Consider the following 219441-nt stretch of genomic DNA (forward strand, 5'->3'; position numbering starts at 1 on the left):
AGATCCTAACATTATAATAGACATTAAATTATTAAAAAAGATATATATTTTTATTTTTTTATATATAAATTTAATGGGTGGATGGATGGGTCGGATGATGGATCGGGTGATGGGTTGGATGAATCATCATCTGAATCCGACACGATCCGTCTCCCGACACATTCGATCATCATCCATCCGTCACCCGCTTAACTTTGGATTTTCATCCATATATTTGGATCGGGTGGATGGTTATCCATCGGATTTGGATGATATTGTCACCCTTATGGTTGATTAGGTTGTTGTGGCAGACTATTGATAACAGTACCTAAGAGACCGCCTATTATATTTAGGCGGTCTCTTTTTGTATCAGTTTTTTTTTTTCACGGAATGGCTGGGGGTATAGCTGTACCAAGACTTCGAAAATGGGTTGTTCGGGTCAGTCAATTTCGGGTCGGTCAATTTCAGGTCAATCAATATTCGGGTCAAATTCGGGTTGGGTTGGGTCAATTCAGGTCAATGGTAATTCGGGTCGGGTCGGGTATCGGGTCAATCCTTCGGGTCGGGGCGAGTTCGGCTCGGGTCAATTCGAGTCGGGTTAGTCTTCGGGGATAATTAACGGGTCAAGTTCGGCTTGGGTCAAATTCAGGTCGGGTTGAGTCCGGGTCAGGTCAATTTTCGTCTATGTTAATGTAGAAATTTGACCAATAATATATTATAATTATTAATATGTATAAACTATAATAGTTGAATATTAATAATATATTCATTAGACAATTCCAACAGTACTATATACACAAGACGATATTGTTTCATGTGTATGATCACTATCATTAATTGGTCAAAAATTCAAATTAGACAAAGTGAATAGTAGAAAAAAAATCAATTTAACACTTAAAAGAAGAAGCTAAGAGTAAAAGTAGTAATAATAACAATAACAAAAACTAGTGTTCCTAATCAAATGGAACTCTTTATGAATTACGAGTAATAAAATACATACACAGTTTTATAGTATTATTATTATTATACACATAATACTATCCTATTTAATTTGGGTTATTTTTTATAAGTGTTTATTTAGGTAAAGTAACTAAGCCCTAAATCAGTTAGGTCATTTTTGAGTGTATATTAATTTTGGGTCAGGTCATTTTAGATATAGTCCGGGTCGCTTTGAGTTTCGGGTATGTTCCGGACAATCAATTCGGGTCAAAATAGGGTCGGGTCACTTCAGTTTCGTGTCACTACGGGTATCGGGTCAATTTCAGGTCAGGTCAAATCGGGTATCGGCTTTAGTTCGGGTCAACTCCACTTCTGGTCGGGCATGGGTCGGGTCGGGTCAGCTTTATGTTTGTGTCAATTTCGAGTTTACGTATTCGAGTTAACTTTGGGTCACGGATCAGGTCATTTGGGTTGGGTGTGAATTGTCAGCTCTACGCATGTACCTTACTCTGTGTACGTACCCCCTAGATCTGCCACTGTCGTACTTACATTGTACATGTATTCATTAATAAAAAAGATCAGTTTTTTTCAACATTAGGAACCCTAATGATACATGTTATGTTATTATGTATATGTATCCTTGTAATTTATCATGTCTAGATAATTTTTAAAGCAAAAGTAATCTATAGTACTAATCAATCATCATATAGCTAACATAAGTTGTGAGGGTTTACAAGGAAGCATCTCAATCCATGATTTGGACCCTAGGGTTGATAAATCTCAAGATTGTAGGAAATGCATATTAAGATCATATAATATGAACACTAGACAGTCATATAAATTCCCATGACAGCCTTGAGTTGATGGTGGAGGCGTATGCTGTAGAATAAAATTTTGATAGTTAAAACTTAAAAGCAAAGTGGTCTAAATTTTTATAGTTAAAAGCAAAGTGTTCAAACCACCGAGATGGACTCTCAAAGCTGTCGTTGGGGTGTAAGATTGTTTTATTTGTCTTGCACTATATATACTCAGTTTTTGTCACTGTAAAGGAGAGGAAACCGATGAAGAGAAAAGGTGCCTCAATGTGAACCCAAACACTTAGGGTTTGAGCTTATGAGAGGCATAGAGGGTGAGTTTGGGGTAGGAGATTTCATGGTGAATTGAAAGCTTTTAATCTACATTTTTCTTTATCAAAGTATATTCCGTAGTGGGTTGGTGGGTTTTTCTCCCGGTTCTCGGGTTTCTCACGATAAATTCTCCTTGTCTCGTTTATTTTTTGTTTTTCCGTATTCATTGTTGTTGATTGTATGAATCACAAACTAGCTAGTACATTCGTTAATCCTTTTTATTGGTATGCTTTGTTGGCGGTTTTTTAGGGTTAGATTGTGTGGTATGCTTGTTGTTTGTGATTGGAAAGTCCAAAAATTGAAATTTTGGTATTAATTTTCAATTTTGGTGTTGTGGGTGTTTAAAGTTTGAATCTTTGGTATAGATTTTAATTGGATATAATTGGAATTGAAAAGTCTTGAATTTTGAGTTTAATTAACAAAGGAAGACGGAGTAAGAGATTGAAATTTATTGAGTGTTGATGTTGGAGTTAAAGGATTTCAAGAATTATGTTGTGTGTGAAGGAGGGCCATTGAGAAATTGTTAAAGGAACTCGGTTTGAAGTTCATGGGACAAATGAGTAGTGTCTTGAAACCTTGATAAACACATAGGTAGTCATAAGGGGTGTGTTCTTTGCGGAGGCATAGCTTGGTCGGATTGCTATTGAAGGAGAGTTGTGGTTTTGCTTTCAATGGTAGAAGATGGCCGAGAAAAGCATGTCAAGCGAAGGGGTCTCACATAGGTTTGTGAGGTGATGTGAATCTTTACGGTAGGCATTGCTGGTTGGATTCTCATTAAAGAAAAGTCGTTTTGTTCGGTGTTTCAATGATAGAAGAAGACCGAGAAAGACGTTCCAAGTGAAGATGTATCATGAGGACTCACATAGTGGTTGTGACTAGTGAGTGGTGGAGGTACACATGGTTTTGTATGAATGAAAGGCAAGTATTGGTGCCTGTTGAGGTGGGAAGCATGGTAGGAGTGTTCCATGAACAAAGAAAAAAGCCCAAAGGCTTGTGTTTGTCATGGAGGTGAGTTTGTATGGTGTGCAATTAGAGTGCTCAGAGCCTCGAAGAACTAGAAAAAATTCCCTTGAATAACGTGATGTTTATCAAAGTTGGTGGAGACTTTGATGTTTGCTTACTTGGTTGAGAGGAGGTGTTGGTGTAGAGGAAATGGGTGTGTTGTTTTAAATCTTGATGTTTGTATTGCCTTCTTGGTGTGTAGAAGGTGATGTGCTGGAGTTGGTGTATACTTTGGGTTTTGCTTCCTTGGTGTAGAGGAAGTGATGCTTTCTTGGTGGAAAGAAAGTGGTTTATCAAGATTAGTGTTGATCTTGATGCTTAGTCTCCTACGTGAAGAGGAGATAGTATTTCCTTAGTAAAGAGGAAATGGTTGTGTCAAAGTTGGTGTAGACTTCGACAGTGTTCCTTGGTGAAGAGGACACGTTTTGTACACATGGGCATAGTGAGTGGAAAACAAGTGGAGCAAAGGATGTTTTGTTCGGGTGGGAGCATGGTGAATTGTTTCAAGAGCATTGTTAGATTCCTTTGGCTTGTGTGTAGTTTAGAGGGTGTGTTCGGTTTAGAGCATGGTGAAAATGCTTGGAAAACAAGATAAAGTCCCTCGGTCATGTATTATAAGTTTGTCATTAGTGAACACCTTGATCACTTCTAGAAAAAAGCCCATTTCTGACGGAAAAATTCTGTCGGAAACACCATGAAATCCGTCGGAAAAGGTTGTAGGAAAAGCAGTTGTAGGAAAAACGAACTTTTCGTCAGTCATGAGAAAATTTTCGGCACCGACAAAATCCGTCGAAAATTTTCGATGGAATTTAGAATTCGGTCGGAAAATTCCGACGGAATATCCGTCGGAAAACAATTTCAAGAAATTAAAAAAAAATACGCCGCGCCACCACCGGCACGGCGTATCACCACCTCCAACCACCAAAAACGCTCCCGTCAACCCCAACCAAACCCACTTCCTAACCCTAACCTATCCACATCACCACCCCCACCCCCACCTGTCCACAACACCACCACCACCACCTTACCCACACCTTGATGTAGAGAAAACGAGTCTTTGCTATGGTGATTAGCAAAAATGTTGATGATGATGGTTGACTCATTGTGTTGGTGTAATTGTAATTCCCCGTATTTTTAAATATTTTATAAATAAAATATTATTTTATTTATAATATTTATTTGTATTTTCTAGAATTTAATTTCAAAAGTTTTAAATTATTAATTTGGGTTGAAAATTATTTTAGTTCAAACTATTTATAAACCTTCATTTTATAATTCATGTCAATACAAATAAAGCCTAGTGTATTTCATTCATTTGACCCATTATTTTATAAGGCCCAATACTTACCCAGTTACCCTACAGCTCTCTTTCCTATACATACCCCATTAATCTCCAAAATTTTCCCACACAAAAAGTTAGTCTTATTTTCTCTTCTCTTTATTTTATTTCTTTATTTTTCCTTTATTTTTTTCCTTTTCAAGTGAGCATAACTCACTGCTTCCCATTGTTGCCGCCTGCTGGCCACTATCGCCGGTCGCCGGTCACCGCCCGGACCGCCAGCGACCCACCAAACGGCACAACCGTTGCCAACGTGGCTGCCCCTTCTTCCTCCTCCTTTGTTTTCTTTTTATTTTTGTCTAAAATTGTTTAATTGTTTTGGGTTTTGGTTTTATTGTTTGAAATTAATTTAATTAGTTTGAAAATTTATATTTTGATGATTAAAAGTTATAATTTCAGATTATATAATGGTTTTAAATTTTCAAATTTTATGAGTTTTAAAACCTGGAGTTTTAATTTGGCATTTTAGGGTTCTTATGCTCAATTAATTTAGGGCTTTTGTTCCTATTCAATTTCTATTCATTATTTAAGCATAAAAACATGTTTTAAAGGAAGTTTCAAGGAGTTTTAATCAAATTTATATTACTGGAAATTTGTTTAGGTATTAATTTATGATTATTGGTTGTTTTCTAGGAAGTGATTATTCCCTAGGAGACTTTTAAGTGATTTAAAGTGGCACAAAGGATTGTGTACGTACATGTCTACTTCGTTGTAAGTAGTATCATGTTTACGTACCAAAAGGAAATAACTTAGTTTCATGTTTAGAAAACACTTGGATGGAAATTGTTTGGTTATACATTTAATTAATTCATCTGCTTATGTTTATGAGACATGTTTTGATGAATTGATTATGTTTGTATGGAATTATGGATGCAAGCCTGTTGAATTATATTGAATTAATTGTTTGTATGGAATGTTGATACAAGCATGTTTTTATTGGATTGGTTTGTTAACCATATTTTGATTATTGAAGGATTGAAATTAAATGGTTTAAGGGAATGAATTTATTAATTATTCCACAAGGTTATTATTATTTTATTTATTACTCAAGCATGACTTGTTACTTGTTAGTATGTTGAGTAAAAGTGAATTAATCCGAAATGGCTAGGTGGGTTGACTATGTTCAACAATTTTGGATGATTGAAAGTTTAAAGGAATTAAAGGTCAATTTGTGATGTGATCACCATTGTCCTAAATAAGATTAAAAGTGAATTATTGATGTATGATTGTTATGAATGGTCTACTTGAATGAGTCGACTATTAATTAAATTTGTAGTCACGTAAAGTGAAACATGGATGAGCAATAAAACTCTTGAAAGCGTACACTTTTGGATAATTGGCAATTATGGGGGTACACGGTGGTAGTCTGTGGCTTTATGAGGCTTAGCTTGTTTGATCAACATGTCCTCTTCTCTTTTGGTATTTACATTTTATTTTATAATGAAAGTTAGATGGGATCCTAGACTAACTTTGTGAGAATGGAGTCGCGCCCATTCTTACATTGCGCTAAACTTTTATCTTAAGCGGTCATTTGGGACCAAAATGATTTGGTGAGTTGGACAACCTCGCCTATTGCTTACTTTAAATTAAATTGATCAAATTAAATATAAAGAGTCAAGTGTTTGGAATTGGTTAGTAAGTATGTTGAGTCAATTGAGTCAAGTGTTGTATGTTTATTGTTCTTTAATTAACTGAGCATGCTAGGTTTTGTACGTTGTAGCTTGTATGTACTCAACTTTGCTGATTGCGTTCTTTTGTGTGTGTTTCTTTTGGTCATGACCTTCGCCTTTGTGATGATCCAATTATTGCACTTGTATTATTGGGGAACAGTATTGCATAGGTAAACTTGATGATGTGAAGTTCGGGAATTTGACATACGCATTGTCAAGGGATTGGTGTGATTGAGAGTATCCGTTCTTTGTGTTGAACTTATTTATGTTTTACTATTTCAATTATGTTTTGGTATTTTGAATATTGATTTGGTATTTAATAAGGGCCTTTATGGTTCTAATTTGTAAGCTTTGACTTATTGGTTTTCTAAATTATATTATTTTAAGAATTAAGTTAGATTTCCGCTGCGATACTTTGATAAAGCCTTAACATTTTAACACGTGGCGGTAACATGCCAATGGTTCTCCTCTATTAAAGTAGTTTGGAAAAGGGAGAATTATTGGGGTGTTACAGATATCTCGTGATGAAAACCGATTTTCGAGTTGGGAGATTGTAAGTCTTAGGTAAAGATCATTTTGGAGCACAATGGAGAAGCCATAAGAGTATATTTGTAATGTGTTTGTTCTCACACTTGAACCGATCTTTGGTCTCACACTTGAACCGATCTCCAAGCGGGAGATTATTAGGTTAGAGAAGTGTGGAGAACAAATTAAGGCAAAGGGGTGCATAGCTTTACAGTAAAGCTATGGATTGTTTCAAAGCAACAATGAAAGGCAAGAACTAACTTCAAGTGAGCATATCTCAAGATCTAGAAATGATATTGAGATGAGTCAAGTTGGAGGTGATACCTCGTCTCAAGGGCTTTCAACGATTGGTCATAAGCTCGCTCGATTTGTTCAAAAATCGAGGGAGTTATGGCTGTTTTAGAAGAGTTGTCTGCAAAGTGCATGAGTTAGAGCTTATGAAGAATTAGAGATTTTTCCACTGCCTTGTTCGACCGAACATTTAGTCAATTCGACTGAATCTCCCATAGTTCGGTCGATTAAGGGGTAGGTTCGGTCGAACCTCTTGCGGAGTCTACGGCTTTGCAACTTAAGCGACGTTGCTTATTTAAGACCATAAAATTGTTTTTATTTATCTTGCACTATATATACTCATGTTTTGTCATTCGTAAAAGAAAAAAATGATAAAGGGAAAGATGTACAGAGAGAGATTGAGAGGTTGAGTTTGGGGTGGGAGCTTTCATGGTGAATTGAAAGTTTGTAATATACATTTTTCTTCATCTAAGTATTACTCCATAGTGAATTAGTGGGTTTTCTCCTGGTTATCGGGTTTCCCACGGTAAATTCTCCTTGTTTCATTTATTATTTTTTTTTTTTTATCTTCGTTGGTAATTTTATAAATCACAAACTAGGTAGCACATTTGTTAATCCATTCATCACAATTATATTCCAACTTCGAAGGCTTAATTTACAATATTAGTAGACAAAATGCTAGTAGCATAACTGAAATTCGTAAGCTGGAAGTTAATTGAATGCAATGAAAGTGCTCGATAAAACTAAATAAACGAGCTAAAGTATAGTGAATGCCACAAATGGTGTAAATGGATACGCTTGCATAACTAAAAGGCTACATGATGCATAATTTTTTATACATGAAGGGGATGAACTATATTTAACACTAGTTTACCGTTTTTTCACCATATACTCCTTACTAATTTATTTATTCACCATATACCCATGAAACTTTTCAAATTTATCATATACCCTAGAGTTTTATGAAAATATCACCAAATACCCTTAATGGCTAACGATGGATAACACCGTCAGCCATAAGTGTTAATTATGCTACATGGCGGCATTCGATAGGTTGATGTTTAAATAATTTGTTTATTATCAACTAAAAAAAATTAGAAAAAAAAAAACTAAAAAAGAAAACCCACCACTCCTCCTTCCACTAGCCTCACTAGTGATCCTAACCCTTCCTCGCCGGTCGCCGACGATCCTAACCCTTCCTCGTTGGTCGCAGGCGATCCTAACCCTCCCTTTCCCCCCACCCACCCACGACACCTCCTTCCCACTCAAAACCCTAGATCGAAAACCTCTCTCTCCTATCCAAAACTCCCAACCACCCTACTCACCATCTTATCAATCATCATCGCCACCATCAACCTTCCTTTATAAAAAATGATGGAATTTCTGGATCAGCTTCACCTTCCTCTTATCAACAATGGCAGAATTCCTGGATCTTGAATATCACGCCGCGACCTTCCTTTATCAACATTGGCGGAATTCTTGAACCTCCACTTGAATTGCATGCCCAAAATCATACCTCCTTAAGTTTATTTTATGTTGTTGATAATTACTTGATTGTGGAAGAAATGGAGTGTTTGAAATTTGCTTTCTCTTTGGCGTTGGATTTATAGGGATGATATGGCGCCTTCCGTTAGGAAGGGAATGGGCTAGATAAGGGTGGTGCCGGCGCCAGAGCGCGGAAGAGGTTGATTCGTGCAGGAGGAGATCGAGAGGGTCTCAGGTGGGGGTGGGTGAGTGTTTGAGTGGTTGTCGTCGGCGTATGGGAGGCTTAGCACCGATGAGAAGGAGAATGTCGAGCGCCAACGAGGGGAGGTGGTTGGTAATAGGTGGGGGCACGGCAGAGTGGAGGCGGGGAGATTAGCAATGATATTTTTTTAAGTTTTTTTTAAGAAAAAATTTGTAATCTATTAACCTATACTAAAAGCGAATCCTTGCATGACACTTGTCATTACCTTGTAAAAAAATTTCCGGTCTTTTTTGCCTTTTTTTTCAGAATCTTTAAGTAAACCAATTATATCTTATGATATTTTCTTTCCATTTGAAAATCATATACTACCTCCGCTTCGCATTACTCGCAACAAAGGGGTATTATTTGTGAGATATTAAATATTCGTTTGTTGCGAGTAATGCGAAGCAGAGGTAGTATATACCCAAATGAAATATTTGGGAATATCTTTACTATACTTTATATATTGTAATATTATTGTCAAAAATATTTAACAACCGTGCATTGCACGGAATTTAAACCTAGTTAAATAGCTCATTTTAAAGAGAGCCAAGCAGAAGCTGCCACGTGACGTAATTAACCTTATCGACTAACAAAGTTGATGTCTGTTAGGGCCTGTTCTCTTACGTTGAAATTCAGCTCAGTTCAGTTCAGTTCAGTTCAGCTCGGCTCCTAATTTTCTTCTCTTATAAAATATTCATTTCAGTTCAATTCAGTTCAGCTCAGCTCAGCTCAGTCAATGAGAACAGGCCCTTAGTCATTTGGGTAGATGGTCAGGTGTTCATGGGTATATATGATGAATAAACAAATTACTTAGGGTTATAAGGTGAAAAAATCGTAGTTTATATTTCCTCCGTTTTTCACATTTATAATACTTCGCTTTTCACGTTTGTCAAGTCATTATTTCAATCGTGAATATTTTTAAGGAAAATTTGTTTGGAGGGACTAATATATTGACTATTTTGTCTGGTAGGACCTTTTAAGTTAAAAGTTGTCTAAAAGGACCTTTTAAGTATGTTTTGTTGTTTATAAGGACCTTAACATCGAAATCCAGCGTTTAATTTAACTTTTATTCTCCGGCATTGACCCCGGCCCACGTGTATGTCACGTGACATAAAAAAAAAATTACCCTCTCCCTTCCCCCCCCCCCCCCCCCCTTTTTTTCCCTCCAACCCTAGCCTTCAAAACACTAGCAAAGTCAAACGCCGGATTCCAGTGTTAAGGGGAAAAAAAGGGAGAGGGTATTTTTTTTAATCCCATGTGACATGCACGTGGGGGGTCAATGCCGGAAAATCAAAGTCAAACACCGAATTCCGATGTCAAGGTTCTTCCAAACAACAAAACATACTTATAATGTCCTTGTAGACAACTTTCAGCATATAAGGTATAAGGTCCTTTCAGACAAAATAGTGAACATAAAAGTCCCTTGAAGACAAATTTTCCTATTTTTAATTACCAACGTGTAAAAATTATAAATATTAGATATGATGAAAGTATAAATTATGACGAGTCTATTAAAATCCCACGTGACTATAATTTTCCTAACCTATAATTCTATAAATCGCTAAAGCCAGCAAATATGAGAGATGTAATTAGTGTAAAATTCACATTGTTGTAACTATAAAGAAACGGAGGAAGTATATCTTTACAAATTATTGAAATAGTTTTGCATTTTAGCTCGATTAATTTTAACCCAAACACTTTCAAAGTATGCAAATTTCTCATCTCATGTCTCAACTAAGTTGAAATGCCTTGTAAAACAATGTTCAAGTCTCTAACCACTAAAGTACTAAACTATACTCCCAAGTCCCAAGTCCCAACATTCAAAGGTCATCTAAATATAATCAATCAGTACAATTCAAGACCTCACTGATACATATACTAACTACATAAGTATAACTAAATTTCAATCATAAAGATCAAATCTTTCAATTACAATTCCACAGTCTAATTTTCTATAACTACACTTCAATCAAACAAGACTAAGGGCTTCTTCTCATTGACTGACTGAGCTGAACTGAAATGAAATAAATATTTTATAAGAGAAGGAAATTAGGAACTGAACTGAATTGAATTAAATTAAATTAACGTATGAGAACAGGCGCTAAATCCAAATAAAATATCAGCTTACCCTTATAAGTAGCTTACTTAATTATACGGAGTAGTAGTGAATATACGGGTGGAACTGTGGAAGTCATGACACCTAACCTCAACATCCGAGATCAAATCACGTCTACATCACTCACACTTAATTAGTAATTGCGGAGTAATAATTATCTAAAATTGAGTGGACAGTTAATTACCTGTGGCTGTGGGGGCAACGATCTTCGTAGCACCTAAGGTCACCGGAAGCATCACGAAACAGAACAAGCTGTTTAAGTATGAAAAACAGTAAGACCCAAATGAGCATCTTCTGGAATGTTCTTCGTTAAGTAACGTGGGTACCATTCTTCCGTCCAATCATTATCTGCCACCTATCTCTCTCCTCTTGAATGCTGCTTGACTGCTGGGACCCACAAACACTTCATCTTCTTCTCCTCAAGCTGATGACCCAACTGCAACATCTGATGCAATTGCATGTAATTTATTGAATGATAATTTGGGTTTTTGATTTGAGTTCTTGTGAAGTTTTAGGTGGGAATCTGATGGGTTTTGTGAGAAACAGAGTATTGGGGTATTTGAGAGAGGAGTACATGGAAGAATTGCTTGCAAAATTGCCATTTTTTTTGGGAACTTTTAATTTAAGTAAGCTAAATATGTCCAAAATTATTTGGGTATTTATTACATTGAGTGAAAGAGAAATAGAAAAAAAAAATGGGAATTTTTGGTTGCTTGGTACGTTGAGGCATCTTGGCGACATTTAGAGGTGTCAAAAGCACATCTAATCCGACCCGATTCAAAATCGACCTGAAAAATATCCAATTCAGATTTGAATTTACGTGGACATAATAATTTAGTATAACTCAACTTTAAAAATTTACTTGATCCGACCCGGCCTTATCAGACCCGAATTTTTCCGAACTGACACCACTACACACATTGCTAATAAGTGAAGGTGTTGTATTCATAGTTGATTGTTGACCATATATTTTGAATTAATTTTAGGCTTTTTCTCTAGAAATCGAATAAAAATAGACTTCTTCTTCTTTTTTTTTTTCTTTTTTGAAAAGAACAATTATACGACTTATGTGAATAATACTTACTCCCTCGTCTCTAATTTTTTGCCCCATTAGACTATGCACAGTTCTCAAGACGCGTCTTAAAACGCTATTTTTATTTCATAAATGTAAAAATTATAAAAACGTGATATTAATAATGATTAGGGGATTTTTATCCACCAAGCACCGTTTGACAAGTGGACCAACCAGGTTCCGCCACGCGTCCTCCACGGACCACTTAAGACACGCCACGTGTCCACCCATGCCAAATGGGACAACCGGCCATCAAGGCCCATTTCAGTCTAGAAGCCCGTTCGGCCCTAGGTTTACCTTAAACCTAGAGAGTTGCACGCTTCCCAAGGCTATAAATACTCGATTAATCCTCATTAATCAAGGGACCGAATAATTTACGGAACACACTAATAACCGGCTGATCTCGCTAGCAAAGCAGATTACCTACATTAAATACTCTCACCTAGAGAGATCTTGTTACCTTAATTTCTGTATTAATTACTCCTTAATCAGGTACTAACTTGACCGTTGGAGGCGGAGCTCTCAGGAGTCTCCGTTATTTTGCAGGTACAGGCGTCCGGTTCCAGTCTCGGAATTGTAACTCTCCCGCAGGACATCAGAAAACCCCGAAACAAATAATATATAAAACGAATCTAACAAAATCACTCATAACTGTATTATTTTTTATAGATTAATGGTGATTTGTGGACAAAGTTTTCAAAATTTGACCCAAAAAATAACAACGGGACAAAATTAAAGAGACGGAGGAATAAAATTTGTGGCAACAAAATTGGGCAACTTGATTAATATTGGTTGTCAGTTTGGATGAATTAGGTTAGAGTTGGGCGTGAACTAGGCATGTAGGCCATTTAGGGCCAATACAAAATTAGTTCCACCACACAAAATCTTCTCATAAGCTTGACTAGACATGAAAGTCATATATGGTAAACATCATTTTCGAAAGTCAATCAAATGACAAGCTAACTCGTATTTGATATAATCTGCAATTTTAACCGATTAACAAAAATATCTGAAAATTATTAAGGTGGCCAATCAACACTTCTTAAAATGTGATTTTGGCCATGCATGAGCCCAACTTTTACATGGTCTGTTTAATCACAAGGTCTACTATCTACAATTTTGTTTGTGCTCAATTTTAAACGGGTTTCGAGTTATGTGGCCTAGTCAATCTATAGTAGGCCAATCGAGTTAAAATTTGTGAATTTGATTTTCTTAAGTTGTGTAAATACCATTTACATATACTCCTAACAATTATCAAGTCTATAATGAGTGTCAAAGTTTTTTATAGTCAATATAAATTTGGATATCGAATGCTCAAATCAATTGGAGCAAATCATAGTTTTTTTTTTTTTTTTTTTTTTTGACAAGAGCCAAATCATAGTTACATTGTTAACAAATATGTGTTTTTTTTACTTAATTTAAAGAGATACAACTGATATTGTTAATTGATTGCATGATGTAATTAATTTTTGTAAGGCTTACAAGTGATTCAATTTTTTTAGTATTATATGTAATTTTAATGGGTAATCTTAATGCACATTCCTAATTTTAATAAACCTTTTAATCCAACTCAAAAGCGACTATTTGGGATGGTTAACATGGATTGACTTTTAAAAAACAAGGTTTAAATTCCTAATGATCTTAAGTATCAATAGTATGTGTCAAAAAAAGAGTATCAATAGTAATGGTTTTATGGAAATGTAAGGCTATACAACTTGTGATAAACCAAAAGATCAATCTTAAATCTAGAATCCTTGAAACAACTTATATAGTTATATCTTATATGCATGAAGTTGTCTAGCTACATGTCTTCTTGATAGAGCTAGCTTGAGTTGAGAAACTTGAGATATCAAGCACGAATTACTAAGATTAGGAGTGTATAGGCTTCGAATTTACTCACCCAAAGAGCTTAATTATTAGCTAATAGTTAGAGATCACACTTTTCGAGTATGAAGTGGCTAAAGTCCAAACCAAGACGAGTAAGAAGTGGCTAAAGCCAGAATCAAGACCTATAAAATTCCAGTTATGAATCTTATGATCCTAGCTAGACTCATTTTCTCTAGCCAATTAGCCATAAAGCCAAGAGCTTACCTGAGGAGCAAGTTGGCCATTAAGGTTCATGTCAGATTGTCAGGAACTGTTTATGTCAAATGGTTCAAATCAAGTGAAGTGGTTTGGTCTCAAAATACTCGCCAAAATAAACTTCCCCTGTTCATTTTTACTTAATCTGTTTCAATTATCATGTTTGGTGATGCATAAATTTAACCATATTACTAAGACCAATATACACTAACAATAACCCACATGAATATGCTTTCCTTGTGTATATACAATGAAAGATAGTCAACGGACAATATGTAAATAATGCAAAAGCCCAAAAAAAAAAAGGTTTTATAGAAGTCCGGTGCTGTACGCCTGTGTTTGGACCAAACAATAGAATACATACTTGACGAGTTCTATTATCTTTGAATCACATTGCTCTTCAGCTCTTGTTATCACATACAAGAGAAACCTGATCGCCAGCTCTAACAAGTTCAATCTGATCAATTTCGGCTCCTTGTATGGACAATAGTATTTTTTGCTACCAATTTCGAGTATTTCCTCAATTGTGTCGGGCAACATGACGAGCTTCACAATTTCACTTTTTTCTGGGCATCTAAGTGTTATTCTAGCAGGTTGCTTTCCAGTCCTAACGGATTTGTTAACAAGAGCAGATGTTTCACCTGAAAAATAAGAGTTTTGTAATTTGGAACTCGCATAAAACCAAGTATGCATGCTACTTTTTGAAAGGGGTTAGGTTTCATTATTATTGTAAGACAAATTTGTGTACGGCCTACAATACCATGCGGTATGGTTCAGGCCGACATAAGGCCCCTACACCTTCCTGTAATAACCATCAAAGGAGAGTAACTAACAAGCATCCATGATAGCGGTCTAACATACAGTCTAACTCTTATTGGTGGTGATTGAGAATATACACATACATAATTGTAAGGATAATTACAAAAACACTCATTATATTCTGCTTATATTCTCTACCATGCGGCCTCAGGATTGGTTCTTTCCCGTACCATTTTAAATTATCAATAAGTAGATAGGAATATGAACCTTCAACCTAGCTCATCTATATACAAGCTATGCTATCATAAAGGCTATGTCCAAAAAGTCCATGCAATTCATGTTTGAGAAATGGAGTAGAGATAAGAATAGCAAGAAAAGATTATGCAGCAATAATACTCACCTCTAGCAGAAGTAGATACAACTCCGAGCAGTTTGTTATGAAGTACATTACCACGATCTCTAGGGTGCTTGTGAACGTTAGACATCTCATGCGCACTAGGAATTGGAGTAGCATCAAATAATGCTTTAATTTCTTTATTCCCAGAAAGATCTACCATTATTCTTGGTGTCCCATTTTCATCATCTTTGTCAATGTCAGCCCCTAGCTCCAACAAGAACCTAACAATAGCAGGGTTTCCTCTGGAAACTGCGGCATGAAGTGGTGTAGTTCCATTTACAGGCAGCGTTACATTTCCACCATACCGCACAATATCTTGTAGTAGCATTAGATTGTTTTGTTTAATAGCATAGAAAGCATATCGAGGTGCATCACAAGAAGCTAGAGTAGCGCCATGGTCTAAGAGTAACTTGATCAAGGACTCTGGATGCTTCTCCATTATTGCATACCATAATGGAACGTTCCCTTTCGAGTCTATGCAAATACAATACAGACAACAACAATCAGAGCCATAATCTCAAAGATGAGGCTGGCTAAATATGTAAATACAATCATAAATTACAAATAATCTATAATTGAAAGATCTTTAAATGAATACAACTAAAATTTGTCTTCATATAATGTAACACTCTTTCATTGGTGTCAAGTTTGACTCATCAATACCTTGATAACATTTTTTTTTTAAAAAAAGAAGCGTGTACTTGGAAAATTTCTGGATCTGTTACTGCACGTAAGTTTAGTGCATAAAATATCATGACTGTTGTAATAGCACCTAAAAGAGCTTTGTAATTAATAACAAAATACCTTTAATGTTCCGAAAGCCAACAGGATAGCAACACAATTTTCATTTCCATTTGCAACTGCAATGTGCTGGAGAAGGAACAACAGAAAAGGAATGCAGAAAAGATTGAATATCAACATTCTACTTTCACAACCAATTCAATATCCAAAGATATATATAGGAAATATTTTCAAAGAGTATACAAGAGGTCAAGTTCTCAATAATGGGTAGCATTATGTACATACTAGAGCAATGCGGTCTTCTGTGCCTCTTTCATTTGGATTGAAGCCTCGTTCTAACAGAAGTTGCAACAACCGCTTGTTTCCTCTTGCAGTTGCAAACAATAAACCAAGGGGCCAATCGATTTGACTTTGAGCTAACATTCTTTCAATGTCAATATGTAGAGATTACATCACTGGATGATCCTGTATATTCAAATGCTGTGCCAACAAGAAAATTGGTGTTAGTACTCTTACACATGCATGCTAAAGTACCAGTTATATGTTATGAAACATGCAAGAGAAAGATTAATGAAAAAATCAAGCAAGAATACAAATTTTACTTGGTTCACCAAAGATGAGTTAAATCGTCTACATGACTGCGAGATAAGAGTTTTATCGATCATATTACATATTACAAAGCAATGTAAAACCTACCTACCTATTGGAGTTTATGTAGTACTACCTTTTAAAAAAAAAAGCAAACCCATGGGAGTCTTCAAACTTTTTGATGGGGACTAATTATTTCAAGGCATATTCTAACACAGTATTTGCTAATTACACAGTGTAATATACGAATAATATAAAACCCATGTCATGATGATTATCTTGTTTTGTAATGTAATCAACATATAAAACCCATAACCCCATAATTCTGTACAAACCTCAAGGAAATTATTCATGATAATTTGTCCATCTCCGGCATTTTCTTGAACAAGATTCATAAGGACAGTACGATTTAAACGCAGCAGCTGGCACATTCTCTTGGTGTGAACAGTAAAGGGTTGTGATCTGAAACAAATAACACCTAGCTCTCCACATACATCTCCTGATTTAAGCTCTTTAACAACCTGTCGATTATATAAAATGAGGGCTTAAAAATATATAGAATTCGCAAATCAAACCCATTTATAAGTACAAAAAAAATCTTGCCTCGTAGACTCCTTGTCTGCAAACAATTAAATTCTGCAAGGAATACAAGCAAGTTAAAAGCCAAAAATAATGTACGTGTTTAAATGTTATATGTTCTTTGAGGCAAAAATATGCAAGAATAACGATAACAATAATATGGGTAGTTCTCACCATTGCACCAGCGACTACCACATAAAGATCTGTAGGTGATTCATCCTGCAAAATTACATCTTCATTGGGAGGGAAGTACTCCACTTTCACCTCCGAAACCTTGTATTATGAGATGGTATTATTATAATACAGTTCTAATCTATGTTAGTAAAGAGGCAACAACAAAACAAGAATACAAGGTGCATGTTGGAGGAATGGCTGATCAATCTTGTTCTTGATGCGCAGATGATTAAAGCTTGTCATTAGTCCATCTAGCTAACTCCTTATAACCCCTCTGGAAGATGGCCTCTTAGGCTCTATTTTCTTCAGCTAATTTTGTGTGATTTTATCTTCAGTACTCAAACTATTCTGGACTTATATTATTTGAACTTGTTGGAGCAGAAGTTATTAGTAAGTGACTGAATTTGTTTTTGTTGCATCATATGGAGTAAATTTTTTATGTCCAAACTCATCTGAATTTACTTCTTTTTTTTTTTTTTCTTAACCTCAATATTGACTTATTTAGACTTATTTGTATGATAAAACAAGAAAAATTTTTAACTACATGGTGGTTTAGGTAACAACGTTATATGCAATTTGTCTTATAACTTCTCATCACCACTTTATATTTCCTCTTAATAAATGGAAACACATGACGTTAGATAATTACTACCTCCATTACAAGTTATGTGCAACGATTAGACATTTTCCCTCTCTGCTTTATGTCAAATCGTTGCACATAACCTGTAACGCAGGTAGTAAAAATGATTAAAATGTTTCAAGATAAATCTGCATTAGCATAGACATCAGCATGAAGTTTCTTAATAAAATTACTTATAATCTCATTAGCATTGCCTACCAAACAAGCCGTGAGAGATTAAAAGTGATGATCCAGGAAACATACCAGTTGGCAAAATACGTCATTTGATATCCCGCGAAACAAGTATACCTTATCAAGTAGTGAGTAGAAGAGAAAATGTGAAATACTTGATTTAATTGCCTTAGGAAAGGATTCAAGAACCTCTTGTTTTTGTAGCCCTTCTGAATCAACTCTGTATTTCAAGCACAAGTGACTAACTATTTGAGCTTGGAGGTAAACGGGAAGCCTATTCCTTTTAGCAAATTTCGAAGCAGCTTGAAGTTTGTTCCTCTGGCATTCAAGAAACACATATATATGTAAGTCATGAATATCATTTTAACTCTAGCTATTTTGTTTAAATATAAGAATTCAATTTTTTGAACTAACTAGGATATAATAAATCAGTTAAGACCAGGAAACTTTTGCTAAAAAATAAAATGTATACTTACGAAGTTCATGTTTACGCTGATCTGATGACTGACTAAGCTTGTCATAATTGCTACCCAATATATAAACAATCCAACACTAAATATCATGTAGAAGATGACAAAGATCTTCTCCCTTGTATTTCACAGGATGAATATCACCATAGCCAACTTTTGTTAGTGTACTCATTGACCAGTACATGGATACCACATACATATGACACACATTCTCAGTCTCGAAATTCTTCATTGAAAGAGCAATCCAAGTCTTTGTCGGATCATGGTAGGTGATAGCCAGGATGTAATACACACATGCAGCACAATGTACCACAAAAATTGTAACCTACAAAAATGATAACATAAAATCTTGTTCAGGTTGGATTGTTATTTGTTATAACAGATGGTGGAGAGGCAAGGGGGAGAAACCCACTAACAATGCCACCTAAAGTAAGCTTTTATACTAATATCAACTATCTATTGCCCCTATTGGAGGACTGGAGGAGTAGCCTTCTTGAGTTATAGAGTGAAAGGTTTTTACTTTATCTTTCAGCGTGGGACACCTAAGACTCACTTCAATTAACAGTGTATTAAATGATTTAAGAGAATACTGGCACTGAAAACTTCCAATACCACTTACGAAAATCGCTTTGCAGATTCGAATGAAACTGTAATTAAACATTCAGTCTTTCTCCAACCTGTAAATGAACTTCCTCTGTTTTCTTTTGTGCGCAACATACACTTTTGCACACTTCAAGGAGGAGTGAGCAGTAGCACAAGTGTTTATTGTACACACTTCAGTCAATAATTAGCCTTAGTCGAAAAAAAGAGTACCTGGAAAATATTTTACTAACTTTACTAAGACGCCAAAGACGAAGCATAGTGTTAAGTCCATAGGCATGGACATTGTCAGGAAGTATCGTCACCACAAGGTCTGAAGGGATTATCGATATAAAATCGAAAATAAACCAGGTTCTTATGTATCGCCAAGCAATCTTCTTTCGCTCATTCACTGTAATATAGGAGTATCTATCGATGTAGATGTAGGCGATAGAGTTTAAAAAGATATCAATGGCAAAAATTCCATTTACAATGTTATCGGCGATAGCAAGGCCTCTAATTCGAACAGAGATGTCCATGCTGTGTACAAAACCAACATTGCCAAAAACATTTCCCATGCTCTACATGCATTGGAAAAAAAAAAAAAAAAAGTGTTAGATCATGCCATTTCACTACATGTAGTTGCCAAATGATTGCTAATGGTCTCTTGCACAGGAAAGATCAAAAGCTGATAAAATATAATGAATAATTCTCTCTATATTGAATACAAAACGATAAAGTGTGCTCGGAATTAATATTTTCTCATTAGATATGATTAGAACTTATATTTTTAGTTTAAAATCCTTTAATAAGGTGAATTAAATAAGGCCTAAGTTTTAGTTAAGTAAATTGGTGAGAGAGTCAATGGTGGACTTAAAGTTACTTTTTCGACAGTAAAGCACTGGTCTTAAATAAGGAGTATTAATAGTGGGGAGAATTTTAAACGAGGGTTCTTAATCTCTCTCCTATTCCACGTCATTAACAACTCTTAATAAGAGTCACCCTTCATATAAGTATATAACCAAGTGAATACACTAGCTCCTACTTAAGAGTTACTTTGGCTAGTTTTGTACAGATTTTTATGTTTTTTACTTATATAAAATCGCATGCAAAATACAACAATAGTAGTAATAGTCATTTTTTGCTTAGTCAACATATCTCTTATTTACAAAAGTTGTGCCTTCATCAATTGTAAACTCCAAACTAGAAACTCCCATTTCATTACCTCTTAAACTAGAAACTTGAAATTACTTTGTGATTACTTTGGGTCTGAAATAAGGGTTTCATAAGGGGGAAATTGAGGGAAAAAGAGGGGAAATGAGGGAAAAAGAAAAACAAAGGTAACTCAAGTTGTCATTTTTTTTAAAATGTCCTTTCTCACAAGGTCGACCACTTAAAAGGACTTTTCTCGTAAATTTTCCTAAATGTAATCCCTCATCAAAGTCCAAACTAACTAAAATAATTTACTATCTATGTATTTTTTTAATTCATGAAAGCATTTTTTTTTTTAATATAGGCAGGGGTCGGGTTATAACATATGGAGGAACAAATTGTTAGAGATTACCTTTCAAGCAACACAAATAGTTGCTTCGTATAAGAGACTTAAACACTTTATAAGATTAATTAAGAGGTACTATTTATATTATCATATATTTTGAAATTTAAACTCCTCAAACTTATAAAGCGGACTATTTTGATGCCACAACTGCGCAACCTATAGTTAGCTAATTTTTTCGTTTTTATATTCAAGATTAATGGCGTTGAATGTTTCAGTATGCTCCAAAGAGATTTCTATTGTCAAATACTTAAAAACCAATCGCCTACTTTTCATTTGATTAGTGCCAGTTTAGTATGGTTGCATTATACAAGTAGCTATTAAAATTCGAGGTTTGCGTTTTAAAGTAACTTAGGTCAATACGACAAAACAGATTAATTTTATATTAGGAAATGTATACAATGTTTGTTTATGACCTTGAAATTAGGGATGTGGGCAAAATATTCTAATCCGATCCCTCCATCCCTAAATAATTTTTTCATTTGTACCGTGTATGTTTGTCGAAGAAAACCTTTGACAATAAATATCGTTAATTATCCATTATATAACAATTAAATATTAATAAATTATTCATTAAGACGAATCAAATAAGACCCAACATGACTATGTTATATTTTAAATATGAAGAGTAATTTAAAAGATTCTCTCACCTTATAAATAGTGTCAAAAATTACAAATGAGAAAAACAAAAAGAGACAGAGAGCGTAAAACCGAAATCTGACCCAAAAAAAAAACCAAACAGAAAAAACAGGCAACCAAACCAAAATAATAGGGCATGTGTGGGTTGTTTTTCTTTAAAAGTTTAAAGTTAAAACGTGTCAATCACCATGTAAAAAAGAACTAGGAAACTCGCCATCTTTGCAAAACTTTAAACTTCTTATGTCGCACACTATTCCAATTTTGTACAAGATAATATGGTTCACAATCTTCACACCATAAAAAGAGAAAGCTTGAAGAAATTCTGAGAATGTACACGAGTAATTTCTCCTTCAAAAAGATGTTTTACATACCATGTATGTAAGTATGATAATATATGTGAGCAGTTTCATAATCACTAAGTTCATTCCACAAGTATTTTTGCTCATGTACGAACTTTGGACTCAATCAACAAAGACGAATACAAGACTCAAGCCTGGACTGGCTTTTGCTAGCTTAGCTTACATTATTAGTCTTGTCGTCGCATACTAGATTAAGATGATCACCATCTCTAATGAGTTCGATCTCATCAATCTCAGCTCCGAGTGCAGAGACTATTTTAGTGCAATGGCATCCGAATTTTGTGCTACCAATTTCGAGTAGTTCTTGAATTGTTTCGGGCAGCCTAACGAGCTTTGAAGTCTCACTCTTTGCTGGGCATTTGAGTATCACTCTGGCAGATGGATTTCTCAACGTCGTAGTGCTTGTAAAATTGTTTATACTAGTAGATGTTTCACCTGCAATACGTAGGAAGTTTGTGATTTAGATGTAGCAACAATCAATAATATGAATTCGTTTTGTGTCATATTCTAGTGTTGAGTCACTTAGCAATTAGGTCACTTTTGAGTCTATTGGATTAATATTAGAAAAAGTATATTAACTAGCCATATTAATTTTCAAGTGCAGTGTTCACATGGGCCGGGTCAAATAAACTTCGTCTAGTTGAGACAGTTTTTTTCCAAGTCTATTTGTTATGGGCTAGGCCGCTAGAGTGTGTTATATTAACCTGATTTTCCCTTATTAGAACTTATTAAAATTTATTTTAGTTGTAATTTGTACTTAGATAACCTTATCAAAACTTATTTTTCCCGAATTTAAATTATCTGAACTTATTAGATTTGAAATAAGTGAAAATAAGGTGAACAGAACATTATGAACCTAGCATTTTCTAGAATGATTTAATGCTTCATTTTGAAGGCATGTATATATGATCTTATTGAAAAAAAAATGGATGATCAATTGTTTGAAATGGAGTAAAGAATAGGAAAACATGTAATATGAAATGCTTGTTGTGCACACTCATGCTCACCTCTAGTAGCAGCAGACACAACTCCAAATAGCGAATTTTGAAAGACATTAGGCCGACCTCTCGTGTGAGTGTGAGTTTCAGGCATCTCATCATGAACACTAGGAACCAAATTAACCTTCTCCAATAATGTGCCAGTACTTGGGAACTTTACTAGGGAAGTAGTAGAACCAACGTTTTTATCAATGATCACTTCATGATCTGATTTGAGGCTAACCCTCTTTGTAGTAGTAGTACCAAATAATGCTTTAATCTCTGCGTTTCCATGAAGATGAGCCAATATCCTTGGTGTCACCCCTTCTTTATCATGCTTGTCAATGTCCGCGCCATGCTCCAAAAGGAACCTTACAATAGCTACGTTTCCATTTGTAACCGCGGCATGAAGTGGTGTAGTCCCATCGCTCTTAGGCAACGTTACATCTCCCCCATGTCGTACAATGTTTTGTAGTAGCTCTAGGTTGTCTTGCTCTACAGCATAGCAAGCATAATGAGGTACATCACCGGATGCTAGAGTTGCGCCGTGGTCAACTAGTAACTTAATCAAGGATTCAGGGTGCTTTCCCATTATTGCATCCCATAATGGAACATATCCTTCTGAGTCTGTGTATATGAAAAAATAAGTTAATCATCAATCACTCATCAAGTCATCAGGAAAGCCCGTGCTCTTTTTGTCATGCTGACTCTTAATACCATGTTAAATGAGTAATTCCACTAAAAGTTTAAGCTGATGCGTGGTTGATGCCTAGAAATAAGTTTTTATACTACTTATCATATAGCACATTGATTTCAAAATATACCTCGGATATTTGGATCAGCCCCATATGCTAGGAGGTGAGTCACACAATTTTCGTTTCCATTGGCAGCTGCAATATGCTGGAGAAGGCATTTTATAGATTCACAACTAATATTAGTCAAGATTACCTCTATGATAAAATGTCTATGAAAATACTATTAGAAATTGTTTGATGGCTCGACGTAGAGTCAGAGTAATCTCAACATACCAGAGCAGTGCGGTCTTTGAGGCCTCGTTCATTTGGATTGGAGCCTTGTTTCAACAAACGCTGCAACAATGGTTCTTCTCCTCTTCCAGCAGCAAAACACAAATCAAGAGGCAAATCTGTTTGACCTTGAGCTACCATTTTTTCGACATCATTGACAACAGATTGCATTAATTCATCATCCTGTGCAGTTGTTTTCAGACGCTGTAACAGCAAGAAAAATGATGTTAGCAGTTAAAGAATGCAGGGGTAAGTATCTGCAATGGTCGACAATATATAAGATTAACATCAGCACTAGATGAATTTGAGCATAAATCTTGTAGTATATATTGCACAACAAATCATGGCAACTACAGAGTTACAGATTTACTACTTTGTTCAAAAGTCACTACTTTTTAACGTGTGTAAATAAATTAGTGTGAGATGATCTCGCCTAAAACAAGCTCCAGCAATTTACAAACCTCTAGGAGATTACTCATAATAATTGCTCCATCTCCAACATTTGCCTGGATAAGATTCAGAAGCGAAGTACGATTCAAACGCAGCAGCTGACACAGTCTCTTGGTACGGACAGTAAAGAGCTGTGGTCTGTAACAAAGAACACCAATCTCTCCACACACCTCACCAGATCTAACCTCTCTAACAACCTGTAAAAAAAAAAAAACTTCCGACAATAAACCAAGATCTTGAAGAATGATTTTTTGAGTAATATGCAATTATATCTTTAACAAAGTCTTACCTCTTCATATCCATTTTTATTGATAATCAACTCCTGCAAGGAATAAGCGCGTAAATCAGATGCCAAAATTAATCTTGTTTCTATAAGCTATCAATATCTTATAATGATTGAACTCGGATAAAATAAATGTCTGTAAGAGAATGTAAAATAAGGTTTTCGTCTTACCATTGAACCAGTGACTAGCACATACAGATCTGTAGGTGCTTCATTCTGTAAAATTACATCTTCCTTGGGTGGGAAGTACTCTGCTTTCATCTCCGAAACCTAACAACACCAAAAATAATGTCATAAGTAATTAACAAGGACTTATTACACAATGTGCCTGTCAAAATGTCGTTAACAAGATAACAACAACAACAACGAAGCCTTAATAAGTTATGATTCAAGAGACTAACCAGCTGAAAAAGCAAGTCATTGGACACTTCGCGAAATAGGTACACCTTATCAAGCAGTGAGTAGAAGAGGTAATGTGAAATACTTGATTTGATTGCCTTAGGAAGAGATTCAAGAACCTCTTGTTGTTGTAACCCTTCTGAATCCGCTCTGTACTTCAAACACAAGTGACTAACCATTTGATCTTGGAGACGAACCGGAATCTTATTTCTTTGTCCAAAACTAGAAGCAGCTTGAAGTTTATCCCTCTATTGTTGGTACAAGATATATACATATTTAGTCGTACTAATTGGAGACGCATGAAAATATTACTCGGACTCTTCATTTTACTTCAAGTGCCCAACTCATATCTGTGACACGAGTATGAGCACTTGACACTATACCAAATCAAATTAATAAATAAATTAACCGAGTCTGACACTTGAACACGTGCCTAGTAAATAAATTAGCAGACTTACAAAGTTTCTGGTACGGCTAGTTCGATGAACCACTAAGTTAGTCATATTTCCTATCAAATATGCAGTCAGTCCAAGATTAAAGAGCATGTAGAATATGACAAAGATCATCTCCCTTAAATTCACAGGATGTAAATCACCATATCCGACTGTCGTGACAGTGGTTATCGAAAAGTAAATCGATGTAACATACAATAACCATAGATTCTGAGTCTCAAAGTTCTCGACTGTAAGACCAATCCATGTATTTTTCGGGTCAGGGTAACTGGCAGCTAGGAGATAGTAAAAGCAGGCCGCCGAATGAACCGTGAAAAGAGTTGTCTACAATGAAGCAAGTATATCATACAAATTTAGATACACAAACACATAAAATTTTAATCCGAAAGAAAAATAATAAGGCGTCATTGAGTTCTAATTACTCACACAAATTAGCTTGCAGCTTCGAATGAAAAAATAGTTGATTTTTGGATCTTTCTCTAATCTGTGAATGAATGATCAAAAAAATTTCAATGAGATTACTATCGTGCACCATATATACTTATTTCACGACCTCTTTAGCAGGCAGTAATAAAAAGCAGTAAAGAAAATGAATATGTGTGAATTACATTGACATAAATTCTTTTATATCACGTTAATGAACCAACTCAACTAAATATTTAAATTTATGGTTGAAATTCGTGATTAATTTATATACTGTATCAGATCTACTAAATGAGTCGTAAGCGTAATACACAAAACTTACCTCGAAATCATTTTACTGACTCTACGAAGACGCCAAAGACGTAGCATACTAAACAATCCATAGACTCGAACGTTGTGAGGGAGGATTTTTAGAACAAGTTCAGAAGGAATCGTCGATATAGTATCGAAAACAAACCATGTTCTAAGGTACCTCCAAGCAATCTTCTTTTTGTCATCGACTAGAAGGTATGTTTTCTTATCGAGGTACGCGACGAAGAAGCTCAAAAATATATCGACAGCAAAAAATCCATTGACAATGTTATCGGCGATAGCAATGGCCTTAATTGATGGGTTTTGTAGGAAGCCGAATTCGAATGGAGATGCCCATGCCGTATAGAAAACCAACAATACCAGAAACATTTCCCATGATCTGTATACATACAATTGTTGAGATTAAATTTAAATAATTGATCATAAGAGTATTTGATTTGTCCCAAAATACCATAATAATGCTTGTTTTGTTGTGTGCATACATGTTGAGCTTCGAGTTTGTTGACTACTCTTGTGTTGAACCTGACTCGAATTGACCTGACCTTAGCGTGCTTAATCAAATGGTTAACTCCTTAAGACTTTAGCTAGAAACTAAAGTTAGTTAGTTACCTTACATTACTCCTTCCACTTCATAATGATCGATTGATTATCTAGTTGACTTTTCTTTAAATTTTATTGAAAACAAAATTAATTTAAATTTCATTGAAAAATGGATTTGTAATCATATATACCAGGTAGAAATAATACAATCATCTAACTCTAAAAATAATCATCATTAATGTGTTAATTATCAAATACTACATATAATATTTAAACATACCTGTAATTTTTTTTTTCATTGAAACAAATTTAAACATACTTGTATAATTTCAAAATGTTCCGTATATATTTCCCCTAGGAAAATACGTATAACAACCAAGATGATGAAGCCAATTAAAGTCGAAGTCAAAGTCTACGAACATAGGAAAAAGGCTCAATTTGAAAATTCATACAATTCTTTTTAGCCATTTGTAATTTGTAATATCCTTGTGACTCATTTGGACCAAAAAATTAAAAATAAAACATACATGAAAGAAATGTTACCTATAACGGGGATCACGGGGGGCGATGATGAAGCGACGGAGGGCGATGCCTCGGTTGCTTTGAGCACCCAAAGAGGGCAAGATGCCATTGGTGAGACTAAACTGAGTGGTTGTACCACCAGTTGAAGATCGGTCTCCCTCGTTCAAATTTTTCCCACACACTGAACTCTTTACCCAACTATTCATCGTTTTTAAAACAAAAATAAAAATACAATTATTTCCCTCCTTTTTTTTGCCACATCTTTTATCACAAACTACAATTTCATTTTCTTTATATTGGTATCTTTTTATGTGAACTTGAAAGAGACTAAAAAGAATTTTTGAAATAGTCAACTTGTATAGTTGTACACTTGTACTTCATTATTTAGAAAGATTAAAAAGATGCCTTAACATTATTTTATTTTATTTTTTTTTATAAAAAAAATCTCTATGTAATGTTGATTTTGATGGGTTATAGTTGACTTAATTTGATCTGTTAAATATTTACTAAACTCTTTTGGGGACGGCTTATTTCGTGTCAATTACGTGTATGTAATTAGGATGAATGATCTAAGAGTTAGTAAGTGTTCCATACAAAGTGTAGAAGTTTAATTTATAATCTTATACTTGAATACTTAACTAAGTAATGTATGTTTGTGTGAAATGAAAATTATATATGAAAATTATATAGTAGTCGTTTGAAGTATGAATACCATAATGTTTTAATGAATATGCAGTCAATTTAATTGACTTATTTTTCTCAAATTATAAAGTATATTTCTTTATTTTTGGTATAAAATAGTATCATCAACAATTTTTATTTATCTAATTTTTAGTTTCATTTATATAATTTTGTCCATATTTTATAATTTTTAAAATATAATTTATTTTGTGTTAGATTAAAATTTTAAAAAATTATATTTGCATTGTATATATAATGTGTTCATATTATATTGTAAAAAAAGAGACCTATTATGATAGTCATATGTTAAAAGACCAACTCAACCAAAAGCTTAATCTGATGGTTGAGGCCCAAGACTATGTTTTATACTCTATTGGTATCAGAGCTAGGTTTAAATGGTTGAGACCCATGAATATGTTTTATTTATTTGTTCTCTGTTATAACCTCTATTGGTAGTAGACGTAATAGTAGAAAACAGATTAATGAATTCCTTCTTATATATTTTTCTCTGGTTTGGTTGGTTATTTGAAGCTTTAATTGCTAAAAGTTGATGTATTAGCTAGATGTCGGTGGTATCAGAACCAAGTTGGGTTGTGTTGTGATCTGAGCTAGTATTATGGACAACTCACATGTGGGGGGGGAGGGGGGAGTGTTGAGCCTATGAAAAAAACCACATGTGAGTGAAAGTATTGTCCCACATTGAAAGAATATAAAAGTGAAGAAAAATATTGGGATGTGTATCCCACATTGAAGAAAAGAGAAAGTCGTGTCCACTTTATAAGGCTAAGGGGCTACTCCTCTAATTGTCATATGGTTTTGAGGTGGAACCTCCTTGGTCGTATAAAGTGGACAGTTGTAATGGGTGTGGCCCAGACCTGTTTATCATCATATCATATTTCAAATACACGAGACTTGATTCTATATACACCAGCACTTAATTAAAAAAAAAAGTATTGAATCCTTAGTTTAAACCAGTTTCGGGACTTATGCTTGAATACTTAACTAGGGACTCCTACCCTCTTTCAATCTTACTCCATAAATTTTTTTCCCAATTATCATTACCGCCATTTATTTTCAAGCGTTATCTTGTGTAGTTAGACAACTTAGACGGATTGGTTATGATAAAGTAAAGAACAGGTAATTTAAATTATAGAAAGAGAATTAGAAATACAATACTAGTAAGGACGGGCTTCTTGTTTAGAATAGACATAAAGTTCATAAGAAACTTGCTAATATATTTTGTATTAATGTATGAATGTGCGTATGAGAGTATTACAATGCTTTGTAAATTAGCTATTTATACCTAAGGATTTCTAGTTTATGGGAAAATACAAGTTAATCTGCCACATAAACGAATTTTTGTTAATCTGATGACATTTTTGTAAATATATCGAAAAAGTAGGGTCATTTATTCAGTATTTTTGGTGAGCTGTTCAATTACTGTTTGCTTTATGCTTTTACTATTTGGTGAGGAAATTACACATGTACCCCTCAACTAGTATATGAAAAGACGCATATACCCCTCCACTGCTATTTGAAAAGAAAATTATACCCCCAAATAAACAAAAATTTATTTATCTGGAAAATTGACGGGGTATCCCTCCTAGTTTACATGGATATTGGAATAATACTGGTTGACTTTGGCTTGCTTTCTTAAATTCTTTGAGTGTGCCCTACAACTTCTAGGCTTCTTAGCAGTCTGGGCCCAACACTGACTAACCTGTAAAAATTACTTCCTCTGTTACACATTATGTGCAACAAATTAAAGAGGTGTGCACATTTCCCAAGACAAAAAATTAAAAGGCATGATTAACAAAGTGGGGGCATGTAATTAGAGTAAAGTGGATGGCTATTTAATTCATCCCACAAACCACCCATCAGGCCACTAAACCGCCCACACCACCACCCAGCAAGCCACCTGACGCCCACCCCACCGAATAAAACCACCTTAGCCACCACCAAGATCCCAACATCCGCCCCGGTCACCTCGTAAACCACCAAGAAATCACCCATAACCAAATAAACACATCCAAAGAACCTCACCCATCATCTCGAAATCGTCGTACCCGCCTCGAAATACCCACCTTCCCTCCTCGAAGGTGGTGGTTGAACTTGAGGGGAGATGAACAAAAAGAGGGGAGATCGGTGCGGTGGTAGTGGTAGTGGTGGTGGCGGTTGAGTGGTGATAGTGGACTGGTGGTGGTGGTGGTGATGTTAGCCACTGAAGGTGATGGTTGAAGAAGATGGTTGAACGAAGGAGGTGCTGAGAAATAAGTGAGAATAAAACTACAGGGGGTTGATTGGTTGAATATGATTAGTTTAGGGATGAATTAGGTAAAAATCATTAGATTAATTTGAGTTATTAATAACTTAATAATATTTGCTTTAATGTATACCCTAATAGTCTAAAATAGCCGCCTCCCTCTTCTCTCTTTTCTCTCTTCTCTCTCCTCTCTTTAGGGTTTCAATTTTCTTGGCCGTTTAGGCCGGAAATAGTCTAGCTAATTTCTTCGGAAATTAGACTATTTCCGACCCTTTTCTTCAATTTAATTTGCTTTTTTGTTATTTGATTTGTTTTGCTTTGATTTGTTCTCTCTGTTTGTGAGAGTATGTCCCAATTTTTTTGGGTTTTTTCTAATTTTTTGGGATTTTGATTCTCATCTATGGATGAGAATTTTATTTTTAGGGTTTTAATAATAATTGAGAAGGTGATTTGGATTCATATGGGTTTAGGGTTCGTCATTAACTCTACGATCAAAACATCAGCGCAGATTGCGAAGGTCTCTACTTGGAAAGATGCAAAGACATCGAAAATCACTACTCGCGTCAAGTTTGAAGCGGTGGAGTGTGAGTTATGCCCGATATGCAAAATAGTTATGATTTTGATTGTAAAAGTTATGTTATTTTCTCTAGATTTGTGGTTTACAAATCTTTATTATTGTTGTAGATGTCGTATGGCTATTTATTAATGATAATATTCTTCTTCTTGTAAAAAAAAAATAAAATATTTGCTTTAATGTGTTAATTGAATTTTAGTAAGGGCATGTGGGTAATTTTATTTTAAAAAGTTTACTAAAATAGAAAAGTTTCAGTTTGTTGCACATAATGTATAACTTCCGTTTTTAGAAAATGTTGCACATAATACGTAACGGAGGAAGTATTTCGATACTAATATTAGAGTACTCCGTATAAATAAAACGTTGTAAATTTCTTACTCCGTACTATGAATTAGCTAGTATGGTCAACATTTAACCAAAGATAGGGGTGGACAAAGTAATTTCTCGGTCATTGTCTCTGCTTGTGTTTATGGGGCAGCGACCCCAAACTAAGAATGAGTTAATGATGGCTATATTAGTACTGTACTATTTAGTATGATTAAGTCATAAATATGGCCTCCCAGATTGAGGAGGGCCAAATTAGACTGTTATGGACTATGGATATATTTGAAATATAGAATTGTATGATAAACAATTGGTCAAAGTTAGCAATTTAGCAGAAATCCAAACAATTGTTTGGTGCAATGCTGTGATCAATGCTTGCAAGTTCTCCCAGTATACCAGATTGTGTTTTAATTTTGAGACATTGTTAGATTCGTCTTAATGTGTGATGTATATCAAAGTACAATATTACGTCAAATCTAGCTTTGAGATGCAACTGGATATGTGGTAGTCCGGTAGAGGTAAAAGTCACCATTACTAAGTACTTACTATCAAGTATATTGTTTTCTTCACGTAGAGGCAAATTATAGTTGATCACTATATCTAATTAGCTCGGTCTCAATGACATCAGCTCTGTCTAAAGTACGAGTAATAAATTTTAATTTGATCACAATGGAATGGACAAAAAGAAACAAAAATATTATCATTATATTTTGACATTTAAATTATTACATCTCTAAATAATAATAATAATAATAATAATAATAATAATAATAATAATAATAATAATAATAATAATAATAATATAAAATAAATAAATAAATAAATAAATAAATAAATAAAAAAAAAAACTACTTTCCTAAAGCTAAGTCCACAACTTTATCTAACATCTAGTAAAATTTTGACTATACAAAATGCCATTTTACATGAAAAGCTCTTCCGAAACTTGCCATTAAAACACTTGGTAACATACTTGTACATACATTATAGACGAGTAATCACAAATTGTTTATTTGTGTAATCTTATAACCTCATGATTAATTTTACATTCCCTAGTAATTTTTTCAATATACAAGAAGTATGGATCATTTAGAGATTGAATCGCGGTAACAAGGCAAACTTACCCAATTTAAATTGGACCACCAATCCCTATATTGGTGATAATATACACTAATCCTACAAAACTTGTACCAAATAATATTGGTGATAAACATTATCATTGCTAGCTTTCGGGCATATTGATTTCTTCACATACGAGGCAAAGTTGATCACCATCTCTAATTAGCTCAATCTCGTCGATTTCAGCTCCGTCTAAAGTTGTTACTTTAGTACAATGCCGTCCAAATTTTTTGATACCAAAATCAAGAAGTTCTTGGATGGTCTCAGGCAAAATAACAAGCTTGGTTGCATCGCCCGTTCCAGGGCACCGGAGTATCACTCTAGCCGGTTGGCTTCCAGAGAACGGGGTGCTTAAGTAATTACCCCCATCATTTTGTGATTCAACTGAAAATACAAAGCATTTCACAAAAATTTACACATCATGCACAATTCTCGTCTTATATAAAAATGTACTTATTTCTGGACTTTAACTAAAAGCTTACTCGGACTGTTTTTATATTACCTCTAGAGGCAGCAGACATGAACCCAAACAGGGAATTCCGAAACGAGTTAACCCTACGACGAGGCTGCTTGTCAGCCCAAGTCACTTCTCGTGTACGTGGAGTGACATCCATAGACAAATCAGTACTATTAATCTTCTTCAAAGTAGGACTTGCTTCCTTCTCAGATCCCTTAACATTAGATTGTACACTACTCTCTTCTTTGGAACAAACTACCGCCTTTATATCTTCATTCTTAGCATCATTAGCCAAATCCCTTGGCGTCGTACCTTGAATGTCCTGCCTGTCCATATCCGCCCCGTGTTTTAAAAGAAACTTAACCATTGTAGAGTTTCCATTATGAACCGCGGCATGAAGTGCAGTGCAACCATTGCTCAAAGGCAAGGTTACGTCTCCACCATATCGAACAACATCCTTTAGTAGCTCAAAATTGTCTTGCTCTACTGCATAGTAGGCATATTGAGCCGTATCGCCTGATGCTAGTGTAGCACCCTGGTCTACTAGAAGCTTGATCAAGGCCTCTTGCCTCCCTACTATTGCATCCCATAGTGGAACATTCCCTTCTCTATCTGTGTAGCGAAAACTATGTAAATGGCATGGCTTTTATAATTAAGCATAATCTACACAGAAAAACATCTTAGGACTCGAAACACAAACAAAAAAAAAAAAAAAAAAAATTTGGTAAACCCAGAAATGTTGATTTATTTACGAAAATATCATACTAACTGAGATTTTTTGATAATTTATTTACAAAAATGTCACTAGATAACCGATTTTTGTTTATCATGATAGTAAACTGGGGCTTCCTCCACTGAATATGTACGTCTAACAGGTTGTTAACGTACCTTTAAGGTTTGGATCGGCCCCATATGCAAGAAGGACAAGGGCACAATTTTCGCTTCCATTAGCAGCTGCAGTGTGCTGGTCATATGCATAACCAGAAAAGAGGCAACATTCAGAGTCAGTTAAGTAACAACATGATATGTATTTCGTAAAATGCAGACTTGGAGATGAGTAAATTCTACATACCAGAGCAGTACGCCCATTAGTATCTGGCTCATTTGGATCAGACCCTCGTCTCAGCAAATGTTGCAACAACGGTTCATCTCCTCTTGCAGCTGCAAAAGATAAACTGAGTGGCAAATCCATTCGGCCTTGAGCTAGCATGTTCTCTATATCTCTGAGAACAGATTGCATCAGGGGATCTTCCTGCGCTTTTAAATGCTGCACCAGCCATCGAATAGGAATGTCAAAGATCAGTAACTATAATATGTTTTCATTTATACTATTAATCAACCACTGAATTGAAAGCAGCTAAATATAAGTGCAAGCATACAAACCGCTAGAAGATTGTTCATGATAATTGCCCCATCCCCAACATTAGCCTGAACAAGATTCAGAAGAGCAGTACGATTCAGACGCAACAGCTGACACAATCTCTTGGTACGAACAGTAAAGAGCTGTGGCCTATAACAAAGAACACCTATCTCCCCGCATACACCTCCTGAGAAAACCTCGTGACCAACAGACTGCAAGATATATCTTCTATCAGAAAAGTAGCCCTATCAGCTCGAAAAAAAAATTACAAAAAGAAAGGTCTAAAGACATGCCTGGTGAATTCCATTTTTTTCGACGATAGATTCCTGCAAGGGTTGCTTAAATCAGAGGCCAGAGATATGATAAAACTAGTAATAGGCATAACAGGATTGTAAAATATTAGATTAAAAACATTAGTATCACTCCAATAGTGATTGTGTTCAAAAGTACTGAGATGATGAATTCGTCTGTTTAATTATATGCATAGGTTCGGAGAGAAACTTTACTCACCATGGCACCAGAGACAAGTACATATAGATCAGTAGGTGCTTCATTCTGCAAGATCACGTCTTCTTTGGGAGGGTAGTACTCGGCTTTCATCTCTGAAACCTTAAATAGATTAAATAAAATCATCATTCAAGCAAATGTATTTAAGAAATAAGCACAAGATTGAGATTTATACGCTTTACTCGAATAAAAAGCACATAGTTTACAGTCAAAACATTCCAGTAAACTTTCAATTATAGTTTTGATTAAATCGGAGACATACCAGCTGGAAAAGCAAGTCATCTGATACTCCGCGAAACAGATAAACTTGATAAAGCAGCGAATAGAAGAGATGATGTGAAATACTTGACTTGATTGCCTTTGGAAGAGAATCAAGAATCTCTTGCTGTTGCAAACCTTCTGAATCAGTTCTGTGTTTTAAACACAAGTGAGCAACCATTTGCTCTTGTAAGCGAACAGGAAGCCTATTCCTCAGTGCAAAACTGGAAGCAGCTTGAATTGTGTCCCTCTAACTCAAACAAAAACCCGAAAAACAAATGACAAGTTAGCATCAGAACAAACTACAGATAAAAAATTGACAGTCCTTAAATATTCTGTTTCTGAAATCAATTATTTTTTGCAGCATTTGTGTCCCTGTAACTCAAACAAAAACCGGAAAACAAATGACAAGTTAGCATCAGAACAAACTACAGATAAAAATTGACAGTGCCTTGAATATTCTGTTTCTGAAATCAATTATTTTTTGCAGCAATTCTCAAACAAAAACCCGAAAATGAATGACAAGTTAGCATCAGAACAAACTACAGATTAAAATTGACAGTCCTTGAATATTCTGTTTCTGCAATCAATGATTTTTTGCTGCATTTAGTTGAATTTAAGCATTTGATAGGGCAGTTAAGATAATTGCATTCAACTTTGCAACAATTTGTTTTTTAATTCATACAAAGTGTCATATTTGAACAACAAACAAAGGGAATGTTTTAAGGAAAAATATTGAAAACAGCAAAAAGGAACCAAAAACAGAAGTAATGCAAGGACTGCCATACAATACATAGTATGTGTGCTGTAATAAAGAGGAAGAACAACGAGCATACTCACGAATTTTCTAGTTCGGCTAGTCCCATGAACAACTAAGTTTGTCATATTTCCTATCAAATACGCGGTCAGTCCAAGATTGAAGAGCATATAAAAAATATCAAACACCATCTCCCACGTATTCACAGGATGCAAGTCACCATAACCAGTTGTTGTGAGTGTTGTGATTGACCAGTAGATTGATGTCACGTAACGCAACCACAGATCTGCGTTGTGGAAGTTGTCCATTTCAAGACCAATCCATGTTTTTTTGGGGTCAGGATAATGGGCTGCAATGTAATAATAGAAGCAGGCAGCACAATGAACCGCGAAAAGAGTTACCTATAAGGACACATACAGCAGTAAGCTAAATGAGAAAATTCCCGGTACTAGAGAATTCTTCTCCTAACAAGAATCAATGTAGAGTTTCTGAAATGTACTCACAGAAACTAACTTCAAACATCGAATCCAAAAATAGTTATAATTTTTATCCTTCTCTAATCTGTCAAAAAATGAAGCAAAAATGTTTCAAATTTTCTAACACATTCACATGTTCACCATCATATATATTGTCAAATAAAGCATTAGTTTCCGCTTTATAACAAGGCTAAGAAGATTACTTGGAGAACATCTTACTAACTCTGCGAAGCCTCCAAAGGCGTAGCATGTTGAATAGTCCATAGGCCTGGACACTGTCAGGGAGAATCTTCTCCACAACTTCAGAAGGGACTGTTGACACGAAATCAAACACGAACCAGGATTTCACATATCTCCAAGCAATCATCTTATGATCATCAACAAGGTTGAAAGTTTGTGGATCTTGATATGCAACAAAAAAGGTCAAAATAATATCAATAGCAAAAAATCCATTCACAATGTTATCTGCAATAGCAAGGCCTTCAATTGGTCTTTGTAGGAATCCGAATTCGTATGGAGACACCCATGATGTATACACCACCAAACATACCAGAAATGACTCCCAAATTCTGCATAAAAATATAATTCAAAAAAAAAAATTAGTCCAATAATATGCAAACTCAATAAACTAGTACATAAAAATTGTAAGAATCTAATTAGAATTAACATTATTATAGTATTAATCATGAACACAACATTAAAACCCTATAATAAAAATGATCAAATTAGATCAAACAAAAGATTTACAAATCAAGATAACAAGAAACCATTATGAATACCCAATATTTCAACATTCTAAGATTTTTCCTTTTTTTTTTTTTCTACATACCCAATAAATCAAACAAAAACCCAATCATCATAGCAAAAAAAAATGATATTAACACCAATAAAATGAGGTCAGCTACATGAACCAAGAATTTATCTCGTGTCAACTCGTTTACAAACATTCTATTACACCATAAGGATCAATCATTCAAACATGTCAATCTCCATGCAATCAAAACAAAAACATAAACAAAAACAAAAAAAATTCCCAAGAACAAAAAAGAACACCACCATACCTATATTCGTGAAGAAAAGGGGAGACAATGTAGGATCGAAGTGCAATACGACGGTGGCTTCGAGCACCAAGCGAAGGAAGAACACCATTAGAGAAACTATATGTGCTACTTCCATCAATGGAGGTTAACTCAACACTTTCATCTATGCCTTTCTTTTCTCTTCCTTCACCCCCACATATAAATGTTGAACTTAACCAATTTTTCATCATTTTTTTTTTCTTGTAATAATTTTCTTCTCTCAAAATTTGTGATTTTATTTCTCTAATTCTCTTTCTTTTTTTTTTCTCAAACCTTAGATCCCCTGTTTCTGTTTTCCCTCCATCTTACACGCTTAGTCTCTCTTTAAGAGTCACTATTTTGTGGTAAGATCACGGGAAATAAAATCTTGGTTTATGTTACTGACTTACCAATTCTAATTTTATGGTTCGTTTGGCATTGTTGTGGTTTTCTGTTTTTTGGTTTTTTGTTCTCTAAAAGTATATGATATGAGTCCCATGATGAATAAAAAATTATATAAACTTATTAAAATTATGATAATTATGAAAACTGACAACAGAAAAGTGGAAACTCCTTTTCTTGTTTCCTGTTTTTGGTTTTTGATTTTCAAAAAAAACAGAAAACTGAAAACCAAAACTGATGCCAAACAAGCCCTTAATTTTACGATTTAAGTTTAATTTATTTGTGTATTGTTGTTACAATAATTCTCGAATTTTTCTTGGTTTATATAACTAATTAAAACCGACCCTTTATTCTTCGATTAATGATTTGAAATTGTTGATGCTATTCTCGATATTTTCTTAAGACATGATGAAAATTGGACCAAAAAATAAAAGGAGAAATTATGTGTAGTTGGAATCTCTTTTTGATTTTTTTTAAAGGGTGGACGATGATTTCCGTGAGTCTATTCTAATTCTATATGTATGTGATGATTCTTGCTTGTTTGATTTTGATGGTTGTGATATTTTTGGTTATTTGTTAATTTAATGTTATCACCTGATATTAGTGATTTGTTAGCTACTACGTACGAATTTTGTAAAGTTGGCCAATGATTATGGCAAAAAGTAAGGGTACACGGGTGATCAATGATCAAAAGCAATGGGAAAGTTACCAATTTAGTGTTTTGGTGCTTTGGAAAGAAATGAGTTATGCCATTCTAACGCAAAGGCACTATACTATTTTGGTGAGCCGTGAGGTCCGCTTGACCGTGCCAACTCTAAATTTCATGTTTGGATTTTGGTTCACCTCGTTATTATGAAAATAATTCACATACAATGATACAAATTTGAACCAATTATCTTTTATATAAAAGAAAAAAAAATTTAAGGATATAATTGTCCAAACACTAATCATACACAGATATTTCAAACTTTTTAAAAGGCGGAAATTAATTTTTATGCTTCAATCAGTCAATTTACATATCGAGTGCATTATATTGAAAGTTTGTAACCAATAATAAGTAAGAAGGAATAATATAGCTTTGAGACAAAGTTGGAAAACTTTTTATTTGGCTTGTTGGACAAAAAAAAAGTTGATCTTTTTTAGATAAAGTTTGAACGACTTTTGAAACATTGGGGTATGGCCAACTCACAAAAACTATCACTAAACTGAGCATATAACATAAGACTAGAGGTGGTATGCACTATGCACGACAACAAATATCAATCGTCCAACTTCAACATCTGCCACTTGTTAATTGTCCATTGTCTTAACGAACAACTATCTGAATTTGACCTCACTCGGTTATATGGGTGTTCAACAGCCAATTATTTAATAGAACATAAAAGAGCAGAATGAGTGATCTTGTGATGATAAAACGGTTTTATTTTAAAATTTACTTCATATTTATTGGTAAGATAACATGTAAATTAGTAATTTGACTATGGGCATGTATGTAGTCACCTAGGCAATAAAGATGATGCAAGGGGAGGCTAAAAAACCCTACATTTTCAAGTAGCTTTGGTTTTGTGAAAACAAAGATTTCAACCATGTTAGTAGATGCAAGATGCTCCACAAATAACCCTACATTTAAGTATGTACCAAATATTTACATCACATACGTTCCGTTCAAAAAAAAATTACATCACATAACAGAAACTCAAATGTCCTAAATCCATATTCAACTATTATCTTAATTTTAGGATATAGATCATTACTAACTTAAACAAATGTTAAGAAAACATCTCATCTTTTTACATTTTGAAAAGTAATTATATTGTCTTAGCTAAGGGTGTCCATAATTCGGATAAAATCCGAAATCCAATCCAATCCAAACCGAATTATCAATTCGGATCGGATCCGAACTTTAAATCGGATCGGATCGAATTGAGATTTTTTGGAAATTTGGATTTTCAGATTGGATTGGATTGACCCTAATTGGATCCAATCCAAACCGAAAACCGAATTGTAAAATTAAGCTTGTATAAATATGGATTTCTATATATTTTGAAGTTTAGCTCAAATACTTACTAATACATAAAATAAATTAGAGAGACTTTGTATTAATTAATTAATGACTTGACGTTGAACTATTTATTTTAATCATGATTTTGAAGACTTTTATTTATAGTAAAGGTTTATTTTTATAATTGTATTAGGCACTAAAAAATAATTTATTATAATTCGGATTTTCGGATCGGATCCAAATAACCGAATTTTAATTCGGATTGGATCAAGAGAGAAATTCGGATCGGATCGGATTGAAAATTGAAAACCGAATTATGTTTCAGATTGGATCGGATTTGGACTAAATCCAAACGAAAACCGAACGGACACCCCTAGTCTTAGCAAACTAAAGTTGGAAACCTTTAAATGCATGTGACTTTAGTGAGTTTGTAATAGTGGTTTAAGACTAAGTAAAGTTGGGATGCTCTTAAAATCTTAAATATTATTCTCTCTTTGACTAGAAGAAGGAATATGTTGGGGCATTCTAAAAGAAGAAGAAATATGTTGGGCCAGAAATTACCCTAAAGTCACAAAATAATAGATGCAAACCATGAGGCCATAATATTTAATAACAACATGGAACCTATTGACAATGGTTTTTTTTTTTTAATATCTTATTACTCTATAAAAGTATTTTATGTTTTAACTATTTTGTAATACAATAATTGCCCAAACATGAATAACTTAGGGTCTGTTCTCTTCAAATTATTTTCAGTTCAATTCTAATAAGTTCAATTCAATTCGTTCATTTCAGTTCTAAATTTCCTTCTCTCATAAAATATTAAGTTCAATTCAGCTCTAATAAGTTCAATTCAATTCAATTCAGTTCAGTCAATCAGAACAGACCCTTATAGAGGTAAAAGAGAATACACATTCGTGCCTACATTATAAAGACTTATTATGGTAGCCATTACGGAATACTTCATTATTTAAACTTATTTTTACTAAAATAAATACAAGTAAAAAATAAGGTAAACAAATTTAAGCCTATATAAAAATTGATTATTTTCCGTATAATTATAAGACCGTCTCATACAGGATTTTCAATTCATAGTTTTCATCCCTTATTTCCTAGGGCTTTACCTTGTACCATCATATGGACCAAGCCCAACCAATGCAACAACAACAAAACACAAAAAGGGCCGTATTAAACTTAGCCAGAAAAATCCGATAATTTCCAGAAACTCCTGTCAAATTAGGGAAGAACATCGAAAATCCCTCATTTTTAGAGAGAGAAAGAGAGGTAATTAGCTTAGCAAACCTACAAAAATGGCGATTGCTACTGGTTCATCTTCATTGTTGAAGGCTCTTCTCAATCCTAAGAAGAATGTATTGGCTGCTATGCACAAGATTTCCGTCGACCACCGTCTTCGCAAATATGGTTTGATTTTTTTTTTCTCTCTCCTCTTTTTTTTTGGCTGATTTTGACCTAATTTTTGTGATTGATTTTGTGTTTTTTTGATTTGATTGATTTTAGGCTTGAGATTTGATGATTGTTATGATCCAATGGAAGATCATGATATCAAAGAAGCCCTAGATCGGCTTCCTCGTGAGATTGTTGATGCTCGTAATCAGCGTCTTTTGCGTGCTATGGACCTTTCGATGAAGCACGAGTACCTTCCTGAAGATCTTCAGGTTTTTTCTCTTGCTTTTTTGATAAGCTGATTTGTATTTTGTGATTTTTGGCTTCAAATGCGTTTTGATTTAGGGTTATAGCTTTGATTATTGCGGAAACAAGTATATATTGGATTAGTAATTACTTCTATTGACGGTTTTATGGATTAGTGAATTGCATTGTTGGATAATTCTGTAGATTGTGAAGTTGATTTTGCAAATGAAACGATTTTGTTGTTATAGAATGAGAAACATGAATCAATGTTTGCTTGAAATGCTTTGTAGGTTATTATACACTGATGGAAGTATATAGTGATAATTACATTTAAACTTAATTATTGTTATAATTTACTTGCTAGTTGCTACTTGTGTTTCATTTGGAAGACATTTCTGAAAAATAGTGAATAGTTTGTTAATGAAAATGTGGAAATGGATAAAGCAACATTTTTTGGGGGGTTCTAGACCTCACCGATTGATTGATACTGAATAATCATTCTGCTTGTATGTGAGCTGATTATACTTTGTCTGTTAAAGTGTCCAACAAACAACTAAAAAGTTAGAATTTCCAATGGCTTCAATTGGTTGTTGATAGGAACAGGAACTATAGTTTGTATTTTGGACATAAAATTGTAGGTCCCTCTTAGTTCATAATTATTACTGCCTATTGATTCTTAAAGGATATATTCTGGCTGTTGTATCAAGAACTTATTTTGCAAGTTGGAATGCGGTATTTAGGATATGCTAACCATCTAAGACCCCTTGGTGACTGCGTGGGAGGATTAGAAGTTGAGAGCTTTGGTGAAATTGGGAGAGATGGGGATAGAACTCATAAGAGGTTAAAGCTCAAGTATGCTAATAATTTATGTACGCTTGTCGTTGGATTTGGAAATTCTGATATAGTTATGGCCTTGTGGCGTTCTTTATGGAATGAAGGGAGTAGTTGATAATGAACTTGATTGACCAATGAGTCGATAAAAAAAAAAATGTAAGCTGTCATTTTATACCTTCTTTAAACTTAATTTCTTGAGATAAATGAGGAATTGTGTTTCTCCTTAATCAGTAGTATATCTATGTTGGATGAATAAGATTCATGAGTCACGTCTAAGGTGTTGACACCTAGGCTGAATGTTACGTACTGAGATTAAGTTATTCCATTGTTGGTTATTTTGGAGTCTTTCAGCAATTTGGTAAGTAAGACAGTTAGACAACTATTTATAGTTAAATAGATGGTTTCCAAGTTGGAAAATTCCTCACTCGGATCATTTATTGTTTCTGACATGCTCATTTTGGGTTGGTGCTTTTATCATCTCCAAGCCAATGAGAATAATTAGCGCTTCTTTCTGTGTTCTCGCTTACCTAATGATGAGTGGTTTGAGGATTAATTTTGGATAGTGTATATTTGAGTTGGCGATGTCAAATTGGCAGACTGGTTGTGGAAATTTTTTTTTTTATCTGAGATTACCTCTCCACACTTTGTACTTGGGATCTTCCATGCAATTTTCCTTTTACAACAAAGGTTTTGGTGGGTACCTGTAATTTGTAATTTTTGGCGAAGGCTGGCAAGATTCTTAAAGAGATAGGTGACTTTGTTGAAGTGCATTGTATTATTTGTATACAACCTCCTGTGTTATCTATGTTTAGAATACATCCCTATTAGTCTTGTAAATAAGATGGAAAAGAGTGAGGGATTTATCTTGGGAAACAATGTGCTTGATGAGGGGGTTTCATTTGGTGATTATCCTTACACTTGGCATAAGGGCTATATCTCTTATAGTGAAGCTCTCAAACGGTAATTTGTTTTGAAGATTTGCTGATGATGATTGTGCTCTTTGACAAAAAGTCATTGAGGCCGAACTTGATATCATAGGAGGTGGAATTGAAGGAGGACACTCACACTCTCATGGTGGTGTTGTCTGGAGCATTTAAAATATTTGGGGAAGTTGGATTGTTATAGTGGTTTATTGGTGTGCTTTTGGCATAGTGCTTGTGGTGAATGACACTTAATTTTCCTTTCCCTAACCTTCTGAAGGGTGTCATCGCTTAAATCAAGTTTCAATGGGTGAGGGTTGTTTCGTGTTGTGGCACCCAAATAGATCTCCTCAATTTCTGAAAATGTAAATTTTGCCTATATGTTGGTCTATGTCGAAGAAATTGTATCGGAATTTTTTTTCTATAGAGAATAGGATAGGAAGAGGAAATTTAAGATAAAAAAAGATGCTGCATACATGTAAGCTGATATCTTTAGCTATATGGTGGTGTATTTGGAAGAAAATGATCAGTGGGTTTTTGAGAGAATAGGTGTGAGTTCATTACATGAGAATCTTTCAAGTTAAGGTGAAGTGGTTCAATATTAATATAATATGTCACTCAATGATTCAATGGTAGAATTTGTGTTATTATGTAGATTGATGCTTGAATATTTGTGTATAGGTTTGGTCTGTGAGGTTATTTAAAGTGATTCTTTCATCCTATTCCTCCATCAATTTGACATTCCTTGGTGTCTTGAATATATATATTTTTTAAAATACTTTTTTCTTCAGTCTATAGTCCTAGAGATTATTAGTCAAATACTTGTCTTCTTTAATAGATTTGTGTGATGTGCTTCATTTTAGTATCTTCACAACATTGCATTATGAATATTATGAGTAGAAACATAGCTGGTATTGTGAAGGTAACCATCAGGATGTAAGATCATTCTACAAGTTAGTCTTTGGAGATAATTGCCCTTTAATTTTGATTGCTGTTTAAATAGAGTTAGGTTCATTTCCATAATGTAGTTTTTTTTGCTCTCATTTAAAACTTGCAAAAACTTAACATATATAGATGCATTTATATTAGCAGGTTGTCATACATGTTCCAAACATTGTCATATAACTCTTTAACTAGAGCCTAGAGGACCTCCATAATGGAAAAAATTACAGTGGGGGTGGGGGTGTTGGACATTATGGTTTTGGCCATGAGAAGAAAAACCATAGGAGATAGAGTTGTGATGAATGTTTAATTTGAAAGATAAACTGCTCCTCTTAAGACTTTGAATTGCTGTGGAAGGCATCTGATAATTATTTATTTGGAGGGGAGGGGTAAATTGTAGCTTCTTAGAATATTAGTTCGGTGCTTTATCACTGCTTCTTGTGACTTGGACCTAGGAAGTCCATGCAATATTTCTTGTTCGTTCCAAATTCTATCAAGGCAATATCTTTCAGGTATTAGGACTCTACTCAGGATTATATGTGAATGAGTGAAGACGGAATATTTATGCTGGTTTATGAGCAACCTAAAGTTAATTTTTGGTTATCATAATGTTCTTTTTCACGGAGTATCTGTTATAAACTGACATAACTTGACAGATTTTGTGAGGTGATATAATGTGGTACAATGGTGATCATGATTGTTAAACCGGAAATGTGTATAAGTAATCAATAAACACAAGCAATTGAGAGGCTTGAACTTTCCCGGCAAAATAAAACTTATAGAGAACTCTCATCAACTTTCATCTAGTGATCTCTCTCTTAATCTTCTGTTATTTATAGTGCAAACTCACTGCTCGTTTTCTCTCCAATCCAATCCTAACAAACTCAATATGCACTACCTTTAAAACCCCTCCCCTTTGATCGGTTCATTGCAGTGTTTGAGTTTTTAGCTGGGCCTTGTGATAGAACTTTGCTAATGTTTGCAACATTTAAACTTATTGATGTTTTTGGAAATTTTTAATCTTCTTATAATCCTGAATTTGGTGTTCGGAATTGCTAGCTGGGCATAGTAATAATTTTCTGTATAAGTGTGCATCTCTTTCTTTGTGTCAGATTCCTGAGTAAAATATATTTTTGGGCTTCATTTGATCTTATAACATTTGTGTGCTTTGCAGGCAATGCAAACACCCTTCAGGAGCTACCTTCAAGATATGTTGGCTCTTGTAAGTATTTTTTATTTTTTATTTTTAATTTTCACATTATTGCCATGTTATTTGGGTTAAATAGATTATTAGATGTTTGCTTTCCCTTTGTTATGATGTATTGTTATGTATTAAACCTGCCAGTGGGGATCCCAATCTCTCAAGTACATGATGATGTTGAGTGAACATAGGTTGACGAAGGTTGTTTTACCTAATGTTGATGACAAGTCTCACAAATAAATGTTAAAATGTGATTGGGATTCTTGCCACCACTTGAATTTGTTTTATGGCAAGAAGGTTTTACAGGGATGTGCATGTGTGATAAGTTTGAGTAATACATGCAATTTAGAGCCGAAATGATGGAGGTATATTAGTACTTAGCAAGTTTGTAGGTTGAATGGACTTAAGTCAGGTGCTCTGATAGCCAAATGGCATTAGATGTGTTCGATGCTTGTGATTGGGAACTGGTACAATATATACAAATACTTGGATTGCATCTACCTTTCCTTTTCTTCATCTTCATCTCTAGTTAAATGCTTTCTAAATGTTTCTGTATCTTCAATTGTGGTAATTGCTCATCCGTTGGCTGTTAAATGTTGATGCAAGAATGAAATTATCCATTTATTTTCATTAGATCAAAATTTTCATTTTCAAACTTACTACTCTAGTTAAACTTTGGCAATCCACGGGGTGCGACAATAAGGAGACTAGAACATTGTCTTTTCCTTTGCTGTATACTTTCTGGCATAAGAAGTTGTTTGACAGTGTTGTTGCTGGTGGTTGCAGGTGAAGCGTGAGAGAGAAGAACGTGAAGCTTTGGGAGCTTTGCCTCTGTACCAGCGATCAATTCCGTAAGCATGTCACTGCCTGTTGCAGCTGTGGCTGACTTTTGAACTGTATTTCATATGGTGTTTTTGAGGGTAATATGTTTTTTTCTAAAAAAAAGGGCATTCAGTGTTTCAATGAGAGACTTTTGCCTGTTTCTCTCCTTGTGAACAATTCATCTTGCTTTAAAACTTGCTCATTTAGAAGGCATTATTTCGGATTAAATGAATACTTCAAATGCTAAATAATATACAGAGTACTGAAATCATGCTTCAAAACTTGGGAGTTCAGTCTATGTTGAGTTTATTTTGACATTCTCATTTATGAACCTCATCATCAAAGCTAGTATGCTGCCTTTTATAGTATGATGTGCTGATGTTTTTTTGTTGCTATTTTCCCGCTTCTTATGTGCCCTTCACAATAATAAATATGGAAATACGGGTGACTGTAGTTAAAATTCCAATCTATTCTGAATCGAATATTTGTATCTAGAACTTCAGTTAAAACCTGTTCTAAAGTGGATCTGGAATACATGGTTTACATAAAGTGCTAATAGCAATGTGAAGGGAAGATAATTACCTTAAGGAGCTCATGTGATGAGTTACAACTTACAAGAGAAAAAAAGAGACCTAAACTTGCAACAAAACATTGTGAATTGGGCGAAAGATGCTTAATTCTAACTAGAGTGCATAATTTCTCTTAAAAAAACAAACTGATTGTTGGAAGCAGAATTGGGTGGCGTGCGATCCAAACTTACCATTGCTGATTTGCTGTATTGTGTTGTGATCTCGTTGGTTTAATCTGTTCATACTCTCTTGTCAAAGATCTCTGAAATAATAGTTTTACTCTATAAACATAATCAACACCGATAATATGATAGACTTTGTGTTGATATTGTAAAAACATCATCTATGAGGTTCAACAAAAGAGATGCATTTGTCAATGTAGTGACAAATCTAAAATAACTCAAGGGATAGACTATTCATAATTTGGCAACAAAAAAAATAAACTAAACAATTAAATTTATCAAATAACGTATAAATGTGACCAATCAATTTCAAAAAACTAAACGATTTGGGGAATGGGTTTCGAGTTTTGTTGTCATGTCCCTCGCTGCCTATGTCACTATTTTTAAAAAAAAAAATTATTTTAATTGGTTAGATTTACAACCCTAACTTCATGTTACTCAACAAACTTCATGTGAATATCTTTATTCAACAAATTTCATGTTACTCGCAAAAAAAATTGTAAAATGAAACATACGAGTATAAGAAAGTGAGCCTGTGTGCCCATTTTTCTTACTTTCCATCCTCTTCTCTCAACTTTCTCTCTCTCTCTTCTCAATCTAAATTATTTTACATTTCTGTAATAAATATGCTTTTTTCTTCAATAATTATCTGAAAGCCATTAACAATTTGTTCAAACTTCACTTCCTTTTTCGGCAACATTACAGTATAGTACTCCTTCCGATCCTTTTTGTTCTTTAAACCCAAGTAATAAAATGGGAGAATCAAAAGACACCCACGTAGTAGAAATCCCAGTAAACCAAGATCAAAACCTGAAAACAGCAATCATGATTCAACAATACCCAATGAATGGAAATCTCAAAAAGTCCAGGCCATATACTCCATCTTAAACTCTGGCAAAGAGAATAACACCTCTTCGCCCGTCGAATCAACGTTAACAATCCAATTTAGAAGTTAACATATGAAGCAAGGTGGTTTTCCCGGCATTATTTAAACCTAAGAAGAAGATCTTTGCTTCTTTCGGCCATAATCCAAGTAACGCAAGAACATTGTTTTCCGAGGCTGAAATAAGGAAACCAAGAACAAACCTTGGGATTTCAGAAGTAATTGAAGAAATCAAACAACAATCCAATTAGACCAATTTTTAATACTACCTCCGTTTTTTATTATGTGCAACAAAGGGTATTATTTGTGAGACATAAAATATTTTTTTGTTGCACATAATAGTTAGGGTTAGGTCTACAAACCTTAAGAATTGAGCATGATCAACAACAGCTTCAAGATGGCTAAGATTAAAAAAAATATAAGAGAGAAAGTGAAGGAGAAGTAAGAGATAACCGTAGATAAGCTACAGTAGCACTATTGCTTCTGATTTGGGTAATTTGTTAGAGTGCTTCAATTGGGTTTTGCTGTGAGGGTAATTATTCATCAATTGCATTTGGGTTATTCAATCTGGAATATTGCTCTTTGATAATTACTAAGTATAGTACGCCGACGAAAATCAGATCAAAACACGGACGACGACCCCAACAGCCAATCTAAACAACCGAAACCCAATTTTTCAATTTTCAAGTGATCAAAGAAATAATACCGGATGTGATCTGCATACGATTTCAAGCAGCAAGAAGGCTTGAGATTGAAGTTCCGATAAGTAATACGGAGTACAATGGTGAATAACAGTTAAATTCAATGAAGTTCACTGATTGCGAAGACAATAACGGGTAGGACCACTATGGTTAAAGGGCTTTTGCTCTAACGTTGTTCTGTGGTAGTAACTTTGCAAAATTGTCTGTCATGAGCTATTTACGTAAATAAGCCCGGTTTATCTAGGAGATGAACTGGGGCCTGCTCTTTTTATTAATGGTTGTAGATTAAGGATTGTAGATAAGGTTTGTAGATAAGGGAAAGTAAAGTTATAATGTCCTTATTTTGCTACTGAACTGCTAATATTTCTCCTACTCCTAATTTATCAGTAAATCAATCAGTGAGGTTTGAGTGAAAATGGCAATCGGTGAGATATTTCTCTCAGCGTTTATTCAGGTACTCTTTGAGAAGCTGGCTAACCTGGCTTCTGCTGGGATAAGCCCTTATCTGAAAAAAACGAAGCAAAGACAACACAAAAGCATCGGAAGATGGCAGCAAGATCTGAGATTGATAGAAGCAGTGCTAAGTGATGCTGAGCAACAACAACTCCACAGCAATGCTGTGAAAGTTTGGCTTCAGGATCTCCAAGACTTGGCCTTCGACTTGGAAGACGTCTTAGATGAGTTTGTAACTGAAGCTCGAATTCACGAGTTGGGGAATGATGCTTTACAGGAACATGACTCGAGATTTGGTTGTTCACCCTTCTGTAAGGTACCTTGTACAATCCACATCTTTTTCTATCTCAGTATGATGTACACAATTACTTGTCTAGTTAATATTGGAAAAAAATTCAGAGCTCAAAGTCGCAACTAACAGATCTTGAACAAATATGCAAAATTTAATACTTCCGTGTCTTGTTTTCGTTGGTACTAAATCCTCCTGTATAAATGCAAAACATATTTGATTTACAGAATATATGTAACTAGATTGTTTAGATAATGACCGAGCCATGCTTGGGTTTTAAAACTAATACGAAGTACTCCCTCCGTCCCTAAATTACATTCCTTTTTCTCTCTATTATGTGAGGAATTAATGCTAGAAAGAGGAATGTAATTTAAGGACGGAGGGAGTAGTAATTGATTATTTTAAATACATAAATGTAAATCAATTTATAAATCCATAAATTAATAAATAAATGTAGATTAATTTATATCAAGTGGGTAGAAAAATGTGCATAACAATAAATAGTTAGATAAAAATGCTCTTAGGAAAATTGATAATTATGTAAAGATCTTTAAAAAAGATGATAAAGCAGAGTAATATTCTGCTTAGTATAAAGTAATACGTAGTAGATTAACTACACAATAATCATGTACTTTTTTTTTTTTTTTTTTTGAACAAACACAATAATAATCATATACTCTATTACCTTAATTAACTTTTTGGCGGAACTAATTTCCTATGTCAGGTTCAGGTACCAAGCTTTCTAGCCAGTTCTTCTAAAGCTTCAAAATTAAAGAGTGCAAATTATTCAGATACCATTGAACAGATTAGCAGCCGCTTGCAAGATATTCTGACCCAGTCAGGAAGTTTAGGTCTCTCACCCCAGACACAGTCGAGAGAAGAGCAGCGAGGGCAGATATCAACAGACTCAACATCTTTAGTACGCGAGCCACAAGTGTATGGAAGAGGTGATGAGAAAGATGAGATAATCCGGCGGTTATTAGAGGATGACCCATGTTGGGAGAACTACGTTGTAGTTCCTGTTGTCGGAAAAGGAGGCATTGGAAAGACCACCCTTGCTCAATGTGTTTACAATGATGAGCAGGTTAAGAATCACTTCAATTTTAAAGCATGGGTGTGCGTATCAGATGTGTTTGACGTCAAACAGATAACCACAACAATAATCAATTCAGATAGTTCTACTACACATAATTTCATTGATCTTAACGAGGCACATGTAAAGTTGAAGAATCTGCTAGCAGATAAAAGATTCTTGATTGTTCTTGATGATGTTTGGAGTGATGAATATGATCCTTGGGACAAACTTCAGATCCCATTTCAAACAGCGGCAAAGGGAAGCAGAGTCTTAGTCACAACAAGATTAGAGAGGGTAGCAAAGAACATGCTTAAAAGACCAACTCAAAGCCCAATCATTTACTTAAAGGGTCTGTCAGACGATGATTGTTGGCTTCTGTTTCAGCAGCATGCACTTGTAGATGACAACCTGATTGAGATGCGGGATGAAGTTGTGAAGTTGTTCAAAGGATTGCCTTTGGCTGCTAAAGCTCTAGGAGGTCTTCTAAGAAAAGAAGATAAGAGCAAGTGGTCAAAGATATTACAGAGCAACGTATGGAGTGAGGAAAGTGGTGTTTTGCCATCTCTAAGGTTGAGTTATCATCATCTCCCGCAGCATTTAAAACGTATTTTGCTTATTGCTCGATATTTCCTAAAGATCATACATACATAGAGAAGGATATTGTTTTGATGTGGATGGCTGAAGGTTTTCTGCATGAGGATGCGGAGGAAAGCATGGAGGACAAAGGTCATAGTTATTTCCTTGATTTGGTACAAAGATCATTAATGGAACCAATTCCATATTTTAACGGAGAGTGGTTCATTATGCATGACCTCATCCATGACTTGGCTCAATGGGCTGTAGGTGATGTTGGCTCTACAATGGATATCAAAAATATTTGTTCTAGAACTCGTTATTTTTCCTTCACTAAAGAAGTCATAAAAGACCAACCCTGGACTCAAGAGAAAATTGGTCAATTGCGAACATTTGCTTATTTTGGCAGTCAGGTTCCTACAATACATTTGTCAGATTCCAGCTTCCAAAGATTTCATTACTTACGCTTGCTGTCTATGGCTCACATGGGGATCACAGAGTTGCCAAATTGTATTGGTGATCTGAAGCTCTTACGATTTCTTGACCTCTCATTTAATCCTGAACTGAAGGAGTTACCAGAATCAACCAGCAAACTTTGCAATCTCCAGACACTGCTATTGAGAGGCTGTAAATCTCTCAGGAAGTTAGTCACTAACATGGCACACCTAACTGATCTTCGTCACCTGTACATTGATGAAGGTAGTGCTTTGATGGAAATTCCCCTGGGGATTGGGAGATTAACAAACCTGCGGACGTTGAAAAGATTCTTCTTGACACCAACGTCTGGGTTCAGGATCAGTGAGTTGAAGAACTTGAAAAGTCTCAGTGGCTCACTGGATATCTTTGGCCTCCGAAATGTGGTCAGGAGTAAAGATGCAGAAGAAGCCAAGCTGTATGAAAAATCGAGCCTTGAAGTGTTGAGATTGTTTTGGGGAACTTCTACTTGTGCAGTTGGTCAGAACATTGAAAGAGACGTACTTGACCAATTGCAACCTCAGAAATCCATCAAAGAATTACAGTTGAAAGGGTACAAGGGCTTGGCGTTTCCTACTTGGTTGAGGAATCCCTCTTTCCCTCAGATGGTTGACATACGATTGGAGGACTGTAATATATGTGACTGCTTACCACCACTAGGGAGTCTTCCGTCATTGAAGGAGCTTTTGGTAAAAGGGATGGATGGCGTTAAAACTGTAGGTCCTGAATTTTATGGTATTGGTTGTTCAAATCCATTTCCTGCATTAAAAACTTTACATTTTGTTCATATGGAGTCTTGGGAGGAGTGGTCGCATCCATCAATTGACAATAGCAAGGCATTTCCCCATCTTGCAAACCTTAAAATATTACAGTGTCCATTGTTGCAGGGTAATTTTCCTTCCTGTCTTCCATCTCTAAAAATACTGAATGTTATTCGCTGCCATAAGCTAAGAATCTCACTTCCAAGCTTGCCTTTGCTCCAGAAATTGGAGATAGATGGATGTGAAGAGTTATCTAGTAGTGAAAATGTCGTATGCTGTGCAAACAGGATAGCGCTCACAAGTGTTTCACGATTTACAGGGATTCAGGGCTTTTGGGTACCAGGAATTAACCGTCTTCAGGTTTATAACTCCGGTGACAAATGGTACAGGTTTCAAGATAAACGCTTAAGCTTAATATTGGTGGACTGTCCAACCTTGAGTCACAATGCCTATGGGGATTTAGACAAGCTCACTTATGTCGACTTAAGAGGCTGCAAAGACCTGACTATGTTCTTGGAACATAGTTGTCCATCGAGTATAATAGAGCTTATAATCTACGATGACAACTCTTCGAAGCAGCTATCCATGTTAACCAACCGAATCACTTGTCTTCAAGTGCTTCATATTGAAAGGTGTTCATCTCTGATTACTATTGGCTGTTTGCCCCTAACACTTGTCGAACTAGTGATCAAAGATGTCAATATAGAGCAGCCAGCTGAAGAGTGGGGACTTCACCTCCTTACTTCTCTAAGATATCTTGAACTCGTGGACATGGGAAGCGGCATAGATTCAGTAGAGTCGGTCCCAGGTTCGAATTTTGTTCTCCCCTCTTGCTTGGAGGTCTTAATCATCCGCGGCTTTCCAAATTTGAAATCTTTGTCATGCCATAACCTCCCCAACCTTATTAAGGTTGACATTGAGAAATGTCCTCTGTTTAGCCAAGGAAGCATACAGTTTCCTGATAGATCAGTATATAGTAGCCATGACCCCCATCAACACTTCTACCTCGAGGATGAACTGTATACTGATAGAAAATGGTTTTTCCGGAGTAGAGTTTTAGGGAGTTAAACTTTCAGCTAAGGTTGTAGTTGTGAAAAGACATTTGGTACGAGTATGTTTTATTGGAACAAGGTCATGAAACCTTAAAACGTATCAAGATTTGGCAAATGTATGTTCACTAGCTTCAATAGTGTATGCATTTAACCTGAAATGTTTCTAAGAGAAACTCTATACCTATAATAATTGGAAAATAATATAATAAAATTAGCTTATACTCAGCATTAAGCTGTGTTTATATAGTACTTCCTCTGGTTTTTTTTTAGTTGGCACCGTTTGACTTTTACACTATTCACACAACATGCTTTGACTCGTTCTTATGGTTTATAGATACGATAAAACATATTCATGTGAAATTTTGTTTGAATCGTTTCAATGTATATTTTATTAATATTTACTTTTTATAATTTTACAATGTTGATAATTAGATATATTAATCGTTAAAAACATGCGTTGGCAAACGAGATAAGAGAAAAGTGTCAACTAAAAAAAGGGGGAAGTATAATTTAAGTACTATATTGATACGAACAAACAAAAAATTCTTGTTTATACTAATGATGAAGTATTTTGGTACAAGATGGTACTATCTAAACACAATTTATTGATTTAGTACCAAACTACCAACAAATATTGTGAGTGTGAGGGATATCTCAAGTGGTTAGAACTTCATTCTCACCCCCGCCCTTATGGCTCTCTAAACACCAAAAAAAAAAACCAACCGAGATTGTTATAGTCATTAATTCCTTGGTACTATTTGTCATTGCTCTTAATATTTCTAGACTTTGACTTTTGCACTATTATATACTCCTCTCTAATATTTACTAGTTCTTTTTTATATAAAATTATACAAAGTATATTACTCCCTTCAATCCAAATTAGTCTTATTAAGTTGGTTTAAATTAATTATAGGACATTCCCAAAAAAAAATAAAAAAAATAAATAAAAAAAAAAGAAGAAGAAGAAGAAGATTATAGCACATTCATAAATAATAATAATAATAATAATAATAATAATATTAATAATATTAATAATAATAATAATAATAAGGAAATTTTACATTAAACCACCTTTTATAACACTTTAATTGCAAGAAACCACCTTATAAAAAAATTTCGCAAAAACACACCTTAATCGTAAATTTTTTTGCAATCACACACCTTTTCCCGGAAAATACCCATTGACTTGGTTTTCAGGGGTTGACTCGACCATGAGACGCCCTAAAACCGCTAACCCTCCCTTTTCCCCAGCCACCCACTTCCAGTGGCCGGCGACCACCTCCCTCCTTCGTCGCCGACGACCTCATCCCCTCCCTTTCCCAATTCCCGTCCTTAAACCCAACCCTCAAGCCCTAAACCCAATTCTCGTACCTTCATGAAGTGCAACATCCATGGCGGTTGACGAACAACGGAGTTTGGGTCTGGGCAATAAATCGAACGACGACGCTTTAGGAGGAAGAGGAAGAGAGAGAATTTGTGGGCGGCGCTTAAGGAAAGTGGGTAGTGGTGGTGGTGGATCTTGGGTTCGGGTGGTGAGAGTGAAGGAAGTGATGGTGGTTAGGTGGAACAGGAGGAGAGAGAATTCGTGGGTTGGGGGAAAGGGAAGGGAGCAAGAACACCGTCGCTACGGTAGGGAGGTGGTCGCCTTCGCCGGCAGTAGGGTGGGGAATTTGGTTGGCCGCCGGAAAAGGGAGGGTTAGTGGTTTTAGGGTGTCACGTGCGAGGCACGTGGTCGAGTCAACCCCGGAATACAAGGTCAATGGGTATTTTCCGGGAAAAGGTGTGTGAATGCAAAAAATTTTACGATTAAGGTGTGTTTTTGCGAAAAAAAATTTATAAGGTGGTTTTTTGCAATTAAAAGGTTATAAAAGATGATTTAATGCAAAATTTTCTAATAATAATAATAATAAGAAGAAGAATAAGAATAATAATAAGAATAATAACAACAACAACTTGTTTTAGTAATTGTTTTTTTCTAACTTTTCTCCAAAGATGGTGCACACTCATTTCCTCCACCTTTATTATCTTGAAATTTGCAACAATTTGGGTTGTAGCCAATAATATGGGGCAATAGGATTAGAGCATCCACAATAGATCATAAGCTATTGTAGTTTTGGTTAATCACATTGTTAATTTAAATTAAGGCTATAAACTTCACAATAGCAAGCTGCATGTACAACCTCAATTATAACTTCTAAATATACGAGGTGCAATATACTTTAGCTTTGGTAAAGGCTCGTGATTTTTTGTTGAATCAAAACTTTAACTATAAATCTCAGGTTAAAAGGATTAGAGATGGTGATAAAAATACCACCTACTTTCAATTAAGTACATATAGCATTGGAGGAACAAAATTTCAGCAATTAATTCTCAGGTTAATGGAGAATGGTTGCATATATAGCAAGGATGAGGTCCAAGCAAACACTGGTAATTATTTTAATAACTTGTTCAACAATGAAGACGTGCAAAATTATGATGAGCTCCCAAGTGATATTTTTCGGAATTTACTTCAAGGGATTGTCTTAGTTTTTCTCCTTGACCTTTCACAAGATGTTAAATTGAATTGGTGGTTAAGAATATGGGATGGTTAAGAATATGGGAGCGGTATAAAGAGTAACTACCCATAATTTGACAAAAAAAAAATTAAAATCAATGATAAAATCATACGATTAAAAATGCGTAAATATGGCAATTTTTATTTAATAAAAAATAAAAAATAAAAAAAATGAAACATATAAGAAAGGAAGAGTGTATGTTCTTTATTTCTTTTAATTGTAGAGACAGGTGTACATGTCCCTCGCTGGCTCCGCCACTATATATTTTAAATCTGTATTTTAATTGGTAAGATTTGCGATCTTAAACTTAAAAAAAACAATGCCACAAATACCATTGTGAATATCCATTAAACAAATTTCATGTTACAGAAAAATTGATTAAAATGTATAAAATGAAACATACAAGAAAGTAAAAGCCTCTCATAATTCATGCGCATAGCGGTTACAGAGCGGGAAAAAAATATGACCGTTGTCACAACTCTCATAAAATGTGACCGTTAACAAATTCTATCCGTTATCTCCCCCATTTCAAATATCAGGTAATCTCCCCTGTTTCTCTTACTTTCCATTCTCTTCTCCCTTAAACTTTCTCTTCCTCACTCTTCTCAATCTAAATTATTTCCCATTTCTGTAATTTATTTCCTTTTTTCTTCAATAATTATCTGAAATTCATCAACAATTTGTTCCAATTCCAAATTCAGTTCCTTTTTCGGAATCTTTATTGTATAATACTCCCTCCGATCCTTTTTGTTCTTCAAACTCGAGTAATAAAATGGGAGAGTCAAATGACACCCACATAGTAGAAATCCCAGTAAACCAAGATCAAAATCTGAAAACAGCAACAATGATTCAACAACACCCAATGATGGAAATCTCGAAAAGTCCAGGCCATTTACTCCTCCTTAAACTCTGGCAAAGAGAAGAACACCTCTTCGCTCGTCGAATCGATGTTAACGAATCCAAATTAGACAATCTCCGCCGTGAGATCTTCCACCTTTGTCTCTCCTTTCTTGTATTCCATGCCTTTGTGACAACCCTCCTTTTCACCTCCTCCTGCTCAGCGTCGATCCAAGGGGCTCATTCGGGTTTAACCCGGTGTCAGAAATGGTGGGTGCCGTCCTTTCTTGGGGCGGCAACCTCGGTGGCAATAGCGGTGTTGGTTCAGGTGAAATTGTGGAGGTATTGGAAGGTGACTGAGAAGTTGAGGAGAGAAAAAACCGATAGCCGGGCGCTCGGCCGGGCGGTCCAAGAGCTGAGGATGAAAGGGGCTAGCTTTGATTTGGCTAAAGAAATGAGTTTTTGTAACATCAACTATAAGATTAAGAAAAGCTCAAGTGTTGAGATTAAATGGAAGCCTAAGATTTGGTGTTCTAATAATTTGGTTACTTTTTGCTTAGTTTTATTTGCAGGTCTTGCTTTTCCTGCTCCTAAATTGTTTCTTTGCATAATTTGATGGGGTTATTAAGAGCTAATTACAGCAATTGGTATGAAATTAATTAATTAAGAAAATATTACTGATCTTAATTTTTTCTTCATATTTTATTTTATAGATTTTGATTTTTGTTTCTTAATTTTTTATTTTGATTTTTTTTTTTCAGGGAAATGTTGGACTAACTTGGAAAAAATTGAGATTTGAGGGATGAAGCAATGTGGTCCGGTTGATTTTTTTTTTTATTTTTTATTTTTTTTTTGAAAGTAAAAAGATTGAATTTGATGTACAAACAAAGCAAGTGACCACTACTTGTGTGCTTGAGAGATTAATTTATCAATTTTTTGATTCATATAATTTGATAGAAAATAATGAGGAATATATCAATGATATTTGATTCTTAATTACATGGTGGATTTTTCTTTATTTGTAATGTTACTCTTATTTTTTGGTGGTACTCGTATGTCCAAAGTTAATTCACTCAATTTAATATGATTGTTATACATATACCATGAGTCAATTTATTAAATGACGTAGACAAACACTTAAAACTCTTTAAAACAATATATATAAATTCTTCATTACCGTTTATACGAGTACATTTTCCATAACATGGAAAAGTATGCCAACACTACATTTCATTGTTCAATCAATTTTACCTAATAAAACTATTCTTATTTATTTTATATTCAAGATTAATCAAAAACCTGTACTACCTATGAAAAAAAATTCATAAACTGTTGATAACAAAACACATTTAATGATTTGACATCAAGGGTGTACATAATTTGCTAAAACAAAACATTCTTTATTAGATGAAACTCATATAAAACTTCTTTCATCTAAAGTGTCAAAATCTTACTAAGTAACCCAACTCAAATGATTAATTGATAGATTTATGTTACATGAAGCATTAGGGTTATCATCACTAAATAATTGAGTGTATTTCTCATGAGGACCATCATTATTATTACCAGCATATGCTTGAGGTGCATTCTTAACATAGCCAGAAGGTGCTTTCTTGTCATAAGCTTGAGCTGCATAAGGGTATGCTACCATAGTGTATGGGACATATGGCCAAAACTCGGCTCGCTTTCCTGTTCTCTTCACTTTGTTTAACACCCTATTAGGCTCTACGTTTCCGGTTACTGTTACTTTGCTAAGCTTCCGGTTCACATCCACGGATTTCACTCCTATATATATATAAGCATACGCGGACATATTAGTAAATTGATATTTTGGCAATGTAAAGTATAACAAAGCTCGATCTCTAAAAGCACTTTAAATATTCGATGTCACAACTTAGAATGCACAAAGGAAATGATACAATCAATTAAGCCAACTACACTCTTCAACACGCATATTTATTATTAATAGTAAATTGGTCAAAAAGTGTACAACTCTAGTCCTTAACACGTTCATTACTATGTTTTAGGATTTATACATACTACATGCTTAAAATTAAGATATTTATAACTTTCTAATAAAAAGTCTCAAAAATTACTTTTTAATTTAGCAACTCTTTAAGACAAATTATGACAAATTTTCTGATATCTTTTGATACATGAGAGAATTAGTGTATGCAAGTGATCAAATTAGTGAAATTAGGGAATGTTTAGTGTATGTACATTTGTAGTTTTCTTACAAATATAAATTCACAAACCAAGTGGTAAATAAAATTAGAACATATTAAATGTATTTACCTTTGATATGAATAACAGAGTTTCTGACTCTTCTTTCACAACCATCGCAGTCCATTTTCACCTTGATCTCAACAGTCTGTTGTCACATAAATGGAGACTACGCTTAGTTAGTACAATTTTCGCGGTTCTCATTATATGATTCATATACAACTCTAGTCCTTAGACATCAAAATAATTACTTCAAACCAAGTAAAGAAATAAAAGAATAGAGGGACTAAACAAAAACATGAACAAGAGATCATAAAATTATGTACATTGTACAAAAAAAAAATGAGAAAGGTCACCTGCATTGGCTTACGTTTCTTATGCCTAGGGATCGAAGCATCGAAAAAGTCCAAGATATGATTCAAGAACCCCATGTCTTTCTTTCAATCTGTCGCGCTTCTCTTACTGATGTCAATGCAGATACAGAGAAAAATACAATCAGAGAACTAGCAAGTAGTTTGCAAGTTGTAATTCTGTTTTGACTTGTTTTTTGGATGTGATCTAAGTAGCAGCCTAGCATAATAACCCCTTAAAAAAGCTAATTTTTGGGTGGGCTAAAGATGGTAGAAAAAAGCAAGTTGTGGTCTCATTATAAAATCTTATGGTAGAAAGTAAAGCTAAGCAACCATGTATGGAGGGTTTGGAATAAGTTGATATCCATGGTCCCATTATAAAATCTTATGGTAAGTTGCATATATAATTCGACGTCTATTATTATAGAACACAAGTATAATTGTAGTATTTTTGACAGCTAAAATCGATAATATACATGTGTATGATTCAACTAACTAATATGCCAATGAAAATGTCAAAAAGTATTGAGAATGTTACAAAAGTTAAGTGATGTAGCCATAACAGATCAGAACAGAATCTGATGAAGAGACTAGAAAACGCTTACTTATTTTGATCTTAGTCAGAACACTCATGAGAGATCAGAATCTGAAGATTGAGACAGTCATCATCGCGATCAGCTGAAGTTAGCTTCTGTCATTCTGATCTCAAGCTGACTAATATTGATACTAGTATGTATACATGTACATGTAGTCTATATCCTCTGCTAGATTATTGTTATGTATGACTCCGATTTATTGGGTTTCGCCGAAGCTTTAAAGAACATGGCATCCTTATGATCATTGGCAGCTTTGATCATCCAAGTTAGCTATGTTTGAGTTAGTACTTGAAGCTAAGGATTAAATGAGCAAATTGCTAAATGATGCATGGAAATTTTGTTAGCTATAAATGAGAAAAGTTGTTAATAATCAATAGCATGTGTAACCAAGTTGCTAAAGATTAAATGAGCAAATTGTTAGATGAGTCAATAGCATGTGTGACCAAATTGCTAAATGATGCTGTAGGCACGAAAAATTTATATAAATGCCACATTAGATATTATATGGGTCAAAAGTCAATTTGTTGACTTAATGGTTTGACTATTTATTTAAAATTAATTATTTTGGGTGAAATAATATAAATTAGCCCATTTTAATTATTTTGATTAAATTTGTTTATTTAATTGTAAAAACCTATTTAAATGGGTTAAGCTACATAAATGAGTCAAGATTACCAAGTCAAAGGCCCAATTCCAATGTACATTTAACCCTAACCCTAGGTGTCATACACTCTATAAATAGAGCTCTCTTCATATCATTTGGGGGGAAGAGGAGGAAAAACCAAAAAGAGAAGAGAACAACCAAGAGAAGGAAAAATTGAGAGGAAAACCTAGAGAGAGAGAAAACTAGAGAGAATTAAAATATAGAGAAAACGTCTCAAATACTCTAAACCTCTTCAGAGAAAAACTCTCATCAAATACTCTAAATTTCTCCAAAAGAATCCTCTCAAAACCTAAAAGAAGAACAACAAGCATTCGACGTGTCATTCTACTCTAGAAGATAACTCATGGAAGAGATCAAGCCTCAACGGCCCTCAACACAAAGGAAAGAAGGACTTCAAATCATCAAAATCTCTATATAAAATAGTCATTGATCGAGATCAAGCCTCGTGGGCCCTCAATCAAGAATTCAAGTCAAAGATCTACATCAACAACAAGTTAAAGGTCTACATCAACAACAAGTCAAAGGTCTGCATCAAATCTTCGATCGAGTTCAAGCCTCGACGGCCCTCGTTCGAGAATCAATTCAATTCGTGAATTACGTCAAAGTCAAAGTGGAGATCGAATCAGAGGAGCAAATTAGAGATTGTACCCCAAAATTATCAGATTAATAAAATTAACACTTTGTTGCATTTATTTTGAATCCATATTTTGCAGATTTAAAATTTGTGTTTACAGATGCATGGAAATTTTGTTGTTGTAACATTAAAACCTCAAGAAAAATTAGGGTACCTAAATAAAGTTGGAACTAAAGTGATGAGATTCTGTAAAATAAGTTCAGCTAAAGGAAGGGCTTAAACTAACCAAAAGCACATATGAATGTAGTTATGTACATGTAATCAAATTCACTTGTGGTAAAATATAGAGAATTCGATTAGTTATCATGTGGGATCTGTTATTTAAACTACAATGTCATGTAGTAACTTATATTGTCTTTTAAAAGTCTTTTTTTCTATTAAGTTGGAATCCACGCTCATCTATCCATTTTTCAACTCTACTTTTTCACTTGCATAAATTAATGTGCGTATAAATGGATATAGGCAAGTGAATCTCAAAGTACTTGTGCATTGAAGCATTTATCGCATACTATACACAATTTTATGAGAACTACTGTACAAGTGTACTAGTTGATCACATGCATTAATGGTTTAATGTGGAACATTATCATGTGTTCGGCGTTAAATTGCCACAAAAACTTTTCATGATCTTTTAATGTGGATAATACTTAATAGTATTATTAGTATGCTATATTAAAATAATACTTGAAATTATCATAAATGTGAGCATGTGAGCATGTCCATATCCATCAACTAATAAATGGTCATGGAAAATTATACACACGCCTTTTATAATCTTCAAAATCCAAAGATTTACATACACCGTTGTACATAGATACGGTATAGACATACTTGTATTCATACGCGTAACAAAGCTCATATGACATGCACATTGGTTGTCCATGTAAAGACTCTAGTTTAATCTTTTTCATCGCGCATATAAATTTTGAGGTAGGAAGTTTTATCGACTGAGTCAAGTCTTGCATGCTATATGTAAATACCCATACTATAGTACATATAATATAATTATGTTTCATAAATATATATTAATTCATCATGCATGCACATTGATTGTTCCATGTACTTAGTCGATTATACATAAATTCAAGTTAAGTCAATTAGACAAGGTTAGCCCCTAAATTCAAGTTAAGTCAATTAGGTTAATTAGCCCCTGATACGTATGTTAATTATGACAAGACATGGATGCAAATCACTATAGTCATCAATCTCATTATTGCCGATATCTTCAATTATTAAAAAGAATAGTTTTTTAAATCAATCAACAATGTGTATGTTGTTGTATAGGTGCCAATTAAAGACAATGGTTAGCTTCTAATAAGGTCTAGCCGTCTAGTTGGAACTGATAGATTATTTTTTATCTTCACGTAAATCAAATCTTGGATCAAGTCACTTCAGATTAGGTCGGGATATTTTAAATTGGGTTAGTACTTGACACCTCTAAGATTATAGCGGATCCCATAAGAGCTTGAACAATTTGGAAGAATCTAAGGACTACCACAAGAGGTGGTGGTTCATCACGTTGAAGAGGTACTAATTATCACATGAAAGTGCTCCCTTAACCCCCAAATAAATGGTACGTGCTAGTTAAAGCTTGACCACCATCTACTTGATTGCTTGAATATAAAAATTTATGACACTAGACATATCAAATCAATGGTGAAATTCTCTATTAATTATCTGAAAGTAGGGTAAACCTAAATATTAATTGGAACGTCTTCTAATTCACTTTCTAACAAAATGTATTCTACCAATATAGTTCAATGAGAAATTTGGGACATTATCATCTAATGTGAGCGTAATATGATGAACTATATTATTCCTGTATCACAAACAAACAATAGAACACAATTTATCTACTCTTACTATTATCAATTGATTTTAGTATGAAACCTCATTAGTTCTTGTTTGACCGAGCACTCCTCTTTATATATATTGTCCATATTCGTTTCATATTGTCTTAATATTCGTTAAAAAAATCTAAATAAATAAATAAAAATCTTATTGTCTTAACATTTAACATGACTTTCTCCATCACAAATAAAAAATAGAACATGGGTTTACCATGGTCCATATATACTTAATTATCACTAATTCAATCATTTTAAGACAAAAGGACTTAGAAAAGGAAGAAGAACAATTACTAAGAACAATTACTAAGAGTGAGGGATAGCTCAAGTGGTTAGAGCTTCTCTCCCGATTTCAAGAGATTTTGGGATTGATTCTCACCTCTACCCTTGTGTTAACCATTGGGCCTTGATGCTTGGTAACTCACAGAGAGATTTTGGTGGGCCTTGTGTTCTATTTACTACCTCCGTTACAGAGGTAGTATAACATTTTTACAATGCTGAGTATTTTTATTTTTAAGTTGCTAGTACTTCCTCTATTTTATTCACTTCATTTTTAACTTTTTTTCTTTTATAACTACTATATGTGGAGTATAATAAAATATACAAAATAACTGTGACGCATCTTATTGGATTCATCTCAATATATACATTTTAAGAAAATATAATAATTTCAATTTTATAATTACAAATTGGTAAAAATATGAAATCTTAATGAAACAACTAAAATATGAGTGATGTAAATCTTGTTTTTCACTGATTTACTTTACAAATACTACCTATATATCAAACATTCAAAAATAAAAAAATAATTGTGTCAATTTGTCAATATTAGGCATTCTACACAATCAAGTAGCTACTAACAACAACAGTAGCACAAAATAAATACCAACTCTTTTTTTTGTTTTGTTTTTTTTTTTTTACGGAAGCCAAGCGGAAAATTATATTAAATTAAGTTCTGCCCAAAATTGGAGGTTTTAGGGAAAGGAGTTCATACAAATTCATTCCCCATACGTATTAGTATCCCACCTAGCTAAAGATGGCTCTAGGCCGTGCCGGATTGTGCCTCATGCCAGACTGCCAGGCCCATGTACTTTGGGGTTAGTTAGGCCCGGCTCATGGCTCGGCCCATGAGTTTCGTGTCGTGTTGTGTCGGGCCGAAGTTTTCTAAATGTTGGCTCATGCACTACCCAGGCCCAAGTGCCATTGTATCGGTCGTGTTGTGCTTGTGTGCCTAAGCAAAATTACATTGATTTTAGCGTGCTTTGTCATGTCGAGCCCAGCCGTGCCGTGCCTTATCGTGCTTCTCTCTAATAAAGGTGGCTCACGGCCCACACGCACAGTACCGTGTCGTGTCGTGCATTTTTTCTCGTGCCGTGCCTGCTTTTTCCATGTCGGGCTTTGGATCGGGTCGGCCCGACCGAGTGCCATCTTTACACTTAGCCAAAGTATGATGAGTAACAAACAATGAAACAACTAATACAAATCGTACGTAATTCTAATGAGTAACTGTGTATTAGAATTAGAAAACTGATAACAACAACGTTCATAATAATAACTACTTCGTATAGTTAATTATCAAACAGGGTCATAATCTTACCAAGCCACTAGCTAGTTTGCTACCTTATCATGAGACATCTTTATTCGACCCAAGGCCATACCCAAAAATGATGTAGGAAGATAAAACAAAAGCCATTTAAATTACTACTAGTATTATTTTTGTATATAAAAAATAAAAATAAAAAAAAAACCTCCCTAAAGTTTTTTAATAGAAAAAAAGTGAAAAGTAATAGATAATTTTAACACGTGTATGGCCATCATAGGTACAACACCTAGGTTAAATATAATTGGACCCACTAATTTTTGTAATGCAATGTGGATTGAAAACCAGAAGGCCCAACTTAAAGACAATTAATAATTGACGTCATGATTAATTTGGCTTGATTAGCGAAAAGCCGACTCTCAGTATTTTGTGCATAATCTTTCGGCCCAATGTCTATTTGCTAAGTGCAAACTTAGCATGTGGTTGCTTCTTTATCCTATAATAATCCTATGTCATCTATTTCAACTACCTTTCCAAATCCATTATGTGTGCAAAACTTAGATTATTTAATGTTGATGATGCGTTATATTCACTTGATTTTAATTATTTAAGGTAATAAGTGGGTTTTTTGGAATTTTGAGTTATGTTCATTTCAACTTACTTATATATTATCGTAATTAGTCATTTCGTTTGATTTCAAATTGATTCAGATTTGCAAAATACAATTTGAAATGGACTTGAAGGTTAAGTTACTTATGAACTTTTCATAGTAATTGACTCATATTATACGGAATACATTAGTATTTCAAAACATAGTGTGAAGAAGAAATAATAAAAAATCTTACATATACATTACTACATTAGTGTACTTATAATAAAGATGATCCGTAGTCAATTAATCTATCTTACATATTTCGTAAAAATATTACTCTTAGATACACATAACTCTTTATGTACCCGTATGCTTAATAGAGGTTCCGAGAAAGAAACAAAGAGAGCCATGATATACTCATATACGGCCTTAAGATGAGAGCATGAATCCACAATTCCACATGCACTTCCTTAGAAATGGATGAGGCTGTAGTTTAAAATTGGCCCACCCCCTCAGATTTTACTCATTTATCATACATACCCTAAATTAGTATCATACACAAGTTTACAAATTTCTAAAGGACTTCATTTGTATAATTTCTTATTAATGAAAGCCCAACCAAAAATTAAAAAAATGGACTCAATTCTCAGTATCACTCCATATATTATTTTCTGTCGGTCTATTTCTTTGGCCCACAAATCTTCATGACACGTTCGATGTTCCCCCTCTCATTAAGAATTTAAGATTACTAGAGGAGTTATTTTTAAAAATAAAAAATAAAAAATTCAACTCATAGTAATAGCTTTTGTCACTTCTATTTGTCCATTTCTATTTCATAATTTACTATTACACACATGTAGTCTCACAAGTTTGATAAATAGTACGAGTAGTAATAACATTTGTCAAAAAAAACATTTGCCAAAGTACTCCATTTGCCTATAAAAAATTACTCGTAGCAAAAAGCTAATCTATTCAATTCCTATGTAAGATATTTAATTAAAATAGGAAAGTATGTTTATCTCCTCAATTCCCGTGCTTTTTCTTCAAAAGTGACTATCAATCGGAGACGGAGGAAGTATTATAAATTGAATTTATCTTGATAATTAATATCTTGAGATGCATTTAACAAAAAATAAATCACACAAATTAAGAAGCAAGAACACGATTATATTGTACATTTAGATACAAGAAATGAACATCATGTCACATGTGTATTATATGTGTTTAACATGTGCTATGCACATCTTAACATAAATTTTGCTTTTGAGAGATTTTTATAATTGTTTGGCAGTCGATGCAAAACCAAAAATACAAGTTTTTATTTTACTTTAAGGTACTCCTTCAAATGTATTGATTCGTACGACTGTCTTTTATTTTGCAATGGACCAATCTCCTCCTGCGATTCCTATTTCTGCTATGTTTTTAAATTTACTCTTTTTAAATTCTATTTTACTTATGCCAAGTAGTAAATGCATTAAAAAAATTCAAACTAGTACTGTAATTGTGAGCTTTATGTAACGTTATAAATTAATAGCATAACAGTAATTTAAACAAGCAAAAGAATTACTGACACAGTGACACTGTATAAAGTGTAAAAAGTGTTGTGACAAGGACGAGACAGTAATTGACAATTTAAGTAGCGACAACCCAATTAAATTTTCTACATTATTATAGATTCATAAAATCTACTAAAGTGGATTTGATTAGTGACTAATCCTATATGATCAAGTTTTAGTCAATGACATCGACTCACATATTGGACTTACACTTTGCAATTTTATTTTTTAAGAAAAATAAACATTAGAAAACACTCCTAACGATGGGAATTTCTATGATATTATTAAGGATAGGGTCTATTTTCTTCAACTTATTTTCTGTGCATTGCAGTTTCTAATTTTCTTCTCTCATAAAATATTCAATTTAGTTTAATTCATTTCACTTTAGTTCAGTTCAGTAAATCAGAACGGACCATTGTTACAAACTAGAGTTTATTATCTGCTGCAAACTAGAGTTATTACAAACATCAATATCCATACCATTACGTACTAAACGACCCACATTATCCAATCTGCTGCACAATTTGACTATCGGTAGACGTGCTGGATATCCTCCAATTGCAAAACTAAGGAGAGAATGTCTTCGATAATATGCGCGATCTGCCAACGTAATACCCAAATGCCTTTTTATCGAGGGCATGTTCACATTTACTGAACTGAACTGAACGGAATTGAACTGAGCTAAAATGAATATTTTATGAGAGAGGGAAATTAAGAGCTGAACTGAACTGATTGGAGCTAAACTGAACTGAAATCAAGTAATTGTGAACATGCCCTGATTTGAATAGGTTATCACTTTCAATATCAATGTTCTGAATGCCACATTGAAGAGCTAGTTGGATTCCTTTGTAAATAGTCGTAGCTTCCGCTATAAATACTTTGGCGTTGCTGAGAATAAACGTAAATGCCTAATAAGTTATAATAAGAGTTATTGAATTTTAATAATATTATAAGCTCAAACAAATTTTTATAAGTAGAAATAAGTTTGGATTAATTCAATCGAAAATCAAATGAATAAATCAAAAAACTCTTGGCGCATAGTCTCTATGTATTAAGGATGCAAATAGGATGACATTTTTGTAAATAATAGGAACCTAAGGCTGGAAAATATGATGACAAAAATAATCACTACATACATAATATAGTACATAAAAAGTACTATTCAAACAACTATATTTTAATAGTACATTATACATGTATAGTAGTTTACAAAAATGTACCACTATACTAAAACAAGAGAGAACATGTATTGCCGTACCCCAGATTATCTTCCCATATACATGTCAAATACATAGGTCCAATACGCATAGATATACTCGAATAAAAACCGCAACCTCAAACCATATACTTGTACTATAGGGCTTATTTTAAATAATGCAAAAAGACAAGAAAGCCCTCCTTAGAAAAGCACACTATCCCTAACCATAACCCAAGAATTGTATGTAAAGCTTAGCCTTTTGCATAAACTTTCAAAAAACAAAAAAGAAGGTTGATGTTATGATGCAAGAAAGCATGTGAGCTTTGGGAACATCTGTTTCTTTACATACGGAGTACTCGTAACATACGAAAGAATAAAAGATGCCCATATATTGCCCAAAAACAAGGCTATTTATCAAAAGTCTTTAATTAAATGATATTCGAAGTAGACAATATCTCCAATTTCATAAACTTCAGTAGAAAACAACAACATTAATCAATGCTTTAATATTAATCTGTTTTTAATATACATATTATATCAATGTGACACTTCAAAGCACCTCAACATGCTTAATATTATACCAAACATAATAACATTGTCATTTTCTATTTTCATCAACATGAATGCAAAACTAGAATCATGGATTTCCACCTCCTTCTCTTAAAAATTGTCTCATCCATCAACTACAGTCGCTTAGGGTTCGTTTGGTATCACTGTGCTTTTCTGTTTTTGGGTTTTTTGTTTTTTAAAGTCATATGATTTGTATCATATAATGAATAAAAAATTAGTCAAACTTATTAAAATCATGATAATTTTAAAAACTGACAACTGAAAAGTGAAAACACCTTTTTCTTGTTTCCTGTTTTTAGTTTTCAAAAAAACTGAAAACTTAAAACAAAAAACAATGCCAAACAAGCCCTTAATTAATGGTTTTATAAAATGAGCAAGTAGTTTTGTAATTAGCATGTTGATTGACTACAAAATAAATGAGACAAACCCAAAGTTGTCAAAGAGATGAAAAATAATGGAAGCAAATTGAAGAGATTATCTTCCCAGGTGCGGAACTGTCACGAGATAAGCACAAATTGCCTATGTGACGTCTAAATCCCAATGTTTAAGCCAACATTTCTCATATGCATGACAAGTATCGTATACTCCGTACAATTGAGTGAGGAAATTAACACGCAATGAGAATACTAAATTATACCAAGATACAACTCATACAAGTATCAATTTGGATACCATATATGTAGAGTTGTGTCAAAACATTGAGAAAAATGTCAGCATATGAATATATAATGCTCTTTAAATCTATTATGTTCACCTTATTTTCACTTATTTTTAATCTAATAGATGACTAAAATAAGTTTAGATAAGTAAAAATCATGCGAATATTACACACTTTTATATGACCTAGTGAAGGATATTTTTTGTGCTTAAAACTAAAACAATTGAATTTATGTTATTTGTACCATAATGTCAAATATTTGAATAATTTGATCGACAATGTTATGAACATCATCTTACCCTTCAAGTCACTAGTGATAAAATCTCATAATAATAATAATAAAAAAAAATAAAAAAATAATAGTTTAATAAATAGTAAGTCCAAAAGCACCATGGTAACCCCACATCCCCTGCCTCCACATTCCACGTGAAGATCGTCAGACATAAACATAATGGCAATTTCTGTAAATTTGGACCATTTCTAAGGGCTTCTTTGGGTATATCCATGCATATAAGCACACCTCTTCTCACTTCTTCTTTGCCACTCTCTCTCCATTTTCATTCCCCTGTTTTCTCTCTCTAAAACTACCTTCACTTCATTTTCTCTCTCCTAATTTGGATATTATTAAGTGGCATTTTCAGTATGGTTAATCTTATTTTCCTGTCGGTGCTTCTAGCTCTTGCCACGTGCCCCTTTGTCTCTGCCTTTACTGATGGTAAAATCTCTCATTTTTTCTTATCCATTTAAATTATTGTATGTTGTTTGTAATTGTATACTTCTATGAAATTTCATTGGAGTTTTGTTGTTGCATAATTCAACACACTAATATGGAAACAATTAGTTTATAAGGTCGTGTTTTCTTCAAGTTTAATAGCGTGCTTATGCTATTATAAGGAAACATAATTAAGAGTATACATGTTTTAAGTTTTTAAGGTTGTGTTTTCTTCAACTTATATTATTACGATAAAGTATAATTAAGGGAATAACTCAATGTCACATTTTCCTATACTATCCAAAGGTTGTTATCAAACTAATGTCAGAGTTATGAAGGTTAGTTAGGTAGTCATTTATTTCTTTATGTAACAGAGATTCTAATAATATCTAAGGCTTGCCTTCTATATATAATGGCTATGTTATAATAATGGTGTTAGTGAATCCTTACCAATTTGAAGTACAAGTCATTTTCAATATTTAAAAGTTACTACTATGTGCTTTTATTATGGAGTACTTAATTTTACCAAATTTGTTCCAACACTTCAATGCTTTATTAGCTTGTACTAATGAGTATTGTACTCCTTGCAACAATTCTTGAACACTCTTACAATCTTACGTACTCATCTTGTTCGAATATATGTTGTCGCGAAACTAATTTTAATCTTGTTGCTATGAAACTGATTCAAATCATATCTATTATTACGATAGCATGACTATTAATTTCAAATTGAGGAAACAATTTTATCTTTTTGTTATTTTTAATTTTTTTTTTTTTTTACTATAAAGTTTCATTTATTCTTGCACATCTAGTATGAAACACACATAAAAGGCAAAATGGGACTACATTGATGTGGAGTGTGGACAATCATTAGAGTTGGGTATTTAATACCACTAGCCATGTCGCAAATGTCACGTGGTGGCCCTAGTAAGGCAATTCTAAGATAGATTAATCAAAATTTTACGACGTTGATGTATACACAGATAATTTATATATTATCTGTCTACATAACTAATTTGTTTTATTTATATAATCCGTTACTCAATGTTGAAGAGGTGTAGTTTAGTTAGTATCTTAAATTTCGTGACTTTATCCTCGAGTTTGGGGTGTATTCTCTTGAAATACGGGTATCTTTATCTAACTACAGTATATAATTTGTTTGGATTTTATTTAGAAATATTTAAAATTTGAATTTTAATGTCCTATATAAACAATAATGCGTACATGCTTGAAATTGAGCTCATACAATTTCATTACCCTACCAAAAAAATCTTGTACATAAGCCAAAGACTAGAATATAATGAGATCGACAAAAAAGAAATTACAAGAAAAAATTAAAGTTTTGTAGCAGAAAAACATAAAGGCCGACAAATATTTGTCATTATTTCTAAGTAAAAAACAAACTTTAAAGTATATCTTGATCTTATAACAGCCGAAATCTAGCATATTAAAATTATTAAAATAAAAAAAATATATCTTCATATTCTAACTGCAAAATACAGTAGTTATGGATGCAATATGTATACTTATCCTATATATACTCATACTGTCATACATATCCCTAGTTTTTTTTTTAGCTAGATACGGAGTAGCTGTTCTAGAAACTACTAGCTTCTACTTTTTGGCTGAATACGCTCTGAAATTTGTGTTCAAAGTTTAAACATTGAACATCACTTTTGAATAATTGTTGTTTTAGACTATTATAGGGTGAGATCTTATTATATTTATCTCAAATCTCAACATATATTAATTAACTAAGTTAAAGTTTAAAGGAAAGAATATGTCTGTGTTTTTAAGAAATACGTATAAGGAATGAAACTAGGGTATGTTTTCGTACGTTTATTTTCAATTCAATTCAGCTCTAATAAGTTAGTTCAGTTCAGTTCAGCTTCTAATTTTCTTCTCTTATAAATACGGAGTATTCATTTCAGTCCAGTTCAGTCAATGAGAATAGGCTCTTTATCCTTAGTAATTAACTACTTTGAAGAATTAAAATTATTAGAGATCATGCTCTCAAATTACATGCATGAGGTGGCTAATTAAAATTGAAAACCATAATTATACAATGCATCACTAATTTTTTTGGATTGCAATTATTTTTTTCATCACAACATACAGTGGCGGAGCCAGGATTTGTAATCCGGGGGGACAATTTTTAGATGTTTAATAATCGACAATAATTATAAGAAAAAAGAAATTGATCACATAAATTGTTTAATATATATTTGAAATCGCTTATGAGATATGACAATTACTCATATATGGTGAAAGAGGAGTTGTTAAAAAATTAATTGCATATTAAGAAATTTATTAACCAAATTTTTTTTTTATGCTGGTAAACCCCAATTTTAAGGTATGTAATCCTTAATAATCGATAAATATGATTTATCAAATGATAAGCATTTACACAAATTGATAGTAGATGTAAAGGGATTTGGGTTACATTTAAAAAAAAAATAATAATAAATAAATAAACTTTCTTTGACTAAAAATAAAATTGGAAACTTAGTTCCAAACAAGCTATAAAAAAAAATAGAATTTAGGCACACATAATTAGAGAGATAAAAAAATACGGAGACATGTGTTCATTACAAATAGTTTAATAACACATTAGTAATCACTATCAACAAGGCGATACTTGATTAAACAGTTAAATGAGAGTAATTAGAGGTTTGAAGACTTATAATACTTTGTATATATAAATTACATACTATATAATGAAATTTAAAAACCAGTAAAAAAAAAATGGCAAAATCCAAAAACAAGAAAAAGAAGTTAAATAGGAGCACTTTGTATAAACTATAAAATGAAATAAAAATAAAGTCCAAAAATAGCAAAAAGAAACAAAAAAAATGATCGGGTAAAGAATCGAACCTAGGATCAAAGAGAAATACAAGCTTTACTCAAGCCCATCAACCACCAGACCAAATATTGTCTTTGTTATATAAGGTATACATGTAAGGTATTTATTCTTATTTACAGCATTTATTTAAGCTAACATAAATTAAATTTTTTTTTGGAAAAATGGGGGGACAACCGTCCCCCCTTGTTCCTACATGGCTCCGCCCCTGACAACATAGACCTACACAGTATGTATACGACAATTATTTGTTTCTGATATGTGACAATTATTTCCGAACATTCTAAAAATAGTATGTATACGAACAGGGTATAACATAGTCACTCTCATATGATTTCAGGATTACTACCAAATGGTGACTTTGAGAAAGGCCCTAGGCGATCGGACATGAAGGGCACGGTGGTAGTGAACAGGCATTCCATACCAAACTGGGAAATCTCCGGTTTCGTCGAGTACATAAAATCCGGCCAAAAACAAGGGGACATGTTGCTAGTAGTCCCGGAGGGAGCCTACGCCGTGAGGCTCGGAAACGAGGCCTCGATCAAGCAAAGGGTGAGTGTAACAAAGGGAATGAACTATGCCATAACATTTTGTGCAGCAAGAACTTGTGCACAAGAAGAGCAACTCAACATATCTGTTTCCCCTGAATTTGGTGTACTTCCTATGCAAACTTTGTATAGTAGTAGTGGTTGGGATTGCTATGCTTGGGGTTTTGTAGCACTTTCGAACCTTGCTGAGCTTGTTATCCATAACCCTGGTGTTGAGGAAGATCCTGCTTGTGGTCCCCTTATCGACTCCGTCGCTATGCGAGTTCTTTACCCTCCTAAGAGGACTAACTGTAAGTTTTCTCATTGTTGCTCCTTTACTGCTTTGTTCGAAAGATTTCATATACAACAGTTTCATAATATGATTTGTTTTAGTGATACAATTTTCTCACAATCATGACCTATGTTACTCTGATATGTATGGGCTAGACACTTCGTTACTTGTTGAAGAATAAAGCTATAGAAAACCTACACTATATTTTGTCATGGGATCGGATGAAATTAATATGAGGCTTCGATTAGAATAGACACCTATGTTGATATACCACATGGTTGTGCCTAGTATTGTACATACCTAACTAATTTGTGGGCATATATAAATTATGAAAAAGCCGCTATATTAATGAGCTTCATTATCCTTCATAAATTTCAATGTTCACACACATGGTGATTGGGACATTTATATTTTGTAACATGTCATGATTTTAAATTTGTCATTGAGTAATCAATACACCACATGACCCTCCATTTAGCTATGTTGGTTGTTACATATATTGTGTAAAATGTCTACATCATTATGAAAAATTACAAAGTTAAGAGTAGATTTGTCGATGCTAAATTACAATTTTCTATCACATCTTTCGCTTAATTGACAACTCCGTATATGTTTCCTTATTTAGTTTGTACTCCGTATAATATGTCATGTCATAATCTAGTAAAATGGACTAATTACGTGATTGAATACCATGCCCGTATACTTTGCTTTAGCGCGAATTTTTTTTAAGTAAAGCCTAATGTGATGGACCAAAGCGAGTTTATTTTAGACTCGTCCTGGTCCATGATTAGTTCTTTTTCTATGTATGCGGATGCACAATAAGTGTAGTGGTCATTGAGACTACACTTGGTTGGGAGAACCTGTGTTTGATCCTTCACAACAACAATTGGGAAGAGATTGGAGCCTAATCACCCAAGGCTGATCCCCAAATCCAGATTAGCTCAAATGGTGAACCGAGTGGAACACCAAAAAACATACCGAAGTAGCGAAGGACGGGAGTAAGAATCAATCCCAATATATTTAGTAGCTGAAAAGAAAACTCTAACCACTTAAGCTATCCCTCATTGTTGTGATTTATTTTAGCCATGTTGGCTTTTTTTTAAAAAAAAAATTCTAACTTTATCTATAACAAATGCAGTGAACCTAATGAAGAATGGTAACTTTGAAGAAGGTCCATACATCTTCCGCAACACAACATGGGGAACCCTAATCCCACCAAACATCGAAGATGCACATTCACCACTCCCTGGTTGGATGGTCGAGTCCTTGAAGGCGGTCAAGTACGTAGACTCGAATCACTTCTTTGTGCCCTCAGGCCGACGAGCAATAGAGCTCGTCGCAGGGAAAGAAAGTGCAATTGCACAAGTTGTACGTACCATCCCCGGTAAACGTTACACTCTAAGTTTCTCCGTTGGTGATGCCAATGATGCTTGTGCCGGCCCCATGGTCGTCGAGGCCTTTGCAGGCAAAGACACTATCAAAGTACCCTACCAGTCTAAGGGGAAGGGAGGGTTTAAACGAGCCGTGCTTCGCTTTGTTGCTACCCAAGCTAGGACTCGAATCATGTTCTATAGTACCTTCTACTCGATGAGGAGTGACGACTTCTCTTCACTTTGCGGCCCTGTGATTGATGATGTTCGACTCCTTAGCATTCGCGGTAGGCCATGAAGGTTGAAGAGTTAACAAAAGGGTGTATGAAAATCAAGATTTTAATTACTACTACTAAAGAAAATATGAAGAATTGTTAATTTGATTGGAAAAAAGAGTGGTAAAACTTAGGTTTTTTCTCTTATATGCGGAGGTAATTATATGTATAATGCAAAGCAATGTATTTTTGTGTTGCGGAGAAGCATTTAGCAGAGATAATTCTATCTTATGCATGTTTTAAGTTTTATATTTAGGGAAGTATTTTCGAAATAAGGAGATATCTAAGTATACTAATGTAAAATAATTGTATGTTGGTCATGAAATTTGGGGTTTTCTTGTATGTTTATTTGGATCTTGTTATGCCAATTTTAATTATTAATGAAAAGCATATGTATTTAGCTTGATATTATCTAAACATTTTGATCCATAAGTTCATAATATATTGATTGGTCTCACATTTCTAGTGATGTTTTTAATTAAGTTTTACTTTCTTTTTTTCACGCAAACACTTTGTTAGAACTTTGAGAATGATAATTACTTAATAAGTTAATATTAGTATAGTTTATGCATTATTGAACCAAATAATGGTGTGATAGAGCTAGTTTTATACAAGTAACAATTTTGAAGGGTTCATTGATGTATAATTTCGATTGTACGAGCTAGTTGTGTATATGCTGTTTAACTGTCTTTGCATTTATCAATTTTGATTCAGCTCATTTTATTTCGACAACAATTCACATCTTGTACTTTTATAAGCTAAATCTTCTCGCAAAATATTGTATGCACTCAAAAGCATGGAATGTTTTATGCATCCAAATCACAATGTTTGAAGACAGTTTTGTTTTATTGATACATACTTCGTTAGTTGAAAATTAACACACAAAACTAACATCTTCATCGATACATATATATGATGATCAACAAAGAAAACTTGAACAATTAACAAAAACTTTTGATATAGAGAAAACACAATTAAAACATATCAACAATCAAATAGATATTTAATCTACTTAGTCAAAGATGAACATGTGAATAATGTAAAAGTCAATACGGTGAAATATTTGTAATTAGAGCAAAATAATAAAACAATTACAATATGCTCTGCACGAAGTAAATAAGTAGGTAACGACTTGGAGGAATTTTTATATACACCCAAATGCATAGTACATCCAAGAGTTGTTATTTTACTCATCAAATATGCAACTGAAATTATAAAAGTATATTAGAATTTTCAGCGACTTGCAATCGCATAGACATTATTACAAATTTTCAAAAATTAGAATTCATGGCTCACAAAGTAGACGTCAATTCCTAACCCGACCCAACCTGAACTGATTTCAAATCAAATTACTAAGAGAGAACCTCAATCTGACCCAAATGACCCAAAAAATTGATCCGATTTGGCCTATTTTCTTTTGTAGGAAAACAACTTACCTCTTTATCATAACTGTAGTCATCCAAACAATTCAAATCACTTTAACCAAACGACCCAAACAACTCAAAGTTTAACCCGAACCCGACCTGTTGACTCGAATTGACATGTCTACTCACAAAGTCACAAGCATGCCTCTCATGCCCTGCCAAGCTCGCAAACGGACTTATGTTGTATCAAGCCCAACTCAACACAACTAACACAAGCAACCCAATCTATCTAATTTTCACTAATTTTCTCAAATAAGCCCCATAATTAACTTTTCTAATGTCCATATTAAATTTGTGGGCTGGATCAAACTTATTTCATATGATGACCAAATCCAGCCAACCTGCATGTTATTCTGGAGAATTCTAGAACAACAACCAACTCTCACGTATCACACACACGTGTCACACTGATTCAAAAATAATTAAAAAGAAAAAAAAAAGAAAGATCTAAACGGAACAAAATTCCCCTAAATCCAACGGTGCAGAATCTCGCGTTGGGCAAACGCCACCCCCTTCTTTTCCTCTTCAAAAATTCAAATTCTATTTTTACAATTCCATAAACCCTTCATATATAACCCCCTTCTCTAACCCTAGTAGTCTTCCATCCCCCAATTTCTCCTTCTCTCTCTATTTTTCTCTCTCTTCTGTTTTTCCAGCTCAAATTCGTAATAATGGTCAGTTTTTCTTTTTGATCTTTTTGAATTTTTTATTTGATTAAATGGTTTTTGATTTAATGTTGTTTAAATTTGATGTAATTGGCTGGATTTTTCTTCTTAATTTCTGATTTTGATTTTTGATTTTCTGGGTTTAGGCTTTGCCGAATCAGCAAACTGTTGATTACCCAAGCTTCAAGCTTGTTCTCGTTGGTGACGGTGGTACAGGTAATTTTATTTTAGATTTTAACAAATTTCTGGGAATTTAGGATTGATTTATGCAGAAATTGATGATTTTGTGATCTTGTTTTTGAATTTTTTGGGTGTGATTTGGGTTAGATCTATGTGGGTAATTTGTCCGGGTTAAATTTTCGAATTGGGTTTTTTTGGGTTGATTTTTTTTATTTGTTGCGAGTGTGAAAACGAAATTTGGAAAATTTGTTGATTTGGGATGTGATTGGATGTGCAGGAAAGACTACATTTGTTAAAAGGCATCTTTCTGGTGAATTTGAGAAGAAATATGAACGTAAGTTTTGTTAATTGTTGATTATTATTGCTGATTATTTGATTAGAGAGGTGAATAATTTGATGAGTGAGGGTATTTTGATTGTACAGCTACTATTGGTGTCGAAGTTCATCCATTGGATTTCCACACTAACTGTGGGAAAATCAGATTTTACTGCTGGGATACCGCTGGCCAAGAGAAGTTTGGTGGTCTCAGAGATGGATACTAGTGAGTCATCTTTATGATTACTTTTGAATTGTTCAATTATATGTGTTTCAATTTGTATGATGTCTCGTGATTTCGATGAATTCGTCTTCAAATTGTGATGGATACTAATAATTGCCTTTGAAATGATCAATTATTTGTGTTTCAATTCTATCTCATGTTTTCGTTGCAATGTATTCAAATTGTAGTCCGAAGATTGTAAATTTGATGTAAATGATAGAAATAGGATTAAGGAAGTGTAATATGTAATGTGAACTCTTCTATTAGTGTTCACTGTTGGCTTCATGTTCGAGTTATATGTGTGAATACTGATTGTATGTTTGTTTGATAACCATTAGCTTGAATGTTGTTTACTTTGCGTGGTAATGATAAGCTTGATCAAATTTTGATTGAATTTTACATTATTTGCTAGGTTTATAATCAAAAGTGTATACCTAAATGTTTTTGTGCTTTCTTTGTGTCATTGAGAATGGTGATTAGTTCCAACTGTTGTTGGATTGGTCATTAGGAATGCTGTCTTGTTTGTAGAATGTTAATGCTCAATTTTTTATGCAACTATTTTCAATTTGGTATATTTTGAATATTTGTTCTCATAGGTTTGTAATAATCATTGTTTTTGTTTTACAGCATTCATGGTCAATGTGCCATTATCATGTTTGATGTGACTGCTCGATTGACATACAAGAACGTTCCAACCTGGCATCGGGACCTTTGCAGGTGATTTACATTAATTTCCGTTAATTTGGTTGTTTTGTGCTGAGTGTCTAATCTTCGCATGTGATCATGTATCTAATTTCTAATTGTTTGCTTCTCATCAGGGTGTGTGAGAACATCCCAATTGTGCTGTGTGGAAACAAGGTTGATGTTAAGAACAGGCAAGTGAAGGCTAAGCAGGTTACCTTCCACAGGAAGAAGAACTTGCAGTACTACGAGATTTCAGCCAAGAGCAATTACAACTTCGAGAAGCCCTTCCTCTACCTTGCCAGGAAGCTTGCTGGGTACGTGTTTACGTGTAGGAATTTAAGTGAACAATAGGCATGCAAAGTAAACTATGGAGTTGTTATTGAAAATGTTTTTGATGCAGGGATGCCAACTTGCATTTCGTTGAGGCAGTAGCTTTGGCTCCTCCAGAGGTGGAGATTGACTTGGCCGAACAGCAGAGGTATTGATCAGTTCCATGAATTTGTTGGGCTTGTTTGCGAATTTGTGCATGATATTCTTCAATTAGTGAATGTCGAGATTGTTGTGGCTGTTAGATTAGCTTTTTAAAGACTATTAACATATTGTCATATCTGTGTTCTTTATAGGCATGAGCAAGAGCTTGCTGTTGCAGCTGCACAGCCCCTCCCAGATGATGATGATGACGCATTCGAGTAAATTGGAAGATCATCTTTTTTTCGGTCTCCTTGTGTGTTGAATTTTCTGCCGTCCCTAAACTGTATCACTAAAGATGAATTTTCTTCTTTAAGGGTTTTGGATAGGTAGTAGTAGAGAGTTTGGGACAGTTGATAATGTTTTGTTACCTTATATTGGCTGGCGAGATCTACATTGTATTAGAAAGGTCAGATGCTCGATGTAGAGCGTGACTTCGATGAGACTTGCTTTGTATGAATGTGGGAAGTATTGGATCCCAATTTTATCATTTGCGTTTTGATTCTCACTAGTTTTCTGCACCATGTTAAGTTGATCTTGATCTAATTTTTTATGCTGATCTTACAAAAGTTAAGTGCATATAGTTCAAATATGCATGTGAAATTGATCGTTACAATAGGTTATTGTTGTGCTTCAACTTTTGCTTATAGAAAGATGTACTTATGCTGCATTACAGTTTATACGAAGTACATAAATTTGCATCATACTATGTACATATATTCGTACTGGATTTTGTGATTGACATCAGCTTAAACATTAGACATTAGAATGGTTTTCGATATAATCTATCCATTTGACAGTTTTTTTTTTAAGAAATTGTGTACTAAAGAAAACATATGATGCGTTTGCTGGATTACTTGCACGCCTTTTCTCATGAACACAATGACCATTTTGCTGATGAATGGCAAGACTTGGCAAGTTGCAACTAGCACACCATTTCATGGACCATAGTATTGAGACAAAGGAGTGTAAGCCTTGACAAGATGGTTAACAATAAAAGGAATTTGAGTAAAAATTAGACATACTACTAAAAAGTAGTAGTATGTGATGATGAGATTTGGGACAGAGTAATGGTAGAAAATTATTCATTTAATTCCACACTACTCGAAATTAATATGATAAAAGTTAATCTATCATTATAAGTTACACAGCCTACATTAACGTTATGCTTAATGATTTGAAGTAAACTTAGGGCCATTCTGATTTACAAAGCTGAAGAGAATAGACCCTTACTTAATAAACAAAGAAAAATATGTATTACGTATTTATTCACCTTAAAATGTCTTTGATTCTTTATACTTTGTGGATACACGAAGTATTAAATATGGAGTACGAGTATAATTTTTTTTAATATTCGAACAAACAAGCAATAATCTTTAATAGTGTTGTAAAACTCATTTTTTATTTTCGAGAAAATTACTACTCAAATAAGTAACTAATGCGGAATAAAAGTTACTTTTATTTTTCCATCCATAAAAATAAAAAAGTAAATTTTAAGCTCGATGAGGGAGTTAGTAACATCGAATATGAGATATAGTTACTATTTTGAACTAAATAAAAATTAAATTTACTCCAAAATTACTAAATTAGTTAGAAAAATTAAGAAGATAGATTTTTAACCTTGAATACAATCCTACTCTGTTCATGACTCATTAGAGTTTCCAATTGCGTGTTCAGTTGAAGAACAACCTTGCTAAAGATTTTGCCTCAAGCTAACCAGATTCTTCGATTTTCTCAAATTAATTACGTTTTTCCCAAGTAATTTCTCCTATTAATCCCCAAATATTAATTTCAAAAAAAAAAAAAAAAAAAAACCCTAATATTTGTGCTAGTAATTAATCAATCGATCAATTATTTTTGCAATCAATCAGCTTGTTGTGCACAGAAATTCGGCGTTCTTCCGATTGACGAAGTAAGTTATTGTATTCATTTTCTTCTCAATTTTTTATTCTGTTGCTATTTATTTTTTAGGTTTTAGTGATTGATTTTCTTCCGATTGTATGAAATAATTAATTTCTGGAATTGTTTTTTCTGTTTTTTGTTAATTGATCGCTACTTGAGCAGTAACCCTAAGGTTTAAAGAATCAATTCGTTGTTTTTATTTGAAAAGCTATATTTTTACTTGCATTTTACTTTAATTTTGATGATAAATGTTATTTAATGGAATAATGTGTGATCATGATCTTGTATTGATTCTTAGTTTAAATTCTTTGAGGTTGTTGAAATTTTGTTAAAGAAGGAAATTATTGATGTATATATTTTGGAAAAAAGGATATTATTAGGTAACTTCAATGAATAAAATGCTTTTTATATGAAAGTTTATGTAGTGTTGTGATTCTGTTTAGTGCTTTTTGATTTGATGAGTAATTGTTATTCATAATTTCTGATCTTAATTTGTGTTGTTTGTTTAGATGTTAATCAGTGATAAGTTGAATATGAGGTTTGATAGAGGAAGTATGGTGGAGGTCTTTTCTAAGAAGAAGGATCTTTCAGGAGGTTGGCGGTGTGCACAGATTGTGGAGGATAATGGAGATGGTTATACGGTGAGATATTATCGCGGTGCTGGAATAGCTAAAGACGGTGTTGACAAAGTATCCTCGGAAGCAGTCCGGCCTCGTCCACCACCTGTGACAGGGTCGAGAGTTTGGGCTGTTGGTGATGTTGTGGAAGTTCTGGATGATGGTTACTGGAGAGTCAGTATTATTGAAGAGGTTTTGGAAAATGATGATTCGTATGGTATCCAGGTGATCGGATCTGTGGATGAGTTTAGAGTGAGGAAATCTGGTGTAAGAGCACGGCAACAATGGAAAAATAACCAGTGGTTTCCTCTAGAGAAGGTAAATATCTGTTACTAATTGCTGTACTGAGTATCTTTCTTGCGTGCAAAACAATGTCGAATTTCTCTAACCATTATTAATATTACTTGCTTATGATTGCTCCTATGGTTTCCTTTTGCTTGCATGGTTGTTTGTACTTAACATATTGGGGTTATACTGATGATTTCTGTTCTGTAATTGCAGGATTCTGGAATTGATAAGAAACTGTTATATAGGGTGCAGAAGTTGGCTCAAATGCAAACACAAGGTGACTTTGACGTTGTGAAAGATCAGGAATGTGTCTTGCTGTCCAAGACGCAGAAAAGGTCATTCGTGGATGATTCTTCTCCGGAGTATGCTCAGAAACGAAGGGCAGCAGAGAAGGAGGTTAAGCTTCGTGCTGTACCAGACTCGTTTTCTTTCAATGGGAAGGTACAGACACCTGATAAATTTAGGAAAACTCATGGTAAGGATAAGGAGCAAATATTTAAAAGAACAACCAGTAACACTAGCCGTAGAAACCATGATGATACCAATCCTCTTGGTAGAACCTCTGAAACTGATTCTGTTCAATGTGAATCATCTGTTGCTAGTTGTAGCATTGGTGATGCAATTTTTGATAGGTTGATCAGCCATTCCTCAGCCAGCTGTAGTCAGGAAAGGGATTATTTTTGTAGTGACGCTGAATCATTTTATCATAAAGGGGGAGATGAAGCAGTGTCTATTGGTCAGTCAATACAGGAAGATACTTTAAGATCGCATGAGCTAGAGTTAAATAGATACCGTAGCACCCTAGAAGCATTATATGCATGTGGTCCTTTGAGTTGGGAGCTGGAATTTTATCTAACAAACCTCCGTCAAAAGTATTCTGTTTCAACAGATGAACATTTAATGGAACTAAGGAGGTTAAAGTCTAGTACAGGCCTTGGTTTGCCTTGTTGCTAGCTAAGGAGGTTATTGTCAATTTGAGTGCTTGGGTTGAGTTTATTACTAGCTCTTCTTACCTTAATAGCGTATAGATACATGACACACTTTTCTGGGCCCTCTAAGTTCTGTTAACTACTATCCTGTGTAAGAAAGTTGGGAGGATGTTCAAATTGTACATTCTGAGAATTGTTAATGCGGTTACATATTGTGGAGTAGAACATTGATTTAGTTTCTAATAAAAGTTGTACAAATCTGTTAAGCACACATGAGACGGTTTAATTGACCTTCCTAGAAGGGGATGTTAAACTTCATTACTGATGCCTTAGGTCTTCCTCGTTCTTTGAGTGGACATTGCACTAGCTCTTGTATGCTTTACACCTTTTCTGAAGCAGACAATAGTTTTCAAATTGTACATGTTGACAGCCATTGTTAATGCAGTGAATAAATGTTTGTTTTACTGGGAATTTTCTTGCGTCTATTCTTTTGTAGAAGCTAGTAATTCAGAATTTGTCATAAATCTTTGTTCCGTCTAATTTCTAGCTCTGCGATTACAGTGTGCAGACATCTAGGAAATAAACACTGTACATGCCTGTGTTTATTTCTTTTTAATACTTGCAAACAGCTATTGCTAATTGTATTTGTATGCTTTCTATATTTAAGTGTTTGTGACTTTGCGGTATAGGTCATGCATTTGGTAACACACAGTTGGATGCAGAAAACTGCAGTCCATTGACAGAGCCAAGCTCTAAAGAGATCATGTTTCTTTTAACCACTGAACTTCGTTATGATTTTACAGAAGCATTGTGCTTCAAGAATTTGCTGAAGTTTGAGGGTGAGAACATCAAACATCAGGATATTATGCACACTTGTAATTTTAAAGCAGATTAAAGTTCTCATCATGTCATGTTGCAAACTTGCAACGATCAGAGTTGCTGGTTACGAATCCTGAACTTCACAGCTTCTATCAGCCTCTATGGTATTGGAAAGTTGGTGACTGCAAAGCAAGAGCTCTGATTAAGCTCACTTTAGACTCTCGTTAGAAGAGTTGCTTGAATCTTGAATTGTAAATTTGTAATACTTGCATGTATCTAGTACAAGTATATACTAGTGTAAATGTTATTAGAATTGAGATATTACATCTCAAAATCTGTATAATCTCTTTTATAAATTTGTTTGATCTAACAAATTGTGTCTTGTTCTATCTTTATCAAACACAATTTTAAAAAGAACACACTACATTGCCTTTTCTTCTCTATTCTCTACAATCAAATACACTTGAATGATCAAAAAATGATGGACCATCAAACATCACATTCCAAAACCAAAATTTCATCAAGCAAAAATTCAAGTACCAATACTCGAAACATTACTATCACTACTACTACTAATACTAATTTCGGACTCCTCAAACTCCTTGATCAAATCAGGATCCACATTCTCCTCAGGTTCCCATGTCGGATCCTCATAATCAACCCACTTCACCAGAAACTCTTTTTTACCATCATCCCCGACCCGCTTCCCGATAACCCCTTGGGCCTCAGCATACTCAAGCCCATCCTCAAAATCCCTCACCAAATCCTCCCCAATAAACCCAACCTTAACCCACTCATTCTCTCCCCCATCTCTCCACTTCACCAAATACTCCAAATTCTCCCCTTTCCCTCTTTTCTCCAAAACCCCCTCAACTTCTCCATATTCATAAATTGCCCCCTCCAAAATCTTCACCACATTTTCCAACCCCAACCTCCTCCCAAATTGCATCAAATTCCCCTTGGGAGTCACTCCCAGGATCTCCTTAGCTAAATCCAACGGCATCCGTCCTTTATCGTCTTCTGCCTCGGGATCCGCCCCTGCTTCTACCAACGCCCGGGCCGCTTCGGGCCGGGCATACCCAGCTGCCATGTGTAACGGCGTCAGCCCGCCACCTGTCACATCCCTCTTATCCACGTCAGCACCATACGTGGCAAGCAGCCTCACACACGTGTCAGACCCGAGCCCGGCCACAAAGTGCAACGCCGTACGTCCATCAGAGTCCACCGCGTCCACGTCTCGGGCCGAGTCGGGCCGGGCCAGGATTTCCTCAAGCCCGGAAGCGTCGGCCTTCTTGGCGGCGTTCCACCAGGGGGACTCGAACTCCGAAACGACGTCGGATGCGATGAAGTTGGCGGGGACCCAGGTAGGGGCAATATCGTCTTTCCACTCGATGAGGTACTCCATGGTGGTGGGGGAGGAGGGGGAGACGCGGCTGCCGATGATACGGTTAACTTCGCCGTATGATTCGTCTTCGTTGAAGGAGTCGTAATCAGAGGTTGTTGTGGTTGCGGTTGTGGTGGGGGGTTGTTGTTGGTGGTGGGGGAGGAGAGAGAAAGTGATGGGGTGGTGGTGGCGGAGGAGGAGAGGGCGAGGAGAGAGAAAGTTGGGTGGTGGTGGTTGTGATTGTGGTGGTGGTGAGGAAGAGAGAGAGAGTTTGAGGAGGCGAGAGAGGTGGGGAGTTAGAGAGAGAGTGTCCATTGTTAATGGGGTGTGATTGATTTTGTGAGTGAAGGTGTTAAGAATCCATGAAAATGAAGGATGAGTTACTCGGAAGTGGAAATGTGAGAGAAGACTAGAAGAGTGTAAGGGGAGTTTTAGCGGGGAAGATAAGAAATCATATCCGTTTTGTGGTTGGGATTGGATTTCCCTGTTTGTCAAATCTTTGTTGGACTTATTTGGTTAATACGGGGGTAACAATTAACAAAGAATAGAGCGGAGAGTGATGGATAGCTCAAGTGGTTAGAGTTTTCCTCCCGATTCTAGGAGATCCTAGGATCGATTCGAACTAATCTAAATTGAACCGAAATTAAGTAAATCAGGCAATTGAACCATTGTCATATTTAGCTTGATAATGTTCGTGAGCAACTTTTTAAATTTTATACGGATAATGGAGTAATATTTGTTCATACTCAATTATAACTCACTTAAAGCTTGAAAAATCTCTATAATATCTAAAACTACTTCAATCCGGAGTATTTTGTGCAAAATTTGAGTGATTTAATTATCATGGAATCTTAAGCATTTGATTTAAATTTGTTTTATTATGCATTGTATACATTGAAATAAATCAATTAGACTTGCGGAATACAATAATTTAGAGGTGCCATTTTTAAATTCTATTTTTAAGGCAAGGAAAAAAACATTAGGAAGCATCTTCAATTATCGTCTTTGATAATAAACTAATACAATAATTTAGAGATGTCAAAACTAACCCAACCAACACAATCCATCTGACTTTAAAAACCCAACTTCAATTTCGACTCATATGAGCACAATTATTTAGCATGACTTATCTTTGACATAGATTGACCCGACCCTACATCACCAAACCCAATTCAAATACCTGAATTAGGACTTCTAAACACATAACATGATATGTTTCGGGGTTTTCTGATGTCCTGCGGGAGAGTTACAATTCCGAGACTGGAACCGGACGCCTGTACCTGCAAAACAAACGGATGCTCCGGATGATTGGAGCTCCGCCTCCAACGGTCAAGTTAGTACTTGTTTGAGGAGTAATAAATGCGGAAAGTAAAGGTGGGAGATCTGGTTCCTCTAGGGGAGGAGTGATCAATGTGTTTAGACTTCTCTAGGTGAGAGTCATCAATTGTTGAATCCCCTTTAATGAGGATTAATTAAGTATTTATAGTCTTGAGAAGCGTGTCAATCCTAGGTTTAGGTTAACCAGGGCAAATTGGGCTTCTCTCGGACTTTGGGCCTTGGTGGCCATTTTGCCTATTTGGCATATGGGAGGCCACGTGGCGTGGCCTGATTAGTCCATATTGGATCTCTTAGGGTGACAAGTGGCGGACGCTGATTGGCCCACGTGGTGGACACGTGGCAGGTCCGGATTGGTCCATTTGTCATGGGTAATTTTTACCCTAAACATTTGCCCCTCGGAAGGAGTAATTTCTCTTTCCAGGAGGGATTGCTCCTTTCGAAAGTTAGACCCTCGAAGCTTTGCTAGGTCGGCATCTTGTCTAGTTCTAATGGGAGATGGACTTGATTAACTTAGAAAATTTTGATACCTTGGGCGGTATGACATTTTCAAGGTTAATCAATCATAATAATGATTGCCGCCGAACTAGACAAATGCCGATTCTTTGCCCCACTATGCAGATAGCCCCTGATCAGGTGGACTGTCAACTATTGCACAAGGGTAAGCATTTAGCATTATTCGGCCGTTGGCCTCTTTTGTTTGAGTAGTAGGGAAGCCAGGCGGCGGGGGCCGGATCGTCCCCTTGATTCGCCAAGGTTTTTCTTGGCTATTAACTCAAAGGTTGTTAACCTAGCAGGAGTAGTGGTTGAGAGCCCCTGTTTGCTAAAAACAGGCGGGCGACTCATACCTTTTAGGCTCCATACTAAGTTTGAGAGAGTGACTATGAGTTAACATGGGAGTTACTCAGTCTCCGTCACACTCTAGCTTGAGTAGTAGAGGTACCAGGCGGCGGAGGCCGACTGATCCCCTTGATTCACCAATGTTTGTTGGCTATTAACCCAAGGAGTGGTTACCTAGTAGGAATAGGGGTTTGAGTGCCCCTGTTTGCCAAAAAACAGGCGGTCTACTCAAACCTTTTAGGTTCCATACCAAGTTTGAGGGAGTGCCTATGAGTTGACTTTGGTGTTACTCAGTCGCCGTCACTCCTGCTTGAGTAGTAAAGGTACCAGGCGGCGGAGGCCGGCTGAACCTTTTGATTCGCCAATGTTTGTTGGCTATTAACTCAAGAGGTACCCCCTGCATTTATCCCAAGTAATACAAGGGGTCATCCGACTCAGATGTCAACTGCTACCACTGGTTTGGTTAGTGATAGAGTTATCCTTGTCTCAAAAACGGCTACGTGGTTGTCCTTGGGGACAGTCGTCTAGGTGTCGTGTACTTAGTTTATAGAGCAATATTCCACCCAAAAGGGAGCTGCTCTCTGCGACGAATTTCATCCGGAGGGATGCCGCCGGACGCCTGCTATTATGTTGGGACAGGTCGTATTAGTTTAATTTTAAGGGAGGATCAGTCGGCCTGGCGCCTGGGCTGATCATCGGGCCTGTGGCCTTGGTTAGTTCTTGGCGAACGTAGGTGCTAAGTAAGAAGAGGGCAGTCGCTTGTTTAGGCACATGGTCGGCCTGGCCCTAATCTTTTTTAGCTAAGTATAAGGGGGTGGTTGTCTGTTTTGGAAACAGCCGTCCCTCTTCTATGGAGAGTGGCCGACTGTATGTCTAGACGGCATGCCCCTCTGGTGGAGTAAAATAACCAATGGAGAGTAGCCGACCATAAAGGTACAGGCGGCATGCCCCTTTGAAGATAAAGAGTAAAATACTCAATGGAGAGTAGCCGACTGTAAAGGTACAGGCGGCATGCCCCTCTGTAGATAAGAGTAAAATACTCAATGGAGACTAGCCAACTGTAAAGGTACAAGTGGCATGCCCCTCTGAATCAGTATCAAGTATTGAAATCATTTCAAGTGTTAGAGCAGATGGATCACCTAGTTCCCTTCCATAAAGGATGGATGGTGTTATTAATGAGAGTCGGTTGCTTTCATAGCTACGAGACTTCATTGTATAGGGGGTCGGCTACTATTCATGCCGCCTCTCTTGCTTGATAGATTGTCACACAAATAAGTGGAGGACGGTCTTCAGTAAGGTGCCGCCTAAACAGAAGGGAGACGGTCTTCAATAGGGTGCCGCCTAAACAGCCGGTTTTACTAACCTTAGGCAATTTTTTCCTTTTTTTTTTTTTTTTTTTTTTACTTGCAATCATAATAATGATAATGTGCTTATGGTGACAACTCACACATAAGATGAGACTTCCTGAATAATCATGCGGCAGGTTTTATACGATATGCAAGGCGTCAAGCCCCACACATGCTTGCAATGAACAAGCAATCGACTACTCTTTGGGTTTTGAGGCCGGCTGCTTGAGCTACGACGCTTTACATGCCGCCTGCTCAAGCTTCACATCCAGCCAAGCATGGTGCCAGTCTCCTTTGGTGGTTGATCAAAGAGAGTTGGCTCTCTCATAGCACCAAGATACGAGGGGGTGTTTTCAATAATCATTTGGCATGCCACCTGTTGTATGATGTCGATTGCCAAGCCACTTGTATATAGCCTGCATATTCACAGGTGGCTTATTATGCCGCTTGTGTTTCTAATTCATCTTCAGTTTTCTACTCAGCAAGGAGTCTATCAAACATACGGCTTTCGCCCCTTGCTTGTGCTACTACCGGATGCTTTAATCATAGGTGCCCATGCTCCACCTTGTACTTTGTCAATGATTTCAAAGGCCGGCTGGTTCTGCCGTGATGTGCCGGCTGTTTTTAATTGCCGTATAGCCTGACTTGTGATGGTAGCGAGAGCCGCCTGTTATGAAAATTTACAAACTCTCAAGATTAGACGTCCACTCCCGTCTTGTGTATTTTGCCATGCATAACGAACACACTCTTGTCTTGCTGTGCCTTTGCTTGCTAGCTTGTGGCACAAATTTATGCAATTTCAATGGTTCATTGGTTTAGTTTTATGAGCCTAGGACCCACACTGCTTGGGAGCTTTGATATATCAGGCGTCTAGGAGAGACAATTACATCAAATAGCCCTTGTTTATATGAGCGAAGCCATTCAGCTGCTTATTAGAGACGCTTGTCCTTGAAGTGCCGTATCACAACCTGTGCGACCACTCTTAAACTCCCAGGTGTAGGGAAGTATGCTACGCATTCCATAGTCCCGCATTCGTTTACTGAGTTAGCTGTGAATGTCGCCTGCTTATATGAACTAGACGGCTCTTGTAAACCATAGCCGACTGTTTTTGCGATGGCCATTGAGATGTGAGATGCTCAGCCCTCCAGACTTGCCTAGTTTTCTTAATGCAAGCTAGGTAGAATTTGCAAGTAACACAACCATGATGAAGGCCGGCTGGTTTTGTTATGAGGTGACGGCTGTTCCGTATCGTTCCTGCCCATTAGATATTTGTAGCTGTCCATAAAAGAGTGCCGGCTGTTTCGAGCCATTCGAGTCTTGATTTAACGCTTGTATGTGTTTGAGATGAGAGCCATCAAGCTCTCGCTTACAAGTTTCAATAGCGGAGAGCCGAATGTTTAGGGTAAAATATGGCTGAACGATGTTTTGGCTGGGATGAGGGCTGGTGCCGCCTACTCAATCCCCTGCTCAGTCCAAAGCACAAAACTCGTAGTCTGAACTTACATAGCCTGAATTTACTCGACCATGACCCTTCAAAATTCAAGAATCACATAGCCTGAACTTACATGAGGAGCAGGCCGGCTGCTTCCATGGTTATAAGAACTTGAGCTTAGCTATGCTTTTAATAATCAATGGTTGTGAATGCCGCTTCGTTCTTTGCGAATGGTTTTAATGGCCGGTATCCTTCTTGTAGGCTAGCTGATAGTATGAGATAAGCACTTTATTTTAAAATAATTCTCTCGGCTGTCGTTGAATGATTATAGAGCCGATTGTATTGAACCAACCGCGTGTTGATTTTGGATGCTATGTAGTTGCGGCTGTTTTTGCTGGGTAGGTGCCGCCTATTTCTCCTTGAAACAGGGCCTCGTATAGTCGACTCACATGGTGCTTTGCTCTTAAAGGGCCGAATGCTTGGAGTGCCGCACGATTATTCTCAATTCTCAAGTGTGGCTCGGTTTCTCGCCTCGAACTCGGCATTTGGCCGCCTATTTTTGAAATGCTTGGGCCGGCTGTATCAAAGAGGAGCATTAGCGTCTCGGTTATTTTGAGGCCGCCTGCTCTGAAATCATTCGGACTTATGCCGGTTGTTTATATCATCCCAACACAGCCAAGTTCAATGCACGTTTGCTAGTGGCAAATACATGCTATGTATTCAATATACCATCTGGCTGCTTCGTGGCTTAACTTGTATACAATCAGCCGATATTAGCATTGCAAACACCTATATGTGCTGCTCCTATTAGCGCAGCTGCTCAACCACTCAAGCAGTACTACCGGGTTTCCTTGATATACGGTTGCCTATTATGCTTGTCCATTCGTTGCCGAGAGCTCTATTAGTGGCTTGCTAGACACATTACACTGGTTGAACACTCATGGAGGGCCGACTCCCTGAATACTCCCAAGAATCACTTAGCTTGATCTTTACATGTGGAGCATGCCGGCGATTTTCCATTTGTGAAGCTGCCCGCTGTTTGTTATAATCATGAGGGGCTAGGCTAAATGCCGCCTCATAAATAAAAAATTAACTTGATTGTGGCCTTGATAAGCTAATGCAAACAGGCGTCAAATCCCAAGGGCTCCACTTCTTTGACACCTCTCTTTAATGTACAAAATGAGAGGCTTTTAATTGTGTAGTGGATTGCCACCTAAGGCTTTAAGTGGAGTTTTTCCATAGAATTAGTAAGTTAGGCGGCTCCCTCTTTTTTCTTTTTTTTTTTTATTTATTTTTTATTTTTTTTACAATCATAATAATGATTAATAAAAATGGGTAATAATGACTTGATAACAATAGCTTACAAACCTATCCATACGACTCTTGGCATTCGGCCGTATGACGCTTGTAGTACTTGGCTGCCGGGCCGAATGCTTAGAGGCTGCTATCTTGCCGGCTGTACTCATTGAGTGATGCTAGGCGCATCTAACTTCAATTGGGGGTGGTTACACCTGGCCGGATGAACAAGACGGATGGGTTTCCTCTTCCCTGGAGAAGGAAAGCAGTACTTTGTTAGGTCGATCACTGGTGAGTGCCTTGCCCTTGATTTTGGGTAAGGGGTCGCCTCACGATCCTTTGCAGGTTTCTTCCTCCCAGATTGGGAGGGTCTTCTGGCCGACTGTTCCTTTGCAGGGACAGGCACCCTTCTATTGATCAAGTCTTGGATCTCTCCTTTGAAACTACTCATGAGGGCCATGAGTTCATTCCTGGTTATAGGGGCAGATCCCTCGACCGCCTGTTGATGATCAGGCGGCGGGCCGGCTGGTTTACTAGATTTAGCTAGGCAGTCTCCCCGTTCCCTCCTTTCGATGGGACGGGTGCGTCGAGCTCTGAGGGACCCGTCAGGGGCCGTGTGAGTCTCAACTTCATATTCTTCGTCGGTATCCTAGTCTGACTGGACCAGGGGGTCGTCCATGGAACGCTTCTCACTTAGAACCGGTACAGACTGTGATACCATCTCGAAAGTACTCTCCCCACAGACGGCGCCAAAATGTTTCGGGGTTTTCTGATGTCCTGCGGGAGAGTTACAATTCCGAGACTGGAACCGGACGCCTGTACCTGCAAAACAAACGGATGCTCCGGATGATTGGAGCTCCGCCTCCAACGGTCAAGTTAGTACTTGTTTGAGGAGTAATAAATGCGGAAAGTAAAGGTGGGAGATCTGGTTCCTCTAGGGGAGGAGTGATCAATGTGTTTAGACTTCTCTAGGTGAGAGTCATCAATTGCTGAATCCCCTTTAATGAGGATTAATTAAGTATTTATAGTCTTGAGAAGCATGCCAATCCTAGGTTTAGGTTAACCAGGGCAAATTGGGCTTCTCTCGGACTTTGGGCCTTGGTGGCCATTTTGCCTATTTGGCATATGGGAGGCCACGTGGCGTGGCCTGATTAGTCCATATTGGACCTCTTAGGGTGACAAGTGGCGGACGCTGATTGGCCCACGTGGTGGACACGTGGCAGGTCCGGATTGGTCCATTTGTCATGGATAATTTTTACCCTAAACATGATACATTAAGCTAATAAATTCCAAACTTCCGATAAATTTAAGGGTTTTTTTATTTACAGAATTGAAATAAATTGTTTATAAGACAATGAAATTAGTAACCAAACTGAATTGATTAAAGCTGAAATGAACTGATTAAAACTGAACTTAATTAATTAGAGTTAAACTGAACTAATTAAAGCTGAATTGAAATTAAGGCGACCAGAACAGACTCTTTGCTTTAGCAAGCTTGAAAGCAACAAACTCCCCTAAATTAATCGAAAGTGGCCCATAAGACACACACAAAAAGGCGGGAAAACATTATTTGAAGGCGCCCAAAAAAATAGTACATATTAAAAAGAAGAGGAAAGTAAACCCTTCTAACTCCTCTCTTTTTCTCTCTCATCTTCCATTGAAGCGTACGCCAAATTCTTCGTTGAAGCAGCTTCATAGCTTTCTCACCACCATTGAAACAGATTTAGGTAAGATTTATTTAATATTTGATATCAGTTTTACAATCTAGGGTTTAATTTCACTCCATTTTCAATTTAATCGTCAATTTAGGGTTTACTTTCACACTAGTCAATTTAGGGTTCTTCTATGGTAGAATAATTGAACTATTGGTTAAAATCACTCAAGTTTTGAAAAATTAATACTACCGATTTTGCTACTAGCGTGAAATTTACATTGATATGAGAAGATTTGTATCTAATTTATCGAGCCTAATTTGATGATTGAGTCAAATTTGGTTACTAATCTGTTGCAGAAACCTTAAATGTTAGGATGGAATTATGAAATAGTGATCATTTTTACAAGTCTGATTATACCAGATTCTATTATTAGAATACTGAAGAATTTAGTCTGAGTAACTTAATTTAGCAGTGTTATTGTTTTTTTTAATCATCTAATTAGGTTCTGAATCTAAGGTGTCATGCTATATGCTTGCAGAATATGGATACATCAAATCCTGCAGCTTTCGCCAATGGAGAATCGCTTCGCTTGTATGTTGGGCGGAAGGTTCGGGTAGTTGTACAGGTGATACAATCTGATGAAGGTTCTTTGATTGGGAAATCAACTGATGATCATCAGCTCGTCATAAAGGGTTCGCCACCAACTCAACCACTTACCAAATATGTTGAGGTTATTGGTATTGCTGATAGCAATCAATCGGTTCTTGCTGACATAATAACCAACTTTGGTGATAATTTTGGTTAGTATAGTGAGCTCCTCTCCTTAATGTATTAATTTGTTTGGTTGTTTATCGTGTCAATAATAGATTGAAATTGCTTAGCTTGATTTGCGAGAAATGAAACATCTATAAATCTATAATTGTTGAACTGTATGGAATTATTTGTAGGTGCAGTGATTCACATATCCTGTCTACTGTCTACAGAGATATAACTCCGATAAGCTGGAAATTTTAGTTCTGTCCTTGTGTGTGTTGTCTGGTGGCGTGCTCTTCTTGTAAATATGTTATTATGGCTTGAATCACGCGTTGTGTTATTGTTATGCTCCCGTATCATATCCCATCTCCTACTGCCTGCTTTGCCTAAGGGGAGGTTTGGGGTTGTGAATTTGTGATGTACTGATGTGCTCTAGCAGTGTCTAGGAATTGATGTGCTGAAGCATTTTACCTTGTTAGGTATCGAGTATCGACAAACTACCTATAACCAAAGGGGAAGTATAATGGTGTGTGGAGTGGTGACTCTGTACATATGTAAAATCTGAATTCTGATCGGAGACTACAATATAAATGTGTACCCCAGGCACTGTTTTGACAGATATTATACCGATGTGTAATGATTAATATGGTGCTAACTGTAATTAAATCAAGTATATGTTTTTTTTTTTTGCTCGTGTTAAGTGTATCTCCTAGATGTCAAGTCTTGCTGTGCTGAAGACAATATTTTGTTGCTGTTGCTGGCTTTGCTGTTGACTCTTTAAATGATGTGTTGATTGACAAAATCTATAAAAAAGTGCAATAACATTTGCAATTCTAGTATATGGTAGAGTGACTGATGTAGACTTGAACAAGACTTGATATTTCATTGATTTTTGTAAATTTTAATACTTTCATTTTTTTTCGGGTTTGTTGCAGATCCACAGAACTATAATCAACTGTGTCAGCTTGCTAATGGGGAATACAAGCACTTGTTCATATGAGCCATGATAGCTATTGGCCTAACCATTCTCTAGTAGTAATGTGATATTTTTTTAAGGGAGATGTGGGATTTCATCTTTAAAAATCACCTGCTTTTTGTAAGCCTTGGGAGCTTGAAGTATCATTCCAGAAAAATGGCAGGGTGAAAGTGGTACATCGTATATTACAAATCAATGTACTGGCATTTTCTTTCTTTTCAAGCAGACTATGTTATAAAATTTTTACTCTGCTGCCTTCTGACTCAGTATCTATGAATGACAATAGCCTTGATCTTCAAGTTTATAGTAAGAAGGCATCCAGGCTATTAGGCTTCATTTTCGACTTTGATAAAGATTGGAATTTGTTGTGATATTAAGAAACTTTTTGTCAAAAAAAACAACCTTGTAGGTTGATAAATAGAAGCAATCACTCCCAATATTTGGTTGCATCACTTTTTTTATGATTATAATTCAAAAATTGAAGTGATTTTATGATATTGCCTACATCTATGCAAATTTTAGGGTGGTTCTTTTTTTTTTCCCCTCCTAAGTTTTCTCTAATTATATAAAACTGTATTTTACTACGCAATTCCTTTGTGGAAAAAAAGTATATAAAAAAATAGTTACATAAACTGTATTCTATTTAACATACAGTATTATTAAATAATCAATCGAGTTTCCCTAAATAAAAAAAGTATATAAAAAGAGATCCGATTTTTGTTGAGGCATATTTCTTATAGGCAAAACAAAAGATGGAAGTAAAAAGGCTGACAAAACAAACCCAAAACAAGAAGATAATACTTGGCTTTTCTGCAGAATGGAAAACAAATTATTTAACTCAAAACAAATCAAATTGAATACATTAAACTATAACTACAGTTCCCTGGCATGCTTTACCATCAAATATTTTAAGCTATAAGCCTGTACTACAAAAATCATGCTGCAATTAGCACCCTGAGTCTTGCTACATTCTTCAGACAAAACAGTAAAAGCCTAAAGGAGATCGCAGGAGAATGAAACAACCGCGTGCAGAGTCTTGCTACATTCTTCTGCAGATGTCTTAAAAATTTCTTCAAGCTAAGGATGTGAACCAGCATAACTGGGTAGTTATGACAAATAGGTTCTGATAGAGATCTTCAAGTTGGAGAGCTGCCAAACAAGTACTTGAGGTTGCAAAGTGTAAAACCTTACACAAGATTATCCTCATCTAACTGGAGTTCATCGCTGTCAATCATTTACATGATACTTCGTTTTTTTTAAATACAAAACATTTCTTGCTCAACAATTTCGTTAAATTATAAATAAGCAACAAATATTTAAAAATTAATACCTGAAAAGTATGAATTAAGATGAATCTAAGAAGACTCCAACATGACTATGTTTTTCCATTTGAAAAAATCACCAAAAATTGAGATTGTATAGTGTGCATAAATAATGTAAATCTAAATATGTTTCATGACTTTCATCTTAAAAAAACGGAGGAAATAAGTACTGCAACATCATAGGAGTACAACTGTACAAGGCACTTAAGCAAAATAAGAGGATCATAAAGACTCCACATTATCAAACACTATAACCATTGACTACCATCATAAATTTTGATGCCTGGTTTCAAGAAGAGGGAGAGGATAGAGGATACATTTTTACCTTATTTTTCCTATGTATATAAATAATAACACAGAGCTCAAGTTTCTAAAAAATTCATTATACCCGTATAAGCAGTACTTGAACCATAATACACAAACCTGTGATTCAGTGGCATGCATATTAGTGAGCTTCTCAGCACCCAGCAAATTAAGAACACATAATCTCATGGCCAAACATAAGTGGAGGCACCTGATTGGGAATTAGAATAACCTCAGATTATTTGGCGGCAGAAAATTGCATGGTCACTGAGGAGCTTAGCTCAGAGCCTCAGACATGGACCGAGATCCTATTTTCTGTGCCATTGCCCAACAGATGCTATTAGCAAATCACACATATATGGATATAACAATATGTAAACCATGAAATTTAGGGAAAAAATTATACAACCAATATCTCTATCAGCAGTTCAGCACACATTGTAAAGAAGGCTAAAAATCAGAATTCACAAAAATCCAGAGGTCCATGAAACAGCTGGTGTTGCTTACGTAGAAACTAGGAAAATGCTCTAGAATAAGATGGCACAGACGACACCTCCAAGTTTAAAACGGAAAATGACCTACAACATCCCAACCCCAACACCCCCCCCCCCCCACACCCAAAATAGGGTAGTCTACATATAAAACAGATTAGTATCCAAGATGACAGTTTATTCTAATCCCAGGCCTTTCTGCATATGCACACACATGAAAAATATATAATCTGAGCACCTAATTACGAACTTTGGTTATTCATAGATGCAATAACTTTGCCAATATTTACATCCAACTCAGCAAAACAAAGACCTTCTAAGTTAACTAGTAGAGATGCCCAGCAATTACACTTCTTATCTCTAGCTATGTTTATTACGTTCAGATCATACTAATACTCAATTTCAAATTCTTCAATCACTTGTAACAATATTTGTCAAAATCTTCAAACTTTTGAGGCAATATATTATTCTATAATTTAAAAGAAAAATTAATGCCATGTATAAAAGAAGACCACAACTAACAAGGCCCAGCAAGGGATCTTTAAAAAGCATATCGCTCACAGGCTCCAGAGGAGCTGTTCAGCTTCGAGTAGTTTAACTTAAAAAATCATTTTTTACCTGGAATGAAGCACAGAAAACAACATAAAAGGGATTAATCACAGCCTCCGACATGAATTGCCTCATTTACAAAGGAGCCATTGCAGATGATGCCCCTTTCTCAAAACTACAGAGGAGAAGGCTAACCACAACATCATCTTTAAGATTGTGGCAGTAAGGTTTACATGTCTGGACAGCTCCTGAAATATGTATGAGAAGCATCAATAATAATTATAGAAGTATCAAGACAGCTAAAGAGAGGCTAGAAACATTACTTCCAAAATAGATAATTGATATAAGATTTTTCAAATGTATATGAATATTGTAAGTATGCAAATTTCATGACTGCATCAACAATTGAACATATGTACATTTTCAAACGTCACCCACTTCTTACAAGGCACAAGGTATCACTGAACTTTACAAGACCCAGTGCAATTAAATTATAAGAAAGGACATCTAAAGCTATTGACAACTCACACCAAAAGAACTTAACCTCCTCAACTCACTCAAATGTTCATCATTTGAAACATAAAGCTTCATACGAAGGTTTGTTAAAGCAGTTTCTTGTTGCCAACTTAAAGGACCAGACGCATATAAAGTTTCTAGAACGCATCGATAACCATATAAATCTAACTCATGTGTTCTTAAAACATCTCCCCTTTCTAACTGATCAATACACATTTCTTCCTCTGATCCCAAATGACTATGTGAATCTGCGTCACTACAAAGAGAAGCACTATCCTGTCTACTTCCTGCAGAAGAATGGCTGAGCAACCTATCAGAAATGGCATTAGTGATGCTACAACTAGCAACATATGACATAGTACTGACACAATCATTTAGCCCCAGGAAATCATCATGATTTCTACTGTAAGCATTATTAGATCGGATTGTTTTCTTAGTAAAATTTTGCATAGTATCTTTACCAAGATTTCCCCTTTGGTTTGTAGGGTTTTCTACCTTTCCAGTGAATGAATATGAGTCACCATCGATAGCATCAAGCTCAACCGCATTATCTACTAATCTTCTTTTCTGGGAACACTTGGAATAAACTTTGGCAGTAGATGAATGATCAGAAAAAGACCTCTTCAATGATTTAGGTGGCAAATTGGATTCTGGAACTTCCTGCACATGGGATTTCTTGTGCATCTTGGACGCCAAATCTTCATGATATTCAGAATCCTGCATTCACAGAACAAAACAAATAAATATTTCGTACAATTTTACATACATGAATTAAAAATCAAAATACTCATAGTATACAATTATATTAAAAAAAAAAAAACATAAAAATCTGTTAGTAGAGTGTAAACAGCCATGATAAACAATTGCAGTTCTACACAAAAGCAAACTAGTGTAAATGTCTATAAACAATCAAAATGCATAAAGTCCACTTTACAATTACGCATTAAACCAATCAGAATAGTACCTTATCTATCAGAACCCACTTCTTCTGCTTCCATTCTTGTAGTGCTCTAATACTAGACCTATTAACTTTAAACTCGTCCAAAGATCCAATCACCCGAATGTAAAAACAATCATCTTCCAAAACTTCATCGATCACGGAAACCCTCCAATAACCGTCATCTAACACTTCCACAACATCACCAACAAGCAAAATATTAGTACTCTTTGATGGTCGGGGACAAGGCCTGACTGCATCAGCTGGAACCTCGTCAACAGCATCCTTAGCTATGCCTGGGCCTCGATAATATCTGACAGTGTAACCATCTCCATCATCTTCTTCAATTTTTGCACACCTCCAAACACGTGAAGGGTCTTTTTTGGACAAGACCTCCACCATGGTTCCTACCTTAAACCTCATGATTGATTAATCACCAAATAAAACCTGCAAAACCACAAGAACAATAAAGTTTAGCAAACAACATTCGAATTCTACATAACAATTATCATATCAACTCAAACATTAGAAAGAACAATAAACAGTAACTAATATATTTGAAGATACAAACAATCTGAAGGAGAATAAAAACTCAAAATTATTTTAAAAGAATTCAAGCACAATAACTGGACAAAAATTCAAATTAATCCACGATAACCTTTCTTGCAATCAAATACAATGCACAAGAAGATACATAATAGAGTTTCAGATTATCAAAACAATCAATACATTCAACAAATACACAAAGTCACAAACTATATAACATCTAAAATTCGCTGAGATTAGAAGTTTAATCGCTAATTAGGGTTAACTCATAATTCATCAATCATATACAACGAGACTAAAGTAATACATAATGCATCATGCTTATACTGAAATCCAAATAAAATCAAAGGAAAATCAAAATAACAATCTAAATTCATACTTTTTCTAGGGTTTCAATCGGACAAAAAAAGACAAGCACAAGAATCAGAAGAAAAGTACTAAAAATCAAAGCAACAAACTCATACAAATTCCAAAAATCAAACGACAATCAATTACAAGATTCACATACGACGAACAGCGATGAATCGAAGCGAAAAATCAGCAAAAATTAAATCTGAATTAAGAAATAGCGAAGATGAATAATAAAAGAAACGTACCTTGAAAGAGAATTGAAAAAGAAGATCGTAAATTCGAAGAACTTCCGATTAATTGATTGAATGAATACGCAATTAGTTGCTTGAAGAAAGAAAATTAGGGTTTGATTAATTTGAGATTTGGGAATGAATGAATGAAAGAGTAAGAAGACAGTTGAAGAAAGAAAAGCCAGGTAGTTACAGATAGGTCGGTAATTGCCTGCTTGAAGTTCAAGCATAGTTTAACCTATTTTCGTTAAACTTCTACTCTTGGACCCTAAAAGCCCAAAATACTCTTACTTGCCCTATTTTCAGGTATATTAGTATGGAGTAATTAAATTTAGGTCTTGTTCACTCCACATTTAAAAAATTATTTGGTGTTTTGTACTCGTGTTTAAAAATAAGTAAAAGGTAAAAATTAAAAGAAAAAAAAAAACATTAAAAAAAAAAAATTTGGAATTAAAAAAAAAAAATCTTTAATCATTAACAATACTTTATTTATACGTAGTAACTTACTATTATATCTTGTTCAATTCACTTTATTTATGCTGAGTTGAAATAATTTTACCGGATTAAAATTGTTTTTACTAATATCAAATTATTTTTACTGATTCTCTATTATATTTGTTCTTTAATGTTACTAATTAAAATTTATTTTTCCTGAGTTAAACTTATTTTTAACGAAATGAAATTATATTTACTAGATTTTTTTTTTGACAGGATTCTAGATATTATTATTTAATTGAATATAACCGAACCTTAACATCTATTAAATTGGAATAAATTATTCATTAACAATAGCAAATTTGTATGCCTAAAAAAAATAGCAAATTTGTAAGTTGAATTTTATTTATTATATATGAGTATATAACAACGACTTATTCTGTAAATTGAAAAAAAAAATAGTGCATTGGCCTAGTGGCAATAATTTTGTATTAATGGTTTTGGAATTTTGAAAACAAAAACTAAACAAGTTTTCAAATATAGAGAAAACAAAAAAATAAATTAAAAATAAAGTGAAAATTGAAAATTGAAAATGACCATTATCAACCCCCAAATATATTCCTTAAGGCCCTTTTTGATTGAAGGGACTTGGCTGGAAAAGAAAAAAATGGAAAATGTTTTAATATGTTTGGTTTGGAATGACGTGAGAATTTAAAGGAAAGAAGGGGAAGTGAAAGGAAAGCCTCTTTCCTTTCTTCCCAAAATTAGAGGAATTCGACGGGAAAGATAAAATAAAAGCATTTTCCTTTTTCTTCCTTTCATTAACCGAACATTGAAAATAAAATTTTCTTCTTTTCCCTTCTCTTCCTTTCTTTTCCCCCTCCTTTCCTTTATCTTCTTTTCCTTTACTAAAAATGAACCAAACAAAGCCTAAGGGAATACAAAACTAGTTGCAAGAAATCTAGAAAAAAATAAATAATAACAAAAATAAAGCGAAAAGTGAAAACTGAAAATGACCATTATCAATCCCTAAATATATTCCTTAAGGGAATACAAAACTAGTTGCAAGTTAGGTCGCTAGTTTCATGCTAATTGTTTATAGTGTGGATAATATACTTTAATTAACTTATACATTCGTCAAATGTATGTATCTTAAAAATAATGACTAAGGGTTTGTTCTCTTTAGCTTATTTTTAGTTCAGTTCCAATAAGTTTAGTTTAGTTCTATTCAGTTTAGTTCAATTCTTAATTTCCTTCTCCTATAAAATATTCAATTCAGTTCGATCAATCAGAACAAACCCTAATTGCAACAATAACATATTGAAGTAACCAATAAATAGCTATTTTGCAACAATAAAAAAAAATTGAGTAAGTACCAAATTGAGAATTTATAGATTCCTGACAAATTCATGGTTTGGTTCCCAATATCTTATATTCATAAATCAAGCTAACAAGTTTTGTGCAAAAAACAATATAGGCTCGATTTGGCTAAGTAAAATTCATGTCAGCATTATTTAAAATAGGGAGCTCATGCACAACCTGACTCACTTGTTGAGCTTAAAGATGACCGTGGTCCACGCCTAGGTCTCAACTAGGCACGATAGATCCACAATTGAGTCTAGGCACGAACTATGTGCCAATCTGAAATTTATAACAGCTTAGTCTAGGCATGGCCAAAGTGAATGTGCCATAATGACAAGTTGTATCGTGTCATGTCATGCTTACGCACCTAAGTCAATATTGTTGTGTCTAGGTGTTACATGCCTTACCATGCTTATCCAAATAAGTTCCTATACAAAATAGCATGCCATTTCATGTCATAGGCCATCTCAATTTGGTGTTACATTTATTTGTGGCAAGACAATAACTCCATTTACTAATCTAAGCTTGGTCGAGTGATAAGATTATCACCTTTCAACTTTGAGGTTGAGGGTTCAATCCTGACTAGTGACACTTTGAGGTGAGGATCCGTTATCCTTCCCTCTCACTCTTAAAAACGCTTTAAAAATTTACATTAGTACTAACTCACAATAATTCCTTAGTAATTAAGTGACGCTTTAAAAAGAAATACGGGACATGTAAAAAGGAAAAATTGCCAAACTAAGCGTTTTTGGGAAACAATTTCCCAAACAAGACGCGTGGCAAAACTATTTACCAAACTAAGCTTCCAGAGTAAAACGCCAACCAGGATGGCGTTTTACCCTAGGCATTTATTTTTTTTAATTTTTAGTCAAGGATAAAACGCCATCAAGGGTGGCGTTTTACTGCTGGGCAAATTTTTTAAAAAAAACACATTTACACAAAAACGCTAACGCCGTTGGCGTTTTACCCTGAGTGATTTTTTTGAAAATAATTTACCCCCCTAAAGCGCCACCATGGTTGGCGTTTTATCTCTGCACACAAACACGGCTACACAGCAACAGCAGCAACAACCACAGGAGCTGCAACAACAACAACAACCACAGGAGCTGCAACAACAACAGCAACAACAACCACAACAACTACAACAACAGCAACAGCGACAACCCCAACAAGAGCAACAGCGACAACCCCAACAAGAGCATCAACAACAATCACAACAACTACTACAACCTTAACAACAGGAACCACAACAATAACTGCAACAACATCAGCAACATTAACAACACCAGCAACAACAACAACACCAGCAACCAATACAATGAAAAGAATGAATGCGTATGGTGAAGTTGATAATGTACAGAAAATGAACTAAAAAGGTTAGTAAAATTGATAATATTTATTTGGATACAATGTACTATAGAATCTGATTACAACTAACAAAAGAAGTTCTAAGATCCCGATTCATCTATTGTATGTAAGTGTTGTCTATCCAATCGCGGTCTTCTACGACGGTAGTACTGAGATACCGTTGTGAAAGGATCTGGGGCAGAGGTCTGGGGAGGAGTCTGTTGGCTGGAAGATGGTCCTTCCTGAGATGAGTATGGCGCAGACATGTGGATGGCGATATCTTCCTGATCATCAAAAAACAGGGGGGACCCTGTAGGGGACGTGTGAGTCTGTCCCCTACTACTGCTGCCTACCTCACGGTGTGAACGGCGGTGTGATTGGTCCCGGCCCTGGGGGATAAGATGGCCATGACCATGTCTCTGTAAGCTACTCACAGTCATTGCGTGAATGTCATCCAACTGCGGTATGGTGGGATATGATATGCTCACGACTTCTAGTGCATCATGTATAGCAAGCATATCAGACGCCTGCATTAGTCAACAATCAGCCATTTTAATAATTAAAGAAACTATAAATTGGAGGAAAAGAAAAAATGACAAAAAACTCACATATCCACTGATGTCTCCAAAAGCTGGGTGGTAATGCGTTGAGGGTGGGGTGTAGTTAGGGTTGATGAAGCGTCGGGTAATGCTCCTGTACCATACCATGTGTGGATCGTGATACTCCATCAGGCCTTGGACAGGCGCACCATCCGCGACGTGCTGCAGCCGCTGGTCCCACATGTCAATGTAAGGGGCATGCTGAACTGCCCAGTTAACCTCCCCCTTTCCTCGTCGGTCTGTCCTGTGCAACTGGACACTCGTATCACACGGGGCGGGGATGGCTTGACAAAGGCCGAACTGTCGCATGACTCTGTCGGGGAGGTGAGCCTCCACCAACTCAAAACAGATGAGCACTGTCATGGCACGCCACTCCATCTGGTGATCAAGAAGATATTGGGGCATGGCATCGACTAAGTGAGGGACATACGGATCCCACGTCATCTGCATTAACAAGCAGTCGTTAACATCATAATTAACTTATTAAAATAATGAACACGGTGTTAAATTAGTTTTTAAAGTGAACTATAACCTGAGACTCGCTCAGTCTGTCGAATGCATCTCTATAATACGGCAGACCCCTTGCTGCATGCACACGAGTAAGTCTCCGCCCTAGCCACCTGATTACATGTATAATAACAGTGTTCATGACAAAATTAATAGAAAATTAAAACCATATGTGGATAACTTAACAATAAGTCATACATACCGGCAACCGTATGCTAAGTCCGGTGGTGGGTGTGGCGGCGCCTCATATGCATGCTCCTGATCGTCTTCCTCCTCCTCCTCGCGTCGACGCCTAGCAGGCATAGCTGGCCTACCAACGTGGATGTGCTCCCAAGCCCATAACTGTAATAAAAAAACAAAAGTTTAGTCTAGCCAATGTTTAGTACGTAATAGGTAGAAAATGGTATGAAAGTACAAAACTACCTGAAGCACAATCAAGGGACCGCTGATCTCCCATCTACTACGCTGGGATGCTCTGCAAAGATGTCGATATAAGGTTGCCTGACACGCACTACCCCAGCTGTAGTCACGTATACCCTCCCAGTTGTTCTCTAACAGCTGTAGGTAGATCAACTGTATGTGACTACCACTCTTGTTACTGAATAATGATCCTGTCAACATGAACAGGTACGCTCGAGCGTATCTTTGGACGACTCCATCATCAGCATCAGGAGGCAACACCCCAAATGTCTCTCGTAACCATGTGTCTTAACCCTGTGCCTCTAACATCGGTCACCTCAGGCCTCACCCCTAACACCCTCTCAACAAGGCCACGAGGGTCCTGTATAATCGGTCTTGTAACTGCCCTACCATGCACTTGGAGCCGTGTAAGTATCGCCACATCTCGGAGCGTGACGGTGGCCTCCCCAACTGGTAGATGGAAGGAGTGAGTCTCCTGTCTCCATCTCTCAACGAGCGCAGTAATAAGCGCTCGATCGATCGGTGTGAAGGCCATCCTATGAAATCCGCCAAAACCCACAAAATCGATGTACTGTAGCACACGGGGGTCGACCACCCAATCTACCACCGTGGTGGCAACGTGGTGCCTGCAAACCAAGCAACGTGCTGGATCACCCTGTACAAGAACAAAAAATAAATTGTTTGATCAGTGAACCAAATAAATGCCAAACACAATAAATATTTGGTAGATGAAAACTTACTATCTGCTCCCATATGTCACGGCTCCGATGGGTATCCTGAAGTGTCAGCACTGAAGGGTCAGCTGGTCCAGGGTCATGTCGTGTCTGCCCCTGATCCTGTCCCTCCATGATCTCCGTTCAGCGTACAATGTAAAACAAAAAGTCAGCTACATCCTACTTGAACACATACACACAACACGGTATAAAAATAATACGTAAACTAACACCACTACCGGTCACCGTCCGTTCGAAAAGGGCAAGATCTCTTATTGTGTCCTTCCTGACGGCAACGATTACATTTGCTTGGTGGACGATTTGTCTCATCCATTTCATTTCGTATACGCTTCGACGGTGGGCGACCGTGTCCTCGGACCATGATCTCATCAGGAATGATTTTAGGCCCTCTGTATGACCTCCACGTCGTCTCACAAGGAATAGGCCAGAATTGTGGGGCATAAGTATTTGCATACGCCTCTGATCGTAGGAAACTATCCACCCACGGTTCCTCAGAAACTGAATACTTAAGACACACGGCTAGAACATGAGAACATGGTAGGTGAAATATCATCGGTTTGTTGCATGTACATGTTCTTAAATTAAAGTTAACGGTATGCTTATGACCCCCTTTTTCTCCCTATCCTTTCTCCTCGGTGTGTTTTTACTTGGTATATACCAAGCTGACGGCTATAAACATCCACTGTATGGTATTTTGCCTTTCTATTATTCTTCTCCAAAATGGTGGTGACCTTAGGTGAGTATGCATATCCGTGAGCACGCCTAGCAAGTGAACTATCTCTGCTTCTGTTAAAGTACTTGTTAACTCTGTGGAAAGTTAACTCGACAAGGGACATGATTGGCAGAAAACGAGCTCCCTACAACACATTGTTAAAAGTTTCTGAGAAATTTGTAGTACATATATCATGCCTCCGACCAGCGTCATGAAACAAGGACCATCTGTGAAACGGCACATCCGTGATGTACTCTAGGGACTTAACACAAGCTTCGCCGATAGAACGCATATCTTCAACCAATTTTTTTTCTTGGCGTTGGTATGCAGCAGCCTTGAACCTGTCTCTCATGTCGTTGTTTTTCACATGGGTCCTCAAGTTAGAGGCCATGTGTCGAACGCAAAACCTGTGAAAGGCCCGTGGCTCATGAAATCCAACATCCGGGTTAGTCATCGCAGCAATAATCCCTGCATGTCGGTCAGATATAACACATAGGCCCTCTCGATCAGTAACATGAACCCGAATGCAGCTTAGAAACCAGGACCAACTCGAGGTGTTTTCCCCTTCAACTATTGCAAATGCTAAAGGAAATACCTGAAAATTAGCATCAACACTTGTAGCAACCAAAAGTGTGCCTTTATATTTCCCATACAAGTGTGTCCCATCAATAGATAACAGAGGCATGCAGTGTTTGAACCCATCGATGGAAGGCTTAAAGGCCCAAAACACTCGTTCAAATACCTCCATGTTGCTGTAATAAATGCCTTCAGCAATAGCTTTGTATTTCCACAGAACTACAGTGCCTGGGTTCGACTCCTGGAGGGCTTGCATGAATGAAGGAAGTATGTTGTATGAACTCTCCCAATCCCCAAAAATTTCCGCAATCGCTTTCTGTTTGGCATACCACGCTCTTCGATATGGAACATCGAATTGAAATTTGTTGGAGATGATATGTTGTATGAACTCAACTCTCAAACATGGATCTTTCTGCACAAACGACTTCACATAGTCGCAGATAACAGAGGAGTCCAAGTGTCGATGATCTCTGGGCGGAACTTCATTAACACAATTGTCGCGATGTGGGCCCTTGTAAGATACGATCTTAAAGGCACGTGTGGTTAGATTTGTTTTTGCACCACGTAGCGACCAACCACACCCCCTCTTGCACTTTAAATGAAGGACATTCTCATTCGACGTCACTGTGGTGTAGAAATGATTTCGCTCTATGGAATACAATTTCACCATTTCCTGTAGCGCTTTCTTATTGTCGAAAATCATGCCCTTCTCAAATTCTCCCCCGACACGAAACGAACACTGGCTCCCCGAATCACCCCAATGTATGTCCACCTCATAGTTCTCGTTTATTTGACTGAACCAAGGTAATGGAGTTCTAGCAACAACATCATCCACAGACAAATCGTTGTTTATAACATCTTCTTCATCTCCGTCTTCACCCTCGTCGTTTGTGTCATTATACATATCAAGAACAGACAACTCGTTGTTTACAACAAGTTCAGCATTCACCAAAGTTTGAAACGGTGGTGTTTCAATATATTCTTGCGTGGGAGAGTAACTTTGCAACTGCATCGATGATGAAATGTCATTGTTTGAGGTAGATGGACCAGGTTGCTGCATTGACCCCGACGCCGTAAATTGTGAACTGAATGGAATGTCAAATTGATCGTCGTGTAACATTCTACTGAAAGAACCCATTCCATATTCAGATGATGGAATGTTATATGCGGGCATTTGTAGAGAGCTTGCATTGTATGATGGAAGAAATGTTGGTTGTTGAGTACATACAGGCACCGTTTCCACATACAAATTAGTAGGAAGAGACCTCATTGCAACGACACCCCTCAAAACCTCCAAATGGTCGTCATTCAAAACATGTAAGATTTGAATCCCGCTAACACTTTCAAACCTCATTTTGATGTTCATTTCAACACTTGTTGGCTTTGAACCAATTATAGTATAAACTTTCTTCAACAAATCATTGTAAGTCATACAAGGTTTCAATGCTAGCGGTTCCATTTTTCCTCCTCTATACTCGACATTGGGTCCGACACACAAAATTTCACCCCCCAACGGCATAACAAAACAATCAATTGTGAAGCCATGTTCTACATAACATCAGACCACATATTAGGTGACACATATGCACAACTAAAACCACAATGATTCCAATAAATCCCCAAGCAAAGCGTACATACAACGCAGTGTTCAACAACATACTAACTTACCTACTTAATCTAACAATGTAAGATACATTTAAATGTACTTAACTCAACAATGTAGTTCGTAATTCCCTAAATGCTTCATATATGTAGTTCAACAACTAAATGCTTCATATAAATTATACGAAATTATACAACATACATGTTTCGGGGTTTTCTGATGTCCTGCGGGAGAGTTACAATTCCGAGACTGGAACCGGACGCCTGTACCTGCAAAACAACGGAGACTCCTGGTGGTGGGAGCTCCGCCTCCAACGGTCAAGTTAGTACTTGCTTAAGGAGTAATTAATGCGGAAATTAAAATGATTGGGTCTCTCTAGATGAGAGTGTTTAATGTAGGTAATCTTCTTTTTTAGCGTGATAAGCCTGTTATTCATGTAATCTCCCTTAATGAGGATTAAGGGAGGTATTTATAACCTTGGGAAACGTGCTAATCCTAGGTTTAGGTTAACCTAGGGCTGATTGGGCTTCCCTCGGAAGTTGGGCCTGGATGGCCGGTTTCTCCATTAGGCATGGAGTATGCCACGTGTCATGACATAATAGGTCCAAGGTGGACAAATAAGCGGGTGCCACGTGGCAAGCCCTGACAGTTCCAACTGAGGGACACTTGGCAGGACCTGATTGGCCCACGTGGCGCATTCCGATTGGTGGGAGCAAAATCCCCTAATCATTTGCCCCTCACAGGTGGCACGTGACTGGTCACGTGTTACCTGTGACAGGTGTCGCATTGTAACAGGCGACGGCCTGCTATAGGTGTCACTCGGCGAAAGGCCGAGAGATTCTCCCGCCCAAATTTTGAATTCTGGAAGTGACCCTTCGCCTTCTCACTTCGCCTATATATAAGGGAGTGTTGACTTCAGTCATTTTCACACTTGAGAACTTTGTGAGAGAACATTCGGACCCCTGAACTTGCTCTGACATTTTGGACTCTTTCTGCCTACCGCCTGCTCTGACAAGCCGACTGCAAAGGATTTTCAGAACTTCATCAACCGTCACTCGTTCAGGTAACCGTCGGTTCTCTTACTCTTAATTTTCTCTTTATTCTTTTTTGAAATGGCACCACGGAAGCACACGACACGACCTAGGTTAGTGATCAGCCGGTCACCGGGGACGGCTGAATCTAGGACTAGGAGTGCCGCCTGCCCTTTTCTGGACCCATCTTTGCCCTTTATACAAAGTCCGACTGTATCTGTGTCTATGCAGAGCATGATGGCCAGAACAAAAAACACTGCCAGGATCTCAAATTCAGACGGCTCCTCCCACAGGGTGCCGATTAGTGAAACATCTGACCAGGCGCCAGATGCGGAAGTGAAACAAAGCGGCTTGAAAGCCGGCAGTTCTGAGGGAGGATTCAAAGTGACCCCTTCCCTTTTTACAGTTGACAATTCTTCATTCTCTCCTGCTCCTTTTAAAGGAGAGGAGGCGGGCCCCTCCGGGAGAGGGGAGGAGTCGTCCTCTTCGGATTCGTCAGAGGACGATTCCGAGTCTAGCTCTTCTGGCCATGCTTCTTTGGACACAGAAGAGAAAAACAGTCGCCTGCAAGAGGCGAGGCTTTCTCACGCAGTTGAGAAGGGGGACGATTGGGCGGAGCCATCCGCCTCTTACCGAGAGCAAAATACCCCCTACTACTGCACGGTACCTCGGGGCCGGATCACGGCCATGCAAGAGAAAGTGGAGAGCTTTATCGCAAACCACACAATGGGCCCCGACTTTTTAGTGTTTGTGCCGGATCCAGAAGACACACTCGTCTGGCCGGCTGGTACCAGTTATGATAGCGCCTGCTTTGGCTGCTACGAGGCGGCCATCAAGGCTGGGCTGCGCTTCCCACTACATCCGGCTGTTCAGCGGATCTTGGATGGGTATGAGTTGGGGTTATGGCAGTTAGCCCCGAACTCCTGGGTCAATGTACTCGGCTATGTGGCCGGGTGCGAACTGCACGGGGTGGAGCCGAGCTTCGAGGCTTTCGCCCACATGAACTACCTCAGTCGGACCCCTAAGGAAGGCGGTACCGGCTGGTATCAATTGACGAGCCACAGGGGCTACCTCATGACGAGAGGTAAAGCAAACAACTGGAAGGACTGACGGAGCACCTTCCTCATCATTGAGAGTTCGGACACAGAGCTGAACAAGCGCTTCAACAGGTGGAACAGGAATCCGCCCCTTCTTGCAGGCGGCCGCAACATGCCGCCTGTTCCCCCCAAGGCTAAGAAAGAGATCCTAGATAAAGGACTCTTCAAAGTAGAGTCGAAGGTGAACTCTACTTCAGGGGTACGAGAGCAAGTACCCCTGCACTGCGTCCCGAGCTTCAAATGGCTCTACGACGAGTACTTTTTGGCCGCCTGTGGCCTCAGCAGTCGGTGCTCAAGAGGTAGCCGGCCTGTCGAATACTCTGTTGTTCCATGCATTTCTTGTTATGACTTTTATTAACTTTGCTATTTGTTTTTGCAGCGGACGCCATGAGCAAAATTACCGCCTCCAAGACTGCGGCGGCCATGTTGCGGGCCTCCATCATGCAACAAGCTTCAACCGACTCCCCCAACAAGGGGGCACCCTTGGTGGGCTTCGAACCTTTCACCCTCTTTTTGGAGTTGTTTATGCATATACTGACTTCTTCTTTTTTAGACGGGCGCTCCAAGAGCATCTTCTTCCCAACAGCCGGACCCCAAGGCCCGGAGGACGACTGTTGCGAGCTCTCCTGGTTCTGCCAGGAAACATGCGGCGGCTGAGAAACAGCCGGCCACTTCTTCTAAAACTCCAGCTGGGCCGCCTAGAAGTATGCAGTTGTCCTTGTAAATTTTAGACTTGCTCCCTTTTTTACTAGGTCTAATCCGTTTGTTTATGCTTGATGCAGCCGGCCCTCAGGGGCCTGACTTGGTCGAGGTGGCCAAGTCTATGATCAAGGCCGTTCCTCCAGCTGAAAGGGAGGCGGTCAGGGGTGTCGGCACCCTTGACCTAGACGGGATTGCAGGGGTCCTTGCTGAGGTATACTTAGCATATTTTTGAGTATTTGAATTCCAGGACGCCTGTTTTCTTTTTTGTTTGGAAACTGACGCCTGTTCCCCTTTTTACTTAGGCCCTGCTCCGAGTGAACGGCCTTCGCAAGCCGCTTGACCGGAAGAACAAAGAGGTAAAGGCTGCAAAAGCTATGGCCGCCTCTGACTGTGATAAGGCAATGTTTCAAATTGCCCAAAATGAAGTTCTAACCATTGATATTCTTTATTATCAAGCGCAGGCTACCTCCGCTATCCGGGCTCAGTTAGAGGCGGCCCAGAAGAGGAATAGCGAGCTGGAGGCGACCATCAACAATCTCAAGGCCGAGCTGAAACCTCTTCGCCAAAAGATGTCCTCATACGAAACCTTGGAGAAATCCTTGGCGAGCGTGAAGGTACGCCTGGTGACCCAGGAGAAGAGTCTTACTCAGGAGCTCTCGGAAAAGGCCGAGCAAGAAAAGAAAGAGCTGGTCCGGGAGATGATGGAAGACTCTGCTCAAATCCAGCGCATGACTTGGGGCCGCCTTTTCCCCAATGCCGACTTTGCCTCATGGGAAAAAACGTACCGCCAGTGTTCTGATATATATAATCAAGAGATCCTGGCGGCTGCTGAGGAAGAGGCGTTGGAGGAGGCGTTGGAGGAGGAGGAGCCGGTAGTGGCGCTTGTGCCGCTTGGGGGTAATGCATCAAAAAAGGATGCAGCTGAATCCGAGTCCAGCAAGAAGAGTGCTGACCAGGCGGCAGCTGCTAATATTGAAGATCTGCCCCCTTCTTAAGTTTTATGTCTTCTTTCCACGGCCTGCGTGCCGTTTGTTTTGTATTTACCCGGCCAGGGGGCCAGGGCTTTGAATATTTTGCCGGTCTTTAATGACCGACTTCTTTTTAATGAATTTTTTGTTTTGCTTCAAATTTGTTCAAGTATTGAATATTCTGATATCCAATTGTACACTATACCGACTGTTTTACATGGCCGATAGTTGCAGACAGGTACGGATAGTTAGTCACGCCGCCTATGCCCCTGGACAACTGGTTGTCTGTTTCCAGGCTAGACGATCAGTCGGCCATTTATCCAATCGGTATTCGAACCATTTTAAAGACTGGATCCCCTTTAGGCAGGCGGTCCTGTCATTTGTAAAATTAACCAAGTAGGAAAGTGGTTTGACCAAGTAAACATGATTGTTACCTAGTCGCCAAGTAACTGAGTAGTAGAGGTATCAAGCGGTGGGTACCGGTTGTTCCCCTTTATTCGCCAATGTTTGTTGGCTTTTAACTCATAGGTTGTTAACCTAGCAGGAGTAGTGGTTGAGAGCCCCTGTTTGCTAAAAACAGGCGGACGACTCATACCTTTTAGGCTCCATACTAAGTTTGAGAGAGTGACTATGAGTTAACTTTGGTGTTACTCAGTCGCCGTCACTCCTGCTTGAGTAGTAAAGGTACCAGGCGGCGGAGGCCGGTTGAACCTTTTGATTCGCCAATGTTTGTTGGCTATTAACTCAAGAGGTACCCCTGCATTTATCCCAAGTAATACAGGCGGTCATCTGACTCAGATGTCAACTGCTACCACTGGTTTGGTTAGTGATAAGAGTTATCCTTGTCTCAAAAGCGGCTATGTGGTTGCCCTTGGGGACAGTCGTATAGGTGTCGTGTAATTAGTTTATAGAGCAATGTTCCACCCAAAAGGGAGCTGCTCTCTGCGACGAATTTCATCCGGAGGGATGCCGCCGGACGCCTGCTATGATGTTGGGACAGGTCGTATTAGTTTTGAAGATTTGATCAGTTGGCTTGGCGCCTGGTCTGATCATTCGGCCTGTGGCCTTGGTTAGTTCTTGGTGAACGTAGGTGCTAAGTAGAAGGAGGGTAGCCGCCTGTTAGGCACAGGGTCGGCCAGGCCCTGATCATTTTTAGTTAAGGGGGGTGGCCGTGTGTTTGGAACCAGTCGGCCCTCTTTTATGGAGAGTAGCCGACTATATGTCCAGACGGCATGCCCCTATGGAGAGAAAAACTCAATGGAGAGTAGCCGACTGTAAAGGTACAGACGACATGCCCCTCTGAAGATAGAGTAAAATACTTTATGGAGAGTAGCCGACTGTAAAGGTACAGACGGCATGCCCCTCTGAAAGTAAAATACTCTATAGAGAGTAGCCGACTGTAAAGGTACAGACGGCATGCCCCTCTGAAGATAGAGTAGAATACTCAATGGAGAGTAGCCGACTGTAAAGGTACAGACGGCATGCCCCTCTGAAGAGAAAATTAAACATGGAGAGTAGCCGACTGTTTATTAGTAGGCGTGCCCCTCTTAGTACAAAATTGAATATTAAGTACGCAAACTTTTATTAAGTAGCCCTTGACTATTTACATCATTCAAAAGAAATATTTCTTAAGATTATCTACATTCCAAGTTCGAGGCAACGGTTGTCCGTCTGGTGTTCCCAGACGGTAGGTACCGTCCCTGACCTCTTCACAGATTCGGTAGGGTCCTTCCTAGTTGGGAGTTAGTATGCCAGGCTCATTAGCCCTACCAACTGCTTCCATTTTTCTAAGTACAAAGTCCCCCACTTTGAGTGGACGCCTGTGTACTTTTTTGTTATATGATCTAGTCATTCTCAGGCGGTAAATTTCATGGCGCAAGACAGCATTGCCCCTCCTTTCAAGAAGTGAGTCCAATGCCAGGCGCATGGCTTCCCAGTTTGCCTCTTCGTCATATAGCATTACTCGAAGGGTCGGCTCGTAGTGTTCTATTGGAAGAACAGCTTCCGCACCATAAGTTAGGAGGAATGGAGTTTCTCCAGTCGCCCCTTTTTCAGTCGTCCTAATGGCCCAGAGAACATGTGGTAATTCATCCGCCCATAGGCCGCCTGCTCGTTCAATCTTTTTCTTGAGACCGTCTGAGATGATTTTATTAAAGGCTTCTACCTGGCCGTTTGCTTGTGGACGGCCGACAGATGCAAAGTAGTGTGAAATTCCTTGGTCACCCAACCAGCTTTTGAGAACAGGCGTCTCAAATTGGGGACCATTATCAAAAACCATAGACATGGGAACCCCGAACCGAGTGATGACATTTTTCCAAATGAATGAAATTACATCCTTCGTCTTGATTCCCTTTACCGCCTCCGCCTCTACCCATTTAGTGAAGTAGTCGACGGCAACAAGTATGTACCTCCTTCCGCCTGTAGCAGGCGTATATGGACCCAGAATATCCATGCCCCACTTAGCAAACGGTAGTGGGCTATGAATGGTAGTGAGGTCAGTAGCCGAACGGTGAATTAGCTTGCCAAACCTTTGACACTTGTCACATTTTTTCACCATCTCCATTGCATCTGCTTCTAAAGTAGGCCAAAAGTAGCCCTGCCGCCTTGCCCGTTGAGCAAGCGTCCTACCGCCTATATGGGAAGCACAGTAACCAGAGTGAAGATCGTCTAGTATCTCTCGTCCCTTTTCTGGAGTAACACACTTTAAGAAGGGTTGAAGGTACCCCCTTTTGTGAAGTTCTCCCTTTATTATTTCAAAACTGGTTGCTCGTTTTTTCAGTGCTGCCGCCTGTTGATGATCATCCGGCAGGGTACCATTTGCCAGATATGCCCTGATTGGATCCATCCAGGTTGAGCTTCTGTCTAGGATTCCAATAGGGTCTTCCTCGATGCTTCTCTTCTCCATTACTTCCCAAAAAACAGTTCGAGGAGTATCAGAGGAGGCGGATGATGCTAATTTTGACAGTGCATCCGCCTGGTTGTTTTCTGATCTCGGCACTTGGATCAGATGGAAATCCTCAAGGGAGCCGACTGCTTGTCGGACCGCCTGTAAATACTTGATCATGGCCGGATGGGTTGCTTCGTATTCGCCATTGTACTGACTCACTATCAATTGTGAATCGGAACAGGCGTCTATTTTTCTTACCCCTGCCGCCTTGCACATGCAGATTCCGGCTAGTAAAGCTTCATATTCTGCCTCATTGTTTGAGGCCTGAAAACTGAAGCGTAGAGCATACTCGTACCTGTCGCCCTCCGACGACTGACATATGACGCCTGCTCCACAACCATTTGAAGTAGAGCTTCCGTCCACATATACCTTCCAGACTTGGTCTGGAACTTGAGAGTCAGGGGGACGAGTCATCTCAACAATAAAGTCAGCAAAGGCTTGCCCCTTCACTGCTTTTCTAGGCTCGAAAGTAACTTCGAGGCTCTGAATTTCTATGGCCCATTTGATCATTCGGCCTGACGACTCCATGATGGTCAGTGGCCGCTTGATAGGTTGGTCTGTATACACGACGACTGCATGGGCCAAAAAGTAGGGCTTCAATTTTTTAACAGCCATGAAGAGTGCAAGACCAAATTTCTCCACTAGGGGATACCTCAACTCGACATTTTTCAGTACATGACTGACAAAGTAGACCGGGAGCTGACAGCCGTCTCTTTCAGCAAGGAGAACAGCGCTTAACGCATGATCAGAGACGGCCAGGTACATCTTTAGGCAAAGGGCTGATCGGCTTAGAAATCTTCCCAAGGCCGCCAGACAACCTGTTAACTTCTGAACCTCTCGGATGGTACGAGGCGACTGCATGTCAATGACCGCCTGCACCTTCTCAGGGTTCGCCTCTATTCCTCTCTGATTGATAAGGAATCCGAGAAATTTCCCAGACTCAACTCTTAAGACACATTTCTTGGGATTGAGCATGACATGGTGCCGCCTGAGTGTGGCGAAAGTTTCTCGGAGGTCCGACAGATGATCTTTCTGAAGTTTAATCTTGACAATCATATCATCAATGTATGCCTCGACGTTTCTCCCAATCTGATCAAAGAACACAGTGTTTATCATTCGCTGGAAGGTAGCCGGGGCATTCTTAAGACCAAACGGCATGACCGTGTAACAGTATAACCCCTGATCAGTGACGAAGGCCGTCTTCTCCTGATCTTTCTTCCATAAAGGAATTTGATGGAAACCAGAGTAGGCGTCCATAAAGCTCATCAAAGCATGGCCGACTGTTGAGTCGACCAGGTTATCAATTTTAGGCAGAGGGTAACTGTCTTTGGGGCACGCCTTGTTTAAGTCTGTGTAGTCTACACACATTCGCCAGGTGCCATTCGGCTTTTTAACAAGCACCACATTTGCAACCCAGTCTGGGAAGTAACATTGCCGAATGAACCCTGCATCAAGTAATTTTTTAACTTCGGCGGCTGCCGTCTGACTTCTTTCTTCGCCATGGTTCCGCTTCTTCTGCCGTACCGGCTTCTTTTTCGGATCCACGGCCAGTTTATGTACCGCCAGATCAGGACTAATGCCTGACATTTCATGGACTTCGAATGCAAAGATGTCCTTGTATTCTTTCAATAGTTTGTGAAAGTCATCACCTAGGACTCTCAGAGCAGTCGTCCCAACTTTGACTGTTCGGTCAGGACATGAGTCGTCTAGGATCAGGTCCGTATGCTCACTAGCCGGCTGAGGGCGGAATTCATCCGACCGCTCCTTTGCCAATGATTGCTATTTTCTGTCTTTTCTTGCGGCCCCTGTCTGGGATGCCTTTCTCTTCTTGCCGCCTGCTTTTTGAACAGGCGCACTCTCCTTGACATTGTCAAGGTCTATTTTTCCACCACTCGACCCAGTGGCCATAACAGTGGGCTTGACATCCGAGAGATAGCACTCTCGGGCCATCCTCTGATCTCCCCTTAGGGACCCGACTGTTCCATTATCCCTTTCAAACTTGAGCAACATAAGAGATGGGATTATAACAGCCTTGGAATTATTCAGGGTTGGTCGTCCCAGAATCATGTTGTAAGCCGAGAGTTCTTCTACTACCAGGAACCGGACTACCATGTGTCGTCCTTCCCCTTTTTCGCCCTGGCGGATGGGTAAATCCACTCGTCCCACTGGGTGGACTCCTCCTCCTCCAAACCCTACTAAAGGGTGGGAGGCCGGATGTATGCAATCAGTCTGATATTTTAGTTTCGACAGACATTTGCTACTGATGAGATCTGAGGAGCTTCCGGTATCTATGAGGATTCGGCCAACTCTCCGGTTGGCCACTTTACATTCTATAACGATAGGGTCGTCATGCGACCCTCTTACCCCTCCTAGATCTTCTTCAGTGATGACAATCTCAGGAAATGAATATTTGGAGGGCCGTTCTTGGTGAACGGAATTTACATCTAACCGCCTGATATTGTCTTTGTTGCCCCTAATAGTGGGGCCGCCTCCTGAGAAGCCGCCTGCAATGGTGTAGACGACTGCATCATCTGTATCGGAGCTGTCGGCCTGTTGATTCTTTTTGGTCGACTGCTTTTTTGAGGAAGTGTTCCTCGTAGATTTCTTGACATAAGTGTCAAGATCACCTTGTTCAGCCAGGCGGTCCAGATACCGCATGAGACTGATGCATTCATTGGTGTGATGACCAACATCTTCATGATAAGCACAGAATTTATCTTGGTTCCGGTTGTTTGTAGAATCCTTCATGGGGACCGGCTTCTCAATTGAGATTCGTCCCTTGATTTCCTTTAGGATAAACTGGCTATCCTTGTTAAACGCATACTTTGGGGAGTATGGTTTGAATTCTTTTTTCTTTTTCTGGGCCGGCTGTTTAGAGGAATCAGCCGCCCAGACCTCTTTTCTTTTCTCGTCTTTGTTGGACGACTGCTTCTGTCGTCCTTCTCTTTTGTCGGATCTTTTCCCGTCCGACTGTTTTCCCGTACTACAAAGATCAGTCGCCTGTATATAGGCTTCCGCTTCAATCAAGGCCTCTTGAAGAGTCGCCACCCTCTTTCGGACCAAATCAAATTTGAAGGTCGACCCGTCTTTGAGACCTCTGAAAAAGTCAGTATAGGCTACTTCATCCGGTAACCCTTGAATCTGTATTCTCATCAGGTTAAACCGCCTGATGTAGGAACGAAGCCCCTCCTTCTCGCCCTGCTGAATTGTTCCTAAATCAAGGTTCGTCTTCTTCGCAGGGATGTTCATGGCGAAGTTGGAGGTGAATAAGTAAGCAATCGTCCTGAAGTTATTTACACAACCAGTCGACAGGTTGCCGAACCATTGTTGTGCGATTCCTTTGAGAGTCGCTGGGAAACACTTGCACCAGGTGGGATCATCCAACCCTTGAAGGTACATCAGGTTGGTGAATGCCATCAGATGGTCTTCTGGGTTAGTAGTGCCGTCATAGGCGCCTACTAATACATTTTTCACTTTGGCCGGCTGAGCGGCTTCAGTAATTTCCTTGGAGAAGGCCGACGGCTGTTCACCAAGTCTAAGCAACCGTAGCTGCCAGTCCATAGGTTGGACATTTTTTGCTGCTTGTCCACCAAACGGAGGTGGCTGTAAAAAATACTGTTGTTGCGGTACAAACGGTAAGTTTGGTACCGCCTGGTCGCTATGAAAGCCGGACTGACGGGAGGTGCCGCCTGACTGACTCTCACGATACGACTGAGTATGCCTCATTGAGGTATTTCGCAGACTGTCTTGGAAGTTTGAAGTAGAGGCCGACTCTGACAATCGGTCACTCTTCTTCTGCTCTAGCAGTAGCCGAGCGTCTGTGTATGATTTCCTCGACCCGTCTGCCTGAATATGACGAACAGGTTTCCTATTTCCTGGAGTAGGAAAACGGTATTTTGTGAAATCAAGGGCAGTCGGCTCCCGCTTCCTAGATTTAGGATGAGGAGTCGCCTCTCGCCCTTGAACTGGCTTCCTCTTCTGTGAAGTGGAGGGTTTCTTAGCCGACTGCTCCTTGTCCAGAGCAGGCGGCTTCTTGTTGATCAACTCTTGAATTTCTCCCTTGAAGTCCCTCATGATGGTCATGAGTTCGTTCCTTGTGATGGGAGCAGACCCATCAGTCGGCTGCTGCCGAACAGGCGGTGCGCCTGCTGGCTCGCTTCCTGTATGAAGATGTTCCCGTTCCCTCCTTTCGGTATGACGGGTACGTCGGGCCCTTAGGGTCCCGTCTGAAGCTGTGTGAGCTTCAACTTCAAATTCATTCTCAGTATCGTGGTCCGACTGAACTTGAGGGTCGTCTAGGGGACGCCTCTCTTCAGGAGTCGGTACAAACGTGGATGCCATCTCAGAAGCACTCTCCCCACAGACGGCGCCAAATGTTTCGGGGTTTTCTGATGTCCTGCGGGAGAGTTACAATTCCGAGACTGGAACCGGACGCCTGTACCTGCAAAACAACGGAGAATCCTGGTGGTGGGAGCTCCGCCTCCAACGGTCAAGTTAGTACTTGATTAAGGAGTAATTAATGCGGAAATTAAAATGATTGGGTCTCTCTAGGTGAGAGTGTTTAATGTAGGTAATCTGCTTTTTTAGCGTGATCAGCCTGTTATTCATGTAATCTCCCTTAATGAGGATTAAGGGAGGTATTTATAACCTTGGGAAACGTGCTAATCCTAGGTTTAGGTTAACCTAGGGCTGATTGGGCTTCCCTCGGAAGTTGGGCCTGGGTGGCTGGTTTCTCCATTAGGCATGGAGTATGCCACGTGTCATGACATAATAGGTCCAAGGTGGAAAAATAAGCTGGTGCCACGTGGCAAGCCCTGACAGTTCCAACTGAGGGACACTTGGCAGGACCTGATTGGCCCACGTGGCGCATTCCGATTGGTGGGAGCAAAATCCCCTAATCAATACATATAACTATACTTAATTTCAATAATTAAATAACAATGTATTATGTAGTTATACATATTTTGCATACTTGAACAACACTATAGTACATACATTGTAAATTACAAACATAAATTCCCAAAAAACATCATACACAAGTAAAATAGTTAAATTCAAGACATACCTCAATTTCGATGAAAGTATATAGTTAAACGCTCACAAAAAATTTTTCCATGTAAAAAGGGCCGGAGACCGGAAACTAGAGAGAGTATCTAGTATCTACTTGTATTTGTTCATTACTTGATACTCCGTACTTGACAAGAAAAACAGGCGCTGTGTAAGTCGCAAGCTTGTTGGTCCATCAATGGAGGAAGAGGGTTTTAGCAGACAAATCAATGGAGATGAGCCTCTCAAAGTCCTCGAATTCTACAGTGGCATCGGCGGCATGGTTTCTTTCTTTTTCTTTCTCTTTCTCTTCTCTGTATAACTGCTCTTTCTTCCCTTTTACTGACAGATTTTGCTTTGAAAATTGAAATATAGAGATATTCGCTCATGAAATCTGGGGTTAACGCAGAAGTTGTTCAAGCTTTTGAAATTAATGATATTGCAAATGATGTTTATCAGCATAATTTTGGGCATCGCCCTTTTCAGGTATTGCCTTAATAATACTTGTACCATATTTTATCCTGTCTTTAAATTGAGTTTATTGGCTTGTTTCTGATCCAACTTCAATTTAATTGCGCACACTTTGTATGAAGTACTGATTCGGTTTGGATTTAGTTGTCACATTACGAGTTCTAATTATGGCGGTAATTTTGGATGGTGGGAGTAGTAGTTAGTGTTTTGGTTAGGACATTTTGAAACTTTTAAAGATTGAAATCTCATAGGAAGGAAGTAAGACTATGTATAAAATTATTGTACTTAGGTGATATTGTGGAACTTGGTTGAAGAATGATTTCTAATTGCATCAATTTCCTTGTATAAGTTATATAGAGTTAATCCTAATGGCTTGCAAGAGAATATGAGATACTATAGAGAAGTGATGAAAAGCATCTTTGTTCGGAGGGTTGGGATGATACTTGGTAGGGACATGGGAGGGCTGATGTAATCATTTTTAAGAGAGGATTTTAAGTCTACTCTTAGGGCATGCTTAGATTGGGGATTTGGGGCTAATGTATTTAGCGAGTAATATAAGGAAAAATTTAGGAGAATATAGGGTGGGCGAATATGGTTATAGATGATATAGGCAGTGATTGTTTAAAAACGAAGAAGGGGAAAATATACCCTCATTTGGGGGTAGTACATTACCTTCCTCTCCTCCCCCTATTCCTGCATTGTATATATCATCTCTTATACCACAACCTAAACTCATTACGGAGTATTATTCTCTTTAATTTGACTCCATTACCCTCTTATTGCATTACCCCTAATCCAAACACGTCCTTAAGGTATATAGTATGCAGCCAATGTAGGGACATATTATGAATGCCAGAGATTCATATTAATCCTTTACCACACCCTTTTAAATTGGGTCCACTCTCAATGATAGATTAATCCTTCCCAAAAACATGGGTTGAGCTCACATCTCAGTGATCTCACCTATACATATATAAAGAGCCGTTCTTGTTTCGAGACATTTAGGAATTCTCTAGGTCTCATTTTTCTTCAAGCTTGTATTTACCAGTGTTCAATTGCATATATCTTTATAAATTAGCTATTCAAAAGATGTTTCTTCTGGCCATATAGGCATATATAGTCTTTATTATTAAATGTAAAATTGGACATTATGTAAAAGTATTTGTTTTAAAATGGTGAAGGTGCTTCATTTATGCAACTAAGGCTTCTTATCATGTTGGATAGACTTCTTGATTTTCCTTTGAAGCACTCTTGTTGTAATTACACAATTATCCAGCCATGGGTACTGGCACCTTGCCCACTTGATTTAGGCTGAATTTGCTTGCTTGTTTGAGAGCTGAGTTTGATCTTCAGAAACATACCCTGTGAAGGTTGGCCGTATTAGGTGAATTTGGGTATTTTTTAAATCAATGTTAACACAAATTACATGGCTTATTCATTTTTATATTATGCAATCATGACACCAGGTCATCCACCAAAGAGTTTATAATCAGAAATATCAACTGATAAAATTGATTGCCTTATTCTTTTCAACAAGAAGAAACATAAGTGGATAGGTATTGGATTGATAAAGTTTATAAGAACCAACATTGACCATTTGTCTTACTCATGATAAACTAATAAAGAATAGAATAGGTTAGCTGAAAGTCTAGAAATTAATGAATTTAAAGAACTGAATTTGTCAGAAATATCAGTTATATCCCGATGGTATATTGTTAACTGCTTTTTAAGAGATGGGGTACTCAGAAAATAAGATCCAACAACATAGGAACCATCATTTGTTTTACTGTGTCTCCTAATAAATCAGGTGTTACAAGATTCTGACTCCTTACTACATGCTGCAATGCTCTTCTCAACATTATCTTTCTAACCAACTGTCTTTTCCGTGCTTCAGAAACTCTCCATTTTTTATTTTATAGTTTTAATTATTAAGTTCTCCGAGCTTCAAAAATATGAACTTTTGGATACAATTGCTGGTTGGTATTGAAGTTCTTCTTTTTGTTTACAGGGTAACATTCAAAGCTTGACTGCAGCTGATCTTGGTAATTATCAAGCACATGCTTGGCTCCTTTCCCCGCCATGTCAACCTTATACGAGACAAGGTGGATAGTCTAATATTTGAATAATAGCATATTTTTCCTGGATTTTTTCTAAATAATCTATGTGTAGGACTCCAAAAGGACTCAAGTGATGCTCGGGCATTTTCCTTCCTAAACATTCTTGAGCTTATACCTCAGCTGTCCAGTGCTCCACTCATGCTTTTCGTAGAAAATGTCGTGGGGTTTGAGGTATGCTTCATAGGATTGAATATAGGCATTTAGTGGTTTGTTATAACAATTTTTTATTCAATTCTTAAACCTTTTTTGCTGCAGACATCTGATACTCATAACAAGATGATTGAAGTATTGGCAAAAACAGGTTATCTTACTCAGGAATTCATTTTAAGCCCGTTGCAATTTGGAGTGCCATATTCCAGGCCACGCTACTTTTGTCTGGTAATGTATACTGTCTTTCCTCTCCTTGCTCCTTTTCATCCTAAAATATGCGTGAACACACACACACACACTTTTTCATGTGTGCATCCACACTTTTTTTTTTTCTGTTGAATATGGCTTGGCTTCTGCAGGATCTTGGGTCCCTGAGTCCTTTTTTAGGTGTGAATGGTGTGGAGTGTGTATTTATATATGCAATATATAAAGTTTTAACTACTTGGTTATATCGTCAGTAATGCTGCAAATTCGTATAATCAATGAGAATAAAGAGTCAAAAAAGAATGTCTTTAATTTTAAATAATGCGCGTGGGTGTAGTGGCACGCAGGATCTTCAATGATAAACTGGCCGCTAGTAACTTTTTTCTGGTAACACATTTAGTAAGGAGATTTTATAGATACATTTGGGCTTTATAGTTGGTCTTAATTACTGAAAGCAATTTGCCAAGTTTTAAAATTGAATTATATGTAGACCGATGCAATTCTTTCTGAATATGTTCCTCATAGTCTTATCCCCTTTATCTTCTTTGCATGTTCCAAAAAGTGTTCAAGCGTAGTTGATAATGAATCACGAAAGCTTGGATGGACAAATGTTATAGGGACTGAGGAACAGCGAATATTGTCAATTTATGCTTAAAGATGGAATTTTTGTGGTTTCTGTTTGGTCTGTGGGCTGGGTTTGATGATATTTTTTTAATTTTTTTTTAAAATTTTTGGAATTAATTCATGATCGTCATGGTTTGTCAATTGTAGGCGAAAAGGAATCCTTCATGTTTTCAATATCCAAGTTTTAATAATAAACTGCTTTACACACCAAGCGCATTGTTTGGAACTGATGATGAGTTGACAACCAATGCACCTGAGCAAATACCTGAGATTCAGGATTGTATGCTCATGTCTTGTGAACCTGTACATATGTTTCTTGAATTTGACAATTACAGTAAACAAGATACAACAGAACTAGGATGTTCGGATGATGTAAATTGTTCTCCCAAGTTATGTAACTCTGCTCAAAGGCTGGACATAAAGGTTGGGGCTGATGGCAACTCAATGGATCAGTATTCTGTTCCTCTGAGCTTGATAGAAAGGTGGGGAAGTGCTATGGGTATCCTGAATTCCTGATCTTTTAATGACTGCAATAGCTTTTATCTGTCTTCCAGATACATTCTGCATATTTACCACCTTGGTGTATTCCTTACAAAATAATAGATATTGTATATCCGGATTCAAAGCGATGCTGTTGTTTTACGAAGAGCTATTATCGTTATGTCAAGGGTACTGGCTCCCTTTTGGCAACAATCCAAGTATGTCTTCTGCTGTTTTACACTTTCAGACTTGCTATTTTCATGCCCTGTTTATTTGGAATTTATTTTGCTATACATCATATACATATGGTACATTGGTGTATAAAAAATGTAAACTTAAAACAAGCAAAATAACATCTGTTTTGCTGTAAGTAGCTATGGCCGCTTTGTTAGGGCTATCTAATGTTTTTCAGGGTTATGGTTCAAAGGATGATGTGGTCAAGTCAATCTAGAATTAATTTGATTTGCAGGTTGATGATGTGAAGCTTCCCTTTAAATTGTCAGAATGTAGTCATGCATTTGTATTATGTAAAAATAAATATTTATTCAGTTGAATAAATAATAGCATATAACTTGTATACTATATATTATAATTAAATGAGACAAAGTCTCTAGCTCTTGTGTAATTTTGAACTACATAATTTGAGGCTCATGTAATAGATGATGGGTTTTGCATCGTGTTTTTACTCTCGTACTCTAAGTGTTATCTGATTAGTTTTGTATAAGTGCATCTATCTTTTTTCGATCAGAACTGATGTCACCTGCAACACCAAGCAACTGTTTTTTTTGGCACCTAAGAAGTACTTTTCACTTGATAAGTGACTCGTATGAAGGAAAATGTGTCCATATGCTTCCTCAATCAAACCTTATAAGTCTAGAACACAATTGTATTTTTTTTTTTAAAAAAGGAAAAATAAATGATGAACCCTCTATGGTTTGGTTACAGTCTTAGCATTTTGCTTGGATCAAACTATTTTGGATGCAATGACAGTTCCAAACTGGCTGTTGGCAAATGAATTTGTTTAGATGGTTTAGCTTTGCAAAATTTGCTATTGAGTACTTGTTATTTTTGCACTTTATGCAGCCAAAGGTGAAGGGTAAAGAATCTTCATTAGAGAGCCAGGGCCTTAGATATTTCACCTCGAGAGAGGTTTGTTTCTCATCACATCTCTTGTTTATTTTTCTTGTTGTTATGGATTAAAAGGTGGTATCTTGTGGTGTCATTAGGTTGCCAACCTGCATTCTTTTCCGAAGGAGTTTTCCTTTCCCGAGCATGTAAGCCTCAGGCAACGGTATGTTATACTACATTTATATCTTTATTCATTTATTTGATAATTTTATTCCGCGTATGCTTTTGAAGAGAGCATAGGATACTGGGATGGACCTTGTTCTATATCTTGCTCCTCTGTCTTTTAGAAAAGAATCTCATTGCCCTAATAATAACCACTATTTTGCTCCTCTGTCTTTTAGAAAGGAATCTCATTGCCCTAATAATAACACTTTGCACTTTGACATTACTTGTTAGTAATTTTTCTTAAAAATTTTCATTGTTGGAAGTACCCATATATGAAAGAAAATGCATTATTGTGTAAAATTTTGTGATTTTTGATGTGTATTGAATATAGTGTGGACAATTTTCTCATGTTGTAAGATAAATAACCTGACTATTGAGTTTCAAGTTGGATAGGCTTGGTTCGCTGCTCTATTAGTGGTTAACAATTTACTAGCTGTTAATGGATAACTACTACTTTGCTGTCTGTCTGATTGAATAAGGTGTGGCAAATTGTACAGTACTAGTTATGGAAGTTGTATGCAATTATCATAGGTAAAGAGCAATTTATCAAAGGTAAGCAGTAGAAAATACAATTAAGGTTATTGAGATATAATTATGAAACGGATTAGTGGTTTTGCCTTGCTAAGCCACTCCCTACATCCTTAAAGTATGCTCCATCAGCAGCAACTTTGTAAGAGGAACTTGGAGTATTCGTACAACGGTGGAGGGAATACTCTACTAGTAGTGTCATATACACAATACACCTTTAATGTATGTCAATTTCTGTACCTGTGTATCTTTCATTTTGTAACCTACTGTTTTCTTCAACTTTTTAATACTTGTGTGCTATGACTCTCTACAGTTATGCGATGCTTGGTAACAGTTTGAGCATAGCAGTAGTTGCTCCCCTGATCAAATACTTGTTTGCTGATTCATCTTGATGATCAACTATGGTAGCACCATATCAGTAATCTGAACTACCTGCATTACCCAGCCTCGGTGTGGGAGATGCATATAATTCTACTGGCACTCAATCTGAGATGGAATTGCATGATGTATGTTATCATCATGATACCGAAGGAAGCAAGCTAGAAGAATGAGACTACCTTAGAATTACCTGTTGTGGTTTATAATTTTGATGGGTACCTGAAATACTATAGGATCAGTCTGCCTCCATGGCAATGTAACCCTTTGTATAAGTGAATCGTGTAATCCAATTTTGTAGCTGTAGATAATTTTCATGATCTTTTAATTATACTTGCATAGTTTCATGATTATTGAATTAATTAAACACTAAGTATGTTCTTACTATATTTGAAGACATACTCTGCAGACAATATTTATGTTCTTTTGTTAATTCTTATATGTTCATTTAGAAATACTTATACAGATGCCCTTCAAAATTTTTTTGTACAGATTATATTTGTTTATTGAAAATTGTAATAAAAATTTACAATTTATACTATACTATGCATTCAATGATTAATGTAACTAACGAATGATTAGGAATTAACAACAATAATATACAGTTTATGTTTTAAACAAATTAGAAGATTTTTGTAATACCTATTTATTTATTTTTTATTTATTTTTATTTTTAAAAAAAAAAAGATTTTTGTAACCCTACTATTTTTATAAATTGTCTATTTTAGGACGTCATGTGGGGGTGATAGAGTATTCATATGAGGAAAAAGAAAGGTTTGGTTGGTGTAGAAGGTGACAATTTCTATAGGGTGGCGCCGTGGTGGCTGGTGGTAGTGATTATGGTGGAGTGGAGTTGTGTGTAGGGGCGAACCAACGGTGGTCAAGTGGTAGAATAAATTAAAAAAATAGGCAGAAAATTGTCATTACGTATTGCAATATGAGTATTATTTTTCAGCTAAACCGAAATTATTAGATCATTAATACTCCCTCCATTACATATTACTTGCAGCAAAAGGGTATTATTTGTGAGACATAAAGTATTATGTATCGGAGGGAGTATAAAAGTTACTTTGTTATTTTACAAACGAGCACATATGAGACGCAAAATTATTGAGAGGGAGTACCATTAACTCATTAAGTCCATAGTGAAGTCTTACAAACCGACTCACAGGGTCACAGCTGACGAAATTATCATCAACTAAATTTTTTCACAAACTCCTTTTTTTACGAAAAAATATAATTGAAATTACCACCATTCTCCCTCTCTTTTCTTCTCCATTGTCGATTTTCTCTCTCCTCCAAGCTAGTTTAAGCAGCGTAAGAAAGAGATTGTGAACGCCAACAAAGGTACCCTCTTCTCCCCTTTACCTAATTAGCAAATTAAAGGTTCAATTTTTAGGGTTTTTAGTTTTATTGTAATCGTTCTTTGAGATTGTTAAATTTCAATAAAAATGGATGATTATCAAGAAATGGAGAAATTTGGGATGGATAATGATTTTGAGGGGGGACAGTATATAGGGGGTGAATTTTTTTATAAAAAACGCAAAGAAAAATCAGTTCAATCTAAGGATCAATCACTGTATGGTATATTTGAGGGTAGTTCTTCAGAAGAAGATGATGATTCTTTTTCTGGGAAGAAGAAGAGGAAAAAAGGGGGGATTATTAAGAAAGCTGATTATTCGAAACCCGTAAATTTTATATCTACTGGGGTTGTTGCTCCTAGTGAGGAGGTAGAGCTTAATGAGAAGGAGGGTGTTGAGAATCCTGAGGAGGTTGAGGAGGAGGGTGTAGATGGGTTTAAACCGGGGCTCGGATTGGGTGCTGGGGGGAATGTTGGAGTTGGGTTGGGGTTTGGGGCCGGTTCGAGTAATCGAGGGGAGAAAGGGTTGGGAGGTAGGAAAGTTGATGATGAGAGGGTAGAGGATGATGAGGAGTCGTTCTTGCCGACTGGGTTTGGGAAGAAGATTAAGGAAGGGGCAGAAAAGCGGCGTGAGAAGTCGAAATTGGTTGGGGTTAGTAAGGGGAGTAAGTCTAAGGCGGGGGCAAAGAGAGGTTCGGATGGGGTGGAGGGGAATGTGGGGGTGTTTGAGAAGCACACGAAAGGAATCGGACTGAAGTTGCTAGAAAAGATGGGGTATAAAGGTGGTGGGTTGGGGAAGAATGCGCAAGGTATTGTTGCTCCTATTGAGGCAAAGTTGAGGCCAAAGGGTATGGGGATGGGGTATGATGACTACAAGGAGAGCAAGAATTTGCCGAATTTGGATAATGTACCTCCACCTCCTGAATTAGAGGAAAAGCAAGTGTCTTTGAAGAAAGAGGACAAACTCTGGAAGAAACAAGCTCGAGCTCGTGTTAAGAAGAAAGAGAATATTCTCACCGCAGATGAGTTGTTGGCTATGAAGGAGGAGGCACGAGGACCAGAGTTGGTACTTCAGAAGGTGGTGGATATGAGGGGACCCCAGGTTCGGGTTTTAACAAATTTGGAAAATCTGAATGCTGAGGAGAAAGATAGGGAAAGTGATATTCCCATGCCAGAGCTTCAGCACAATATCAGATTGATAGTAGACTTGGCAGAGCTTAACATCCAGAAGATGGACAGGGATTTGAGGAATGAGAGAGAAACTGTTGTTGCATTGCAGAAAGAGAAGGAACTGCACCAGATTGATGCTGCACGGCAGAAGAAGCAGATTGACTCTATGACGGAGGTATTGCAGGTCCTAGATAGTATTGAGGAGGAGAACACATTGGGGAGGTTAACTTTAGAGTCCCTTGCAAAATCCTTTGGAGACCTCCAGAGGAGGTTTCCAGAAGAATATAAACTCGGTAATTTGTCTTGCATTGTTTGCTCACTTGCTCTTCCTCTGTTAATTAGAGTGTTTCAAGGATGGGATCCACTTCAGAACCCATCCCATGGCATGGATGTTGTAGCTCTGTGGAAAGGTTTGTTGCAGGGAGATGAAAATTATGATATTTTTGAGGATGCATCAACCCCGTATTCACAGTTGGTGGCTGAAGTAGTGTTTCCGGCAGTTCGAATAGCAGGAATAAACACTTGGCAGGCTAGAGATCCAGAGCCTATGCTCCGATTTCTGGAATTATGGGAGAAATTGCTTCCGAGTTCTGTGCTACAGTCACTGCTTGATATGGTTGTGATGCCTAAGTTATCTGAAGCTGTGAATTCTTGGGAACCTTGTAGGGAAACAATACCGATCCATGTGTGGGTGCACCCCTGGCTTCCATTACTTGGACAGAAGTTGGAGTCTCTCTATCAAGCTATCCGTATAAAATTAGGAACAGTTCTTCATAAATGGCATCCTAGTGATATGTCAGCCTATACTATTTTATCACCTTGGAAGACGGTATTTGATGCTTCAAGTTGGGAACAACTAATTTCCCGGTCCATCCTTCCCAAGTTGATAGATGTGATGAAGGATTTTCAAGTCAATCCTGCTAATCAGAAACTTGATCAGTTTTACTGGGTCATGACTTGGGCTTCTGCAGTTCCCATTCATCATATGGTTTGCTTACTAGAGATGCACTTCTTCAACAAATGGAAGCAAGTTCTGTACCACTGGCTTTGTACAAGCCCAAACTTTGAAGAGGTTTTGAAATGGTATAGTGGATGGAAAGATCTTTTTCCTAATGAACTTTTGGCCAATGAACGGATTCGGAAGCAGCTAAACCAAGGCCTGGAGTTAATGAACCAGGCTGCTGAAGGTTTGGAGATGGTTCAACCTGGTGTGAAGGAGAACATTAGCTATATGAGGGTGCAAGAACAAAGACAATTTGAGGCTCAGATGAAAGCCGCTCAGCAAACAGATGATGTGCCTAAGACCTTGAAAGAAGTTATTGAGACCTATGCTCAGCAGCTAGGCTTGCTCTTCAAGCCTAAACCTGGGAGATTACACAACCATCACCAAGTATATAGCTTTGGTAGTGTAAGCATTACTGTGGATTCCTTGCATCAGAAAATCTATGCTCAAGTCCAGGGTGAATGGTCTTTGGTTACTCTTGATCAACTTCGACAGATGCAGAATGTTTCTGGTTCAGGAAGGCGCTGAGTTTTGCTGGTAGGCTGTTGCGCCACCCCCGTTTTTTGTTAGTTGTATAAGATAATGGTGCTCGACAAAAGATACTTGTGATTACCCAGTTGGTGGAGCATACTCTTGCATTATTACAGCTTTTACCACTCCTTTCGAGTCTTTATTATTGACTTTATTTGTTTTTTGCAGAGGATGGTTGATGTTCACATTCAAACATTAGATTAGATTTTTTTTGCCATTGTATTAGCTCAGTACAAACAAACTGATGTTTCATCCTGGGTTCCAGTTCCATAGCTGTATGACAGTTAGGGGGAATTTTAGAAGTTTAAATCATTACATGCTGGTCAATTTGATTATATAAAAATACTATTTAACAGCTTTCATAAGGTCTTACTCAACTGTGTGTCCATTTCATGAGTAGCTTGTTCCATATCGTCTTTTTCAAGAAACAACTGAACAATGTCTGAGACTGCCTTTGATTTCTGTATACTCCATATGTGCAATGGAGTTTTTTCCACTTATGCTCCTTTTGTATGATTATGTATCCCAGATTTATGTAGCTCATTACTGTTAATGGTTGCGCGTTATGTGCATATTACTCTGTATTGTAGGTCTTTGGTATTGGTCAGCCAAGAAGTAAAGCTCTCAATTTTGAAAGAACTGGATGAATTGGTTTCGAAATTGAATTTTTAATAGCAAACTGACTCAGCTTATGAACAATATAAGAGTTTTAGTCTTTTACGAGTATATAATATAACGAAATAGGGGCTGCTGATGGAAAAGATGTAGCAAAATATTGCAGTGAAAATCACAATATATCATAGATTGGTTTGTTCATCTGGGGGATTAGAACCTGGTTATCACTGAGTTTGGTTGTCTTGTTTGATGAAGTCGTATCTTCTCCAATTGAATGCTCTAAATTGCCCTGTTATTTGCTTTTACATTTCCGAATCTGATTCAGAAGCTATTTTGATATAATGTGTTAGGTTATACACACAGAAAATTTTGATATTTTAATTATGCATTAAATAACATAATAGCTGACCTAGCATCAAATCTAGTTACAAATTTATCTGCAGACAGGGTGAAGTATAGGGAGGCACATTGAATTATTTAATGGGAGAAGATATTATCATATTGCAAGAAACTAGTATCAAATTGTCTTGAGCGAAGCTGAGGACCTGGGGATGGGTTCGACTTTCTTTGACAAACACATCTATTTGTTTTTGATGCAATATGCAAACACATCTATAGCTTGAGTACACTTGCTTCTATGTCCATAAAATGAAGATTTGACTGGCAGCAGCTTCCAAAGCAAGACAGTCTTGTCAAGCAATGCTGCGCCTTCTGGATTTAGCACTCTATGATAAAAGCTGTTGTTTGTAGTTGATTTCTTGCCAATCAAAGCTAACAAGGCTCTGAACACACCTTATAATGAAGATGATGAAACCTTAGTCCAGGATATGATAAGGTGTTCCTGATATTGAAGATTTTTACCGTCTTCTTATCTGCTCTGCACAGATTGCACCACTAGTAAGGAACCTGGGGATAGTTTTAATAAGATTGGGAAAATATTTAGTGCAAAAGACAAAGCTGACTAGTACAAAATGCTGACAGCAAAGTGCCACAAGTACTCTTATCTGGTTTCTAGAGCCTAGTCCTAGAGCTTGATTTTTCGTAACAGGCATTTAGGCATAAGCAATCAAGTGCCTAAATTATTCAAGTTATATGCAACCAGTGTATAGTTGAAAAGGCCTATACCAGAATAGCAATGTTACAGCCAGATTACACAAATAGAATTTGAGATGGATAGATATATGTAGTCCAATTAGCATAATAAGTGGGTGCTTAATGAAAATTATCCAAACAAGAACCCAACTCTTATCTTGTTTGTTAATATATGAAGTTGATAGCATGGTTTATCTTACATGCCACTCTTTTTGTTTTTTTCAACATGTAATTAGAAGTTTTAAACGATATTTATTGTAGTTTTAGCCCATACTTGTTCATTTGCACCAAAATTTTCAACATGTAATTAGAAGTTTTAAACAATAAATTCCCTTTCTATCGGTCATTGAAGGGGAGTGGAAGCAGTGATCTTCTTTACCTCTGCATAATTATTATACCCTCGTCGGCGTAGATTCCGGATTCCACTTCATATTTTGAAGTACTTGTAACCAAACTCAGAACTAGTCATCCCCTCTTCCCAATCACCCATTTTACGACCACCAAAAACTACCTGCTGGATACCAAGATACCTGCACCAGATACAACATTGCTCACTTAATACGGACATAATGTCATAATGATGTCAAAGCTTTATATAACAAAATCATTAGTAGCTATGATGGCCTAGATTTATGTCACAAATTTACTGATAGCTTAAGTACAAATCTTACTCTGAGCTTAACACAGTCAAGCAATTCAGCAAAACATCGATGGCAAAAGCATCAGCTGTTCCAAGGTCTACCCTGTTAAAATCACAAATTGAAGATGATTAGCATCATAAGCTATTTCAGAGATTTAGGCAGAAGTATGCCAAGAGAGCCTACAACTCTTACCAAAATCGTCCCCAATTATCCTGAAATTCAACATCACTAATATCATGGAATGAAGAAGGCATCACTTTAAGAGCTTTGTCAGCATCATACAGGGGATCATACTCCATTGAGGTACTCGCCAACTAGAAGTGCACAAAAGATCTTTAATCAATACTAAGCTCATCAATGAATTTTAAATTCTTAATACAGCAAATATCAATGCTTTGAGATCATTGAAAAGATAATAATCTAATATAGCTGATGAATGGGAAGCTTTCATGCTTTGATTGGTTCCTTTCCCTAGAGTCTAGATAGTCAGACAGGAGGGGATAAGATTGATGAAAATAAAAGGGACACAAAAATAACCTTTTCTACATCCTTTCACACTAAGACAAGCCTATATGTGTTTCAAGAAGTAAAAAGATTAATCCTTAGTTTACCACTCTTCATATTCCAAGAGTAATCTTACAGCCAGAGAAAACAAACTGCCTCCCTTAACAAGTTTGTCGTATACTCGTATCACTCTACGACCTATGGTTTTGTCAACCAGGGTTCACCTTTCTAGTGCTGGGTCAATAATTAAACAGATGTATGATAAGAAGTAGTATTGATGTGTCATAAGGGAAAAAAAAAATTCTTTTTCTGAGCATAGAGAATCTTGGATTCAAAGTAGCAATGAACAACATGCTCAGCAGCAAATCTGGGATTTTAGGATGAAACATGCAGCTTCAGCACACACTATTTTAAATTTTGTTCAGTTGTATGCGCATTGTAAATTAAGAGATTGAAAACAGATGGTGAAAACTAAACCATCGCAATCTCTCAGGTTATACTCAGTGCCAAGCTTAATCAAATCATTCTACAATCTCTTCTCCCATGGCTTACTACAGAGAATTATATTGTATGATCTGTCCAAGTTGGTTCGAAAAAAAATTATCACTGCAGATTGAATAAATGAATACCACTATAAATGTGTATGAGTTAGGCCCTTAAGGCTAGTACGGTTAAATTTGATTGTTCAACTATTTTACACAATATATTAAGTGGAGGGCAATTAAGCAAGGTTTTTATCATCGTGCAATGTTAGCCAAAGCTCTTAAATAGTTACGATGTTTGCCATACTGAGCCCACAGATTCTTGCTTTAAATCATAACTTCAACTTTGTAAAATAAAAGCCCAAGGTCTAGGACAATGTTGGTCTTTTGTATGCAAGAGTCTATCCAATGTTTTGTATTCCATACCAATGTCTCCCCAGAGTTTCTTACAATTACAAGGATAAACATTTTCCCACAAACTTTCAATGGGCAAGACCGCAAGATGCAAGATGCGTACTACACCTATTGCTAATTAAGCCAGATACATTAGTGAGGAGATACAACTTCATGCTCATAGAATCAAAGAGCATGACCAATGACTAGTCCTGTTGGCAAAATATATCAAGTTTTGGCTTAGCAGAGATGCAAATGAAATAGTTCTGAAACAATAAATGCAGCTAGTTGAATTGCAGATTGGAAGAGTAATTCCTATGCAATCAGCATGCTTATTAATAAATCTGATTGTAACTATCAACACTATACAAGCTGAATAAACACACGATTTAAGATTTCAGCAATCTAACGCTCACACTTCTCCAAACAAAGGAAAAATAGAAAGGAAGGTACCTGTAAATTCGAGGAATTAAAAGCCCCTAAGCGTCCCATTACATACCAAGCTTGAATAACCTAAGATATTAACAACATTAATGAGTTGTAGCTAGAACAAATAGTATATAATGCATGTGAGAAGGATCTGGGAGAAGATGGATCCACATAGCCGAATGTTAAGGTCCAGTGATTTAAAAGCGACAAAAAAAAATCACTTACACTTCCAAACAGATCGACATCTCGATCGGATGGTGAACCAAATAGTTCCACCCAGATGTACGAGTCTAGAGGATTGAAGCTGCCAAGTTTCAGGAACAGTGAGAAAAGGGATAGAGGAAAACAGCAACAGAAAAATTTTCACCATACAAATAAATCCCTCAACTGTACTCAGTATATAAAAAGAAATAGTTGTTACATAGATATCAGGCATACAAGCCTACAATTCAAATGCTTGCACATGTAAGTATATGTATAACATTCTTTATATCATTATGTGTATAAAAAACTGAAAAAAGCTACAAGTTCCCCACTGACAAGAGTATCTTCAACAAGACAATAGATTACAAAAAACATGACAGCTACTGAGCTAAAAGCCTTGTACAAAAGTAAGTTACAGATGCTAGTTGGTTCTTCTTGAATAGAATTCATAAACAAGAATGATTCTTTAACTAGGGTGTAACGAAGTCTGTTTACCCTCTACAAGAATGTGGAAGCATCCCGGTGGTCACTTGATATAAGTTGGGTAGTGAACTGTCCCCCTGCCTCCATGTTGCTTATTTAGAAGGACGGCACTTTTTTATGAGGGTCTGCTACACGTAGTTGTATGAAGGTATTACGACAGTCTCTCTTTTTTTTTAGAAAACTCATTTATACTTGTCTCACAAGTTCAAGCTTGAGTCAAAGAAAACCTTTTCAGATTACTTTCCCTGTCCTAATTTTTTTTACTGGTTTTTACCCCCAGTAAAAAGTTTATCTTCTTAAGAAAGACATCAATATGAGCACAATTAGCACGTGTTATGATAATTAGTCATAAGTTTCCAAAATTGCCCTCATTAACAAGAGCTAAAATCAAAGTTACCTACTTCCTCCGTTATCTATGAATTGTTACATTTCCCTAACTTAGAAGTTTTATATTAATTCCAACATTTCCATTTCTAGTATTTGTATTCTCTCTATCTCTCTCCTACTTATGATGTATGTCTCCCCTACATGTAGCAATCAAACTTTTTTTTTCAGGAGAAAAAAGTTTTGGGACATCTCAAAAAAGAAAAAAGTTTAGAGCAAAGGATGAACAAAGTATTACGCATCAACGAAGTATAAATCAACTACAGCAAAAGACACAGATATGGAGATAGTTCTGGAACAAAGCTTTCAACTTACTCTCTAAAGCTGACTTTGAAGGCAAGAACAGAGCCTGTCTTGGATTTTTTGATATCTCTCCCCTTCTTCCTAACTCTTTCCTCAACCTTTTTAACAATTTACAATGCATTAAAGAATTTCCTTGACCGAAGCAAGATATCAGCATTCAGCAAAGACTAACATAATGATACAAAAGTAATTGATGACCAAAATAAAGTTGTCCAAGACATCTCAAAATATCCATACTTCATTTAAAATTTATAAGACAACCAAGTAAAATGTTTTGATTCTACAAGTCTTTGTGATATACATTACTTAAGTGTTCCTTCAAAATTGGAAAACAAGCAGACCAACAGTTAGAAGCTTTAACTAATGCCAAGGGCCAAATAGCCAATTTTACTTCTTGATTATCAACAATTGAGACATTGGTTTGATTCTGTAAGTTGAGGAAGAATTCAACAAGTTTCTTATTTAAGGAAACTGGAACTTGTTCTACAATTTAAGGATATTTCCTTCCACAAAAGGGAACAAACTTAGGACAAGAACTCCAATAACATAATCACTTTAGACTTCATTTGTCAGGGATAAAGCATTAAAGATTACAAAAAAAAAAAAAAAAAAAAAAAAAAAAAAAAAAAAAAAAAAAAAAAATATCCTCACAGTAGTACAAACTGTTTTAAGCAACAATTTCATTTTTTTTTTTTATTTATTTATTTTTTTTTTTTTTTTTTTTGTCAAATACTCTTCTACAAAAGTTGCTCAAAAAACCCATACATCTGGTTATCAATTATTTATTAGTCCAACCCATCTCAAATGTGATGAACAACACCAGGCAAGTTTTAATGTACACTCCCTCTTCCCAAAATTAGTTCATCACATTGTCCTAACCTCTCATCATACAGAATTCAATATGATACACAAATTGTCCCTATACAAAAGTAGTGTTAGTTTCTTCCCAATTTTCTTAATTCTATTAAGGGTGTATTAAAATATAATCATAAACCATGATAGATGACAATTTATTCTAGACATTCTAATCTGATTTATCTTGCTGATTACTCATGCAATAACCTGATCTGATTCAATTTACAACTCTGTAAATAAGAGTTCGTCGAAATTAGCAGTTCAAATGTCTCAAACGATTTACAAGAACATGAAGTTGCACAAGTAAGTAATACGATTAGCAATTTAGCATAAGCAATTATCAAATTAGCAAAAATAAAACACCAAATTCATTTAAAACATTACAATTAAATCGTTCATCGCACGAGCTTGAATGCTAGTAGCAAGCACGGAGTAATACAAAAGGGGGCTAGAAACAGAGAAAAAGAAGAGTACCCTTTTGCGCATAAGTTCAGGATTACCAATACTATCCCCAAGTACTGCTCTAAGCTCTAAATCATTCTTACACGCATCTTCTAAAACCCTGCTCATCATCATAATCAAATAACCCCATTACAATTTCAACTAGTGTGTGACCCGGACAATGCCCCGAGTTGTTTCAATGTCACATTATACTATTCAATTTCTAATATACAAACTTCGTAACGAAAATTAGCAAACAATAGAACAACATAGGTGTTTAGAGAAAAGTAGAAAATTACTTAGCCCAAGAAGGGTAATTATGGAGGCGGTCATGTTCTCTTCTGTGCTTCTCTTCACGCAATTTGACGAGCCTTCTTCCTCTAGCGCTTGTTCCTGACGCTTTTGCAGCAGCTTCAGTCTTTCCCTCTCCTCTTTCACCATCTTCTTCATCTAAGCTGTCGATTGAAGTGGAAGAAGAAGCTTTAATGGCGGTGAAATTGGTAATTGGATTACAGAGGATAAGAGAGGAGGTCTTCTGCCATGGAAGATTGGGAGTGCCGCCATTTTTAGAGCAAGATGGAGGTGGGAAAGTATGGGGGAGATAACAAGAACAGCAAAATGTTTGCATATTTTGCTCAAGTTGAGTTGCGAGTTTGCGACATGGTGTATTGAACAAGGTGTTGTTTAAGTTTGTATGACAATTGGTTTGATGTGCGGCTATATTTGGCCGAAATATCTAATGCAATCGTTGTATTCCATAATTTTATGTTGTGGAGTCGTGATTAACTATAATAAACGAAGTACAAAGTAACTAATTACTCGATCAACAATAAAATTATATTATGTGTTAATGTTCTGAATAGCGATAAATGAAAAATGATCGAAATATTTAGACCAACTTTCTAAAATATTGCATAAAGTATGTTCTCTAGTTTTATTTAACATTGTACTAAGATTGCATTATTAGTAGTTTAAGTCTTAGCACTATAGCAAAATTCTTAGCACCGCAAAGGTCTATTTCACCAATTTTATACTGTCATTGGATAATTTGTAGATGGTATACATCCTTTGTAGTTTGTACACGAAGTGTACCCCTATCATCTCCTCTATATTTAAAGTTCAAATGTTCAATTTGAAAAAAGACCTCTGCATATCCCGGTGATTTCTGAATCCTTTCTACGATGTTACAATCCACTCTCAGACTTAATAAAAATGGAACATTTCCTTAAGATCAAAATTAAACCACAGAAAAATAGCATAAAACACTGTACACGATTATAAAACTGTAACAGAAACTTCTCTTCAACGTGCCATATCAGAAGCAACAGAATTCTATCGCACTAATGAAAGCAATAAGTCATTACTTGGGGATAGCACACGTAACTTTACAACTGACTAATTTTAAAAAATGAGGGAAGTGTGAGGAGATGAAAAAATTAAGCAGGCTTAAGATGCCAGAGGTAGTTGCCACTCATAACACTGTAATTTTCATCACCTCTATTTAAGATCCATGCCTTGATTGAGAATTGTCTCCAGAACTATGTGAAGAGAACAGGTTAGGATACGTGAATTCTGGATCGTCATCCATTGATGGTATTCTCTGAGGTTGATGAGGGTATGGGGCCTCTTGTTTGAAAGTATGCTCTCCAGGTGGATAGGAATCAGACTCCAGACTAGCTTCATCACTAGTGGCATGTTTTAAAACATTTGAATTCTGGTCATTTCCAAAGTGTTCACTAGAGACCCAAGGATTGGAAACATCATCACCTGAAGCATTTCTGTCATCCAGTTGTAGTTTTTCAGTTGCAGCTGACAGATTATCGTTACTAGCATGAAATGGATTCTCAACATCACTATCAGGGGACTGGATGCCACTCTTACTCTTGGAAAATTCAGAAATTCTGGCCTCTGCAAGACTAGCAGCTGAGCGAGCGGCTGCTGCAGCACGTTCAGCAGAATCAGCAGCAGCATTAGCAGCTGCTAATACATCATGAAAATTTAAGTAATCATCACTTTTGGCTTTTGAAGCCATTGAAGGTGGTGGGGGTGGACTGCTTTCTTTAACAGGAAGTGATGCTGATGGCAAAGAGGACGGGGGTGAAATGAAAGGCAAAAATTGTTTAGTCTCCCCAGGAGTGGCTGAAGACTTGGGGGGTTCATGCTTGGCAGACCATAAAGTGTCCTCAGTATCAATGTTAGACTGTTTCAACGGGTCACTTTGCGGAGGAGGAGCAAGTACTTCAGCATCGGCACTTGGCCTCAGTGATCCCTTGGGAACTTCAGGAAACTCTAATTCGTCAAAACTTTCTTCAGATCCAGAAGGCTCAGCAGCACTTTCTTGAACTGAAGTAGATTGCATAACTTCATCATGTTTTTCTTTTGGAAGTGGAACTTTGGAGCCACCGACAAACTGTTTCGGTCCATTCTGTGAAGAACAAAAGCATCTATTATAATCAAATAGCACAAAAGAATATTTCAAAAGTCTGCAGAGTATAATACTCACCAGTAAATCTTCATGGGACTTGAAAAGTTCAGACTCTGAAGGAGATGGATCCCATTCTAATTCATGCTCTTCGGCAATTTCTTTCAGCAACTTCAATTTCTTTTCCGCAGATGGAGCACGGACAGACAATAGCTCTACCAACTGCACCGTGATTAAAACAGCTGTTAAGATTCTTGTACATACGTAGCAACTAGCAAGTCCTCATTCATATAAAGTATAAACCACAACAACAATAACAAAAATAAGACCTGCCGGTTAACACCACAATCCGGCATAAGCTCTGTAGCAGCTGCAACGAATTCTTTCCCATATTTGGCTGCAAATGACATCTGAACTTGCAGCAACTCTGGCAAATCTGCACATCTTGGTGCAGCAAAACAAATACTAGATATGGCCTCTTTCAAGTCTAGTGGACATTCCCTGAACAAAAATATTAATAGGTATCAACAACCAAAACCAGACGGTTTATTAAATTTAAGAATGCTAACAAAACAAAAGCACATGAATACAAGTATTATACTAAAGAAACATAATATCATGTTATGACTTTAATGGAACAGACGGGATAGTAACAGAGATGAATGCATCAACTGCTATACTTGCAAAGTCGAGAATGAAGGATGTCGGCCTGTCTGGGCCATAGGGACAGATATTGATGGCTGCATGGCACCAAAAAAAACCTTGCATAAAATCCTTTACAAATTCAGAATCCAAAGAACCACTCTAACATCTACCACAACAATGATGAGAGCCTAGCATGGGACACGTCATTGGAGTGGGTAAATGGAAGTCTGGTGTACCAAGCCTTACCCCAAATCATGCTAGACTAGAAATGAAGCAATTTATGAAAGCCCATGGAGTATCTAGAAAATATAGACGGGAGAAAAAGGGTATTATAAATAACAAGCAGAAACAATAGGCAATTTCTAAGTAATTTATGCCACTATCACCCACCTGCCTATTAAAATTGATTTTAAGAGAGCCCTAGTTGTTTATCAATGAACATCAAGGTTGGGCTGGTGCCTGGTTAAATATAAGGATTAGTTACAGCACTGATATTGATTATTGGCAAATGGATCAGAGAACTCAAGAAAAGGAAACATTTTCAGAAGTTAAGTTACTCAGATACCCAATTAGATTGTTCCATTGGAGTTTTCACCAACTTATGAATAGGAACACTAGAGCATGAGTTTGAAGTCCTTAAAAAAAATGACAACTCGTACATTTAAACTAAGGGACTGCTATTTAAATTGAAAGCCTCCAGTAACAGCAGAAAAGCATACCACCATTTAGAATTTTAGATAACTCTAAGGAATTAAAATTATTAGCATAAAAAAAAATATATATATATGGCAAACTGGACGATCAAAGAAATGACACAAAGCAAGGAAACTACTCCTATGACACACAGAGCTATATGTGCAATGAAACAATACCCACAAGGGCACAACAGAATTACAAAATCAGTGTCTAGGCCACAAAAACAGCACAGCAGAAATTGCCCTGCCACCCACATGCAAATTAAACTACTCCTATGGCACACAGAGCTATATGTACAATGAAACAATATCCACAAGGGCACAACAGAATCACAGAATCAATGTCAAGGCCACAAAAACAACAGAGCAGAAATTGCACTGCCATTCACGTGCAGATGAAAGAAGATCTTGGCATGTAAAATCTTAGTTGGTAGGCTTCCCTGAAAAAACAGATTACAGCAAGAAAATTAGGTTTGCTAGAAAGATACTAGAGTTTGTTCCAGATATTTAGACAACTATCAAGATTTTCTACAACCCAATTATCCTGCATGCACCTCATGATGCAATTGGCTCAAGGCCTGCAAGAAAGTGGATCTGAAAAGCAGATTAATTTAATATTTAAGAGACATTGCTTTCAACCGTCATAAGCATTATGAGCAAGCTCATGTATGTATATAATCTTGTTCATCCTAGCAAATCTTTTCACTTTGATCATGGCTGTAAAGTATTGCAAATTAGATCAAATTGAGAATAACTGATAGAGCTCAAAGATAAAAATGAAACGAGTGTAATCTAGGTTCCTCGGACACATCAATGAGACTAGTGTTTGATACAGACATACAGCTAAGTGTCCAGGTCTCAATTGGGCTTTGCATTATATGCCAAAAGTGACACCACAAGTGTTAATAAAATGTTGGTGTCAAGCATCTGCTGTGCAGACAAAGTATATAATCTTGTTCATCCTAGCAAATCTTTTCACTTTGATCATGGCTGTAAAGTATTGCAAATTAGATCAAATTGAGAATAACTGATAGAGCTCAAAGATAAAAATGAAACAAGTGTAATCTAGGTTCCTCGGACACATCAATGAGACTAGTGTTTGACACAGACATACAGCTAAGTGTCCAGGTCTCAATTGGGCTTTGCATTATATGCCAAAAGTGACACCACAAGTGTTAATAAAATGTTGGTGTCAAGCACCTGCTGTGCAGACTTACGTAAAATGAAAAGAGAGTAACATAGGTCATAGGGTATAATAGCATACACAGTGGCAGTGTCCAGGTCTCAATTGGTTTTGCATTATATGCCAAAAGTGACACCTCATGGATTAATACAATGTTGTTGTCAAGCACCTGCTGCACAGACTTAGGTGAAATGAAAATAGGGTAACATGGGGTACAAAAGTATACAGTACCAAAGAGGTGCATATTAATCATGTTAGAAAATCATAATTAACCACACGAGGCTAAACAATAAGAAGTTGAAATATAAAGAAGACGTGAATACAATCATTTTTCCATCGTTTTTTTTTTTTTTTTTTTGACAGGAAAATATGAAGAGCCTCATAAGCGCACCAAAAGGCTAAAAGTTGTAACTACAAGGGTGGACAACAGCCCCAAAAAAACTGCTTTATACCTCCAACCCTAAGCTGAAGGCAGATATCAAACCTCAACCAACTAACTTTTTTAACAAACATCTATACATAATCATCAATATAAGGGCACAATGAACAAAAAGGAGTGACAATAGCCACAATTGTGAGGAAGTCACTCCTAGGTCACAAAGTTAAGCAAAACAAAGAACAATACAGAAAAACGGTGTAAAATATATAGGTGTAGATGTTACAAATGTCGTTCCAATAGGTTATTCATTAACCATTTCATTTTAGTGATGTCCTCCCTCACGATCATGTCAAAGCTCTTTAGCAATCTAAGGGCAATACACTTATAGCTATTTCCTTGGAAATTCTCTTTGAATACAAGTCATTCAAATGCTTTCAAAAGATGAGTCCAGAGAGGTGATACACCAAGAGGCAACTTATTTCAAAGAGTGATTACACCCTCCACCCCCCTCCCCCAACCCCCCAATTAATATAAATAACTATGATCTTCTAAACAAATTAAACTTGGAACTTCTCTTCGATTTAACACAAATAGCCCCTATTAAAACCATCCAACAGCTGGAAAGTTTTTCCATTGAAGTCAAGAATGGCAATGAAGATATGATGACACTTAGTGAATTGACTATTTAAGTTACCCAGATTCAATGACGAAAGAATCAAATCTAGAAGGAAGCATTGGAACAGAGAGGCTTGAAAACTGATACTTGGAAATTGGAATCAACTATGAGGTTTGGCCTGTAAAACAGCATCCTGAACAGGCCTTGGTCTGCTTTTTGGTGTTATTTGTTCTGTTGCAGATTTCCTATCTTCTTATATATCTCTTATTTGTTCCAGTAAGAATTATTTTACTAATCTCTATCCACCAAGTAGTAATCACAACTTGAATACAATTATATTCTCATGTTCCTCTCAATATTTTATTTACTGTATTAAAATAATTTTCCCTTTATCTAATGCACTAAATCACAGTATATTTTTTAGGAAAATTGGCAGACAAGGGGTTGGTTATAGCCAAATAGCTTAGTGGCCTTGATAAATCATGTTCTATCAACATGGTTCGGAGTCAACTTACAACCCAGCTTCTACTTGAATGGGGAGAGGGAAGAGCAGGGGAATGCCCACAGAAGATTGGTATTTAAAAACTTCAAAGCCAATGATGATAGAATGCTCAAAAGTTAACACGTATGATGATTATTCAAGGCTAAAGATTTGGTCAGGTGTACCTTTATCAAGAACAACATACCTTAAAGTTCAAACACTTAACTGAATTTGACAACATCAATTATAACTGGATAAACTACATGTGAATTGGGAGGACTGAAAATAGCAACTTTCTCTTTCTTATACAATCAATTTAAAGGGGAGGAAATAAACCTTTGAGACTCGATAATGGGAAGGCGGACAGCGATAAGCTCACAGAACAATTCGATGATCTCTTGAGCTGCCATCATATTCTCTTCTCTTACTATATGCTCTACCTGAAATACAAATCAAACACAGGATATTTATAATTGACATAACGAGAAGCTAAACAATGTTCTTTTAAGCAACAATATAAATCACAAATGCAGCCCAACAACACTAACCCGAATACGAGCAGTAGCTTCTTGACCAGTCTCAAGAAGCTTCGCAATATCCTTGCGCATTTGCTTAATATGAAGCTCCCTCCGATTCCTCAGCAACTTAATTCTTGGAACCGAAAGTTTCAGTAACGTTTTACTGCCACAAAATTTGACCCAATTTATAAGAAAATCCATCACAACAAGAACATTTCTCCAAATTTATAGCATTAAGTAACCCACAAATCATAAGCTCTTAAAGAATTCCTAAAACCCACATAAACACCCTACAATTCAGCAAAAAGTCGTCCAAAATTTTGAAACAAAATCAATTTTCCCAACTTCACTAGCTAAAATTGGCTTAATCAATACAATAATTAAGCAAAAACAGCAGTTCTTTCATCTGGGTAATTAAGATCAAGAACAAAGAAATGAACACAAGAGAAAATTAGAGGAAATGTTACCATTTAGAGCCTTTAAACCCCTTAGCGAAGAAAGAATCAAGCATCGACATGATCAGATGAACAAATCAAGCTCAACCCAATAATCCAATCACAATGAAAGTTAACCTATATCAAAAAAAATTGATGCCCAATTCAATATAATTCAAGTATGAACAGAACAAACAAAAGAACCCCAGAATCCAAAAAGTTGTAAGAAATGAAAAGAGGAGAGAGAAAGTAACCAACTCTGTTCTTATGTACGCTGAAACTTAGGAAATAATAGCGAGACACCGTGTAAAATCCGAAGGAAGATGAGATTTTTAATTGGGATTGTGGAGTAGTTTAAATTGCTTACGAATGAAGGATCCTATCTGAGAGTAAGAAAGCTTAGATGATGACAAGATCACATATATAAACTTCAAATGGTGGGACTATAATCTATAGTACTGTACTCCGTAACAAAGACTACAAACAAGGTAACGCCCCGCGAAGCTGCCCGCATAATGCTGCCAACCCCGTTGTCTCGAGGTCAATCGACTCTAGGTTATATCCGTCTAGGGTCCGATCCACCTATAAATAAAATGGTTAAAGATGTAACATATTGCTTTTACAAATGTTTAACTGTGGATTGCCCATGTCCGTGTGAGCATGTAAATTGGATTATTTGTTCTTTTTACCTACTATGACTATTTATTAAGTTAATGGTTCACTCACTCGAGTAAGTCACTAATTTTAATTAGCGGTTAATTATAAAGCACAATGACTAATTGAATTATAAAGAAAAAAAATTAATTATCATATATAAGCTGAATGATAACATCTATCGTGTCTACTGTCTAGGATATCTACAGACTAGATAATATACTATATATGTTCTATAATAATATCTTTAAATAGGGATTGTTTTGAAGCAGCGTGCCTTATGAAGCTATTCACGCAATAGCTTATCTTGTATTTAATGTTGCAAAATGGACTCACTATAAGTCTGGTATCACATAATACCTTTTCTTTATTTCATAACTTGAGGCAACACCATATATATAATTTAATCATTGAAATATTTAGTCCAAAATTTTAATTGTTAAGGACAAGTCCAAGATACTAAAGAAAGACATGTTTCATAGCCTATTGCAATCTAATACAATTGAACGAAGTCTTTAAAAAAACTTTGCCTTACTCAAGTAGAATTAATGGAAATAATGAAATTAATGTATAAAGATTGTCCGACTCGATCTATAGTACGATGTGTCAAAATTATAAGTACAACAGAAAAGTACAAGTTTTTCAACTTGAGAACACATATCATGTATCTCAAAGGAACAAATTTGTGATTTTAGCCAATAAGTTGGGGTTAAAATTGTAAGTTTGTCTAACAAATCATTGTATTGAGGCAAATTCAGAAGAACTTTAATGGAGAAATCAGCCACGACAATCAACTTTAATGTGACATTTATATGTTGTTATACACACTACGTAAAAATAAAAAATAAAAAAAATAAAAAATAAAAACTATGGGCAATGTAGTTAATGCTATTAAGGTTCTATTCTGATTTACTGAAAACAATTGAACTAAACTGAATTGAACTGATTGGAACCGAACTAAACTGATTGGGGTTGAACTGAACTGAAATATTTGACTATGGATTAGTAATGATATTAATCCACCAATAATTATGAAAAATAAAATGAAGTTCAAAATTAATCCACTAATAGTTTTTTTTTTTGTTCAAAATTTTTATTTTCATGTTAATTAATGCTTGTGAAATTAATCTACTGAAATAGTTTGACAATTAAAAAATGAAACAAAAACAAAACAAAAAAAAAATCCAAAAATTAAGAAAATGAAAAGAGGGAAACAAAGACCCAAAACTATGCACTTCCATTCCAAAACTTCGCACTTCCACTTTTTTCTCCACACTTCGTTATTGTAATCCCCCGTATTTTTAAATATTTTATAAATGAAAATTTATTTTATTTATAATTTTTATTTGTTATTTTTCATAATTTAATTTCAAAAGTTTCAAATTATTAATCTGGGTCGAAAATTTGAACAAATTATTTTATGCACCTTTATTCTACAATTTATGTCCAATCACACAAGTCTAACCCATTTGTTTACTTAATCGACCCATTATTTTTATGAGACCCAATCTTTCTTTTTACCCTACAATAATTGTCTCCTATAAAATCCCATGAATCTCCAAAAATTTCCCACACAAAAAGGTTAATCTTATTTTCATCCTCCTTTGTTTCATTATTTTGCTTTTTTAGTATTAAATTATATTTTAATGGTATAAAGATTATAAATTTCAGATTATATTTATGTTATAAATTTCATATTTTATGAATTATAAACCTAGGGTTTCAATTTATTGAAAATCATGATTTTAGGGTTTTTATGAACATTGATTTAGGGCTTTTATAGTAATGATGTTTTGAAATTTCGGTGATTATAACTACTGATTAGTTTAACTTAATTCCAGATTATTTTGAACACATATATTCGTGTTTAAATTTTTAGATTTTCGTTCGTTAATATTAATCTCGTTTTAATCCCGATCAGATTCTGAACTCATCCGATTTTGATGAAAAAGTAGAGTTTTCCATGTGGAAACAACGTTTTAAGAAAGACTCACTATCTTTAGAAGTGAGCACCACCTTCGCGTGGCCAAATTCAGCCTCTAAATATGATTTTCGGGCAGTTTTTGATTTTAACGAAGTTTTTTTTATACTTCAAATATTATCCTTGAGTTTGATTAATAAAATTAATTATGTTTAAAGTTAATTAAGCATAAATATATGTTTTTATTGAAGTTTTAAGTGTTGGAAATAGTTTCTAAGTACCACTTTTGATGTTTTATAAAGAGGGTTTAATCACCCATTTAAAAGGGAGATTTTTAGGGGTTTTTATATAATTTTCAGATTTTTATTAGACATTGAACTTGCTGTAATTTCATGTATAAGAGTGTATTTTAAGGTTTTTATGAAGAAAATTTAAAGAACTATATATAAGCCTTTAAACTAAAGGGAAGGTTTTAAAGTGTTGTTTGATTTGGATTTTGAAGGTTTTAAAGTAAGTTAGTATTGCTGTAAATTTGATTGATTGGGTATTGATTGAAATGTTATTATTTGGCTTAGGAGAGGAGTTTATTGAAGGTGATTTCTAGTTAGTAAAGTGGCATACTAATTCGTTTGCTCAAGGTACGTACAAGTTACGAAACCTTTCTTTTAGGTGCATGTTTAAGGACGACGGATCGAGAACTTAGTATCATGCATAGGGATGACTAAGTTAAATTGTTTGGTTATACATTGTGAATTTCGTATGACGTGCACTATTTTATATTGCAAGTATTATTTGTGCTCTAATTATGCAAGGTGCGCTTAGAGGCAAAGGTATATGATTGGTGTAATGATTAATTTATTACTCATTCATGATTATGCAAGCAGGATGAGTAAAGGAAGAATTTAATTCTTCTAAGACGAGGTTAAGGTTTTGGGGTGCCTTATGCACTCAAGGTGTTTATACACCGAGGTAGTAAAGGAATAAATAATAAATGTTGCTTGCCACTAATAAATCAAGAATTGAAATTGAAAAGTTGTTTTACTTGATTGAATTGATATTGGATTGATTGTATTGTTATGCATATGAGTCATCACCAAGTCTAAACTTGTAAATCACGTAAAGTGCAAGATGGATGAGCAATAAAACTCTAGATTGGTGCACTTCTGGAGTAATGACAATCAGGGGTTGGGGTACATGGGGTATTAGCCGTGTACTTTTCTCGAGGTCGTCTGATCTACGAGTCTCTTATTTCAAATATTTTTCAAAACTAAGAGTTAGGTGAGATCTCATACTAACTACGGTCACGGAGTCGCGCCCGTGGTCGTTGGATGTTTGTTGATGTTTCCAAAAGGAGGCATGGGGTTTTTCTTTTATTGATGTTCCAAATGGAGCATGGGTTGGACAACCTTGTCTATTGCGTAATCCAATGAATAAAAATAATGATTTACCTATTAATTAATGGAGTCTTAGTAATATAAATAGTTGAGTCGTGTGTTGAGTCTATAATTTAATGATGCATGATGATTGATTATTAGTAGCATGTTATGGATTTCTTAATTTATTTTGCAGCTTGTATGTACTCAGCTTTGCTGATTGCGTGCTTTGTGTGTCTTTCTTTGGTCATGGCCTTCGCCTTTTAATGACCCTGTGACGATCCAATTTTTACACTTGTAATATTGGGGAGCAGAATTACCACAGGTTCTTACACATGCAGCATTCATCAGGGTTGTGGGATCTTGAGTAGAGAGTTGGTTGTTCGCATTTTATTTCTTTTGCAAGTTTGAATTTATTTTAATTCGATTTTATTCGACACTATTTCTTTTGGGTTTGAATTTATTTGAACACTGAATTTAATCACTTACTACTTTTATTGGGTTTTGAATAAGGGCCTTAATGGTTCCAAGTTGTATGACTTAATTTGGTTTCATTCGTTGGTTTTGAAACTTATTTATAACTGATTTAGTTTTTCCGCTGCTATTTTCTGATAAAGCCTTAACGTTTGAACACGTGGCGGTAGCACGCCAGTAATTCTCTTGAATATTGTTCAGGATCCTCACATATTTAAAGAGAGAATTATTGGGGTGTTACAATTATTACACATCGCGCTACACCGCCTTCATCTCTGTCCTCCCGCCACCCTAAATCCAAAAAGCTCCTACATCTTTGACTACTATTAGCTGACGTTTGATATAAAGATGAACTTAAAAAGATCGACCCAAAGGCATGCCTAAATTAAATTGTCATCAACAATATCATTAGCTAAATCATAAAAAACAAAAAAAAATAGCTAAAGAACTGAACTGAAATTAAGCTGAATAAAACAGACCATAAATGACTAAATTAAACGAAGTACTTAGGGCCTATTTTGTTCAGCTTAATTTTAGTTTAGTTTATTTTCAGTCTAATTCTTAATTTCTTCTCTCATAAACAACTCATTTCAGTTCAGTTCAGCCCCAATCATTTCTGTTCGGTTTAGTTGTTTTCAGTAAATCAGAACGGGCCCTTAAAAAGTGTAATATGTCAATTATTAAGGGACGGAGGGATTTTGCTATGAGATTGATAATGTCCGATTTGAAACGGTTTTGAACACCTATACTTAGGGGTGAGCATAGGACAGGTACCCGTACCGTTGGTAATAATGGTTTGAGTACCCGATAACCAATATCACTAAAAGTGATATCCATAGATCAAATTGATAAGTCCGGGTACGACCTAGGGGTGTAAATGGACCAAGCCGATAAATAAACTACTCTGGTTCAAGCTCAGTTGAAGCTCGTTCATGTTCGTTTATTTGATAAATAAGCCGAACTTGAACAAATTTTGAAGCTATTTTAATAAATGAGTTTGAACATGAAAATAGATATGTTCGTTCATATAATTTCATGAACAACTCGTTTATCTATGTTTGCGAGCTACTCCTTTATTTATATTCATAATTTTTTTTTATTTTTTCACAATTCTTAATTTAATTATGAAGTTTTTTAATAATTAAGATTTAATTCTAAGGTTTATGAATATAATTTAATTATTATGCTAATTTAAAGATTTTCAAATGTCAAAAGTACAAAGCTCATTAGAGAACCTTGTTTATTACTAAGCTCGTTCATGAAACACTTGTTTATCAACTCGTTTAATAAACAAGTCTTTCACGAACCGTTCGCGAACATATAATAATCTAAATGAGCTGAGTTTCAACAAATTTTTGAGCTCGTTTGAAAGCTTGGGATCGTGCTCGGACTCGCCTAAATTAAATGAACCTGAACATGAACAAGGTAGTACTCGGTTCGGCTCGACTCATTTACACCCTTAGGTACGGGATACCCGGATTTTCGGATCGGTTATCGGGTACCCAATAAGGTTTTTAAAGGTGATAATTAAACTTAAAAAATTAGTTATTATGATATTTTTTTTAACACTAATTAACAACAATATCACATGATCTTGATCAATTTATTAATAATATTACTAATCATTGATATTATATAGTGATTATGAAGTAAAGTAAGAATTTAAATATTGAAAAAATGGATTGAAGTATAAACAAAAAAACAAACAATTGCTTATTGGATCGGAACGAATAACCATTAATTTTAAAATAATACCCAAAAACGATACTCGATATTAAATTATTGGAATGGATACCCTAATCGTTATGATTATTGGATCGAATATCTTAATTTTCGAAATGATAACGGAACGGGTTTTCAGTTTTTCGGTAAACTGCTCTACTCATAGGACCATTAGGACATACGAATTACGGAGTAACTCCATATTTTAATTTTTGGTTTACCCTCTATCGAGTTAAGTATACAAATGGTGATCAAGTTTTTGTTTTTTTCACCCTTTGGTGATCAAGTTTTTTATTTCACCCTTTGGTGATTGAGTTAGAAAAACCGAGCACTTAACTCACCGGAACACCTTTTAACCTGTTTTGAACTCAGCAAAAAAAAAAAAAAAAAAAAAAAACTTAGTCACCCAACATAAACTTAATCACTTTCCCAAAAACATAATCACTTATCAATATTAAATCCTGAAATGAGTTTCAAAGCTGAATATATAATACTAGCTGTTGGGATAAATTACAAAAGTATAAATCAAGAGTATGTTTCCACACCCCACCAAATCGAACAAGTGCCATTGGGATCATCTCCATCTAAAACATTCAATTAAAAACTCAATACTATTGTTTAACATCAACACATATTGAAAATAAAACAACTTCCATATAATTTACAAACAAATTAACACATAAATACACTTTACTTGACATTAAATACTAAATTCTTTCAATTAAGTACAATTACTCTGTTTCACACTACTCCTTCCAATTACACTAAAGTCAAGATACCCACCCAATTTAACCAAGCATTAGCAAATCAAGAGTCTTACAATAATAATCTAAAGGTAAAAATACGAAATTTTATCATCAAACACCAAATTCGACCCTAAATTCAGGAAGAATTCCACAATTTTTGACAAAATTTAAACCCTACTTTTTTCGATTTTAAAGACGACACAACGATTGAGGCAATTATGAATAACTTAACCAAAGAGATCAAGTACAAATTTACCTTTCAAATTGCCGAACTCCTTTAATCAAGCTTTCCAAAAGAGCAAATCACCATTATTCATTAAGAGTGAAGTTTGAAGAACTAGTAAAGAAAATTAAAAAAAAAAGGAAACGTGGGGAAGGGGAAGAAGTGCTCTCCCGTTTGGGCCTCATAAAAAGAGCTCGCGGGTTGATGAATCATTACCCTGATGATATACCCTAAAAAGAATTCTTCTATCTCGCACAACACAATGAGGCGAAGAGAAAAAAAAATACGGAAATTTTGGGAAAAGTTCATAAGAGGCGTCATTTTCACAAATTTGACGTGCCTCGTGTGAATAAAAAAAATTAAATACCTGTTTTTTTTCCTATTGGTTAACCACAAGTAACTAAGTTTTTAACCCATATCTGACAAGTGATTAAGCTTTTGCTTCCTTTTTATTTTTTTTTGCAGAATTACCCCTCTAATCACCAAATGGTGAAAAAAAAAAAAAAACATAATCACCAAACAGTGAAAAAATATAAAACATAATCACCAACGTTATGCTTAACTCACCCTCTATCTTATTTTCACCCGTTTGGTTGTGCTTGTGCCGCTGCAACTCCTTCTCCTGTCAGTCCTCCATTGAAGCGGCTTTTAAGCTTTCTCTACTACACTGAAGCAGGTCAAGCAGCTTCAGAGGTAAGCCGTTTCTTTCTTTGTTACCTCTCGTGTGATTGAAGAGGGTAACACATACCCTTATCCTCCTCAATCAAAAAATTTCTATTTCTCTCCTTCATTTTCTCTCTACTTGCTATCTACACTACTAGCTATCATTGTTGCAGTTGTTTGTAATTTTTTTTTAGCTTTTAACTATTTTTTTTTTTCATTTATATACGTTGATTTTATTTGCTTTTGGTTGAAAATTTGTCATCAAAAACCATTTTGTGAGTAAATTATGCTATTGTTGGAACTTTTGTGTATATAATTGTTCAATATTATTGATAATATTGTTGATTATATTCGGGGGTTAGTTGATACATTGTTTTTGTTCAATTTTGTATATTGCATTAATGCCTACCAGGTGTTTGATGAAATGCTCAATAGAGTTTGAGTGCTCTTTTCAGTTTTTATCCCGTCTTCCTCCCTTTTCATTCTATCTCGCAAATACTTTCCTTAATTTATTGATTCAATAATTGTGATTCAGGGTAAATTTTTGGCACATTCAGACATGGGTATTAGTTACTTTTCAATACCTTTTGCATGATTAGTTGTTAGCTAATAGTGATCATCGATTTAGTATTATAGCTAACTTGTTTTTATGGTATTTTAATAATTGTATGTAACTCAATCAAGTTAAACAAAAACTTTTGCATGCCCCCGATTTACAATAATTTTATTGTACATCGAACATTTTTACGAAAAGTGACCCTTTTTTCTTAAAAAAATTTCCCTTTTTTTTTGTACAAAAGTGACCCTTTTTTTTGTACAAAAATGACCCATATTTTTACAAAAATGACCTTTTTTTCACAAAAGTGATCCTTTATGTTCACAAGAGTGACCCCTTTTTTTCACAAAAGTGCCCTTTTTTTTTTCACAGAAGTGACCTTTTTTTCCACAAAAATGACCCTTTTTCACAAAAACAGAGTATCAAAATCAACAAAAATAAACATAAAATTAACAATAGTCATGAAAAATAATACAATCACTCAAACATAACATCAAAAAAATAAAATAATAAAAGAATTAATTAAGAGTTCTGACATTATCATTGATATAGTGAACTTTATCAATTCATCTCGTAGGTCGTAACCCGAAATCAACCCAGAAAAGTAGTGAAGAAACAAAACCTAGTTATTGTAGTTTCTATCATTTCTCACAATTGATATAGAATTAAAGGGAAAAACAATTGAATTGATTTTGAGTTATATAGATTGATGTATATTGGGAATCGAGTGGGATGAGAGAGAAAGTGGAAAGAATTATGAAATTTTCATTAAAATTTGATAAAGAGAAGATTTTAGAGTAGTGCAAAGGAGTGATTTTTTTAGTAGAGGAAGATGGTCGATGTCGTCAAGTATCAGTTTTTTTATTAGGTGCTATATACTTGAAGAGGAAGATGGATCTTGAAAGAGGAAGGAAGAAGAAGTAAAAGTAGTAAGTCTCTGGCCATTCAATAATTTACTGTAAACCGAACTTTTTGTAAAGTTTGTTGCATTTTCTAGGGATTCCTTTCTATTAGGTAAACCAAATAAATGAAAAGGTAATAGTTAAATGATTCCTTTCCCCCCTCTTATTTGTTTCCTTTCCACTCCATTTCCATTATCCGAACCAAACACCCCCTTAATCTATCTAAGGTTCTTCTAAGGCGGATTGTTGAACTATTGGTTTAATTACTGAACTTAGTAAGGAGTATAACGATCAAATTCGTTGCTTGAAATTTGCTCTTCATATTATTAAGCTAGAAGAAATTAACGTGATTTTTGGAGCATATTTTGATAATTGAGTCATATTTGGTTGATTATGTGTTGCAGAATTTTGTTTATATAACCCATTAATAGTTTAATGTTAGGTTGGAACTATGAAAATTGACCTTTCAATAGAAGATAAAATTTAATGTATACAACTATGTAAGGTTAGTAGAATGAAAGGTTCACTTTAGGCTGGTTATTTGTTAGTATTTGTAGAAGATAAAATTTAATGTATATAACGTTTGATGGAAAATTTCAAATGTCACCATTACTTAAAAATGGAGGAGTTTTCGTATTTGTTAGTTACTTTGTATGTCTTTTCTTTTTCAGTTGTATGTCCTAAGTTTGGTTCTTTTATCTTTTCTAGGCTTGCAATCAGTGATCAATGGCCAAACGATTTAACAGGAGTCAAGGTACTCATCGTTACACTATACGTTCTATGTATACTTTTCTTAGGTTGTATACACTATACGTTCTTTTGTATACTTTTCTTAGGTTGTATAATGTTTATTGGAAATCTGGTTTGTAATTTCAGAAAATTGAATTTGTTGACATTTCTTGTATAGTGTATACCCTATGAAAGGCTAAAGAGAAGTGCAGGTGGGTTCTGATTTATTTTGAGTGGTTTCTCAGGTCGTAGACCTTTTACCAAGCTCAAGAGTTCTGGAACAATTAGTAAGAAGAGTCGTCAAGCCGAACCCATTGATGTTAGAAACAAATATCCTGGTTCCCAAGGTTAGAACTGCTTACTTTGTTTCTGTTATGGAGAATTGTATTTTTCTTGATATGGAATCAAATGTGTGTTTCAACCATTGCTCAAACTGCCTCCATTATGTGATGAACTTTCCAGCCTTTTATCCCCATGATACTTCAGCTTCGTTTGGTTTGACGGAAAACATTTTCCACAGAAATTGGAAAATTATTTCATAGAAACATTTATTTAGAGAAAAAAAACAATTGTAAATTAGTTTTCTTTGTTTGGTTTATTACGAGAAAAAGGAAGATGGTTTCCAAGAAAATGTTTCCCCTCCAAACAAACACTTTCTCATGTTGCTTACAACTATTTGTGCTTGTTAATCAATTTTGAATCAGATGATAGATACAAGAAGCATGTGAAGACTACAACTTTTGAAGATGATGTAGAAGAGGATGTAGAGGAAGAAAATGAATACAATGAAGAAGAGGAGGAAGATGAAGATGAAGATGAAGATGGAGATGAAGAGGATGAGGAGGAGGAAATAGAGCCTCCAAGTGAGCCTTCTGTTTTTGATAATCTACTAAAGAAACTAGATACAACTAGCAATTCACGTGCTGAGGTGCATCAGAAAAGGTAATTGATTTTATTTTTGTATGGCCAGTAGTCTCCATTTTGTACTTATTATGGAAAGCTGTTTGTATATGCTTTTATTTTCAACAGTACAATGCTGGTTGACTGTTGTTTGCTGTTTCAACTTTTTAGAGCTGGTTAATTTCTACCCTGCATTAGTGATTTAGTGGTACATTGGGCTGACAGTTTGGACAACTACCTTTACATGTTATATTTTGGAGTAGTATTTCATTACATGAGTTGTATGTTTAATATTTCATTGGGCAGACAATTCTGAATATCATCCCCTTTTTATGCCGTTCTACGAAATTACTCCTGCTTTGAAATAATGGTTACACTTCACTTTTAAATAGAACCATTGGAAAAGTAGGAGGGAGAAGTGAAAAAACTGTAATATTGTAAGAAAAGAATAATAGATTAATGTATAGTAGTGGTAGAAAAAGAGCAATAAGCTAATAAAAGTTGGCCAAACGTTTAGAAAGAAGTAATAATAAAATGTGAGCCATATATCCCAAAATATAAAAAGTGAAAATTTAACAACTACTTCCTCTGTTCTTTTATAGTTGACACGTTTTGACTTTTGACACTATTTATGGACTCTACTTTGACTGATTTTGTGATTTATAGTGATGATAAAACATAGTCATATGGGCTCTTTTTAGAATTGTCTCATTGTCTATTTTCATAAAACCAACTTTTTATAAATTTTACTTGCTATAATTAGATATATAAATTGTTTAACTTATGGGTTGGTAAACGTGATAAAAAAGTGTCAACTAAAAACGAACGGGAGAAGTATTTTAAAAGTAATTAAAGGCAAAGTTTAACTATTATCTCGAAGTGGCAGTATATGTAAGCCTACAGAGGCTCTTGTAAAAAGTTAAAATCACCTTACTACTTGTTGACCAAGGTGAGAAAGGGGGGGGGGGGAATGAAGAATTTTGTTATCATGATATTTATAAGAAAATATTTGGATGTTATATTGATATGATGTAAAGAAAGACAAATTATGAAGGGAGGTGATTCTGAAGAAGAGAAGGGGGGTTGTATGAAGAATTTTTTTTTATCTTGATATTTATAAGAAAACAATTTTGATTTTATTATATTGATGTATTAGTGCTTCAATATCATGTAGAGGAAGAAAAAGTATAAAGGGAGGTGATTCTGAAGATGAGAGAGATGACGAGGACGATGAAGAGGATGATTTCAATGGTAACTTGTTCTCAATTTGTTTTGTATACTTCTTTTAGTAATCATTAATGCTTATTTTTGTTGTTTACTAGTTCATGTTGATGATCAAAAGAGTGGTGGTGCTCAATGGCAGGGCCTTTGAAATTTTGAAAACAATGTTTCAACCTGTCTTAACTGGTTAGGAATTGAGTCATGTGCGTTTGAACATTATCAGAGAATTAGATATTGTTCATAATTAGATTTCCTTAGGTTATTGGTGGTATGAGGGTGCAACAATGAGTTAAGACTTAAGAATAGCTAAGATGAATATTGTGGTCAATGCTGGATTAGAAGTCCTTTTAACTGTAAAGGAGTTGCTTGGAATGACATACTAAATACCAAATGGAGGATTATGCCTTTTTGTCATTCTACTTTGATTTTGTAGAACATGCCTTCTTGTCTCTCAAGATGCTGGTAAAACCATAAAAGTTCATGTTGCCATAGGTGGGGTTGGATAAGGATTTTTATGAAAGAAGTTTTGAACTCATGACTTAATTGACTAACATCAAGTCTCCAATGTATCATCTCTGCCTGTTGATAAATTTATTTGGAAGGGCTAAAGTTTCTCTTAAGGTGGGATCTTTTGTGTGGACTTCGATGTTGGGTATAATTAACACTAATGATATGCACCAAAGAAGGCCAAGGTTGGCTATATTGCCGGATGTGTGCATGCTGTGCTGTGCATAAAGTGAGTCTTGCTCATGTAAGATGGCAATGAAAATGGAGGAGTAAATCTGGGTTTCAGTAATTTGGTGTTCAAGAACAACTCTTAGTGTTGAACATGACTCTTATTGTTTCCTGCTAGAGTTTGACCCCCTTTTTGCTACTACTGATTTAAGTATGTAAAATCTCCAATGGAATGCATGGGATGCTCTAGCTTCAATCGACAATCCTTGGAAGCCCAGGTCTTTGTCTCTTTTGTACCCCCTGGTCAATGGTTGGTAAACAACTAACAAGTGCCTGATTGGCTTTGTGGAGGAACCCTGGACAGTTGGACTCTAGAGCATCCTTTGCTAGATTCTGATATCACACTAGTGTCTTATTGTCTCTTGGAAGGCATTGTGTTTGTGAAATTGCTATTACAAGGTGTGGATTGGCTGTTTTGAATATTGGATTTTTTACTTTTGTTTATTCTTTTCTGCTTCTGTTTTTGTCTTGGAGTACAGTTCGTAGCACTAATCAGTTGGTTTTTTCCCATGCTTGCTTGTTCTCTTGCTTTTAGGCTCTGATGATAACATTGACAGAAATAGTGGGAAGGGTGATGCCATTACATCCAGTGATGATGAGCTTACTGACTTAACAGTAGATGATGATTTCTCAGATGCAGAGAATGGATTAGGAGAAGACATTGCCGAGGGTCTTTCTAGTTCATCTCAAAGCCAAAGGTGATATACATACTTTAAAAATCATTACAAATTAACAGTGTATGTACAAAACTTTTACAAAACTTCTCTTTTATTTTATATAAATACTAATTTATAGTTATATGAACAAGTTAGTGAGAAGTTTTTGTTATTGCTTTATATTTTAGAACTGGCAAGTAATAGTACTCTGGTTTCCTAAGAGAAAACTAATAATTCATTGATATTTTAAGAGGCAAATAAGATAGAAAAGTTTGTTAATTGGTCAGATTATATTATGGAGGAATATTTCAAAGTTGTTTCTGTTCGGTTGTAGATTAGTGTGGAAAATTCTATTCTTTTTCTTAACATGTAATACTTGGTGAATGCAATTCTGGAATCTTCGTATATGAAGCTTGTTGAGATGTTGAAGCTGTTGAAGTGGAAGATAAATCTAAATCAAAATGGCATTCTCTTCTTTTTACAACAGAAATTTCATGCTGTTTTCTAATTTTTATTTTGACCTTGGCATTATGTCTACTCCTAGTCAGAATTGTTTGAAGTGGAAAGGCTTGAATAGAAATGTGTGATAATTGCCATTGAGTGTTGCAGGTCGAATAGATTTGAAATTGGAGTGAGTTTATATTGTTTTGTGATGCTTTAGTGTTGATATATTTCTCTGGGGGTTATTCTTGCAGTAATTTTGGTATTCATATAACCCACAAATTGTCAACGGAAGACATTGAAAAATTGTTAACGAGGAAATGGAAGTATAAATGGAATATGCCTGCTTTAGAATCAAGCAATTGTATATGGATGGGCACTGGAGATAGTTTACAGAAGGTACCTGCTCATCCTCTTATCAATATCTTTTGTGCGCCAACTTTGATGTGGAAATGTTGCTGGTTGATCTAAATAACCTACTAAAATCCACGTCCTTACCCTTTTACACTGTCTCATGTTTTATGGCTGAATAGCCAGATTGGGGAAAAGCAATTAGGGGTCAATTTCATATTTGTAAAATAAAAATGAAAATGGCTCAGACGGCATATAAGTAAAACAAAACGGCTTGGGCGGTAAAAGGGTAGTGTACTAGTGTGGCTTTTACAGAGCCATTTTTGTTTTACTTATACTCCGTGATAGTCAAAGTGATGCACTTAAAAAAAGAACAAAGGGATAATATCTTTAATTCTTGGAAGACACTTCTTTACTGATCATTCTGGATCTATGCTCTTCCCTCTTGTTTTCTTGAAAACGAAATTAGTCGCAGTTATAACATATTTACAGTTAAAAGAGCATAAGATGGTAACTCATTCAAAAGTATAAGTGTGTTCAGCAGGTTTTTGGACCTTAACATTGATTTGCGAAATGTTTTAGGATTCCGTTGCCACTGCCCCTTTTGGCGTCAAATTAAAGCTGTACAAGCACTGGTTGGAGGTCTACAACAAATCTGGGGGCATTGATTTTCAGTCTTCAAAGCAAAGAATGTTTTTCTCTCTTTGTAAGTGAATCCTATATGATGCACAAATTTAATCTTTCATCCCTTTGTACAAATATGTGATTTATTGTTGGTCAGGAAGGCATCTTTTTTTGTTTTTTTTTTTGGCTGGGGGGAGGGGGTTGTAGTTGTTGTGCTGAGATGACTCTACTGTAAATGTTATTACTGTGGGGTGTATAATATAAATTAATTATGCCCTCCCACCTCCCAAAAAAAAAAAGGTGTAAAGATTAGATTCGAAAGATGTCATTTGTTACTTTTCGTTTGTTAAATGCATGATTTAGGTGTGCCTAAAGCAGTAAGATGCAAATCCAGAGGATGATTTTCTCTAGGGAGCTTCAAGGTACTTCTGTGTAAGAGGCATGTCCAGGTGCCTATTAAAGTAGTAATGGTGGTGTGTTTCCACCCCCCCTAAAAATACAACAATTAATAATTCCGGTGTTAATTTAGATATGGTATGGTAGGTAATACGGATATTATTGAGATTTTCCAAATAAGGTGTTCCAAAATGACAAACAGTATATTATTGCAGATAGTAGCTTTTTGATTAGCCAAGGCACACTGCTTCACCTCTCATGTATTCCTTGGATTAAGGGACCCATATTGACTCTGTGCACCTCATGCCTTTTAAAACAATCATAAAAAATTATGACACCAGAAAGGAAAATGTCTCCGATGTATTTAACTGGTACATAAAGTTATGAACCTCATGAAGTGCCCAACTAGTATCAAGCTCAAAGCAGGGCTGACTGAATATTTGAATCAAAGAAAAAAAATGTTTGTATTTACTTTACGATTGGATGAAAGTTATAAGCCAGACCATTGGAGACCACTGATTTTAATTATTGACTGTGTTTCTGTAGAAAAGGCTTGTCCATCTTTGTGTAGCAATCTCTGCTCCTTAATTTTATGTGTGAACATTATTGGTTTTGCAGCTCTTAGCCCTTTGGACTGCTGTCAATGCATTTCTTAAACATCTCAAAAAGATATTTAGTTGGGATTTGTGACTAAAACATGTGTCATTCGGTGTTTGAATGGTATCTTATTTTCTTGGGTTAAGCTTCACAATTTTATAAGAATAGTTTACTCCATTATTTTTGTTGGTTATACTGTTTTCATTTGTTTTCTTGTTAATTATATATTTTTTTTCTAATTTTATTTAACTTTTGTCCTCAACTTATTACCCCACCGAAAGTCGCTTTCTTTCTTTCTTTTTTTTATACCATCCCCACCTCTGTTTCTTTCTTACTATTACTTTCACAAACCCCACACTTGCCTTTTGTCTTTCCTACCCTCCTTGGATTTCATTGCTAGTTTGCTACAATAACTTTTATTGTTAGTAACGAAAAAAAACCGATTCATTTTTTCTTCTTCTATGCATGAGCACATGATAGAAGCAGTGAAGCACATGTGGACCTTAGTGATAATTATGTCAACTCTTTTCATGAAATTCATCCCTTGAAGATATATTTTCATCATTTTTCTCCAATTTTCCATTGTTGCTTTGAAATATTCTTGACTCTCTCTATTATTTATTCCTGTAAATGATAAAAAAAGATGTTTGGAATGCTTATAGCTTAAGTTTCTTCCTACTAGTTTATCAGAATGGTAGTATGTTACCTTACATAGTTATTTACTTGCTGCATAATGTGCTTGTTTTCTAGGCAATAGCTATAGAGATATACTCCACCATCACAAGAAACCCTTCTATCAAAAGGGATTAGATGAAGACTCAAGTACCATGGATGCATATATCATGCATTCGGTAAGTGATCCTCTCAAGTCTTCATTTATTGACTATGAATATCATTCTTGTTTTTATAAGAATATTTTTGACACAAAATTCTGTGACATTGTGTTTCTGCTTGTGCCCTTTTCTGTTCAGCTTAATCATGTTTTCAAAACAAAGGATATTATCTCTAAAAATGATGCGAAATTATCCAAGAATCAGGAAACTGCTAGAGAGGAAGTAATAACTAGTGATAGTTTCCTTGATCAAGGCTTCACTCGGCCAAAAGTAAGTATTTGCATTCTTAACCTTTACTTTCTATATTCAGCCAATTTATCAATAATTCACTATTGAATGAAGAACTACTGACCGTGATGTTGAGCAAAGTTTACTGTAGGTGTAAATCTGAGTTTACTGACCTAGATCAGTTTCCTATTTGCATGGGAACTATTGTGATTGCTTTTTTTTAGTTGCCTGTATTGGAGTGTTTTTTATTTTTTTTTAATCTATTTTTTTATAATTAAAATAACTTCTTTTAATCTTCTTTGACTTGGTCTTATATGAGCCTTCCTTTTATGTCTGAAGTGACAATTATTATGATTTTTTAGAATGTGTATATGTTTATTTGAATATATGCAGAATGAGGCAAAAAAAAAAAAAAAATGTTAAGAAAAAGAACAAGATTGACCACAGCTCTATATCTTGAAGATTATGTCTGGAACTATTAAGCTTCTTAGTTTCATTTGTAGCAGATGGAAAATTGACTATGTACCTGCAATCTATGATTTATATTTATCTGTGTTTTAGATGTGTTCTGTAGCCGAAATAGGCAAGAAGGAGCTTCTTGGTACATCAACATAATCTAGAAGCTTTCAGTATTAATAGTACTAACAGCCTTTAGCTGAACTCTTGACAACTGAAATTTCTCTTATGCAATCTTTGCTTTAAAATTTTATTCTTGATCTCTTAAACTGTGGGATCATCATGTTTCTTTTTCAAATTTTCTTTTTCTTTATTAGTAATTATATATCATTTTTTTTTTCCTGACTTCTGCTATTCTTAATCTGCTTATTTTAGGTGCTGATACTGCTGCCTCTAGCAAGCATTGCTCTTCGTTTCGTGAGGAGACTTATACAATTGACGCCTTCAGCACATAAGGTTTCAGATTTTACTTTAGTATACTCGTATGTTAAATTGGGCTGAGGTTTTGCTGATCTTATGTTACTATAATATGGGCACAAAAGTAGTACACTAATATATATGTTCATACACATGTAATGCAATTGTTAGAGGTATAGTCAATTATCTGCTGGGGGTGTGAAGGGAGGATAAGCTGCAGAATAGGCACTGCTCAAGATGTGACAAAACCTAGAATAGCAGATGCTCACTGATTTCGAGTTGCTCCGAGATGTTATTTCAAGAGTTTGTACCCTCATAATAATTGGATTTCCTTACCAAGCAGTTGATCAAATAACCAACTAACAAGAAGTTTTTCAAGGTCACCATCTTCTTCTTGGAAGCTTCACTATTAAATAAGCACATGTTTCTTTTGCAACTAATCGAATAGAATGGTCACAGAATTTCACACAAATTTTTACAGTAGCAAATGGGCTAGTTATGAGAAGCTGTCTCGTTAACTTCGTATAAATTTTATCATTTAGCAACATCATCATCATCCTTAGCTTTTCAAAGACCTTTAAATTTCAAAGTACTTAAGGGAAAAATCAAAGAGACTTGTCTGATATTCCAGAGATTTGATACAAAATCCTGTTTGTATCCTTCAATATTTTATATGATGATTAAATGAATAATATGGAACTAGAAAAGTTTGTTAGACAGTAATGACACGAGAGGTACGCAAGTGGGCCATGAGCTATGCATGTAAATTATTTTCAATATTTAGCATGAACCTGTCCCATGTGCCGGCCTGCTTTTCTTCTAACTACTTTACCAAAAATATAACATTTATTAAGGGAGCCCAGTGGGATGACCCGACACATTGGTTAGGTCGTGCATGGGCTTTATGGAGGACCAGCATGAGCCCGGTATGACATTACTAATTCTTGGCCCGTTCTAGGCACGAACGACTTGAGCACAAGGCACGGTGATATGGTACATGGGCCTACATGGCACAACCCGTGCCCACCTTTATTGACCTGCTTTCCTTTTACCCACTTTCATAATTTCTATGCCTCCCCTTATGGTTCAGTATAGGAAGTATTTAAAGTTCTTTTAAGTAAAAATTATGAAAGTTGATATTTTGTAAATATGCATAGAGACCAACCCAACGATATTTACATATTAACATTTATAGTGTTTTGTATCTTAGTAAGAAAATATCATGAATAGAGCAAAATAAATATTGTTTTGATTAATTAATTGTTAGAGAATGGAGGAAGTATTAGTTGGCTATGCTAAATTGCTAACTCTAGGCTAGGGTCTAGAATTTGATTTTTCTAGTTGGCTATGCTATGTGTTTGTAAAAAACACAGAAGTTAACTATAATGATCTCTGAGAGATTTTCTTTCCATTGTTAGGTCAATGTGGAGTATATGGATCGGTTCAACAAGGACTTTGGAGCTGATGAAGAAGATGATGATGATATTGAGGCTAAGGATTCAAAGCTCAAGAAGCCTTCAAAACCTTCTGACTATCAGTCACTTTTTGGTGCTAATAATAATGACCATTTTATGGTTGGGATAAAGTTTACTAGGTATTTTGATCTTGTTATTATCTCTTTGATTGTCTTAATTCTATGGTAGAATCTCCATTCTCCAAGTTCAATTTTAGAATCTATAAGGCTGCAAAAGTAACCAAAACATGTGCAGAGGGTGCACAGAATGATAAAACAATTCTCTAAAATATAGGTGCTTTTTAGGTGTAATTTTTTTAAAAATTATTTTAATTATGTATTTATTTATTTATGTTTTGACTTTTGAACATGTCCTGCTGCCTTTTTATTGATTCTAAGTGCTCTAGATGTTACATCCTAGAGAGCTTGGGCTAGTGCTGTTTCCTTAGTTAATATATTAGTTGCTTTGTGAAGTAATATTGATTTCCTGTTTTGCACTGACTATATATGGTACTTTCAAGTTAGTGATCATCTCTAGACTTATTTTGTGGTTGATTTACAGCCTTAAATAGCTAAAACACCCCCAAATGCTTTCATAAAAACAAATTACCCATTTTTTCGCACCATAATATGATTTGGTGTAAACCCTTGAGTTTTAGTGGATTATAGCTTGAAAGGTTTATGTTAAATTACCATATGGATGGTTAAAGGCATTTCGTTCTACTTAAATATAGGGTTTAGAAAAAAATAATTATGGTAGTTATGATACAAAAAGATTATTAGTATCAGGTATTGCTCTAACTTTCATATCATTTTTGGTCCTATAGTTCTCTGCAGGCTCTAACTTCAAATTATTTTTGTTAGTTTTCTCTTCTGGATGACGTCAATAGAAGAATATATCACAGCCTCTCTTACTAACTTGAATGAATGTATGGACATGTAGATCTCTTTTGCCCAAAATGGAATGGGCAGGGTTATGAACTTATAATTAAGAATCTGATAATCAAGTCGATATCAGGAGTCTGGGTGGAAGGGGAGTTGCAGTGTCACGAAACAATATAAATATAACAATCTTGCTGGTGAATACCACAATGATAACAAGTGTATCTACAAAGACAAGTAACGGAAACAAAATTCCACTCTTTTAAATGCTGAACACGTTAAATAAGAACTACATTTCAATTATCTAAAGATATGCTAGTGTTTTGTTTTTAATGATCACTTAATTGTTTTTTCTTTTTGAAGTGACTTGTAATGCTGGTAGGTGTTTATAAGAGTGTATTTGTCCAAAAAAAAAACCCTTTTAAAAGCACTATTTTGCGAAAAAAAACCTTTTTGGTTAAGAAAAACAACCACGTTCATTTTTTTTTGCGAGAGGAAACCTATTTCCCTAGTTACCCTCTAATTAACTTAATTAGACTCTAATTTCTTCTCATTTCTTCTAACTAACCTCTAACCCACCAAATTACTAAATAATTAGATTTAATTAATATAGATAAAAAACCACCACCATCTCCCCTTTCCTCCTCCCTTTCCCTTTCCCTCTCCCCTTACTCCTCCCATGGCATCAACCCTCCCTCCCAACGAACCCGCTATCTGGATCCCTCCACCTCCGGCGACCTCCTCTACTGCCAGACGACCTTCCCTTTCCCCCTAATAACCGCCCGACAACCATCTCCTTAATTTTGGAAAACCCTAGAAGGGGTTTTTTAATTTTGTGCATCTTGCTTGCAATTGATGCTTGTTTTGGCTTTGTTTATGTATGTATGTGATGCTAGGGTGATTTAGAAGCAAAGTGCAATTGATTTGGACTTAATTTGAGCATGTTTGAGTAAATAAGGGCCAAAATTTTTAAGGGGGGTTGGTGGTCGGACAAGGGGGAAAGGGAGGGTCAATTGGCAGTGGAGGTAGTTGGGGTAGGTTGCCGGGGATCTGGACCACGGGTCCAGTTGAGGGGGTTGCTTTCAAGGTAGGAGGGAAGGGAGGAAGAAGGGAAAGGGGTGATTGGTTGGTGGTTGGGGTGGTGGTTATTTTTTTTATTTTTTTTATTTTTATGTATGAATTAAATCTAATTATTAAGTAATTGGGTGGGTTAGAGATTAATTAGAAGAAATGGGAGGAAATTAGAGTCTAATTAAGTTAATTAAAGGATAATTAAGGAAATGGGTTTCCTCTCGCAAAAAAAATAAAAATAAAGGTGGTGGTTTTTTTTAACCAAAAAGCTTTTAAAAGGTTTATTCGCAAAATGGTGCTTTTAAAAGGTTTTTTTTTTGACAAATTTCCTATTTTTTAACTTCATTTGTTATTTTATTTTATTTTATTTTATTTTATTGATATATTACTTGGGCTTGGAACCAGTCACTTGAATTTTGAAATTCCGTTAGAACCTGCCTTTTTTTTTTTTTTCATTCTATGCTTTTCAACCAGGCCAAATCGTCTTTTCCCAATTAAGAATCACTTGTAGCATTTTAAGGAAGTTTTTGCTGTAACTAAAACCATGAATATGTTTAGATGTAATGTTGGTTCAAATTGTTTATACTTTGGTTGGTTGAACCAATTAATTTCAGATTGCTGTTGATATATGATGAACAATAGCCATCATTTTACTGTGATAAAGAAATTTATGGTCTTCATTTAGAGGTTGTTAAGCAGAACACGCTACATATCTTCATATTTTTTGCTCGTGTCCCAAGGTTGATTTTAGTTTTCTAAGCTTAGCAAGTTTTCTTTCTTTGCCAGAAAAAGTATAAGGTTGTACAGTGACTTCTATTCTTCGGACATGATTGTTGCCTCACCTCTTGGATTGATTACTGTAAGCATATTCATCTCATGCAGTTTTAGTTCAAGTTTATATTTGGGTTGTCTAACACTCCAGCATGAAGGGTTTTAATCATGTTTTATCTTATTATAATGTATGAGTGAAGGACTGCAATTTTTGTTTGTCAGAAAATTGGGGAAGCTGAGGCAAATAAAGAAAAAGATGTTGACTATCTTTCTTCAATAGAGGTTATTTTTCAAATAAATTCTCAGTACTTTGATTCATTCTTCTAATAGTTATCCGGTGGTTGCCAAAAATAATATTTGGTGTTTGTCTTCATGGGCAGATTCTAGTCGTAGATCATGCTGATGTAATATCTATGCAGGTATATTGCCTTTGTTTGGTAACATGACAACACTTTCATCTCTCTCTCTCTCTCATTTTGTCATACATATATGCAGAACTGGTCCCATGTAAATACAGTTGTTGAACATCTGAATCTCCTGCCTTCTAAACAACATGGTGGTGATATCATGCGTATCAGACAATGGTAACCTAGCAATTATTGTTTTATACTGTTATTAATTTATCATCATATCTTTCTTATACCTTAATAGATGGTAATTTTATAAGCTCATAGTCAGAGTTGTTTAGTAGATGTCAAGTTTTATAGTATTATACTATTATATCTGCACTTGAGGATCTTTAATGAGCAAGAGTCTTTACCTATTGTGCAAATATTTAATTTTGCAATTGGGTTTCCTCCCATATTTAGGTACCTGGATGCACATGCACAGTTTTATCGACAAACAATTATATTAAGTTCTTATTTGAATCCAGGTAATGGTGTTTCTTCATCTCTCTAATTCTACTCTGGTATTTTATGTGCTATGTTAATCAGATATTTATGACCTTTTGAGCACTTATTTGATCTTGTTGGTAGCTTTTTGGAGTGAGGTGGGGGCCACAGTTGTATGATAGGTTGAGGTGGAGAGGACCTTGGTTTGGTTAGGCGGTTTGGGACTTAAAGTTGTAGGGAACTAGGGCTTGGGAAGGGTGGCGGTTTTTAGGCCTAGGGGTCAGTTGTTAAGACTCTTAAGAGACAGGGTTTTGGGTTCCAGATGGGGATGATGATAAATATCTATAGAATGGCCCTTAGGTAACGGAACCTTTATCCAATTTCATGGGTACAAATTGCTTAATTTTCCCCCTCATTAGGATCCTAACTCATCCATCATAGATTCTATGAAGGACGTCGCCATATGAAAAGCTGATAATTGAGCCCAGCCTTTCAAGGGTCATCACTCACCAAGTTGTTTTGAGTGTAGCCTATTGTTGTGTTGGCTTAGTAATCTTCTACGGAGTAGGTTGTAGGGTTTAAATTTTTTTTTTACTACGTGTATATTTATTGTATTTATTAATACTTTTTCTTATTATATTAAGCATATACACATTTGATTGTCTTTTATGTATGTGATATTGTGATGTCTGAATACCTATCAATTTCTGTGATGGTAATTTCTATTTATATGATATATTGCAGACATAAATGCTTTGTTCAATCGTCATTGCCTTAACTTTGAGGGAAAGGTAGAGTCATTTTTCTTGTAACCTTAGCTTAGCATCTTAATTTCCATCATGTTATATAAATCTTTATCTAAATCTAATCTAAAGGGTGCATATTTTTCATAGACACCTGATCTAATGTGATCCTTCCTTCTCCAGCTAAGGTTGTCTTGTGAACACAAAGGTGTGTTGCCGAAAGTTATCCTGCAAGTGAGTCAGGTGTGTTTCTCTAACTTAAAGGCTCCAGGCTCTGTCCTGGCTCTGTTCAATATGGATTCAAAATTTTGTCTAAAGCCACTTCTTGGACGTGCCAATATTACATCCAAGAATGCTTATTATTGAATGATGGGATAAGTTTTTTGAATTTCTTATACGATGATAAAATATTAATTCAATCAAGAAAAACTTGTCAACCATGCGTCCATGCCCTCTGTATCAGATTATAAGACATTGTAATCACTTTTTCACTTGTTAAGAACATGGTACTATTTAATTAAAGACAGATTAGTTTTGTATTTATAAAAATTGCATGGACTGTTTAAAATAATCTATAACCTGATGCTTTTTAAATAATCGGTTCATGTAGCCGACCCCATTCCACTTATGGGATTAAGGCTTTGATTAATTAATTGATTGATTTGTATTGAAACAGAAAATTCTAGATAAAATTTGGTATTGAAGGATTAAGTGATATTAGAGGATAATGAATGTAACGTGTCTCAGTCATTTCCACACATGTCTAAGTTGTGTCAGTGTTAGACTCTTACCAAAGACCTTATGGCTACCAAAGACCTTATGGCTATGTCATATGTACCATTTGCACTCTTATATGAGGACTCCAAAGGGTTTATCTTGTGTTTCTATCAAAGTTTGAGGCTTTGAGTAATGAAAATGGGATATATTTTCTTAATAAGTGGGTGTTTTTTTTTCTTTTTTTTTTTCCCTCTCTTAAATTAAGATAGGGTTTATTGAATTATGCGAATATGAAGCTATTTTAGATACATTAAATAATTGTCTATAGTTTGGTTTTCTTAGGTACCTTGTATGTGTGTGCATTTTGAATTGAACCTATGGTTCTTCATTGACATGTGGTGCTTTATGGATTGGCTTTTTGGGTTAAAGGGGGAGCTTTGGCTGTGCCTTGCTTCTTGAATTGTCCTTATCCAGGTGAAATGGGTTGGTTTTGAGATGACCGAAGAGAATTAATCTTCAGAAATGATTGGAGGACCGTATAATCCATTTTATGTGGTAGAGGTTATTTGGAATCTCATGATGTTTGCGATCTCTTTATGGTCCTGTATCATCCAGTATTCCAGTGCTTACCAATATTTTTTCTTTAGGATGTCTATCTGTGATTGGAATGCTTTCTTGTAATTCTCTTATTTTTAACTATGGTTTCCCACTTCATATATTTATATTTCTTTTTCCTATTGATCCTTCTTTTTGTAATTCTCTTCCTTGTAATTGTGCCATTTTTACACCGAAGATCTCAAAATGATCTTCTAGTTCCGGGGAGAATTCCAATTTTCTTGGTGAAGCACCTAGCGTTACATCATTCCAATTTTAGGCTAAAACCTCTGGGGAGGAAAAAGTCTACGAGAGCGTAAAGGGCACGTAGGCGGTGAATCGGGTTGAAAGTGAAAGTCGCCAAAAACTGATTTATGTGCTCTTCCCTGCCATGCAATCCTGACCCGACCTGATTGACTCAACCCGAATGACCTGACCCGTAACCCGAAAGTTGACCCGAAATCATTGACCTGAAAATGACCCAAACCCGAACTAACCCGAACCCGACCCGAAATAGAGTTGACCCGAACATGACCAACCAGATGACCTGAATTGACCCGACCTGAATGAGCTGACCCGAAATTGACCCAAAACCCGAACTTGACACGACTTGAAATGACCCGAAACCCGAAGTGACCCGACCCGATTTTAACCCAAATTGATTGACCCTAATCGACCCGACTCGTAGTGACCCAACCCGAATTGACTCGAATCCTAAGAGAATAGGGTGAAATAGTGAATTACTTAGTTTGGGGCTTCTTTATTTCCTACGTAATAGGTACTCATGATTTTTTTTATTATTTTTTTTAATGATTTTACTTTATTTTTTCAACTATTTTTTTTAAGTAAATTTATCTTAATGAGCTGACACAAACCCGACCCGAATAGACCCGACCCAAATTGACTCGATCCGAATTTGACCCGACCCAAAATTGACCCGAACATTGATCTTAAAAATTGACCCGACCCGAACAGTCCTGACCCGAACTTGACCTAATCCGAACTTGACCCGACTCGAACTTAACCTGAAGTGCTGACCCGATTTTGACCTGAAAGCCGAATCAACCCGACTCGACCCGAACCCGACCCAAACATTTGTTGACCCGAACTTGACCCGACCTGAATCCTACCTGAATGACCTGTTTGCCAGGTCTACTCTTCCCAGTATTATAGTTGACCCTCTCTTACAAGTTGTTGCAATTCACCTTGTTTCAGGTTGCTCCCACTGTGTACATGATCATAATTTTTTCTTAAACTCCCTGAGCCTGATTTTGTTGCATGTCTAAGGGAGATATCTTTATTTCAATTTAACCAACACGAAGTCATTGTTTACTACCTTTTGCTTGGGATGCTGTGATGTGGGCTTAACCGTCATCACACTCATATATGAATTTATCCTTACTTAATGTAAATATCATGCCTTCATGCATTAGGATTGTCAGATTGTTTTGCAGGTCATGACCATTCCTTTAGTATTACATAACTCACTGATATTTTTTAAGCATCTACCATCATCACAATTTTTTTTTATTTTTTTGTTTTGTAGGTTTATGAGCGCTTTGATACTGATTCCATAGTGGAAGCTGACGATGCTCGTTTAAATTACTTTATCAATAAGGTTTGAACATTTGCGATGCATTATTTTTAGCTCTATCAAGTGAGAAAAAAAGATCATATGAAAAATAATGATGTGTTGTCAATATTATATTAAAGTGGAAGCCACTACAGCAGGTTTCCCTCTTAAACATATCAATGATTTTAATTAATGATTGCATCACAGATGTAAACAAGGATCTTATTGGTTGTTAATCAATTGACCCTGCATTGGATTCAGATCTTAGTTTAATTATGAAAACCGAGCATGGCTCAGTTATTAACTAATACCTTCATGTGATGGGTGTTATTGTACTGTTATATAAATCAGGAAAGGGGGTTTATTGGTGAGTTTAGCTTATGAGATAATACTTATTTGTTGGAAGTAGAAGCACTATGCTTAACAGGATGCGAGGATATTCTTATTGTTGCATGCACCAGGTATTGGTGAATTGTGATACTGAGTGAATAGTACACCACAGTTGATGTGAAAATAGTTGACAAAAATGAGGGCATAGATAGTGAGGGTAGAGGCTTGGGCTTGGGTGGAGGTGGTCCAGAGTACTATGATACAGGGCGGGACGAGAACACGGAAAATTTAAAAATGTAAAAACCTGGTACGGCAAAAAAAAAATCTAAAAATTCAGAATTTTAAATCCATACATAAGTGATTACTACATATTCAAAGGCACTTTAAAGTTTTGACAAACATGTAAATAAACAAAGAACATCAATCTTCAGCAAGCAACTCGTATTCCAACTCAGGCTCGTCAAGACTTCACCCTTTTTTTTTTTTTGCGAAATACTTACTCTGGTTTTTTTTTTTCCCCCGCATAAGCTGTTTGTGTAGTTGGCCCTGATATTTGATGTATTATGGCATCTAGCATTTAAGTAAATTTATGGAGGATGCTGGTAAAAATTTTAAGTATCTATATTAATTTTACATGGCAGGAAGTAGTTCTGTCTTTTTCATTTTCTTATTGTACTATTCAAGTTTAATTCGAGTTTCATCTTATTCTTGCAGATATTTCCGAAGATAAAAAATTCCATTCAGGTATATTGACTCTTGTTTTGTATCTAGATTCTTATTCTATTTTTTTTTTTTCATTATGCAATGACATGTACAGAAGTTAACAAATTATGCACTTGATCAACATGTATCTAGATTCTTATTCTATTTTTTTTCATTATGTTGATCAAGTGCATAATTTGTTAACTTCTGTACATGTCATTGCATGAGTGACTAGTCAATTTACCTTAATTCTTTCGTCAAAAATATTTTACAGGGTGGAATTATGCTATTTATAAGCTCTTACTTTGAATTTGTTCGCATCCGGAATTTCTTGAAGACACAAAATGCATCTTTCTGCCTGTTGGGCGAGTAAGTTCTTAATAAATATATAGTTGCCTGTAACAATTGACTGTCTTTGGATATTGAGTCTTTGCAACATGAATCATGATCTAGAGATGCATTGAGAGTTTTATTAACAATATTTTATGGTGGTGGTTAGGTATACAAAACAAAGTGATATATCTCGTGCAAGAAATTGGTTCATTAAGGGACAGCGAAAGATCATGCTCTACACTGAGAGAGCCCACTTTTACCATCGTTACAAGGTAAATTCTGTTTGTTTAGGGATTGAGTGTGCAATACTAGATTTATTAGAAAACACTATTAGGAAGATCACTATCACATGCTGAACTTAGCATAAGAAAACAATATACTAAGAGGGATGAAGTATCTTAGCATACTCATACTTTTCAATGTGGGATCAAAATATGTTACTCTAACAATAGTTTCCTTACTTTCCCCATACTGATATATCTGCTGAACCTTTGATTTGTAGATCCGGGGCATCCAGAATCTAATTATCTATTCTCTTCCAGAGAGGAAAGAGTTTTACCCTGAGGTAAGTGTATCTTCAATAGATTGGAAGTTTCCTATTGATTTTAGGGGTTAATTTTTTGAAAAACAGTTTTGTATGTTTTGCTCTATAACCCTGACTCCGAATACAAAATAGAAACCTCCCTGAGTCCATGGTATTCATCCGGTATTATTTTCAGGTTCTCAATATGCTTGAAGAAGGATCCCATAACATGACTTGTACAGTACTTTTTTCGCGTTTTGATCAGCTACGGGTAAGCATCTTGCATTCTTGCCACCTCTTTGTATTCAAATTATGCAGAGGATTTACTTATACCAGTTTGTAGAATGCCATATTGCTTATCGGAAAACAAGTAAAAACAAGTAATATTACTTATTGGATTTGACATATGAGTTCCCAATCAAGTATACAATGAATATCATTTTGGAAGTGTCCAAGATCTTAACCAATAATATTTTACCAGTACTTTTTGTTTTTTTTCAATAACCTGAAGCAATATTAAGTTTCTCTTCACAGGAAAATTAGAAAATCTTAATCAGCTATATTTTCACAATCTTAATCAAACAATATTGTCACGAAGTCTGAAGACTGAACTCACTAGAGCAAATCTGATTCTTCATGTACTGTAAAAAACTAATTTTCCATTAATATCTAACTAGTCAAACCCTGTATATTTTTGGCAAAATCCTGGTCACTGGGTGTCACTAGGGCTAATCAGTAGTTATGAGCTGTGCTTTTGCGGGGCTGTTCTCTGTCATTCTTGTGTTTGATTCTCACTCTGCTGCCTATTCATAATCTGATCGACTTTATGTGATTTCTTGTTTAGCTGGAGAGAATTGTTGGAAGTGCTGCAGCAAAGAAGATGGCATCATCCGAGAAGGGCCTCTTTATCTTCAAATGAGAGCGCTTGCTGCTTGGCTTTATGAATTATAGCTGTTGAGCTGAGATTTGCACCTTGAGTATCAACATAGTTGGTGCACTAATTTTTGACATGAGAATGATCGTCCTTTAAACCATAGGATATGTTTGGTGAAATAGAAAGGTTTCTTTTTCACAGAATTGTATCTGTCTGTATGTTAGAGCTACTAGCACATTATCTGGTTGTTATCGGTATGTAGGCAAGATTGCCAGAAAGATCTTCATGAAAGGAAAATTTGGTACCAATATTTTGCTATCAGAAAATGAAATTTGGGGTGCATTTTATCATCGGGCCCCATTTCTTGCTTAATGAAGGAACATCTTTGCGTCTTTTTTCCTGCACAAAAAGCATAGAGAATTCTTTTCCTGGGGAATAAGTCAAGTAGAACTCAGTAGCCACAAAACCCCTCAGTAGCCACAAAACCCCTTTAAAATAAAAAGAGGACGAATTTTAATTTTATTCTAACCCCATTGTGTAAGGGTGTCATGATGCCAAAAGTTTCTAAGGGTAACATGTCTTGCAGTCTTGGCCTCTTGGGGTTATGCAAAATATCAATGGATTCGAGTATTCAACGCGCTTTCACTATCCACAGAGTATATTGATCACTCTCCTTGCCCCATTGTACATGCTTGCGTTTAGCATCTCGAGAACTTAATGCTGAAGGTAATAGATTGTCAAAAGAATACACATGGCAACCAAAATATAGTTTAACCAACGCATTGTTAAGTTCGTTGTTGAAGTGGCAACCGTTAAACCATCTATGTAAGCTTCCAAAGGAGGGAGGAAGGTAGGTATTGCACATTAAATTCTATAACAATCAGCATTTGTTAGCAAACAACATAGCTCATGTGTGCTTGGTCCTCATCAACCAGTGATATTAAGTGGACATTCTGGACAATAGGATCAAAGCAAGAATAGCATTGCAAATTAAACGAAGTCAAGGAGCCCTACTTTAAGAAAGTCCATGTTAATATTTGAGAATATCAAACAAGCAATTCATGTATATGAACACTGAAACCACTAAATATAAATAAAAGATTAATTCATGTACTCTCTCTGTTTTCTTTTATTTGTATCAGTTTGACCATTAATATCTTTACATGTTAATTATTAAAAATTATATTATGAAACTAGACATTATGATAAATCTAATGATATATTATATAATAACAATTATTTATTCTATAAAAGGTGAAAAAATTAAGTCAACTATGGTATGTGAATAGTGCAAAAATCAAAGTGATGCATTTAAAAAAAAACGGAGGGAGTATATGTTAAGCTCCTTTTTTTTCTTTGTTTTGTTTATATTTATCTATACACGTAGTCCCTATTTTGTCGCGCCACATCATTCGAATCCTTAACCTCTTATAACATATACTACGTATGACTATTTAACCATCTAAGCCAATATCAACTATATTATTTCTATGGAAAAAAAATCATATAAGTGCAACAAGGTTTAATTAAAAAAATTAAAAACTATATTTAAAGAATAACTCAATCTTGGTTTAACAATGACAATTGCAGTAGTGAAAAGCCTTTTGCAAAAATTGTCGATTGTACATCTATAATAGTAGGAACCCGGGGCAACACCCGGGTTCACTCACTAGTTTAATATGAATATTGTCACTAGGCCACAAAACCATTCATTATCAATTTAGTTATTTAATTTTGGTTTCATGATTCTAAAAGTCATGTACTCCCCGTTAGAAAAACCACATAATTATTTATATCTAATAAATAATATTTCAAGTTAAAGCCGAATAATAAACTACTTGTATTAAATAATGATACCGATCAAACTTTACTTAATCGCTTAAATTAATTATTCTACTATGTAGCTAAACAAGGTTTTGGAGTGAGAGTTTGAAATATAACAACACTTATTGAAACTAGGGTAGTCAAAGCGTGTGTTGTCTAGTGACTAATGTTGTCATGTAATTAAACCATAACCCCCATTAAATAGAAATTTTAAAATTTATTTTTTCATTTTTTATTTAATTTCTAATTAATTGATGGGTCTTAAGAAAAATTACAAAATTACACATAGAGCTAAGAAGTTAAACAAACATTGATAAGAATAATCTTCTACTTTTTATAAGGTACGAAAAGTCATCCATCCAATCAATATTTAACGTGACTCGAATCCGAATTAGTCGGAGTCTACTAGACTCTCCAAAATAATAAGCCAAATTGCCAAAAATAATTAAGGTGGACACTAGGTTATTCTTATTGCACGCATACACACACTCTCTCCATCACTCACGCACTCTCTCTCTCTCATTACGGTGGAGCAGCAGCTGCCATTGTTGAACCGCGTGTTCCGTCTCTAGGTAAAACCCTAATTTTCTCTTCATCTATCTTTGTTCCTTTGATCGATTTGTAATTTGCTATTATTCGTTTTTCTAAAATTTCTCATTCGTCTAGTTGATTTATGATTTCTGCTATATTCTAACTCCCAATTGTTCCGCTGTCACCATTTTATAGGTTTGCTGTAATTTTTTATGCTAATTAATGCCTAATTTTAGCTGATTTGGAATTGTTCCGATTTCTGCGATTGGGGAATTGTATTGGGGGTTTAAGGTTTAGGGTTCATAAATTTTTGATGAATTATGGGTATGTTTTTGGTTGTCTTGTTTTTATTATTATAATTTTTTTTTTTTTTTTTTTTTTTTTTTTTTTGTAGCATAGGTGTAAATGTTTTCAATTTATGTTGTTCAATATGTGTATATGGGTTTTTGTATGATGTTGGGTATGAATTATCTTGTTCTTGGTTGGTGTCTATTGGGTTCATGAGCTGATATTGAATTTTTCTGATATTTTCGGTTTAATTTGGTGTGTTTGTGGTGTAACGGATAAACTCGTAACAGTCTGGACTGGACGGCCAAAATCTGAGTCTCATTCTGGTGTTTGACTGTGTCATTAGAGCAAAATCTGCCTAATTTTTCATTCACAGACAAGGAAACTGCGAGTGTATGGGCACACATTGTGTAGTATTGAAGGTGGAGGAAGACGATTTGACATTTTTAGTTTGGTAGTTGGTGCTTGGTGTTGCTTTCTCATTGTAAAATCACATCACTTTGTAGCATGCATGCACGTATCTTAAGTTATGCTATTAAAATTGTTGTCAAACTATTTCCCTAAGTGCTATTAGGTAGAGAATTGTTGTGTTGTTTTCCATTAAGCATTTGTCAAGTGTAACTTGCTTTCTCATTGTAAAATTGCACGACTTTGTAGCGTGCATGTAAGTATTTCAAGTGATGTTGTAATATTGTTTTCAAACGGTTTCCACAAGTGCCGTTAGGTGTCAGGTAAAAGATCGTTGTGTTTTTTTTTTCCATTAAGCATTTGTCCTGCTTAGTGTAACATTGAGAGTTCAAGAGAAATCTAAGTTGTGTCAATATTCGTATGTTTTGCCTTTCTGCTTCATTTGTCAATAGTTTATAATTTTGTGGCTTTTGTTATATTCTCAGTGCGCCTGTTTTGTTGCTCTATAAAGCTTTCCTATGAGTTTTGGGAATGAAACTTCTTAATTATCAAATAGAGTATTAAAACTAAGAATCCAATTTGGTGAAAGCTGGCCTTATATTTGCCATTTTTTTGGCTGTGTTGAATATTATTTTGTGTATATGCTGATAGTCCTCTTTCTTTGTGTTCAGAGTAATATGATTATTTTACTGTTTTAGGATTCTTTTATCAATATGGTTATTGTTTTGTTAGTCTAGGAGATGCTTTAATCTGCCAGGTTGCTCAAATTTTTTTTCATTCATTCTGTAGTTCTTGAGTTTGTATCTCTTTTGTAACAGAGTACAGGAAAACTGGCTTGACTTTTAGGCACCAGGAGGGAGATATGGCCAAGAAGAAAAACCCATTTGTTTTTTTAGATGTGTCTATTGATGGAGATCCATATGAGAGGATGATTTTTGAGGTAGTATTTTCCATTTAACATAATTGAGTGCTGACAGGGGTGGTGTTAATGTGTTATGGCTGTTATCTATTTGATGACTTTGCCCCTATTGTCTGTCTACTTCATTTTTCCTTTGATTCTCTTGAGAAGCATTTTCGCAATGTTTTTTTTCTCTTTATACCTTTTATTGAAACCTAGAGATGTTAATGTTTAATGCTTTGTTTCTACAGCTCTTTACTGAAGCAGCTCCAAAGACCGCAGAAAATTTCCGTGCGTTATGTACAGGTAATAACTATGTGTTTTATTTCCTCCTTGTTGCTTCCTTGTCTTTGTTGATTCTCAAATTGCAATTTTGATATTGGTTTTTCCAGAACTATTCTTTTTATATATTCCATGAATGTGAACACAAAATGGTACGGCTGCAACCTCTTTTTTGTTTTGTTTTTTCATTTTGTTTTTTAAATTCAAAATTTGGTGCATTGTGGCTGGTTGTTTCACTAGTCTTGGTTATTTTTTGTGCTTATGCATCCATATAAAGCAGTGAGCTTTTCCATTATGCCATTTATTTGATAGTTATTGCTGGAAAATGGGAGGTCATTCAACTAGCGGTTGTTGGTCTGTTCCGTGTTTATACAACTTAATAAAGCGGTGAGCCTCCCCACTGTTATGCCATTTAATTTCCGAGCTCTTACTAGTAATTGGGAGGTCGGTTTTTATGATAGTAGATTGAGTGCTTTTGTATATTTCAAATGTCTGCATGGTTTTCTTTCATAGCATATCCTCTGTGAAAATTGAAATTTGTGATGTTATAAATCCACCACTCAGGCCTATATTTGAGTTGAACAAATTTGTATCTACAGTTACTTACAAGAAATACAGATATTGCATTCCATTGCTGTTCATGGGTTGACTTTTAGTGGTGATGGTACTCTAATTCTTATAGCTTGTGTTGTTTCTTTGGATCTTTTAATTGCTGTTTTGATAATAACTCTATTATTATGGTATTTTTTATTGGTGTTATCATATTTAAGATTTAACATTATATAGTCGTTCAATCTTTTAAATATGAAAGAATTTTCTGAATTTTCAGGTGAGAAGGGAGTTGGCCCCAAGTTGAGGAAGCCCTTGCACTACAAAGGGACCTTTTTCCATCGGATAGTGAAGGGTTCTATGGCTCAGGTATCTTGGGTTTGATTTTTGCTCTTTAGTCTTAATTGTATTCTTATTCTTCTCTTTAATATGATTTTCTGCCTGAACATGAGCTAGAAGTGGTCTTCCTGTTTCATTGGTGAGTTATCGTTGTTTATGCTGTAGGATACAGGGCTGATGGTCACACCTGATTTTCTAATGATGTAGTTTTAAGGTTGTATTTGCTATGTTTTTTATCCAGCATGATTTAGTAAAGGTTATTTGCTTTGTACCTGATTATATACAAAAAATTTATTTTCTGATGATTAATTGATGTTTGTTTCTATTCTTTAGGGTGGAGATCTCCTCAGAAAAGAGGGTATGTGCTGTTTCCATACTTGATCTCTCTGTATCATGACTATACTCTGAACTAAAATGCTCTTTTTTATGGCTGACTGAGGCTGAAATATTTTTAAAAATGTAGTTCATTTCATGGCAGGATAAGGGATACATTGAGAAATTTTCATGTGTGCCTTTTCGCTTTATGATTGCAAATTTTACTACTATCTTCCTAGGTGTTCTCTTCCACCTTGTTGTAATATAAGTTGATCCTTTCCTGTTTTAAAAAGATGAGGAATACATGAGAAATTTCCATGTGTATTATTTTATACTTCCTCTGATTTCTTATAATTTACTCACTTTCCTATTTTGAAGGTCTCCTTGTAATTTGCTCGGTTGTAATGTACTATTTTTAGAATAGGGGCCCACTTATTACTTTCACAAATAATACCTTTTATATCACATTTACTTTTATTTCTCCAATATTAAATGCATTTCTTGGTAACCATGAAAAGCTAAGTGTATAATTTAAATGAAAAGGAGGGAGTTTTATTGAATGCTTATAAATTTTAACACCTGTATTGTGACCCCTGAATGTCAATGCCCCCAGTTTGACAGTATTTTAGGCATGTCGCATGTGATATTATTGACCGAGTATTATATAAGTGGATAAAAGTTAGGATAAACATTCTTGGCTCTTGATTTCTTGTTTGTGAATGAAAAGTTTATTTCTTATTTGTCTATATTTTTGATGGCATGCCTTTTCTTGTTCTCAGGCTTGACATTCCTTTTTTCATCTGTATATTGCAGGTTCAGCTGGGGAAAGTATATATGGGGACAGATTTCCAGGTAAAGTTTTGACTTTTAGCGTAGCAACAACCTTAAGCCTTGAAGTGATTTGCTCTGATAACTGCACATTACTCTTATCCTTAAAATATAGCCACATTAGAGTTATGTGTTCAATCATTTTATTATAACTTAATGTAACTTCCAACTGATAAAACAATCAAAGATAGTGTGCTTTGAACTCTAAATTTAAATGTTTCTTATCTAGGGACAACTGAAGTACTTAATTATATCCTCTTTTTTTTTTTTTTTTTTTTGCTGAACTTGAGGTAGAAATACAAAAACCTTAAGTGGTATAATATAAATGGGATCAGATGGAGACCATGGAGTTGGCTCACTCAATTAGCTGGCTGACAAGTTTAAAAATATTAATTAATTAGTTAAGTTAGGGTTTGTAATGCAAGATGTTCAAATGCATGCGTTAATCTCCAAACTCATTCTTGGTGTGATAAACCTTGCCAAGTCATCACATCGAGAATAATTATCATATGCTCACCCTTAAATTATCGGGTTATATTTATAGGTCCGAATGCAGTGATTTAGTTTTCCCGTTAAAGATCTGTAGTGCAATCTGCGCAACACTGTGACTTTATGGATTTCCTATGAAAGTAATCATATCTAGAAGAAAGAAAGAATAAACCTGTACACCCTTATATTATTGGGTTATAGGTCCGATTGTAGTTATTTTATTTTCCCTTTTTTAAAATACTGCAATCTCTGCAACGCCGTGACTTTATGGCTCTCATTCCTGTTGCATTGTAAGGTCTGTAACCCACTCGACAACATATTTGTATGTATCTTAGTTTGACAAAAGTAAATGTTGAGGAATGAATAAAGAACAGCTGTGGTTGATGTATCCCGAGTCTTAACTTCTTGGCTTACTTAGCTTAGTTTGGAGAATGGCTGTGTGTATATGCATGCATTGAACACATGTATGTGTATTAATTTATGTACATCGTTTTTATCTTATATGGCCGAGTACTAGAATTTTGCCAGTGTCATTGCTTCATGGTTTGTTTTTCGAGTCTTGAGTAGATCTTCTGCATAATTTCAGATGAGTCACCAAAGCTAAAGCATGACGAAGCTGGTCTATTATCAATGTCTATTGCTGACAGAGATGTCCGTGGTTCTATATTTAGTCTTTTGTTCAAGGCTAATCAAAATTTGGACAGGTTAGTTTTCACCTTCACATGTATGATAATGTATGATGGAATGTTGATGTTTGGGACTTGCGATTTGACAAGGGAGCACATTATTCTGGATCTGTTATCCTTATATAGATAGATACCTATGATCTGTGTAAACTGCCTAGAGATTGCATGCCTTAATGCTCCCTTTTTTTCTGGCAGAAAGAATATAGTGTTTGGGAAGCTTGTGCATGGTCATGAAGTTTTGAAAAAAATTGAGGATGCAGGTGATGAAGATGGAAGTCCAGCTGTCACAGTTAAAGTTTGCAACTCTGGTGAATTGAGTGAGAGTGGTAAGCACTACTTGATTCTATCATGTGTATGTGACGTGGAAAGTTTATTGAATTTTTGCATCTAAATATTCCAGTTTGGATATCTCGAGCTGATTTATTAAGGGTTTGTTTGGCATTGCTGTGGTTTTCTGTTTTTTGGTTTTTGGGTTTTCGAAATCATATGATATGTCATATAATAAATAAATAATTAGTCAAACTTGTTAAAATTATGATAATGTTGAAAACTGAAAACAGAAAGTGGAAACACCTTTTTCTTGTTCCCTGTCTTTGGTTTTTGTTTTCAAAAAAACAGAAACTGAAAACCAAAAACGATGCCAAACAACCCCTGACTTGTTAGTTGTGATTATAATTCTGTCCATTGTTATCTTCTTGATCTATTCCATGCCAAATTCTACTCTGTGACAAGCAGAAAAGAAGAAACTTGGTAAGAAGTTGGGAAAGGAGGCTGGTTCGGAGGCTTATAGTCATGAAACACGAAGAAAGGGGAAGCATAAGAAGTCCCTGCGAGATAGAAGAAAGAAAAGAAGAAAATACTATACATCCGAATCAGATGGTTCTTCTGATAGTGATTTGGATAGTACGGAATCCGATACAGATTCTGAAACTGATGCATCCTCATCAGATGTCAGTTCCTCTAGTGATGACAGACGAAAGAAGAGGAAGAAATCTTCTAAGCGTGATAAATATAAACGTGGGAAGCGCAGAGATAGACGACGTGATAAAAAGCGCAAAAGGCATGACAAGCGTTCAAAACGCAAGTCAAAAAGGTGATTTATTCTAGATTGTTAAAATCTATCTCTTATGGCTAATTGTAATTGAGGTCAATGTTGCGTGAGGTCATATCCTCTTTTGATTTACTTGAATATTTTGCAAGATACTATTTAGAAAAATTTCTGGTGAGAAATTAGAAATTCCTTGTACTTTATTAGATTTATTTGTGGCTATGATCATACGATGACAATTTGAAGTTTTTTTTTTGAATTTTTTTTAATGTTTTTGTGCCACATGTTTTCCATGCATCAGGTGAATGACCACCTGGCACTCCACCCTTCCTTTGAGTTATTTTAAGTAGGGTGGAATTTTTTTGCAAAAATATTCTATTGATTTGAGATGTTTGATCTTTATTCATCCAAACGTACTTGAATTTATAGAATATGCTTTTGATATAGTGTTTAAGTCTTGTTGACTCTCTAATGTTGTGTTGAAGGGCGTCCGACAGTCTAAGTGACACTGACAGTGAGAGCACCGAGGAAAGCTCTGAGGATGAGGGTAATGCAAAGGACTTTAATCAGAAACACAAGGATGATTTGCAGAAAAATGGTATCATAATTTTCTCTTAGGATGTACCTCGAGTATTTTTGTATCTTAACCACTCTTTCTTTAAGTCAAGCTATAATTGTTCTATTGATTTTTCTGCTTGCGTTGAACTATAATTAAGATTCCATCTTTTGCGATTTTTAGTTCAATGCACATATTTGGATATGGTTATTCTAGAAAGTGCTGGCTGACTGGCTGTTGATTGATTGTTTACATTCTGCAAGTTTGTACTGTGTGACCATTTGCTCTTTTAATACTTATTACTTCCATCACCAGCAATTGTTATATTGAGGCTTGTTTTTATTTATTTTTGTCAAGTGTACTTTGTTGTGTCTGACACTAGTATTTGCAGCTGGGGACCATCCTCCTGTGGTTGAGAATGCTGCCATAGTCAATAATCACAAAAGAAGCGAAGAATCTGATAAGTTTGATGAACTTAGATCAAAAACAGAAAATGGAGAGCAACGAAGCAATGGCTATGACAGAGATGCAAGATCTGGCAGAAATGAAGATAGACAGCCTGATGTGGTTGAGGACCACCCAGGAAAATCTAGGTCTACAATCAATTCTTCTTACATCTCTTGTCTTTATGCTTACCAATTCTTGCTGGTATTTTATTAAAAGTTGATGAGCAGGAGCCGGAGTGCAAGTCCTAAAAAGGCTATGAGTAAAAGTATGAGTATCAGCCCCAGGAGTATGAGCAGGAGCAGGAGTGTGAGCAGAAGTCCAAGTGTTAGCAAGAGTCCCCCTCCAGCTGTACAGAAAAGTCGTAGTGTTAGCCGAAGTCCAGTGAGGAGTGCCAGCAGGAGTCCAGCTAGGAGCCTTAGTAGAAGCCCAGCTAGAAGCCTCAGCAAATCCCCAGCTAGAAGTCTGAGCCAAAGCCCACCACGAATCCGTCCTCGACGAAATGCCAGTGTAAGCCCTGTCACGTCCCCACCTCGAAGAAGTCCCAGTGGGAGCTACCGAGGAGGCTCATCCCAGAAATCAATTGGCAGAAGCCCAGGACGAGTTGGCAGGAGAAGCAGTCCAAGCCCTGTTCGTTCTCGTAGAAGTGTGAGTCCGGTAAGATCTTCTCATAGAAGCTTAAGTAGAAGCTCAGGGCGAGCTCCATCAAGAAGAGTTGCTAGCCGTAGTCCTGTTAGGTCTCCGAGGCGGAGTTATCGTGGTAGCTACTCTAGAAGTCCTGGCCGACGAAGCCCACCTATTCGCCATAGGAGTATGTCAAGAAGTGCTTCCCCTGATGGGTCACCGAAACGTATTAGAAGAGGTAGAGGTTTTAGTGACAGATTCTCTTATGCTCGAAAATACAGGACCCCTTCTCCTGATCGTTATCGGTTTGGTGGCCGTGACAGGTACTGCTTCCTATAACTATATAAACTATTGATGCCTTTGGGTAACTGTAATTCCAAAGTAATAATTATTCCATACTTGTTTACATTTTAGGTATCCCAGTTACAGAAGATATTCTGACCGTTCTCCGAGGCGTTTCCGGAGCCCTAGAAGATCACCCATAAGGTATGTAGTGAGTATTACTGTTACCTTGGAATATTTACTAACTTGAAGTGGAAATTTTCTAAAATGATGCTCTGAAGTTCAGGTTCTTAGTGATAGTTAGTCTCAATTGGTTAGATTGATTATTATGATCATAAATTCTTGGGTTTACATAAATCTTGTACTACTACGAAGAACCTGCAAACATTTTTGGTTGAAGTGGAAATTTTCTAAAATGATGCTCTGAAGTTCAGGTTCTTAGTGATAGTTAGTCTCGATTGGTTAGATTGATTATTATGATCATAAATTCTTGGGTTTACATAAATCTTGTACTACTTCGAAGAACCTGCAATTCTTGAGGTAATTGTTGTATGCTTATTTCACAGATATAGAAGACGAAGAAGCAGGACAAGAAGTCCAAGCGTGTCACGCAGTCCACCTTACCGTCGTCGTTATAACCGAAGCCCCATTCGAAGTCGCTCTCCAAGTGATCCTCCCAGATACCGTGCATCTCCTCGTGCTGAGAAGCAGTTGTCTTCTAGTCGAAGTCGAAGCAGGAGTGCATCAGCCTCAGGGTCCTCTAAGGGCTCCCCACCTCCAAAACGAGCTAGCAAGGATAGGTCTCAGTCTAGGTCATCATCTGGCAGTCCACCAGGGAAAAAGGGCCTGGTCTCTTATGGAGATGGATCTGCTGAGGCCAGCCCTAGGTAGAAAAGTAGCTTTTGAGATTCTGTGCATTCCTGCACTATGGTAGTTGTCCGGTGGAGGGTGTGGCCAATTTCACATTGTTTTGGTTACTCTTTTCGGTTGAGCTTATTTGAGGCAAATTTATCTGTGGACTTTGTGATTATTAGTGCTTGTTTGTTTAGTGTATGTCGAATAAATAGATTTTACCGGATTTTGGTCTTAGTTACAGTATTAGATTCTGTTAGACGGTGTCCTGTCGCGGTGAATATTATCATGTGAAACAATGTATGAAGTTAAGTGTTTTGACTCACATTGAATCCCGTACTGTTTTATTTAATTTGTTCACTCGTACATTGGATGTTATAATTGGTCTTTTTCCTAATGAATTATGTTTCCAATGATGATAGGTTATAATATGGAGTATAAGTATAATATTATACGAGTTAGTTACAAGGTTAGTGTGATTAACATACGATCTTATTTTGTCATGCGTTCCCGGTGAGATGGAGGAACGGTAATTAATAAATTGCCATTGTAAACACTTACTCTCTCTGTTTCTATTTTTTTGCCCCATTTGAAAGCCACAGTTTTTAAGATGTGTTTTAGAACGTCTATAATAATGAGATGAATTTAACAAGATCTCATATAACTATATTCGCTCCTTTATATGATCAAAGTTTCCTAAATTTGACTCTAAAAGTGTCAATGGGGCAAAAATAGAGGGTCGGAGGGAGTAATATTATCTCTAATTTCGTAACAGTACAACAATACAATTTTTTTGAAGGCGTACAAATTGTGCATTTGTGCCATGTAAATTATGAGATTCAAATTACATTACAAATTATTTATCATTTCTAGTATCCATTATCAATTCCCGAATGGGTCATTACTGTACAAGACATAAAGGGAGACATAAAATAAACTAGAGATGACTTCCCTCCAAAATATACTACTGTAGCAAACTAGTCACATAAAGTGGTATAAAGAGTCCTAAATAACAGTTGTGTAGATGAGAATTGATCTTGTGTTAAAGGCTTAGGGTGTTCCTGAAAAAAAGTTGAAAACACATTTTGGTACCGTATAATGATTTAAATTGTTTCGAATCTCATTAGCAATATTATAGGTTATACAAATAATTGTTTCCATTATTTGAAGCTTACATGTAAGAGTAAACAAATAAGTAATCTCATTACTTATCTAGATTAATTAAACAATGTTACAAAACAAAAAGTACAGTAATTTTGTTACTATGAGATCTTGTTATATTCATCGGAAAAAATTTTGTTCATGGTTCGTTCTTGTTAACTATATGTAGATCTACAGTAAACAAGATCTACATATAGTTATATGTTTAGTGTATGAATTTAACAAGATCTCATATAACTATATGTACATAATAAAGACGGATCTACATATAGTTAACAAGATCTACAGTAAACAAATAAGTACAAATTATTTAACAAGTTTCATATGTAGCTGGCCACACAATTTTTTTATTTTTTAAAAATTCTTTCTCTCTCCTCTCTATTCTCTTTCTCTCTCCTCTTTTCTTCTTCTTCAAGCTAGAAGCTTCATCTCATTTTCTCAGAGAACGTAACACAAATTTCGCAATCGTCATAGTCGTCTTCATGGTTCGTTCGTTGGTGGTTCATTCGTCGGAAGTAGTGGTTTCACTGGGAGGGTAGTGGTGGTTTGGTGACTCCGTCGTCGGAAAACAAGTTCAAAGTTTTTAAGGCCAAATTCAGCCATGAAAACTCTAGATTTAGAATTTTCATGGTCGAATTTGACCTTTTTAGCCATATTTGAAGTGATATTCGAAACCATTGTTAACATTTTAAGATATTTGTTTGATTTGATTTTTTTTTTAATGGTTTGGTTGAATCGGGGTTTGTTTGTGGGTTAGGGGCTAGTGGCAAGGCGTTTAGGTTGGTAGTGGTTCGTTGGTGGTGGTTGTTGGTTGTAGTTTTTTTGTTGGTGGTGGGTAAGGGGTTACTAGATTCGTTTAGGGGTTCCTAGGTGATCCGGTTAGGGGTTACTAGGTCGGCGGTCAGGGGTTACTTGGGGTTACTAGGTCGGGGGTTACTAGGTCGGCGACCAGGGGTTACTTGGGGTTAATAGGTCGGCGGTTACTAGGTCGGTTAGGGATTACTAGGTCGGGGGTTATTAGGTCGGTTAGGGGTTACTTGGGGATACTAGGTCGGGGGTTACCAGGTCGGTCAGGGGTTACCAGGTCGGTCAGGGGTTACTTGGTCGGGGGTTACCAGGTCGGTTAGGGGTTACTTGGGGTTACTAGGAGTTACTAGGTCAGGGGTTACTAGGTCAGTCAAAGGTTACTTGGTCAAGGGTTACTTTGTCATTTGCTGATTTGACAGCCAGCCGCACCAGAAACCCACTGTAATCTTAATACTTATCAAGATTAATTAAACAATGTTTCCCAAAAAAAAAAAAGATTACTTAAACAAGACTCCACGTAATAAAAATTTGATATTTAAATGAATATCAATATTCGAGCAAATTATTCAAACCTAAACCTCAAAAAATAAAAACAACCATTTTAATGAAAGGAAAGGAGTATTCAAAAACATAATCGATCTCTGTATACGTTAGTCAAGCATGGACACATCATATTCCATATCGTAGTTTGATTAATATTATTAATATATGACTTTTACACCTCCCATGACCTCCCCACTAAACTAATTACTAATTAAAATCAAAGTTAAGCAAATTAAAGATTAACAATTATATTGCATGACAAAAACAACCCACCATCCACTGAAAATTAAAGTAACTCCCTCGATATTAGCTTCACAAAACATGTTAGATTCTTGTCTTTACGAATATAAGCAAAACATGCAATCCTCTTAAACACGTTTTCTCTTTAGAATCTGTCCATTTATAAACTAATTAACTTAAAAAACTTTATCATTTATCAAATTTTATTTAAGCCATGTAATTATGGTCCCCTGGGTCCCTTAATGATCATATTAGTCGAAATTTCGAGACAATTAGTGAAATGTATGGCTCTACAAATAGTTGTACCTATCATATATTATTCAAAGGGACATATTCATAACTTTGAAGTGCTACACTAATCAAGGTTAACCGTGGCATTCGACCAACACGTGGAGTAATTATGGGTTGATTATACATTATTTAATCACAATTATGCCAAGATCATATAATATTCCATGGATCTAAACACATTTTTGACCATGCACAATTTAATTTAATAGAATTAGCTAGGTGTTCTGGCACCAACATACACAGGCCAATTTTAGACAGTGGAAAACAGGGAATCTAATGAGATTTGACTTTATTTTATGCACTTTATCTTACTTGAAAGCATATTATTAAAAAAACAATAATAAATTAAACCATCTCATTAAGGAAAAATAAGAAGCACATTAAGGTATGACTTTTTAGTCCCAATTTCTAATTTGAAGAGGAGGTATAAAAGGGTTGACATGTTTAGATTGATAATCTAAAGTATTAATCCAAATTAAAAGGAGTTGACATATAATTTGTAAGGATAAATTTTGTGCACGTAGACTTGATTAATATTGGTTGCTTTATGATGTATATAAAAGTGAGCATCTTCTTCATATTATATTTAATTTGTAAGGATAATTTTTTGTCATAATACTCATAAATGGACTATGAAATTGTAGGTTGTGGTAATCATTTTTAATTTCTTTTCAAAACCCAACTTTTAGATAATTAAATACTATAAATTGACCTTATGATGATGATAGATATATTTTGTTTTGTTTATTTTTAGTAAAAGATGAGTTCCCATTAAGGATATAATGATCTTAGATCTTTATGTAAAGTTGTCATATTCACCGATTATTAAATAAGTCGATCTGAGCTGGTTGTACCCATCGATAAAGAATTTTTAAAAAAAAAATCCCGAATGATTATAAATTTATAGATTCCATCCTTAATAATTGACAACAACTACTTATAATTATAAGTGCCCATCTTCTCTTAGGGTCTATTCTCTTACGTTAAAATTCAGTTCAGTTCAGTTCAGCTTAGTTCAGTTCAGTTCAGTTCAGTTCAGTTCAGCTCAGCTCAGCTCCTAATTTCCTTCTCTTATAAAATATTCATTTCAGTTCAGTTCAGCTCTGTTCAATTCAGTTTAGTTCAGTTCAGCTCAATTCAGTTCAGTTCAGTTCAACTGAGTTCAGTCAATGAGAACAAATATGGAAGAATTAATATGTGAGTTTAACATAGAACCCTAAAAATATGAACTTATCAAATCATCCAAGATCAGATAACTTAGTATATAACAATTGCTTTATAAGAGGTCAGCAGAAATAAAGGACAGCCCATAATTAAAGAGAGGCAAGAATTAGTGTTAGAGTAATTTAATTTATTGTGAAAAATATGGAAACTGTATGGCTTGACTACGATGAATAATAATAATGTATGATGTAGAAGTACAAAATGACATTTTAGGGAATACTTTTACAATTATACAATACAAGTATATGTTAGACCTTGAACATGTGATAATGTATTTTCAAAGCAACAAAAGCATTTTGAACATTAAATTACATTTTTCTGTATCGGTAAACAAAGTGTATTTTAAGATATTATTGTTGGACTCGGAGTTGTATACAAAACTCAAGATTGGTTTCTGTTTTTATCATTTACTTTTTATGGGTCCCTCCAAACCAGGAATAAATATATTTTGTTAAAATAGTTTCGTGCATGTAATGTTGTAATGATCACAGTCTAAAAGCCGAAATTTAATTACAAAAATGTTTAAAATGACCATGTAAATATCAACAACACAAATCCTTTTGTTAATGCATGTATTTCATGCATATCTCAATATTCAAGCAAAAAATTTATATTTAACCTTGCTATGAATTATCCATCAATGTTTAGATAACCAAAATTGCTCTAAAATTAGAAAAAATAAAATCACATTTTTGGCTGGATAGTTAGTCCACCAATGTGCTAGGTTTGTCACTACTCCATATGGGCCATATTACATGGGTTTGGTAATTGGTAGGGGAATTTTACTAGATAAGGTAGAACAGATTCTTATGTACAGTATATCACTGTTAAGTGGGTTAACAAATCAAATCATTGACTGATTCTATGAGTAAGGTTAATAACAATGCATTTGATATATAGATTAAAAAAATATATAGATTAATAAATATTATTAAAGTTAACACAGCTAGTACTAGATAATTTACCAAGCTACCAAAATTTGCAACAAGTAATGCAATAAAACAATGGGTAATTATTCTATCTTAACCCAAAATTATGCATGAATTATATTTTAGCATTAAATTAACATGGCTGGAATCCACTAGAGCTTGGATAATAACACAAGCATTATAATAAGCAGCACAAAGTACTACTCCCTCTATTACTATTTTTTTTTACTTCATTTGACTATGCACGGTCTTCAAGACATGTTTTAAAACGTCTATTTATTTATTTTCGTACACGTAAAAATTATAAAAATGTGATATTAGTAAAATATACAATGAAACGAATTTAACAAGACCCTTACGATATATTATAGTTTATATATAAACAGTAATTTATGGTCAAAGTTTTCAAAGTTTGACAAAAAAAATAGCAATGGGACAAAAGGGGGGGGGGGTGGTAGATGGAGTACAATTTATATGTCAATAACTCAATATAATAAGTAAACCGTAACATTACTAATACTGCTACTCGTACCTCTATTTCAAATTACTTTTTACTCACTTTATGTTAAATCATTGTAAATAATTTTAAAGGTTAATTGACCAGATTGGTAAATAAAAAAGACCCTTAACGACAATTTGGTAAAAAAACTTACTCTGGCGACAAATTGGTAAAAAAACTAACCTTAAGCGACAATTTGGTAAATAAAATAATCTCAGGCGACACTTAACCCAAAAAATACAAAAAATTTCGATAAATTACTCGCGAATTCTTAATATAGTCGTTTTTCTTGTTATTTTACCAACCCTTTTTTACGGAAATAACAATTTGAAGAAAATAAAACGTTAAGTATCAATATTCACTTAAGTTTCATACCCCTTATTAACGATTTTTTTTTAAAAAAGGGGTTGGAAATAAAAAGGGATGACATGTAAATTCAATATTTTAAATGGAAAAAATAAATTTAAGAACACAAAAACAAATTAATAGGATTTTTAAAGAATTTGTCAGGAAAAAAATAGATTTTTTGGTCAAAATGTCACCGGAGTTTATTATTTTTACCAAATTGTCGCACATTGTTAGCTTTTTTTACCAAACTGTCGCCGGAGTAAGTTTTTTTACCAAATTGTCGCTAGAAATCTTTTTTATTTACCAATCTGGTCAATTGGCCTAATTTTAAACGCGAGTAGAATGTGTTAAAGTGACCATATCACATTTGTACACGAACCATGCACCGTGGTGGGTTGAGCCAAACTTGGAAACAATTATTCTAAGGATGTAGCAGAGTGCAGTAGTGCACACGTGTGGTAGGGCAATCTGCTGCTCTCGCCTGGTCTCTCCCGGTGGACGAAACTATGAACAGTAGAAGCATTATGCCTGGAGGAGAGAGAATCAACACTCTGCTTTCTATTTTTTTTAATATTATTTTTTGAGAAATCAAATTCAAATACTGTAAATTTTTTATTTTTGATTGTAAAGAGAAAACAAAAGTACCTATGCTTTGAAATTTCCCTTTAATCATACACCCAAATTCCAGGTTAGTACCCAGAAACTTTTAATCAGAGATAATATCATTTACATTGTTAGTTGATAGTATGAAAATCCCACTTCATTTTTAGCTATGTTTATTGCATTTTTACTTGGAATATTTGAATTTCTGGAATTTAATTTATGGGTATTCATTTATTCAACCATTATGATGGATATGTACAAAAAATTATGGTGGAAAAAACCCAGAATTGAAGAGCTTTTTATTGCATAACAAAAATTATAAGTTTTTAGTTGTTAAAAGTTTATGAAAATTTGTTATTTTTATTGAAAAGTTGTTGTTTGATTTTTTTGGGTTGGTAATGCTTTACCAGCTATAATACAAGCATGGATTCTATATATAATGTGCAAAAACTAAGACCATGTTTGGTTGGGTGGCTAGGTCAAATTTTTGATTTGTTTGTGGATTCTCTTTTCAAAAAAGGAGTTCTACTTTTTTGGGTTTTTTTTTTAGAAAAAAACTTTTCATCATCTCTTCTTTTAGCCTCCAGAAAATTCATCTCTCTTGTAATTAATACTTAGACCTTAATTAGTGCTTTTTATCTTTCTAATTAGTTTATTAATTTAGGATATTTTCTGAGTTCAAGGTCGGTGAGTGTGTGTATTATCATGGTCTATGATGTTGAAAGTTTGCTAGAGGTGATTCAGATTCTTGGGTTTATTTCCATTTTGCCCCCATTTGTTTGTATAAATAGGAATAGCCAGGCTTGAACTTTGTCATTGTGGTTGAGTGGTTAAGCAAAGATGAATCCATGTGGTGATGAATTTCGCGGTTCAGGTAGTTAATAGAATAGACGAATCCATTCTTTTAGGATTACGGCTTTGGCAATGTAGTTTTTGTAGTAGGGTGGTCAATAGAAAGTTTTTTAGCATTTGAATTAGTTATATGTCCTAAGAATAATTGGAAAGTGTAAGAAAGTTGTACATTTAAGGAAAGAATAAAGAGGGGGGTTGATTACCTGGTTTGGGAAGTAGAAGAATTGAACCTTTTTGAAGTAATTTATTATAAGGGATTTGTTTCCTAGTTATTGTCCTAACGGAAACTTATCTTGGTCATTCATATTGGAAGTGGGATATTAGGATTGAAACTAGAATTTATTGGAATGAAGTCAATGAGGAAAAATTACTTTTCGTTGTTGAAATTCCCTGTTATTGTTTCAGGTAGTGAGGACATTGAAGAGGCTACTCCTATGACAACGAATTTGGAATTTGGAGGAACTCATGTTGTCAGGCCTAAAGGGAAACACCAGGCTACTTTAGTTTGGTTGCATGGAATGGGTGACAAAGGCTTGAGGTAGTAACTTCAGTAAACCGTTCAATGAAAGGCATTCTAGCGTTTTGCTTTTTGCTTCAATATTCTTGCCCATTCTTAAGTTAAATCCTTGATAGGCTGACAGCAATGATAAGTTCTCATTCTGTAATTGTTACTAATCAAACTTTGTCCAGGAAAACCTGATTTGCATGGACTAGGTTGTTTTGGGAGTATATTTTTCTGATTGATCATACACGCATATGCTTTAGAGCATAAAGTGTAGATATCGTAAATCCACTAGGATAAGTATGTGTTATGCTGACCTATACCTAATAAGAAAAAGGCAGGAATATGTTTGGTAACAAAAAATACGGTGTGTTAATCATGCGCGCTAGCTGCTAATTTGTTCCGTGCTTTTTAAGAAACCTTCTCATCCCCTTCTTGTTTTGAACTCCTTTGAGAATAATTCCTTCCTGAAGTCAAACTCAAAAGTGTTGGTGAGTCATATTGTTAAAACCTGGCATATAGGGGACCGCAGAAACACTATCTTGCAAGGTCCTCTGAACATGTATGTTTGTCCAATTTTAACATTATTCACTCACAGCATGAGCAAAACAGAGAAGGCTATATTCTATTTCATTTTTGGTTGTCTTTATATGTAAACAAAATATTCTACTGCTCTTGGAAAGGCACATACCGTGCTTAAGAGAGTATTATTTGATGGACCTTCTGTAGTTTTAAAGTGGTCCAAATGTGTTTCTTGGTTATTTTATGTTTTCTTTTTCAATATTGTTAACTTTGAAGTCCTTAGAGTGCTTCTCCATCTAAGTAGGCTGGATTCTTAATTTCATACAAAAACTAACGCTGATATTCTAATGCTGCAGCTGGTCTCAGCTCTTCGAGACCCTTCCCCTTCCAAATGTAAGTTTGGGCAGATTTTTCTCAGAAAATTTGTGTATTCAGATAGCAAAGACTTCCATTTGCATTTTTCTTATACTATTTGTGAGCTCAGATTTTATAGTATGATAACCATGCAGATTAAGTGGATTTGTCCAACTGCTCCTACTCGCCCAGTTGCACTTCTTGGGGGATTTCCATGCACTTCTTGTGAGTACTGTGGCTATCATTTCTTAGTCACTACTGGCTCTTAAACTTATGTTTTGGTATCTACAGATTTCTAGTGTGTGTATATTTACTTTAGAAGTCTTGGTATGAAAATGGCAGGGTTTGATGTGGAAGATATGTCGCAAAGTGCTCCAGATGATTTGGAAGGTTTAGATGCTTCAGCAGCACACATCGCCAACCTTCTGTCCAGTGAACCCTCTGACAGTATGTGTTTTTGGATTTCAGTGTTACATGATAGCTTAAAGGCAATATAATTTTGGCTCTAGCTCGTTTTATACATGAGCAATATCCCTCTCTTGTCATTTAAACATATTTCTTTATAACTTGTTGAAAAACTTTTGACAGATTCCTACTTTCTGTTTACGTTATATTTCTCATACTTATCTTTGGTTTCCTATTTCCCCCCTCGTATTTTGTATGTTTTCTGAATATAAACGCTTCCTGACTTTTACTTTGTCCAATCAATTTCCATTTATTACTTGCTGAAAAGAGAACTTTTTTTTTCATATTACAAAAATCGTTGCTCTTCATATTCCATTTTCTTTAACTGTCAACATGTCTCACCCACATTATCATAATCTAGCTTTCGTTTATCTGTTCTGGACCTGCTATTAGTGCATTTTACCTGTATATACCTAGTTATCGTACAAGATTAGCGGTGAAACTTGCTACTAATTGCCAATAGTTTTTTAGCCTAATTATTATTTTAATTAGTGCAACACTTATCTAAAGGTGATAAATGAGATCTTACGCTCCACCTTTTTATGTTATGTTTCCCTACTGAAGAAAATATAAATACCAATCAAGCTCATAAACTTCATCAACTTGTCAAAGCACTTCTCTTCTATGAATTGGTATTAATCTTTGAACTACTACTGCAGTCAAGCTTGGTATTGGAGGTTTCAACGTAGGTGCTGCAATCTCTCTGTATTCTATGATATGCCAAGTGTTAGGGCGATACAGGAATGGAAACCCCTATCCTATCTATCTCAGTGTAGTTGTTGGACTAAGTGGATGGCTGCCATGTTCAAGGTTTATGTACTTTATTGATATGGAACTCAATACATTTTGTTTATCAAGTTGCATTTTTACAAAGTGGAATCTTTCTACATTAGAATCCTTGTGCTTAATCATAGTTTTAATTTCTCAGTTCATTGAAAACATGGATGGAAGAGTCTCAAGAAGCTCAGCAGCGTGCAGCGTCATTGCCCATTTTACTCTGCCATGGATCAGGTATTCCCATTTCTTTCTTATTGTGTTATTTGCTTGTCACGGCTCGTGATGTTATCTTTTCTCTTGCATCTAATTCTACTAGTCTTTGAACTTTAAAGACTCCTTTTTGTTTCATTTTCTTGCTCCCTTTTTTGGATGATGCCAATTGAACTTTGAATCTATGTGACACGAAGCTAATTTAAGAATTTATTCCCATACATAATAATTGCTAATCACTAGGTTAACTTTTGATTCAATTTTTGTACTATTTTTATCGTAAGATACCCTTCATAATTCATGACTTTTCCATAGTTCATACTAAAATAATTTATGATGATGTCTTATTTTGCACCTATTTCTTCTACACTTCAAGTTTAAGATGACTCTGTGTTTCAATTTTTCTCTTTTTTTATTTATTTATTTATTTATTTTTTTTTTTTTTAATGCTAGTTGAAAATTGAAGGGTAACACAAAGCTAAATCTAATATTTATTTCCATAAATAATGATTGCAATTTGCATATCACTTGGGCTACCCTTTATATCCTATTGTTGTAAAATACAAGGAGTATAGTTCATATCACTCATTTACAAAGTACAATTAGTGCCACTTCCCTTCATGAAGTATTCGCGTCTCTTTATCTCAATTTATCTTAGAAATATTCTAAATACCTAACACTATGAATCTAAGTACAAAACACCCTTTTTACAAGTAAAGATTGAAATGGCATACTGGCATACATCTAGGACATTAAGCCTTACTTTTCATCAAGGAGCCATAGTAACTCTTCGTCTAATCTTTGTGTTTCAGCTGATGAAGTGGTTGCGCACGATCATGGAGAGAAAGCTGTGGAAACCCTTACTTCACTTGGATTCCAGAATATTACTTTCAGGAGCTATGATGGGTACATGATCCTTGTATTAGCTACAACACTTACTAAAAGATGAACTTCCTTGAGATTTGGTCTTACCATGTTGATTTTTATTAAACAGGCTAGGTCATTACACCATCCCTGAAGAAACTGAAGAAGTCTGCAAATGGCTAACCACAGTGTTGGAGCTTGAAGGGACCCCTTCAGATTCGTAGAACCGTTATACGCAGTGATATGGAAGTAAACTAAAAGGCAAAGTACCTTATCAAGAGCAAAGCTAGCTAGCTATATGTTGAAATGCTACTAATAGATGGCAATAAGGAAACATATTTATAGTATATAATGAAAAACATGGTATAATCCTTGTATCTTGAAAAATATTATTCGCATATGAAATATATTACATGATGTTCTCTCTTCATAATCCTTGGACTATTGATATTTTCTACCATATGATGAGAAAATTTACTCTTTTCTGTACTGAGTTGATCAATAAATCCGATGTAGAACTTACTTGTGTCTTGAATATGTATGATGAGAAATCGAGCTTGTTATAGATTGAAATACCAAAATCTCCCTTGACCTTAATCCGCAGTCTGCTTATTGTAGCAGAAGCAAAATGTCAATCAATCTGGTACTTGAGGACTTGCAAATTTAATATGTCTATTTACCAAATTATTTATGAAACTAAGACGGGGCAAAATGTCCTACGTACCCTTAGTAAACCAACCTTTAGTTAGCCACAAAGGCGGTACTGATATTTCGGCCCTTCTTAGTTAGCCACAAAGGTGGTACTGATATTAGGCAATTAGCTAAACTCTTAGAAGTTCTGTACCCAAATCTTTTATGCTTTCTTATAGAACTCAGTTTTTCTGAGATGGCTGATGGATAGATGGCCAAGCTCATTTTGAGTCACCAAAATTGAGATAGGAAAAAGGCTTCCACAAATTATAGATAGATGTTCCATTTTACAATGGTTGAAATAATTCAAAATTTCTGAATTACAACTGTAGAGCATCTTGTGACAGTTTATCAATTTGTGTACTTGTCAAATTTATTTACTCGCTTTCTTAAAACCCCTATAAATATTCAATTAGAGGGAAAAAGAATAATACCCCTAGGAGCAAAGAGAAGGAAAACTGAAAGGAGGTTACATCTTGAGATCTCGGCAAATACAAGCAGATTATGATTCAGATTACGGTGTATGCGACCAGTTGGAGTTCATAATATCATGATGCAGCTTGTCAGCAGAAGACCCAGATAGTTGATCTCAAACAACAAATATTTTTTTCACATCTAGATCCAGAGTTCAGAAGACCAACCTTTGCACTCATTGGTGCAAGCTGTGATACACGAAACCAAATGATGCCTGGAGAATCACATAAAAATCATTAGAGAATGACATAGCTCACCTGAATCTATTGACAATAAACTCCAAATATGTTCAATGGAAAAAAAAAAAATTTGATTCACTCACCTCAAACTGCATGTGAATAAGTATGAATCTGGTATCTAAATAAAATGTTTAACCTCTGTTGTCAAGGTTGCTGTTTTTAGAATACGGAGTAAGCGGAGGAAATGAAGGCACAGCACGCAGTACAAATTTGCGGCTACATTTTACGGCTTCTGAGGAATTAATATGATTGTGAGGGGGAGAGATCCGCTTCTTATTAGGGGAGCTCAGTTTTACAGATTTAATGGGGGTAGGTGACTGCTTCAGTATCTCAGGGGTGTCATCTTCAAATATGTCAGATTGTTTGCTACCTGTACCAAATTCTTTGAGTTCAGAAGTGGCCAACTGTGTGATTGGAGTAATGGGTGAGCTTCGCCATCGAAGAGAACTACTTGGTGCCAGAGGACCACTTTCAGCAAAAGACTCAGGCTGTGATATATTTCTCAAGATGCTATTTTTTACATCAGGTTTTGCCAATTGGGACGAACAATGTGCATTTACGGACTCATCATCACCTGCAAGTACTAATCTGTCTTCTGTGTTCTCCGGGCCTTTCTCTGCATCATGAACACCTACATCCGTACATTTATTTTTTTCTAACAGCTCACCATGGTTCTGTGAATTTGATGGAGAAGCTGGGTTTTCTTCAGATGTCAACGTATCAGTATGAGATTCTGGAGGGTGCAAAAATTTCCTGAAGGGTAGCCGAGATTTGAGAGCATTCTTTTTCTGGCTGCATCAAATAAAGACCATGCAGTTAGTGAAATGAAACTTCAAAGATACAAGGACCAAAGACTTAAGGCAGATATAATCTTACTCTGAGCACTGCAATGCTGGTGTAATTGGTGTCAGGTTAGGAGAACTGTGCACCCTACTGCTGACAAAACTATTATTGACAGTCATTGTTCCTTCTGACATTTCAACAGATGCTCTCTTAAGCATAATTTCTCTGGCAATATTATAATCTGCAAAAGGAAAGCATCATTATTAATATTGAGCAGATAAGCTCAATGACAAGGCAACATAACTTCAACACAATCCATGCAATCAGTAACTTTCTTTTAATGCCCTCAATAACTGCAAGTTGTGTACATTAAGCAGGATGCAACTAAGCTAATGATAAATTCTATGTTTGCACCAAGTCTATTTAAAACAAGAAGCTATAAAAGAAGGCATAGATGAGACAATTTGATGTAAAAAGTATACAATTTGGCCCCACTAACATAGGTAATAAGTCCAGGTTAAGGTCTTGCTAAGAGATTGAAGCGTAGCAAAAACACATTAAATAACTATGATAAAAAAGCAAATTAAGAGGGAGTTTGTTGTAGAAACTCTACAAAGTATACCATTGATATCAACCAACACTAACATCATGAGCAGATTATGGTTATGGTATCATTTGGCAACCAGCAATAAGTCCCAAGTTGTTTTAGCATGTTTGACCGATTAAATAGCAGATTCTCTAACAAGCATTTGATAAATTACTAGTTAGGAGTTTTCTGTAAGCTTTTTGGATGCATATATTGACAACAACAAAGAAATAGATAAATAAATAAAACAATTTAATCTAAAATAGGTAAATAATTGGTAATCAAATGGTTTGTTGTTCATTTCAATATGCTCCTTCCATAGCATATTGAAAAATAGCATACTGACCCCATCCTACTCTTCAATCTAATTCATAACAAACACCTCTAAAAGTAGATTAGCTAGTCAAATCTATTACGAGTATTTAGCTTATGAACAACTCTGTTTGCTCCAATATACTATTTACAAAAATCCTAAAAGCTATAGGAGAACAGACAAGCTCCTGTCAACAAAATTTAACATAGCAGCTTACTTGTACAAAATAGTATAATTCAAATTAGGAATAAACCAGGTCTATGCAATATTTTATCAGTTTGTCAGCAACTGAAACAGTAGGTAGCCCCAAGGCCCTCAATAGCTGATGAGAATAAAAGACAATATTGATTCTTCATTATTCTAACATTGCACATATGCAGGATGACAATATTTATCAAGGGATGAACACTATTCCTTAATTTTTTACTTCAGTACTGATAAACCAGCTTTTGCAGGTCAGACCAGATCAAATACAAGTATATGATATTCCTTAAATTTATGGTTCAGATGCATTCATTAATGATTTATGGTTCTTCTCTGTTACTGATTCCTTTTGTGTTCACAATTTAGTCAAATTCTTGCTCCTATTGAACCATGTAAAATAGCCTCTTCATTTGGTTAAACTTTATTGTAAATCAGTAGGCTCTCCATGGTAATTATCAGAAGAAAATTTCCACTATAATTGTTACTGGTTTTATGCCAACATAGCATCTACACAAGAGTACAAGACTATGCACTGCACCCCTAGAAGATTTTCTATATAACCGAGCCTAATTTACAATCTTAGCTTCATTGTCCTTACCATAAATACACAACCTATATTAGATCGTTAGATGTGGCAAAAAATTAGATATATATAAATGCTCCACTCAGCTTTAAGATAGTAATTAATAAGCATAACCAAAAACCAATCCTCTTTAGATTCAATACTGAAGAGCAAAGTAGTTCTTTACTTCTTTATAGCAACCAGGCGCTAATCAAATTTAGCTACCACTTGGCCAGGCTATTTTATAATGCAGCATGACATGATTGTCGCAGCTCAAGGACTAAGCAGTGAGCAATCCAATCTTCAATCTACTTGAATCATTTACTCAGCCCTTGCATATGGGTCAAGGATGTGATGAGTTGATTTTCAAGTTTCAACATAATGAATATACATAAAACTCTACGGAAATATCATCTTGCTATGTTTGGCATAGTAATGAGAATTTTTAATATTCTTTCGATTGGATTTGTTTGGTCTGTTATGAAGGATATAGAGCCATCCCTAGGATAATCAAAAAACTTGAGACCCAACCAAAAAATGAGAAAGAGAAAGGAAGATCTTGAATATTGTGGAGTAGACCAGAGTGACAATTTATCATAGTACGGAATACAACAACAACAATCACAGCAACAGAGTAAAAATTCAATTGCTTGGTAAAAGAAAGTGAAGGAAAGGTACATGAATACAAAGTCTATACACCAGCACTAGCACAAGAGGCATTAGAATATCAGATCAAGCACCACAAGTTGCTCAAGAGAGTATTATTTCAAAAGGGATCTGAGCTACATAAAAGTTGCTAGTATAGTTGTCCAAGACTAAAGAAAGTCAATCCAGATCAGACAGTTGTGTATGAAGAGATATAGTTGTGTGGATAGATCTCACCAAAATTAAGTGCAATAATTAGTCGCAGAAAAGTGGAATTGACTCGTTGGCCTAGTAGCTTGCTCAAATATAAGCTGATAAACTACAGACTCTCATGAAAAATGACTCCTTGTACTGTTTAAAAGCAGATTAACAAATTGAAAAGAGTTTGGCATAAACTAGGGATATAGCTGATCACCATTTCTACATCCTTTTCAGCTCTTCATTTAGCACGTGTGTTACCAATTACCATTTACATGACAACAAATAGATTAAGGTTTGACAAACATACATGTTAGTAGCAATAAAACTATCTACTGTGCTCTAAAGCATCATACTATAATGGAACCAATAATGGGGAAAAAAAAAGGTAAGATCAGTTTGCCATTCTATCTGCCTTAAACAGTTAAACTCACACCCACATTTACGCCCAGGCCCATGCCCATAGACATACCCACACCCACACCCATGCCCATACACACACCCACACACACAAAGGGCAATAAAAACTTCTCAAATATAATTTACCTTCTCTTATTCCATATATATTTTTACATCCTTCACAACGGCATCCTTCAGAGCATCCGACATTAGCCTGTTAGTGTTACAAGATCAGCAAAAGACATAGGTATGTAGCACAAAGCCATATACTATATGAAAAAATAAATAATAATAATAATACAACAAAGTAAGGAACCATCACTGTTTGGTGGTAAAAAACCTGATAGCACTCGCAATATTTCTTAAGACACATAGATTTTTTGCAATTGCATCCTCTTTTATGCCTTGCCGAGGATGGAGTTGACAGATTGCTGACAACCTGCCGATATTGAAAACAGATAAGTAACAACTCTTCCAAAATACATTCATGATATAGGGCATATATAAGCAATGGTACCTTGCTGCTGGTAGGAGAAGCTGTGACAGTCTGCAAAACTTTTGGAGCAAAAGCGAGTGGATTTCTGGATTCAATTTGTTGTCTTGTCTCTAGAACTGTATCTTCATATTCAGGTCGATTAAAGCATCCTACGCAGGCACATGATTCACCACAGTAAAATCCCGCAGCAAAACAATCACAATAGCTGCAATCAAACCATCAAAATCATACAGGCAACAGTGAGTACAATGCATCACCAACTGAATTAAGTACAGCAAAGGGGCAAAAACACCTACAGTTTTAAACATTTGGTCTTTCTGCAATTACATCGCTTGGTTGTGTCATCATCCGTAGAGCTTGAGGTCTTTTTCCTGGAGGAACAATGTCAGAATCCAAGCAAAAAGATTTATTTACAATTGACTTGTAAGACAGAGATTTAATGCTTGCCTCTTCGTATTTGGGCTTCCAAGACTAGACTCAAAATTTTCCACAAGATCTGAACTCAATGTAATCTTTTCATTTATAATTGTAGAAGCAGCATGTAGCTTTGTCTCAATGGCATTGTTAGATTGTTCGATAGCTTCTGAAGCTGTGGTGTTGTCAGACGACGGTAGTGAGCAGGCCTGATGTCGATCTATCTCCTCAGAGCTAATTAAAACTTTCCCAGTTACATTAGAGGCATCGACCTTTCCATCTGATTGATTGCTTGTGAGAAATAGCAATTTTTTCCTTTCCACTCTCATCACAGATGACTGCTGATTAGTAAATGCACTATCCGTTGATCTGGGGTAGACTACACTGTTCAGATGCAACCCTATACCTAGTGGCTTGGAGACGGCAACAGCATGACTATCAGTAACTGAAGAAACACAAGTGTCAACAGCAGGTTTAGAGAAGTTGTTCATTTGCTCACTCCCTAATTTCCCAGTGGACATATTAACTGATTCTTGAATCTGGGCACTAGAAATGGGGTTCCAAAAACCAGGTCCATCAACAGAATTTATCCTTTGACTCTCATCAAAAAGACAACGTCTGAGAGTGCCACGTTCGAAATGACTGGCCTGCATTAGGGTTAAGAAAGTTGTAGAAAGGTATAGTTATTTTCACAAAGGAAATAGAATATGAACATCAACTGACTTAATGACGTGAGAGAACACTCCACAACACTCACATGCATTGATCTCAAAAAACTTTTGCCTTTAAACTGTGCAATTAAGGAGAAAGACTTAGGAAAAACTTAAATAATGTATTCTGAGACGTAAACTTTGAAAATCAAATCGGAGTGAGGATAGACATATTGAGAGTTTGAGGAGGAAACAAATAGACCTTCAAAAATAAGCGGGGGTACTGGGGGAGGGTGTGTATCTATAATCACCTCATTGAAAGAATCTCCAGTTTGACATTTTTCGGATGTATGATCTGTCAACAAACTGGATGAGGCACCCGAACATTCAGAAGATGAAATTACATGCCGTGGTTCATTTTTCACCAGTCTAACACTGATTCTGGACTTTGCTTGTGAAATTCTTTTACCCTTTTGCAATGCAGAACCATTCAGGCCCAGAGCTTTGCCATTTCCAACATCTATTTTCTCCAAACAACCACTTTCTAGAGAAGGTTGGGCATTGTCAGATTGTAATTTTTGTGAAGAATTTGCACAATTGCCAGGGTCGGTTAAGAATTCATCAAGGCAACCAGATGGACTGCAATGAGCATCCGGAGCTAACTTTTCAGTGTTGCAATTCTTTTGATCACCATAAGCCAAACGATTATGAAATTCAGGTTCTATTTTAACAGAACCACCCAGATCCCTTCCATTTTTGTGACAGTTGTCATGATCATGATCATGATCTTGTGAACATTCTGAATTAGGCCCAGAAGATTGTAGCTTCCTGAAGGCAATCAAAATCTCACTTACTTTCTGAAGCAATATATAGTCGCTAAAAAGAAATTTAAGGAAGTTTATCAGCAAAAAAACATGGTTACATGCCTGTTGAATAAATTTGTTAGTGAATTAAAGCGCGGTGATGTAAATACAAGTGGAGGTGAAGCTAGCCCAGGGAATCCTTGGGCAACAGGTCCACCTTTGACAGGCTGTATGGGAGATAGGTTGCTTAAGTAGTTGAATACAGGTGAATCCTGCAGAATAGAATTTATTGCAAATTAGACATTATAGTCGGATGACATTTGAATGTTAAAAGTTAATGTCGGTCACAAGCTATTCCCAACTTAATTTCCTTACGCCCACAAGTCCAAACAATAAGCATGGAGATAATAAGTATTCTGGTGCTTTCTTTTTACAGGAGTTTAAGAAGAACAGGCTAGACTTGGAAGCATGTATATAACAGCAAAAATTCCACAAGAGACTATCCATCCATATGAAAGAAAACATTTTCTTTGAAACTCTCACGTGCACCCTTAGTCTCAAATAAGTCCCAAACTCCCAATTTGATCTTTGTGTTTATTGTAAACTCAAATTGAAACCAAATGCTTTAAAGTGGGTGATCTGGCTCTTCTATCTTCAAAGTGCTTAGAAGGATTTAACATAAATGCTTAGGGTGTGCAAAGGCAGAAAGAACTAAGTAGTCTTTCATCATCAGTCAATACTAAGGTGCATGAAAGAAAATGCCAACCATAACCCCTCGGAAAAATACATATATCTTCACAAACACAGAAGTCCATGGATGCCTCACAAAGTCACAAATTTCCTGACTCCCAAGTATCAACTCACTCCAAATGACCATGGTTTAGTGAACCAGATTAGAATGAACCCGAATTACAAGTCAAAATGATACTTCAATGTGGGCCACATGGCTCGTGATTCCTACATGACTAAGTTGATTTTATGAGGGTATAAGAAATGAGTATAACGACATAAGAAAAATAGTGCAACCGTCACTAATCATTGGTCTAATACCAACTATATTCCTAACCCTATGTATTTTAAGGAACATCCTTAGAACCTGATTGAACAGGTTTGCAGTACTGAACACCAAAAATGAGAGCAATGGACCCTGATTCTACTATATGATCAATAAACACATCTGACATTTGAAAGAAAATTACCCCCCCCCCCGGTCTTTTCCTCATGAAGGTTGGACTTATGGGTTTTGAACAGGTTTGCACACCTAAAATGAGAACAATGGACCCTTGATTCTAAAATGTGATCAACAAACACATCCGGCATTTTGAAAGAACATTACCCCCAACCTTTTGCTTGTGAAGGATGGACTATTGGGTGAAAGAAATCTTCCATCCGAGAGAAATCAAACGGACATTAATCCCAACAAGCTACACACTAAACTGAGAGCACAACCCCACTAATTATAACATGAAGAATCAATAGACCATACACTTTAACAAATTCCATCCTAAGTCCCAATTGTGTACAACATTTTTGTGTGTGTGAGGTGTAAAACATAATCATGGTATAGTATGGATATCAATCTGCAACATTTTCAGCTAATGCCCAATGGTCTATAAGAAAACACCTACAAATTTGATGCTACATCATATAACACTCGGAGACGGGAACGGGGACATTGGATTTGTGACTGCAGGAAACTTGGAGAAGGGGATGCAATTGAAGGGTCAAGGACTAGAATACTCATTATCATTGAGACATCCGTCAAACCCACTTCAAACCCTACCCACATTTGCACCAAAATCATCAATTTCAACCTCAATTTGCTGAATACAAGTAGATGATTACCCCAATTAACAACAAAATGGAAGTAGATTAGCCGATGAAAGCAAAAACTACATAAAATTGGCAGTGGATTTTTGTGCAAAAACTAAAAGATCTAGCATTTGATTACTTCAAATGAACTTAAAAATCAAATTTAAACTGAAATTACCAAAATCAAAACATTAAATTAGATAGAAAATTAGTAGGAGAAAGAGATTGATACTTGAAAAGCAGAAGAATCTGATGGAGAAGGATTGATTAATTTGATTTTGCGGGTGTTAGCAGGAGTAGATTTAGATTCTGGAGTGTCCATTTTTGCGAAAAACCCTAACCCTAATAGAGAAATGTTGCAGCTGTAGTAGAATGTTGAACCCTCATCACCTGAAACTGACTGCTATTAGTGAGGAGATATGTAGAGGAAGAAAAAGAGAAGAAAAATTACACTTGTATTTTTTTACTATTTTGAATTATAAAAATGGAGGGAGAAAATTATTTTTACTCATTTTCACTTAAGAAAAAATAGGGAAAATAGAATATCAAATAAATGATGGATGGAATTGCCAATATAACTTTTTTTAGGAACAAAACATATATTTGATGATAATTTAAGTATACTGTAAATAAATTTTTTTACCGGTGAAAAATTAAAAACGATTTTCATCCAAAATGCTTTTAAAAATTAAGAGTTGTAAATTCCTCAAATATTATGCCATTTTTTTTTAAACAATTATTATGCCATATTTTAACAAAATTCTCAACATATTATCCATGTTTTTCTTGTAATAATGAAGGATATATACCAAAATGCAACTTTGAATATTGTCATTATTTTGTTGCTTTAAAAACTTATAATTAGATATAAAGTAGTTCATTAAATAAGAATGCCAATAATAATTTAAAAATACTTCGTAGATTGTTAATATATGATGTGGACAAGAAATAAGATTAAAAGGGAGATTATTTCAAGTACTTAGGGTAGTTTTATGTAATATCATGGAAATCATTCTAATTTAAGGACTTAATTAGAAATTCTCGCGCATCCTATTAATATTACAACATGAAGAAATTACACATCCAAAACACATTCTATTTGATAAATATCTATTCCCCCCCCCCCCCCCTCCCCTTCCCCTTGGACTAGCTAAACTTGTGAGAGGTGTCGGTTTAGGAATATACAGCTAAAACAATTTCGAATAAGGTGCAATATAACTTTGATAAGTTCTTGTAAAAAAAATTGATAAGTTTATATAATGATCATATAATTTCAAATAATTACCAATTGCTCAAGATCCAGTGAGTAAAATGTATCATAAGAGGACATTTAATTTGAGGTATTCAACAAAAGTTAAAGGAAAAATCAAAAAGGATAATTCTATCGGTTATCTTCACATACATACCCCCAAGTTTTTTCATACTCTTTTGTCACTTTATTTTCTCTTTTTATACCTTGGTTGTAACCTTAGAACTCTAACAATTATAGCCACAACTGAATTTTGTGCTTTTACCAATTGCATTCAAGAATTGCTAAAACACAAACATCGATCGCTAGTTTTTTAATGACGGTTGCTAATAAGAGTTTGTCAAAGATCAATATGTCCCTTGATATAACAACTTTTGACCGTAGGTCTGTAAAATAATTGATTATCTGAATTTACTGACCGTGTATCGGCCGCATAAATCGACCACAGGACTGGTCGCGATATACCGATATTGCTTCAACGGTCAAATACCAGCCATCAAACCAAATAATAATTACCAACTACATTATCAATAGATAAATAATGTCTGATTTGAGTCATTGCACTTAGGATTTTTTTCATAACCAATCAAAGTAATTAGGCCAAATTTCTTCTTGTACACTTGAACTTAAATTGATTGTCTCAACATTGAGATCGGAAATATTTTTTCTTACATATGGGTATAGGCATTCTATTTTATTTGAGTCACTCAGCAAGCTGCTTGCAAAACTCAAAAAACTCTGCAACCCCTCTCAAAAAGCCAAGCTTAAGATTGTGCCTATCATATATGTCACAAATCCAACTCCGTTTTCTTCTTTTCATAATAATATAATTCACACATCTCACAAAAAGCATGTTAGTATGTTACTAAACACTTTAAGACCACTTACAAAATTCATATAAAATTTACATCCAATTCATGTGACATAATCAATTCTCATTTACTAACATATGCCGAAGAGAATTTTCATGGGAAAAGTAGGATACAGCAAAATAGTTAGGGTGTGATGAATATATAATTAGGTTTTTTTGTGTAAGCAAAAGTGATTAAACAATCTCTAATTCTTAAAAGAAATAGATAAATGGTACGGAGTAACATATTTAGACAAACTATTTACTGTGAAAATATTTAAATTGTTGCACTCATCAATTCTAGTATATTTTTTTTTTCAATTCTACTACCTCCGTTACATATTAGTTGCAATTTTGGGTATTATTTGTGAGAGATAAAATATTCCCAAGTTGCAACTAATATGTAACGGAGGTAGTAGTATATTCTATCCCTATCAAACTCTTTGAAACCCCCCCCCCCAAAAAAAAAAAAAATCTATCCAAAACTCTGAAAACAAAGAGTAAATCACGTAATAAACTCCAAAAAAAAAATCATGCAATAAACACTAAACATAATCCAAATTTATACCTATACTCTATACTTTATTATTAGTATTTAAAAACACAAACCACAAATTTTTCATGACACATGGCATCACAATTCACAAGTCACTATTCACTTCATATGCCACATGTCATCTCCCTTAATACTTATGTTTAAGTCTTTATGCATTATACAACTTGCAAATTCAAGTAAGAAAATGAAGTATTTCATTTCCACCATAATAAAATAATGTTTTAATTAATACACATTACATAAACATATAAATTTTAATAAAAATTGTCTTTTCATCTCCTAGACTTTAAATATAATTTAAAATAATATGTCATTTTATATCCCACAATCTTCACGTGTATATATCTAATTAAATTCATTCATCTTCTTTCACGATTCTACCCTCTCTCTTTTTTTCTTTTAAGTTTAGAAATGAAACAATCTTCCTACATATGAAAATAATTAACCCAAGTAACAACCCGTGCATTAAACGGGCCAAAAAGCTAGTTGTATTACAATTTACAACCCACCTTGATAACAAATCAAGGCAATTACTCTAACTAGATGTTGATTAACACACAACTTATTCTAATGGCTTTCTATTCAAATTGTTTTTTCAAAATTATTCATTGTATATATAATACAACTAAACATAATTAAGTACTATTACCCCGGCTTCATTTTTTTTTGGTATCCAAAAACAAAAATTGTTTGTTACTATGTATAATATGTAAAATTTGTTTGCTACTATGTATAATACGTAAATGACTAATAGGCCTATGAATATGTGTTTAGACTTTAAACTCGAATATCGTTTGAAAATATTAGTTATTCAATGCCACACTTTATGCAACAACCATGCGGACCAATCCAGCCCAGCTCTCTCGTCAAGTCCCAGCCGTACGTGAGCCTGAGCCGTCTAGCTCCCACGCTGCTCTTCGCAAAGTTGCGAATTGAAGCCCACTAATCTTAGCCAAACAAATTAAAGAAACACACATTACACATTAAAAGGCCTTTCTTAACAACCAATTCACCAAATCCCAACTACATCAATCAAAGCCCACTCACAAATTCTCAATTTGCCTTGGTTAGTTGCATAGTCTTGCACACGTTAATTTATCAAGCATATTTTGTTTTAAAAGTAGTAGTAAGGAACACTCAAATTGTAAGATTAAGCCTAGGCGGGGTGTTAACGAGCCAAACTTGCTTGTGAACTGTTCAAGACTTGGGTCGGTCAAAGCTCGTGAACAAGCTCGAGTTTTTTGTATGATAATTTGTTTTCATTTTTTTTTTTTGTAATGAATTAATTATTAACATTTAACTTTGTTTCATATTTAGGACTCGAGATCAAAAATTAATTTCCAAAACTCTAGTTGCGTTCTTGCGGAGTGTTAGAAATTTCGTTCATAATATTTGTTATTGATTATTTATGTAGAAGAAGAACTAACAAAAGAAAGAGTTGTGCCCAGTTGATCTGCTAGATCAACGAAATTTGTTAATCTAGGGGTGTAATCGTCTTTTCATCTATCAAGTGAGGGACACATGTGTAATTTGCTACATAAAGTCAAAGACAAGTTGCATAAAGTTATTGGACATTTGTAAAAATTAAAGTACAAAACTATTGGCCAAGCTTTTGCACATATTTACATGATATGCCACTAGTTAACAAAATTTTGTTAATCTGACAAATTAACTTGTATTTGCCGCAAAAGAAACAAGAAGAAAATAGTCCCACATCAAAAGATAGGAGCAAGGGATATAATTTAAGAGTTATAAGAGCAAAATTAGATTGTCTTTATTAAAAGTATGGCTATCCATTTGGGCCTTACTTATTTTGAGCTTAACAAGCCTTGATCCAGCCAAATTCTAATTAAATAAAATAATGCCAAATTCTAAAATAAGAGATTTTTAGTTGAACAATCTGTGTATAAATTTCGAATGGTGGTAACTTATTCTTTACCTGATTTTGTTGAAGTGAATCATGCATCCACGTTCTTCTCACAAAGTATTTTTTCATTACTGATTTCTTGAAACTATTGGCAGACCCATATCTAACTGTCTTATTATGGGTGTAAGAATAATAATAATGATAAACCTATCAAGGAAAAGCAATGGAGCAATTTTTTCCCTTTATCACACAAGTCAAAGTGTCAAACTTAATTATATTTGGAATCTAATGCTCTAATGTTTGTGTAGTTATGATATATGACAAATTAGAGACATATTTTCCAATATCTCATATCTCTAACAATATATGTTACAGGACAAGAAGAGTTGTTCAAGCTGAGGATCTTGGAGCAAAGAAGAAAATACATACATTCTATAATAGTTCTTTGCAGGAATGGAAGCTTCGGAGTAGGAGCTGAAGAATGAAAAGATTTTTGGAAGACTCGGAGTACGTAGAGACTTCATTAGAGAATCAATAAAGACTTAAGTATTTTCTTATTTTAGGATTTATGTAAGTGAAAGTGAATAGAAGTTTGACGCCTTAGTGCAATGCGTAATTAGTAGGTTTTTAAAAAAATAGAATTTGAGTTGCTTGAATTGAGGAAGCACTTGTTCAAGAATAATATCTTTTCTGTTTATCAAAAATACTTTTTTTTTTTTTTTAAAATCTATTTTTACTAAACTTGCGCTTCTAGCTAGTATGGAAGTTTTGTCAAGAATTACCAATTAAAACACGTGTTTTGGAAAAAATTACCTATTAATTTTTTAAAAAAAAGAACTATCATAAAGTTGTAAAAAGTTTAATTAACACTACCACTCTAACAATTCCGGCTAGAATATTCGGCATGTAGGTTCCATTTTTTACCTTTATCTCATAAAATCACCATCTAAATTGACTAAATTACCCTTTATAAAGGTGAAAAGTGGTTAAAGTGAGACCCAAATATCGAAGATTTTAGCCGAAATTGTTAGAGTGGTAGTGCTTGTTAAAGTTTTTACAATTTTGTGGTAATTCTTTTAAAAAACAATTTTAATAGGTAGTTGTTTTCAAAATACGTGCTTTAATTAGTAGTCATCCACAAAATTTCCTACTAGTATTGATTAAGTCTTTCTCCACTAAACTAGGAAAACTCTTCTTGTAACTTCAACGTGCCCTGAATTTTAGGACATAATTGAACTATTGGAGTTTGTAGGAGTTACACTTGTAGGCTTGCAACAAGTAGCAGTGTTTGAATCAAGCTATGGTTTTCTATTAATAGAGAAGTTGTTTTCTGGAAAAACTCACCTTGCTCAAATATATTCTCTATCGTTCTTGCTAGTTAAAGAGTCGCATTTCACTTCAACTAATAACTTTCTTATTTTCTTTCATTAGATTATTTTCTTTAAGAGTTGTAATTGGGTGTTGGGGAGTTTGAGTGAACTTTAGTGAAGTCGTGAGAGAAAGAGAGAGAAGAGAAAGAGAAGAGAAGAGCAGAAAGTTTAGGGACGACTTACTACTGGGAACTCTAAGTTCATTGAAGAACTTAGAGATAGAGTCTTTAGCCTGTTATAGGTTGATTGCCTTATTCTAGATTTCTAGTTAGGGGTGAAAGTTCGATTTACAGTGTGGTTTATAGCCCAAACTATAGCCCAAACCGAAACCAAACCACATCAATTCGATTTTGGGATTTTTCAAACCACACTGCACCATATTTCTATTGAAACCGAACCAAACCACACCGTTTTAAATTTGGTTTTTCAAAAGAAAATCGAACCACACCGAAAATTTTCATCCTCTTCTTTTTTGCTCCATCTAATTGGTTATTTGCTCCAACATCGCCTACATTGGTTGACATTCTAGGACATAAAAATACACAAGTTTTATTATTTTTTTGGCTTTATATATGTAGGGTAGAAATTAGTATTGGGCTAGGGTATAATTTGGATATGAGCCATATAATTCGGTTTGGATTTCGGTTTTTGAAATCTTAAAACTGAAACCAAACCATATTAATTTGGTTTTGGGATTTCTCAAACTGCATCAAACCATATTAGAAAGAAAAAAAAAACCACAATATATTTCTAATTCGGTTCAGTTTGCGGTTTGGTTCAATTTTAAAACCTCAATAGTTTCACCCCTAGTTCTAGTAAAGAATCTTTCCTAAAATCCCAAGTGATCGTGGTTTTAGGGCCAAAAAGTTTTCCACGCTAAATTCTCTCTATGTCTTTGAGTTCCTTTACCTAATTTTTCATTCCGCAAAAAGTTTTCTAAACTTCCCAATATTACAATTCACCCCCTGTTGTAGTATTCTTATAGAGTAACAACTTCATTTTCTAATCTTAGCTTGTTGGGTTAATAACTATAATTTGTTTAATTTTTGTCTATACATTGGCGAAACAATAAAGTAAATAAGAATATACAGAGTACTTCATATATGATTATCGATCACTTTAATTTAACAGCTAGTTTTATTTCTAATCTATTCTTCATTAATATACGATGTACTATGTACGAGTGATGTGAAAATGTGATATACGGAGTATATGTATGCATGCAATACACAAGTATATATTTTAGCAACCGAAAATACTTTTGGAATTATTGTATATTAATAAAGTACATGTTTCATTCTCTACAAGATTGACTAGTCACTAACTCACTATAGTAGCCCAGTAATGAAAATTGGCACGTTTGGTGAATTGCTTGGTGCACTCCATCAAAGTATGTATCTTGCCCCCATTTATGACTTTGGTATGGAAATAACTGCAAGCTAGAAGTGGGGATACCATAATTTAATTTAGGTCAATCACTCTCATTTACCTTTTCAATAGTTGCAACTTATAATTCAATTTTCAAGTTTTCTATGTGTATGGCTCTATGCTAGTGGGCTACACCATACCACATAGACGGATTTAAGATTTTGATTTGGTGGGGTACTTCGCGTTGTTCTCTTCAAATTATTTTCAGTTCAATTCAGCTTTAATAAGTTCAGTTCAATTCTTAATTTTCTTCTCTTATAAAATGTTCAGTTCAGCTCAGTTCAGTTCACTTCAATTTAGCTCCAATAAGTTCAGTTCAACTTAGCTCAGTTTAGTCAATCAGAACAGACCCTTATAATGTACACACTATTTTATTTTGGAGGGGAACTTATCACATATGCACGCACTATCATATTAATACAATATACTATGTATTAAATTTCCAAATCACAAAAACTACCTAAAATTGAAAAAAAAAAATCGCAAATGAATAATGTAGTGCAAAACCCAAATCGAATTGCAAACCACACTATCTATGGGCCATGGAAATCATGTAATACTAAGAATAATCACTAAAGCAATACCTTTTGTCACTTGTAAGTTGTAAAGTAAGCTATATAGCATTGCATCAAATTTCTGTTTTGGTTTTTGGTAGGACGCATGTCATTCAGGTCTAATGACGGATCTTGGCCAAAAATATTAGAGAGGTCGAATTTGAATATTCTATCCCTCGTTTAAAATTGATCACTATATCCTAATAATTTATAAGTAAAATATGTTAATCTAAGTTCATTAACTAATAGATTGCAATATTTTATCAGGTGACTCTGGTGAAAGGTCCCCTCTGTTCAGGCTCCCAACATATATCTACTTTGACATAATTGACAACTTCAATTCATTCCCACATTATGGACCTAAAAAACCTAGCTAATTTTATTTGTAAATGTAGAATTTATTTTTCCTTATGTAATCCATAGTTTCATTGGTTATGGTTTCAAAAACATAATCTCCTTGCCTTTTACAAGTGTATAGTTTTATGGGTTCATGTTCATCTCCTAGAGAATGGTGTTTTATGATTCTTCCTTTTTTAAGATAGTAAGAAAGTTAGAGAGTTAAAGAAAAAATGGAAAAAAAAAGAAAAATGACAGTAAGAAAAAGAAAAGAAAAAGAGAATAAAAATAAGGGAAGTGGGGGTATAATATGGTCAAATAAAACCTCGAAGACTTCTCAATTCCCATCATAAGGCATTAAACCCTCAACTATCTTTATCGAAACTCTTACCAATAGTATTTTTTTTACCACCTTTTTCCTTTGATTTTGAACTAATAATAAAATTTACGAGGGAATAAAAATCATGAGTAGTAATAATTTCTTGTGTACGTTCCTAGAAATTGTTGCCATGCAACTTTCACGTTGTTTTGAGCCTCGTCTTGTTCACCGAATCTAACATGCACGAGCGACTCTAAAAGATCATATGTGAATTTACTCTTACATTATAAGCTAGTATAGGGCGGTATATATGTGCCATATCCTTACGTGTTATAACATTTTCAAATTCTATAATATGGTTATCTAAATCTTACTAAACTTCAACTAATCAACTCAAATTCGAGCTCGATTATGTCTTAATTGGAGGTAAACTCACCCAAGTTGTGTTACTGGATTTCCAAATTTTGAACCCGAGACCTTGATTAATTATCAGGCTTGGAACAATCCCTTACGTACTAATAACTACTGATCCAACTAACCACTTGTTGCCTCATCTCATCAGTATGCATGGTACTTGAAATGCACATGTAAGATACATGTATTTATCCTTTCATGAGAATGAATCGATTGAATTATGGAAGCTTACTTATATATTAATATTTGATTGCTTTTAAGTAGTGAACAAGTTACTAATTAAATTTGTAGAAATTCGAATTTTTTTTGTAAGACTGATTGATTGAATCGTGAAAACCTACTTGATTGTATATTAATATATACAAGATATTAATAAGTTACATCTGAGCATATATAAAACTTAATGACATAATTAAGCTCGTAATAAACATTATTATGCATATATAATCTATATTCCGCACTTAGTTCAAGTTGAATCTCGATGTTTAATCGATGGTCTGTCATAACAAAAGCGTCTAAACAAATTCTTAAAAATCCTATCAGATAAATGGAGCATGCATGCAATATAGTCCACCATATTATCCATATATAATATTTTTATAGGTAGGCATAGCATCAAAAGTTCTTAATATTGTGTGCTTAGTACGTTTTATGCGGGGATGAATATACTTCATATGATATTTGAAGTTTTGGCATATGAGCTATACGCCCTCCTACAGGTTTTTGAACCCTTTAATAAACAAAATATTTGAAATGTATAAGTTTCAGGTATGCAAAAATCATATATTATATATGTATGACGGAGCTATACGTTCCTAATGTACGTACTTTTTCTTATTTATTTGGTACGGTATACATGGGTTGGTATTTAGAATGATGAGATGCATGCATGCATAGAAGCTAAGGGTTACTAAAGCAATCCTTACTAATTCTTTCTTTTATTATCCTCCATTCTTTCTTTTTCTTTTAGTCCATATTCTCCTTCTTATTACTACCTCTGTTACAGATTATGTGCAACGATTAGACATTTTCCCTCTCTGCTTTATGTCAAATCGTTGCACATAACCTATAACGGAGGTAGTATTTCTATCTCCCTTCCTCTTAAAACAAACATTAGACTTATTCGCATCATTATACTTTCTTTTTTACCCTCTAGTGAAACACCCCTATATGTATATACAAATTACCTTCAAAATAAAGTATGTACAGCGAACATTTGATGATGAGAAAAAATCATTACTGTTATTTTACTCTATTAACAATTGAATCTTCACAATTTAGCTTCTCACCCTTTCTCTTCTCTCTTGTTATACTTCGTTTAATTTGTGATTCATTCGTAATAGTAATTCTTTTTTTCTACAGTCAAATTTTAATTACATCATTAACCAATTCCGACTTGGCCCATTAAATATAATTATGACCAAATCACTTTAGAATTCCATTAACTGAAGTATCATGCATCTTATTAGACAATGAAATAATATAATTCTTTGTCTTCATTTAAGTGTTTACTTGTTAGATATATAGAGCAATGCCATGAAGCAAAGTGACAAAATAGGCCCCACAAGACACTAAGGTTTTGTTTGCTCTTTTAAATTTCGGCTAATGAGTGAAATTAGGGGTTGTCCAGGAACCCCTTTTGACTTGTATGGGACATATATAAGCTTGAAGTACAAAAGAGGAATATTCAAATTGGGGAGCACCACATTATCAAAGGAGATATGACCCATCTTTATCATTAATTTAATTACCTATTAATTTATATATTGAGATAAGAATAAAGAGTAGGGTCTAAGGGGAAAAAATTACATTTAATTTTATGAATATTCATCTTGTCTAGACATTGCATTTGTATAGTTTGGATTTTTTTTATTTATTCTTTCTTATCCAATTCTTTCAATGAGAATAAGCAAACTAGATAGCTCAATCTTTAGTCACTTAGCTTGCAAGCGTATCTTTTCTTTTAGGTCTTCGAATCTATTTAGAATGGTCAGTGATGGAGGTCCTTTATATTGTGGATGAAGGAATTAAAAGATTACATGGAAACGGTTAAAGATCTAAATTTAGTTTGACTAGTTTTGAATTGAATCATAAGTTGAGAATACAAGGGCAATTGCTAAACATAATATAATTAGGAGATTTATGATAGACTAATATATATATAATAAAGTTTCCTTAGAAAAACAGGTATGTTAAAAGGTAGATTGAATACGAGATTACTGTTTCTCCTAGGAATAGATCAGAAGAACTAGGAAGATACTTATTACCTTAGGGATTAGGCATAACTCTTGAAAAATTACGTCACCTTATAAATATAATTAGAAAAATAACAAATGAGAACCTATGTAATTACTCAAGTACACATTACACATGCATGATTAGTCTCTCAATTTTAAGTTACATACAACATTTGATTTCGTTAACAAATAAACTTATAGTTTTTAACTGCCTTTAAGACGATGTAAAATTTCACAATAAAGTATGCATATGCGCAGGGGCGGACTCACCTTTAGTCATAGTGGGTCCGGTGACACAGTTTTTTTTTTAAAAATAAAATATCAAAGAGACCCCTTATTATAGATAGGTGGTCTCTTTGATGCTGCTATTGGTAACAACAAACAATATCAAAAAGACCTCTTATTAAGATAGGAGATCTCTTTAATGCTGCTATTGCTACAAAAGACTTGCTGTGGTTTTTTTTTAAATATTAAAGAGACCTGTTATTTATATAAGAGGTCTCTTTGATGCTGCTATTGCATTTCGCAATTTTTTTGCGCTACTTTTTTTTCATTAAAGAGACCAGTTATATTTAATAACTGGTCTCTTAAGTTATCTCACTTTTTTTTGTATAATTTTTTAATAATTTTTTTCCCTTTTTATATCTTATATTTGTACAACCAATTTTAATATTTTCCCATAAAGCTTATCAATTAACTAAAAAATCATAAAGTTAATTCAATATAATAATTTTATTGTACCACTTGTTTATAACATGTTATTTGTAGTATTTTCGACTTGTAAAATTGAATTCTTAAGTACTGTATTTGGTTGTGGTATGAATTTTTGTGTCCTATTTTTGGATTGAAATCAATTTGGTGAAATATATATATATATATATAATTTTTGGATTGAAATTAATTATGAACAAGACATGGAAAAAAAAATTGTACTTTCACAAATGATCAATAATTGATGGTGACACACTATCTCGGAAATCCTGGATCCGCCACTGCATATGCGTACAAACTAAGCCCATAAACACTCATAATTTAAATTTTGCTACATATAACATTCAAACTCCAAATCATACAATATAGTTTTTAAACTAACTTAAGATCAATATATGCAAACTAGGAAGGCCGAAAAACTTAGCATACAAACCTAAGCTAAGTGTTATTGTTGTCGTTCTCAGGTATAATATTTCATCAATACTGATACCGATGAATAATATCTTACTGGCTCATTTGAGTTCATTATTACAAAATTCAATCTTTGCAAGTACAATTTCTTGAACAACATAAAAATTTTGGTAATCAATGATAATACTTGATAAAGAGCCTAGGTTAATCATAATTAAAACTATGAATTTTGGTGCCATTTGATGTACAAGTAAATATTATAGATTTAGTTTCATGAGTAGCTCAACTAATAGTACACTATGATCAAGGGGGACTATACATTTGGTAACTTGTGAGCATCGTACCTGGTCACGTGCCATCACGGGACACAAAACACTGGCTTGTTAAAAGCCATGCAAAAATTGCATAGGTAGAGGCAAAATTTCTGTATAATAGAGGACATACATACAAGCAGTGGCGGACCCAGGAATTTCCGACTGGTGAGTCACAATCGATAATCAAATATGTAAAAAAAAAAATTTACCAAACAACCAAATAATAGTACTAAAAAATACATCTAAATATTCAAATAGTACAAAATACAACCAAATGTTCATATAATACTACAAAAGACAATTAAATAGTAATGCAAACTTATTACAATAGTTCTCGATGAGTTTTCATGTTTTGATATCGATTTATGATATCTTCCATACTAACATTAAAAAAAAATCATTCTCCAAATAAGTAATTAAACAATCATTCAACATTTGAGTTGAATAATGAGATGGAGATGAAAGTTGTTCACTTTCTTGAGGTGGAGATATAGTTTGTTCATTTTGTGTTGGATGTGGAAGAGAAGTTGGAGTAGGATTCTTTTTAGCAAAGAAGCTAGTAAGGTTTTGCATTTCATTTAGAATGTGTTTTCTCTTCATTCTGAAATTTGAATAAATATTCAACTAAATCAAGCAATATTCCCCAAGAAAATTATTTACAAAGATCATCTAAATAGAAAATTGACAAGATTACGGAACTTCCAATCTAATATCTCCACTAGTCTATACGGAACTTCCAGTCGAATATGCGACTAGCACCACTAAGCACTAACCAGTCCACACTGTAATCTAATTATAAATTTATAATCCTCCTTATACTAATACTCTAATAGTCTAATTGTTGTCTTATACAATGTCCGGCATCACATATTCACAATTTCACATAATGACATAAACAAATAAACTAATAAGTTCAATTTAACAGTCAAAACACAATTTACAAAAATAATGCAAATTTAATGAACATTCACCGTATATACTAATTTTAAGAGACAAGTAATGCAAATTTGATCAAAAATTCACAAAAAAAAAAAAAGAATCAATTGATGATTACCTACCTTGCTAGGCGGAGGCGGCAGGCGCTGATTAAGGCGAGCAGCGGAGCAGGCGGAGCAGCACTGCAGCAGGGCCACGGCCAACACTCAGCAAGTCATCAGCACAACCCGCACAGGCGGCGCAGCACTTGAGGCGAGTAGGCGACGAGGCGTGAGTTAAATTGCGTTAACTACAAATCAACCAAAGTTTAAACCAAAAGTTTAATAAAATTAACTAATTAGACTGAATTAAATTGAAGATTAGAAATTAAAAATAAAAATTAGAAATCAACTTACTAGGCACTAGCGATTTCGAAATGCGAAGACTAGAGGCGCTGAGGCGAAGAGGACGGAGTCCACCGTCCACGGAGACGGAGCAGACGACTGCCGACTAGACGGAGACGGAGCAACCAGATCAGCAGTCGACAGAGAACGGTGGCTGGGTGGAGAACTGGAGATGAAGCGAAGAGGCGAAGAGAACTAGAGAAGAAGGCTAGGGTTTGAACTTTGAGGAAGACAGTAACTCGGGAAGACGGGAAGCTAATGTTAGTTTTTTTTTTTTTTTTTTTAAAAAAAAAATAAAATAAAAAAATAACTAAAAAAATTTTTGGGCCCTGGTGAGTCACTTGACCCACCAGGCACAAGCCTAGGTCCGCCACTGCATACAAGTATATATGAAGAAACTAGCTAATTTAAGGGCAAATTTGTAATTTCACTTTAGTCTGCAATAGTGCCCTTTTTTCCCTTTCTTTTTCCCTATAATAAGCTTTATCAGAATTCAAAAATCATTTCATTTCCCTTCTTTGGAATCTAATCTTTAGTGACAATATGGTAATAATTCCTATACTTCTTTAATTACTAATTATATCCAATAAATTGAAAAAAAAAAGGAATTATTACCTTTGAGTTTATTTATACTATATAGTTTTGTAATTATAATTTTTTTAAAATAATGTATAGTTTGGAACTTTTGATGTAAAATGTGATGATTCATTCAATTGTTCAAGGAAGCCAGCTCAAAGATTTGAAAAAGAACATTCTTTTTCTTCTCTCTCTAATTTCCTCTGCTGCCTCAAAATCTTCTCAAGAATCGAGGCTCTTCTGTATTCCTTTTTCCCTATCAATAAG

General features: G+C 35.6%; 22 protein-coding genes and 1 pseudogene across 33 annotated transcripts; 13 read left to right on the forward strand and 10 right to left on the reverse strand.

Annotated features, from left to right (window-relative positions):
- Positions 1 to 14180: 14180 nt before the first annotated feature.
- Positions 14181 to 19652, reverse strand: LOC110722973 (annotated as a pseudogene).
- A 1822-nt stretch (positions 19653 to 21474) lies between these two features.
- Positions 21475 to 27214, reverse strand: LOC110723131 (potassium channel AKT1-like). Its single transcript, XM_021902442.1, has 12 exons — positions 26927 to 27214; positions 25854 to 26222; positions 25535 to 25592; positions 25115 to 25432; positions 24659 to 24904; positions 24429 to 24527; positions 24264 to 24296; positions 23986 to 24171; positions 23528 to 23728; positions 23324 to 23399; positions 22530 to 23126; positions 21475 to 21957 (listed from the first exon to the last, which is right to left on the reverse strand). The coding sequence occupies exons 1-12, from the start codon at positions 27109 to 27111 to the stop codon at positions 21677 to 21679; spliced, it is 2649 nt and encodes an 882-aa protein (XP_021758134.1). The 5' UTR covers positions 27112 to 27214; the 3' UTR covers positions 21475 to 21676.
- Positions 27215 to 31585: 4371 nt separating this feature from the next.
- On the reverse strand, positions 31586 to 37227 carry LOC110723132 (potassium channel AKT1-like). Of its 2 annotated transcripts, XM_021902445.1 has the most exons (12): positions 36740 to 37227; positions 35882 to 36247; positions 35706 to 35763; positions 35286 to 35603; positions 34450 to 34695; positions 34191 to 34289; positions 33974 to 34006; positions 33704 to 33892; positions 33393 to 33587; positions 33209 to 33284; positions 32366 to 32932; positions 31588 to 32247 (listed from the first exon to the last, which is right to left on the reverse strand). In XM_021902445.1, the coding sequence occupies exons 1-12, from the start codon at positions 36946 to 36948 to the stop codon at positions 31967 to 31969; spliced, it is 2637 nt and encodes an 878-aa protein (XP_021758137.1). In that variant the 5' UTR covers positions 36949 to 37227; the 3' UTR covers positions 31588 to 31966. The 2 variants fall into 2 exon arrangements, with proteins under 2 accessions (XP_021758136.1, XP_021758137.1); XM_021902444.1 differs by having other exon boundaries at positions 31586 to 32247; positions 33209 to 33587.
- A 3105-nt stretch (positions 37228 to 40332) lies between these two features.
- Positions 40333 to 45794, forward strand: LOC110723135 (cytochrome b-c1 complex subunit 7-2-like). The gene is made up of 4 exons (XM_021902448.1): positions 40333 to 40562; positions 40659 to 40816; positions 44661 to 44708; positions 45474 to 45794. Exons 1-4 carry the CDS (start codon positions 40451 to 40453, stop codon positions 45540 to 45542), a joined length of 387 nt encoding a protein of 128 aa, XP_021758140.1. The 5' UTR covers positions 40333 to 40450; the 3' UTR covers positions 45543 to 45794.
- A 174-nt stretch (positions 45795 to 45968) lies between these two features.
- LOC110723134 (putative disease resistance RPP13-like protein 1) lies at positions 45969 to 50336 on the forward strand. Its single transcript, XM_021902447.1, has 2 exons — positions 45969 to 48613; positions 49311 to 50336. Exons 1-2 carry the CDS (start codon positions 48260 to 48262, stop codon positions 50310 to 50312), a joined length of 1356 nt encoding a protein of 451 aa, XP_021758139.1. The 5' UTR covers positions 45969 to 48259; the 3' UTR covers positions 50313 to 50336.
- LOC110723133 (putative disease resistance RPP13-like protein 1) lies at positions 50332 to 52761 on the forward strand. The gene is made up of 2 exons (XM_021902446.1): positions 50332 to 51596; positions 51789 to 52761. Exons 1-2 carry the CDS (start codon positions 50336 to 50338, stop codon positions 52535 to 52537), a joined length of 2010 nt encoding a protein of 669 aa, XP_021758138.1. The 5' UTR covers positions 50332 to 50335; the 3' UTR covers positions 52538 to 52761.
- A 2591-nt stretch (positions 52762 to 55352) lies between these two features.
- On the forward strand, positions 55353 to 56764 carry LOC110723136. Its single transcript, XM_021902449.1, has 2 exons — positions 55353 to 56560; positions 56675 to 56764. Exon 1 carries the CDS (start codon positions 55849 to 55851, stop codon positions 56527 to 56529), a length of 681 nt encoding a protein of 226 aa, XP_021758141.1. The 5' UTR covers positions 55353 to 55848; the 3' UTR covers positions 56530 to 56560; positions 56675 to 56764.
- Positions 56765 to 57366: 602 nt separating this feature from the next.
- Positions 57367 to 58567, reverse strand: LOC110722974 (heavy metal-associated isoprenylated plant protein 20-like). Its single transcript, XM_021902246.1, has 3 exons — positions 58493 to 58567; positions 58209 to 58284; positions 57367 to 57698 (listed from the first exon to the last, which is right to left on the reverse strand). The coding sequence occupies exons 1-3, from the start codon at positions 58565 to 58567 to the stop codon at positions 57367 to 57369; spliced, it is 483 nt and encodes a 160-aa protein (XP_021757938.1).
- Positions 58568 to 68860: 10293 nt separating this feature from the next.
- Positions 68861 to 74794, forward strand: LOC110723137. The gene is made up of 3 exons (XM_021902450.1): positions 68861 to 69056; positions 72254 to 72751; positions 73871 to 74794. The coding sequence occupies exons 1-3, from the start codon at positions 68984 to 68986 to the stop codon at positions 74398 to 74400; spliced, it is 1101 nt and encodes a 366-aa protein (XP_021758142.1). The 5' UTR covers positions 68861 to 68983; the 3' UTR covers positions 74401 to 74794.
- A 1536-nt stretch (positions 74795 to 76330) lies between these two features.
- LOC110723138 (GTP-binding nuclear protein Ran-3-like) lies at positions 76331 to 78847 on the forward strand. The gene is made up of 8 exons (XM_021902452.1): positions 76331 to 76475; positions 76613 to 76682; positions 76924 to 76980; positions 77070 to 77187; positions 77812 to 77901; positions 78003 to 78182; positions 78269 to 78346; positions 78492 to 78847. The coding sequence occupies exons 1-8, from the start codon at positions 76473 to 76475 to the stop codon at positions 78559 to 78561; spliced, it is 666 nt and encodes a 221-aa protein (XP_021758144.1). The 5' UTR covers positions 76331 to 76472; the 3' UTR covers positions 78562 to 78847.
- A 1000-nt stretch (positions 78848 to 79847) lies between these two features.
- On the forward strand, positions 79848 to 83149 carry LOC110723139. Of its 2 annotated transcripts, XM_021902454.1 has the most exons (4): positions 79849 to 80248; positions 80748 to 81173; positions 81357 to 81584; positions 82762 to 83149. In XM_021902454.1, the coding sequence occupies exons 2-4, from the start codon at positions 80748 to 80750 to the stop codon at positions 82810 to 82812; spliced, it is 705 nt and encodes a 234-aa protein (XP_021758146.1). In that variant the 5' UTR covers positions 79849 to 80248; the 3' UTR covers positions 82813 to 83149. The 2 variants fall into 2 exon arrangements, with proteins under 2 accessions (XP_021758145.1, XP_021758146.1); XM_021902453.1 differs by lacking the exon at positions 82762 to 83149 and having other exon boundaries at positions 79848 to 80248; positions 81357 to 82549.
- A 123-nt stretch (positions 83150 to 83272) lies between these two features.
- On the reverse strand, positions 83273 to 84976 carry LOC110723140 (signal recognition particle 43 kDa protein, chloroplastic-like). Its single transcript, XM_021902455.1, has one exon. It carries the CDS (start codon positions 84588 to 84590, stop codon positions 83424 to 83426), a length of 1167 nt encoding a protein of 388 aa, XP_021758147.1. The 5' UTR covers positions 84591 to 84976; the 3' UTR covers positions 83273 to 83423.
- A 7126-nt stretch (positions 84977 to 92102) lies between these two features.
- Positions 92103 to 94380, forward strand: LOC110723142 (replication protein A 14 kDa subunit B-like). Its single transcript, XM_021902457.1, has 3 exons — positions 92103 to 92251; positions 92718 to 92979; positions 93868 to 94380. Exons 2-3 carry the CDS (start codon positions 92721 to 92723, stop codon positions 93930 to 93932), a joined length of 324 nt encoding a protein of 107 aa, XP_021758149.1. The 5' UTR covers positions 92103 to 92251; positions 92718 to 92720; the 3' UTR covers positions 93933 to 94380.
- A 317-nt stretch (positions 94381 to 94697) lies between these two features.
- LOC110723141 lies at positions 94698 to 99489 on the reverse strand. 3 transcript variants are annotated; one of them, XR_002511672.1, is made up of 5 exons: positions 99169 to 99483; positions 98054 to 98473; positions 97585 to 97806; positions 96643 to 96821; positions 94698 to 95848 (listed from the first exon to the last, which is right to left on the reverse strand). XR_002511672.1 is itself a non-coding variant. In XM_021902456.1 (3 exons), the coding sequence occupies exons 2-3, from the start codon at positions 98447 to 98449 to the stop codon at positions 97087 to 97089; spliced, it is 1116 nt and encodes a 371-aa protein (XP_021758148.1). In that variant the 5' UTR covers positions 98450 to 98473; positions 99169 to 99489; the 3' UTR covers positions 94698 to 97086. The 3 variants fall into 3 exon arrangements, 1 of the variants encoding a protein (XP_021758148.1); XR_002511671.1 differs by having other exon boundaries at positions 96643 to 97806; positions 99169 to 99489; XM_021902456.1 differs by having other exon boundaries at positions 94698 to 97806; positions 99169 to 99489.
- Positions 99490 to 102314: 2825 nt separating this feature from the next.
- Positions 102315 to 103011, reverse strand: LOC110722936. The gene is made up of 2 exons (XM_021902211.1): positions 102906 to 103011; positions 102315 to 102824 (listed from the first exon to the last, which is right to left on the reverse strand). The coding sequence occupies exons 1-2, from the start codon at positions 103002 to 103004 to the stop codon at positions 102399 to 102401; spliced, it is 525 nt and encodes a 174-aa protein (XP_021757903.1). The 5' UTR covers positions 103005 to 103011; the 3' UTR covers positions 102315 to 102398.
- A 16281-nt stretch (positions 103012 to 119292) lies between these two features.
- Positions 119293 to 125801, forward strand: LOC110723143 (tRNA (cytosine(38)-C(5))-methyltransferase-like). 2 transcript variants are annotated; one of them, XR_002511673.1, is made up of 10 exons: positions 119293 to 119522; positions 119615 to 119725; positions 121719 to 121812; positions 121880 to 121998; positions 122083 to 122205; positions 122953 to 123287; positions 123409 to 123503; positions 124369 to 124434; positions 124512 to 124576; positions 125420 to 125490. XR_002511673.1 is itself a non-coding variant. In XM_021902458.1 (10 exons), the coding sequence occupies exons 1-10, from the start codon at positions 119439 to 119441 to the stop codon at positions 125496 to 125498; spliced, it is 1188 nt and encodes a 395-aa protein (XP_021758150.1). In that variant the 5' UTR covers positions 119295 to 119438; the 3' UTR covers positions 125499 to 125801. The 2 variants fall into 2 exon arrangements, 1 of the variants encoding a protein (XP_021758150.1); XM_021902458.1 differs by having other exon boundaries at positions 119295 to 119522; positions 122953 to 123304; positions 125420 to 125801.
- An 818-nt stretch (positions 125802 to 126619) lies between these two features.
- Positions 126620 to 129914, forward strand: LOC110723144 (septin and tuftelin-interacting protein 1 homolog 1-like). Its single transcript, XM_021902460.1, has one exon. The coding sequence runs from the start codon at positions 126933 to 126935 to the stop codon at positions 129540 to 129542; it is 2610 nt and encodes an 869-aa protein (XP_021758152.1). The 5' UTR covers positions 126620 to 126932; the 3' UTR covers positions 129543 to 129914.
- A 613-nt stretch (positions 129915 to 130527) lies between these two features.
- Positions 130528 to 137060, reverse strand: LOC110723145. 3 transcript variants are annotated; one of them, XM_021902461.1, is made up of 9 exons: positions 136671 to 137060; positions 136405 to 136492; positions 135088 to 135173; positions 133927 to 134005; positions 133726 to 133785; positions 132086 to 132207; positions 131924 to 131995; positions 131632 to 131782; positions 130528 to 131032 (listed from the first exon to the last, which is right to left on the reverse strand). In XM_021902461.1, exons 1-8 carry the CDS (start codon positions 136997 to 136999, stop codon positions 131680 to 131682), a joined length of 939 nt encoding a protein of 312 aa, XP_021758153.1. In that variant the 5' UTR covers positions 137000 to 137060; the 3' UTR covers positions 130528 to 131032; positions 131632 to 131679. The 3 variants fall into 3 exon arrangements, with proteins under 3 accessions (XP_021758153.1, XP_021758154.1, XP_021758155.1); XM_021902462.1 differs by having other exon boundaries at positions 130528 to 131037; XM_021902463.1 differs by having other exon boundaries at positions 130528 to 131066.
- Positions 137061 to 137574: 514 nt separating this feature from the next.
- Positions 137575 to 144154, reverse strand: LOC110723146 (IST1 homolog). The gene is made up of 7 exons (XM_021902464.1): positions 144003 to 144154; positions 143778 to 143882; positions 143341 to 143473; positions 143129 to 143232; positions 139123 to 139294; positions 138875 to 139015; positions 137575 to 138796 (listed from the first exon to the last, which is right to left on the reverse strand). Exons 2-7 carry the CDS (start codon positions 143825 to 143827, stop codon positions 137873 to 137875), a joined length of 1524 nt encoding a protein of 507 aa, XP_021758156.1. The 5' UTR covers positions 143828 to 143882; positions 144003 to 144154; the 3' UTR covers positions 137575 to 137872.
- A 7029-nt stretch (positions 144155 to 151183) lies between these two features.
- Positions 151184 to 173326, forward strand: LOC110723147 (U3 small nucleolar RNA-associated protein 25-like). 2 transcript variants are annotated; one of them, XM_021902466.1, is made up of 27 exons: positions 151184 to 151550; positions 152945 to 153005; positions 153687 to 153732; positions 153953 to 154054; positions 154412 to 154649; positions 155782 to 155858; positions 157099 to 157261; positions 157915 to 158059; positions 158594 to 158717; positions 160379 to 160479; positions 160600 to 160731; positions 161521 to 161601; positions 162981 to 163156; positions 165755 to 165827; positions 165962 to 166021; positions 166120 to 166158; positions 166235 to 166323; positions 166549 to 166613; positions 167317 to 167363; positions 167499 to 167558; positions 170173 to 170244; positions 171244 to 171273; positions 171506 to 171600; positions 171731 to 171836; positions 172067 to 172129; positions 172284 to 172358; positions 172932 to 173326. In XM_021902466.1, the coding sequence occupies exons 3-27, from the start codon at positions 153705 to 153707 to the stop codon at positions 173004 to 173006; spliced, it is 2316 nt and encodes a 771-aa protein (XP_021758158.1). In that variant the 5' UTR covers positions 151184 to 151550; positions 152945 to 153005; positions 153687 to 153704; the 3' UTR covers positions 173007 to 173326. The 2 variants fall into 2 exon arrangements, with proteins under 2 accessions (XP_021758158.1, XP_021758157.1); XM_021902465.1 differs by lacking the exon at positions 152945 to 153005.
- Positions 173327 to 175213: 1887 nt separating this feature from the next.
- Positions 175214 to 184570, forward strand: LOC110723149 (peptidyl-prolyl cis-trans isomerase CYP95-like). 3 transcript variants are annotated; one of them, XM_021902468.1, is made up of 15 exons: positions 176831 to 176952; positions 177162 to 177216; positions 177303 to 177344; positions 177505 to 177579; positions 178022 to 178110; positions 178414 to 178438; positions 179209 to 179247; positions 180299 to 180416; positions 180594 to 180724; positions 181134 to 181491; positions 181932 to 182044; positions 182394 to 182595; positions 182677 to 183393; positions 183485 to 183556; positions 183919 to 184570. In XM_021902468.1, exons 5-15 carry the CDS (start codon positions 178102 to 178104, stop codon positions 184241 to 184243), a joined length of 2109 nt encoding a protein of 702 aa, XP_021758160.1. In that variant the 5' UTR covers positions 176831 to 176952; positions 177162 to 177216; positions 177303 to 177344; positions 177505 to 177579; positions 178022 to 178101; the 3' UTR covers positions 184244 to 184570. The 3 variants fall into 3 exon arrangements, with proteins under 3 accessions (XP_021758159.1, XP_021758160.1, XP_021758161.1); XM_021902467.1 differs by lacking the exons at positions 177303 to 177344; positions 177505 to 177579 and adding an exon at positions 175214 to 175357; XM_021902469.1 differs by lacking the exon at positions 177303 to 177344 and having other exon boundaries at positions 176888 to 176952.
- Positions 184571 to 190674: 6104 nt separating this feature from the next.
- LOC110723151 (acyl-protein thioesterase 1 homolog 1-like) lies at positions 190675 to 195855 on the forward strand. 2 transcript variants are annotated; one of them, XM_021902473.1, is made up of 9 exons: positions 190675 to 190934; positions 192107 to 192239; positions 193082 to 193118; positions 193235 to 193304; positions 193422 to 193526; positions 194204 to 194354; positions 194473 to 194555; positions 195344 to 195437; positions 195526 to 195855. In XM_021902473.1, the coding sequence occupies exons 2-9, from the start codon at positions 192136 to 192138 to the stop codon at positions 195617 to 195619; spliced, it is 738 nt and encodes a 245-aa protein (XP_021758165.1). In that variant the 5' UTR covers positions 190675 to 190934; positions 192107 to 192135; the 3' UTR covers positions 195620 to 195855. The 2 variants fall into 2 exon arrangements, with proteins under 2 accessions (XP_021758165.1, XP_021758164.1); XM_021902472.1 differs by lacking the exon at positions 190675 to 190934 and adding an exon at positions 191532 to 191723.
- Positions 195856 to 196352: 497 nt separating this feature from the next.
- On the reverse strand, positions 196353 to 205092 carry LOC110723150 (protein tesmin/TSO1-like CXC 2). Its single transcript, XM_021902470.1, has 11 exons — positions 204896 to 205092; positions 202975 to 203123; positions 202360 to 202876; positions 201432 to 202045; positions 201281 to 201355; positions 201006 to 201189; positions 200829 to 200927; positions 200636 to 200702; positions 197675 to 197822; positions 196882 to 197590; positions 196353 to 196773 (listed from the first exon to the last, which is right to left on the reverse strand). Exons 1-10 carry the CDS (start codon positions 204983 to 204985, stop codon positions 196930 to 196932), a joined length of 2604 nt encoding a protein of 867 aa, XP_021758162.1. The 5' UTR covers positions 204986 to 205092; the 3' UTR covers positions 196353 to 196773; positions 196882 to 196929.
- Positions 205093 to 219441: the final 14349 nt, after the last annotated feature.

The sequence above is a fragment of the Chenopodium quinoa genome, unplaced genomic scaffold (genome assembly GCF_001683475.1).
Source record: "Chenopodium quinoa cultivar QQ74 unplaced genomic scaffold, ASM168347v1, whole genome shotgun sequence".
Taxonomy (NCBI): domain Eukaryota; kingdom Viridiplantae; phylum Streptophyta; class Magnoliopsida; order Caryophyllales; family Amaranthaceae; genus Chenopodium; species Chenopodium quinoa.

Bases quoted from the DNA above. Each gene is read 5' to 3' on its own strand.
- LOC110723131 (XM_021902442.1), bottom strand. From the start codon at position 27,111: ATGAATAGTTGGGTAAAGAGTTCAGTGTGTGGGAAAAATTTGAACGAG. The intron at 26,223-26,926 runs GTAACATTTCTT...GTATGTATACAG, and splicing joins CCCCGTGATCCCCGTTATAG to ATCATGGGAAATGTTTCTGG. The intron at 23,127-23,323 runs GTATATTTTGAA...TCATATACACAG, and splicing joins GGCTGATCCAAATATCCGAG to ACTCAGAAGGATATGTTCCA.
- LOC110723132 (XM_021902444.1), bottom strand. From the start codon at position 36,948: ATGATGAAAAATTGGTTAAGTTCAACATTTATATGTGGGGGTGAAGGA. The intron at 36,248-36,739 runs GTATGGTGGTGT...ATTTTTATGCAG, and splicing joins CCTTTTCTTCACGAATATAG to AATTTGGGAGTCATTTCTGG. The intron at 35,764-35,881 runs GTAATCTTCTTA...ATTTTTTGACAG, and splicing joins GTTAGTAAGATGTTCTCCAA to ATTAGAGAAGGATAAAAATT.
- LOC110723135 (XM_021902448.1), top strand. From the start codon at position 40,451: ATGGCGATTGCTACTGGTTCATCTTCATTGTTGAAGGCTCTTCTCAAT. The intron at 40,563-40,658 runs GTTTGATTTTTT...GATTGATTTTAG, and splicing joins CCACCGTCTTCGCAAATATG to GCTTGAGATTTGATGATTGT. The intron at 40,817-44,660 runs GTTTTTTCTCTT...TGTGCTTTGCAG, and splicing joins ACCTTCCTGAAGATCTTCAG to GCAATGCAAACACCCTTCAG.
- LOC110723134 (XM_021902447.1), top strand. From the start codon at position 48,260: ATGGCAATCGGTGAGATATTTCTCTCAGCGTTTATTCAGGTACTCTTT. The intron at 48,614-49,310 runs GTACCTTGTACA...TTCCTATGTCAG, and splicing joins GTTGTTCACCCTTCTGTAAG to GTTCAGGTACCAAGCTTTCT.
- LOC110723133 (XM_021902446.1), top strand. From the start codon at position 50,336: ATGGCTGAAGGTTTTCTGCATGAGGATGCGGAGGAAAGCATGGAGGAC. The intron at 51,597-51,788 runs GTAATTTTCCTT...CACGATTTACAG, and splicing joins ACAGTGTCCATTGTTGCAGG to GGATTCAGGGCTTTTGGGTA.
- LOC110723136 (XM_021902449.1), top strand. From the start codon at position 55,849: ATGGGAGAGTCAAATGACACCCACATAGTAGAAATCCCAGTAAACCAA.
- LOC110722974 (XM_021902246.1), bottom strand. From the start codon at position 58,567: ATGGGGTTCTTGAATCATATCTTGGACTTTTTCGATGCTTCGATCCCT. The intron at 58,285-58,492 runs GTGACCTTTCTC...ATGTGACAACAG, and splicing joins AGAAACGTAAGCCAATGCAG to ACTGTTGAGATCAAGGTGAA. The intron at 57,699-58,208 runs GTAAATACATTT...ATATATATATAG, and splicing joins CTCTGTTATTCATATCAAAG to GAGTGAAATCCGTGGATGTG.
- LOC110723137 (XM_021902450.1), top strand. From the start codon at position 68,984: ATGGTTAATCTTATTTTCCTGTCGGTGCTTCTAGCTCTTGCCACGTGC. The intron at 69,057-72,253 runs GTAAAATCTCTC...ATATGATTTCAG, and splicing joins TGTCTCTGCCTTTACTGATG to GATTACTACCAAATGGTGAC. The intron at 72,752-73,870 runs GTAAGTTTTCTC...TAACAAATGCAG, and splicing joins CCCTCCTAAGAGGACTAACT to TGAACCTAATGAAGAATGGT.
- LOC110723138 (XM_021902452.1), top strand. The intron at 77,188-77,811 runs GTGAGTCATCTT...TTTGTTTTACAG, and splicing joins GGTCTCAGAGATGGATACTA to CATTCATGGTCAATGTGCCA. The intron at 78,183-78,268 runs GTACGTGTTTAC...TTTTTGATGCAG, and splicing joins CTTGCCAGGAAGCTTGCTGG to GGATGCCAACTTGCATTTCG.
- LOC110723139 (XM_021902453.1), top strand. From the start codon at position 80,748: ATGTTAATCAGTGATAAGTTGAATATGAGGTTTGATAGAGGAAGTATG. The intron at 81,174-81,356 runs GTAAATATCTGT...CTGTAATTGCAG, and splicing joins AGTGGTTTCCTCTAGAGAAG to GATTCTGGAATTGATAAGAA.
- LOC110723140 (XM_021902455.1), bottom strand. From the start codon at position 84,590: ATGGACACTCTCTCTCTAACTCCCCACCTCTCTCGCCTCCTCAAACTC.
- LOC110723142 (XM_021902457.1), top strand. From the start codon at position 92,721: ATGGATACATCAAATCCTGCAGCTTTCGCCAATGGAGAATCGCTTCGC. The intron at 92,980-93,867 runs GTTAGTATAGTG...GGTTTGTTGCAG, and splicing joins CAACTTTGGTGATAATTTTG to ATCCACAGAACTATAATCAA.
- LOC110723141 (XM_021902456.1), bottom strand. From the start codon at position 98,449: ATGAGGTTTAAGGTAGGAACCATGGTGGAGGTCTTGTCCAAAAAAGAC. The intron at 97,807-98,053 runs GTACTATTCTGA...CTGTGAATGCAG, and splicing joins AGTGGGTTCTGATAGATAAG to GATTCTGAATATCATGAAGA.
- LOC110722936 (XM_021902211.1), bottom strand. From the start codon at position 103,004: ATGGTATGGTACAGGAGCATTACCCGACGCTTCATCAACCCTAACTAC. The intron at 102,825-102,905 runs GTGAGTTTTTTG...TGACTAATGCAG, and splicing joins TTGGAGACATCAGTGGATAT to GCGTCTGATATGCTTGCTAT.
- LOC110723143 (XM_021902458.1), top strand. From the start codon at position 119,439: ATGGAGGAAGAGGGTTTTAGCAGACAAATCAATGGAGATGAGCCTCTC. The intron at 119,726-121,718 runs GTATTGCCTTAA...TTTTGTTTACAG, and splicing joins TTGGGCATCGCCCTTTTCAG to GGTAACATTCAAAGCTTGAC. The intron at 124,577-125,419 runs GTATGTTATACT...GACTCTCTACAG, and splicing joins CATGTAAGCCTCAGGCAACG to TTATGCGATGCTTGGTAACA.
- LOC110723144 (XM_021902460.1), top strand. From the start codon at position 126,933: ATGGATGATTATCAAGAAATGGAGAAATTTGGGATGGATAATGATTTT.
- LOC110723145 (XM_021902461.1), bottom strand. From the start codon at position 136,999: ATGCAAACATTTTGCTGTTCTTGTTATCTCCCCCATACTTTCCCACCT. The intron at 136,493-136,670 runs GTAATTTTCTAC...GATGATGAGCAG, and splicing joins AATTACCCTTCTTGGGCTAA to GGTTTTAGAAGATGCGTGTA. The intron at 135,174-136,404 runs GTACTCTTCTTT...ATTGTTAAAAAG, and splicing joins CTGAACTTATGCGCAAAAGG to GTTGAGGAAAGAGTTAGGAA.
- LOC110723146 (XM_021902464.1), bottom strand. From the start codon at position 143,827: ATGTCGATGCTTGATTCTTTCTTCGCTAAGGGGTTTAAAGGCTCTAAA. The intron at 143,474-143,777 runs GTAACATTTCCT...ATTTTGTGGCAG, and splicing joins GGGTTTAAAGGCTCTAAATG to TAAAACGTTACTGAAACTTT. The intron at 139,295-143,128 runs GTTTATTTCCTC...ATTTTTGTTCAG, and splicing joins CCCATTATCGAGTCTCAAAG to GGAATGTCCACTAGACTTGA.
- LOC110723147 (XM_021902466.1), top strand. From the start codon at position 153,705: ATGGCCAAACGATTTAACAGGAGTCAAG. The intron at 157,262-157,914 runs GTGATATACATA...TTATTCTTGCAG, and splicing joins AGTTCATCTCAAAGCCAAAG to TAATTTTGGTATTCATATAA. The intron at 172,359-172,931 runs GTAAGCATCTTG...TTTCTTGTTTAG, and splicing joins CGCGTTTTGATCAGCTACGG to CTGGAGAGAATTGTTGGAAG.
- LOC110723149 (XM_021902467.1), top strand. From the start codon at position 176,875: ATGGCCAAGAAGAAAAACCCATTTGTTTTTTTAGATGTGTCTATTGAT. The intron at 177,217-178,021 runs GTAATAACTATG...CTGAATTTTCAG, and splicing joins TTTCCGTGCGTTATGTACAG to GTGAGAAGGGAGTTGGCCCC. The intron at 180,417-180,593 runs GTTAGTTTTCAC...TTTTTCTGGCAG, and splicing joins GCTAATCAAAATTTGGACAG to AAAGAATATAGTGTTTGGGA.
- LOC110723151 (XM_021902472.1), top strand. From the start codon at position 191,690: ATGAATCCATGTGGTGATGAATTTCGCGGTTCAG. The intron at 191,724-192,106 runs GTAGTTAATAGA...TTATTGTTTCAG, and splicing joins TGATGAATTTCGCGGTTCAG to GTAGTGAGGACATTGAAGAG. The intron at 194,355-194,472 runs GTTTATGTACTT...TTAATTTCTCAG, and splicing joins GGATGGCTGCCATGTTCAAG to TTCATTGAAAACATGGATGG.
- LOC110723150 (XM_021902470.1), bottom strand. From the start codon at position 204,985: ATGGACACTCCAGAATCTAAATCTACTCCTGCTAACACCCGCAAAATC. The intron at 202,877-202,974 runs GCATGTAACCAT...GATTGCCTTCAG, and splicing joins CTAACAAATTTATTCAACAG to GAAGCTACAATCTTCTGGGC. The intron at 197,823-200,635 runs GTAAATTATATT...TTCCTTTTGCAG, and splicing joins TATATATGGAATAAGAGAAG to ATTATAATATTGCCAGAGAA.